At 33.0% G+C, this 273,144-nt stretch overlaps 7 protein-coding genes across 13 annotated transcripts; 3 read left to right on the top strand and 4 right to left on the bottom strand.

Annotated features, from left to right (window-relative positions):
* Nucleotides 1-10,700: 10,700 nt before the first annotated feature.
* Nucleotides 10,701-19,348, bottom strand: LOC140448600 (beta-1,3-glucan-binding protein-like). Its single transcript, XM_072541692.1, has 4 exons — nt 19,132-19,348; nt 16,983-17,125; nt 13,845-14,008; nt 10,701-12,950 (listed from the first exon to the last, which is right to left on the bottom strand). The coding sequence occupies exons 1-4, from the start codon at nt 19,324-19,326 to the stop codon at nt 12,469-12,471; spliced, it is 984 nt and encodes a 327-aa protein (XP_072397793.1). The 5' UTR covers nt 19,327-19,348; the 3' UTR covers nt 10,701-12,468.
* Nucleotides 19,349-44,982: 25,634 nt separating this feature from the next.
* LOC140449131 (uncharacterized) lies at nt 44,983-198,970 on the bottom strand. Its single transcript, XM_072542277.1, has 20 exons — nt 198,785-198,970; nt 193,111-193,350; nt 191,972-192,114; nt 189,709-189,845; nt 185,698-185,864; nt 183,423-183,647; nt 182,619-182,761; nt 178,244-178,422; nt 143,275-143,375; nt 142,010-142,249; nt 135,563-135,849; nt 135,238-135,374; nt 130,774-130,940; nt 128,858-129,079; nt 128,133-128,278; nt 124,828-125,013; nt 52,565-52,813; nt 50,103-50,242; nt 47,997-48,160; nt 44,983-45,675 (listed from the first exon to the last, which is right to left on the bottom strand). The coding sequence occupies exons 1-20, from the start codon at nt 198,903-198,905 to the stop codon at nt 45,059-45,061; spliced, it is 4,011 nt and encodes a 1,336-aa protein (XP_072398378.1). The 5' UTR covers nt 198,906-198,970; the 3' UTR covers nt 44,983-45,058.
* Nucleotides 86,566-96,196, top strand: LOC140448049 (beta-1,3-glucan-binding protein-like). The gene is made up of 4 exons (XM_072541097.1): nt 86,566-86,813; nt 90,363-90,502; nt 93,293-93,456; nt 95,530-96,196. The coding sequence occupies exons 1-4, from the start codon at nt 86,577-86,579 to the stop codon at nt 96,144-96,146; spliced, it is 1,158 nt and encodes a 385-aa protein (XP_072397198.1). The 5' UTR covers nt 86,566-86,576; the 3' UTR covers nt 96,147-96,196.
* On the top strand, nt 98,278-118,890 carry LOC140448050 (beta-1,3-glucan-binding protein-like). The gene is made up of 6 exons (XM_072541098.1): nt 98,278-98,380; nt 104,664-104,892; nt 108,305-108,444; nt 113,255-113,418; nt 116,792-117,064; nt 118,392-118,890. The coding sequence occupies exons 2-6, from the start codon at nt 104,695-104,697 to the stop codon at nt 118,727-118,729; spliced, it is 1,113 nt and encodes a 370-aa protein (XP_072397199.1). The 5' UTR covers nt 98,278-98,380; nt 104,664-104,694; the 3' UTR covers nt 118,730-118,890.
* Nucleotides 148,151-168,955, bottom strand: LOC140448048 (beta-1,3-glucan-binding protein-like). The gene is made up of 10 exons (XM_072541096.1): nt 168,793-168,955; nt 165,185-165,295; nt 162,539-162,658; nt 162,311-162,418; nt 158,992-159,353; nt 157,808-157,950; nt 154,625-154,791; nt 153,610-153,831; nt 153,401-153,546; nt 148,151-148,425 (listed from the first exon to the last, which is right to left on the bottom strand). Exons 1-10 carry the CDS (start codon nt 168,884-168,886, stop codon nt 148,234-148,236), a joined length of 1,665 nt encoding a protein of 554 aa, XP_072397197.1. The 5' UTR covers nt 168,887-168,955; the 3' UTR covers nt 148,151-148,233.
* Nucleotides 198,971-209,765: 10,795 nt separating the features above from the next.
* Nucleotides 209,766-244,531, top strand: LOC140448599 (uncharacterized). Of its 7 annotated transcripts, none has more exons than XM_072541686.1 (12): nt 209,766-209,970; nt 210,882-210,958; nt 213,793-214,076; nt 215,477-215,569; nt 220,301-220,483; nt 228,138-228,247; nt 228,419-228,582; nt 231,558-231,784; nt 234,059-234,289; nt 238,450-238,590; nt 244,206-244,330; nt 244,387-244,531. In XM_072541686.1, the coding sequence occupies exons 2-12, from the start codon at nt 210,936-210,938 to the stop codon at nt 244,399-244,401; spliced, it is 1,596 nt and encodes a 531-aa protein (XP_072397787.1). In that variant the 5' UTR covers nt 209,766-209,970; nt 210,882-210,935; the 3' UTR covers nt 244,402-244,531. The 7 variants fall into 7 exon arrangements, with proteins under 7 accessions (XP_072397787.1, XP_072397789.1, XP_072397788.1 ...); XM_072541687.1 differs by lacking the exon at nt 209,766-209,970 and adding an exon at nt 210,135-210,432; XM_072541688.1 differs by lacking the exon at nt 210,882-210,958.
* Nucleotides 244,532-245,916: 1,385 nt separating this feature from the next.
* LOC140448598 (beta-1,3-glucan-binding protein-like) lies at nt 245,917-264,683 on the bottom strand. Its single transcript, XM_072541683.1, has 7 exons — nt 264,497-264,683; nt 253,029-253,256; nt 250,253-250,413; nt 248,154-248,439; nt 246,607-246,831; nt 246,435-246,526; nt 245,917-246,163 (listed from the first exon to the last, which is right to left on the bottom strand). The coding sequence occupies exons 1-7, from the start codon at nt 264,615-264,617 to the stop codon at nt 245,963-245,965; spliced, it is 1,314 nt and encodes a 437-aa protein (XP_072397784.1). The 5' UTR covers nt 264,618-264,683; the 3' UTR covers nt 245,917-245,962.
* Nucleotides 264,684-273,144: the final 8,461 nt, after the last annotated feature.

Raw genomic sequence — 273,144 nt, 5'->3', positions numbered from 1 at the left:
CATGAATTATAAACATTTTATATATAATTTGGAATAAACAGGAATCAAAATATTTAAAACTTACATTCCGAGTATTCCTCTGTATGGCAGATACTTGGAAACATCAAGGGATAACCACAAAACAAAAGAGTGATATATTGTTAATATATAAGAAAGAAAAGAAAAATTCTAAAAATATACTGACTTGAGAAAAAATAAAACAAAACAAGAGAAGATAACAATTACCAGAAAAATGAATAAGTAGGGCATACACTAAGAAAAGAGCCAATTAACTTAGCCAGGTAGGCACTTGAGTAGCAGCTTGATGAAAAAAGAAAGAGAAGACCGGATAAAAGGTGACAAATGTTAACGGCAAGAAGTCATAAAATAACTGATATGAGTTGGAGATAATTCAAATGAAGAATAAGAAATAGAGGGGATTAGGTAAGACTGCGCTGATCTACGCAAAAATTTGCCCAATACTCCATTAGGAGAGACAGCATCACAGGAAAGAAGTATGATGGAGATAAACTTCGAATCAGCAATCCTCCACCTGATGATCAAAAAGAAGCACCACCAAGGAAGATGGAACAAGAACGATGAGATACTGCAGGATAAATGTTCTCTAACTGATCATAAGCTGTGATATGAATGTGCAGCATTTGATTTGGGATAGCAAAGATACCAATAAAGGGGTAAGTTATTACCATAGTTTGAATGGACTATGATCTAGGCATAATAAATGTAGAAAACAAACCAACTTTCATAACTACCCAACGTAAGGAGGTAATTGATATAGCAGTGGCCAAGACTAACGTGGCCATAAAATAAAAATAGCATCTGTCAGATGAGATTTATTGGTCAGAAACTTATCGTCACCCTTGTAACACAGACTGGAAAGCCTTTGAAGCAAACCTGGAATATTGTTTAGGCAGGGTTATATGGACAATAAGGAATGCATTGAACCTAGAAATGGCTGCTAAAAAATTTCAAGTGGCCACTGCCATTTTAAAGATTTAATTCTGTGGATTACATCAGTGACCTTGGCTGTCTGTCTGAAGCATTCTATTCTTTTTCGTCTGTCTTTGATATACATCGATCCATTGTCCTTTGAGTGACTGAGTTTATCTCTTTTTTTAGTGTCCAAGTTTAGCAGCCGTATGTCATGATTGGTAGTAAACGCTGATCGAATGCTTTTTTCTTCAGGTGAACTGGCATTTTCGATTTAAATATAACTGCATTTCTACCAAAAGATGCCAAGCCAGTTTCATTCTTCTGTTGATTTTTGGGAGTAAGGAGCCAGATTTATGTTACTTGTCCCAGGTATACATACTCGTCTACTGTCTCAAGTACAGTGTTGCTTATTATTACATCCTGGACATCCACTAGCTCGTTGTACATTGTTTTTGTTTTTGTTAAGTTCATTTTTAGGCCTGCAACTTCATTGCTAGCTGTATTTAGATCACTTATAAATTCTTGTACTTCTGCGGGATTATTAGCAATTAGAACGATGCCGTCTGCAAATCTTAGATGGCTGAGGTATTCTCCATTAATTGATAGGCCTTTGTTCTGCTAGTTAATTTTGTTAAATAATTTTCTCGAGTTACAGTGAAGAGCTTGGTGATATTGCTTCTACTTGTCGGACGCCTCTGATAGTTAGAAATTCTGGAGTGTTTTCATAAATTTTTACCTTAGTTTTTGCTTATATGTATATATTTGCTAAAGTCTCTATGTACGCGTTGTCAATGCTTTGGCTGTCAAAGCTTTTATTACTGCCTTTGGATATATAAAATCGAAAGCATTCTTGAACTCTATGTTCTACTAACTGTTTTGGATTGCTTTTCCTACCAAGCTTTCATTGTATTTTTTAATGTCTTCTGAGATGTCGATGATAAATCTTTAAGAATACTATATAAAATCTTCAATAATATCTATGACACAGGCAATATTCCAAAAGATTGGCTAATTTCAAAATTTATTACGTTACCAAAGAAACAGGGAGCGAAAAAGTGCGGAGAATATAGGCTAATAAGTCTAATGAGCCATACACTAAAACTTTTTCTTAAAATTATACATCGCAGAATATACAAGCTATGCGAAGAGATAATATAAGTCACACAGTTTGGATTCATAAAAGGCGTAGCTAAGAGAGATGCACTGTTTAGTCTACGAGTATTATTCCAAAGATGCAGAGATATGATTTGCGATATCTACATCTACTTTGTGGACTACCAAAAAGTATTTGACACAGTTCAACACCGAAAAATAATGGATGTTCTAAAAAAAGCCCAAATAGATGATAAAGACCGGCGGCGTATAATACAAAATTTATACTGGAATCAATCAGCCACAATAAGAACAAATCTTGGAGATAAACCGACGGAAGCGATCCAGATTCTGCGAGGCGTTAGGATGTATACTTTCGCCTATATTATTCAACCTATATTCAAAAGAAAATATTTAGCTTTGGAAGTCTTGGAAAATTGCGAACATATAATTATTTTAAATGAAGAACGCATAAACAACATCCAACATGCAGATGACATCGTTATTTTTGCAGAGAGTTTAAACAGTTTACATTAACTAATAAACAAAGTTAATGAAGTAAGTCAAACATTTGGACTACAAGTAAACATATCAAAAACTAAATTTATGGTCATCAGCAAAAATAAAATTAGAGACGTCCAACTGCTTATCAAGAATACACCAGTGGACCGAGTAAAACATTTTACCTATCTTGGAACAATAGTAAACGAACAATGGGATCACTCACAAGTAAAATGAAGAAGGTTAGGAGTGCATTCAACAACATGGCTAAACTCTTTAAAAGCCACAACCTTAATCTGGAGATAAAAGTAAGGCTCCTACGATGTTATATCTTCTCGATAATATACTACGGAATTGAATCCTGGACACTCACTGAAGCAATGGAGAAAAAAAAGCTTTCGAGATGTGGCTATACAGAAGAATCCTAAGGATATCATAAATGGACAAGATAACCAACGAGACTGTACTACGAAGAATGGGGAAAGACAGAGAGGTGATGTATATTATTAAAAGAAGAAAGTTAGAATATCTAGGACATATAATGAGAAACAGCACTAAATACAGATTACTGAAAATAATCATTCGAGGCAAAGTAATGAACCTGAGGAAATGGTTCTCCAAAACAACAACTAATCTATTTAACGCATCAGTTAATACAATAATTATAGCCAGAATGATCGCCAATTTTCGAAACGAATTTCCAATTTCTCAGAAATCCATCTAATTATAATTTTTTTGTCTTCGATATACCTCAAATAAAAGACTTTGCATAAATTAACTTTCTAAAACTTTCCCCGATTTGAAAGATAATAGTTTAATACGGTTAATCGTTGTTTTATAATCCCCTTCGGTAAAAACAACCTCAAACGGCTTTTCCCTGAATTTTCAAACGAAACACTTTCTATTTATACATATTTTTTATTTAATTCTACTTAATATATTAAATTCCATTCTCATATTTTCAACATGTAGAAATAACAATTTTAGTCATTTTTCCTTTTTCTCTGTCATGTAAACTTTGTGCATATTTTTGAATCATGTGATTCAGTGAGAAGACTTTCACAAACAATTACTTATTATTTAATTTAGAATGATAAAAACGCAACAGTTTTCAAAATTTTAGGTATTTTCCTTAGGTCTAATTTTCTAAGACGACAGTAGTTAATGCTATATTTATAAATAGTAATTTATTCATACTATTTAAATTTATTTAAAATTAACGTTACAATGTTTACAATGTAAACTATTTTGTGCAAAATATATCATTTCTTTTTAACAGGAAAAATAGTTAAGACAAGAAACCTTTTCAATATGTATATTTTTTTTAATTATAAACATTCAGATAAGCAACGAAAAACAAAACAAAGTATTTTTGTGTTTACAGTTATTTGTACATAAATATATTTTATCAAAGTGGACATAATTTGACAAAGTGTTCATAATAGAATAAGAGTATGATGTATATAATACTAGCTAATACTCTGATACTATTTGTCCGACTAAAACGATAACCTTTTAACGCCTTTTCCAGTGACTGAAAGATGTGCAAGTAGCAACATGGAGTCAAGCATTGAGTTGCAAAAGAATGATACCAGGTTTGAGTTTCCCTGGACGTTTCCGTCCTATTGGTTGATGGAGCTTGTTCAAAGTTTAATTATACCAATATTCATTAATATGCACTCTAGTTTTTATAAACTCTTTGAGCAAGAGTCCTTGATATTTGGAAAACAATGTTAACCATTGAACCTTAAACTTCTTTGGTGACGGATAATTTGCGTGTTTCGATTTATATCGCAGTTAGCACTTACGGAATTATAATAGTTGCACATGAAAAATAGAGGAGAATTTAACATAAGATTAGTTCTAGCTTGTGTATTTCTGAACGTAATCGAATTTCTCACTGGATAAGATGGAACGTTAAAATTTATTTGTCGAAAAATATCAGGGCAGTCAATGAGATTGTGTAGTAGCTTGTACAGGAATATTAGAAAGGTATTAATTCGTCTAGATTCTAATGATACTACGTCCAAACCACTACACAACTCACTATTGCTGATGCCCCTCTTGGGATATTTGCCGTTAATTTTGAAAGACAAAAATTTTAAAAATTTACGCTGCACCTGCTCTATAATTTGGATATGTACATCATAAAAAGGTGACCAAATGACAGAGGCATATTCCAGTTTACAGCGTACAAAAGTGTAATAAAGTAATTTGATTGCCTTAGTATTAGTGAGATTTCGACTATTTCCAATTATGAATCCATAAGATTTAAGTGCTTCTTTAACTTTTAAATTAACATGTTCAACAAAGGTGAGTTTATAATCAAATGTAACTCCAAGGTCTTTAATTTTATTCAAACGTTCAAGTTCATTGCCGTCGATAATATAAGGATGGTATATATTAGACTGTTTCCTAGAATAACTAACTACTTTGCACTTATTGGCATTAAGATTCAAATGATTTGCATTACACCATTCATGTACTCGATTCAGTTCACTCTGCAGTGAACTTTGTGGGTCGGAGGTAGTAATGCCATTATATTTCATCACAACAGGAATTCTTGAACTATTATTTTTCGAATTTACGTACGACCAAAACTTCTTGGGGTTGATGGATAAAGCAATTTGGATATTCTCGACATTTACATTGTATGCCAAACTGATTTTTGATTTGACAAGGTGTCTTAACCGTTGAAACTCAAGCAAATCACAATGATTTTTGAATCGTTTAAACTTTTTTCTAAACTTTGCTTTTAATTTGATGTTGTGAATGATATCAGCATCGAACCAGGGTGGGTATTTATGGCTAAAGTTTTTATAAACTGGAATATACATATTAAACACAGAAAAAATCTTATCATAAAAGTTATTTAATGTTTCATTAACGTCATTAGAAGTATCCAGAGAATTCCAATCCGTTTCATACAGTTCTCGATATAAAGCAGGAAAATTTGCTTTTTAAAGTTGTAAGTTAATTGCTCCAAACCATACCTAAATTTTAGGCTTTTTTACAAATATATCCGTAAATGTTATTAGAAGAGCTAGGTGATGAGAGTCTTCTTAGACCAAAGGTGAGTCATCATGCTTCACTTCACAACTGAAATGCGATAAGACCAAATCTAGCAGTCTACCCAAGTGATTAACAACATTGTTAAATTGTCTAAGGCCAGTAGAGCCCGCAAAACTTAAAACTAAGGAAGTTTTGAAATCAGACATATCATTATCTATAAACCTTGAAACATTGATCGCCTAGTACTATGCAGTCATCATTTAAGTAATCAAATTGCCCTAAGCAATCGAGAAAATATTAAAATTCTACCAAACTTAACCTATCAGGTAAATAAACAACAACTATATAAAAATATTTGTAACCAATCCGGCACTTGACAATAATAAGATCAATTAGTGGAAATTGTGCGTCGAGAGCCGTAATGTCCAATATTTCAGATGTTATGAAATCTTTTAACGCGAGCACTACACCACCACCCTTCACCTTGTCCACCTCATGGAATTTTCGGTCTTTTCTGTATACGACATAATTATTCGGAAAAAGTTCCATACTCGAAACATCACTGCGTAGCCACGTTTCACTTAATGCTATGATGTCGAATTCACAATCACTAACGTTAGCATTAAACAATGTAATTTTGCTATTAAGGCCGCGTACATTTTGGTAATAACATGTAATTTCAACGTGTTGGGATTTACTTGATCTGGAATTGCTGGACACATTTAGTTTAAAGAGCTCTCAGTTTTACTGACTATGGTAGGTCTACCCTTTACATACTTAATGATCAGATTTTGTTCTCCATTGTCTGTTCGACGTTTTAGTTCGGTCCGGAGTTCATTTAAGTATTGTCTCTGTCGAGGTGTTTTATCATCAAAAATTGAAATAGCAGAGAAAGTAGATATGGCTAATTTATTCTTGATACGCAAAATAGACTTAGCCTGCGCGGGTGTTGAAAAGGTCACTTTCATTAGACGGGCCTTATTTGATCGTTTACCAATTCTTTGTACATGTCTTGCAGAAATCGGATTTGGATTACCACCTTGTATTGTAGTTAGAATATCATTTACTTTATTATTATCTTTCATAGCAGAATTAGTTTCTGGGACGTTATACAAAATGATATTATGCGATCGATTAATACGGTCCATGGCTTCTTCAATTATCTCTTCCTGATGTTCGGATTGTATTGTAGGATTAATATTAGCTATTTTCCTTTCCAGCTCCTGCATTTTAGTTTCCACAAGATTCCGTTGCTACAAGTATTACATAGTACTTTGATATTTTTACTACGCATTCGTGTAATCCGACTGACATCATCGCCCTGCAAGCCAATGCATGAAGTATGCAAAGAATTCATACATCCTGAACATTTTATAATTTGAGTGTTTATGGTAGATTGCTTACAGTTTATACACACAAGCATAATTAATTATTTTCGTCGCTGATATGAACGGCAATATAACCAATTATTGCATATATCGAGATTCACAAAGGATGACCAATAAAAATAGGTACTCACGGTTGTGTATCTTGTGATAATAAACACTTTGAGAAAATTTCACTAAAAGCTGACTTGTATAACTCAATTAAATTAATGTTTAATGTGAGGCACAAATGTTTTTCGACTTTTATGTGTAACTATCAACTATCAATCCTATCACTCAATACTTATGTTGTAGAAAGGAGACAATTCACAACAGTATGCCCCATTGTTATGCCCCATTTTCCGTACTCCACCTGTAGCCGGACTTGTGCATTCTGGCGTAGTAAAAATTTATTTGATGGCTTATTACTAAAGCGTTGTGAGATGTGGTACAGAACATTTTTCTTTTCAGATATGGCACAACGGGGTTTCAGACTGTCTGAAATGACTGATGCAGATATCTGGGAGATGTTGGATCATATACCTGCTGCTGACGCTGAAGCAACAGATGTTGAAAGTGATTATGATTCTGAAGGTAACGATAGTTTAGCTGATCCTGTTGCTGAGGATGCTGCTGAAGTGTATCTGAGCAAATTCCAGTGCAGGGAGCCTTACAACCTTTTTGGCGACAGAAACGTCCTTGAACGCTAGAATCGACGGAAGAAGATGGTGGTCCAGTAGTAGCAGTTCGTGTTGTAACAGGTGATGTTGCCATGAAAAATGATTCTAGCGAATTTAAATCTATTGTTTAAGAAAGTAAACACCTTCAACTTTATGTAAATGAGATGGTATTTCGAGGCCAAAAGCAGTTTCCAGAAAAAATTAAGAAATTAGCCACTCCATACGAATGTTTTCTTTATTTTCTTGACGACACAATGGTTGATCATCTAGTGGAGCAAACAAACTTGTAAGCTCGGCAAAATGATATACAAACAAAATTTAGCATCCAGTCCGACGATATTCAAAAATTTGTTGGCATTCTTCTATATATGTCTGTTTATCGCTATCCGAAGGTCCGATCATATTAGGGAAAACACTCGTATGAGCCAATTCGTCAGACTATGCCTTTGCTTCGGTTTGAATCTATACGAAGGTACCTACACTATAATGACAACTCAGTAGCTGTGGAAAGGGGTAACCCTGGATACGATCCTCTGCATAAAGTTCGTCCGCTAGTGAAACATTTCAATGACAGGTTTCTATCAGTCCCTATGCCTTCTAGGTTGTGCGTAGATGAACAAATATGCGCTACAAAGATCACTGGAAGTGACCTCCTACAATATATGCCCAACAAGCCACATAAGTGGGCCTTCAAATTTTTTTGCCTTTATGACACTTCTGGATTTTCGTATTCATTCGAAATTTACACTGGTGCAGGAGACCTCATAATCTTAAACGACACTCCAGATCTTGGGGCTACCTCGAATGTTCTGGTTCGCTTATGAAAGCACATTCCAAATTTCGTAAATCACATTTTATACTTTGAAAATTTATATACGTCTTTGGGCGTGCTTACCTATCTCCGAAGTAAAGGAATATACAGCTTGAGAACAGTGAGAAGAAACAGAGTACCCAATTGTAAATTATCGACCGACGCTGATTTGCAAGAGAAGAAAGTTGTTCATGGTTATTCAGAAGAATTTGTTGGTAACGCATATGGTATAGATATTACCTCTGTATTGTGGAACGATACAAAATATGTGCGACTTTTGTCGACTTATGTTGGAGTGAAACCATTTGCATCCAAAAATGATAGCGTACAGTCCCAAAAAATTAGATGGTGGGACAGAAAAAAAGAATTCACGATTAAATCAATTGCCCACAGATCACCAAAGAATATAATCGGCATATGACAGGTGTTGATTTGATGGATCGACTATTAGGTCGGTATCGCATTCATATGAAGACCAGAAAATGGAATATTTGTATTTTTTACCACCTCATATATGTGGCGGTGATCAACGCCTATTGCATTTATCACCGCCACAAAAATACAACCTGTTGTATTTTATAAAATACAACCGCCACAAAAAAAAACGGGTGTGACAATCCAGTGGGACTGCCGGTAGAAGTTATACTTCTATACACGCGTTCGCCGTTAAAAATTTATATAGAAGTCAATCTGGACAATCATTACATATGTAATGCTATAGGTAAGAGAGAGCAGAAAGAGAAAAAGGATTAGTTATATAGGTATATGGTGCATCGTTTGCTGTATATAAACATTTGACCTGTAATAGGAGTATAGTAAATGAAGGATTGTATCAATATTTTAATGAAAATATATATTTTTATTTTTATATATGTATAAAAGGAGTTGAATGCAAAAAAAAATTTACACATACTCTGCAGTAAAATTCATTGTTTATTTTGTTATTAATATAAAAATTACAATACAATAAATACACTGCAACATAATTCAATATAATAATACAATATAAATTAAAATGTAATATTCATAAGTATTTAAAACTGCCAATATACATAACTTACTTTACGAAGATAAAAATAAAAAACCCAACAAGCAACCAAGCAACATTTATGTTTTTTGCGTATATTACATTTATTTAATAAGATTAACGTGAGGTTTTTAAATATTTCAAAAATAAAAAAGGAAATTCATAATTGGGATTCGAACTCACAACCACCAGCGTATGAACCAGACACGTAAAGGATTTGCCAATTAGACATGACACTAACGGATTTCAAAATTGACAGTTCTCGGTAAAATAGTGATTATTTTGAAATACAAAAGCCTAAAATAATTATTATAAAGGTTTAATTTTAAATAATACAAAACATATCACATAAATAATAATATTAATACATATTATATTATATATAATATTATATATATATATATATATATATATATATATATATATATATATATATATATATATATATATATATATATATATATATATATATAATATTAAATATACAAAAGGAACATTTTTATTCTCGAAAGAGGAAGAGAGAGAAAATATATCTTCTGTCTCTCTCTTACTCATTATCTTACATATGTAATGGTTTCACAGATTCACTCTCATGCAAATTTCCAGCGCCGACCGTGCGTATAGAAGTATAACTTCAATAAATTGTTCCCAAGGCAAAGAAATCCATGATTTTGTACAGAAGTGAAGAAAAAATGTAAAGAAAAGAAAAAGCTTACCTGAAATACATACGTCAACCAAAACACAAGAGACATACCATAATTACAAGACAATTAGAAACAAAACACATGCACTTGTAAGAAAAATAAAAAATCATCACTGGAAACGCTTTTCGAAAGAAATGGAGCATGATTTTTATGGCCTGCAAAAGGAAATATGGCGTTTCATAAGAGGTCAAAGAAGGGAGATAAAGGAACTGATAGAACTAAAACACATAGAAAAGGATACGTGGATTGACTACCTAAAAAAACTATATGCAGAGGAGGAACAAACGACTCTAGAACCGGAAACACCAGAAATTACCACAAATAAAGAACTTAATATAAATGTACAGGAAGTTCGGAAAATGCTTGAAACCCTGAAGAACAGAAAAACAGCAGGTAAAGATGGGATACTAAATGAGTTACTGAAATATTGTGGAGTAGCAATAACAGAATAATTAACAACATTTTTATTACATTATTAGAATATTACATTACATTACATTATTACAATAATTAAATTATTACAATAAAATTATAAAACACAGTAAAATACCGAAGGATAAGAAACGAGCGAACTAATTCTACTATTCAAAAAAGGAGATAAAAAAGAGCCAGAAAACTACAGAGTTAAATATTACGCTAAAACTTACAACTAAAATTGCTAGTAAATCAGAGGATAAGTTTAACAGGGTTTTCGTAGTGGAATATCATGTACAGATGCAATATTCGTTATAAAGCAAATTACTAAGAGATCACTAGAGTATAATAGACCAGTATTTCTGTGTCTGATTGACCTAAAGAAAGCGTTTGACAGGGTAAGACTCAAATATGTAATCTATCTTCTGTATTATAGAGAAGTTCCCCTAAATACTATAAAAACTATCGAAAACATCTACAAATGGACAACTTACAGAACCTACAGAAATAGGCAGCGGAATAGACAAGGGGATTAATTGAGCCCCATGCTCTTCAATTTGATCATGGATGAAATAATCAAAACCGTTAACAAACGAAGAGGATACAGAATGGGAAACAAAGAAATCGAAATACTCTGTTACGCAGACGACGCACTATTAATAGCCCAAGATGAAGATAGTCTGCAAATACTGGTCCACAGATTTAATATAAGAGCAAAAGAATTTAATATGACAATCTCATCTCAGAAAACTAAAATAATAGTAGTCAGCAAAGAACCAACCAGATGTAAAATATAAATTGATGGCATCAGTATTGAACAAGTAATGGAAATGAAATACCTGGGAATTACACTGTCTAGCTATGAAGACCTGGACAAAGAAGTGAGAGATCAAGTACAAAAAGCAAATATACTGGCAGGATGAATAACACTATATGGCAAAAGAGACACATTAACACTGAGATAAAATCAAGAATTTATAAAGCCAGGGTAAGACCAATAATGACATATGCCTCAGAAACAAGACCCGACACAGCCACAACGCAAAGGCTACTGAAAACGGAAGAGATGAGAGTACTGAGAAGAACTACAGGAAATACGCTGAGAGATCAAAAGACAAGTGAGGACATTAGAAGAAAATGTAACGTACAGTGTATAAATGAATGGACACAAAAAAGAAAAAAAGAATGGAATAACCACATAAGCAAAATGGCGGAGACCCGTGTCGTCAAAATAGCAATCATAACAATAGTTATCATATACATGTATGATTATCACATGTTCTTCTGCTGTGCTAAGTTTGTTAATTTGTGAACTGTACCTAGTTTCAATTAATTGTTTATACAACTTGATCTCAAAATGTCCATTGTCGTAAGCTTTTTCACACATTTAATATAATTGACTGCTACATGTCTTTTTAAGGTAACACACATGTAATAACTTTTCTATGGATATTTGGTTTTTCATATTGTTGTTTTTGGATGAACTGAAAGATGAAGCCACTGAAAGGTTTGACAATAATGTGTTAGTAATCTCGGATCACTAAACCAAATCACTTCTAAAGTAATAAAGTAAGATATACCTATGGAAATGGAACTCTAGAAAAAACTTTTTTCCATACTGCACATGACGAAATAAAGTTTAATAAGATTATAAATAAATAAAACAGTTGGGGTCACCAGCAAATAACAGATATTGTCGTGAGTTATTAATTGACCGCTTTTTTTTTAAATAACAATTATAGGAGATAATATTATTCTAAATTGGTTTTTCTCTATGAATTTATTTATTATTAAACAATTACAAAGCCCAGACTTTCACGTAGTCAATTTTAAAATGTGAATCATCTGTGTTTAAGTGCCAAGTAGGTTTCCATTGTTGATTAGCTTTCCAGAAACTTGTCATACCCTCACGATAAGGTTGAGTGTTAGTCTATGGTTTTTTACCCGACTTATTATCAGCGTCATCAGGAAAAAAGTCTCCTCCAACGGCCAAATTAATCAATAAATGAAACTCCGCATCAAATGGAGCCATCTTTTTTCCACTCCACGGATTCTGTTGTCCGGACGACTGGAGTTTGCCAAGTTCCCAAAAGCCTCCAGCAGGTGGTGTAACGATTCCAATTTGTTGATCATCGAAAGACAATTTTAAATGCTCAGGAGTCCACTCTAATTGATATTTGTGATACGCTTTGTCAAACCCACCTGCCAGGTTCTTTTCCCAGTGAGTTTTCATAAATTTATTATTTTTTGCATCGGGTCCCCAGTGCAGAGTACTAGCTGCTAGATTTTTTCCAAGATTTTGTCCACTGCCTCTTGCTATAAGCTCTCGATTTCCTCTGCTCTCCATTACATCTATTTCTCCAGATCTTGGCCAACCTCCATATACCCATTTAGTTGGTAACAACCAGATTCCTAAAAAATATAACAAAAAGGTAAAATTAAATTTCAAATTCTTTAAAGATAAAAAATTAAGGCGTTATGACTTGAATAATCAACTACAGAAATTCTGTTCAAATTTTATGTGGGATAATATAATGTACCACAATTTAAATACAATTTGTTTAAATTTTAAAAGCTCCTTTTTCATTGAATTAAATAAAAATATAATAAAATCTAGAACTTGTAATGATGTGAAGAGCCTACGTCCCGTAACCGCTTTGTACACACTTACTCCCACCAAAAGTTCCTCTTCCATCGACGAGCGCCTGGCTAGGGCCATAAAAAGATGGCTAGGGCCTACACACACACACATTCAGATTGGACAAAATGCGACAAGTTGACTCTCGAAAGCTGAGGGCCTCCATTTTCGAGCACGCTCGACCACAAAATTACAGTTCAATACGCTGGTTTTGGGGCTGAGTACAAGCTCGAAAATGACACAGGAACAATAGTCATTAGAGACCCAGCTCTGTCGCATCTAGCTCAAAAAACACACACATTCACTCTGGAAAGAACATCTAAATCCAGACAAGCCTTTCACCTCTGGTTCGAATAGTGACTCTATCTGCTTCTGTTCTACTCAAATACATTCAAACTCAAGCCTGAAGAGGATCAACGGATCCTAAACGGGTGCAAAAAGTTCACCTCCTTTCGCAATAAAGATATCCTTACCTATCCCGCCAAATGAACATTGGGCTGACAGAGAGAGTCGAGTTCTTCTAGAGTGCTGATCTAGTAGGAACTTCACCGGACCTCTGGATATTGACAGTTCCGACAGTTGGCCTCCAAATAGCTGGCCTTCCAAATAAGCTTTATACAATAATATACAAAATCGTACTTAAGAGTTTTTGTTCTTTTTATACATACCTGGCCATAACCAGTCCCCAGAAGGAACTTTAGCTCTAACTTCAACTTTACCGTATTTAAACGAAAAAGAGTTTAAAGTTCGAATACGAGCACTTTTTACGGGATTGACTATGGCATTAGCTGAACCTGTTCTTTTGCAACCTTCATTGTCCTTATTTGTACACCTGAAATATAAAATATTTTAAATTCGTAAGCATATTTATATATAAATATGTATACATACACATACACACAACCAAACTTATATAAAGGTTTTTGATTAAAAATAGACAAATTAATAAAACAATCAGATAACACAGCCCGGCACGGTATAGAATATTTACTCTGTTGTAAATTAAATGAAAATAAATAAACTAACTTTCGCTTTCCAAAAACGAAAATATGCCTTATGTGGAGTTAACCAATGTACAAAGGAGAAAGATTATTGATCTTGTGGAGCAAGCAATGTCTCAGAGGGACATAGCTGCAGTGGTATGCGTAACACAGGTCGTTATGTTAAAAACCTATGCTAGGCATCACGAGTTAGGAACGCTTAAGAATAGACAAAGATAAAGTCTCCAAAAAGTAACACCGGCTTGCCACGATCGTTTTATTGTCCAAGTAGCTAGAAGAGACCCAACACTTTCTCAGCCGCACTCTAAGAGCAGCTTTTGGAAGGTACAGGTGTAAGTGTTTTAAATAAAACGATAAGAAGAAGAGTTCGTGTCCAAAGACTATACAGCAGTAAACAGTTACCGGTTCCCAAGTTAAACCAGCAGCACAAGTTTGATTGCCTAAATTCGTGTCTTCAATACCAAAACTGGAACATTGGAAATTGATATAAAGAAGTAAGTGTTATGTTCTGGGAAAGTAATATGGTCGGTGAAAAAACTCCTTTAATTTTCATTTATCCAACTTTAATAGCTCCCAGGTATGTTGATTTCGTTCTAGAACCTGTAGTTAGACTCTGAAAAAGAGCAGTGGAAAAAATTTAATTTTCATGCATGATAATGCACCTCCACAGACCAGCAGAGTCACTAAAGACTTCCTTGAATCAGAAGATATCACTATTTTATAGTGGCTATAGATGGTGAAAAAAGCCACAGGAATTTATTTATTAAATATAACACTAAAATTAACAACCAAAGTTATAACAAATAAACTGAATGAAATTATAACACTAGCAGAGAAACAACAAGGTTTTAGGTCGGGGAGATCATACACCGACGCTATATTTTTAATGAGCCAAGTGCCAGAGAAATCATTAGAATACAAAAAACCGGCATATCTATGTTTCGTGGACCTTAAGAAGGCATTTGACCGGGTCAAATTAAAGGAGGTTATCCACCTATTGTACGCAAGAGAGATACCTCTAGAAATAATCAAAACGATCGAAAATATCTACCAAAACAACACAATAAAAGTAAAAGTGAAATAAGAACTAACCTACCCTATTGAAGCTGGCAATGGGATAAGACAGGGAGATTCCCTGAGTCCTCTATTGTTCAAACTGATTATGGATGAAATATTAAAAAAAAAGTAAGAACTAAAAAAGGATACCAAATGGGAGAAAAACAACTTAAAATTATCTGCTATGCAGATGACGCAATACTACTCTCTCAAAGTGAAGACGATTTACAACGTATGCTGCACCAACTTAATATAACCGCCAGAAAATTTAACATGTTAATTTCTCCAAAAGGGACAAAATACATGGTTACAACAGCAAATTTACTAAGATGTAAATTGAAGCTGGAAGGTCAGATAATAGAACAAGTGATGGAGTTTAAATATCTAGGCATCACATTATCTAGCTACAGAAAGCTCGAAACAGAAGTGGATGATCAAGTGAATAGAGCAATCAGAGGCGGTAGGTTGCCTGAATGAAACAATATGGAGAAATAAAAAGATCAGGAAAGAAATGAAAGACAGAATTTACAAAACAGTCATCAGACCAATAATGACATACGCGGCAGAAACACGACCTGACACACAGAGGACAAAAAGGACGTTAGAAACAGTAAATATGAAAACATAAACGTTTTTCATATTTGGTCCCAGTGAAGATAGCCACAAATGGGTTTGACAGAATGAAATATTGGTGTTTGGCAGTGTTGAAATTTACATTACAATTGAAACATACGCAATCAAAAGCAATAAGATATTTAAAAAATTATACTTAACAATTACCAAAAAAAGAAAAAGTAACTAGTATTAAAACAGTTTTTAAAAGTAAATAGTAAAATGTCAGTATAAATAATAAAGTTAAAAAGACATCTGTTGCAATCTGGCAAGTGGTGATTTGAGGGTTTTGACTCTGTTGCCAAATCTATCCGCTAACCTATCAAAGGCAATTTCCAAAAAAATTTTCTAATAATTAATTGCAATTAATATCAAACAAAACAAATATTAATTCATTAATGTTTTATATAAGGTATAAAAGTGCAGAATCCATAAAATAATATAATAAAAATGTACATTTTAAAAGGTTTATCTCTTTGTATTTAAAGCATATAACAATATACATTATAAGGACATAGCAACACTGTCAACGCAATATTTCGTTCTGTGAAACTTGATTGACAGCTAATTTGCTGCTAGCTTCACTGGGACCAAATGTGAAAAACGTCCGAAAACACTTAAAAAATTGATGGCAAGACACTATGGGACAGAGCTAGAAGTACAGATATATGACGTAGATGCAAGGTGGAGAACATCAAGAACTGGGTAAGAAATAAAATAGTAGAATGGAACGATCATATAAGCCGAATGACAACAAATAGAGTAGTAAAGACGGCAAGAGACGGTTCCCCAATAGGAAGACGATCAGTAGGAAGACGCGAAAACGATGGAACGACAACTTACTGGAGGCACATTAAAAAACAGACCGAGTCATTTCCATATAAAAAGAAGACGAAGAAGAAGTTGATTAGAGCTCTGAATGTAAGGAATGAAAGTATGATTTCTTGTTACTCTGCTGATGCTTGTGATACTGGTGTTTACAATATATTTTTAATTTACCTTTAGGCGAAGTACTATTTTGTTTACAAATGCAATAGGTTAAATTAACAATTTAAAGTAGTCAAATACATTAAGGTGGCTGAATGGATCAAGTTATCCAAAGCCATTAATTAATAAAAAAATTACAGAAGTACTTACTTCTTTCCTAAATCAATAGTACCAGAATATAAGAATCCATCTCCTCCATGTTCATCGGCTACAAAAGTCGGTTTAATATGTAATTTTCCGTTTTTAGCATAGCTGTTACGTTTATCATCCGTATACCATTCAAATTCATTGTTCTAAAAGCAAAAAAGGATGGTAAAAAATGAAAAATAGGCTATCCAACAAAAGAAAATATTAATATATTTGGCGAAAACGCGCCATCGGGTTCTATTTTGCGCTAAGGCCTTCATCTCATTCCAAGCCTCTTCTTGGCCTCTTATCTCATCCATCGACCATCCTAGATGTACGTCCCTCGACACCCATCAGTAGAAGAGGAACGATTATGTATGTGCATTTAAATTAAAGGTTTTAAAATACACACATGTCCAAAAGTTTGGAATACGTACAAATAATATATCTACGCCTATGGTGGTTTTAAATTGTTATTAATTTTCATTCTAGAGCGTTTTTAAATGAAAATGTTAAAAAATTTGAATCGTTTTGGTATGATTTTGATCAGATTGTGATACACATACGCTGATTAGCGTATTTACACATTTTTTCAGTTTTTGTTTAAATTTGAATTGAGCCGTTTAAAAATGCCTAGAAACGTGATATCTCATTTTGACATACCTAGAGTAATTTCTTTGTTACAACAGGGCTTTAGTCAAAGTTATAACGCGAATATTGTTGATGCTACTCAGAGTGCTGCATCGAAATTAAAAAAATTCCAAGATACAAATGACGTCTCCAACGTTAGGATCGTCCCAGAAGTGGTGGAAGTCGATGTACAACAGCAGCACAAGACCGGCAAATACCATTGATAGCTTGTAGAAATCGTCTGGAATCTACAAGTGGTATATCCAGAGAAATTTTTAGGAGTCAAGGACTAAATATTTCACGGCAAACAATAACACGCAGACTAAATGCAGTAAATTTATATCGTAGAAGACTGCTACGTGTTCCTAAACTAACCTACCAACACAAAATAGTAAGGTTGCAATGGGCTAGAGACATGGTGCATCATGGTCCTAACAGGAATAACGTGATGTTCTCTGATGAGTCAAAAATTGGCTTGGTATCTGATTCGCGAACAACACTGGTTTGGAGGGCACCAGGACGGCAATCGCGACTAGAAACAGCCCAACCGCGTGTCCATTTGAAGGTGGCAGTATTATGGTTTGGGTTGGTATTATGAGTGGTACACGGACGCCACTGCTGGTTCTATAGAGAAGAGTCACTGGTGCTGTGTACATCGAGGAAGTTTTAAATCCTATCGTACGTCTATTGCAAGGGGCAGTAGGTGATGAATTTGTGTTTATGCTTGACAACGCACCTCCTCATCGAACAGCAGCAGTACAACATTTTCTGGAAGAAGAAGAAATATCTACATTACAGTTGCCCTCGAATTCCCCCGACATGAACGTTATTGAACATGCTTGGGACATTCTCAAAACACGCATCAAGAAGCGAAACAATCCCCCTATTACACTTCGAGAACTAAAAGATGCTGAGAATGGGAGAGAATTCCGCAAGCCCAGCTCGACTAGTTAATCGTTAGCATGCCAAATCGCCTACAGGCATGTATACAGGCAAATTGAGAAATTACTAATTATTAGTTTTATTAAAATTATTTTTTTCTATACTAATTTACTTTTAAATGTAAGTTGTACATTGTAAGTTTTTCACTCCAAGAGAATAAATAATTTTTTTGCATATCGTTTATCTGGTTTTGAGATTTATTTAGTATTGTTGAGAATTGACAAAATGATGTTTAATTATTCAGAAGAGTTTATATATAAAAATCAATAAAAAGATGAAATATTCCAATATTCCAAACTTTTGAACATATGTGTATAAGACAGCTATAGTTAATTAAAGGGAATTTGAACAAAACCGGAAATAATAATAGTATTAGACGTACCTATATTTACTCATAAATTGCCTTATTCTTTATAAATAATGGTGTAGGTAGGTTTTTAATATATTAACAAATAGATAATTAAGAACACATGATTGATTTTTAAATAAATATAAATTTAAATCCTCAAATAAAGTAAATTTGCATATTCCAAAATTTAAATAGACATTTTTACTGAATTGTAGAAAGCAGATATGGATATTATATTATAATAATACTCACTCCACCACCATCTAAGGTTTGCTCATGATCCCATTTCGATAAGTCGAAAGAATTAAAATTGTCTTCGAAGATTAGCTTACCAGAACAGATATTTTTGGGTGCATGTGAACCACTTGCAGTTGTTGCACTTTTTTTACATTCGGAATTGACATTGTCGAATAATATCACTGAAAAAACGAGCAGTATTATAATCATGTTTTTTGTGTTTTCCGTATATTATGCTAAAATTCTATATAAGCCAACGCTTTAATACAAACGACTACACCGATAAATTAGTTGATGGGGAGTTCTGTAGGGGTAACCAGGGAATCAATAAGTTACCTAGTACGTTAATCGCCCAAATGAAGCGAAAAATATCCCACCCCCAGGCCAACTTAGTTTTTCTAGTAAATCATTTGGTTTTACCTCGGATATGATATGCTGGTTGTTATAAAGCGCTAGGTTAAAAAAGTTCTCTAAAAATGTATTTTACAAATGACACCCTACTTATGGGTTTCAGATCCTCTGACTACCGAGCGCCGCGAAACCCGAATATCGGTTGTAATTTTTTTCGAGTTCTAATAAGTCTGTGTGTGCTAAAATTGCAGTTGTTTTGTTTAGTCTACAATCCATTGTTGAAATTACGGCGCGAAATAAGTTGATTGTGAATTATAGAAAATTGTATTGTGTTTTGTGTCGTAATAAAATGGAAAAAAGTTACGAAAAGGAGCAAGCGAGACTTTTGAAATTATGGAATGAGTTATTATCAGACGGAAAACAAGAGACTTTAGACTTCATAGATAATACTTCAGATGATTACTTGCCCAGTAATTTATCATCAGATATTGAGTCTGATGAAAGTGGATTGATTTTAGAAGCAAGGAAAAAAAAATTAAAAAGGTAATTATTATGTGAAATATATCACCAAAAAACTTATTAACTTATTTTCCTTTTTGTTGTGTTGTTTACGGCTTAAGGATTAAATATTTATATGTAGTTCAGTTCTAGTTAACCATTTTTAAATCTAAACAAAACGTTTCAATGTTTCTACAACTATAGTTCAACCTTCAGGATTTTTTGAACTAAAACATAATCACTTTTAGGTTCCCTATAAAAGCAAAGATTTCTATTGATGAGCTTCCACCTAACACCTCAATACCTTCAGTTTCCACTACTAACTGCTAAACAGCTATAAACACTGCAAGGTCTAATGTATTACACTCCAATATATCTTCAAGTAGTGATTCTGATGATTTTTTAGAAGAAATAAATCCGAGAAAAAAAAACTAATACAGCAATTTTCCCATGCAAATTGAAAATGAAAATGATGAAGAGCTTTCACAAGATGAACTACACTGGTTTCCTCCAAATGGTTTCCATTTAAAAAATTTCAATTTTGATGTAGATCATGTCGGTATTACAATACAGATAGCTGAGAGTTTTATTACAAAGGCACCATATGATTTTTTCAAGATATATCTCAGTGATGAACTTCTGGATTTGATTGTAGTAGAGACCAAGAGATATGCTTAACAAACCAAAAACAAACCTATGGCAGTTTTCTCGCGATTACACAGATGGAAAGATACTAACAGGGACGCAATTACCACATTCTTTGGAATTTTAATGTATATGGTCTAGTAAGGTTTTCAAAAATGAACGATTACTGATCTAAGAATCCATTATATAGCAATCATGTATCGTGTAAAATGTCAAGAAACCGATTCGAATTAATTCTCAGAATGCTACATTTGAACGATAATAAAACGGTTGATAAAAATACCCGTTTGGGAAAACTAAGCCCTTTATTAAAAACTTGACCAATAAATTCAAAGAGGTCTATATTCCGGAGAAATCTGTCTGCATAGATAAAACACTGGTACCCTTCAGAGGGAGATTGTCATTCAGACAATATATCAAAAATAAGAGGTTCAAATACGGAATAAAACTGTATAAACTCTGTTGTAAAGACGGCTATATATACGATATCAAAATATACTGTGAACAAGATAAAAATTCAGATAAACCTGCTACAGTTTCGACTGTTTTATCACTTATGTTGCCACTTTTAGATCACGGATGCATTTTATATATAGATAATTACTATACTAGTGTCGCATTAGCGCATGAACTACAAAAGGGTAAAACGCATCTTGTCGGTACTTTAAGGAAAAGTAGAAAAAACAATTCAAAGGATGTGGAGACCCAAAAATTAAATAAAGGAGAAATTTACGCAACAGAAAGTAATACAGTGGTAGTTGTTTTTAAAATGGCAGAATAAACGTGATATTCTTTGTCTCAGCACTATTCATACTGACACAACCACTAACATTCATAGAATCTATCCGATCAGTTGAAATCATATTCTTCCCCTTTGCGTAAAGGGATCAAGTGGTATAGAAAACTTGTATTTGAAATATTACTTGGCTCGGCAGTACTAAACGCTTTTATAATATATAAAATGGCCAAATATCAATTACAGATTTTAGACAGAGCATTGCTCTAAGTATGTTACAAATGCATGAAGTGGATGTCGCGAAGATGCCGAAAAATGACAACATAAAGCATATTTTACATAAAGTTGCTTCAAAAGATCGTCGAAAATATGTAGTATGTTATGCGAAAATAAGCGCTGAAGAAGGCCAAAAAACCGCTCAGAAGAGGAACCAAAATCAAAATTTTCATGTGATGCTTGTAATAAGTTTTATTGTTTGTCATATTTTTTGACGTTTACGATTATTCTGTATAATTATAAAAACTGTTTGTATTATTTAATTAAAATAAAAATGTTTTTTCATAAATCCTTATAATTTTTTTTGAAAAATCTTTAATGATAGTAAATACATAAAAAGTGCCGAGCTCAATCACTAGTATTACCTGTCAGGCCCATCTGTAAAAACTTTCATATAGATAAATGGGTTTCGAAGCACGGCAGTTGGGTTACAGGCGTTTATGTTAACGCTAGTAGTGAAGGTTGCCCTATGGGTGTCGGGGCGTGTACGACCACAGGATCTGAAACCCAAATGTCGGTGTCGTGGCGATTAACGTGCTATAAACGAAGAAATCAGTACGAATGTAAGAATTTGAAATTCTTTGAACTGTGTTAGCGGAAAGTACCTGAGTAAATAAATTATTTTGGTACATTTGTATAGTGCTCAATATGAGTTAAAATTCGGGTAATAGTATTAAAAAAAAACTATTTAATCAAGAGCTCTTGAATATAAATGTAAAATTTCATGGTAACATCATGAATTATAAACATTTTATATAGAATTTAGAATAAACAGAAATCAAAATATTTAAAACTTACATTCCGAGTATTTCTCTGTATGGCAGATACTTGGAAACATCAAGGGACAACCACAAAACAAAATAGTGATATATTGTTAATATATAAGAAAGAACAGAAAATATATTTTCTAAAAATATACTGACTTGAGAAAAAATAAAACAAAACAAGAGAAGATAACAATTACCAGAAAAAGGAATAAGTAAGGCATACACTAAGAAATGGGCCAACTAACTTAGCCAGGTACGCACTCGAGTAGCAGCTTGATGGAAAAAGAAGAGGAAGACCGGATTATAGCTGACAAATTTTAACGGCAAGAAGTCATAAAATAACTGAAATGAGTTGGAGATAATTCAAATGAAGAGCAAGAAATATTGTTCTCTATGATCTAAAATGATACAAAATGATCTATCTCTATGATATAAAAATGTTCTCTAACTGATCATAAGCTGTGATGCCAATGTGAACCATTTAATTTGGGATAGCAAAAATACCAATAAAGGGGTAAGTTATTACTACAGTTTGTATGGAATATGATCTAGGCATAATAAATGTAGAAACAAACCAACTTTTATAACTACCCAAGGTAAGGAGGTAATTGATATAGCAGTGGCCAAGACTAACGTGGCCATAACTACTAAAAAATAGCATCTGTCAGATGAGATTTATTGGTCAGAAACTTATCGTAACCCTCGTAACACAGACTGGAAAGCCTTTCAAGCAAACCTGGAATATTGTTTAGGCAGGGTTATATGGACGATAAGGCATGCATTGAACCTAGATATGGCTGCTAAAAATTTCAAGTAGACTTTTGTCAGTTCTTCTCGCTAAACGTCCCGCACACTGCCATTTTAAAGATTTAATTCTGTGGATTACATCAGTAACCTTGGCTTTCTGTCTGACGCATTCTATTCTTTTTCGATCTCTTTTTGATATACATCGATCCATTGTCCTTTGAGTGACTGAGTTTCGCTGTTATCTCTTTTTTTAGTGTCCAAGTTTAGCAGCAGTATGTCATGATTGGTAGTAAACACTGATCGAATGCTTTTCTCTTTAGGTGAACTGGCATCTTCGATTTGAATATAACTGCATTTCTACCAAAAGATGCCAAGCTAGTTTCATTCTTCTGTTGATTTTTGGGAGTAAGGAGCCAGATTTATGTTACTTGTCCCAGGTATACATACTCGTCTACTGTCTCAAGTGCAGTGTTTTTTATTATTACATCCTGGACATCCACTAGCTCGTTGTACATGGTTTGTGTTTTTGTCAAGTTCATTTTTAGGCCTGCAACTTCATTGCTAGCTGCATTTAGATCGCTTAAAAATTCTTGTACTTCTGCAGGATTATTAGCAATTAGAACGATGCCGTCTGAAAATCTTAGATGGCTGAGGTATTCTCCATCAATTGATAGGCCTTTGTTCTGCTGAGTTAATTTTGTTGAATATATTTTCTCGAGTTACAGTGAAGAGCCTGGTGATAGTGCTTCTCCTTGTCGGACGCCTCTGATAGTGGGAAATTCTGGAGTGTTTTCATAAATTTTTACCTTAGTTTTTGCTTATCTGTATATATTTGCTAAAGTCTCTATGTACGCGTTGTCAATGCTTTGGCTGTCAAAGCTTTTATTACTGCTTGGGATATATAGAATCGAAAGCATTCTTGAACTCTATGTTCTACTTACTGGTTTTCGATTGCTTTTCCTACCAATCTTTCATTGTATTTTTTTATGTCTTCTGAGATGTCTATGATAAATCTTTAAGAATACTATGTAAAATCTTCAATAATATCTATGACAGGCAATATTCCAAAAGATTGGCTATTTTCAGAATTTATTACGTTACCAAAGAAACAGGGAGCGAAAAAGTGCGGAGAATATAGGCTAATAAGTCTAATGAGCCATACACTAAAACTTTTCTTAAATTATACATCGCAGAATATACACGCTATGCGAAGAGAGGATACAAGTCACACAGTTTGTATTCATAAAAAGCGTAGGCAAGAGAGATGCACTGTTTAGTCTACAGGTATTATTCCAAAGATGCAGAGATATGACTTGCACTATCTACATCTACTTTGTGGACTACCAAAAAGTATTTGACACACTTCAACACCGAAAAATAATGGATGTTCTAAAAAAGCCCAAATAGATGATAAAGACCGGCGGCGGCGTATAATACAAAATTTATACTGGAACCAATCAGCCACAATAAGAACAAATCTTGGAGATAAACCAAGCGATCCAGATTCTGCGAGGCGTTAGGATGTATACTTTCACCTATATTATTCAACATATATTCAAAAGAAAATATTTAGCTTTGGAAGTCTTGGAAAATTGTGAACATGGAATTATTTTAAATGGAGAACGCCTAAACAACATCCAACATGCAGATACATCGTTATTTTTGCAGACAGTTTAAACAGTTTACATCAACTAATAAACAAAGTTAATAAAGTAAGTGAAACATTTGGACTACAAGTAAACATATCAAAAACTAAATTTATGGTCATAAGCAAAAATAAAATTAGAGACGTCCAACTGCTTTTCAAGAATACACCAGTGGACCGAGTAAAACAGTTTACCTATCTTGGAACAATAGTAAACGAACAATGGGATCACTCACAAGTAAAATGTAGAATGAATAAGGCTAGTGGTGCATTCAACAACATGGCTAAACTCTTTAAAAGCCACAACCTTAATCTGAGATAAAAGTAAGGCTCCTACGTTGTTATATCTTCTCGATAATATACTACGGAGTTGAATCCTGGACACTCACTGAAGCGATGGAGAAAAAAAACTTGAAGCTTTCGAGATGTGGCTATACAGAAGAATCCTAAGGATATCATGAATGGACAAGATAACCAACGAGACTGTACTACGAAGAATGAGGAAAGAAGGAGAGGTGATGTATACCATTAAAAGGAGAAAGTTAGAATATCTAGGACATATAATGAGAAACAGCACTAAATACAGATTACGGAAAATAATCCTTTGAGGCAAAGTAATGAACCTGAGGAAATGTTTCTCCCCAACAATAACTAATCTATTTAAAGCATATCAGTTAATAAACTAATTATAGCCAGAATGATCGCCAATATTCGAACGAATAGGCACCAAAAGAAGAAGAAGGTACAATCATATTTTAGTAATTCAAATATACTAGTAGAATTCTCAATTTCTCAGAAATCCATCTAATTATAATTTTTTTGTCTTTGATATACCTCAAATAAAAGACTTTGCATAAATTAACTTTCTAAAACTTTCCCCGATTTGAAAGATAATAGTTTAATACGGTTAATCGTTGTTTTATAATCCCCTTCGGTAAAAACAAACTCAAACGGCTTTTCCCTGAATTTTCAAACGAAACACTTTCTATTTATACATATTTTTCATTTATTTCCACATATATATTAAATTTCACAATTCACCATACGTCGAAAATAAGTCTTTTTCACTTAAATTTTCACCAACACAAATTAAACCATATATGAATGTAATTCATTCTCTAATTTTTCAACATGTAGAAATAACAATTTTAGTCATTTTTCCTTTTTCTCTGTCATGTAAACTTTGTGCATATTTTTGAATCATGCGACTCAGTGTGAAGACTTTCACAAACAATTACTGACTATTTAATTTTGAATGATGAAAACGCAACAGTTTTCAAAATTTTAGGTATTTTCCTTATGTCTAATTTTCTAAGAAGACAGTAGTTAATGCTATATTTATAAATAGTAATTTATTCATACTATTTAAATTTATTTAAAATTAACGTTATAAATGTTTACAATGTAAACTATTTTGTGCAAAATATATCATTTCTTTTTAACAGGAAAAATAGTTAGACAAGAAACATTTTAAATATATTTTTTTTAATAATTATAAACATTCAGATAAGCAACGAAAAACAAAACAAAGTATTTTTGTGTTTACAGTTATTTGTACATAAATATATTTTATCAAAGTGGACATAATTTGACAAAGTGTTCTTAATAGAATAAGAGTATGATGTATATAATACTAGCTAATACTCTGTTACTATTTGTCCGACTAAAACGATACCCTTTCAAGGCCTTTTTCAGTGACTGAAAGATGTGCAAGTCGCAACATCGAGTCAAGCATTGAGTTGCAAAATAATGACACCACATTTGAGTCTTCCTGGACGTTTCCGTTCTATTGGTTGATGGAGCTTGTTCAAAGTTTAATTATACCAATATTCGTTGATATGCACTCTAGTTTTTATACTTGAGGCAGGGTCATTCATAATCAGAAAAAAATGTTATCCATGACCTTTCTTGCAGAAGATTGAACCTTAAACTTCTTTGGTGGCGGATAATTTGCGTGTTTCGATTTCATCCATGACAGCTACTGGATGGTTCAAAATAGTAATACCAAGATTCGTCTAGAGATTATTGATGAAAGAAAGTCATTGCCGTTTTGCTTGTATTCCGTATGATTTTTCAAAGTTGAATCTATTCTCAAGCTTTTTTGGTCCTCTGACAAAAGGCGAGAAACTCATTGTGCTTAAACCCAGCTTGTGTACGATACTATGGACATATCTAATACTCACACCAACATTTTCTGAAATTGCTCTGATTAAAATTATAAGATTTATTCTAATGAAGCCTTTTCCCCATGCCACATGTTGATGCAGTAGTCAATGCATCTAGTCGCGGCTTATACTTCGTCTCTTCTCTTTCATTCTTAAATTTTCCACACCATTCATTAACGCAAAGCATGCGTTTACATACACTGCTTGCATTCGCAGATGAATTTGCAACAGTTGCAAACCTTCAGCACTCAAAAATTGAATAACCGTTCGCAGATTATATTTTTGGATAGATTGTTAACAAAAATCCCCATTTTTAAGTAACAATACTTACAGTCAAATACAAAAAATAGGAACTGATCAGAGTGACGTTTATTTAAATTAATTAAATTACCCAGAGTTAAATCCAGGGTATATGGTGGCCAATATAACCTTTAAAATAGAGCCTCATCACGGTAAGCAATTTACTATTCTAGCGACATCCAATATGGCCGGCATATGGCAAAACATGATCTTCTAAAATGTTTTTAATATAATGTCAGCTGTCATTCGCCCAATTACCTCCACAAGTTCGATATGTTTTCCAAGCAATTCCGCCCCATAGTACTATGCTGCCACTACCAAAACTAACGCACTGTATGAGGTTTACATAGTCAGAGTTTGGGGAGATTTTTTCCCACCTGAAAAGTGAAGGAGCTGTCTGGTTCAGAGTTTTGGTTGCCAGAAAGTGTGAGTGACCTTGATTGTGCTTAATGTTGTAGTTGTAGATTGAACATTACCACTGTTGGTGTGTAAGCTGTTAATACACATGGGTGCACAGTACTCCGCGTCGGGGTCATACAAGTATTTATCAACATAGACCGAGCCTACCAGTCGCGCGTGCTGACGACAAGATCTATTGTGGTTGTTTATTCTGTCTCTTTCTAGCACATTGTCTCGAGAAGCTTACGCACTTCTACTTCTACCCACTTAAAAGATACTGCCAAAGATTTACTATATGTAAGCGTGAGACAAAACGTACAAAGAAAAAAAGATGGTATCGTCACTTAGCTCTACACACTGCTTAGTCTATGTTAATACATACGTCTATGGTTGGGGTACACATTAACACATTTAATAGCTCCTCTTTTCTTGTAGATTGCTTATGTTTTGTGAGTTTAGGTACTACGTGTTGTCTTAGTATTTGTTGTACAATTCTTTTATATACTTTGAATACTACTCCTGCTGCACATAGTTAGATAGTTAGTACTGTTGCCCCCTTCTTCTGTTTTATCTATTGAGATTATGAAGCTTTGTTCTCTTTTCAGTTATTGTGTGCGTTTTCCTTCTTCTTCTTAGCCTTATCTTGTCCATCTTCAGACACAGGCCTCTCCCAACTCCTTCCATCGATCTCTATCCTGAGCAACGTACTTTCAATTTGTTTCGGTTATTCTTTTGATGTCGTCCACCCATCTCATCTGTGGTCTTCCTCTTGGCCGTCTGTCCACCATTGTAAGGCCTCCGATGTTGTATTGGTCGTTCCAATGTTGGTCTTTTTGTCTAACAGTGTGTTGCGTTCTCCGTACATTATTAAATAAGGTAAAACAACCATATTTCTGCTTCCTTTCCTACGGATTTTAGCGTTTCTGGGTCCACACTATTCTGTAATGTATCAGCCACATACCCAAGGGAAACAACCCCACCCCCAAGCGCAATCGTTAATCAGTTAGTCCGGTATGTAACAAGTCAACATAGCAAGAAAATAAAAGAAACAAAATAAGGGGTAGTTAGCCTAGAAAAGAATAATAATAATTAATTAAATAATTATTATATACTCCAAATTAAATAAAGAATAAAAAAAATCGACATAGTTTAACGTATACATTTCAAATTAAACAAAGAATGACAATTCGACCTAGTTTAACGTGTATTACACAAGTTTCGATATCAGGTCATCTCCGAATGTTTAAAAATTACGAAACCATAGACCTTCGTTGGAAAATAATACAACAAAATGACACACCAGCGATAAGAATTGAGCTGAGCTAGCAGAGCACACCATCGCATGATCCATTTTAACACGTGGAGCAGATAGCACAATCAGCGAAAACTCTAAGAGTTCGGGCGACGCCTCGGTACTGTGACGGGTAATTGAGGGTACGCGTTCGCGGGACATAAAAACGAAAAAAATTGGTCAACCGGGCAGTAGTGTTCGGCGACCGGAGCCAGTGGGTACTCGGCGATCTAGGGGTGCGCTAGTCGATACGGTAGTACCGTATAAGTCGTATCTCGGAAATTCGTGATAGCGTACAGTACTCTCAGCAGACTGTTCCTGAGTTCAGTTGGACTGCAAAGGCATATTCTTTAGCTGGGGCCTAAATACGCTAAGGTAACTAAACATAAATACTAACCCAGGGGAAATACATAATAATCGTAGATTGTCCACCCTTTATATTTCTTGCTAAGGTCTCTTCTTGTCTCCTTTCGCAACTGAATAAACTATAATTAGTTATAACTGATATCTTGTTGTCTTAGTTGTAGTATACAATTTATTTAATATATTGTAAGTTCGAAATTGGGTTTTATTGTTCTTTCCCGGCCGTTTACAGGTAGGGACTAGAAGAGAACACACTGTCGCGTATACATTTCTCCGGCTTCTAAAGCAAGCCCATAGATTCAACTCTTTACAGGGCCTGAAACAGGACGCCCTTCATTAACTTTTACAAATTTTCCCTATCCGCTTGTAAATCCGCGAGGGCGAATTCACGTCCGTTCAGACTAGTCGGACCAGAAAGCCTTTCCTCCGCTCGCAGAGCTAAGTATCCCTTAACATTATAGACGTGGATGTTACATTGGTGACAGCGTTTATTACACTATCCACTTTTCTTATTTTAATATGTATTAACTCTTTTCGAAAACCCTCTGCTTTTATTTTTTTCATCAACTTGGTTTGTTACTAACATATTGTTTTCTCTCTCATTTTGATACTCATGAATTAGTTTATACTCATTTTCATATTTTTTGCCATATTGTCACTAGTTCATTTTTTCTAGTTTTTTGTTCAATAGTTTCGAATTTTAGTCTCTTCGATAGTTTCCCCTTATTTCCTTACTTTCCTTCTTATTAATTTGATCTTATTGCAGAATATTCTATTATTTTTTCAATATTCTTGATTAAGTTCTAGTTCGTTTTTCATATAAGTATGTATATTCTTCCTAGAAAATTTTTTAGCCTTAGTTCTTTATTCTTTATTATATTGTCTTGTTCATTTTTTGTTTCCGTATTTATTTTCTGACACCTTCTTTAATTTAACTTGCATTTAAACATCATTAGACTACCTACCATCTTTTACTTTTTATTTCGTTGATTTATATTGACTACTCAACAAAATTTTCATTCCTTTTTCTAGCATAATTCTTCTAAATTTTTGCTATCTCTTCTATAAGTTACAACTTTAGTTTCTAGTTAGCAATTTTTAATAATTTTCACTGTATACTATGAAATCTATATTGTTTTCAGCCCTTCTATCTTCTACTAAAAAAATTAAAAATTGATAAGGCATCATCATCTTTTAGCAATGTTTTAGATTATGTGTTTACATATACGAAAGTTCTATACAAATTTTCCCAGTGTTTACTTAGGTACAAACCCAAAATTGTCTGGCTCTCGAACTATATACTATGGTAGAGTGAATTTTTGAATATTCAAATATTTGCTACGCTGTGTATGCCATTAGGGGCCATAATTTTAATGAAGGTATTTAAATGGCACAAAAAATGTGTACTAAAGACATTTTGAACATATTTTTCTTCGTTCCTTTACTGATTTAGTATTCCTAAATATCTTTCTAAAAAGAAAACTATAAATTAAAATTTGCGATCCCTCCAATCATCGCCGCATAAATTAAGAAGCAACCATATTGTTTTCGTTTTTATTGCTTTTGATTTTTGTACCTTAATCACACAAACTTTAATAAACCAGTCAAATTATGATTTATTTGTATTAAAACTTACAATAACAAATTATTACTTTATTATTTATTAGTTTATTTTCCTATTACAATGGGGAAGCCGACATTTTTATTGTATAGGGTAAGTCCGGGAGAGATGGCTCACATTTTTTTGACTGTCTGTATTTTAGCACAAAAAAGTCTACGCTCTAAAATATTTATATATTTATATTAAAATACCATTAGAAAAAAGTGTACAGAGTTGGTTAAGCCAAATACTTACATACAAAAACAGTAAACATCAAAATACAAAAAATTGTAAAAGGCCAACTCACCCGATGTGTCAGGGTGAGATGACTCGAGACTAAGGGTGATATGGCTCGACTACAAACTTTATTTGCCACGTTTTTTTTGCCAATACTTTTCCACATATATCACATAAATTAACATATTTTGAGCAGTTTTCATGAAGCCAAGAATTGCAATGCACGCACTGTACCCAGTCTTCTTGTTTCGATGTGGTTGAATATATTTCCCAAGAGCCGGCACATTCACAATTTGTTTCATCTTGTAGATCATAACTAGAGTCTTTAGTAATTTCCATATGATCGTCAGAGTCTTCGGAAGAAGATGACTCACAAAACATCTTCTTTTTCTTCTTGAGTTTCTTGACTTTTTTTCCAGAGGCCCTTTATTCTTTGTAGCATTCTTTTCTTTCTTTTTAACATCTAAATCTTTGCGTATCGCCAAATTCACTGGGCTAGTAAGTACTGCAGCCAATTGTCTACCGCGTTTCCTCACTTGTGAAATACCTGATGTAGACTGTACTGGAGAGATATTATCTAAAATTTTACAGGGAGTGATTTTTTCTTTACAGGTCGGCTTATTACATGGTTACTGCACAAGTCCGCCTCAAGGCAGATGTCTGTTTTTTTCTTTTAGAGGTACACCTGGCAGTAATATCAATTTTTGCCTCAGTACATTCGTGTTCGTAAGTAACTTTCCTGAATTTTTCAGCTCGAACAAAAATTGATGCATTAGAGGGTTAAGGGCATAAGGTCATTCGGATTATATTTATCCATCGATTTTATTCACTGTTCATGAAGTTCTCTAGCCCAGAAGAGATCTTCACCTTTTTTCTTCATCCATTTGGAATTCACGATAGGATCTGCTTTGAAAATTGATCTTGGGTCATTCTCTGAAAATGTTCGTAGTATCATTTAAGTTGTTGGGTTTAGATATCATATACTATTATGTGTTGTGCCTTCACGATTTCATGATTTCTCTGATTTTTCATTTGTAAGTTTATAATTTCTTACTAAAATTTTAGGCATATTTTATAAATTCTGTATATATTTTTTTATAATTAACTGTCTATCCCAAAATATACTCTTATTGCAACTTACTACTTTTTTACCCTAATAATTTTTACCTTGTATAGCTTTTACTTATTCAAAATACCACGATAAAATAAAAATGTACACCGATAAACTGCAAGTATCAAACAAAACAAGATTAAAATATTGTGTATAATAAATTTAAATAAGGCATTCCACTGTAATAACTGATTTCATTCTATTTTTGACTGTATAAATTGATATACTAGCATATTTATCGCCGATAAGCATGTTAATTTTATATATATCTATTAGCAATTTCCCTAGGATTGCCAAATTTAAAACAGATATTTAAAAACTTTCTTCTAACAATAAAACACTGAAAACTTTTGTTTTCAACACTTCCACAAAATTTATTTTAAATTTTTATCACTACAGCAGTTTCGGCCAGAGTGCCTTTCTCAAGTGATTTATTTTTGGTATGTGTTTATACTTTACAGTCTTTAACTGAATAAGAGGAGGGGAGAACGGGGGAATAAGTTTGTCTCAAGTTGGTCATTCAGAATTATGTATGTATTTTTTAATTTGTTGAATTTCATAGATTCTAATAAAGATAGCTTAAGGGCTTTATTTTGAATGTAAAGAATTTGAAATTCGTCATTAAAAGAATGATTATGGTCTAGAAGGTGAAGTGCGTACGTAGAATCTGTTTTTCTATTATTGAAAACCCTTTTATGTTCTGCTATACGTTTGATAAAAGTTCTAGCAGTTTGACCGATGTAAAGTTTTTAAGCAGTCGCCACATTTAAGTTTGTATACACTGCTGTGTAATTGCTTTTTCTTTTGGCTCTTATTGTTCTTATTATATACCCAAGTTGTTGTTTGTTCTAAAAGTTTTTTGGAATTCCTTTCTTTTTTATGTGTTTGGCTATTTTTGTTGATATCTTGTCTCTATATGTAATCAAGCAGAAGGTACTGGGTTTTTCTCTGGTGGTGAAAATACTAATTTTAGGGCTTTCTCATGTAGTTTTTAATTTCAAATTTTATTTATTGTGTGTTCGTTGTACCTATTGTTTACTGCTATTTGCTTAATGATATTCAGTTCTATCTCGAAGTTATTTTTTGACATGGGAATTTCTATTAATGTATGTAACATGCTATGGTACGCAGCCAATTTATGTTGTGTAGGATGGCAAGCTTTCTTTGCTATTAAAAAAAACTTTTCCAAAATTTTTAAATTTCGTTAAATTTCGTTAAATTTAAAAATTAAATTTTCAAATGCTCTAAAATTTGTCATTAAGTTATAACGTTGTTAGTTTCTTCTTAGTCTTCTATTCTTAGGTAAGACACACAAATCTTTAGCACTTAAAACCATTGTATTACACTGGTTCCTTCACAAAACGCACCAACCTAATGCATTTACAAATGATGTGTTCGACAGTTTATTCTGTTTGCGATATTATCAATATAAATTCTTTATGCAAGCTTAAAATCTAAAGTTGTCCCGGGTTAGCTAACCACATTGCTTTTAGCGAGGTTCGGTTGTCGGCGCCTCGTAGTGTTGATCGTAGAGTACTAGGTCGAGTGTCGAAAAAATACTAAGCTTGAATACTATGGTCCAAGTCTATGGTCCGATACCTGGCTCGAGGCTGGGCGCTGCGCTTTAACAGTGAACGCTGGCACTTTTAAAATAATGCATTCATTTGGTGATGATAATATGGTACCATCCTATGGTCCGAGCAAGGGTCAGCGTCTCGTTATGAGCGCACACTAACTTCGTTTGATTTAATGTACTACTACTACTACTAAGGATTTCCACAGTTTTCACTGTCTTCCTTCACTCAACCGTTTTCTCCAATTTTCCCTGTCATTCCAGTCTCCATCTCGCAGGGTTCTTTTCTCCATAGCCTCGTCGATTTCATCTCTGAATGACCTTCGGGGTCTTCCTCTCTTTCTTCTTCCAATCGGGCTCCATTCTGTGATTTTGTTTATCCAGCGTCCTCTGTCCGCTCTTCTGACGTGGCCGTACCAGGATAGTCTCTTCTCCTCTATATAGTCGATTATGTCTGATTGCACTCCCATTCTCCGCTTAATCTCTGCGTTTTCAATTCTGTCTCTTTTTGTAAGTCTACAGCTTCTCCTCAGGAACTCCATTTCTACTGCTCTTATTCTACCTCTATTTCTCTTGTTTATTGTCCAGTTTTCGGACCCATATGTCAGGATACTTCTTGTCAGGGTGTTATATATTCTCTTTTTTGTCTTTATCGTAATGTTCTTATCCCACAACACTGAGTTTAGTTGTCTTATACAGTTTCTTGTTTGTCTCAGTCTGTTGTTTATATCTTCTTCTGTTGTTCCCTGGTCCGATATTATGGTTCCTAAATACTTGAATTTATCTGTTCCATTTATTTGTCTTCCCTCGTCTATCTCTAGGTTTCTCATATCCTTGTTTTCTGTTGTTAGGTATTCGGTTTTCTCTAAGTTTATTGTCATTCCGTTGTTTTTATATTCTTCTTCTAGTTTTCTGAGCATAAAGCTGAGATCTTCTTCATCTTGTGCGATGACTACTTGATCGTCGGCAAAACTTAAGGTGTATAGGTATTCGTCTCTTACTGGTATGCCCATTCCTTCGCACTTTCTCCTCCATGGTTTGAGTGTCTTTTCCAAGAATATTTTAAACAGAGTAGGGGACGTAGCACAGCCTTGTAGAAGTCCTTTTGTCGTCTTAAATGGATTGTAGGCTTTATTTCCACATTTAATAGCTACTTTGTTTTCTTTGTATAGTGCTTTAACTGCTTTTATTAGTGTTTGTCGGATTCCGAGATCATTCATTGCTTCCCATAATTTGACTCTAGGTATTGAGTCATATGCTTTCTTTAGATCAACAAAGGCCAGATGGACCGGTCTACCTTTTGCCATTTTCTTCTCTATCAGTTGTTCTAATGTGTACGTATGATCTAGGCATGATTTTCCTACTGTGAACCCTGCTTGGTCTTCTCCAATTTTTCCTATTATTTCAGTTTCTAGTTTTTCTTTAATAATTTTCCCGTAAAGTCTACCTACCGACGATATTATACTAATTCCTCTGTAGTTTTCACATTTTTTCCTGTTTCCTTTCTTATGTATGGATGTGATGTATGCTTGTGTCCATTCCGCAGGTATTTCTTCTCCATTTAGTCCTCTTTCGAACATTCTATGTAGCATGCGGAATAACTTTTCCGTTCCGTTTTTAATTAGTTCGTTTGGTATTCCTCCGGGTCCTTTGGCTTTTTTGTTCTTCAATGTCTTGATTGCTCTCTTAACTTCTGCCAGGCTAATTTCTATCTGGTCGTATGCCCCATTTCCTGCATGTTCTATATTCTCTTCCTGAAATTGGGGACGGTTTTCTGTAAGTAGTTCTACGTAGTATTCTTGCCACTCGTTTTCACTAATTTTGCCGATCTGGGTTTTCTCTGTCTTATTTCGTTGAAGTGCTTTTAATATTCGCCATGATTCTGAATTTCTCGTTCCTCCGATATGTCGTTCTATCTCTGTGCATGCTTGTTCCCATCGTTCGTTCTTTTCATTTGTTACTCTTTTCTTTACCTCTCTGTTTTTCGCTCTATATAGGTCTAAGTCTTCCTGTTTTTTGGTGTTTAGGTATTTTATGTGTAGTTTTTGATTTAATGTGTTATATGTTATATGCTAGTATTAGGCTAGTTGTTTATTTTGTAATGAGAGGCCCTTTTTAGGTCAATAAAGCAAATTTATGTGTGTCATGTGATATGTCGTATGTGATTTGATAAGACAATGTGTAATGCCCTTTTCGTAGTCGCCTGGTTTATTTTTTCTATCTGAATATATTCGCTATATCCTCCCTTTTCATTTGCTATCTCGCATGTTAGGATTCGTTCAGTTGTTTATTTTGTACTCAGCCATAGGCTTTCTTTAAGTCAAAATATTTTTATTCATAGTGCCCTATGACATATCGTATGTAACTACACGTTTATTATTAATGAAGACACTATGTATTGCCCTTTCGGTAGTCGCCTTGTTTATTTTTTTATCTTAATACACTCGCGATCATAAAATCCGGGTCACCTGGAAAATTTCAAGTTTCTGGAATATTTTTGCCTCTGGTGGAGTAATAACCTTTTTTTTAGGTTAACGTATTTTTTATTTGTCATCAATGTTTGTTTTGAAAAAAAAAACCGGTTTTTTATTGTTTTTATTGAAAAAGCTGAAAACAAACCAAATTGTTAATAAAACAGGCATACGAAAAAAATGGAAAATACAGAAAGTGGTAAAATGTCAGTGAAATTTCAATGACTAATATCATGTATTGCCTCCACTTGCTCTAATGACCTTTTGCAGACGACGGGGCATACTCTCAATTTTTCTCCGGATTACATGTTGTGGTATGTTATTCCACTCTCTCACTAACAGATCCTTAAGCTCCTGTCCGTTGTTAGGAGGAGATGTTAGGGGTTGAATACGTTTTTTCAAATCGTCCCAGATATGTTCGATGGGATTCAGGTCCGGAGACCTAGCTGGATAGGGTAACCTCGTAATTCCAACCTCGTCCAAGTATTGCATACTGATCGTGGCAACGTGCTTTCGCGCGTTGTTCTGCATAAAAACGACGTTTTCTCCAAGCCTTGCCATGGTATGCATAACATGTTCTTCCAGAATCTCCGTAATGTCCCTTCGTGCAGTTAAGGACCCATTTTCGATGAAGGGTAATTCTGTGCGGAAGTCGGAAGATACACCTCCCCAAGCCATGACCGAGCCTCCACCAAATGGCATTCTTGGAGCAATGCAAGCTTGTGAAAATCATTCACCGATTCTCCTCCAAACTCTTACACGTCCATCGGATCCAGTTAGGCAGAAACGGAATTCATCTGAGAATAACTCTTTGCCCCAATCGTTAATTCCCCAATGCGCGTATTGTCGAGCAAAAGCTTGTCGTGCAACTTGATGCGCCAGGCGAAGTGGAGGTCCTGTAGCCATTACCTAAGAAGATAGTCCACAAAAACGAAGTCTTCTTCTGACTGTTGCAACGCTAACATTGCCATTTCGTACTTCCTGTAGACGATTTCGATGCATAATCGCAGTTGAGGTCCGGTTTCGTAAATCCTGAAACACAAAAAAACGGTCATCTCGTACCGTGGTCATTCTTCTTCGTCCAGAGCCAGGTCGTCTGGATAGCAAACCCTTCTCCTGAAAGCGTTGAAGCACTCGTTGAACCGTAGAAAGGCTTACGCCAACAGTTCTTGCGACTTGCCGTTGAGTGTGACCGCCTTTCACAAGAGCAACAATTTGTGCCGTTTCAACAACAGTCAAGGGTATTTTTGGTAAAAAATAAACAATAATAAACACTAATAATGGCACTAATAAACACTAATGGTGGCAATAATAAACGTTTGTTCGTTGCGTTTGAACAAAAAGTCGAAGCACAAATGAGACATTTAAAACAAGCGGCAGTTACAGGTACCGTTCATTTTGAGAAGTGTGCGCTTTCCCGCGAAATCGGCACTATTGAAATTCTTTGTTGCAAAGGAAACCGCTAAGACTACAACAATTCTCAGAAACATACATTAGTTTGTATTTGTGTTATTATTATTTACGATAAAGCTCGTTAAAAATGAAATATCGGTGATTTTCAAGGTGACCCGGATTTTATGATCGCGAGTGTACATTCGTGATATCCTTCCCTTTCATTTAACGTATCACACGCTCCAATCGGACCAATAACAAAGGAGATATGATGTAATGCCGTCTTTGCAATGCAGCAATGTGTATTTTTCTGTCATATTCGCTATTACCCCCTCTCCTTTCCAATGATGTATCATACGTCACGGTCCGACGAACTATTCTATCCCCCATCACAAAATGCTTAAAAAATGAGCAGAATTTTACATGGGGAATGAAGCAGAAACGGTATATCAGCGTTTTTACAGGTTTTTCTTTTACTTAATTGTATTTAATTTTACTTAATTTTATTTAATTGTTATTTAATTCTACGTAATTCTGTTTAACTTGATTTATTAGTTTATTTAATTTCTACTGGCAGTTTGTCTGATCCAAGTGATTTGTTTCTGAATAGAGCCTGGATTGCTTTATTTGTTTTTTTATGGCCTGTATTTACTTTTCTCTGTTCGAGTTCTATGGGATCTCTTTCTTCACCTTTATATTCCCTAATAAGTAGCGTTCTAATGCATTCCCATCATCTTTTCAGTACTTTTACTCTCTCTTGGACAAAAGAATGTTAGCTTGTTTAAATAATTTTCTATGTTCGTGTTCTTTGTTTAACTCATTCTTCAAAGTTGCTTATAGTTCTTCTAATGACCATTGTCAGATACTCATCATTCTTCCCAAAGGTAATCCGTCTGCATTCCTTATCAATCCTTTTTCCGTTCCTCTTTGGATATCTCACAAATTGGATATACCTTCTACTGTCTTTTGCCGCTTTGTTTTTACAAATTCCCAGCATGTCTTAAGCTCAGTGGGACCGATCTCACTTCAGAAGGATTCTGCTAATTTACCATTTAAGCATATTTGAAAGCTCTTTAGTGCATCAGTACATGTTATTTATATTTATATTTTAATTAAACTTATTTAAAATATTTATTAAAATTAATGTTAGTAGAACTCTAACAATTCCGCTTTGCATCTATTTCCAATTATTTTAGAATATTGCATGTTTAACAGTATCTAGCTATCTTTAAAATTATGCGGCATTTCTTACACGCTGAACGAAGCAAACCAATTGGTTTTACCCAATCAATTAGGTTTTGAATTGTGTGGTTAATTTTTGTATTTCTATGGAAAATTTTAAATGATAACCCAGATAACGTAGGTTTCTAATCTCATAGAGACTAGAGACACACACACACACACACATATATATATATATATATATATATATATATATATATATATATATATATATATATATATATATGTAACAAATTTAGGTAGTAGTAAAGAAATGAAAAGTATAGCCTTTAACAATATATTTTAATTATATTAAAAAACTAAACACAAATTAAATACAGAATATTTTTGTATTGACGTGGCGGACGGCAATATTAGGATTACAGCTCTCTTAATATTGCAACCTTTGTCAATATTAGGCACTGCAGAACTACAGTTAAAAGCAACACATTTTTCTGGAAAAGAAGGGCAATTTATTGCCATAAATATAACAAACGTTTCTGAAAAATATAATTTAAGCACATTGAGGCCAGGTAAACTTTTATTTGTCATAAACAATAAAACACCGATTTGGTTTTCAAAATTTTCACAAAATTTATTAAAATATCTTATTACTACAGCTGTTTCGGTAGAGTGCCTGTATAAAGTGATCTATTTTTGGTATGTGTTTACACTTTATAGTCTTTAATGGAATAGGTTGAGAAGAGGAGAACTGTTTGTCTCAAGTTGCTCATTCAGAATTATATCTGTGTTTTTTTATTTGTTAAATTCCATAGATTCTAACAAAGATAGCTAAAGGCCTTTACTTTGGATGTAAAGAATTTGAAATTTGTCATTAAATGAATAATTATGACTTAGAAAGTGAACTGCGTATGTAGAATCTGTTTTGCTATTAATGAAAGCTCTTTTATATTCTGATATACGTTTGTTAAAAGTTCTACCAGTTTGACCGATGCAAGTTTTTGGGCAATCGCCACATATAAGTTTGTATACACCACTGTGTAAGTGCCTTTTATTTTGGCTCTTGTTGTTTTTAATATATTTGCCCAAGTTGTTGTTTGTTTTAAAAGTTCTCCGTTCGGCTCGCGGAGATAAGAATACGGCCGAGGTCAGAAGGCCCTGCCTGTCGTAAGAGGCGACTAATGACACCTCTCAATGTCGTAGGCATTGAGAGGTGGAGAGCCGTCGTATGAGGTGTCGGGTTTGTAGAAACGCACATGGAGGCTTAGGCGTCACGGTCACCGGTCTACACTCCTAGTATCCGAGACGAGACTCTCGTGGGACCACTCTACTTTCATTCCAAAAGAACCAGGCGAGGTTGAACGAGCTGGACCCGTACACTCCTTGTGTCAAGCGTGATGTTGGTGTCCCGGCGCGTACCCGCCAGGAGATTTAAGAGTGGTAGAGGAGAGATCCTCGGCGGCGACCTGTCTACGTGCGAGGCGGAAATTCATCTGCCTGCGTCACCTATCCGCCTGTGGGAGGGGATAACGGATAGATGAGGTAATCGTAACACAGGTACTACGGGGAAGGTGAAGCCCCACGAAACGTGCCTGGCGTACGTGGCGTGGCACCTTCATTTTGGTGTCGGACTCGTAGGGGCAATGGAGTCGTTAACGGTCGTATGCCCAAAGACCAGGTAGACCGGGGTCCTGCCAAATTTTATTTGGAGGGCACAAAGCATAGCAATGTTTTAAAAGCTGGTGTTACTGCTTTCTTTTTTATGTGTTTGGCTATTTTTGTTGATATTTTGTATATGTAATCGAGCAGAAGATACTGGGTTTTTTCTCTGGTGGTGTAAATACTAATTTCAGGGCTTTCTTGTGTAGTTTTGGATTTAAAATTTTATTAATTGTTTGTTCGTTGTACCCATTGTTCACTACTATTTGCTTAATGATATTTAATTCTGTCTCAAAATTGTATTTTGACATGAGAATTTCTATTAATCTATGTAACATGCTATGATAGGCTGCCAGTTTATGTTGTCTAGGATGGGATGATGAATTGTGTATAGTCGTGTCAGTATGGATAGGTTTATGAAATACGGAGAACTCATGTTTGTTTTTAAGTCTGATAATTTTTAAATCTAAAAAAAATATGGATTGATTTTTGTTGTATTTCTATTGTAAATTCAATATGACTATGGAGTGAATTAATATACGATAAAAATTGGCCAAGTTACCTGTTATTTCCCGTAAAACATACCAGTACTTCGTCTACACCAAGTAGTATAAGTACTTCTTATCTCCACCAATATAAAAACTGTTTGAATAAGGGATGCTTTGAAATCTTTGTCTCTAGATGATCCATAAAAATATCTGATAGCAATGGGCTTAGAGGATTACCTAGTATAAGTCCTACACTGTTATTTGTTCTCCGTATTTTATAAACCTACCCATACTGACACGACTATACACAATTCATCATCCCATCCTCCACAATATAAACTGATGATAGCATGTTACATTGATTAATAAAAATTCCGATGTTAAAATACGACTTTGAGACAAAATTAAATATCATTAAGCAAATAGCAGTAAACAATGGATACAACGACCACTTAATTAATAAAATTTTAAATCAAAAACTACACAAGAAAGTCCTGAAATTAGTATGTCCACCACCAGAGAAAAACCCAGTACCTTCTGTTTGATTACATATACAGGCAAAATATCAACAAAAATAGCCAAACACCTAAAAAAGAAAGTAATAACACCAGCTTTTCGAAGAAACAACAACTTGGGCAAATATATTAAAAACAAAAAGAGCCAAAATGAAAAGCATTTAAACAGTGGTGTATAAAAATTTAAATGTGGCGACTGCCCAAAAACTTACATCGATCAAACTGGTAGAACTGTTAACAAACGTATAGCAAAACGTAAAAGAGCTTTCAATAACAATAAAAAACAGATTCTACGCAGTTCACCTTTTAGTTCATAATCATTCTTTTATCTACCTTTATTTAAGGCCATAAACTATCTTTATTAGAATCTATGAAAATTAACAAATTAAAAAACACAGACATAATTCTGAATGATTAACTTGAGACAAACAGTTCTCCCGTCCTTAACATATTCCGTTAAAGACTATAAAGTATAAACACATACTCAAACATAGATCACTTGAGAAAGGCACTCTGCCGATAAGATATTTTAATAAATTTTGTACAAGTTTTGAAAACAAAGTTTTCAGTATTTTATTGTTATATAAAATAAATTTTCAGCAAGTAACGGTCGAATCCATCAGTTTTTTTATTTGTCTTCTTAGTCAGTCCTACACAGGCCTCGTAAACATATCAATAGCATACTATGTACAACCGCATATCTTCTTTATTGCAGCTATTACAAAGAAAACAATACCACTGTACTTCTTTCCTTAATTTCTTTGCCGTACTGCCCGTTGCTTTTTTGACAACTTTGATTGGTTTATGGCTGGCAAGAGATCAGACCATTCAGGTTTAAATCTTTGGTCTTTAAAAAGCACAAAAGGCGGTGCAGATTAACAAGCGCATTTCTGCAGCCTACAATTGACACGTTTTCTCCGTGCTCGGGTGCGGTTAAATGTACACGTTTTACTATCGTTTTAGCAAAAATAGTTTGATGTTAATGGATTGCCAATACGTCACTTCTCAGACATATATTATATATGCTACCACGTTTGTCAAATAGGTTTAACTTTTCTAGGGTATCTCTCAATTTATGAAAGTAATTATCAACAATTATTGTTTTCGGTAAGATAGTTTCGAAACAAATTCAGATTTCTGCTTTAATCTGGAGCCTTCTAAAAATTGCAAGACATGACCAGACGATGATAAAGATGTTAAAGAAGACATGGGGAATCTAAAATTTGCATTCCACGACATGTCTATTCATCTAGACAGAAATCCTAATGAATTTGTTTCTCGTACTCATACAGAGTAGATCCAAATAAAATGAAAAAGACAGAAAAGATTTGATTTCACGTTCAAAGCGTCTATGTATCTATTGATACGTATTTCGACTTAATAAGTCTCATCAGAATAGTTATTCATAGCCGTTCTTAACGTGAAAATCAATTTTCTCTGTCTTATTAGAAGCAACAATAACATGGCTTCGTTATGGACGAAGCCATGGACGTTATATATTCTAAAATTTGCAAATTTTATATTCCCCATGTCTTCTTTAACATCTTTATCATCGTCTGGTCATGTCTTGCAATTTTTAGAAGGCTCCAGATTAAAGCAGAAATCTGAATTTGTTTCGAAACTATCTTACCGATTTTTCTATCAGATGTCGCTATTGCGTCCATAACGAAGCCATGTTATTGTTGCTTCTAATAAGACAGAGAAAATTGATTTTCACGTTAAGAACGGCTATGAATAACTATTCTGATGAGACTTATTAAGTCGAAATACGTATCAATAGATACATAGATGCTTTGAACGTGAAATCAAATCTTTTCTGTCTTTTTCATTTCAAATTATTGTTTTATTCATTTTTTGGGCTCGAGCCATATTAATTTGTCGAGCTTTTCGCCTAGCTACGTCTGGATGAGTGAATAACTTAAGCCATTTTCTACCAGCTTTATTCGAGTCTTTAGAAAACAGATTTAGTATGTAATTTATTGTAGCGTAATAAACATACTTTTCATTAGAATCTTTCTTGTAATAGGCATTCCTACCTCAGCTGGTCTGTGAATTCTTTTGACAAGATCATTTTCTTGTCCTGCAGACACCAGCGGTGATCTTTCAAGCTTTTTTACGAGACTTTGTGTTCTCTGACGAAGACCTAGGGTTGAGCGAAGAATGTTGTTACGCTTGACAGCACCTTTGATGATCATTCCGTTCGCTATGGCTTGCAACGCCGAGCGTAGATCTTCTTCTGACCACTCAGCTCGTTTTCTTGACATTTTGCAAAAGTGTTTAATATTTAGTCTTGTTATTGTAGTTTAAAATCTATAACGATTATTATTACGTAACCAGTATCTACAATTATGTCGATTCACGTTATCATTAATTAAAAAAATGGCCTCATCGCATAACATATCATTATTTAAAAAATTTGGATTGCTTTGATTGTAGCATTTTTTCATAATTATGTCTGCAAACTTTCCACGTCCATAGAAATCATCACTGACTGTAATTGAAAAAAAAAAAAGATAAATTGTAAATATCTTTTTTGAAAACGAGTTTTGGAGTGAAAATCGAAATGTCAAAAGGTATTTAAAAATGTAATTTTCATTACAATCAATTATTGTGCCTTAGCACCATATATAAACATAATAATTCAATGATTCTTTATTGTCCTCCTAAACACATATACTTTTCTTTTTTAATTTACTTCTAATGCACATTTCTTGTACTTTTCCACCAGCTTTCTTGTCATATACTCCTGGCATCATAATTTTGCTCCATTATTATCTATACGTGTGTATACAGGGTGCAGTCATTAAGTGAAAGCCCAATCTTGTTCTAATGTAACTTTCCCAACCTTATTTTCCTGTTTGATTGTTATTGTGGCCGTGTGATAAATTGTTTAAAAATCTTTTATTAGTTTTTTTATTTATTTCAGTTTTTCTTTTACTATTTATCATAGATTAGTCAGTATACCCGAGTTAAGAATATAGTTCAAAGGTAGCTTTCATTTTATGCACATGCTATTTCTCTCTTGCTGAGATATAATTAAAATATTATTACCAGTTGTACGTGAAGCTTGTTACATGTTTTAATAGTTTCTCAAATATATTTTCTGATCTAGGAACTCTTCTATTTTTGTTAGAATTTTACACTCTTTTTTCTTAATAAGGACCCTTCTGCTCATATGTTTTTTGTGCTTTCCTATGTAAACTGTGTTTTCTGCTCCTTCAATAAATTTTAACTTAACTTTTCCAACTCTTAAGTGACATTATAGATAAAATATCGTTTGGTGTTGTCATGCGGATATTTTTTACAAGACTCCTGATTTTGGTACTTTATTCTCTAGTTTTTCATTCACATGTAGCACATAATTAATTAGAATTAAAGATGATTAATACTGAAAAAATGAAAATAATCTAATTAAATATTTTGATATAAATTTTATAATTCTAATAAGATTTAAATAAACGACAGATTTGATATTTATTTTTTAATTTATATTATTTTTTTTATAAATTTCATTTTTTTTTCTTACACTAATTACAATGCCCAAACTCTCACATAGTCAACTTTAAGGTGCGAGTCATCTGAATTCAAATTCCAAGTTGGTTTCCATTGTTGATTAGCCTGCCAGAACCTTGTCATACCTTCACGGTAAGGTTGAGTACTAGTCCAAGGTTTTTTACCGGATTTATTATCTACATCATCAGGAAAATAGGCCCCTCCAACGGCCAAATTAATCAGTATATGAAACTCGGCATCAAATGGAGCCATCTTACTTCCACGTGCCCATGGGTTTGGCAATCCAGATGGTTGAAGATCACCGTATTGCCAGAAGCCTCCAGCTGGGGGTGTAACTGTTCCAACCTCTTGATCATCGACAGAAAATTTGATATGTTCAGGCGTCCATTCCAATTGATATCTGTGATAAGCATTATCCCATCCGCCGTTCCATGAGGTCTTTTCCCAGTGAGTTTTCATGAATTTGTTGTTTTGTGGATTAGGTCCCCAATGTAGAGTACTAGCTTCTAATGGAGTTCCAACGTTTTGTCCACTGCGTGAATAATACTGTCGATTTCCTCTACTTTCCATCATGTCGATTTCTCCAGATGTTGGCCAACTTCCATAAACCCATTTACTTGGTAACAACCAAATTGCTAAAATATATGATTAATGTTATATTTAAAAATTAATATCCTATATATATATATATATATATATATATATATATATATATATATATATAATACAAAATTAGTATTTAGTGAGTTTAGGTTCAATAAGTAATATTAAATTTGGAACTAGATTTTATTGTGCCACTGAAATTAACGTTTCGGCAGGTACCCGTTACTTTTGTCAATAAAATTATGTTATAAAATCATTACAGAACATGTAGTCATATTATAAACATTCTTGGTTATACATATTCTTATCAGAAACAAAACAATTGGTTGTGAATTCATAATTAGTAACCTAAAACGACAGAACGTTGGATCTTAAAATGTTAACACATATAAAGGTAATAGTATACCTGATAGGCGCTTCTGAAAAACAAAAGGCAAAAAGACATATTTTATGAAGTAGAACAGATAATATATATCACATATATAATGAAACATATTATTGACTTTGTATACAACATCACTTTTATCTGAGTTTGGTACTTTGTCTTTCAATGACTTGCACAAAGATCCCACAAAGTATTGACCAAAAATTCTGGTTAATTTGGGAGTGACATCCTTAATAAATGGAAGTGATACAAGAGATTTTAGGAATATTGTTAGTCAGTGAATGGGAATCAGAGCTAACTTTCATAGCATCTGTATTTTGGGGAGGATCCTCTTGTGTGTTGAGTAGAACAGAAGATGTGTTGAAGATGATTTTCCTGAGTGAGGATTAGGGGAAAGAAGAATGGTAAAATAATGTTGAGATTCTTCTTTCTAAAAACAGGGTCAGCCCGTTTACAAACTCTTGTGGTCATTTGTTTCATTAGATTAACTTTCATGCTTGACTTGTGGTAAGAATGGTAGTTGAGGTATCTTCCCGAGTTACAATTTTTTCTATACCAATCAATTGTAATTATGTTATCCAGTTCTCTCGTGAACATTATGTCAAAAAATGGAACAGATTGGTTTTGATCCTCTTTTTCAAGAGTTAATTTAATGTGAGGGTCATAGCTATTGAAAATGTCTAAGAGCTGTCCCTAAACCTAGTGGACATAACATAATAATGTCATCAACATACTTTTTAATAAAAGGAACAACCTGGAGAACAATATCCAACAGATCGTACATTACATATTTAGCCAGAATTAAAGAGATACTGGCTCCCATAGGAGTGCCAAAAATTGGTTTATATTATTTATTCCTACAAGCAAAACAAGTGGAATTAAACAAAAACTCTTTCAACTCAATAAACATATTATAATAAATGCTCTACATACTGCAGAAATTTTATCCGTGTTTATGAATAGATCGTAGAATGGCATTTAAGTAAACATTATTGAAGGGGAAACCACATCTAGACTGACGAAAACATAGTTATGTGGTAAGATAGATCTGTTAAACAACTCGACAACTTGGAAAGAATTTCTGATGTAGTAATCATAATTCGAATCATAAGCTTCAGTTAAAATATTAGTAAGAAAGCCTGCAATATGTTCAGTTGGTGAGCCTATGGAGGAAACTATAGATTTATAGTTAAGGTAGGTTTATGAATTTTAGGGAAGGTGTAGAATTTAGCGACAACACTTTTATAGGATGAGAGTTTCTTTTTAGTGTTTGAATCAATTTGTTTCTTTTGCCAAAGGCGTTTTATTAGGGCATTAGATTTATTTTGAATATTACTAGTTGGATCACTAGGGAGGGTTATGTAGGATGAATCCTGATCAAGAATCTCTTGAGAAAGTTTAAAGTAATCGTCAATCAACATTACTACGGTAACATTACCTTTGTCAAATTTGGTCACTACTAACTCAGGGTGGGATTTGAGGAAACGTTTAGTTTCTTCAAAGAGACTTTGGAGGAGAGAAGGGGAACTCCTACGTTTAAACGAGTTATTAGTGATTATGTTAATCGATCTGGCAATTGCAATATTTTTACAATCAGGATCCGAAATAAATGATGATTTAAAATCAATATCTGATAAAAGCGGTTTCATAGGAGATTCAATACCTAACCGTGGTTCAATGCTACACTTAGAACCTAACGAGAGAAACTTAATAACGTTTGATGGAATTTCAACTTGGGAGATATTTTTTATCCAAGAGTCCTTATTATATTAAAATTATTACAAATATATTTACGAGTACTACCAACAAAATTTGACTTAAGGCTGTTTAATTTATTTTCTAATAATTTTATTAGTTTATGATTAAATTAATGTTTATTTCATTAGTTAAAAAGTTTATACCCTAATTTGTTAGAAGTTTGAGTGTTTGATTATAATTTTGTATATTGGTTTAATTCATTGAACATACCTGGCCATAACCAGTCTCCAGCAGGAACTTTAGCACTAACCTCAACTCTACCATACTTGAATGAAAATGAGTTTAAGGTCCTCATACGAGCACTTTTTACGGGATTTAGGATAGCATTGGCCGAACCTGTTCTTCTACAACCTTCATTGTCACTACCTGTACAGCTAAAATACAAATTTTTTTACATTTTACTATGTCACCATTATTTATTTTTTTAATACTAAAATATTTAAATAACAAAAGCGTAATACTTCTTCAAACGCATATCATTTGAATATCTAGTTTGAACATATTGTCGAACTACTTCTATTACTGACGATGAGGAAATTCCAAAACATGAGTTTCCGATTTCTATTCTGCAGAATACAGAAACGCTGACAAATTATTTTTGGTTAACGAGAAATAAAAAAGTTCACCTTTCCTGAGGATAGGGTTAAATGATTTTTGCTTCAAAATGAGACATGTTAGAGATAATTGTGTTAAAAAAAATCACTCAGCAACTGGTTTTGTTTAATTCTTTGTGGTTTTACTTGATTCTTTGAATCTTATATACTAAAACGCTAAGCCCTTTTCTTGTCCACCACTTTACTCAAAAACCATATTAGATAATTAAAATATTTTTTCGGAATATTATTTGTATTACGTATGAGATTGTCAAGATATACTTTTGGTACAAAAATTCACTTCCGGTTTTAAGATGACCGGAAGTTAAAATTTACTTTAAGTTTTAGACCCCACAATGTATATATGGATCGAAAGGTCTCGTCGAGACAAATCTAAATATGTACTTCCGGTTGCGATCCGACACCGGAAGTGACCCGAAACGCGCATAAAACTTCAATATAGAGCAAATCTGACACTGGATTCGTGATCAGCATGCAAAATTAACTGCTAAATGATATCGATGTCGACATTTGATGAACTAAAAATTGCATTCCGGTTTTGAGGTCGACTTCCGGTTTCGTTTTTATTAGTCAAATCAATAGAGAATTCAACGTAGAGTTTAAAAATGTAAGTTCACGAAATTATCATTTATAGTTTTTGAGTTATTGATAAAAATATTTTTACTTCCGGTCATTGTATATATTGTTTATTTTTCTCGCAAAATAAAAATTTCATTTGAAAAACTCGATGTCGAGTTGGTCCGGTAGTATTTATTAAAAAATAAATGATGATGTACCAATAAGAATTCACAAGTTCATAAGAACAGTTCACCGTTATACTAATTATTCGATTGACACATGCTTGAAGTTGTCAATAGGCTATTTCCCGTTAATGTAGAATTAAAATATGAAAAATATTGTCTTGTTAGTTAAACTTAGATTTTGAAGCTATATTATTAATTGAAGACATTTTTTAACAGAAACCTCTAAATACTACACAGCAATTAAACTTATTGAAATTGAACAAGCACCGTAAACTATTGAATGCTTAATCTCCAAATATTTTAACCACTACCAGAATTTTAGCCACATATTAGGATTCAGTGATCTAATAAAACTAGTGCGACTAATACGAGTAAAGTATAAAAATATTCCAGAACAGGAGGTAACAGAAGACAAAGATAGAAAGATATCCTAGAGCAGTATAAAAGCAAATGCATAAAGATAAGTTAGAAGATCTTGCAGGATCAACTGAAGACCAATCTTTAGATATTTGTATCATGTTAGAATAGATCCACAATTGAATACTAGATAAATATTCAAGAACTTAATATTTTGCTAAAATAAAATGAGAATTTTACGTGATCCAATCTAATTTCAATATTCTTTATTCCCAAACCAAAGTTTATTTCCCCACTTGATGATAACAACGCCACATTTAACTTTAGAGACTAGTTGACAAATTTGATAAGCCATATAGGATTGTTAGAGATGGGTCAAAATCCATTTTAGGAGTTTGTTGTGCGGTATATATCCAAAACAATCAAGAACACATTGGGTTTAAATTAAACAACAATGTTCCATTTATTCCGTAGAATTGTTTGCAGTATATTAAGCTCTGTAATGGATTATTAAAATCTGTGTTGTCTGGAGCTTTGATTTGGGAGTGTCTCTCTTCTGTATGAGGGACCCTTATTAAAATATTAGTTATAAAAATACTAACCTAGCTCCTAAGTCAATAGTACCAGAATATAAAAATTTTTCGCCATATTCATCTGCGACAAAAGTGGGTTTGATATGTAATTGGCCGTTTGAAGTATAGCTATTACGTCTATCATCCGTATACCATTCAAATTCGTTATTCTAAAAAATAAACATATTGTAAGATCGTTAAAAATGACATTATTCAATAAGACAAACACTCTTACAAAACGGCTACCACAAAACTTAAATTAATAGGAGTATTTAAAAACATCTAAACTCATTCCATCCAAAAAGAAACCTTGAGCAGCCTGATCAACTCAAAATCTTTCTACCTTTTATTAAAGGTGTTACTGACAAGATCAGTAGAACTCTTTACCCTTTAAACATCAAAACTATCTTCAGTACTCATTTTAAGTTGTAAAACCTCGTCAGATCCGTAAATGACCAAATCCCCAACGAAGACCATGGTGTCTACGAGATACCTTGTTCCAGTTGCTTTCGTACATACATAGGACAGACAAACCAACGAGTCCATAACTGTATTTACAAATATATATCTATCTATAACTATATCTGTAAAACATTTCGATACTACTTCAGCCCTAGCTCAACATCATGTTCAGACAGGCCACAAAACAGATTCCGAAAAAGCAAAAACCATCGCCCCCATCCGCTCCTTAAAATCGAGAATCATTTGAAGCCATTGTAATTGAAAAACGGCCTAACAGCTTAAACACGCGCGATGGCACTAAACGACTGTCGGCAACATGGCGACTGCTGCTTCAGCTACCCCCTGCCGCAACCCATCCCGCTCAGCCAATTCCGCACATACCGTTCCCGCGCATAGTGATAGTATAAAAGTAGGTACACAGGGTAAGACCGGTCATGCGAGTCGTTACTGAGGAGTAGCCAGATTGAGAAGTAAGTCTAAAACGTAAATCTCATAAAAACTTTTATCAATCATCAACTTCGAGGTTTTTATCGAAGTTAAGTAATTGTCCTCTGTTAAAAAAACGTTTCTTGGCTTATTTCAGATGCCCCTGAAGATGCTCTAGGAAGCGAAAGTACTTGGGCAAGATTTAATTAATAAACTGTGCTCAATATCTGTCTTTTATTTGATCAAAGTTCTGAAGTGAATGTCCTGAAATCAAAGAAGATTGACTACAACGACCTCAGGATCATATCAAATGTATGCTATAAACAGCGAGCAAAAGTACTTGTTAACGAACAGCTGTCAGAAGAAATTGAAATTAGACGTGGAGTGAAACAGGGATGAGGATTGTCGCCAATTCTTTTTAATGCCTACTTCGAAGAGATCCTGAAAAAAGCTTTTGAGGGTGAAACAGCTGAAATAAAGGTAAATAAAGTTCCCATTAACAACAGATATGCGGACGACACTTTGATCGAGCCTAAAATACTGAAGATCTTCAGAGACTGGTGACCAGAATAGGGGAGTATGGAAAAGAGTACGTTCTAACAATGAACGTCAAGAAGACGAAATTTATAAGAATATCGAAAACTCAAAAACGAGAATCTTCTAATAAACGGAACCAACGTCGAACTAGTTTACAAGCATGCATATCTGGGAACAATGTTTAACTCCACAAATGATTACATTCAGGAAATCAAAATCTGAACAGAAAAGACTAAAGCAAATTTCAACAAAATGAGAAGAGTACTATGTACAAGGGATTTAAAATTGGAACAAAGAGTTGGGTTGGGGAGGTGCTATGTTTTTTTGACTTTATTTTATGGAATGAAATCTTGGACCTTAAATGCGACATCAATGAAAAAACTGGAAAACAAGAAAATTGGAATATCTCGGACATATTACACGTGGAGAGAAATACACCTTGCTCCTACTGATTTTTCAGGGAAAAATCCAAGGAAAGAGAAGGATAGGGAGGAGTAGAATGTCATGGCTGAGAGAGTGGTACGGATGTACATCAAATAAACTTTTCAGACCAGCCTTCTCAAAAGTCCGAATACTATGATGATTACCGACCTCCGCCTCGGAGATGGCACTTGAAGAAGAAGATATACGTAAAAAATATACAGGATGGTTAAAATTTTATTCTTTACACAGAAAAATTAATTTAAAATATTAAGAATATTACAGTAGATATTGCTTAGATATCCTGTGTCTGATTTGTGTAATTAATCGCCTCTTTTTCTTTATTAATCTGACACATTTCCAAAAACAATCATTTTATATAATTACTTTCTTGCTTCAAAACCCTAACATTTCCCTAAGAGGGAAAACCGAAAACCCTAAGAGAAATACTTTCCACCTAACACGCTTAATTTAAATATGTGATTTGGTTAGTAATAATAAAAGTAAAAAATAATAATATTAAATTATTAATTCCCAAATCATAAAATTAATAAAGCAATAACATAGCTTATATAATAACTATATAAACAGTATAAGATAACAAGTTATAAACCACATTTGAATAATTTATAATAATCAATACTTACTCCACCACCAGTTAAAGTTTGCTCATGATGCCATTTCGATAAGTCTAACCAATTAAAGTTATCTTCAAAGATTAGCTGACCAGAACAGATACTCGAATTTTTGGGTGCGTGTAAACCACTTGCGGTTGTTATTGAATTTTTAAGACATACGGAATTGACATCGTTAAATAATATTACGGAAAACACGAGTGGTATTAGAATCATCTTATCTAACATTTTGTCTTTTGTGTAATGTGTTAAAATAATTTCCTAGCTAACGCTTATATACAAACGAGATCAATGATATCTTGATTGATTGGGAATTCTATAGGGGAGACCAGTGAATCAAATAGTTATCTAAACTGGAGTATTGGGTTAACCTGTACAAACGTGATAAATTTGAAATTTTATAAAATCAGATACCAATTTCCTGTTGTTTGTAAAAAATTAACACATAGGAAATTTCAAACTGTCTGAAGAGGAAAATGTAAAATTTATAAACTGTAAAATATGCAGCATAGTAGACCTACTTCTTACAAAACTAGCGATGTATGTTAATGACGATTCGAAGACGTTTACGAGATCTTTAAAAGTAAAAAAAAATGCATTTTGTGTTTGTTAAAATTACTTCAATTAGTGGGTTGTAATATGCAAAAAAGAACTAACACAATTTGTGTATTCATTTTTTGTTGACAGTGGAAGGAATTTTTTCCACAGATTCAGTCTATTAGGTGAATTTTATGTGGGTTTCGCATAAGGTAAATAAACATCTGAAGGGTACAGGGGAAAAACGGGCTAAGTCAATTTTTGGCGAATTTGAGATATTGACGTTATCCTATGGAAAACACGTTATATTTTGTCGTAAGCATACCGCTGAGGACAAAAACACGATACGTCAGGAAATATGTAATAAGAAAAATATCCTATACAGGAGAATAATGTAAGTCCGTGTGGTACCGGGCAAAAACGGGCTAAGTCGGGTTTCTCACTTCTATTCGTTAGCGTGTCACGTGTCGCTATTGTGGTGGTTTTCTGTAGTTTTGTCAGTATTATTCATGTTTTTCGTTAGTAAGCATTGTTAGAAATATTGTTCGTGCCATGTGTCGCTGTTGTGATAGTTTTCTTCAGTTTTGTCAGTATTATTTAAGTTGTTCGTTAGTAAGCATTGTTAGAAACATTGTTCTAGCATGCAAAGTGACTTAGGTGATTGCGAGGATACGCCGATGGTGTTTTCTACAAAAAAAAAGGCCCAAACATGAAAGATTACCAGATGTGAATAAAAAAATTTGGCTACCAAGTCATGAAATTGGCAGGGAATGTGACTGCAAACGTTTACAGTACTCTAAAAAGATTCCAGCGGAGGGTAAGCAAAACATTATAAGAAGTTTTAATCTTTTGGAGTCTACCGATAAAAAAACTCCTATTTATGTGGACTCATTAGTATTGTTCCAGTTAAGAATAGACGTCATCGGCTGGACGAAGAAAATGCTCGTTTAGGAGATGTTGTAGCTCTTTATAATATTAGATATTTACATGAAAACAAACTTAATGAAGTAGCAGTTTGTCGAGATGAGTTTGTAGCTTTACACGCCATCACAAAATGTAGAATTAAGTATTTACTCACATCTTTAAAAAATACCGGCATGCCTCCAATCGACAAAATAGGAAAACACTTAAACATACACTTAAAACTGTGTGATGATACTCGTAATAAAACTAAAGAGCATATATCATCATTTAAAAGCAGAGGCAGTCATTACAGTCAATGATCAAACTAAGGAAGACGTAACAACTAAAATTAAACATCTGACCACATTACATGATCTTCATTTACGTAAAGCAAAATCATTTTATTCAATCAAAAAGCAATCAAAGCTTTTAAGTCGTAAATCCAACGTAAAAGAGTCAATCTGTATAGACTTTGGTAAAAATATTCCAATTCCCAAAATTCCTACTAATGATGTATGCTACAAGAGAACTGGAATTGTTTTGTAACTCCTATGGTAGGCAAAACAAGAATTACACCATTTTCCGCTATTTGCATAATCTGGTTCATCATCAAAAAAGGTTTGATTCTATTAGAGTAACTTTTCCTATTGGAGGCGATTCGTATATGGAGAATGATAAGAATATGCGAATCACTAATCAGAAAGCCAGAATGGAAACAGTGAAGGAATTATGCGATCTCGTTCAATCTTCCAGGCACAAACCTTCACTCTTTGTAGTGGAACATATTTCAGAAGACAATCAACATATTTTTCGAAAGTGGACCGAACATGTAAATAAACTTTACAAGAAAAAAGCTAACTTTCCAAGGCAATCAATAAGACAATTAAAAGTTTTAAAAGAACATCCTAGGTTAATCGAGTATAAAGACACATATAATGGGGCATGGAACTCAGCAGTTGTAATTGATAGAAAACCTACCTTTATCAAAAATTTGGAGAGTAACAATCAATTTCTTCTTCCTGAAATATCTTACTCAGGTAAAGTTGTATTCATAGACTATTATGTAGTTTCACTATTATTTTTTTTGCTTCAGGTCAAATACCAATTTCGGCGCAAAAATTTGCTAACTTGCAAAGTTTGAAAAAGTTCTGTGGAAAAGAAGCTCAGGATTATTTTACCTCACTGGTGCACAATTAATTAAGAATATGGGGGACAATTTTTATTTTGTTCGATGAAAAAACCTTTTAAAATAATCGAAACAATCTAGTTATTTTCTTATAATAATGGATCTATTAATTTTTAGTTTAACTATTTTTGTAGACGTCAAATTGTAGACACAATAAAAATATACTTAAAAAAATTGTTATACATTCAGGGAAAAAACGGGCTAAGACAGAACCAACTTTGAATAACTTCTTGATTTTTCTATTAAAAAATTTTTTTAATACTTTCAGTTTTAACATAAGGATCTCAGATAGTTTAAAAACATAATGATAAATAAACAAATTCCGACTTCAAAAACTTTAGTGTTTGTAGCGTTTTAAACTTTAAAATTGCTTTATCTTAAAATTATAAAATGTGACTTAGCCTATTTTCCCCTGTACCCTTCATCTGATCATCTATACAGATTATTGTATATAGGTCAGTATCTTTCAGTGGGTTTAATTCCATAGCAGATGATGACGTTTTGATTTTCTTGTCAGCGAAATGGATTTTTTAACAATTTATTAATTTCACTTATTTAAGGGAATATTTGATTATTATAATATTGTTACGGTGAAGTAAAGACAAACAAAAATAATAACTGAAATATTCAATGAAATATAAAAGGCAGGAAAAATACCAGTAGAGTGGCTTAAAGAGGTTCGTACCATTGCCCAAAAAACCAGGAGCAAAAGTTTGTGAAGACTATAGGACCATAAGCCTAATGAGACATCTGCTAAAGCTTTTTTTTTTAAAGTCATCCACAAAAGAATTTACCGGAAATGCGAAGAAAAAATTGCGCCCAATCAGTTTGGATTTGTGAACGCCGTTGGTATGGGGGAAGTTTTATTTAGCGTGCAGGTATTGTTGCAAAAATGTAGAGATGTTAGCTGTTATGTTTTTGCATGACTAATTGACCACAAAAAGGCTTTCGATAGGGTCAGGGATGAACAAATGATGGAAGTGCTTAAGAGGACAGGGATTGACGGAAGAGACCTAAAATATTAGCTAACCTGTATCGGAATCAATCAGCGGTACTCCGAATAGATGGAGAATATACAGATCAGGCCAAAATCTTAAGGGGAGTAAGACAGGTGTGCATAATTTCACCACTGATATTCAATCTGTGCTCGAAGCACATTTTTGAAGAGGCTCTAAAAGATATTGATGAAGGCATCTCAATAAATGGAGTCAAGCTCAATAACCTGCGGTATATAGATGATGCAATAGTCTTTTCCATTACCATAGAAGGACTGCCAAACTTAATAAACAAAATAACGGAAATAAGTAGAACATATGGACTGGATATAAACACTAGCAAAACCAAGCTAATGATCATCAGCAAGGAAAACATAACTAGAGCAAATCTGTATGTGAACCAAATAAGAATTGAACGTGTCTCACAGTACAACTACTTGAAAACTATAATCAATGAGTCGTGGGACAATACACAAGAGATTAAATGTCGCATCGAAAAGGCAAAAAGTGCATTCTTGACTATGGGCTCTGTGTTCAAGAGCCATGACCTCACCCTAGAAATAAAAATAAGGCTCCTTAAATTTTACGTGTACTCAGTGCTTCTGTACGGAGTAGAAACGTGGACATTGAAGGAGGAAACACTATTAAAACTTCAGGCGTTTGAGCTGTGGTTATACAAAGGATTCTGAAGATACCATTTACAGACAAAGTCACCAATGAAGAAGTACTACGGAGGATGAACATAACCACGGATTTGATCAACATCGTGAAGGGTTGTAAGCTGCAGTACTTGGGACATATAATGAGAAATCAAGGAAGATATGAGCTACTCCAATGCATTTTGCAAGTTAAAATTGAAAGAAAAATAGCTTCAGGACGAAGAAGAATATCCTGGTTTGCTAACCTGAGAGCTTGGTATAGAAAGACCTCAACACAGCTATTTCGTATACCAACCAACAAAGTCATCATAGCCAGAATGATCGCTAACGTTCGAAACGGACAGGTACCCTAACATGAAGAAGAAGTAAAGACGTTCATATATAAACTTAAATATATAAGTTAAAATATGCAATAATACTAGTGTTAAGTTTAATACATTGATGTATGTTCCTCTGAAATTTTAAATAAGAGAATTTTAAGAGAAACATTGAAAAACATCAGGAGATTTTGGGAATCGTATTCGAAAATTCAAGTTAGTATTTTTGGGTGAATACTGGGTGTAATTAAAACTTCACTCATAACCAGATTCATGTATGACAGCTTCGACAATACCTATCAAGCAACAATAGGTATATATTTTCTTTCTAAAAGAATGTATCTAGAAGATAGAACAGTAAGGCTGCAACTTTGGGATACTGCTGGCCAAGAACGTTTCAGCTCTTTGATACCATCTTACATAAAAGATTCAACAGTAGCAATAGTAGTTTAATATATTACTAATGCTTATTCTTTCCATCAGACTTCTAAGTGGATTGATGATGTAAGAACTGAAAGGGGTAGTGATGTCATTATAATGCTGGTTGGTAATAAAACTGATTTATCTGATAAGGGACAGGTCAGTACAGAAGAGGGAGAAAGAAAAAACTTTCAGTGGCTGACTTAAATCTTATTATTATTCTTAATCGTGGGTACGTTAATATAATCTCTTGCTGAAAATCTAAATTCTCCGTCATTAAACTAAATAATAAAATAAATGGTCAATCTACAATTTGTAAGAAATATTTCTGGATTCCCGACTTTACTTACTTCTGTGCTCCCTTGGGGGTCAATTGCGTCTACTGCGTACGTAGAATTTTAATTTCGTTGGTCCCCATTCTCTATCCTATTCTTTTATTGGAGCTGTTTTTGACTCCATCCATGATTAGGTTGAATAGCATAAGGATTAGTAAAAATACACAATCATATCATAGAAAACTTTAAGTACTATGTATACTTAGGTCATGTCATCAAGCTATGAGAACCAAATTAGGATGCTGAAATAAAAAGAACACAATTAATATGTGTCGCTTTCGGTAAATTGGCATTTATCCTGAGACATAGCTCCATTCCTATAAACTTAACAAAGTAATGAGTAATGGAACCGGGTAGCGGATAGACACTTTTCTACGATCCCGGTAGAGAATAGGCCTACTTCAATAAAGCGACCCAGCCCACGCGAGCCATGCTTTGCTCTCAATTCCTTACTGACAAAAATCATGTCCCATCCTTTTGTCCTTCCAAAATCTAGTTACATATTTCTTACTCCTTCCTGGTGAAGGGCAGTATCAATCATTAGCACTAGTTCAAGGAGCAGAGAAAATGGTCCTGGACCGGCTAGAAACTGGAATAATACGAGCATGACTGCAAAAGTTTGAATGGTTGTGGTACTGCAATGGGAAAGGCAACGGGAAAACCACCCCATTATATTTTTTACAAATCTTAATGACAGACGGAAATAAGAAAATGACTCTCAGTCTGGGGAACACCTTAAATGGGGAGAGAGTGCGAAGAATTCCCGCGTCAACTACTATTAAGGTCCAAGGAAGTGGACAAAGAATCCAAATATATGACAAGATTAGTACGCATTGCCACCTGGAACGTACGAAGCTTATTCATATCTGGGAAACTTGCAAACACCGAAGCTGAGATGAGAAGAATAAAAAAAACATCTTGAAGATGAGTGAAGTACGATGGCTTGGGTCAGGAAAACAAAAAACAAAAGATGAATACATCTATTGGTAAGGAGGAACCGACCCAGCATATCAATATGGAACGGCTATATTAGTATCGGACAAAATTGCGCAGTCAGTCATAAACTTCATCCCTCTAAATGATAGAGTAGCAATGTTGAAATTAACAACAACCCATAGAAACCTAAATATTATTCAGGTCTATGGTCCAACAAGTGACAAATCAGAGGAAGAAATTGAAAACTTTTGATTATGGGCGACTTTTTACTCCAAAATTGGTCGTGGTGCCAAAGGAGGCAACGTAGAAGCATTTGGTCTCGGTACCAGAAACAATAGGGGAGATAGATTGGTACAATTCTGCGTAGAGAACAACTTGTTAGTAGCCAACACCTTCTTCAAACAATATCCTGTCTAGGTTATACACTTGGAAATCACCTGCAGACAAAAAAGATAAAATTGTTAGAAATCAAATTGTCTTTATTTTGCTCGATAACAACTTCAAGAAGTACATAAAATCTACTAAAATATATCCTGGAGCTTACATTCATAGCGATTACATTCCAGTTATAATGGATTTTAGACTAAAAAGGTTTCTTGAAGTTAAAAGAGAAAAAGTGCCAAGAAAAATAGCCATCTTAAAACTGAAGAACTCTAAAAAGGAAAATGAAATAAGGATCAAGGTTGAGAAAGAAATAGAAACGCTAGAGAACTTAGTACAGACAAACGTTCAAGTACCACGAACTGCTCTTAAAACGAAAATAACCAAGATACAAGAAGACGACATCAGGTTTACGAAAAACGACAGAAAACAAGAATGGATGACACAAGACATCATGATCCTAATGGACGTAAGACGAAAACATAAAACAAACCCAATAGAATACAAACGACTCAATAAAATCATTAGACAAAGTGCAGAGAAGCTAAAGAAAACTGGATGTCAACCAAATGCCTAGAAATTGAACAACTTCAGAAAAGATACGACACCTTTACTGTCCATAAAAACAGTTTCGACACTTTCTGACGATTATAGACCTTGTTCTCCACCATTCGCGGATGATCGAATAAATTAAAAAGGTCCAAAAATAACAAAAGAAGAAGTTATTTATACAGTAAAAGCTCAGAAAAATGGAAAAACCACCGGTACAGACAATGGCGAAATATTTAAATTAATTGCAGACAACGAAAGTAAAAGCCTCGACTTAACAGCACTATTAAATAAGATATATGACACAGGTAAAATACCATCAGACTGGCTAAAATCAACATTCGTAACATTACCAAAAAAATCCAATGCCTCACACTGTTATGACTATCGAATATTAAGCATGATGTCTCATGTCGTTAAAACTTTTCTCAGAATCATTCATACACGAATTTACAAGAAGTGTGGGTTTCAGATGAGTGACACTCAATTTGGATTTTGAACTTAATTCGAATTAAATTAATTTCGAATTAAAAATGACAATGAAGACTGTTGTTGACTGCTTTATACGCTGGTGTAATACCAACAGACTAATATTAAACATTGACAGGACGCAAATTATTTATTTTCATTCATACAACTCATCTAAATATGACTATATCTTAACCATCCATGATAGAAACAATATGTTATCTTCCACTCACTTTACAAAGTTTTTGGGTGTATTCATTAATTGTAATCTCAAATGGTCAGAGCAAGTGAATTCAGTGAACACGAAATTGAATAAAGCTTTTTATGCTATATCTAGAATTAAAAACACACTACCCATCTCGGCATTAATGAACGTTTATTATAGCCTTGCTTACAGCCACATGTGCTATAATGTAATTTTGTGGGGGAACTCAGTAGATAGTATAACAAAGTGTTCATTAACCAAAAAAAAATTATCCATAAAATTTTTAATTTGGATTATCAACAGTCTTGTAAACCAGTTTTTATTAAACATCAAATTTTAACTTTCTACTGCCTATATATCTATAAATGTTTACTTTATGTCAAAGAGGAAATCAATACATTTCCAGTAAATTCAGACAATCACTATTACACTACAAGAAGTGCTGAATCTTTACGAGTTCCTAAACACAGAACATCCAAATTTCAAAATTGCTTCAGATATATGGGACTGACCTTATACAATCATTTGCCAAAAACTATGAAAGAAATACCACTTATCTCTAAATTTAAGAAAAATGTTAAAGATTTACTCTTAAGAAAAGCGTATTATTCTATAAATGAATATCTTGAGGACAAACTGCACTAGCTTCATATTTTACTTATAAAAATGTTATTTTATATATTTTATGTTTTGTCAATTTTTTTACACTGTGAATATTGTATTATACACATTAATGTTTTTTATACAAAAATATGTAGTGACGTATCCTATACATTTATTTTGAATGTCTTGAAGGATCAATAAAGATGACTATGACTATGACTATGACTATGAAATGGATTGGGAACACGAGAGGAAACACAACGATGCAGAGCTATGAATGTAGATGTATATGCATGTTTTATTGATTATCGAAAAACATTTGACTGCGTTAACCATCAAAAGATGATCGAAATTCTCAGAATAGCTGGAATTGACGAACAAGACTTGCGAATTATCTCAGAACTATATTGGCACCAAACGGCAACAATTGAAATAGAGCACATAACATCCGTAATCCGTAGATATACGAATCCGAGTGCGAGAGAGAATAGGAGTGCGACAAGGTTGCGTCTTATCACCGCTTTTATTTAATCTGTATTCGGAATCTATACTCAGAAAAGCATTAGACGAGGTTCAAGGTGGAATCAAAATTAACGGAACCAGCAATAAATGCGGTAGTTCGTCATAAATGCGAAATGTTCGGTTTACATCTAAATGTTTCTAAAACGAAAATTCTAGTATCTTCAAAGGTAATAAACGTACAATTTTGTGAAAAGGGACAAAGAACAGGTAACTTCCATAAAATATTTGGGAGCAGATCAACAGCCAGTGTAACCCAAAAAAAAGAAATTCTATCAAGAATCGAACAAGCGAGAAGCAAAAGAATCTGCGGGAATTAGCTGCAGGATGCTCAACACCGACAGAACTGGAAGGACTTTCAGATTTTACCACAAAGGTCAATCGACCCTTAATCAATGACACAAAGGTTTTTTGTTACTAAGGATATTTAGAAAAGCCTTTTTTATTAAGTGATTATAGTTTAATTGGTTCTTGACTTATGACTTTCAGATTTTGTCGCTAAGGTCAATCAGTCCTTGATGAATGACACATCGGTTTTTTGTTGCTAAGGATATTTATATCTTTTTTAAGTGATTGTATTCTAATTGGTTCTTGACCTTTTTATATTCTGATTTTTCACTAAGGTCAGTCGGCCCTTAGTAAATGAGACATCAGTTTTTTGTTGCTAGGGATATTTATTAAAGCCTTCTTTATTGGGTGATTATAGTCTAATCATTGGTTTTTGGCTTTTTGATATTCAGATTTTGTCATATAAGGTCAATCGGCACTTGATGAATGACACATCGATTTTCTGTTGCTAAGGCTATTTACAAAAGCTTTCTTTATTAAGTGATTTTAGTCTAATTGGGTTTTATTCCTTCCAAAACCTTATCTATTTGTTTATTCAAAACATTGATTTCAATAAAAACTTCAAATTTTGTTATAATCCCATTATCGTTTTGATAAATATCGTTCTAGACAGTTTTAGCCACACTTTAAGAAAATACGAAATTTTATACGCAAATTTTGTATCATGGCTAATAATAAATTGGATTATATTCTTGAGTAGTACTCCAGATACTTTATCTTTAGTAATGTGTAGCCTTTGGATTATTGGAAGATAAGACTGAAGAACTTTTGTTCAAGTTGTTTTTTTCATATTAATGTAGAAATAAAATATAACAAACAAACAACGATATAACAAAATACTTACGTAATTGACTTAAAACTGGAAGTGTGTTATTAAATTACCTGCTTTATACTGATAATATAATTAGTTTAGTAAAAGTAGAAGGCTAATAAATTTAGTAGAAAAGTGTGATATATGGGGACTGATTCATGGGGTAATTCATTTTAAGAATACTGAATACATGTCTAGAACAAAAGAAAATGGTGACGATACGAGTATTAACAATATTTAGAACAACAAATATTTAGAACCGATATTAACAGAATATGAAATGCCAACAGAAAGGTTCTGAAAGTTCCAAGGGAATATACATTGACAATAAAAACCAATATAAATGTATCAGCTATAATGGAGATACTAGCACTTTGCACAGACAACACTTCTTTTTAACTTGATAATGATTTTTACAAACAAGATTTTGGATTAGCCATAAGCTCATTATTATCTCCATTATTAGCAGATATTTTCATGGAGGAATTTAAACAAAACATTGTGATAAACGTGACCAACAATCCACAGTATGATGGAATTACTATTTTTATTGGAATATCGACACATTTAACTTCATCTTTCATCACTAGATGTCTCTAGTAGCATACTCTGGTAATTATTTTTTCTATAATTGCTAGAGTAGTCGGTGCGTTTTGGTTTAGTTTGAGTTTTCTTACAAGCTCTCTCTGATGACGGGAAGACCCAGAAACACGTGTCAGGGAGTGGTAAGAAGCTCAAATTAAATCGAAACGCAACCATTTTCGTATAAGCCACAATATATGTTTAAAATAATTTTATTTTTGACGTTTCAATTTCCACTTCGGAAATTTATCAAAAATAAAATTATTTTAAACTTAAATTGTGGCTTATTCCCAATGTAATTAGTAATTGCATTATGATGCCACAAGAAAATAGCTTCAGAACAATACACAGTATCGTGGAAATATGTAGATGCAGTGTTATCTGAGGAATTTCTGATGGACAGTAATAGTAAAGAAGAATCAATCAAATTTACCATGGAAAAAGACAACAAGAATTCACTTCTTTTTCTGGATGCGTTAATCACAAAAAAGACACCGGATATGCAACCAAAGTTTACAGAAAACCAACCGACACCAACAGGGTAATGGCAAGTGAAGTGATCAAACAAAAAACTTAAACAAAATCATTTGTTAAAGTGAAGGCCAAAAATTTGTGTCAAAATTCGACTTACTTACGGGCATATAATAAATTGGTCACACTAATCTCCCTTTATGTGACAATAATCCCCAAATCATTGAGTTGAGCACTACTTTGATCACTTCACTTGCGATTTCACTGGTTCTTGCTTGTTGGATTGTCCATATTAAGCCCATATTAATTGTACAGTATGGTTGCTGTTGTGTATAGTAGCTAGTTCTTTATCAATTAGGAGAGCAGTTTCATGTGCTGTGTAAAGTTGCTTAATAGTTTTGGTGGGACTGAGGAAATCGGTAATTCTAAAAGCGTTGGATATATTACTGGAGTTAATATGAGTGATAGATGGCATATATTTCGCCATCATGTATAGGGTAGACCGGGGACAATTGAAACAGGGTACAATTGAAACAGCCGCCATATTGGTAGTATTCCGTGATTAAAACCGCGCGGGCTTGTAGCAAAATAGCACCGGGCTCCTCTAGGAGCCCGGTGTCTCTATCAGTCAGCCATTGATTGTCGTTTGCATTACATGCGTACATTCTCGTTAGCGTGATTTACCGCTACCGAAGTAAACTTTTGCACTGAACAACAAAAGGTGGCGCAACATATCGGAACGTAAGTATGCAGCTTCGACTATTTTTGTAGTTAAATTGGCATTTCTTCTTTAGGGAGGCCAGTTTAAATTATTACTATTGTCCTAGAGTGAAAAGATATTTAAGTGTTTACGAAAAAATGTCTCGTGGGGACGATTGAAACAAATAGTATAGGGGACGATTGAAACATGTTTCAATTGTCCCCAGAGTAGTCTTTTATGTTATTTATTATTGTACGTTGTAGTAGAGTATCCAGTGGTTAACACTTTAGGGGCGTTATTAATACTCCCCTCAAATTCATGTGAGATAACGTAGATTAAATTGTAGAAAAAATTTGGAAAAATTGTCAACGTAGTTTGTGCACGAGCCCTATTAACTGTTTGGTTTGTTTTAGGATGCCACGAGTACGAGTGAGAAAAACGGAAAGGGGTTTAAAACCCGTTTTGGTCTATGAAGAAGCCTATAAAGAGGTTACTGAAAATAACACGAACATAAGATCAGCTGCAGCTAAATTTGATCTACACTACGTGTCATTAAGTAGATTTATCAAAAAAAAAAAAAAAAGCAATTGAGCAAGGATTCGTTACTCCAGTCACAATGGGTTATCATTGTGTGAGACGAGTATTTGACATAGATCAGGAAAAAAGCATTGCTGGATACATATTCAAAGCGGCACATATATTTTACGGGTTACCGCCTAAAGAAATTCGGAAATTGGCCTTTCAATTGGCCGTGAAATATTCGTTGAACATGCCTGATATCTGGAGACAAAATGCTATCGCAGGAGAAGATTGGTTCTCTGGATTTATGAAACGCAATCCAGAACTTTCAATCCGCTGCGCTTAAGCCACAAGTCTTTCCAGAGCAACCAGTTTCAATGTAACGAACGTAAAACATTTTTTAAGATAACCTGGCTAATGTAATGGATAAGTACACATTTGAATCAAAAGATATATATATATAATATTGATAAAACGGGGGTAACGACGGTTCAAAAACCTAGTAAAGTTGTTGCCGAAAAGGGGACAAGACAGGTGGGAGCACTTACATCCGGAGAGAGGGAAACATTGGTGACCATAGCTTTAGCCGTCAATGCTATCGGTAACAGTATACCGCCCATTTTTATTTTTCCACGAAAAAGATACAAGGATCACTTAGTCCGTGACGGTCCAGTGGGGTGTATTGGAGCGGGAAACGCGAGCGGGTGGATGCAAGAGGAAGAGTTCTTGGTATACCTTAATCATTTTTAAAAGCATGCTAACGCTTCAACCGAAAAAAAAGTATTGCTTTTACTTGATAACCACCAGTCGCACATAAGTATACGCTGCTTAGATTTCTGTAAAACAAATGGCATTGTCGTCTTGTCATTTCCCCCGCACTGTTCGCATAAGTTGGTGCAACCTCTGGATCGTTCTATCTACGGTCCCTTTAAAAAGGCATTTAATTCAAGTTGCGATTCTTGGATGAGAAATAATCCAGGAAAAACTATGACAATTTACGACATACCCAGCATAGCTAAATATCTCTACCGTTGGCCCTCACGCAATCAAATATTATAGTTGGATTTGCTTGCACAGGCATATATCCCTTTAACAGAGACATATTTACGGAACTAGATTTTGCATCTTCATATGTCACGGATAGACCAACTCTTAATAACACGACACCATATGCCACTGACGTTCTTCAAGAAGCACCTAGTGAAGATCCTCTACATACTAAGAGAGCTGATATTTTGGAAAGATCACCACAAAATCACACACCGCCAGCGTCTCCAAGCACTTGCATTACTCAAGCATCGCAGGTTGTATTTTCACCAGAAGCAGTTAGACCGTTGCCGAAAGCGCTCCCTAGAAAAACAATTGGCAAACGAAAAGTGAGGAAGTCTGCAGTTTATACAGATACGCCGGAGAAAAATGCTATCCAAGAGGAATATGACGCAAAAAAGAAAAAACAGGTTAAGAAAAAAGTGACTCAGTTAAACGACGAATCAAATACAACTTTTAGAAAATACAAAAAAACCAAACAATGCCAGAACAATCAGCTACAGAGTGATAGCGACGAAGAGGATAATTGCTATTGTCTGGTTTGCTTAGAAGCATATCGTAGTAGTCGCCCTGGAGAGAAATGGGTGCAGTGCACTGAGTGTCGTCATTGGTCCCATGAAGAGTGTACTCACCAAGAAGAACTATACGTATGCCACAATTGCCTTTCAGAATAAAAAATATTTTATATTGTATGTTTTTCACTAGAATAAACACTATTTTTCTATGTCTTAGTGCTGTTTCAATTGTCCCAGGTATCTGTTTCATTCGTCCCTGCCACGGGGACAATTGAAACAACTTGACAAGTTCAAGTTTTTATTTAATATCTTAATAATGACATTATATAGACAAAATATAATGATATATATGGAAACACAATAGGATACGCTTTTTATAACTAATTTCGTAATTTAGAAATTTGCGATAGATGCGAAGAAAAAAAATCAAAATGCAGAAATGTTTCAATTGTCCCCGGTCTACCCTACTGATTAACAGAAGGATGGTAGTTAAAACTCAAGTGCAATGAATCTTAAGTGCTCATTCTCCCAGGCATGTTTGCATATCTGGGCTTCGTCAAAGTCTTTGTTTTTGATGTATGTTTCATGATCGTTTTTCCTGGTACTTAATAGTCTTTTAGTTTCTCCAACATAAAAATTGTGCCATTCACAGGGTATTTTATAGATGCAGTTTTTTAATCTCTCTTGTTAATTTTTAGATTTGAGTTTGGAAAAATAGATCTCTGTGCATTGGTTATTTTGAATAATGTTGTGAAGTTGTACTTATTTTCTATTTTCCTTAATTTTTCTGATAAGCACTTTACATATGGTATTGTTGTCATCTTTAAATCCATTTTTGTGGGCTTTAAATATTTCTGTAATAATATTTTGATTTTAGTATCTTTATGCTCTAATAATGTTGACTATAAATAATATAATAATAGGTTTTAATGAACAGTTTTTGCAGAAGTTTATTTATTTTTCTCAGAAATGGGTAGCAGGCGATTTTATACTTTGGCTGAATTAAAGGATATTATAAATAACCCTCATTTCTTGGATGACGATGAAGATGATGGAATTGATATTGTTAAATTGCCACCCAATAACATCGATGGTGTGTCTGATGTTGAAGAAATAGATAACGACATACTAGAAGACACGTGTCCTAAAGATATTCACGGCAAATTGGAAATACATTCTTCAGCTGCTATAAATACTGAATCATTATCACCGCTAAATAAGACACCCAATGAGACTCCTTATAATAACACTCAAAACGAAATCGCACAGAAGCGCCAAAAGAAACCTGAAGCTCGGAAACTAAAACCAAATTCAGATTGGCAAAAATGTAGGTCAGACTTTATAAAAAACTTTGAGGATAATACGGATAGGTATTGTACAAACTAAAGAACAAATAAGACACTCGCTAAAGGGAAAAACTCCTGTAAAGGTTCGAGATATTTGATGACTACGGTATGTGTGATAATAGTAAAACAATCTGTTACATATGCTGGACAGAATAACAAACATGACTTTAAGTTCTCGGTGGATTGTATCAGAAAGTTTCTGGGATTTTTGATGTTTACCGGCTATCATTCGTTACCGCAAGAACAAATGTATTGATGTGAAGATTAGGATTTATGTATAGACAGTGTAAAAAAATGTTTATCAAGAAACAAGTATTTGGAGATTAAAAAAATATAAAATTTCAATGATAATGCTTTTCTAAATAAAAAGTCATGTAAACCAGATTTTAAAATTAGTCCGTTGATTTCTAAAATTAATCAATAATATTTGAAATTTGGCATATTTTCAAAAAATGTAAGTATTGAAGAACAGACGATCCGAAACTATGGGCATTATCGTTATTTTAAACAATTCCGTTTGGCTTCAAACAGTGGACAATGTGTTGCGCCGAAAGTGGGAATTGTTTCATACCAAATTCTACACTGGCAAAAGGAATGATGAGCATGAAGTCCAAGGTTTAGGAGCATCTGTGATACTAAATAATATATCTGTTATTTAAAAACCGTCAAACCACGTCTTCTATTTTGACAATTTTTTCACAAGTTTTAACTTGATTAAGATTTTAATGGATAAAAAAATAGCAGATACCGGTAAAGTGAGATCTAACAAAATGAACAATTGCCCGCTAAAGTCAGAAACCGACATGAAGACGAGAGACCGAGGTGCCATAAATTATAGATTTGATATTAAAAATTAAGTGTTTGGTGTCATATGGAAAGACAATAAATGTGTCAGAATTTTGTCAAATCATTGAAGTCCATTAAACAAAGTAAATCGATGGTCACGGACTGAAAAAAAAAAACAGATCAACATTACACAAAGTATACATAATTACAATACACTCATGGGTGGCAAGAATAAACTGGATTAAAACATTAATAAAATATAAATACGGGGCAACAAATGGTATTTCTCCATTTTGACAAATGTTATTGATGTGATTGTTGTAAATGTATATGGACTCTATTGTCACGCTAATAAGACTATACCGCTGTTGAAATTTAGAAGGCAATAGTAAGGGCTTATCTTCAAGTAAAGTCAATTTCCAATCCAGAACATTTTGGCCGACTTTCATTGCAAAAGGTATCTTAAAAACGTGTCCCACAGCCAGTTAGGAACGATCCTATAGGTCATTTTTTAGAAATGACCAACGAAGGAAAACAGAGAAAATGTGCAATATGTAAGACTAATGTAAGAAAACAACGCATCAAATGTAATATCGGAGTATATATAGAATGTATGGTAAAATGTCATTCGTAAATGTATTGAGTTTAGTGTAAATTAATGCCTATCTTGAATAAAATATGTTTCTGATATTAACCATGATTTGAGGATCACTCGAAAAAAAAAAAAGAAAAAAAATTGACAAAATGCTAATTTTTAAATTTTATTCAATAAACTATGTACCTTTTTATACAAAAAGGCAAACTTTTAACAAAAAAAAGTTGGTTTTGTACAAATATTTATAAATGCTACACTAAAAAAAAAGGCAAAATATTTACTTTTTGTAACAATCAATAATATTGTTTGCTAATACATTTTTTGTTATCAAATACATACCGCAGGATGTTGACGATTTCAGTTTTAGTTTCTGTAGAAAAATAGACAACATATCTAATTTTCCGAATATTTCTTAACGAACGTCTTTCATTTTTCTAAAAACAAATTTCAATTTTCATTTAAGAACAACTTAGTGAAACTTATTAAGTATACTATTAAAATATATAATTTTTGGTTGCAATTGATAACGCATAATAACTTTCAGATTTTATCGCCAAAGTCGATCAAGGACACATTAATTTTTCGTTTTTGAGAACATGCGAAAAAGTTTTTTTTTTCTTTATTTGATTGTACTCTAATTTTGGTATTATTACTTTTAAGAACTTATCTAATTGTGTATTTTAGCAAATTATTTTTGACACAATCGTATTATTATTTTATCTAATTGTTTGTGCTAGAGTGTTTATTATATTTGCACAAGTGTCAAGTTTTATATATGCTAAGAATATCTAATTATACATATAATCGAATTGTTTAAGTTAAGTGTTTACCTTGCGAGTATAATATAATTTATATTATAATATATATTAGTATTACCTCTAATAATACTCTAATATGTAATGGAAATACGCTAATAATCTCCTTTACACCGCTAGATCAGCATAGGAGTATAGCAAGGTAATCTAATACTTCTTGGGCCTATGGTATACAAGAAGTTAACAGGGGTAGTGCTACGTTTCAATCGACTATTATTACCCCTTTTTCTTCACGTGCCATATTAGAATTGTCCGATGTTGGCGATCACCATTGCGAAGGCTTCTCTTCTGCCACATGAAATAATTGTCCTGCATTTGATATATAAGTTCATTTACGAATATTTTTTAAAAAAGAAACCTGTTTTCTTTCTATATCTCTACGGCTTTCTATTTTACCTCTCAGAATCACTTCTAGTTTTCTATATCAATTGGACCGCGTTATGTAATAGCGGATTAAGTGCCAAAATGTAGTTTTGAGAAAAATGGAAAAATAGAGACAGGTTTCCCATTATACCACAAAATTTGTAGTTTGGAGGAAGTAAAAATTTTTTAGTCCTGGTTGCATTTCTTCTGACTCTTTTACTTATGTCTACTTCTTGCAAATTTCCGCCGTGATTTTTGCTGAAATATATTTTAACGGATTTTCTTCTATGAGGAGTATTTTTTTAGTTTAAAGCCAGTTAATGGAATTCCAATCTATATCTTTCTTTCTATTTACAATATGTTTTAAAATATCGCAAACTCCTTTGAACTATTCTTTTTTTACCATTTGAACCAATAATTTGTTTCGTTTTCTGCAATTTTTGATAACGTTTATATAATCATCTGGAGTATACAACCGATTTTGGACTGACTTTATGTCCCCAAATTCGGAGTCATTGGGCATAAAACTGTGTCCTGATACTAGAAAGCGCATCGTTGTTTTTTTTTAAATGGGTATAAGCTCAAGCGCAGATTTTAAAAGCATCACAACTTTAATATTGCGGTTTTGTCCTTCGCAACTGTCAGACCATAATATCAATTCAGTTACTTAAGGTGTTAGGTTCTCTTGCAAATATTTTAATAAAACAGAATCTACCTCTTGTGCTCCTTTTTCTGCTGTTTCTTTTTCCTGAATAGATATACACTGCAGTGATAAAGCCACAGCTGCCTTTTGTAAAATACAATGTTAGTTGTAATGCGTGGTAGAGGTAGGGTTTTTTCCAAATCAAAAGTCAATACCTCCAGAGTTTCTTCATTTTTAGCTTTTTGAATATCTGAATTTATAAGATTTCTAGCTGCTTTTCATCTTGATGGGTATCTCTTAGTCTCTCAAATTCTTTTTTCTCTTGCTTAGATGTAGAGCTATGGATTTTAACTACAAAGTTATCGCATTTATTACATGTGTCCTTTTTAAGTCGTTTCCTTTGCAAATTAAAACTGTAATAAAATATGCGTTTATAGGAAGAAAAAGAAACACTATCCTGATTTTCTTATTTATACAAATTAAACATTATGTCAACTTGAAGTAGCCAACTTGTTCAATGATACTTTCCCAAACCATTCTCCTATTCATAAGGCGACGATACAAAAAACTGTAAAGCTATTTGAGGAATCTCCATCCAATGGCACTACAGCCCAAATCGGGCCTTGGCCTGCTTCAACAGGCTTCTCCAATTATTTCGATTTACCGCTCTTCTTTTCCATGAACGCGTTTCCAGGCAGTTCCTGGCATCCTCATGGACTTCGTCTTCCCATCTCTTTTTAGGTCTTTTAACAGGTCTTTTTCCCTGAATTCTTGCATTTAGTAATTTTCTGGGGATTCTATTCTCATGCATGCGGACCACGTGTCCTGCCCACCCTAATCTCTGCAGTTTAGTGTATTGTGCTAGAGTTGGTTCGCTATATTGCTCGTATATTTCTCTATTATACCCAATTCGCCAGTTGTTGTTTTCACGATTTGAGGAATCTGGAGAAGTAAAAGATAGATACCGATCCGGTAGACCAAAAAGAGTTATAAATGACAACCAAACTGTAGATAGTTTTGTTGAAGATCCAAATACATCCTCACGCAGGGCTGCACAAGTACATGATGTAGGTCGTTCTTCAGTCTTACGTGTATTACGTAAGAATAAATTTAAACCATACAAAATTAACTTATTACAAGAATTAAGTGAAGATGACTTCGATCGTAGATGACTGAGGTAATGATGGATAAAATTGAAAATGATGAAAATTTCGTTAACAGAATATGTTCTTTCAATGAAGCAACCTTTAAACTGTGTGAAAGTGTAAATCGACAAAATTTAATGTACTGGAGTGACGTAAATCCACACTGTATGCGTAAAAACCATGCTCAAAGACCACAAGAATTAAATGTTTGGTCAGATATAGTAGGTACTCAGTTTATTGGGCCATTGGAGCTCTAGCTCATTTTGGTGTAAATGTTCGGCGTTATTTGGATGAGATATTTATGGATTAGTAGACGAGGTAGAATTGAATGTCCTTCACGTCCACCTGATTTTAATCCTAAAGATTATTTTTATTGCGGATACTTGAAAAATCCAGTTTACAAAACTAAACCAGCAAGTCTTGCAAAGCTAACGCAACGAATTATCGATGAATCTCGAATAATTTCTAGACAATCATGGAGAAATGTGGTAGGCGCATTCTACCATCGATTAGGGTACTGTCAACTCATAAATGGGGCACATTTTGAACACTTGATAAAGTAACCATTATGTTAAAAAATGTGGTAATCTATCAGTTGTTACGTTTTAATGTAGTTGAAAATAGTTAGTTTAAAAAATTTATTGAGACAATTAGGCGTTGCAAGACTTCTGTTTTATGTATTTAAGACCTTTCCTCCTCCTCCTAAGTGCCTTCTCCGTTGAGGTTGGTGATCAATATGGCAAATTTCTCTCTATTCTGGGCTTGATGAATTAATTCATTTCCTTTTGTGTGGGTCCAATCTCTGATGTTTCGTAGCCAAGATTTTTTCTTTCGTCCTATGCCTCTTTTACCTTCAATCTTGACTTCTAATATTAGCTGGAGCTGCTCAAATTCCCTATGGCGCATTATGTGTCCTAGATATGACGTCTTTCTAATTTTGATAGTATTGACCAGATGAGGGCGTGTGTTCATTGCTCTCAGTACTTCTTCGTTCGTAGTTCTGTTGGTCCAAGTTATTCTTAGCATTCGGCGATACATTCACATTTCAAATGAATTTAATATATTGACGTCATACTGTTTTAATGTCCAGGACTCACAGCCATATAGTAATAGAGACCATACATAACACTTTAGTGTACTCAGTCTTATTAAGAGTGATAGCTTGGGGTTACAGAGCATTTTACGCATAAGACCTTTCAGACCACATAAAATCATAAGTGTTACATATGGTTGAACTCGTATTGAATGGAAAATTACAATAATGACAAGAGAAACGGCAAATCCGACAACATTCTTTTTCTTCAAGTGCCATCTTCGTTCCGAAGGTTGGCGATCATCAGGGCTATACGTATTTTCGAAACTGCTGACTGAAACAATTCGTTGCTGCTACAGCTATACCATTCCCGTAGATTCTTTAGCCAGGAGTTTCGTCTTCTTCCTATGGACCTTTTTCCTGCTATTTTCCCTTGCATAATTATTCGAAGCAGTTCATATCTTTCGCCTCTTGTAATGTGTCCCAAGTATTGCAGTTTTCGTTTTTTGATCGTAAATATGACTTCCTTTTGTTTATTCATTCTTCTCAAGACCTCGACATTTGTGACTCTCTCGGTCCATGATATTCTCAGGATTCTGCGATACATCCACAGTTCAAATGCCTCTAATTTTTTGGTATCAATCTTTTTCAACGTCCATGACTCCATTCCGTAGAACAGCACAGAAAGTACGTAACATCTCATCAGGCGAAGTTTCATTTAAAGGCTCAAATCTCTTCCGCAGAACACTCTCTTCATTTTAGTGAATATGGATCTGGCTTTTTCTATTCTTATTTTGATTTCTGCTGAGCTATCGTTGTCTTCATTTATAAAAGTGCCTAAATATTTGTATTTGCCAACTCGATCGATAATTTCATTGTGTAAATATAAATTTTGGACATTTTGTGTTGATTTCGATATTACCATAAATTTAGTTTTCTTTATGTTCAAAGATAGTCCATATTCTTCGCTGCAGTCTGCTATCTTATTCACCAATGTCTGTAGCTCTTCAAGTGTTTCTGCGATCAGAATGGTGTCGTCGGCAAATCTCAGATTGTTTAATCACCATTTATTTTAATACATACGGATTGCTCAGAGAGTGTTCTATTCATTACGTCTTCGGAATAGAGATTAAACAGGGTTGGTGACAGTATACACCCTTGTCTCACACCTCGCTTTATTTCAATTTCTTCAGTGGTATTATTCTCTACTCTCACTACTGCTTTCTGATTGTAGTACATATTTGCTATTAGTCGGATGTCTCGTTTATCTAAATTCTTTTCTGTCAGGAGTCTGATTAGGTGATCATGCCGCACTTTATCAAAGGCCTTGTTGTAATCTATGAAACACATGAATACATCTTGATTTATGTCAAGACATCTTTGAGACATAACGTTCAGTGCAAACAACGCCTCTCTTGTTCCAAGTCCATTTCGGAATCCAAACTGGGTATTATTGATGTCCATTTCCAGTTTTCTGTGTACTCTAGAGTGTATAATTTTCAGAAATATTTTCAGTACATGGCTCATCAGACTGATTGTACGGTAATTACTGCATTTTTTGGCATTTATCTTTTTTGGTATAGTAAACCAAATTGCAAACAACATTCCGGCAACATTGCAAATATCAAATATGGAATCTCCATATCCCAAAATAGGTGTAGGTACCTTAAATTTTGTACAATTATGACTAGCAATTTACGAGATGATTGGCTGTTTCCAGACTTTTGGGCCACTTTATATATATATTGAAAAAGTTTGTTTTAGGGAGAAAACTGGGGGTAGGAGTGGCAAACTTTTTTGTAACTTTTTTAAGGTGCCCAAATTGACATTCTTAGCAAAATACAGCTTGTTCGTGTGATTTTTATAGGGCTACCGGCATTTTCGTCTCTGATGACTAGGGTAATTATGAATAAAAAAAAAAAATTGGAAATTTGAAAAAAAAATAATTTGGGTATTAATGGGTTAATACAAACCTATCATTAGTACTTAATTGCGTGTTTTTTTTATTTAATAATTGATGGAAGTTTTTTTTGTGCTATATTTTAAAATAAAATTACAATGGGTTTTTATAAGATAAATTAGTAGCCTTGAGAGTTTTACTAATGGGGCTTTGATCAAATAAAGAAACTGCTATATCTATCAAATTGGATAATTGTCTTTGGGTAATTTAATAATACAATTTTAGAGGACTTGAGTTTATAATTAGGTATTTAAATTTTGCAAATGGTTTAATTATATTATCTACTCTAGTATTTAAATTATACTTTCATGATTATTAAGTGTTGATTTTATAACTTGATTATATTTTTCTGTTGAGCTTTTAGATAATAAATATTTTATATTCAACTGGTTAAAAAAATATATTTTGATGCTATTATTTACCAGAATTTGATTTAGTAATGAAGTGGTTACTTTATTAATTTTACCTTCTCCTGTAGATATTATGATCAAGAGTATTTGATGGTTAAAATTATTATAATTTTTTTTGGTCTTATATGAATTTTTCTTTATCCCTCTCTCTCCCCCAATGGCATTAAAGTTGTCCAGCATCCGTCGCAAGCATCCCTTTCCAAGACAGCTCTCCCCCAATTATCTACCCTTAATACCTCTTTAGTATCGCTCATCTCTTCGTCTATCCACTCTCAAACGTTCTACTAAGTGTTCTGTTATTATCAATTTTTATAAGGTGAACTGTATTCTATACCATTGTATAGAATAGAATAGAAATATGCTTTATTGTTACTGAAAATTGTACAATTTTATGGACAAAGCTTACAAAAAGTCAGAAAAATAATAATAACAATTTAAAATTTACTGAAATCATAAATCATCAATATCACAAAATAAAAGATAATAAAATACGCAATCCATTGCAAAATTTAAATAAATTGCAAATTGCGTAATAAAACCTTACAAACTAAAAAACGGGTGTGGCAGTCCAGTGGGACTGCCGGTAGAAGTTATACTTCTATACACGCGTTCGCCGTTAAAAATTTATATACGAGTCAATCTGCACAATGATTACATATGTAATGCTATAGGTAAGAGAGAGCAGAAAGAGAAAAAGAATTAGTTATATAGGTATATGGTGCATCGTTTGCTGTATATAAATATTTGACCTGTAATAGGAGTATCGTAAATGAAGGATTGTATCAATATTTTAATGAAAATATATATTTTTATTTTTATATATGTATAAAAGGAGTTGAATGCAAAAAAAAATTTACACATACTCTGCAGTAAAATTCATTGTTTATTTTGTTATTAATATAAAAATTACAATACAATAAATACACTGCAACATAATTCAATATAATAATACAATATAAATTAAAATGTAATATTCATTGGTATTTAAAACTGCCAATATAACTTACTTTACGAAGATAAAAATAAAAAACCAACAACTCGGATTATGTTGTAAATTTTCATTTTATTTTAAAATTTATGTTTTTTGCGTATATTACATATATTTAATAAGATTAACGTGAGGTTTTTAAATATTTCAAAAATAAAAAAGGAAATTCGTAATTGGGATTCGAACTCACAACCACCAGCGTATGAACCAAACACGTAAAAGATTTGCCAATTAGACATGACACTAACGGATTTCAAAATTGACAGTTCTCGGTAAAACAGTGATTATTTTGAAATACAAAAGCCTAAAATAATTATAAACGTTTAATTTTAAATAATACAAAACATATCACATAAATAATAATATTAATACATATTATATTATATTATATATATATATATATATATATATATATATATATATATATATATATATTATATAATATTAAATATACAAAAGGAACATTTTTATTCTCGAGAGAGGAAGAGAGAGAAAATATATCTTCTGACTTTCTCTTACTCATTATCTTACATACGTAATGGTTTCACAGATTCACTCTCATGCAAATTTATAAATATACAGGGAAACTATTAGCAAAAAACGAAAAACAAAAATTAACTTTAACACCCTGTATCTTTTTTCTCAGCAACATTTTATTAAGGCATATTTGGCCCAATAGCTATATTTTGGCCCAAATAACCTGTCCTTAGTCTATGTCCCAATAGTTATGACTCACCCTGTATAAAAGTACTGTAATTTCTTAGTTATTCGTTACGAAACTCTTCCACTGAATAATATGGTCTTTCAGATAGATAGATTTTTGACATTTTACGTAACTTAAGGAAAGAAGTTGTAGATTTAAGTTGCATAATTTTTATGTATAATTTTTTTGCCGAATATAATATAAATTTCTTTACTCACTCAGTGGCCGGGATCGGTAAATACACATCGAAGGTTGAATTTCTGGTGGAGTAGTCATGATTAGGTCTTGCTGGAACAACGTGTAGGTGTTTAGGAATTAAGCAAACAGTTTCCAAAGTATATAAAGAGGGAAGAGTTAAAATCCCGTGATTTTTGAAGTAGCTGCATGGACGATTTAAGAGAGATTAGATTGGAGTAAGGGGATGGAGAAGACAGACGCTTGGCAGGGAAGGATAAAAGACTGTTTTTAGGCAGGCCAGGCTAGATGATAAAACATTTGTGAGTTTGCATTTTACATCTGCTGCTTATTAAACATTTAAGATATTATGTTTTTCCAATTCATAAACATTTAGTTCAATCCATCTTATGTGTGTGAGATTACAACAAGGTGTCCGCCAACGGTCTATTTAAGATTCTAAGACACTTTATTTCACTCACCAGATTTAAATGTGTACCATTTAGGCTTAGAGTACCCAATATCTCTAAATTATTTTAATTTAATAATTTTGGACTTCTAAGGGTTTATATCATTATAACTTTGACTGTGGATAAAATTTGCTCGTGAATAAAGTTTGTCGCGTACTCCATCCTAAAAGATGGAGCCGTGCCATGTCTGTGAAGTTTCCTTCTCGATATGCGTACTGTCCCTGATTAATCAGACTTTCAATTAAGATACCATCTCTAATATGCCCATCGAGCAGTTTTTCTATCGATTATTTAGTACGAATGATATTAGTCTTATTGGTCGTAGGAACTTTTTTTTTTTTGTTTGGTTTTGTAAAGTTTGAGTATAGAAGCCACCTTTATTTGCCTCCATGCTTTTGGTATGTACCCCAGTCCTAAGCTGGCCTGCAGTATCATACATTATTTTTAGTACAGTAGGTCATTTCTCTTCTCTATATGTATTCGATAAATCCCGTCCCGGTGATTTAAATAGCTCAAATGAGTTAATTGTCCTTTTGATTTTGTTCTAGTTTACCACTTCTTTTGCCACACACCAGTTTTCCCTAGAATCATAAGTCATGGTTTAGAAAAAGGTCATGGTCATGGCAAAAGAAATTTGGTCGATAATAAACGATCTTCTAAATAAAACTAACACAGTTCTAATATTTTCCCTTAAAAACCTTGAAAATCTTTATGAATACATATGTGTGTAATAATATAACGTCAACTATTTCGCCACAATATCCCATTTCCTATCTCCTCAATTAAAAAAAGGTCTCGAATTTATTCTGTATAAAACCAGTTGATACATCTGAACTGATCCAAACAATCAATAGTATGAAAAGCAAATCTTATAGTACTGACGAACTATCCACAAAAATGTTCTCAAACCTCCAAAAAAAAGTCCTAATAATGAATGATTTATTTGAAAAAGTTACATTTCCAGAGTGCCTACAGACACCCGTTATTATTTCTCTTCATAAGTGTGGAGAAGAATCTAATGCCTGCAACTATAGACCTATTGCTTTACTACCAGTACTATCCAAAATTATAAAAGCCCGACTGATGTCCTCTCTCGTTGAAAACAACATTTTAGCACAAAATAAGTTTGGCTTGTTACCTAAAAAGTGTACCAGTAATGCTGTTTTCTGTGCTACGTAAGGTTTACCAAGCACTAAACAATAATCTTAACACTGCCACTGTTTTTTTGGGAATAAGCCAAAGCTTTTGATTGTGTAAATCTCAACATTTTGATAGAAAAAATCTAAATTTCTACGACATTGGAGGTACTTCTTTGAATCCTATTTGGGAAATAGGAAACAACTGGTTAGAGCAAATGATTTTGACTCTACTCACAAAACCATTGTGTGTGGAGTAACACAAGATTCAGTATTGGGTCCGTTACTTTTCTTTATCTTTATAAATGACATCACTAATTTAAAAATCGATGGAAAATTTTTTCTTTTTGCTGATGATACTAGTATCACCTGAAGTAATCTAATACTACAACTCTTCGTGCAACTATAACTTCTTATCTACTTACAATAAAAATAAATAAGACAGTAGCATTATTCTATAGAGAAGCTCTTCAGCCCTTACTTTTTAATAACAGCCAGATCAGTATCGTTGATTCTGTAAAATTTTTTGGATAGACAGCAACCTTAAGTGGTCCCTTCATATCGATTTGTTAAGTAAGAAACTAGCCTCAGGCTGCTATGCAATAAGATCTGTTTCGAAGGAAATCAATTTAGCATCTTCCAAAATAACATATTTTTCTTTGTTCGTGTCTCATCTTTGATATGTATTTTCTTTTTGGAGTTCTAGTACAGCTGCCCAATCTGCTGTTATTTTTAAACTCCAAAAAAGAGCAATACGGTTTGGTCTCAAAAGAACACCACATTGCACAAGCTATTTCAAAAATCAGGGAATGTTAACGCTTCCCTGTTTACATATTTTAGAAACTGTTTGCTTAATCCGCAAACACCTACATGTTTTTACAGCAAGGCCTAATCATGACTAATCCACCAAAAGTTCAACCTTAGATGTTTCCGCAAAATGACAAAAGCCTATATTATATCTCAAAGACCATATTATTCGGTAGAAGAGTTTCTTAATAAATAACTAAGAATTACGGTACCTTTATGTACAAGCAAGTATTTTTATCTATATTTGGGTATGATAAACAGCAACTTCAACTAATTAGTTCATAAGGTTTTATTATGCAATTTGCAATTTATTTAAATTTTGCAATTAATTTGAGTAAATTGTAGTTGTTATTGTGATTTTCTGACTTTTTGTAAAGTTTGTCCATAAAATTGTGCAATTTTCAGTAGTAATATCCCTAGGACATTGATAACAGACGAGATAATTTCATGACAATCGAAAGCTCGTTCCTTGGTAACAGCACGAAGCCGAAGGCTGAGTGCTGTTACCAAGCAACGAGCTTGAGAAATTTGTCATGAAATTATGAGGACTTCATCAATGTCCGAGGGATATTCGGCGGATAATTTTTCGAAAAAAAAAATCATAACTCAACATAACGAAACATTTATTTATTAAAAGTACAATTAGTGAAAGTACAATTATTAAAATTTAAGTTAACATTAGATTCGTTGCTGTTCTCTACTATATAAGATCTATTACCACGCATAATATTTATAATCTTGTTGTGGTGGTCTTGATCGAGATTCAAGTATGGTTTTATAGAATTCCGATTGCCATGACCAGTAATTTTTAGCAATTGTTGTTCGTCTACACCACTTTTTGCTAATTCGCTAACAGCAGTTGATCTATTCTGTGATTTGTTATCTTTTTCTCCTTTACATTCAAGCCAATTGCTTCAGCAGAAGATTTAGTCCATCCATTTATTGTATTTCTTCCAACAGGTACATTATCGTACCATTTGTCAGTTTCATTTTTCCAGTGTCGATTTGGTTTTAAGAACAGTCGTGGTGAGATAATATTGTCGCCTCGTTTTGATATCAGTTTATGAAAAAGACGTACAGGGCATCTTTGTCTCTCACTATTGATAACCAACCATTTACTACTTACACAGCTTTTAGAACCACCTTGGCACGTTTTACTGAATACCGGATTGTATTCAATGCGATTTTTTGGAGTGTCATCGTTATTTTTCTCGATTTGAAAAAAATCCACCAGACAAGCAACTGCCTCTCCTCCTCGCCACGCTAATTCTACAGCAGCAATATGGTAAAATTTACGCATAAGACGTTCAGGGGTATCTTCATCCCAAAGCAATATTATTTTGTTAATTTCAGACCAATTTAACGAAACTGAACTGGCCTTACGTTTACATGGATCTGCTTGTAGTTTCTTCCTGATTGCATCGCGGGCATCTCGGTCTGGTTTAAACACTATATTGTTAAACGGGTCAATCATAATATAATAGTCATTATAGTACTTTTTTTGCAATAGTTTGCAATAGTTTTTCTTTCTCATATTGACGGCCCAATCTTTTAGTATCAACGCCAATTCTTCTAAGCTTCTATGTTCATTCAACTCATATTCTCGTCCGCAGCAAAATTCCATGAATATTCCCCAAATATATTTGTGACTGTAGGTTGTATTTCTGGGAATTTTTTCTTTGATTAGCGCATTTATACTTTGAACATTCTCATTGCCGAAACGTGACATTTTGAAATTTATTTGGATGAAGTTGTCAAACTCGATCGTGTTGTCATAGAGATTGAAAATTGCACTGAATGCAATTATCAGTCTAATGTTGACATGATTGGGTGAAATTGTTCCACATGACACAAAATGACGAAATTTGAATGGTTGTTAGAACAGTCGAAAAATTATCAGTAGTAATATCCCTAGGACATTGATAACAGACGAGATAATTTCATGACAATCGAAAGCTCGTTCCTGGGTAACAGCACGAAGCCGAAGGCTGAGTGCTGTTACCAAGCAACGAGCTTGAGAAATTTTTCACGAAAATTATGAGGCATTCATCAATGTCCGAGGGATATTCGGCGGATAATTTTTGAAAAAAAAAAAAAAATCATAACTCAACATAACGAAACATTTATTTATTAAAAGCACAGTTAGTGAAAGTACAATTATTAAAATTTAAGTTAACATTAGATTCGTTGCTGTTCTCGACTATAGAAGATCTATTACCACGCATAATATTTATAATCTTGTTGTGGTGTTCTTGATCGAGATTCAAGTATGGTTTTATAGAATTCTGATTGCCATGACCAGTAATTTTTAGCAATTGTTGTTCTTCTACACCACTTTTTGCTAATTCATTTTGAAATTTATTTGGATGAAGTTGTCAAACTCGATCGTGTTGTCATAGGGATTGAAAATTGCACTGAATGCAATTATCAGTCTAACGTTGACATGATTGGGTGAAATTGTTCCACATGACACAAAATGACGAAATTTAAATGGTTGTTAGAACAGTCGAAAAATTATCAGTGACAATAAAGCATATTTTTATTTTATTCTATAGTATCCAGTTAGTACTCGGTGTTTAGTCCTTATTTAGTTTGGATGTGAATGATTTTTTCTGTGTCTTGATAGTGCAAACAAATTTTAAAATAATTCTTTGTTTAACGATTTTAAAATTTTGGAAATAATTTGAGATCACAAATCATCAGCTCTTTCAAATCAATATAGTTAATTCTTCCAAAAGAAGAATATACATCTTGATGGATGTATATTATTAATTAATTTACCTGATACTGCTACAGTTCATATAGCCCAGTCTGGTTATACAAAAATCATGGATTTTACGGCTAAATGTTTCGCAGATATCTGAAGCTTTTAAGACATAGGTGGGGGATACTAGATGATGAATAGATAAAAAGATACTCCTATTTTTACCTTGCGTTTTTTTAACACAATAATTTATGGTTAAAATTTGATTTTTTATCTATAAGTTTTTTCTCTTATAATTTAAATAAACAATATTTTTACGATTTTTTTATATCAAGAATATCTTTATTTTTCGGTATTTTCAATTAAAATTGATAAATAATTTACGGAGATATTTGCAAAAAAGCAGTTTTTTTGCAATAATTTATAAATTTAATTAATTTTTTTATTAACAAAATAAAATATTATTAATACATTTCAACATTGAGGAATTACCGTCCTTTAAATTTATGCGAAATTTCCCCCCGACCGGTCAAATAGTTTAAAAGTTATTCAATTTGTTTATCCCTGGGACTAATTATTTAAACCAATGAACTTGCCCTATGAATGATGCTAGACACATTTAACAAATTTCATAGGATTTTTTAAGACTTATACTATCTCAGAAGTTAAATGAATATTGAGTTTTCGTCGAAATTATTTACAAAATAAACGTTTGAAAAAGGGGTATGTTTTTTACTTATAAACAATTGTAATAACTTCTATATTTTTCAAGCTACAGACTTGTACTTACGACCATTAGATAGCTGGTAAAAAAACTCACATTTAACAAAAAAAATAAACCCTCTATGAATAATAGGACCGAAGTTAGCGACAATTTTTTTGGTAATTATATCTCCATTGTTTATAAACATTAAGAAGTAAAATTTGCACAAATTTTGAATGAAAATCTAAACTTTTGATGAATTTTATAGCTATAAAATTCATCCAATTTTTCGAAACTTAAAACCTTTCGAAACGAAGATCGACATAGGAAAGTGGAGGGAAAACTGTTTTAGCTCCTCGCTGCAAAATTTAATATTATGGTTACGGATTTATCATTCAAAAGCTTCAACAGTTCTGTAGGAATTTCATCAGGTCCATTTGCTTTTCCATTTTTAGCGTTTCTTATTGCGTATTCTACTTCTTCTTTCAATATGTCTGGCCCAGTTGCATTGATTATCTAAGTTAAGTTGTTTCTATCATCTTCAAATAATTCATTTAGGTATTCTGTCCATCTTTTTATTTTATTCTCTAGATCTACAATAAGATTTCCATCTTTGTCTTTAAGTTTACCTATGTGGCATTTCTTTATGCTTCATGTTTTCTCTTTTACTTTTTTGTGCATATTGAACGCATCGTACTTTTTCTCATAGGTTTCCATTTCTTCACATTGCTTTTTAATCCACTCCTCTTTGGATTCTTTTATTCTTTTTTTATGTGTTTATTTATTTCTTTGTATTTGTCTGGGTAATTCTTTATCTTTCTTCTTTGTTCCATCAAGTCTAGTATATCTTGTGTCATCCACCCCTTATTCTTTGTTATTGTTTTTGTAAGATGTTTCTTTCCTGCTGTTTGTATAGCTGTATTTATGTACTTTAATTTTTGGTTAACGTTGTTTGTATCGTTAATTTGTTGCTGCACTGAACGAAGGTTTTCATTTATTTCTTCTCCTGTTTCTTGTCGTATATTTCTGTTTCTAAGTTTATTTAAATCTAGTGCCTTTCTGTGTGGTCTTCTAATCTTTTTTGGTCTCGCCTCCATCACAGTAAACCGGGTTATGATCTGAGCCTATATCAGCTCCTGGTATTTCAAGTCTTAGTCTTAAGTCTTAGTACATTTAACAGCATTATGATACCTCCTTGCTATCATAATGTAGTCTATTTGATTTCTCACTATTTTTTCTTTGGTATGTTATGGATATGTCCATGTATATAATCGTCGAGGAAGTAATTTGAAAAAGGTATTTGTTATTACGAAGTCTTCATTTTGGCAAAATTGAATCAATCAATCTCCTCTGTCATTTCTATTTCCAAGCCCATATTTTCCTACTTGTTCTCTTACCTTACCTTGACCCACCTTGGCATTAAGATCGCCCATTATTATGTTAATGTATGGAAAAAGTGACTTAATAAGTGAAGACAGCAACAAAAAGGTTCAGACCTGACAGTGAAGTCGAATAAATGAACCAAATTTTAACTTTTAAACCAATGTATGTAAAGAAAATGAAAAAAGTAAAGTTCAATAAACATTGCAAAATTTAATAAGGCAAGTGATGAAAAAATCGACTTATTTTATCAAAGCAGTAAGGCAGATTAGATTAATATTGTATATGATATTTGTAAGAAAAATAGAATAAAAATCAATATTGTTAATTATAAAAATACAAACAATTATAATTAATATAAGGAATATAATAATATAATGTGTAAAAAATTACCTGAAATTTAATTTATAAAATATATAAGCATTATTACATCATTGATATAAAATGAAAAAACATATGTTGATTTTCCGGGATTTTCCGAGATTTATGGGGGGTGAAAATTATGTCATCATTATTAATACTGCGACAGACTATTCGAGCAAATTAAAAAAAAAGTAAGTATTTAGGATGAATATCAAATGGACTCAATTTTTCCGAGTTTTCCCATATTTTCCGGCCAGTGAAAACTATGTAGTTATTCATATTTCGACGAGCTACCCCATAATAAAAAAAAGAGGCTTGCAGCTGCAAAGGAAGCCGAGATAATGTAAATTTTTCCTACTTGTTGCAATTTGAAGTTCCGATGCCGAAAAAAAAAACGGAGCTGAAACAGATATCCTCTCCACTTTCCTATGACGATCTTTCGAAAGTACCGTCGTTTCGAAAAATTAGATAAATTTTATAGCTATAAGTTTCAATATAAAGTTTAGATTTTCATTCAAAATTTGTGCAAATTTTACTTCTTAATGTTTATAAACAATGGAGATATGATTTTTTTAAAAATAGTCACTAACTTTGTTCCTATTGGTCATAGAGGTTTTTTATTTTTTAATGTGAGCTTTTTTACCAGCTATCCAATAGTTGTACGTATAAGTCTGTAGCTTGTAAAATATAGAAGTTATTACAATTGTTTATAAGTAAAAAACATATCCCTTTTTCAAACGTTTATTTTGTAAATAATTTCGAATAAAACTCAATATGCGTTTAACTTCTGAAATAGTCTAAGTCTTAAAGAATCCTATGAAATTTGCTGAATGTGTCTAGCATCATGCATAGGGCAAGCTCAATAGTTTAAATAATTAGCCTCAGGGATAAACAAATTAAATAACTTATAAAATATTTGACTGATCGATGGGAAATTTCGCACAAATCTAAAAGATGGTAATTCCTTGATGTTTCAATGTATTAATACCATTTTATTTTGTTAATAAAAAAATTAATAAAATTTATAAATTAGTGCAAAAAAACTGCTTTTTGCAAATATCTCTGTACATTATTTATCAATTAATATCAATTAATTAAAAAAATGGGAAAATAAAGATATTCTTGACATAAAAAAATGACATAAATATTGTTTATTTAAAATATAAGGGAAAAAATTTATAGACAAAAAATCAAATTGTGACCATAAATTATTGCTTAAAAAAAACGCAAGGTAAAACTAGGAGTATCTTTTCATCTATTCATCATCTAGTATCCCCCACCTATGTCTTAAAAGCTTCAGATATCTGCGAAACATTTTTCCATCTTTTTTTTTAACCAGACTGGGCTAATATAATTTAAAACTGATTACATTTTTACCGGCGTCTAAGATACTATACTTTGGATACAATTTTGATTATCTAGTCCCCTCTCCAAAATTTCCAATCAATCAAGATATGAGAGTTGTCGTTTTGTATATAAGCGTTAGGAAATAAGATGTTTTGCACAGTATACAAAAACTTAGATAAGATGATTCTGATACTGTTTGTGTTTTCCGTGATACTATTTAACGACGTTAATTCCCTATGTCTTAAAAATTCGATAACAACCGCAAGTGGTTTACATGCACCCAAAAACGGGAGTTTATGTTCTGGTCAACTGATCTTTGAGGACAACTTTGACTGGTTGGACGCATCGAAATGGGACCATGAACAAACCTTAACTGGTGGTGGAGTAAGTATCAATTATATTAATTAATTTTGCTTTTTAAATTGGTATTTTATTAATATTTGAAATTTAAATTTATTAAATAAACATTTATAAATTTAAATTTTTTGGTAGAATTTAGAATTAAATCTGTATTTTATTTAAAAAACATTATAAATTTTAGAACGAATATCTATTTTTATACTTATTATAATTAACCAGTGCCGGTTGGTGACAATTTTGTTCATGGGGCTGCAAATTCGACAATACAAAAATATAATAGGTACTTCACAAAAGCCTATTTTTTAAAATAAAATATAATTATTACGTGTTTATCGAAGAGGAACCTTTGCATAATATTTTCGATAAAGTCAGAAATTTCTAGAATTAAAGTGTATTAGATGGACAGTATGACATGCTACATCAATCGTTCTTTCAAAATTATATTCCGTAGAAACGTATTGATCAATTTCAAAGTAGTTTGAGAACCATGTTTCAGTCTGCAGTTTTCATCGTTGGCATCATTACTAAAATAACCAATCATCAATACTTTACTTATTTGACAAAATGTTGAATGTTGACTGGAAATTCAACAGAAAAGTGTGAATATAAAATCCCTCTTCGCCTTTATTCCTTAAGTCCTTTTCAGGGCGTGACTACACTCTAAATATTGCTGTCTTGATTGGCTGCGATCTTGTCCCAGATGGACAGCTTCATGAAGGAATTCTCCAACCATAGTTTTCATTTGGTGTGCTCATCGTGTTGGACATATTTTACTCGGTCTTTGCCCCTCTACCTTTCTTTTTATTACCAGTAGTTCCATGGTTTACATTCTTTTAGCTATGTTGCGAAAGTAATTTAGGTATTCTCAGTTTAGTTTTTTAAGAGCTTGTCTTTAATATAAAGCCCTTCCAGAATTGACAAGTTAGTCCTGTGTGATGTCCAGGAAACGCGTAGAATTATTTGTAGACCAACATTTTAAAGGCTTTGATCTCACTTCTTCTTCTTCCTTTTTGTATATAGGCTCTAAAGCCTGTTTCTTCTTCAATATTAGCCTTCTAAATTGTTTAAATGTGACTTATCTCGTGCTATTGGTACTATTCTATCCTCTGCCGTTCTACTGATGTGTTCGTTCCACTCCTGTTTCTGTTTTGTCACCCATCCATTGATGTCTTCTATATTGCATGCTCTTTTTATGTTTTCCCTTTTCTCCCTATCCAACAGACTTTTCCCTGATATTCTTCGAAGTATTTTCGTTAGTAATTCAGGTACGTTATTGTGTTGATTATTATTTTCCTTGCCTTTAAACAGTTCCATCAGGTATCTTTTCCATTCGTTTGCTGGTATGTTATTGTATTCCTTCAATTCTGCCACTTCTTTCCGTTGGTTTCTTATGAATCTTCATATTTGTTTTTGTGTACCGTAGTAGTCGCTTTCCATTCTTTTTGTAAACTGTTCCCAGTGTTTATTTTTTGTTCTTCTTACCAACTGCTTTGTTTCATTTCGTATTCTTCTATAGGTGTCTCGGGATTCTGGGGTATTTGATGTTTTATACTTCGTGTAGGCCTCTCGTTTCTCTTTACATTTCTCTTTTACTTCTTTTCGGAACAATGGTGTTTTGTTGTTTTTTTTTTGTTCAGTATGACTTTGCGTTTTTCTAGAGCTTCTGTTGCTGCTTTTTCAATGTTGTTTTTAATTTTCTCCCAGCTCTCGTTTATATGTTCGATGTCTCTTCTGTGCTTGCCTCCTTTGATACATTTCTCTTGTAGATTCGTTTCACATGATTCTACATTGAATTTTTGCTCGGTGATTTCCTGTAGAAAATGCTTTGGTGTTATTTTCATTCTTATTTTTGCTAGTACTAGTTTGTGTTCACTCCCTGCGTCTGCTTAGTTTAAAGCTCGGATATCTAGAATTTGCTTTGGGTGGATTTGACTATTAGTGACTATAAAATCAATCACAGATTTCTGCCCCCTTGAGTTTTCAAATGTATATTTATACTTGAGTTTATGGTCGAAAAATGTATAACTGATTCTCTATTCGTTAAAAGCACAGAGATTGGCCATGAGTTCTCCATTTGCGTTGACATGGATTTCATTAAATCTTTGTTTTGCTCTTACTTTAATCGATTTTTTTGAGAGTTCATACTTTAGCTGCGTTTGTAGTAATCAGAAAAATAAAGACATGTCCAACCTGAGCTTAGTATGTATTGCTTATTATTGTTCGGTCTTTCCATATTTTAATTAATTTAGCTGCTACGGTTCGGGTGATTGCTAGTCTACTTTTGATTTCTTTCTGAGGAGTTATCGCCATTATTGGCTATCAGGGAGCCCAAATATTTTCTATTATCTGTCTGGTGTTCATTATCTGCTCATGTGTTCCTTTTCCTGGTACGAATTCGTATTTTTCTTCGGCTATCTCTGGAACTTGAAAGGTCTTTAGCCGTTTATTGATTGTAGCAGGATTTTGCTTACATATGGAATAAGGACAATGGTTCTGTAATTACTGCATACGGTTAGTTAACCTTTTTTTGTAAATGGGAATAAAGGTTATGTGCACCACTAATTATAAAGTTGTTGCCCTGAAGAATAAGTTGTTAAATTCATTGTTGTTAAATTAAAAAAATTTAACTTTTTTAAATAGTTCATGATTTTCATGGCGGCTTGCATGTTGCACCAATTCTTGACATATGTTGTTTATGTGGTTGTTTTTATCTCTGATTCACATACATTTTATTTTCCTGCTTTTCTGTGATATTTATTGAGTGTTGGTTCCTGTTTTTGTGGTATGATGTAGCTTAACTTTCCGCTGACATCCAATGTTTGTACGCAAACACTATTTTTCCACTCAATGTTTTGTATTCCATTTCATGTTTTATTTATGTCTTCTAATATTGGAAGTATTCTACATATGAATATAAAATATAAAAATCTAAAATAATATTAATTGTTTGTACATCTTTTTTCTTGGGAGAGCGGTGACCCGTAGCCCTCTCTCACCAACCGCCACTGTTATTAACTAGTCTAAATGTTTGTATTATTATGAATAAATAATTAATTACATAACTCTTTCATTATTTCCTATTCTTTCTAAACTTCAATAAGGTTATTATTTATCAAAAAAATGCTAAATGTCTAAATATTTTGCTACTTATTAGGTTGATGGCCTGAAGATCTCTTATTCTAGTCTTTTATCAAAAAGTATTTTGTTTTTATTCACTTTTAATATTGTTATTAATTGAGCGTTGAGCGCCAATAGTACAATATGGTAGGCCAATGGTGAGTTCTATTGCAAAGGTCAATTAAGCGATGCTATGGAATAGGTACAATTGGAAAGTCATATAACACTGTTAATACAACATACAAACTGTAAAGATAAAGATGATAATAATGTCGTATGGCATTTTTGCCAGCAGGATCCTTTCGCATTGCTCCGATTCCAAAGAAAGAAATGTGTTAGATATTCAACAATTCCATTGGAATGAAATTTAAAAGTGTATTATTGCATACTCTTACATAACCGGTGGATATCAAAGAAGCTTGCTTAATAATTTTAACAATAATTTTTACTTTCTAGAATAATGAATTTGAATGGTATACAGATGACAGACGTAACAGCTTTACTCAAAACGGCCAGTTACATATCAAACCCACTTTTGTTGCAGATGAATATGGAGAAGATTTCTTATATTCTGGTACCATTGACATTGGAGCTAGGTTAGTAGTTTTATGAATTATATATATATATATATATATATATATATATATATATATATATATATATATTTATTCTTATAGTTGTAAGTATTAAAATATTCACTTTGTTTACACATAATAATTAATAATTCTAATAAATTTACAGTTTTCTCCTAAAGAAGTCACAAAATCGTGACGAAATATTGAGACTGAACAAATAGAGTTTTATTTCCTGACCGATTGCTGATACTATAAATCAATATATATATATATATATATATATATATATATATATATATATATATATATATATATATATATATATATATAAACAATACAAAATACTTTAGCTACCTATAAATAGTCAACTAATGATAAACGAATAGACCGAACGTCTTAAATTTGTCTGTTATGATTTACTCTAGGAAATTGCGACAAAAAAAATTCCAATTCTTTTTCAACTGTTATAGATCCAGTTCAATATAATTTATTTTTTCTGGTATTAAAAACATATCTTTTTACTTATTTTATTATTCTGTTTGGTTCATTAATAATATAGACAACTAAAACATTGTGTCTGTATGAAAATAATTAGTCAGATACATGTTTTTATGAATCCAACAGGTCCTTAATGAAAGTTCTCAATCTGTGTGCCTGTCTGTCTGTTCGCCTATGTACTCCTAAAGGAAAAATTCTATAATCTTGAAACTTAGTATATAGATTCCTCTTAGAGTAACGAAGGGCCTTGCTTAAACAGTAGATCATATTCTTTTTACATTTTTTCTAATATTTTTTGTTCTTTCTTTTTCTTAAAGAAAACCTTTTAGATATTTGATATATAGGTTTCTCTTGGTGCAAAGAACAATCCTATTGAATTTCTTTATTTAGACATTTCTTTCCATGCATCGTCCACTGGGAATTTATTCTCCATTTCCTATTCCATTCAAAATCAGCAATTTTTAGTATTGGATGAATATAAGTTCTACATTAAACATGTCCTAATCCGTTAAATGGCTGGTGAGAAGCCAAAAGTAAAGTTGTGGTGCGAATGAAAGAGAAAGTCCTAGGAAAAACTTCTAGTAAAGGCAAAGAAGCTTGGTGGTGGAACGATGAAGTGCAACAGATGGTTAGAGAGAAGAAAGAGGCTAGAAACAGGTATGACAAGAATAAAAGAGCGCGCGCTATAGCTACTGCCAAGGAAAGATAATCTGCACAGCTGTATGAAGAGTTGGAAACATCCAAGAGGATGAAAAGGTTATACAGCATTGCTAAAGCAAGGGACAAGTCATCAAACGACTTGATCAACATGCGATAGATTTAAGAGTACGGATTGAAGAGTGTTAAGAAACGATGTTGAAATAAAGCAAAGATGGCATGACTACTTTAGAAAGTTACTAAATGAAGAGCACCAGAGGACCGACAGAGGATGTTAGATCCCTAATGAGAATTTAGTACCCGGAATAGTGAGAGATGAGGTTCTTCTTGAGTGGCTTTACAACTTGGGGTGAGTCTTTCCGACATTTCCTATAGCTCTCTATCTTCTACGATATTTCGCTTCCATGTTCCATTGTTGTTTCTCAATCCTAGACAAATTAGCTTCAACATCATCCTTTTATCTTTTTCTGAGACGGACTACTGATCTTCTATCATCTGGTCTCTCAAAAAACACTGTTTTTAGCACTCTGACTTTCTCTATTTCTCTGATCTTACCACTTGACCTGTCCATCGTATGCGTTTAGCTTTTATATGTCTGACGATGTTTTCAGAACCATAGAGTACCCTTCTCCACTTGCAGGTTATTTCATCTCTTTGAGGTCCAAATATCATTCAGAGAGGTGAGGTTGTCGAGTCGTTAAATAGGATGAATAATGGTGAGGCAGTAGAACCTAATGGAATACCTGTGGAAGTTTGGAGGGCTCTAGTAGAGGAAGGGATTGATATTTTGTGGAAAATGATGAGTAGGATATAAGGAAGAAACGATGCCCAATGCATGAAGAGACTGAGTGATGATAGCATTTCATAAAAATAAAGGGAACATTCGGGACTACAAACAGTATAGAGGGATAAAGTTAATGTCGCATAAAATAAAAAGTTATTAGAAAACTGTAGATAAAAGATGTCTTGAGAGAGACATCTATAGGAAAAGAGCAGTTTCGGTTTATGCCAGAGAGAAGAACAACGGATGCCTTGTTTGCTTTGAGACAGTTAATAGAGAAATACGGCGAGAAGAAAAGAAAGTTACATCTGGTATTTATAGATCTTGAGAAAACGTACGACACAGTTCCCAAACAAAAGCTATGGAAATGTATGAGAGAGAAATGGGGTCCTGAGAAGTACGGAAGGCTCGTGAAGGATATGTAGGAGAGAGCGTACATCAAATTAAGGACTTGTGTCAGATTGGCCGAAAGTTTTCCAGTGACGGTTGGATTACTAATCCTTTTCCATGCCCGGCTATTATCTCTCATAAGTCTTTTGAAATCAGAGCATTTTTAACGGCTATATGGTCAATATAGTATTGAATTCTCATTCAACACTATATTGACAAAAACTGAACGCTGTTTGCTCTTCTATTAAAAATATTTTGTAAATAGTTCTTTAGTTTTTTAGGAAGTTTAGTTTGAAGCATGATTGTGGAACTAAAATCCATTCAAACGCTTTTCATGATAAAAACTTTATTTATCTAGATCTAATCTTACGTATCTATATTCATATAATATTACTTGAGATAATTAAATTGTGTTTTTAGTTATTTTAGTTTTTAAAATAAACGACCTTAATAAACGCGATTACATAATATCTTTTGTATTTTAGCTGTACAGGTAGCGACAACGAAGGATGTAGAAGAACAGGTTCACAAAATGCCATAGTAAATCCCGTAAAAAGTGCTCGTATGAGGACCTTAAACTCATTTTCATTTAAATATGGTAGAGTTGAAGTTAGCGCTAAAGTTCCTGCTGGAGACTGGTTATGGCCAGGTATGTGTTAAAAAAAGTAATAGTAAGGTGGTAACGATATATATTAAATAACAGGCAAATACAGTTGATGAAATCAAAAGTCAAACTTTTGAATCACATAAATGCTTAGGGATGCAAGTAAATTCTGTTTTTTCTTAAGGTGCGTTACATTTCTGTGTAGCTTTCCGGATATTATCTTTTTCGCCAAGTATTGATTTTATTTTTGGAAGTTAGCAATTATGGTGGGAAAATTTAGGAGAAGTGCAGGTATTGCCACCCACTTAAGCAATTTATTCAATTAAACAAAAACTGTAGGTCTTGAAACAAAATGTTAACTGTCAAAATACTATTTTGCGAAGTATTACTTTTATTTTCACAAATTTACACTCTGGCGGAATTATCAGACCATGCGGGTAATTGCACCCAGTGATGATATATTACCGCCCAGGGGTTACATTACATGAAAATAAAACACAAAATAATTATAAACTCACAAACAACATCTATATATTTTTTTATATAAATCGGCACTCGATTTGTTTTTGAGTTATAGGGAGTAATAGATTCAGGAAGCTATAGTTCGACAGCGGGATTATTAGAAAGGTTTTAAGGCAAAAAAGCCTTCTTTCAATATATGAAACAATACCACTTATTTCAAAGCCCTTTTGGATTGGCTTTGAAATAAGTGGTAGCTACATGAACGAATTGAAATTTGAATATTTCAGATACATCAAATGGTGTTATGTTCTGGTCAACATTTCGTCTCATATAGAGTGGACATTTATTTGAATAGGCATATTTCAACAGCCCAAGAAATGTCACATCTAGTGGTTGTAGCTTATGGCACCTGTGAAGCGGAAACAATAACATATTGATCCCATTTTCGCGGCACAATTCATAAGCAGATCAAAAACAATGACTACTGTGATTATCAAGTCATCCAGACTTTGGTCGAGCATATATGGCGCGACATTTCGACATTAGGATTCTATAATACATAAATATCGGAGGTATATGCATCCTGATGCACTTACTGAGCAGCACACAGTTATATTTCGACCTCTCTCTCAACCTTTAGCTTTTCCTAGTTGTTTGACACGTTTTGGGGCTCCAATTTTGTATGGTACCCGCACCGTGGCAATACCTGTTTCGTCGACAATAAATATATGGCAGGCTTGAAAGCTATATTTTGTTAAAACTATATTTAAATTTGTGAAATAAATTTCTACGCTTTATATAATAAAATATTATTTATATTATGAAAGCTTGAGCCAGTCTTTACCGGCCATTTTTTTGTTATCATTAAAGCAGTGCTTAATATTATTTTTAACCCCAAACAAAAATTTACAATTTGCTTGTGAATAATTTTTAAGAACGCTTTGAGTACGTGGCGTATTAAGCTGATTGGGCGATGATCTTTGCAGCGACTGACATTGTGCTTCTTTGGAATTGTTACGAAAATTTACTTCAGCTAATTAAGTATGCAGCCAATATGCCCATTTTTGTATATATTGTTAAATAGTTTGCATAGATGCTTAATATTGAAGAATTTAATTATTTCCGCATGTACGTTGTCGGGTCCTAGAGCTTTATTATTTTTTCAAACCTGAGATCGCATTTTTCAATTTGAATTCTAGTATTGGTGGTCCAGTTAAGTCTATATTTTCATTGGCGGTTTCTAAGTTACGATCGTCAGAGAACAGGTCTAGTATATGTTTGCCAGAGTTTTAATGGTTCGTTGTAATCTGTTATAATGTTGTTTTCTTTTGCTTTTTCTTACTTTTTCCAAGTAGTAATTCGGCTTCTTCGCAGTTTTTGATTATCCATTTTTTTTACTCCATTTTTTTATTTCGTTTATTAATTTTTGTATACTTTCTCATTATCTTTTAACTCTTCTTTGTTCCATTATATCCAGACTTTCTCTTATCTTTCAACATTTCTTTGCTTTATCTTTTTACTACATCAGATAATTTTTCAAGACAATTAGTATAATTTGGATGGTTCTTCTTAGATTCGTGAATAAATAGAAAAATAAATTTATAATATTTAAAATATTTTTAAAGTTTTGTTTTACATTATTAATATATTTTTTAGCAATCTGGATGTTACCAAGTAAATGGGTTTACGGAAGTTGGCCAACATCTGGAGAAATCGACATAATGGAAAGCAGAGGAAATCGTCAGTATTATTCAACCAGTGGACAAAACGTTGGAACTCCATTAGAAGCTAGTACTCTACATTGGGGACCCAATCCACAAAACAATAAATTCATGAAAACTCACTGGGAAAAGACCTCATGGAACGGAGGATGGGATAATGCTTACCACAGATATCAAGTGGAATGGACTCCTGAACATATCAAATTTTCTGTCGATGATCAAGAAGTTGGTACAGTTACACCCCCTGATGGCGGTTTCTGGCAATACGGCGATCTTCAACCAAGTGGACTACCAAATCCATGGGCTCAAGGTAGTAAGATGGCTCCATTTGACGCCGAGTTTCATATATTGATTAATTTGGCTATTGGAGGAGCCTATTTCCCCGATGATGTAGATAATAAGTCCGGTAGAAAACCATGGTCCAGTTCTCAGCCTTACCGTGAGGGTATGACAACCTTCTGGCAAGCTAATCAACAATGGAAACCTACTTGGAATTTGAACTCAGACGACTCTCATCTTAAGGTTGACTACGTAAGAGTTTGGGCACTGTAAATATTTAAAAATAAAATAAGTTATATAATAAAATAAACTAAAACATACAATCGTGTTCTTTACTAATTACCTCAAATCCTTGAAAATCAATCGTTTTATAATGTTTACACATTTGATCTTAAATAACCACTTGGTTGGTTAAGACACAGTTCTTTTTGGCTTTTAAAAGTTGGTATCAAAAAATTACCATCTAGAAACCTTTGTAGGTCGTACATGCAGAACCCAATTTAAGTTAACAAATTTTTAGATGAAGATATTTGCGAAGGCGTTAGTCAATTTGCATTGATCTTATATGCAACAGAATTTACAGCAAAAAATAAAATTTGAATTTTATGTTTCTCTTTAGCAAGACTTAAACCAATTGATGAAATTAAAAGCTGTCTGAACTGTGGATGATTTAGTCCTCTGCTCTTGATACAATTTACTACTTTAATTATAGCTGGCATACATTGTCCATTTTTAAATGTTTGGATGTCAATAATTCCTGATACGCTATAAATATATATATATATATATATATATATATATATATATATATATATATTTATATATATATATATATATATATATATATATATATAAATATATATAATATATATATTTATATATATATATATATATATATATATATATATATATATATTATAGGATCCAACTTGTAAATACAATACATTTCGGAGACCCGTTCTCCTCCGGCAATCTTCCTGGTCGAAGGCATGCTCATCCTACAAACTACTCTAGCAAACCTACTCTTGATTCCATCGCTCTTCTAATTCCTTAATTCCATAAGCGTCGAGACCTACCTCTTTTTCTTCTTCCAGGGGGCTTCTATCTGTAAAGTTTTTGGGACAAACGTTCGTCAGCCATTCTCAAAAGGTGTCCAAACCAGTTTAAACCTCTTCTTTCTATTCTGTCAATGACCGTTTCTGTAGCATTCATGTTATTTCTTATAGATTCGTTGGTCTTCCTTTCCAGCCTTGATGTTCTAGCACTTCTTCTCAAATATTCTATTTCAACTGCCAACAATCTACCATAAGGAGTTCAGACATCCTACAATTTTACGTCCCTGATTAATTCGGTGTTTAATTTCGGTTTCTCCCAAGCCGTTCTTATCAATGAGTGCACCTAAATATTTAAATTTTTCGTCCTTGTCTATTAACACTTCAACCTTTCATCTGAATTGATAACTAAATATTCTGTTTTCTTTATGGTGACTTGTAACCTCCATTTTACATATTCTCTGTGTAGACGCTTTATCTTAAATTTTAGAACATAAGAATCTTGACGGGGGAGAGAATGATTTGGTCATTCGCAAAGTTCAGGGAGAACAGTACGTCATTTCCTATGGGGATTCCCATTCCCTGGTAGTGGTTTTTCCAATTTTGGAGGACTGTCTCAATATATAAATTAAACAGTAAGGGTGACATACTGCATACTTATTTGAGTCCTTTAGGTACTTTTATTCGCTCTGATAGTCTATTTCCGATTTTTAGGTTAAGTAGTGTTATCCTTTTCTTGGTCGATGAAGGCTAGATGTACTTCGGCACCAACCGCTATTCTTTTTTCTATTAATTTTTGGAGTATAAACAAATTCATCAGTGTAAGATCTACTAGGCGTAAATCCACTTTGGTCTTAGCTAATTAGATGTCCTACATCATCTTGTATTTTTCCATTTATTATCTTCCCAAAAAATCTCCCGAATGTAGGTAGGACACAATCCTCTGTACCAGTTAGGATCTTTTCGATTACCCTTTTTCAGGTCAGATATTTCTTTATTCTTAGTTTTGGTTTAGTTATTTATATTTACATTTGTTTCTGGCCATCCCTCTTCCGCTGTCGTTGTATTGATTTTCTACTTTACAAGGCACATTATTTATTAACTAATAAATGCACATTTTAAAATATATAAAAAACCTTCGCTAAAATTATTCGCAAAACAAATGACGAAATCGTTTATTACCATATTAATATATTATAAAATATTTTTACAACAATCAGGTAGATTTAATAACAAAATATCGTGTACACCTTAAAGGACTACGGTTTATGGTAGACGTCATTAATTTGACACGCCTGTAATGTATTTCCCGTTATCGCAGTATGTTTATACGTATCTGGACTTTTTATGATTTGCGTATATGTGTTGTAAACACCTAAAAATGTAAACACCTAGAATATTATGTGTGCCAGAAGATACAAATGTAAGATTCCGGTAAGAATAATTCTATAATTGGTAAGTAAGACTGTTGTTATTATTATGTTTTTCATTTTAAATTTATTGTCACTTCCTGACAATTTTAAATGAAATGTGTATCAATTCGACGGTAAAAATTCGATATCTCTTGATCAGATTGTCCTATCGACAAAAATCAAAAAGGGTTTTAATAGTTAAAAGCGCAGCTTTCTTATGAAATATTTGTATTTTTCCACAATTAAAGTCAGTTTCTATAAAAGTGTAAAATAAATAAACGTTTCGCGATTTTAAGTATTTTTTGCGATTCTCATGAGATTTTTCCATTACTATGAAATTTCCATTGTTAAAGCCTTCAGAATCGAAAGCATCAAATTTCTGTTTTGATTTCTGGTCCCAATGACCTCATAAAAGCTCATAGCTGTCCAAAAAAATAACCAAAAGAGAGGTCTTTGCGCACAACGTAGGAAACGAAATGGAAGTTTTGGGAATAACAGCAACTGTAAGTGAAGGAAAACACTGTTTACTTCATCCAAGCTTTCGCAAACTTTATTAAATCGTTTCCATCACCAGGGTGTAATAAAACATGGTGATAGTCATATTATGTTAAAAGGACCTCGTAACATTATTTGTACTTACAATAAGATGTGATTGTACACCGTTGTTGCCAAGAGGGGGCATTTGGGCCTGTAGGACCCATCGCCGGCTCTTCGGACTTTTTCCTGTCTCCGGAATTGGAACGGGTGTTTACCATCTTCGTTTGTCGCTAGTGAAATGGGTCAGTACTGTTGCCGTTACAGAATAACCGTTACAGCGACAAGTATCTGTTACAGGTAACGGTTCCAAGGAACAGTTACAAAATAACAGATCAAAAATGGAAAACAGAACAGGTAAAATAATCTAAGTATTCCTTGACTTACGGAAGGAATAACTTGGTAAACAATAAAATAAAATGGTATGATAAATGTAGTGCAAAGAATATGTTTCTAAGTGTTTCTTGACTTACGGAAGAAACAACTTAGAATGAAAAGTAAAAATGTACAAGATCAAAGAATAGAAAAATGCAGAAATATGAGTAAAAATACACAAGGTAAAAGAATGCAGAAATGTTCTTAAGTGTTTCTTGACTTACGGAAGAAACAACTTAAGAGAGGAATATAAACAAATGAAATAAGTAAATATAAAACAATATGTGAAAATATGTCTAAGTGTTTCTTGACTTACGGAAGAAACAACTTAGAACAGAAAAACAACAAGAGAATCAAATATGCAATATTTATAAGTGTTTCTTGACTTACGGAAGAAACGACTTGTAATATAGAATAGAAAGAAAATAAAATGCAAAAATAAGAATACAAATATTTACAAGTGTTTCTTGACTTACGGGAGAAACGACTTACAAATACGAAAAATCAAATACAGAAAAGATGTGGAAATATTGCTAAGTGTTTCTTGACTTACGGAAGAAACAACTTAGCATAAAATAGAAAATGAAAGAGACAAATGTATTAAGTATTTTCTTAACTTAAGGAAGAAAATATCTTAAATAAAATATCGGAAATAATAATGCAACAATGATTATGAAAATATTTCTAAGTGTTCTTTTGACTTACCGGAAAAGAATGGCTTAGACGCACAATTAAAATAACAAGTCAAATATTCAGAGAAATATTTCTAAGAGTTCTTTGACTTACCGGAAAGAACTACTTAGACAAAGTACAAATCAAAATATAAAATAGAAAAAGCAAGATAAATATTTCTAAGTGTTCTTAACTTACGGAGGAACAACTTAGACACAAAATACAAGAAAAATAAACAATCAAAATAATCAAATAAAATATCAAACAATCAGTACATGAACAAATATAGATCAATGTATTATTCTAACCTGAAAAGGTCTGAATATACAATAATGCTAAAATAAAAAGGTATACAGAAAATCAGAAATAAAACAATAACTTAGTTGGAACAATAATAGCACCGACTAGGTCTACAGTAGAAGAGGCAAGCTCGACTGACCGATGAGAGAAAATCTACCTGCTTTTATGTAAAACAAATCCTTTGTTTTACGTTAGCGAAAGTGGAATTTCCCTGCATCGAATCAATTAGAAATTTGGATTTGGCCAACCTTGGAATTCCCAAGTATTTTAACCGATATCCAAATTCCTTGATGCGTCGAGGACACCGTAGATGTTATATGAAAGTTTAGTTTAATCATAAAAACTGGCTAAAAGCTGTGTTCGTTTTCTGTTTATTCTCTCCCCACACCAATCCCAGAAAGGTGCAGGAAATAAAAAAAAAACATATGAAGTCATAGTAAAGGTTAATTAAATAATAATAAACAGAATTCAAATTATTATGAATGCGAAACAAAATTTAATTTTTAAACTGAGACTCAAAGATTCTGCCGGTTGCCGGTATAAAATAATTTAAGTATAAAAAAGTACTCAGCTTTAGTTCGTTCTGAAGGAGTCGTTCAGTTCTCCAGGAAGGGTTACGATCTTTGTGGAACTTAGCCGCTGTCGGTGGTTGTTGGTTGGGCTGAGTGGGGTTGTTGGTCTAGATTATAGCAATCATTTTTGTCCCCATGTTGGTAAATGAGTTTCAAATTATATTCTGACGCATCAGTGGATTTAAGGTAGTATGGGTGGTTGCTGATTGTTTCCCCAAGGTAGTGTGATTAGCTGTTGTATGCTTCTCAAGGTAGTGTGGTTGGCTATTGCTTGCTCCCCACGGTAGTGGCTAGAAAATTCATACAAAGATTAGTTTTCACCCAAAAGAAAAACCCGATCAGAAATAAAGCTGAGTACTCAGACAAAAACGATCTCAGCAAAATCTCTGATCATAGCGTGGCATTAATAAAAATAAATTTATAGGAAAAGATTTTATTAATAAGATATTAAAGAAAATAAGGTAATATAGGTACATATAAAAAAAATAAAAGATAAAATGTTTACAACTTGATTTTAATAAAGAAAGTTCATCTGCTATGCAAATGAAAACAAGTAAAAAACAGAGGTCTAAATCTAGAAAAAGATACTTAACCGTGTATACGGCTAAGACACTAACCAATTTGTGTGACTTAAGTTTCATTGTAGAATGATTGTAGTAGATATGATAGAAAAGAGAGCGAATAAAAATTTGTATCGGCTTATATAGGATGGAACGGCTACTAAAAATACACACAACGCAAAAGTCTAAGGATATTTTAATAATTTGACAATACCAATGACAGAAATTTCATGACCATATAAATTTGCTTGTACTATAATTGTTGATACAGACACTCACTTCCTATCAACAAAAAATTGTAAAACTGATAGCAATACGTGTTTTAGAATGTTTTTTATAAGGGACAAAAAAATCGACATTTTTATGTTTTGTTTGTTTTTAATTTTAGTCACTTTATACCATTCTTGCTTAATAGGTGAGTTAAAGATATTGTCTTTTTACCATGCAACGACAACATTTAACGTTGGACGAGATGAATAGAGCCGTGAGCCTCCCTCAAGCTGGTATGCGACAAACTCAAGTTACTGACCAGCTGGGTGTCTCCCAAAGCGTCGTAAGCCGTTTGTGACGTCGGTTTATAGACACTGGGAGTCCAACCGAGTAACATCCAGGACGTGGTCGCTCTACAACCGTTGCTCAAGACCGATATTTAATTATAAATGCCAGAAGGCAGCCAAAAATCACAGCAACCGAGTTGGTTAATAAATTACATCTTACACATAATGTAACAATTAGCAGCAGTACTGTGAGGAATCGTCTCCATGAAACCAATCTTCGTAGTCGGCGACTACTGAGATGTCCACCTCTATCTAGAGGCAATCGCGCTGCAAGATTAACCTGATTTCAAGAGTTTCAGAATTGGACTGACAATGACTGGGCCACAGTTTTGTTTAGTGACGAGTCTAGATATGGATTTCATCCAGATTCTCGTCGGACAAGAGTATGAAGATGACTTGGAAATAGAGAACGATTATGACATCTTCAAGAAGTGTATACATACAGAGGTAGTACATTAATGGTATGGGGCGGAATCATGATTGACGGAAGAACTGACCTCATGTTCCCACGTGGCTTTCTCACAAGTCAGCAATATTTGGACACTATTCTTGAACCTGTTGTGCGCCCGTTTGCTGCTGCTGTTGGAGAAAATTTTTACTTTATGCATGGTAACGCTCGGCCACTTGTTGCGCATATTGAAACAAACTGGTTGGATAACGAGGGTATTGATGTATTGCCGTGGCCAGCACAATCACCGGACTTAAATCCCATTGAGCATGTATGGGACATGCTCCAACGAAGAATTACTCCACATATAGGCAATATCTACAATGAATTTCAATTAAAAGAGCTTCTGAGAGAACAATGGACACAACTACTTCCAGCAGACATTAACAATGTGATTCGGAGCATGAACAGTAGATGTAGAGCTGTGATAAACTAACGTCGTGGCCATACTTTATTTTAAGTTTATATTTCGTATTTTTGACATTTTATGGTGGTATGTGAAAGATGGGTGATTTGCAATATATTATTTTTTGCTCCAATTTTCTGTTTTTTGCAATTTATGGTTTTTGACATATTAAACAACAATTTAAACTACAAATTTTGTATTTCTTTTTTTTAAGTTGATAACAGATAAACAAAATACGTCTATTTATAAAAATATCCCTAGACTTTTGCGTTGTGTGTATTTATAATTTAGTGACGTCGCTTTGGAATAATATAGTACGGGGGACAAGTACCAAGCGGAGCTTGGTGTCACGTTCAATTGGTTGATTGAAACGTCAACATGAGAAAAAATTAAAAAAAAAGAAGAATAATTGTAAATGAGAATAAGAAGAAGGATAACTAGTAGGAATGGCAGAAAAAGAAAGTATTGATAAAAACTTGAAACACGAAAAGAAGAAGAAGAATGAATAAGCAGGGTATCGATATTTTAGAGAATCTTAAGAAGGAAACAAGAAGAAGAAATTGTTGATTTGAGAGAGTAAATATGTAGCAGTAAATGAAAACACAAATTAAGTTTGCTTGTATATAAAAGAAATATAGCTAAGAGCTACACTATAAAATGCTACGGTTTAATAAGAAATGATACTAATTGGATAGTTAAGCCTTGTTCTCTAAAAATGTTTGCTGCAGATACCTTCATTCGAAAAAGAAAAAAAAGTTATTGTATCTATAACTGAGAATATATATATATATATATATATATATATATATATATATATATATATATATATATATATATATATATATATTAAACTTAGAGCTAAGATTAATACTATTATAAAAATTAATATTAAAATCACCAGTCTTCCGGGTTGAACCGCGTCGATATCCATTTTGCCGAGCTTTCGACATCCTCTCTGATGTCTTCTTCAGGGCTTCTGAGGTCTCAGTCTCCCGAGCCCCCAGACACTACTACACTCACTAGTCACTTCTAGTTCACTCACTAGTTCACTACTAGTAGTACTACACTACTATTTTAAAACTTCATTGGCACAAGAGAAGTACAGATCAGTTGATACCAACAAGAAAACGTTTAGAAAGCATGGATATTATAGAACTAGAAAAGGCTTGCACTGACAGCCTGCCATGAAATGAAAAGAAGAAAAAAAGACCTTACTAGCCTTTGTGAAGACCCGAGTGTTCCACCAATTCAGCTAATTTCTACCGACATTTAAAGCATGGTTAATCACAACTTTTCCTATTATTATTAATATATATTTTTCGCTCTTCTTATAGTTATTAATAAACACATTATCTTATTCAAGTAACTTGTAGTATTCTTTATTAAAACTTTATTTCAGTTAATAGGAATACAAAAAAAATCCAGTCCTGTCTTTGCCTTAATTAGTCTTGATAGACAAAATGTTGATATGCAATAATAGCAAAACTCAAAATAAGGGTTGAATTTAAAAGTCTATGTTACAAGTCATTAAAGGCTACCTAACGTTTTCCCAAATAAACCAAAATTTATTTTTGTTCAAAAATCCCAATCCATGTAGTAAAACAAATAAGACAAAATTATTGGCACACAAACTTATACCCATGTTTTGAAAAATTACCAGATTTTGTATTGTGCCACTATTGCATACAGCCGACGATATATTCACATCAATATTATGTCGAAAATATTATTTTCAACTTTAATCACCCTTATCGTAAACGTTATAATAAAAATAACCAATATTAAGATATACTTAATGTTGTTATTACTTTCGGAAAGATTTATTACTTTAAATTGATATTTTGAGGCAACAATTTTAATTTATTTTTAATCGCATTTAATTGATTATTAAAATTTTTAAAGCAAGAATCATCAATCGCAATAAGTTCTTACAATGGATAGAAGAGTTTTACTTGTATTTACAGTAATATTTTTATTAAAAACTGTGCTTACATGTAAAAAATCAGTTACAACTGTTAGTGGTACTCATGCACCGAAAGAAGTATGCTCTGGGAAGATAATATTTCAAGACAATTTTGATGATTTAGATTTGAGGAAGTGGAACCATGAGCAGACGCTTGGTGGTGGAGGCGTAAGTAAAACATTTGTTTTTAAATTTTAATTATTAATATTATACATATATACAGAGTGCGGTATTAGTACGAAGAAGTCCAATTACTCATTTATCGTAGGAGACACGAAGAAAATTATTTAGGTAAAAATTGGAGCATAGATAGGACCATACGCTAAAAATATTTTCAAATAATATATAAGGAGATTCATATTGAGAGGGTGGAACAAACTTATTTTTTTTTACTGGAACACCCTGTATATTATTACATTTTTGGGCTCTTTTCGTTGTTCAAAATGTTCAATGCAGCCTTTAACATAAGTACAATTTTTATATTTCGGTTTTGGCCACCACAAGAATCTGACCAAAGTATAAGATGTTTCGTGGATTCAATAACATGTAGGGCAGTATGCTTGAGCAACCAAGAGCCTACCTCCTTAGCTCCCCTACCAGCCTTACCTTCTAAGCATGTATAACTAAATCCTTTATTGAATTTGCATGAATGGATACCGGTATTATAAAACCATATTTGTCTTTTATAGAAGACTATATTTGTCGGAATTTTTGGCAACGGTAATGTTTTTTCCATGTCGAACGTAAGGACTTCTAAGCTGTCATCTATTGTTGCCTGTTAAATGTCTTTGTTCATTATGTTTCTTGCTTCTTTTTGATTAGTTAAATGTATTTTAGGCTCCTGCAAAAACTTTTCTTTGTCATCGTTACTTTTAACACATTTTACAGCAGTAAAACAGCAGTTTACATTTAGTTTGTCACATAGATTACAGGTGTCTTTTTTTAACGGCTTACGTCGTAGATTCAAATTTGAATAAAACATTTTTTTATACTTTTGATAGCTGACTGGATTTTCCACTTCTTCTGAATACAAAGAATGGCATTTTCTCAATAGTTAGGTGGCCATCTAAATACTCAGAATCAGGCATTTCTTCCCGTTTCAAGTTTATTGAGTTTCAAGTTTATTGAAAACCACTATAAGCTCCCCTCTTATCAATTATACTGGCCGACTTAATCTTCACGAGAGCAGTATTAACACGTTTTGATATAAGGTTGAATGCTCGAATAAATGAACTTTGATCAAATGAATGGTAGATATCGAGCACAGTTTATTAATTAAATCTTGCCTAAGTACTTTCGCTTCCTAAAGCATCTTCAGGGACATTTCGCCAATTTTGGCCTATCGAACAATCATAGAATGTCATAAACATAAAATTGTACATTACACTACACTACACATTTTAAACTGTTTGTCCTCGTGTAGTGTAATGTAATGTACAATTTTATGTTTATGACATTCTATGATTGTTGGATAAGCCAAAATTGGCGAAATGCCCCTGAAGATGCTTTAGGAAGCGAAAGTACTTGGGCAAGATTTAATTAATAAACTGTGCTCGATATCTGTATTTCATTTAATCAAAGTTAACACGTTTTGTTGATATTTGGAGCGTTTTAACAAACATGTACCGGCAAACCTTAATACTACTTATTTTATATACTCGAGTAAATTGTTTCGTCCGATCACCAGAACTATCTCCACTAACAGAATAACGCTTGACTGGTTCCTCGTTGATTAGTGTACCTAAATAAGCTGTTTGACCATCATATGTCATATGATCCTAATTCTCAGTTTTTCTTAAACAATTTTTCTCGTTTTTCCACGGACATTATCTCACTGCACCTATTTTTACACTTGCACACATAGTTTTCAAATTCTTTGGAGTTAACATGGATTCCTCTATAATTTAAGTAAGGTTTGTCCGCGTTCTTAAACTTTTTTCTGCTATCACGTGTTTGATTGTTATATTTACGTTTTCGACCCTTTGGCAGCCTGACTGTAGAAGTAGTTTAATTGTTAACTACATCTCCCAAGGGGGCATTTTCATATTCCGTATCTGGTGAGGAGGGTACATAATTCGCATCAGCAATGCTATTATTGGTGTCTTCTGAAAAATCACCGAAATCTTGTAACAGATTATCACCGTCAGTAGCAGTTTTATAAAAAGTATTGAGGCTAGGTCTCAAATATTTTTACTAAATCTAAACAAACTAATTTTTGCATGCATTTGATCTTCTTCTTCTTTAAGTGCCATCTCCGTGGCGGAGGTCGGCAATCATCATAGCTATTCGGACTTTTGAGACGGCTGCTCTGAAAAGTTCATTTGATGTACATCCGTACCACTCTCTCAGGTTGCGCAGCCATGACATTCTAGGCCTCCCTATGCTTCTTTTTCCTTGGATCTTTCCCTGCATAATCAGTTGGAGCAAGGTGTATTTCTCTCCACGTGTAATATATCCGAGATATTCTAATTTTCTTGTTTTTATTGAATTTAAAATTTCCATTTCTTTGTTCATCCTTCCCAGAACCTCTTTGTTTGTGACGTGTTCTGTCCATAATATTTTCAGAATTCTTTTGTACACCCACAGCTCAAATGATTCCAGTTTTTTCATTGATGTCGCATTCAAGGTCCAAGATTCCATTCCATAAATAAAGTCGAAAAAACATAGCACCTCGCCAACCTAACTCTTAGTTCAAGTTTTAAATCCCTGGTACATAGAACTCTTCTCATTTTTGAAATTTGCTCTAGCTCTTTCTATTCTTATTTTTATCTCCTGATTGTAATCATTTGTGGAGTTAATCATTGTTCCCAGGTATGCATATTTGTCCACTTGTTCGACGTTGGTTTCGTTTATTAGAAGATTCTCGTTATTTCTTTGAGTTTTCGATATTCTCATAAATTTCGTCTTATTGACATTCATTGTTAGACCATACTCTTTTCCATACTCTGCTATTCTGGTCACCAGTCTCTGAAGATCTTTAATGTTTTCGGCTAAGATCATATGCATTTGATACATAGTACATATCTCATCTTTGTTGTATTTTTGTGCTAGCTACACCATCTATTGTCCTCTGGACACAGACATAATTATATCACTCGTTAACACCTAAAACTGAAAGATAACGGTTTATACAAACACAACCGGAACCAACAATAGAATAACTAGGTATGAAATTTGTATAAAGAAACCAACCCGTTTGGTTCCTGTATTCAGAATTCTGTAACCGCGTTTTAGAGTATACATAAGGGTACTATTCCACAGATGACGTGACTATGAACATAAATGGGTTGGTTCTGTTTTGCATTTTATAGAATACTAATTTTTATAATCGAAAGCTTAATTATCTCAAAACTGCCAAAATGTGGGTTGGTTCCTTTATGCAGAACTACATCCAATTATTTCTCGAATCGCAATCTTCTAGTTTTCAAAAGTTTATGCGAACTATTAACTTCAGTTTCCGTTGAACTTAACTTGATTGGGGTTTTATCTACAATAAATTAATTTGAAATCACAAACCGCTAAATATAAATAAGATTGTTGTTATTTATAATATGATATTAAACGTATTTAAACTCTTTAGAATTGGGAATTCCAATGGTATACCAACAACAGAAACAACAGTTACGTGGAAAATGGAACGCTTCATATCAGACCGACCCTTGTGGCTGATGAATATGGCAAAGATTTTCTGTATAATGGTACTATCGATCTAGGCAAAGAGTGAGTATATAATATTTTGTTATAAAATGAAATATATATATATATATATATATATATATATATATATATATATATATATATATATATATATTGTTATGATATGTAAAATCGAGAAAAATATTGGGTTGATTAAAATATTTCAAAGTTCAGAAACATTAAAATAATTCAGATAAGTAGGATAATAACCAACAAACCTTTCGAAGAAGGAAAGTTTTTAAATTCTTGGATTACCTGTATTAAACAAAATGTAAGCTATGCATAAATTATTTCTTTGTTATACTTGAGTGACCCGCATAATTTTAAGTGAAATCCAAAGACAATTGAACCTGGTTTTCCAAATACATTAATGCAGTGATTAGAGACAATAGAAGAGATTTTAGAAAGAGGTTTTTGTTAGTTTTTAAGAATTATAGAAAAATATTATTTGTAAATAAGTTTTAGGAAATTTTATAATTATAGGTAAAAATTTGTTTGTTATCGAAATGAAAAAATGGGGAATTGTGACGAGTTTTGATTGGCGGAGATTGAAAAAGGTGGGATAGGTATGTAGGAATGAAAGTTTAGCTAGATTTAGGAGAGAGAAAAGATAATCAGTTGGTTTTCCAAGTCTGTAAGACGAACAGTGATTGTTCTCTGGCGGTTCCCGAGAAGTAGCAAGCAGTAGTGTTGAATGTTAGTGAGTTTTTGTGGAGTTAGTGTATCTGACAGAGGCTGAAGCAGCAAAATATTGTAAGTCATATTTTTCTACTTATATTCCAAGAGTCACTGTTCAGGCCAACGAGAGATTCAGTTTATCGTAAAGAGAAGATATTCCAAGAGTCATTTTTCACTCGGGCCAACGAGAGATTCAGTTTATCGAGAAGAGAAAGGCTATCATAATTTGAATGATTTGTGCTTTTGAAGGAGATCATTAAGGACGATATACTTGCAATAATCTGTTGTAAGATTGCTGATTACATAGGGAGCGGTTGAGAGGAGATAATATAGTCTACAAGGAACAAGGATTTGGACCACTCATCATCAGAGAGAGATATTTTTGTTTTCTGCAGTTTTTTCTTTTATTGATAACACAATTTTTACACTTAATTTAGAAAGGATATAAATATTTTGATTAGGAGAGTTAGAATAGTTTGGGATTTTGAGATTTCAATTAATATTGTTTGTACCATTAATTTTGATTGTTCACGTACGTAGAACAAAATTGTGAGAATCATTATATGAGATTTGTTTATTGAAAACTTTTGAGTGTGAATTATTTCATTATTTTTATTTCAATATATAGTGTTAGATCATATGTGTTTTTTATTATTCCGGTATTCTTTGGACCTTACCTTTCACATGTAATAGCATAGATATTGAAGCACGAATTTAACCATGAGATAAAAGAATTAAAAATTGGGATAGAGTCATAATCATATCATTTAAATAATTTTAATTAATCAAAAAAATTAATTAGCTAATTATTGCTTGGCGCACCAAGACTTTAAATATCACAATAATATATATATATATATATATATATATATATATATATATATATATATATATATATATATATATATGTATATGGTATTACTACTACTAGTACTGGATAAAAAGTACAGTTCTGAAGCTATTTTCTTGTGTCATGTTAAATTAATTACTATTTTAATGGAAGTAAGCCACAATTGAAGTTTAAATGTTTTCTGGATATTCTCAAGTTAAAGTTGATTTCATATAATCGAATGAAGTATGTTACAATAAAGTTGTTGCAGGAACACAACTCAGCAATATTGGCAATATCATTTTAAAGTCGTTTTACTTTAAAATGTATAATATATGTCTGAATTAACAATATAAATGAGTCAGATAAAATTAAATTATTAAAAAAATTTTTTACGAAGTAACAAAAAATAAAATTTGTTTAATTTATTAATGTTTTGTATGTTGAGAACGATTTCCGAAGTGGAAATTGAAACGTCAATAAACTTATTTTAAACTTCAATTGTGGCTTATTCCCATTAAAATAACAGGTTAGAAGCCTAAAGTGCATATTTTAAAAACAATTTCTTAGCTCCTTTATTAGATACGAACATAAAATATTAGAATCAAACATGATTTTTAAATATTATTTTATCTGTGAATTAAACAAAAAATTTTTTAGTTTCTATGAATAGCTTGTTTCCTAGAGGGCGCCCACAATAATTCTCGGGATTGACACATCTCAAATAAAAAATGGAATGCTGGAAGAAATAAAAGGGAAAGGGGAGAGAGTGGGACTCAGATTAAATAAAGAAAGAACAAAAATATTACGATTAAGAAAAAAACTAATAAAAGACAAAATCGAAATAGGGTGTTCAGAATTTGAGTAATAGAGAATAAGAATTTCAGAAATAAAAGAAAAAATATTTGCCGCGGATAAAGCTTATTTGAAGGTTACTTCAGTTTGAAAGCAAAGTACTGACTAATAAAAATAAGATGAACATTTATAACGCAACATTAATAACGCAACATTTATACCGCAATAATAAGATCACTATTATTATACCTAGCAGAAACAACGACAATGACTACAAAAGATGGTTGCAGCTCTTTTCGCTCTGGACTACTTATTTTAAAAGCAAAATACTGACTAATTAAACCAAGATGAACATTTATAATACAATAATTAGACCACTATTATTATACGTACCAGAAACAACGATAATGACTAAGAACATGGTTGCAGCTGTTTTTGCTCTGGTCTCGATTGCATAGGTCTTGCGCAGTTCTTAATATGTTCTCAGTTTAAATCTTATAGAAATACTCATCCGCTTGTTTCTTCACGTAATGTCTGAATACGTAGGTATTCAGATATCATTGCTGATTTGTTAGTCTGTGCTTTGATTTAAGATTTCTTAAGATTTGATTTAATACGCCATCAGCCTCTTTTTCTGCTATTTTAACTTCTTTTATGATTTCATCAATCACTAACTTGAAGAGAATTGGTCTGAGGATTTTGTCTTAGCCTTATCTGTATAGATATTTTCTTAGCCAGTTTTCCACTCTTGCTCTTGCACTCTTGCTCTTGTTCTTTTTTCCATTTTCTCATTTTTGTCTCTTCTTTTCCTTACTCAGGTACTGTTGTTGATGTTCATTTCTTTGATGATAGCTCGAATCCCAGGATCTATATTTCCAGATTTAAATAGTTTAAGGGCATCTAAGGGTAGGTCTTTCAAACTATCTATCTAAGGATCTATCAAACTCCTTCGTAAGGCCCTCGAAGCATAAATATGCAGTTTTGTTAAATTCAATTGCCTATTCCACTATCTTACTCCACTCGTCAGAGACAAAATGCCACTGAACTTTTAAAAATCATACGAACAAGCTCAATTTTGCTGAGAATGTTAATTTTGAGATCCCAAAAAGATGCACAAAATTTTATTACTTTTACTATCCGGCTTTACCCTAAAATCCTATACCATAAGGGAGAAAAAACGGAAAACATCGTTTTACCAAGAATCTGTACACCGTAGATGAAATTATTTTAAATAAAAACTGTAGCTGAGATAATTTTGATCAAAAATGTTTATTACCACTTTTTCTGTAGAATGAACCTATCTCCTAGAAACAACGCTTGGAATGACAGCTGATTTTCAATGTCAGGTGCGCGCGAAATCAATTTTAAATCAAATTTCACCAGCTCGACTATAAAAATTTGATATCTTTCGATCAGAGGGTCCTATCGACATAAATCAAAATCCGTTTTAAAGGTGAAGACAGCAGTTTTAGTATGCAATTTTTTTAATTTTGCCACAAATAAAGTCAGCTTCTATAAAGGTGTTAAATAAATTTAATGACCGATCACCGATCTAGTAATGAAATTTTCATGACTAGATGCCAATCTTCAAAACATGTAGCCTAAAATTTCGGTTTTGAGTTTTAGCAACAAATGTGAGGCATTTAAAGTATGTTTAAAAAACGCTAAATTTAAACTTACACATTACAAACGATCTAAAAAACGTTTAAAACTGCTTACAAATGAAACTGATAAATATTATTGAATCGTAAAAAATGGTAAAAGTCGGTTAACGTTTATTTACTTAACATCTTACGGAAACTGACTTTTGTCTATTGTGGTAAATTTATAAGAAATCTGCACTTCTCACCTTTAAAACGTATTTTGATTTTTGTCTATGGAACAATCTTATCAAAAAATATTTTTTATTTAAAACATTTTTTCTACAGCGTACAGTTTCTTGGTAAATCGATTTTGACGTTTTTCCCCCACGGCTGAGGGGGAGGGGTTTGAGAGGAAGCCTTCGGGTAAAAGTGGTAACCTGTTTTTTTTTGAGTCCCAAAATTGACATTCTCAGCAAAATTGAGCATATTTGTATGATTTTTAGAAACCAAATCTCTGACAACTTTACTATCTGGTGGGTAATGAATATCGCATCAACCATTGAGCTATTTCGTCGAAAGCTCTGTTGTTCTTCAAATATTCCGGTTTTTTGCACTTCGAACGATATAATTTTGAGAAAGCTATTATACGGTATTTTCTCAAAGAAAAAACGCAAATTCTCAGTGAACTTTCCTCCACCTACTTAAGCATTTCGTTTAGGTGTCAATATGAATAATATAAATAAAAAACGAACACTAAAAGACTAATATTTAACTGAATTAACTTTATTTTTATTGACATCTTAGTACGTGTTAAATGTGAAAAAATTTTGGCTGTTACAAATAAAATTTTAGACACAATTTTAGATACCAAAAAGACATCTATTTTAACGTTATAATATAATTTTATTTCAGTGCAATATTTAATTATTTAAAATAAAATATTTTTCAGATGTACAAATAGTGCGTGGTTTGGATGTCTTAGAGTTGGAACGAAAACGCAGATATTAAACCCCATAAAGAGTGCTCGAATTCGTACAGCGTATTCCTTTTCGTTCAAATACGGAAAAGTTGAAGTTCGTGCCAAGAATCCAGCAGGTGATTGGTTATGGCCAGGTATGTACTTAGTTTCATTTTCTTAAATTGATTTGATTGATTGATTTAGGTATGTAATGTAAACTTTGTCTAACCTGGCACTGGAGTACGCGGTTAGGCAAATGCAAACTGGACGAGGAAACCTACTAACCAACCGAACGGTTCAACTGGCCGCTTATGCCGATGATATTAATATTATGAGTAGAACATCAACAGAAGCACAGGAAAAATACGCAGAGTTAAAAACGCAACAAAAAGACTAGGTCTGGAAATTTCCACAGAAAAAACAAAAATATACAGACGAAAAGAAATATAGTCCCACAAAACATTATACATGAAGATGACATTGAAACAGTTGGAAAGTTTACATACTTGGGAGTAGAAATATATGCCAGCGGATCAGAAGATGGAGAAATATGGAAGAGAATAACGCAAGCAAGCAGAGCTTGTTTTGCCCTCTCCTATATATGTCGGTCTAAAAATGTCCAACAAAATACAAAGATGAGAATCTATAAAACCTTAATTCGGCCAATAGCATGCTATGGCAGTGAAGCATGGGTCCTGAAAGAAACATCCAAAAGCAAACTCGACATATTCGAAAGAAAAGTACTGAGGAGAATACTAGGACCTGTGAGGGAAAACGGAATCTTCAGAAGTCGATACAATACCGAGCTTTATAAACTTTATAAGGAAGCACCACTGTTAGATTTCATTAGAATACAAAGATTGCAATGGGCCGGACATGTGATAAGAATGGGAGAGGATAGGCTACCTAAAAGAGCACTGAATACTAGAATGCAGGGAAAGAGACCGGTTGGAAAGCCAAAAAAGCGCTGGGAAGATACACTAAACAGCGACGCATAAGCCCTTTTAGGAGTCCGTGTATGGAGAAGATCAGCCACAGACAAGTATAGGCAAAGGCAAAAAATAAAGAAGGCCAAGACTCAATTTGGGCTGTAGTGCCGTAGAAGAAGAAGATGTAATGTAAGATGATTCTAGACCAAATGGAAAAGGATTTAACAAGGATGTTTTGACAAACAGTCTATTAATGATGCTACTGTTTTTAATTTGCAACTTTAAATATATAAATATATTTAAATATTATATATAAAGTACGTTAAGTTTTGGATTAGATATTGCCCACTACATAAAGCGCTAAAATAGGCAATATTGCCTCGTACAAGGTAATTGTAATTCTCCGAATCCCTCCGACACCATGACAGAAAATCATTTAGTAATAACTAACAAAGCATGGGATGTACATCTCCCTCCTTCGATGTTAGTTTTCGTTATATATAACCGGTTCATTTCTTAAGTAGCGGCTACAACGGCGCACAGCACATCGCACCGAACCTAGCCTTGACCATAGCCTCGCTGAAGCAAAGTAAATACAAGCATTGCCGTAAATGCGCGTGGCCACAACGACGCACCGCTCCTTCTTTCGCACATGGCTGGGTACCAACGCCTCGCCTACGTAAATTGAGCTTAGTATTTTCTGATCTTCGCACTTCGCACAGTGATTATTCTAGGGATGGATAAAGACAAATTAATTATTAGTTGTGTGTTTGGTGTGAACCAATTTGGAACAAAAAAGCAAAAGCCACCACAATAGTTTGGTTTTATCAAAACTGTGGAAAGAAGTGGCAGATGAATGTGAAACAACATTTAAATAAAACAATAAAAATATATAATAAATTGTATTTTAATGACTACAGAAATAAGTTTTAAAGTTTTCTCGTATCCATTTTGCTTCATTATTGAGCTTTCCAGGGGAAACCTGTATATTTTCATTATCATTACCAAATAAATGTGCGGTGCACGGTGCGTCAATACGGCCACTAATGTGCAAAGCAAAGGCTAAGCTAGGTGCGAGGTATGGTGCTGTGCGTTGTACTATGTGATGTGCGGTGCGCCGTTGTGGCCGCAGCTTCAGAGTACATAAACTCTATACAAATACACTGACCTTTATAAGGCGATGATTTGTATCGGTTTTTAATAATGTGAACAATTTTTTGTAGTCGAATTAAAAATAAAAGCACATTTCTTTAAAAAGATAAAAAAAAAATATACCCTTATTGAAAATAAAAAATAATTCTATTTAATTTAAAAAAATAATAATTTCTAATAAAAAAAAGAAATAATTCTTTATGCCCTACATATATGATTCAAATATTTGATCTTTTACGACTGAACATTATCCCAACCTGTCATAAAAACTTCTGCGGACGGATAGCAGAGGGCTCTAGCCTCAGGATGATCGTAGATGATGCTTTTTAAATGTTCCCAAAAAAATAAGTCCATGGGTGTAAGATCTGGAGATCGCGCAGGCCACTTAATATCGCTTGTTCCACTTATAACTCGATTCGAGAAAGTATTGTTTAAATACTCCCTAATTGATCGAGCGTTATGAACTGAACAACCGTCTTGATGGAACCAAACATTCTCCAGATTTAGATCAGGAAGATTAAGAATATCGGGAACATGATTCTGTAACAAATCGAGATATACTCTACTATTCAAGTTAACCTCAATAAAAAATAAACCTATTGTGTGGTCTCCTAAAATGCCAGTCCAGACGTTAACTTTTTGAGAACGTTGAGTTCGGTAAACAATACTTCTGTGCTGGTTTTCCAGCGCTTAATTAGCGGTTAACTTTTTTGCATCTTTTTGGGGTTCCAAAATTGAATTTCTCATTAAAATTCAGTTTGTTCCCATGATTTTTAAAAGTCAAGTTTTTGACGACTAGACTATTAGGCATATTATGTGTGTCTTCGAATAAAGTTCGGTGGTTCTTTTAAGTGGTGGTATGTTCTGGCTCATGGGCTGATTTTTCATAATGGTAAAGGACACAGTTTTTTTGCTGATATATTATATACTAAACTACATACAATTACAGGGAGTGCGTTAAATCTCTCGAGTGGCCATCTAATGTAACAACCTAACCTGACCAAGCTTCTCTTCATTATTTGGCCAATCTTAGATTTTCTTGTATGGTCTTCGTTATTTTGAAAATAAACGTCATATTTTGCTATGATTTCGCCAATTTCATATGAAACATTTACAATATACAAAACACAGAACAAAATATATTGCGGTTGAAATTTTTTAGTGATCGCTGCAGTATCTTGGAGAGTAGCCATTTTGTCCGATCTTTTCTAGATATTTAATATCCAGCTTAATATCTAGTTTTATAGATTCTAGTACTGTCACTTACGGTTTTTATGACTTCCATAAAGCGTCTGTTCCAAAAGCTTTTTAATCTGAAGAATGAAATGTAAAATAAAAATTTCGAATTTTTCAGTTGTTTATTTCTAGTGTATAGTAATAAAAAAAAACTTAAAATAACTAAATAATATTTACTCTTCACGTTTAAATTTAAGAAGCATATTTTTAGCTATTTGGTTGCTACCAACCGATTGGAAATATGGTGGCTGGCCGACATCTGGAGAAATCGATATGATGGAAAGTAGAGGGAATCGACAGCTGATATCAGACAGCGGTCATAAAATTGGTGTGCAAACCGTTGGATGCACTCTAAATTGGGGTCCAAACCCAGATTACAACCAATTCTATAAAACTCATTTCGATTCATTTTTGGATGTGGGATATGATCAAAAATTTCACAAGTATCAGTTAGAATGGACTCCAGATTACATTAAATTTTCAAGTAAGTTATTAGCTTCATTTAGAAATTTTTTATACTAGTTAACATTTATCAATTACATATTTCACTTATGTGTAGATTGATCTTTACATTGAAATACTGATCTTTTTTTCTTATTTTTTCACTACTTAATTACCATACTTACTTAACTTTTTTGCCTTGGAAGGACAAGGGCAGGTACTGGACAGATCAGTAAATAGCACATATTCTAAATGACACCACATTGGCATTTATTATCTGTTTCGTATCTAGAACCCCTCTTTATGTGGTTTGTTTTCACTGCTGCTACGCCAGTTCTTATTCAATTCAGTTCCAACCCCTTAGAGTTTGCGCCACTGGGCATCTCCTCGACAAGTAGGTAATTAGCTGGTGTGCCGTGCAAGACTACATCCAGGAATCTGCTGTGAAATATTAGACTTTTAGACATGCACACGGCTTCGAAAAAAGAATGGTGATCATCAATAGTCTGGCTCATTTTATGAATTCGTCTGTTTTTCTGCGGCAATTGCGACTAGCAAAATCAACGGCTCTATAGAGTTTCCATTGGAGTTTACTTTATAAAGTTTATTATTTTGCATGTTTCGTTCAGGATCCCATTCACTTCTATAGCGTTGGTTGATTAGGACCAGGCAAAGCGAGTGTACTCTATCTTAAAAGAGCAGAGCGCTTAGGTAGTGGCTCTCAAGACGGCCTATTTTTGAGGATATTTTTTTGTCTTCTACTTGTTGACGTGTTTTTCACGTGCTCAGCTCTCGCTATGACCGGTTCCAGCTTTATTTTCACTCCCCGTTGCGTGTTATAGACAACATTGTGAATTTGACGCCATGCAAGTGAACACCTCGGTGTTTTGGCGCTTCAGTAAAAAGTGCGTAAATTAAATGCGTTAACGTATAGAACCGGTGTTGTGTGTTAAATCGTATACCAGTTTTGTTCTGCTGAATTCCATGTACCTTTTGTTACTCCCCCTAAGCACTGTAAATAAAGCTAATGATATTTGTATAACAATTTTTATCACCATCAGAATTGCGATAATTGTCAATGTATTGAATCAGCCCTTAAGTTTGCTATCGATAAATTGAAAAAAAAAATGTTTTATTGCTTCAGTGGTTCTAAAATATTTTGTAGCAATCAGGTGTTCGACTAAGCCTGTCCAAAATGTGGAAAGTTTGGTAATTAATTTATCCTCTCCAACAATAGTATTTGTAACTTCTGGTTGTAAAGATGTCAGTGTTCTTTATTACTTTTCATTGGCCTTTGACCTTTAATATTTAGATATTTACAATATTTACTTAAAATATTTGTTTATTTAAAGTTATTTTGTTAATTTTAGTTGACGATAATGAAGTCAATGCAGTTATTCCGTCTTCAGGAGGATTTTGGCAATTGGGAGCATTAAATTCAACAGGTCTTAAAAATCCTTGGATAAATGGTACTAAAATGGCTCCTTATGATCAAGAATTTCACTTTTTGATCAATTTGGCTGTGGGTGGTCTAAGTTATTTTCCCGACAACGCTATCAATATACCGGGAAGAAAACCTTGGAATAATTTATCACCATATGCTCCAACTACATTTTGGAATGCACGAAATGATTGGTTACCAACTTGGAAAATGGAAACCAGTGACTCTCATTTAAAAGTTGATTATGTGAAGGTGTGGGCACTGTGAAGAAAGAGTTTTCTTTAAATTATTTGTTAGCTTTTCTTAGCTCCAGTAAATCGTTAACTAATAGCTCATTTAATTTTAGTTCTAATTAAAAAAATTAATAAGTTAAGTCAATTCAAAATGTAACATTTTCTAATTTTTTATTTATAGTTAATAATTAAAAACGTTTTGTTTTTTTTTTTTTGGTAACAAGACTCTTCGACCAATGCGTCTTACTAGTGATGACATACGGATGCCAAACATGAATAATGATAAGATCGAGGGTTGGAAGACAGAAAACGTAATGAGTGGACAAACCTATATACGTAAAGGTGAAACCTATGTCAAATAGAAAAAGCAGCACACATAAAGTAAAGATAGACAGGAATAACATCGGCCCAACAGACATAACATATGCCACACTATTTACTTACTTGATAGAAAAGTTGAGCAGCAACTATTTTTACCAGACAAATGGTAAAACAAAACAAAAGGCTGAAAAATATTTATAATTAAAAAAATCTTTAATAAAACAATTATTTGAATAAAAACAACAAACATTTGACGTTTATACCGTTAAAAGCAATAACACATTTTGAGAAAAATTATTATATTTTAACAATGTTTTAACTTCTGGCACGAAACATTCATCGAACCGCTTTTTGAGAACGTTCTTTTATCATCTACGCATTTTTTGTCCGTAATAATTTATGTTTTTAAGTGTTTTGTGATTTATTAATTTGATTTATTAGATTTTTCAACGACTACCATGTTTAGCACGTCCAGATGCAGAATTTTTGTTACATGAAACAAACATTTTGTTAAGTATCATACGTAAGAAAAGCCCTGATTCATCTGATTGTATCCCTGTGACAGACTACGATCTCAATCTTACTTTTTGTAACAATCTTAATTTAAATTGCTTAAGTTTAATTTAAGTCCTAATTTAAGTTTCTCTCTCGTTAGAGTCATTCAACGTATACCATGATGACTTTTTAAAACGTTCTTACCATCTCTTGCTAACCACAAAGTTGTCTTTTTTTATTATTTCCTTGTAAAAAAACTTAGCTTAAATGGATCCCAGATAGGACGCATGCGTGTTGCTTTCTTGAACAAACCAATGAATAAAACTTCTTCCACTTCTCGATGTTCGACTTAATTGAATGCCTGTCTCTTACCTGGACCACAGTTAGTAGTTGACACGAAGGTTTCAATCTTCTCGTTAGTATTTGTAATGTCATAAATTGTAGATTACCATACGGCGTATTATTAATAAATTACTATAGAATTGATTGCGATTCAAGCGGTCCAAAATATCATTATTTTTCTTTTTTTGCCTGAGTTTTGTGCTTTCGCTTTTAAGCTAGTAAAGACATTACTAGATATGTAGATATATATGACAAACAATGAATAAAAGGTAAACAACAATGAAAAGTCACTAGGACGATATTATATGTATACACGCAGTCAAATTCAGACTGAGAAAACCCATATCGAGCACAATGTTGGTGGCACGTACGAGTTACAACACGTGCAACCATGCATTATATTAGTGAAGATTTGTCGAAATTCTTAAGTACTGCAAGCAAGCAAGCAATTTAATTAAATTCAGCCTGTGAAACATATTCACCCCTAAGAATTACGTTCGGCTGTAACAATTCATTAGAGCGAGTTGTATTAACTCAGGAGTCACTCCACCGCGCTCCAATGCTCCAGACCATCCCTTTCCCCCATATAGGACTCTGATGCCCGATAGGGGCACAACTATCACCCAAATTCTCTTCATGTGGAAGTCCTGGGTAATAGAACTCCAACATGGTTCCCTAACCTCAACTTTATCTCACCTCAGCATCAGTCGCTTTATTCCTGTTATCCTCATGTAACTTATCCGCAAAACTAAAGTAAGTACAGTCAGCAAGGATAGGCATATCCTTAGATTATTGAAATGAAAGATATAACATTCAGGCAATAAAAGATGCGCAAAGGCTACCAAATGTGTGACAGGTACGTATTCAGGACAATTTGGGAATAATAAAATATCGACGATTTTAGAGTATTTAATTATTAAATAATTTATTTAAAACAATAACTAAAACTAAAATGATTACTTGTACGTTATATTTAAAGTATACAGTATTCACTAATGCAGATATTAGTGATATTTTTTTCTTCAAGAGAGGAATGCATTTAATAAATAAATAAATACTTTGTTTCTTTTTAGACAAACATAATTTGTGTAGAATTGGTCAGTAGATTAAATAAAAAAAAACAAGTGAACAAACTAACAACAAAAAAAATATTTAAAATTGAAGAAATTCTTCAATTGAATAGAAAATGTGTGCAGTCAAAAATTCCTTTAAATTTAGTTTAAAGCTTGTCATGCTCTTCATATTGTAACGATGCTCTGATCGTTTAACAGTTCGAACCGTGGGAGTGTCAATATTTGCGCATCCACTTCTACAACGTGACGGCGAAGTGGGAATCAGAACGGCTATTTAAGGCGTGTGAATAGCGGAATTGGACAGTCTTGTAGCTAGCGCTCTAGGCTCCCTGACTCGCCGGTGTAGTGAATCTGCGAGTCATCCCGGACAGAGAGATTTCCATATTGAGGATCATACTCTGTCCTTAGCCAAGCGGAACCCATCGGTACTGTGTACTGAACATTATCGTGGGTCTGCTATTTCATTTCTTTATTAGTAATAATTAGTTTCTTTTCTTTTATAGGCGTTCGCCGGGGAATTCATTCATCGCGGGACCCAGACGGGAACGTAGAATTCGTTTTAGTTTTATTCATTGTATAAGTATACAACGTAGAATTCCTTTTTATTTTTATTTATTGTAGATATACTAAATTAATAGATTTATTTTTATTTCAAACCTGTGTTTTACTGAGTCTGTCGTCCCGAAAGAGCTACCCATCACAATATAACGATAAATAAATTGTATTTAATAATGTTTGTATTTTGAAAACAATTTCCGAAGTGGAAATTGAAACGTCAATAAACTTATTTTAACCTTCAATTGTGGCTTATTCCCAATAAAATGCCACAAGAACATAGCTTCAGATTAATATTAATAAAACAATATGTTAAATCCCCGTCGGTTAAAACGTTAATTCTATTTAAATGGGAATAAGCCTCAATCCAAGGTTAAAGTTTATTGACGTTTCAATTTTCACTTCGGAAATCTTTCTCAAAATACAAACATAAAAGTTTTATTGAATTTTGACAATCTGCCACTTTCTTGCAAAGAATTTCCAATCTCCGAAAATTTTGAATAACGTTGGGCTCATAACGGTTTCTTAATATTTCTCTGAAGCTATTTTCTTGTGACATTTTAAAGTAATTACTATTTAAATGGGAATAAGTTACAATTAAAGGTTAAAGTAAGTTTATTGACGTTTAAATTTCCACTTCGGATATCGTTCTCAAAATACAAACCTAAAACGTTAAAAAAAAACGTTATTGTGTGAAATTAAGGCGGTTAAAACGTTGTTTTATAAATAAAAAATGAAGTACACGTAAAATTAAGAAACGTACATATTATTAACAAATGACTTATAAACATGTTTTATATAACGTACATATTAAAATAATATTATTCACTTTTAAGATTTTGATAGTAGCTTACATACTGTAGTCTAATATATTCGGCAATATTTAATAAATTGACGATGATGTTTTTTTTTTTTTTAATTGGTAGTGGCCCTTCATAGGCTTCTGTAAGTTCAGCAAGAGTGACTTCAAATATAGGCGTTTTAGTTGACTTTAAAGAATAAGATGACCATGGTTGAATAGTTTTGTGGAATTTTCTTAAGCGTATAGTATTTGGATCATCTGAGCTAATTTGTAACCACACTGACTGAGTTATTTTGCACTTTAGATCTTTCCATACTACATTTTCTACTTTGATAAAATTAAAAAAAAAATGTTTGATGTATGTAGATAACTTTAAATCGATTTTAACTCTAGCTTTTGCAATTACATCTGTCCACTAAAACGGGATATAAACCCATGAAAGTTTCTTGTTGCGTTCTATGAGGACAAAGTCTCTATCACAGGGCAGAAAGCTGTGCTCACTAGAAAGAAACTTTTGCTCAATTTGGATGAAGTATTTTTCTAACATCAGTAGTCGAAGTAATGTTATGACTTTCCAATTGTGATTTTGGCCGAGACATATATCTGACCAAATAACAAGTTTTCTTTCTTGGCCTGGATCAAGACGATTGAAGTTTTCAGTTATATAAAGCAGCAATGCTGATGCTATCTCAATAGGGCCTCGATGCGCCATTATTTCGTTCCACAGCATCATTGTAGCAGTATTGCTCCCCATATTATGAACAGCGTAGTTAAACAAAGAAAGTTATAGCTGGTAGAAGAGTGATGAGTGAGTTAGATTAGGGTAAAAAAGAACTTGTTGCAAATCAGTACATAAAACGATATAATTAGCATTTACGTTTGCAATTTCGGTATCTTGTCCTATTTTATAAATTGTTTCCGCTCGTATATAATGAATTTTTTACTTTCAATTTCTATTTTCTTTCTTTTACATTCATTACTAGCAGAAAAAAGTTTGATAAAAAGCTCGTCACAATATGAACAAGTATCTGATCTAGGAAGTATAAAACGCAAGTTGAAATTACTTTTAAAAATGTCGTGGTAGGTTCGTAAAGGGATTTTTGTATCAGGGTGCATTTTTAAAAATAATTTGTACATTTTTGAGATGCTTAAATCAGCTGGATGGCAACTTTTAGAAAAAGCATTTCTCCTATAATGATTTTATTGCTGCGGAAATGACCTAGTATGTACGCATATTTTCTCTGCATCTGTTATCATGAGTTTTTTGGGACGATTAGTATGTTTGCCACGTTGATAATTTAGATTTACTCCTGCTTTCATTTTATCAACAAGGTACTGGAGTCTTCTAGCAATTATTGAAAATATATAACGTACCGTTGCTTTACATGTCCTTATGTTTTCTATTGTATATACAATATATATATTGTATAGACAACGAGATGTTGCTTCCCCAACCCTTCTTCTTTTTGGCCCTTGCAGTAAAATGGACTGAGATAAAAATTTTGATTGGCCATTGTAACTCAGTTCTCTAAACGTTTTGAATAGTTTTGCGTAATTGCCCACTAATAAATCAGCAGAACAACCCGTAGCAGACTGCTTACATTTACAAATACGCACCTAAAATAAATATTGTTTTAAAACATGAAACTAGTTTAGATTACTTTAACTTACTTCATTTGGGCAACTTAGAGCTTCTTTGGGTACTTCTCTAGACGAAACATACGAATTACCAGCACATTTGCAACGTTTTTTAATATTCTGCTTCCACTTATCAATGTTAAGCTTTCATGTTTTCCCTCTGTTAATTTGGGTAATTAATGACTTGGTTATACTAACGTCCATTTTAGCTCGCAATGACAAATTACACGATTGAAAACGTTGACTTACAAAACACATTCAGAAAATTTGGCGCGAAACGCGACCCACTGTAACACATACAACGTTGTTACACCGAAAGTTGAAGGTCGACTCATTTTCAAACTACCGAAACAGGCAAGTTAAGTCTCAAAATATTCCCCACAGTCAGCAGTACAATATTTTGCACATATAGAACGTTGTTTCGTGAAAAACCCATATATGAAAGTATTGGCGGTTACAACGTTGTTCCAGCATAGCATTCAATTGTTCTGGAGCCAAGCACGATAAGAAGTCGATGCACAATTGATTTAATTAAATAAATAAAAATTTAATCTCTCGTAATATCTAGCAAATATTAAACAAGTAAAAGCTATAATATTAAACAACAAAACTTCAAAACAAGATGTTTATTTGTTTTTTTTTTCTATTATCACAAAACGTTTTATATTTAATATAATACAATCTCTGTATAGATGACTAATAGTTTCAATATACAACTATTTATTTTCTTGTTTTATTAGCATATGTATCTATCATAAAAGCATACAAGCACGGCAATTTATTAATAATTGCGAATAAATTGCTTATCAAAATCGTATTTTATTATAGGCGTAAAAAATATCGGAAAAAATTTTTTCCACAAGCATCAAATTTTTTCTAATTTTTGTTTCCAAAGTTAGCCGATTATAATGCCCATACTTTAATAGATGTAACGGATAGTCGACTGTCTTCATTCCATGTACTACTCCAGTTTTGTTGTGCCTGATAGAATTTCTTGAAACTTAAACGTTCATAGTTTCTCCACGGTTTAGATCCGTCGGTTCTATCTTCAAAATTTAATCCACCTGCTCCAACACCAATTGATATATACATCTAAAAATTACAATCAATATTTTGTAAAATATACATATATTTAAACATATTTAATATACTAAATAAACTGAAAAAAGGGAAAATTACAGTGGTTGGCTGTATACCATATAACGGACAAAAAAATTCTTTAGAACGTTTTGGGTCTTATCAGACCTTCATAAATGAGAACGTCTTAATATTAATTGAATCTCCACATAATAAGGTGTAACAACCCTTAGATTACATATTGAAATTCTTAAGTAAAAAATAATTGAAATAACACGAGTTTGATGTTAAATGATGTATCCACAAATTGGCTACGATATGTTAAGAATCCATGAGTCATTTGGCCCCACGGCAGAGATGCTTTTGATGTCTTTTCAAGCCCACCTGAATGGTTTACATTCGAGTATACAGTTCACAAGAGAGATGTAAACTGATTCATCCCTACCGTTTCAAGACGATCCCAAGGTTTTTATCACTCGCTGTTTAACGAAAACCCACCCATACCAATCGTTACTTGCATGCTAATTCTCATCATTTACCTTCACAAATCAATTCAATCATTTATACCCTTGATGATGCCATCAGGCCACCTCAGCTCTCTACAATAAAACAAGCCCTCATTCAAAATGGTTACCGTGAAAATCACATAAATACGAGCATCTAAAGGCATCAATCTCACAGCCCAACCCAAAATCTCAGCCCCTGATCGTACGAAAGCTTTTCTTCTTTACATCAAAAGTGTCACTGACAAAATCCTTATATCAAGAGGAACAAAAACAATACTTACTGTTTACCTCCCAACAAAAACTTTCATCTCTTGTCCAGTCAATAAAAGACAGCATTCCAAATGTACAACATAGAGTTTATAAAATTCCTTGTGCAGACTACCCCAATCTTATGTAGATTAAACAAACCATAGAATCCAAAATAGGATTTATGAACATTCCATTTCTGTACGCAGTTTCTATTTAATTTCAGCTCTAGGTTAACACCATCTTCATACAGATCACAAAATTGATTTTAAAAACTCCAGAACTATAGCCCCCATCCGTTTCTTTAAACAAAGAATTATCCGAGAAGTCTTAGAGATTGAAAAAGAGCAATTTGTCTCAATAAAAGAGATGACGGCATCCAGTTACCTTCGACATGGAGACCTCTCATTAAGAAAATATCACAATCCGTAAACTAATTTTCGAAACCAAATTAAGATTTTTGATTTAATCTGTGCCTTCTAAGAATTGCAAGGCAAAACATACGTTGATAAAAATGTTATTAGAGACATGGGGAATCTAAAAATTGCATTCCAGAACATATCTCCTCAACTAAGCAAAAATCCTTAACGAATTGGTTTCTAGTACTCGTACAGAGTATATCAGAATAAAAGGAAAAAAGATAGTGAAGATTTGATTTCACGTACAGTGCGTCTGTGTATCCGCTTGTACGTATTTCGCCCTAAAACGTCTCTTCAGAGACGGCTATTCACAGTTGCTTTGAACGTGAAAATAAATCTTTTCTGTCTTAGGAAGCAACTCTAACATGGCTTCGTATAGACGCAAATAGCGACATCTCATATTAAAATTCGTAAACTAATTTTCGAAACCAAATTCAGAATAGCCGTCTCTGAAGAGCCCTTTTAGGGCGAAATACGTATAAGCAGATACACAGACGCACTGTAGGTGAAATCAAATAATAACTGCCTTTTTTTCTTTTACTCCGATATACTCTGTACGAGTACTAGAAACCAATTCGTTAAGGATTTTTGATTAGTTGAGGAGATATGTTGTGGAATGCAATTTTTAGATTCCTCATGTCTCTAATAACATCTTTATCAACGTCTGTTTTGCCTTGCAATTCTTAGAAGGCACAGATTAAAGCAAAAATCTTTAGTTTACGGATTTTAATATCAGATGTCGCTATTTGCGTCTAGACGAAGCCATGTTAGAGTTGTTTCCTAAGACAGAAAAGATTTATTTTCACGTTCAGAGCGACTGTGAATATCCGTTTCTGAAGAGCCCTTTTAGGGCGAAATACGTATAAGCGGATACACAGACGCACTGTACGTGAAATCAAATCTTAACTGTCTTTTTTCCTAAGAAAATATCGTTCGCTCCATCTTCCAGTTAAAATTTCGCCGTCAGAAATGTTTGCGCCAACCCCCACCCAAACCATATCATCATCGACAATACAAATGATCCGTCTGCTGTCTCCAGTAGCAGTAAAGCAGAACAGTATAGTAGTATCTGAAGGCTAAAGAGATCGAGATCCCAAAAACCCCGAAGAAGACATCAGAGAGGATGTCTATATAATACAACTCGTGACTGCATACATTTTACAATAACACAAATAGCAACAAAACTAACATTGTGAAGGAAAACTAGATGTCTCTCTGTAAGGTTTAACAACTTGCAAATCTTCTGTCTATAAATAATATAACAGTTGCTCATAAAGACCACAATCTTTCGAAAAAGATTGTGGTCTAGAAAATTCCCTACTAGAATTGCGATGGTGTATATATTGGACAAACTAGTCAAATACTTAAATCAAGAATACGTTCTCACAAATATGACAAAAAAACTCAACCGCCCTCACAGTACATAAAAACGAAAAGGAACATAAATTTGATTTTGACAAAACTAAGATTCTAAAAAGTGAACACATAACATAACAGGAAAAAGAGTCTACAGAAAATAAAAAATAATAGTGTCAAGAAAAGATGTCAAAAATTTAAACAAGATATATTTTAATTTAATTTAAAATACACAAGTAGATAATCTCAGAACGCCTATGATGTTAAAACATGTTTTAAAATACATTTTATATGTAGTGACTTAGTGGGTCTGTCCTATGCTTTTATTATTTTAATTGTGATGTTTAATTGTATACATCTTAGCAACCAATTTTTACATGCTTGGTTAGTCAAAAGTTTCTCATATTAAACCTTATTATGTCTTTTGATAAAATGTTTGTTAGTCAATATTATTTCTTGAAAAAGGCATGGATATCCTGCCGAAATGTCGGAAAAGTGAATAAAAATGTCTTAGTATCATAAAGAATCTTTTTTAAGAGCATAACCCAAGAAATTCTACTAAAATATATATGTCTGCGTCGATGTAAATATAAAATTATTTTCTTACTTCTTTATCGAAAGGAGCAAATAACGATCCAGTCTTCCATCGATCAGCATTCTTGATATTTAAAGCCTTTGCTAACGTTGAGAATCCACCGGATGGAGGAAAAACTGTTCCATATATCCTGTCATTAACCGATAAACTTATGCCATCTAAAAAATAGTGGTACTTTTAAACTTGCTTTTTTTTTAAACCGACTAGTTTTAGCAAACATAACATTTCACCTATATACTTTTAACATTTATTTAAAAAAATGGAACTATTTATTGGACCTAATGTTAGGACGAAAGGATGAAAGGCGAGTTTCCAGGGGCTTAAAACTGAAACCGATCGGCTAAGGTATAGCTAAACCATAACAGAGCTTTGAGTATATTTTCACGTGAATATAACAACATTCGTTATATCTGCATGTAAGTAACATTCATATATATATTTTTAAAATTGCACTTTTAAAACTGTGGACAAATAATGTAATATTGGCATAATTTACATATTTTCTTCACCAGACACAGTACCTTAATACTGGCAAATTGTGCTTTCAGCATTTAGTTACTTTACCGGAGGCCTAAAGATGCATATCAAATTGTTATATGCGAAACCGGTTAGGCCAGGGTGAATAAATTGATTATGAGTAAGTCTTTTATTTATATCTTTTTACCTAAATTGAAATGGACTTACATTTCTACCAACCCATTCAAAATTTAATCAATAGTTAAGTAAATATTGTATACCTTCATTCCAGGTGACTGCATATCTGTAATACGAACTATACCATGAAGAACTTCTGGATACAGATTTGAGTCCATACTTTCTTCCTACAGGAGAACCACTTATGACTATTCCACCATATACGTCGTGACTTAAGACAGCGTTTCCTGGACTAAAAGCTATTGTGATTTGACCAGAGTCATATCCAGGACCGTATTCGTCTTTCACGGGATTTAGAGTTAATACTGAAACATTATTATTTACAGAACATATGCATTTTATGAATAAAAAATATATAAATAATTAATAAAGGATAACTAAAAAGAAAGTGTGACATGTAATAAAGTTACACACTATCGCTAAAGTTTTTTATAACTATCCTCGAACGTATTTTTAAAACCCTTAATTAATATCATAAAAGGATGAGTGTCGACGGGAAAAGACTGCATTCCCTGAGTTATGCTGATGGCATGGATGGAAAATAAATGTCTTGTAACCTTTTAGATGCTTCCAAGGGATTTTTATTTGAAAAGAAGATGACGATGTGATCAGTAAATGTTGCTTAAGAGCACCGGTCAGAAGAAGGTAGGTCAGCCGTGTATAATAGGTACACGAGTGGACGAAGCACACTACCTTGAGGTACACCGGAGTTGTCTTAATGCTGCTATTAGCCTACCGTGTTTTATCTAAAAAAGTCTGGTTGTTATGTAGGATTTGAATATCTTTTAGTATTCAGATTGTAGTTGCTGTTTAATTTTTTACAGTCAACACCGTATACCACACTTAATCAAAAACTTGTGTGTTGACCAAAAGTCCAGTATATCAGCGCTTTTCTTTCAGACCCTGATTTATGACATTTTGGTCTTTTAATGACTGTTTTAGTCAAAAAGCAAATTAGTAGTCAGGCATTAAGTAGTTTTCTTTTAGGAAAAAATAAAATTTCTTTATCCTTTACTTCTCAAAAATTTTAGCAAAAATTAATAAATTGATGAGTCTATATAAAGTTAAAGCCCAAAGTTAGTTAAAAGCTTAAAAAATCTACAAAAAATCAGTTATCTATGAAACACCCAACAATAAAACATGAACTGAAGTTGAAAATTAAAGAAGAAGTAAAAAAGGACTCCCCTCAAATGACGATCATCATGATCATCATCAATCAGCCAATCGCGTCCACTGCTGGACATAGGCCTCCCTCAATTATTTCCAGTGTTCTCTACACTGGGCCGCTTGTAGCCGGTTTCCCGCTACACGTTTTATATCATCGGTCCATCTAGTCGGTGGTCGTCCTCGGTTTCTTTTATAATTTCTGGGCCTCCATTCCATAATACGTCTTGACCACCATCCATCTTGTGTTCTGGCTATGTGCCCTGCCCAGTTCCACTTAAGCGTCGTGGTTCATTAGATGACATCGATAGTAATGAATGACGACAGTAATGAAAAATGGGAAATTCTTAGAGTCATAAGAATGATTCCAATTGAAGAGTCTTTGTATGCAAATAAAACCCGATTAAGGTATTAAAACACCGTGGGTGACATTTAAAATACTACAGCCAATTAAAAAAAGAAGGCCATTCGAAGGCTAGAAAAATAAGAATGTTTAGAAATACAAATCCGCACAGAGAGAACTCAAAACAAGATAGGAGTAACTAAGAAATGACACAAAGTGATGAATGAGCATAAATACAAGAACTACCTGACATCAAAAGGCAAATTAAAATAATGTCATAATACCGGGATACATAAGTTCCATATATTTTTAATGGCAGAAAATGGTGACCACTACAACTGAACCTTGTAGGTATAGAAACCGAAATATCTAATGAATTAAAGGAATTTAAACAGCGGCCAATTACAAAAATTTGGTTCTACGTGGAAGATCTTTTTAAATAAAAACATAAACATTATGTACAGGAATTAATAAAAACTTAAATCTACCTACTTGGATATAACCAATCTCCTTTGGGCAATTTGGCTCTGATCTCAATTTTGCCATACTTAAAGGAAAATTTCCCTTTTGTTGTTATCTTAGCCGAAATTACTGGTGGTAAAATAAATCCAGCATCGGGTCTTACATGACAGTCTAGGGTACCTAATACTCCAGTACAACTTAAACCAATAAATAAAATATTTATTAATTAGACTTACAAGAAATTACATAAAAAATCAGAAAAATAATACAGTTAAGAGCTATATCAGGTCCATTTCAGTTTTAGTGTATCATGTAACAAATATTTGGGAGACTTACATAAAAGTCATGATAAAAATTTATGCTACTGAGGTAATATTAAAACGTACCAATGTGATACAACTGAAATCGTTTTTGGAAAGGATAAATTACTATAATCGATTTATTCCAAACCTTCCAAATATTTTTCATGGTTTATATAAACTTTTTAAGCAAAATATAGTTTGGTACTGAAATGAGGAAAGTTTGATACTATAAAATAAATGCTAACTTTAAATCTAGTATTAGTCAAATATGATCTCTCTCCTCAGTCTTAATTCTTTATAGGGATGTGGTGACACCGTCAAATATTTATAATTTTTTTAACAATTCCCTTCCATATTTCTCTGTCCTGGGTTAGTTGTTTGACTTCGTTTAATCCTTGGTCAAACAGTATTTTGTTTGATCCACGCAACGGCTTGGAGATCTTCCCCTACGTCTTTTTGCTTCAACTCTGCCCAGGAGTATCAGTTTTTCCATCTTACCTTTTCTTCTTGATCATGGATCCAAAATACTGCAAATATTTCTATTGTATTGGTTTAATCCACCTATATTTTAATTTAACCCTAGAAAGTTGGACTATCGTAAATTTGACGACGCTCCTCGGTTTTCGTCGCAGTTCGGGTTGCAATCGCGTAGGTAACCTATTCCCATACACTTCTTAGTACTTGTTTCTTTAGTCTTTATTTAAAAGATGGTGGGTGTGTTTTATTACCAATGTAATTAAGTATTAAATTTTTTGAGAGCACGTCGTCCATTTTACAAGAGTCCACTTTCTCCATTAGTTTTTTTCTCTCGAGTTTATTTGAACGCCGGTGGCGTTTTTAGTAAGTCATTATCTAATTCTTTTTTATATTTGTAGTAAATATTATTTTATTTAATTGGAGCACTATGTCATCAAGAAAACCTTTAACAGCAAACGAAATAAACGATGAAATACAGTGTATAATGAATGGTGAAGATAGTTAGCAGGAACCTTTTGAAGATAGTGGAAGTGACTGGTAGTTAGAAGAAGATGCTTTGAAGTTTGAATCGAACGATTTAGATGAAGTAGATGATTCTAAAAATATTGGTAATTCAGAAATTTTTCGTCCATCCAATGTAAACAGTTCATCTGTAAATTTAATGGATCCAGATATAAAAGCAATATTGGTGAAAAACGAAAAACATACAGAAGAAGTACCTGAAACATCAGGTGGAAACGCCACTGTTTTTCAGTTTATTGTACATCCGGGCTCTAAAAGGTAAAAACTGGCATAAGTGGTCAAACAAAATACCTTCGTTGTTATAAAAACAGCAGCTAGAAATATTATTCATTTTATAGCTGGTCCCACGAATATGCCAAAAACTACACAGAAGTTAAAGAATATTTCTTAGATTTGTTTTCAGATGATATAATATGTCGTACTCTGTTACACTCAAATACTGAAATTACAAGACAATCTAAAAAATATGCCAGTCCTGCTAATATTTCTTACATGAGTAAAAATAAGCTAAAATCTTACTTGGCAATTTTTATAATGTCTGCAGAAAATAAAGACAGTCATCTATCCATAAAATATATGTTTGATAGTAATACATCAGAAAAATTTTATTAGTCCTGCATGAGTGGTCAGGGTTCATCCTATCTGACTATTGATGAACAGTTAGTAGGATTTCGAGGATGTTGCTCTTTTCGAATGTATTTACCTGATAAACCTAATTCGTATGGTCTTAAAATCGTTATGATCAAGAAAACCAATACAAATGATTTGCCGTTGTGTACATATTTTGTAAAGGAACTTACAAAATCAGTTTATGGTAGTAACAGAAATATTACCATTTTGTTTTTATTTATTCCTATTTTTTATGTTTATGGCCTCTACAAGTTTTTGCAGTTTCTCGAAATTGTTTAAATAAATTATCAAGCAAATTTAATTTAGAAGGCCTTAAATAAATCGTTTTCTCATAATCTTTCAAAAAAACAAAAATTAAAACTTCTCATTAGAAAAAAAAGTATTGAAAAAAATTAAAAATAGTGATTTTCGATTTTTGCTATAAAATCAATGTTTAAACAATGACGCCGGTATTTTAAACTGACACTTTTGACATAAATCCAAATCTTCATACCAAAACTTAAATTTATTTAAGGATTCGTTCTGAAACGAATTACTTTACTTTTTACATGTATTGCAATTTTATTTGACTTCTTCTTCTTCATGTACCATGTTCTTTCAGAACGTTGATTATCATCATAGCTATCTTAATTTTATTCACTGCCACCCTAAATAGTATGCTTGTATCAACACCATACCAATCTCGCAAGTTCTTCAACCATGAGGTTCTTCTTCGTCCTGGACTGCGTTTGCCTACTATTTTTCCTTGCATGATATTTTGTAGCAACCTATATTTGGGACCTCTCATTACATGTCCGAAATACTGCAGCTTTCTCTGCTTAATGCTTTTTATGATGTCAGTAGTCTTGCTGAGACGTTCTAGTATTGTGGAGTTTCGAATCTTCTCCGCCCAGGAAACTTTTAAAATTCTTCTATAGCGCCACATTTCGAAAGCCTCAAGGCGATTTAGATTGATTTTATTCACAGTCCAGGATTCGACACCATAAAGTAAGACCGAGAACACGTAGCAGCGAAGTAGGCGGATCCTCAATGCCAATTTTAGGTCTCTGTTACATAACACTTTGGACATCCTTCTAAAGAGCCGCTCTAGCCTGCTCTATCCTAGATCTTATTTCGCCGTGACTTTCAGCGTTACAATTTAATTGTTGTCCAAGGTAAACGATTTTATCAACTTACTTAAGTTTGGTATTATTTACATATATAGACGGTTTTATATGCTGTTGTTTACTTATTACGAGTATTTTGGTTTTCCGTATGTTCAGATCCAGACCTGCCTCCCTACAACTCTCAACGACACTATCAAGTAGTGTTTGCATATCTTCTTGACTAGAAGCTAGGCCTTTATTTGTCTGGCCTATAATAAATATGATAATAATTGCTATAATAGGCAGGCTCATAAATTTACAGAACCGGACTGAGACGTGTTAAATTTTTTTCTCGCTCATTGATTTATGAAGTTTTAGAACTTCCGACGGGTAGACTGTAGAACAATAGCTTATTGCTTGCTTTAATATAGAGTAAATATAAAATAAACAAAAAAGTAAAAGAAAACTAAAAAATATATATCAGAATTGTATATGCGTTAAAATTGCTTATTAGTGCCATGACACACGCGGCGGTTTTGACCAAAGCGTTTACCGAAAGTAAAATCGAATCGGGAGGTTGTCTATGTTGACAAAATGGGTAGTGACAGACTGAGCGGTGCGCGCCGCCTGGCGGTTTTGAAACCGAGTCGGTTGATTGTTGGGACGACTCCCCGGCTCGTTTTTCAACACAGCCTGATTAGTAGTAGTTGCGTTTTATTGCATCACCAGTGCATCTTCTATCCGTTTTCTGAAAGTGGTTTGTTAACAATTATTGGATTTTTCTTTGTTTTCTATTCAATATTTTTGTCGGAAAATGCCAAAAATAGATGTTTATAAATTGATCAAAGAGGTAGAAAAGCGTCCCACTTTGTGGGACATGAGAACATTAAAATACAGAGATAAAATTATTAAAGACCAATGATTGATAGAATTTTGCGACATGTTTGCTTCTGAAGGAATGACAACAGCAGTAAAATTAAAAAATTGCTCCTCATGACTCCTAAACTCAAAGAACAAATAACTGAAGTACACTTTATTTTTTCTTCCTTAAATAATTGAGTGTATTTACATCCTCCGAGTTTTCCTTCTTCTTTTCCAGCGGTATTACAGAAGAGTCAATATCAATACTTCTTCTTCATCACTCATTTCAATAAATCACAATAATTTTGAAAGTGAAATCTTTCCATTTCTTTCTAAAATAACTGAAAACTCCCGTCTTGATTAAAGAAACTGGTTAAACCAAATAAAAAACATTTTCGGTTAAATCGTTACATGTGTCACTGGTGTAGATAAACGCATCGACAAAAGCTTCGGTCAAATGGCTGCGTATGTAATTGGCCCTAATTTTATTGATTAGATTGTAATTATGGCAAAACTCTAAAGTAGTCGGAAGTGTTTTTATCATACAAAATAATATTTGGCATTGTATAAAATATTAATTCTTTTCTCAAATTTAGTGTCCCCGTTTATTTACTTACCTGGTTCCTAAATCTAAGGGCTCTTCGACAAAATTAGGCCCATAAATATTGTCCATCAGTGCTGGTTTAATAACTAAGGCTTTGTCTTGTATAAAGGCTACATCGGATCTGGGAGTGTATAATACGAATTCGTAATCCTAAAACTCATTATTGTAAGAAAAGATATTTGAATTCAAAGAGATGTTTGAAAATTAGAGATGTTTAGTGAAAATGTCAGAGCAACCAAAAATACAGTGAAAATGTTGTTTGGTATCCAACTTTCGGTAGGAGACGGAAGAAGAAGATACTTTAATGTTTTTATAAAAAGTTTCAAATATATACTTACTGGCAGTCCAGCAAATTTATTCTCGAAAGTCCAAGATGTGCTTTTTATTTTTGTATTAAATGATTCAGAAAATATTAGTTTTCCTTTGCATGTGGTTTGTCCATTATTGATAACAGTTATAGTTGGATCGCAAATATTGGCAGTAGAAACTGGTGTTGGACTGGGTGTCGTAGTAGTTGTCGTTGTAGTCGTTGTAGTCGTTGTTGTCGTAGGTTCAGTGATGACGCTAGGTTTGCTTTCGCCGGTGTCTTTATTTTTATCTTTGCCTGGTGGTTTTTTAATCAAGTCTAAAATATAACCAATGCACAGTATTTTATTTATTACATATTATAAAAGTGGAATAAAACATATTGAATTCATTGTTATTGTTGTAGTCGTCAGAGACGAAAATGCTACTGCACCTCTAGAAATCATACAAACAAGCTGAATTTTGCTGAAAACGTCATTTCTGGGTCCCCAAAAAGATGCAAAAAGTTTGCTACTCCTACACATGGACTTTCACCTAAAATCCCCTTCGTAGGCAGGGCGACGGAAAACATCGATTTACCAAGAATCTGTACGCCGCCTAGAAAAAAATGTTCAAAAAAGAAATGTAGCTGAGGTCATTTTGAACAAAAATATTTATTACTACTTTTTGTGTAGAATAACCCGTTCTCTCAGAATCAATGCTTGAAGAGACCGGCGATTTTAAATGTCAGTTATGCGCGCGAAATCTATTTTGTAAATAGAATTTGTATCAACTTGCCGGCAAAGTTCATATCTTTTATCATTGTTTTCCATCGACGAAATAAAATAGAATGCGTTTTAAAAGTAAATAGTGCAGATTTTGTATGTAGTTTGAATTTGTTCACAAATGAAGTCAGTTTATATAAAACTGTTAAATAAATAAACGTTGCGCACTTTCTGCCATGTTGTATGACACTGGTTACTGTGAAATTACCATTGCTAGAGCATATCTTCAATGAAAATTCGATTTTGAACTATGACAACAAATCATGAGCTATGACTATAAATCATTTTTAACTGCTTCTTTTCGATTTCACAAGTGCGTTTTTGGAAACAACACAACTTGAATTTGAAATAAATATGATGTTAGAGGAGAAGGTACAATACCACCATCTACACGTCAATAGCTTGACTAGACACTCTTTAGTCTAAAATAACAACTAATAAAGCTTACAGTGACCTAGGTCCAGTGACCGTTGAAACAATTACATGTTAGAATGATGTTAGTGTTAACGCCGTTCAAGAAATTTTTCAGGTATGTTTTTATTTAAATTTTTTTTTTCGGTGAAAACTAAGAATAAATTTAATATTTTATCACACATCGTAAGCGAAAGGCTGATATTTTTTCTTTGATTTGGTATAATATATTCGACTTTTTCTTTTAATTTGTGCATTTTAGTTATTTGAATATATGTTTGGTTATGTTGCAATATGGGCTAGCGTGGTGCTACAAATATGAGCTAGCCCATATTTGTATCAGTTTAGTCTACAGGGTTTTTTCTTTTCAGAATGCCTAGAAAAAGTATTGTAAGTCCAAAACAACGAAAGTCCTGGGATCCAGATAGCATGAAATCTGTTATTAAAGCTGTGAGAGATTAAACGATGGATACATTAAAAGCAGCTAAAACTTATAATGTCTCGAGATCGACAGTACAACGGTTAGCAAAAATGACTGAACTGAGTCCAGATGAAGCAGTACTTAAGAAACTGGGAAGAGGAACTATTCTTGGCTGAGATTTAGAAAAATGTTTGGTGGTCTATGGACTTAACTTCTTAACGCGTACTGATATCAAACGAATGGCATTTATTCTGGCTGAATCAAATGGATTAAATCATCTCTTTATACAGTTAAAAAAAGCTGGTAGAGGTTGGTTGGATTTGTTCTTGGCGCGTCATAAAGATACATTGGCTTTAAAGAGACCAACTGGAACCTCTTTTGGACGGGCAGCTAGCTTTAACAAAGACAATGTTCAAATATTTTTTGATCATCTGGAAAAAGCATATGATAAATACAATGTTTCCAGTAATCAGGTTTACAACGTAGATGAAACAGGCCTAACCATTGTACAAAGTAAAATTGAATCAATAGAGGAGCGCAAAGGAAAGAGACAAATCACTGATCACAATCATTGATCACTTTAATTGCATATATGAGTGCTGGAGGGAATTTGATTCCACCCATGTTAATCTTCCCAAGAAAGAATATGAATGTGCAACTCATGAAAGGTACTCCTCCTGGATCGATATCAGCCGTTCATCCTAGTGGTTGGGTGCAGTCTAATTTATTTACACAGTGGTTTAAACACTTCATAGATACCTTTAAACCCTCTAAAGAGTTTCCTATACTTCTTATATTGGATGTACACTACAGCCATACTCGCAATTTAGATGTGATCAATCTGGCAAGGGAGAATAACATAGTAAATTATAATTTCATTATCTCCACATTCAACACACAAACTGCAACCGCTAGACAAAACTTTAATGGGAACGCTCAAGGCATACTATAGCGAAGAAATCAGTTAATAGTTACGTCATAATAACCGCGCTTTCTCTCAGTACGATATTGGAGAACTTTTTGGCAAAGCATACCTTAAAAGCCAAACTGAAAACATTGCTGTAAATGGATTCCGCGCCACTGGAATTTATCCATTGAATAAGACTGTGTTCTCAGATGCAGATTTTATTGCAGCAGAAATTGAGAGTCACAACCACAGCCATGTAGAACCGCAAGCTATTGAACCTGCTATCCTACCAAAAACACCAGAAGCCAGCAATATCAGTGAACCAGGTCCTTCTGGTTTGCAGAAGTTTGTAAGTCCATTTGAAATATCGTCAGTGCTGTCGATCAGCAATCTACAAATCGTGATAGAAAATCATCGAAATCAACGGTATTAACTTCTTCACCTTACAAGGAAGCATTAGACCAACAAAACAGCGAAAAGAAATTAAATGTACAAGCAGTAAAACGACACATTACGGCTGAGTCCACAAGGGAGGTGACTAAGAAAAAAATTAAAAACAAGTCAGAGAGGTAGCATAAAAAGGAAATCGAAAGTTCTTCTGACAACGATAGTGAGCAGGAATTTCAACCAGCTGATGAATTTGGAAGAGATTGTATTTTCTGTGACGGAAAATTTTGTGAGGATTATCGAGGTGAAAAATGGATTCAGTGCCTTATGTGCAACTTTTGGGCATATATAGATTGTTCTGGGGCAGAAAGAGACGAATCTGTGTGTGAATATTGTACATAAAAAATTATAAAATAAAAATAAAAATATTTTTACTATGAAGCCTATATTTATATCACCTTTCCGTTTCTTACTTAAATGACACCGTGAGTGTTTGTATTACATTACAGAAAAAAATATCTTACTAGGCAGAAAAACGACTATAACTATTGGCACTATGACTATTAGCTGACACTGACTATGACACTGACTATGACTATTAGCACAAAAGAGCAAAACAATTCTACATAAAAATTATTATTTTGAACTTTTTCGATCAAAAAATAGTCAAGATATCAGTAATACACCAAATGGTAGCCTATGTTTGTACTTTCTCCTCTATTGTTTTTAAAGATTAGGTTCTAAAAATGGAAATTCCATAGCGAGCGGTCATTGGAATTGATAAATTTTATTGATCTGATGAGAACCGTAAGAAACTGCAAAAATCGCACACCATTTATTTATTTAACAGCTGTGTTTTGCTCTCGGTTGTAAACATTTTGTTGTTCTACGTCAATAGTACATTTTTTTCCCAGCCTCATCTTTAACTCGCACCACGATCTAATAGTTTACGTTTACGCTTTAGAGTGAAAATACGTGAAAAATTTGATTTTTTGCTTAATTTATTGATAAAGTTAGATACGGCTTTCGGCAATCGATGAACCATTCGATTAATTAAAAACTAAAGAAGTTAATATTTTTTATTTGAAACAAGAAAATATGATACCTTCTGATTTCTTTATTTCCAGTTATTTTAAAAATATGACGACAGAGAACAAAAATAAAAAAAGAAAATATACGTAAGAAAATTTGATTTATGTTTTCAATAAATATAATTTTTGTCAAAATATTTTTAATGCCTGTTTTTGAATATTTTTTTAATACGTATTTAATTACGGCTCGCGAAAAATGTCGAATAGTGAAAAATGTCTCGGACTTTACTTGGCCACTCTCTGCGCTACTCTGTTAAATACGTGGTATTTTAAGGTAACAATCATTTGGTTAAAACATTAAACATTTTACGACTTTTAAATATTCATGAACAAATTTTATTTTATGTTTAACCAAATTTTTAATTATTAACGGCTTTTAGCGTATAGTCATACAATCTGCTACTTGTTGTTTATAAACCTCTTAAATGTTTATAAGTTAAATAATAATAACAATATTAGTACAAGCAATAATTTGCAAAATTCTTGTATTTTAACAGGTTGACTGTTACCAAACCCAAACGTCAATCATATATTAATTACAAACATGCCTTTCTAAAATAATTACTCTATATTTTAATAAAACAAATTCAGAATGGTGAAATTAAAAAAAAAACCGTTGGCGGCCATCTGCGCCTGCCCTAGCACAGACGCCCTATGTATTCCAGTCGTGCCAGCCATGATACTATAAATGACAGTTGACAGCAACAATGAGTAATCGAAACAGAAAAATTGTCAAAAAAGAGAGCAAGCCGGTTTTAGAAAAGGATTCAGTACAAGCGACAATCTGCTTACGATAAAAATATTAATTGAAAAGGCCAACGAATATCAAATCCCAATGTATATGGCATTTGTAGACTTTGAAAAAGCATTCGATAAGGTGGAACATTGGACAGTAAAGACGTCTTTAAAAAATGGGAGAATAGACTATAGATATACCAACTTAATTTCCAATATATATGATCAAGCAACAACATCCATCAAAATAGTTGAACAAACGGAGCCCATTAAGATACGGCGAGAAGTCAGACAGAGTGACACTATATCACTCAAACTATTTAATCAAGATTTGGAAGACGTTATGAGGACATTACAATTGGAAAAACGGGGTATTAACATAAATGGACAATACTTGAATCACTTAAGATATGCAGACGACATTGTATTAATAACAGATAAAAGGGAAGAATTGCAAAATATCATGGATGAATTAAATAGCGAATCAACAAAAATAGCTCTAGAAATGAATTATAATAAAACGAAAATTATGACCAACCAACCAGAAGAACTAATAATTACAATTGCACAAACAACTATAGAACAAGTAAACCAATATGTATATTTGGGACAACTAATTAAATTAAATAAAGAAAATCAGACCGGAGAAATAAAGAGAAGGATACAGTTGGGTTGTGTATCCTTCGGAAAACTTTCCTATATACTAAAAAATAGAAAATACCCCCAATATTTAAAAACAAGAGTCTTCAACTAATGTATACTTTCTGTTCTCACCTACGGTTCTCAACAAACTTGGACGTTTACAAAGGAAAACATGGAAAAAATAGCAAAGACCCAAAGAGCCATGGAAAGGCAAATGCTGAACATCAGTCCATCAGACAAGACAAGAAATACTTGGATCCGCAACAAAACAAAAGTGCCCGATGTATTAACGAAGATAGCAAAACTTAGGTGGAAGTTCGCTGGACATACCATAAGACAGAAAGACGACAGATGGAATAAGATGATTATACACTGGAGACCATATAGTTACAAACGAAAAAGAGGAAGGCGACAAATGCGATGGTCAGATGACTTTAAGAAACACGCAGGCCCGAAGTGGATACAAACTGCCTACAATAGAGAGACGTGGAAGAAGGAAGAGGAGGCCTATGTATAAAATTGGACAGCAAGGGCTGTATAGATAGAGATATATCACTATATTTCGTATTTTTTATTATTTCAGGTGCCAAATCTGGCCCCTTTAGTTCACTTGATTCCGATCTTAATCCCATGTTTTTGCCAACCAGTGATGAAGAAATATTATCTAGTTCAGATTTCTTAGACATAAAAGCATCTTTAAAATGTTTTCTTCGAAAATAGCATTGTATAAAGCAAATATCAAACACAAATTGCAACCAAATAAAATCATTTCAAAGAAATTGTGTACGAGGAATGTTTTAAATCAACCAAGCTGTTCTACATCACTCTTGCCTGATGATGCCCCACAGGAGCAAATAGAAGGTGTTCACGAAATAGCCAGCGTTCCATTTGAATCTATAACAACAAACGACAATATGTTATCGAAAGATTTGCAACGGGAACCGAACAATATTTCACCTTAACAATTGAAAGAATTGTTTGATATTGAAACCTTATCTCACACTACATTAGCAGATACTGCCGATATCCAGGTGAGAATGAAGTCCAGGATAATGGAATTATCCAACCATGTCGTACTAAAAACTCATCCTGTATATATAGACTAAAAGAAATCTACTTACTTGTAACTGTAAACACTTGGTCGTCTTTCGGATAACCTATTTTTTCATATCCGTCAAAATATTCCACGTATGTCCAATAATATATCTTATCGCCTACTCTTAACCTTGTTGATCTGTCACTAAATGTCCACATACCATTAACAGGTCGAAGGATATCTCTCGAAAAAAATCCTGCTTCTCTGAAGTTCATTTCCTGATTAATCCTACCATGAAAAGCGAACAGTTTGATCCCGTCTTCATCTGTAATGTAGAATTATACATATAATATGCTAATATGACTGTAAAGCAATGTATAGATAATTAATACAAGATAGAAAAACGTCACGTGATGAGAAAACCAAAATATGAAATTTTAATTTATTTTGAATATAAGTTTGTTTCTTTACTGATTATTTACTGATTCTTTACTGATTTATTTACTGACTCTTTACTGATTTATTTATCCCATCATTCAACACTACATACAAGAATACTCAACAAAGTAAAAAAATCGCTTTGGTAGGTCTCTAGGTATCAACGAATATCAATAAAGTCATTTTAAACAGTTTTATTTAGCTGCAATGAAATCAGTAATGAACAGATTAAGAAAACAGTGTGAGGCCAGTATCAGTAATTAATAAATCAATGCTTAAAGTGTCACTGGGGTTTATTAGCCATGGGCGTATACTATACATCATCTTCCAACTTCCTTTGAACCATGTTGATTTACCGACAAACGACGAGACAGTACGCGCTCACCGTAAATACACAGTTTTGCCTTATCCCAGGAATCGTAAACCACAATTATTGAGGGCAAATTCGGTATTTCACGTTCCATTGGTTCCCGTCTTTAAATTTTGTCTTTTTCTATTATTATTTTCTATTCCTCTTCGCCGATGACGAATGCCGCTCAACGTTCTGTCACATTCTGGCTTTAGTAGTTTACACCTTTTGCTAGAGACAGATTTATACTGATACCATTCGTGATTGAATCATAAACTAATTGAGAAATGAGATTATTTTTTGTATTAATAATACATTAAATTGGTTTATTCCTAATGAGCCGTGCACACTAATAAATAGTCGATATGGCGTAAAGTTCTTAAGCATCATCTGATGAAATTAAACTAATATTTATGTTAAAAACAAACAAGCATCTTACAGAGAACCGGGTTTAATGAAAGTGGATAGGTAAAAATAAAACTAAAATAATTAAATTACATAAATATTCAATAAAGACTAGTACTAAACATTTTTCTAATATTGTAAAAAAACTTTTAATTTACCTGGAATTGATACTGAAAATCCCTTAGGGTGATATGCTTCTACTGTTGCTTCTGGCACTTCATATTGGGCAAAAACAAAAGCAGCGTGACAAAAAATTAAAATAAAATAATACATTATTTATGGCTTTGAGACTAAGTAACTGCATTAAATAAATATCACAAACCGAAACACAGACTGATCACAGTTAAGAGATGTTCAAGATATAATAATTTTCTTCTACCTGACAAAGAATGCGAAACTGGTTTGGATTCGGACGGTAAAACCGTTTAATTACAAATTTAATATCGAAACAAGTTTCAATTGATAGTTAAGTATCAAAATTTTCAACAATTTGCCGTCATCGTAAATGAGTTTTATAATTAACGAAGCGATAAGTTTAAAATAGCTATTAAGTTGGAAATTTTTTAAATTAAAATTGTATATTGATAAAAATTTGTATAAACCAAAGAAATTAGCAAATCAAAAGGCTTTTTCGTGACACTCTTTGATACAGGTGTTTAAAGACTGCTGTTGATAAATTTGGTGATAACAATACATAATATAAAAAATATGCAAAAGATTAAACGTCATTTTTTACTTATAAACAATAATGTAACATTGCTATTTGATTTTAAATTCTAAAGGTGAAGATATGGACATTATATGGAAAAGTGACACAATTTTGCTGAACAAGCATAAAAATCCTTTAACATGAGAGTTTGTTAAGTTATTTTTGTTTATTTGTTACTTAATTATTGCAAAAATAGCTTGAAAAGTCGATTTTTTGAAAATTATTAATAACTTTTCTAAAAATTCACATAAAATTGAATTTCGCTTGATAGTAGGGACAATATCACATGTATTTAGCTATAAAAATTTCATGAAGTTTCACCAACAATTATTGCAAAATTGAAACTGTTTATCCCAGAAGGCTTTCATCTACAACGATATTGGCATAAACTATTAGGTCTACATGAATTTTGAAAACACCGAATTAAAGAGAAAGGCTTATTTTATCAAATTAAATTATTTAACCCTGCAGTGGTAACGCCTCCTTTGAATACAAATTTGATAGCGCCGGGTTCACCAGATCCGATACATAAATATAATATAAATAGGGGAAGGTGGTACAGTCAGACGCGGTACAGAGTAAGACAAACAATTTAAATTCAAAAGTTTTCTTCCATTTGCTTCGCCAATCTACTTAAGGAGGGCTATTACATCACTGATGTCACTTCTATTTTTATTTTTGCAATATGGCGTATAAAGTAAATATGTTTAACTAAAACGTGTTTTTGATAGTATAAAGCTACAGTTAAACCAATATTCAGAAGAATATCTTGATGAAACTATACGCATTTATTGAGTGGTCTCAGCTGAATAGTGGCGCGTCAGGTGTTGTGAAGAAGGTACGTTGTTGTTTATAGCTTATAACTTGCACTGTTTTAGAATGGTAATTTTCAAAATAACGTCCAACAGTTTACAGTGAGACAAGCATTACGGGTACATAGTGGGACTGTGTACCACAAATAAATATTAATACAATTATCTGAATATAATCATATCGTTTTTGTTCCAGATGCCTAGAAAACTGAATGTTCAACAGAAAATTGGCAAGACGTCTGCTCAACAGGTGTCCAATGCTGTTAATGCTATCATGGATCGAATATGTTCATTAAGACAAGCCGCATAATAATTTTATGTCAAATTTCAAACCCTTCAGAGATATGTGCAGAAGAAAAAAAATAATCCTGAAAATTTACCAATCATTATGCAACCAAATTATTCGGTGTAATTATTTGTAATTCCATCAAAACTTGCAGTAATAGGGCGTACGGCCTAACCACCGTAGTTGTAAGACGCATCGCATTTGATGTAGCTAAAGTAAACAAACTGAAAGTACCAAAATCATGGACAGAACGTAGAATGGCCGGTATCGACTGGCTTCGTGCATTTATGAAAAGAAAAAAGTTGAGCATACGACAACATGAGGCATGTAGCATCGCACGCTTAACTTCTTTCAACCGACGCAACGTTCAGCTGTTTTTTAAAATCTTCAAAACATCCTAAACAAATATCCTATTTTAATTAAGAGTTCACGTATTTTTAATCTTGATGAGACTAGCACAAAAACTTTCCACGACCCCAAAAAAATTGTGACTGAAAAAGGTATTAAACAAGTAAATAGCTGCACTAGTGGTGAACATAGTGTACTAGTTACCACATGTTGTATAATATCCGCCCTTGGCACATACTGTCCACCAGTAATGGTGTTTTCACGTAAATTCTTTAAAGAGCATAATATGCTTAATGGAGCACCTCGTGGTACCTTGGGACTAGCTAACCCGTCAGGCTGGATAAGAGCAGAACTTTTTTTACAAGTATTAGAACATTTTATCAAATACAGCAGCAGTTCCAAAGAAAATCACGTCACCGATAGAGCCACGTCACAGTGGAAGTTATCATGAAGGCTCGAGAAGCAGATGTCCATATTTTGACGTTGCCCTACACATTGTAGCAACAAACTCCAGCCCTTAGATGTGGCTGTCTTTGGGCCTTTTAAGGCATGTTATAATGCTGCATGTGAGGCTTGGCTACTGAATCATCCAGGAGCGCCCATCTCAATATACAATATCACTGAGTGGGTTGGTACAGCACACGATTAAGCTTAAGCTTAAGAGAGAGCGACTTTCTTGGATCGGCAGTGACAGATCGTCCTATGGAAATTGTAGAAGAGGAGTCTTTCAATAACGTCCTCCCAGGACCATCGGCTGTAAACTCTGTTTCTGTAGACCCTGAAACACCCTCTAGAACTACCAAAAAAAAATAAAAATTTAATTTTACCAGCGATGTTGCAAGGATATCCTAAGGCAAAGGCAAGAAAAATTAACAGGAAGCCGAGAGAGAAGAAGAAAAGTAGGATCCTCACAAGCACGCCTGAGAAAGATGCACTCGAAGCAAAACTAAACCAGTTGGTTTCTTCGAAAATGACACAGACAGTTACACGTGTTGTGATATTGAGAGTTTTTCGGATGAAAGTGAACCAGTTTTTAATTTGGGAGATAGTGATGATAACGATAATTATTGGATAGGACCAGAGGATGATGAAGCATTTGTCTGCAATCGTGACACTCTAGAGGGTGACTATGTTTTAGTGAGATTCAAAGAAATGTCCAAACATATATTTTACGGGGGACTTGTTGTATCGTGTAACAATTCAGAAGTAGAGGTCAATTTTATGCGCAAAACCAACAACATAGTTGCCTCGTGTTTCGTATTTCCCACTGTTCCTGATATTGCTTTCGTATAGAAAGAAGACGTCAGATTTGTTCTACCAAATCCAGATATAACAAGAGGCTGACAGCATCTTACAATAAATTTGAAATAAATTTTGGTCATCTAGACGTTCGCTAATTAGCCTTCATTTCAGAATATCGGCTCTTATGTTTTCTTGGGAAATATATAAGTATTTTATAAAGTTATATTGACTTTTTTTTTATTTTTATTATCGAACTGTGGAATATATCTTGTGTCTCACTGTGTACTAGTAACATGTCTCAATTTCTACCAGGGGTGGTACAAACTGAGACATGTGCAAGGTTGTCTTAAAAGTCACATAACTTTTTTGAATTAAAACTACAGGCTTTTCTATTTGTGGAAGTGATACATAAAATACCAAAAATCATTAGAGCTGAAGCTGTCAGTTCTTATCGATGATTAAAAAAATTATATCGCCAATAATTCATTTTTTGTCTCACTGTGTATTTTCTTTGTCTATATTAATTGACTATATCCTTATAAATACGTATATGTAAATATTATATTATTTTAATATCTTTTAACATTTCTTTACAGCCCTACATTTTGATACAAAAAAAACGTTTATTGTTAAAAAAAATTTATTTGAGCATTTAATGATAGCGCAATAGTTTTTAAAAAGTGTTGACGTTTCATACTGGTATCAGGGTTGTTACAATTGTATATAATTTGTGCATTTACACCTGCTATGTTCATAGTTAAATAAAATATTACCTTAGCAACCTACTCGTATTATGTGCCACATTGTACAATGAACAAAGTTGGTCCAGTGCATCAACTCCACCTTTTGTCTTATTATAAAATGTGACAATTTCTGGTTTATATTCATTCCCAATCTTCATCAATTATGTCGTTGTGGTGTAGACTAAAGACTAACAAAACATTTTTATTTTGTTTTGGAGTATAAGACACCAGGGTAATATCTTTTTGAAAACCAAACATACTTGATAGAAGAGATCTACACTTTATATTCTTAAACTTCAAAGAAATGCCACGTCTATTTTTCCTGATTGTGCCTACATAAGTTAATATGTGTGTGTTCAAAAAATCGTTTATAAGTGGTAACGTTGTAAACCAGTTGTTACAAGTAATATTTCGCGACATTCCGAAATTGGTGTTATCAGATGCTCCACAATACTTTTTGAATCATTTTCATATGTAATGCTCCTCTAGTATTACATATGTAATGATTGTGCAGATTGACTCCCGTATAAATTTGTAACGGCGAACACGTGTATAGAAGTATAACTTCTACCGGTGGTCCCATTGGACTGCCATACCGGCAGTCCCATTGTACTGCCACACCCGTTTTTTTTATTACTTGCACATTTAATGTACATTTATACAAAATATAAGCATATATAATTATATTATTTTTATTATATTATTACTATAGTATTATATTATTTTTATTAATCCTGTAAATTTATATTGAATGTAACAACTGTTGTAGAATCTGTCTGTCTGAATTAGAAGCAGTCGAGGAACGGTAATTGCAAATACAAACTCTTACACTCAAATATATGTACCTTTTTTGCAAATAAAAATAATTCTATTAATATTCTTTTTATTCGTCAAGTTAAAACAACATTCATATATTATATTTCGTTTATTTTTTATACAAAATACTGTCTACAGAGGTCTACAAAATATTTAAAACATCATAATGCCCATACTTTAATGTAATCAATTTTTAAAGCACTTTTTCCTTCATCCCAGGTAGGTAACCATTCGTTGTGGGCTTCATAAAACTTTTTTACCATAAGCCTTTCCCGATTTCTCCAAGGCTTATGCCTATCTGACCTATCGGGAAAATTAAGACCTCCTATTCCTACACCGATTTGTAGATACATCTGAAAGACAAAAATCATTATAATTACTTAGTATTTGAGAAAAGATCTTATTTATAATTATGCATATATTAATCTTAATTAAAATTTAAATGAAAAACTGAAACTTTATTGACAAACTGCACAAATTTCAGTTCTTAATGTTTAATCAATAATTACACTGTGAATTAAAAAAAATATCTTTGGGTCTATGGGTCCTACAAACATCTTTTTTAAGATGTTTTTTCATAATATTCAAATGGTGTGTTTTGTTTTACATGTTAATGTTAAACATTACTTCATCCTACATTAATTATTTGTAATTAAAACGTTAAAAATTTATTTACTTTTTTAAAAACATAAAATTCTGAGATCTTGCGAAGAGCATGAGTTAAAAAACTTTTCTAAGGCTACGGCTCCACGAGCGACAGATTGTCGCTAGCAGTTTCAGTAAAATGTAGCTTGATAAATGAAAATAACAACAGTGATACTGAGTGTCTCCACGCGCTGTAGATTGTCAAGGTCGTGTCGCGTTCGAATAGATCCGGACCTATTTTTTAGCAGTAATTTGTAGCGCGTTTGTGGCTCCACTAGCAGTAATTTGTTGCTTGTAACGGTAATTGCCATTTAATCGGATATTTTTGTTCTTGTTTGTTTATTTCTCTGTGTTTGTTAAGTTGTTTCTTTGTTTTTATAAATTACTTTTATAACTAAAGTTTTTTCATACAATTTTGTGTCTCAATCGTAAAAAAAATTATAACTTCTAAGAAAGAAATAAATCCAATATTTTCGTTATCGATATTCTAGATAACAAAAATCAATGGATGGTTTTTTTTCAATCCCAATTAACCGTATCAAACTGTACTTAATAACAGATTATTAAACAAGAAAAAGTTGAATAGCGAGAATAAACAGTTTTTATTGATTTCCCGAAAATCTATTTTTTGGATTTCCTTCTTCGAACTGGCGATTCATTTCTATATAAGTGGTTGTCTAATCATGTCATATAAATAAAATATTAATAATTATTGTTTATAGTAAAATTTTATTATCCTTCAGTACTAATGTTGCGTTTTCGTTAGCTTGGCGTGATTCATAAATAAAAGAATGCAACAAAGCAGATTTTATGTCGCATCAGATTTTTTTAAATTATTGTAACATAAAAAAGCAAGTTAGATATTGGAAAAGGAAGATTCATTACATCACCCAATATCATAAATGAATATAATCGACATATGGGAGCCGTCGCCATCGATCTACTTGATAATTCAGTAGCTAATTAAAGAATACGCAGAGGTAAAAAGTGATGGCGGCCCCTTTTTATTCTAATGAAAGTTAAATAGTTAAATATTTTGTTTTTTTTTTATTTTTAGGTAGATACATGTATAGGATTATAAAATATGTAATTTGTAATCTTACTTTAAGGTAGGTAATTGCTAATTTTTCTTCTGGGCTTAGGCTATCACGCATTGATGTATCCTGTTTTCGTATGACATCTTCTATTTCACACAATAAAAAATTAAAAGAAGACAGTGACATTCTGTAATATTCAAAAAACTTGTCAGGATATTCTTTTAATTTGTTGTGTAAAAGAAAAATTTTTCCCTCTGTCTGTCTAGGCACTAGAACAGGGTGAATCTACCATTTCCGTTGTTTTTTAACCCTACGTCGACGGCACAATGTCAATATTAAAGCAACTTTTTGTTGAAATGATAGATTATCCATACTATATTATTGTATTATCGGTGTGAATTTATTTTACCTATTTATTTATTTATTTTATCTGCTATATACACGGACATTATATAAACGGATAAGATACCACTGATTGTAGCTGCGTCATATTAACGCTCATGGAGCCACTACAAGACCAAAACGCGGCGATATGCGCGCTGTAAACTGTCGCTCGTGGAGCCATGATTTTACTGCTTTATTGCGGCCGTAATTTTACTGCAACTTCTAGCGACAATCTGTCGCTCGTGGAGCCGTAGCCTAAGTATTAACAAAGCACCTGTACAGCCATTTAAAAATGACCTTTTTTTCTCAAATGAGCTAAACAAAGATAATTGTTTCAAAACTACTTACCTATGGACTCATCTTTTGTACATATATTACTATCTATAAGTCCTTGTACCTATCTATAAGTCAGTGTACCTATCTATAAGTCTAAATTCAATAGAATTGTCACGGCATCGCTTTAAAATTATAAACGTTGGAGAGGTGCGAAAAAAGAGACGTTAGCTCCCACCTCTATCTTTAACAGACTCATTTATCGTTTATCAATCATTTATCGGTTCCAGTTTTTATATTTGGATTTTGACTGTCTGGGTTATATGCACATTATGATATTTTAAGCGAACTTATAATATAATTATTTATTTATAAAAAAATTAAATAATATTGATTGTAAAAATATAAGTCTACAGTTCATAACATAAAATGTTCTTAACACAATTATTGTTATACCGGGTGTGCCAAAAGAAGCGGAACGGTGGAATATTTCGCGAAATTAACATCGGATCAAAAAACTGAAAAAAAGTGTTTAAGATTTTTTACAAATCTGTCGAATGATATCAAACACGACCCCCACCCCTACTCCCTGGGGATGGAACGGGGGACAACTTTAAAATCTTAACCCCTTCCGCTCCATCGTATCCACGTATGGATATTTTTAGGTAAGGCGAACTTTACCACGATATCTACATACGAATATTCATATAGGGGATATTAATGTACTCTGTAAAAGTGGTGAAGGGCTCTGTAGATTAATTTGGATCGCAGTAGGACATGGATACCCATACGGCGATATCATTGATAGCCATTTTTTTTAAATTCCCAGAATAATGTAAACAGCTCAAGGTCGACGTTCGGTCTGGTGGCAACCCAACGCAGCTCAAGATATTTATTTGTGCACGTTTAGAGTTTGCTGAGAAAGCACGCGTTCTTTTTCTTGCCTATTAGGTACGTAATTGTGTTTCATACTAGTAAAAATGGATTCGGATCTCGAGAGTGAAAGTGATTTGAGTTATGAAATGTCTAATAGTGACTTCGAGAGCGATTCAGACAGCAATTATTCATCAACGTACGAGGAAGAAGTCATTAATGGGATACAAATGAGCGGTTAGACAGCCGTTACGGATCCTATTGGTGATAAGCTTCCAAGAGATATACCTGAATTTCGCTTTGACTATAACTTTTACCCAGCTATTGACTTTCAAGATTGTATAGAATCCATGAAAGCTTTTGTCTTACTTATAAACCAGTGACAACAGAAGAAATTTTTTTATTTATAGAGCTATATTTTCTCAGTGGATTGACCAAGTGTCCGCTAATTTCAGATTATTGGAGAACAGATAATATATGCACTGGTCCTCCAGTTTTTCATAAATTTGTTATGAGCCGAAATCACTATTTGGCAATTCTTAAATTCCTTAGATTTTCACCACCAGAACTTGTCAAAAGTAATGCACCGCTTAGCAGACTAGGCATTTTTATGGCTCTTATTAGGGATAATTGTCAAAACTTCGTGGACCCAGGACCAGTTTTCGCAATAGATAAGTAACTTATGTTGTATAAAGGTCGACCCCATTTTCGACAGTACATACATAAAAAGCAAAAGAAGTCGATTTGATATCAAAATATTTTCCTTATGTCCAGTGCGTCTGAACTTCGAGCATACACCTGGAACTTTTGTATATATTTTGGCAAGGATATATATGACATATCGCACATATATATGACATATGCTGTAGGAGGAAATGTTCTCTATTACAACAAACCAAAACATATTGAATTCTACAATTAAAATATGGGTTCAGTTGACGCAGTGGACTATGATGGTAAACCGCACAGTCCTTTGCGGAAATCCTGCACTTGGTTAACCGAAATAGGCTTGCACCTTTTACATCTTATGCTATTGAACTCCAGAGTATTTACAGCCAAGCCCATCAAAAACAAGTTTCAATCTATAAATATACAAAACTCTGCTGCCGAAGGATACTTCTGAAATATAGAAAAGGATATCAAGAAAGGAATGATAAAAAAAAAAATCAACCTACTACATCTGGGAAACCTTTGCTTGCAATGACCGATTTTCCAAACGAAATTGGAAAAAAAGAGGGCTCTACGAAGTTTGTGTAATTTGTAAAAGATGTGGAGTGCGTAAACTAACGAGAAAATGTAGCATTGCTTGCCCGGACAAACCTAGACTTTGCTCAGCGGAACATTTTTAAAGTTTTCATTAGTAATAAAAATAATGTTCTTTAATTATTTGTTTTGTTCTGAATATAATTATTAAATTGTTCACTGTCTTTTTATATATGTTTTATTTTTAATACTTGGCGTGACTTTATAAATTAAATACATAGATACATTTTAATGATATCCAGATGTGGATATTCTGGTAAACACTATAAATTTTCATATAAATTCAAATTGCTTCAAATATTTTTTGTCCCCCATAGGTGATTATACTTCTATTATATATAATACCTATCGTAAAATGTATCTCATTAAAAAACTTTTGCTAGTATACAATCCTATTTAAAAAAAATGGCCTGGGACGGAAGGAGTTAAATGTAATTTATCTGAAGTCTTATCGAAATTTTTTTCAATTCGCGATAGATGGCGCTGTATTCAGAGAAAAACAAATACAGATCAGAAGTCTGCAAATTAATTTTATTGATACTGAATAAAAATTTTTACGAATTTTTTACAGAAACCGAAATCTTCAATGACAAATGGGGGTTTCTATTTAAGATATCTCGCAGTTGTCCCTTGCCTCAAGAGGTCATTCGTCATTCGATAGATTTTTAAAAACTATTAAAAACATATTTCTTGGTTTTTTATTTTTCATATTTCTCAAGAAATTATATAGGTATCAGGATAAACCGTGGTTTTTCGATTATAGGAAATCTATATTTTTATCCTACATACATTTCGTGAAATTTTCAACCGTCCTGCTTCTTTTTGCTCACCCGGTATAAAGTGAAATAATTACCTCTTTATCAAAAGGAGCCAACTTAGCTCCCTGGCGCCAGTCTTCTGAATTTCGTATTTGTAATTCTGACGCCTTTGACAGAAAACCCCCTTCTGGTGGTTCTATTTTTCCATAGACTTTGTTATCAACACTTAAAGTGATACTATCTAAAACATAAATAAACTACTACTGTTAATACGACTACTAACAAAAATATAAATTAAACGCACCAGGTCTCCATTCTAATCGGTATTTGTGAAAAGTATCTGCCCAGCTGTTTTCCCTAGTAATATTCATCATATAGTAATTTCTTGCTGGTTCACTATCTCCTAATATAACTCCTCCTTTAAGGATGTTGTTAGCATCATCATTGCCTTCAATATAAGCTATACGCATTTGTCCAGATGCGTAATGTTTTCCATAAGTTTCCGCTGATGGGTTGAGATACAGAACTGAAAAATTATTAAATACTTTGTGATCAAGGTTCAAAAAAAATTTAAGCCTAAGGTAAAAAGTATATAAAAGTATATAAAAACACCAAACATAAAAGTGAATTTTCTTTTTCTCACACCAGCCTGAAATAGAGAAGAGCAAAGGAAGTACATGACGTATGTTATGCTAATCGGACTTTTGAGACGGTTGCTCTGAAAAGTTCATTTGATGTACATCCGTACCACTCTCTCAGCCTACGCAGCCATGACATTCTACGTCTTTCCTTGGATCTTTCCCTGTATAATCAATTGGTGCAAGGTGTATTTCTCTTCACGTGTAGTATGTCGTAGATATTCAAATTTTCGTGTTTTAACTGTATTGAAACTTTCTATTTCTTTATTCGTCCTTCTCAGAACCTCTTTGTTTGTGACGTGTTCTGTTAACGATATTTTTAGAATTCTTCATACACCCACAGCTCGAATGATTCCAGTTTTTTCATTGATGTCGCATTCAAGGTCCAAGATTCCATTCCATAAAACAAAGTTGAAAAAATATAGCACCTCGTCAACCTAACTCTTAGTTTCAATTTTAAATCCCTTGTACATAGCACTCTTTTTATTTTGTTGAAATTTGCTCTAGCATTTTCTATTCTGATTTTGATCTCCTGTTGGAATATTCCTATGGAAGGAGGAAATTTTTAAATTTCTTGTACCGATGTCGCACTAAAAACTTACCCTGTATAATATAAGACGTAGTAATGGTCATATTCTAAAAGTTAATAATTAATCCAAAGTTTTTATACAAAGTACCTACTTGGATAAAGCCAATCACCTTCTGGTAATTTAGCTCTTATTTCGACAATTCCATACTTAAAAGAAAATTTATTTTTTGTATTTATTCTGAATGATGAATAAAGCGGTACTATAAATCCGCCTGCGTTTGTCATTTTACAATCTGGAGGACCAGCTCTTCCAGTACACCTAAAATGAGAAACAGCAATTATAAGGAAAATCTATAACTTAAACCTAAATCTAAATTAAACATATTATTTATAATCGAACCTGAAAAACTACAGAGGAATTTATTTATTTAACACAACATTAAAATTAACAATAAAAGCAATAACAAATAAACTGAATAAAATTCTAACACTAGCAGCAGAACAACAAGGTTTTAGGTCGAACAAATATAAGAGGAATCATTAAAATAAAAAAAATCGACATATTTATATTTCGTGAACCTGAAGAAGGTATTTGACAGGATCAAGTTAAAGGACGTTACCCACTTATCGTACGCAAGAAAGATACCTCTAGCAATAGTCAAAATGATCGAGAAAATGTGTACCAGGGGGATTTTTTGGGTCCTCTATTATTCCACCTGATGCAATAATAAAAAAAGTTAGATCTAATAAAGGATACCAAATTGGCGAAAATAATAATAATGTTTATTTAGTAAGCTTTCATTATAATATAGATTATAAAAATAACTTGCAGAAAGTGGAGTGTCCGACTAATCTTTCATGTAGTTGACATAGCCCTAACAAATTCTTGGTTAGAGTATAAATGAGACATGCAGACTTTAGGAATTCCACAAAAAGATATCATGGACCTTCTACACTTTATAATGAAAGTTGGTGAAGCCCTCATAAAAGTCAACACTTTCAGTAACCGAAAACGGTAAAGACCTTCAACTAGTCTAGTAGTTACTACTAGACTAAAGACATCTAGTCTAGTAGTAGCTGCAAAACACCAAAACATTGAAATTAGACCTCTTACTGAGGTGGAATTTGATAATGTTGGACATTTTCCGGAGCACCCACAGCTACGTTTACCTTTTAAATGCAAAAACCCTGGTTGTACAGGAAAATCAAGATGGAAATGTCAAAAGTGCAATGTCCCTTTATGCCTTCAAAAGGAAAGAAATTGCTTCCTTATGTTTCATATGCGCTAGTTTTTTAGATTTGTTAAGTACTTTTCGGTACAAATGAACCCATACAACCCAAGTTACACTTTTTTAATGTCCAAAAAGTGTAATATGAACTGTTTTAATTACATTTTAGGCAAAAAATATTTTTTTCGTTTGCTGAAAAAAAGCGGTACTCAAAAGGGTTAAAGTAATCTGCTATGCAGACGATGCAATACTAATCTCACAAAGAGACTAGAAGTACAGATATACAACAGAGATGCAAGGTGAAGAACATCAAGGACTGTGTAGAAAATAGAAGATTACAATGAAACGAACAAATAAGCCTAATGACAACAAATAGGTTGTGTCCCAGTCCGAACTGTCTAGTGAATTTATTTATTTTTATTTAGGTATTTATATACGGCATCTATTTACTTACAATTTTTACAAAGTTACATCTTAAAAACAATACAAGTTTTACAAAGCTACCTCCTAACAACAATAAATTATTAAAATAACAAACACCTCAGAATAATACAAACATATAAGAATAATACAGATGTACAACAAACTTATTGTAAGATACTTTTTAGTTGTTTTTTAAAACGAATTTAGTAATTATTTTTTTGCGAAGTTAGTTACTTTTTGACAGACTAAAACTGGCTGGAAATTACTATACAACCAAGCACACGCACTCATAGCCAATATTAATAGTAAACAAACTAAATAGTAAATAAAATAGAACTTTGCGAATTACCGACAATCAATATTTATTTATCTGCACCATATAATAAATAGTTATGTCAAATTATAACAACTGAAATATATTTTTTAAATATGTACTACCCAAAATTTTATGGGTTTAGTATACACTTCCACTATTTAGAATAATTCTTCTTTTTTTAAAGAAAGAAGTCTGCAATAGTAGGATACTTGAGCTATTAATACTGAGAAGTAGGAATTGTTGTGTTGTAGGTTTCCGACAATTAATCTGTCAAAATATGCCCAAGCTAAGCGAATGGAGTATAGCATGTTTTGCCTAAAACAATAGGCCTTTTTATCAGACATAAATAGTTTTCATACAGTTTTGATCAACGACGTATAAGTAATATACGTCATACGTCACTGGTTAAATAAACTTGCTTTTTAATAAAGAAATAACATTGTCATGTCATTGAAATAACAATTGAAGCAATTTTTTCTTTGTTTTCGTATTTCTTTTTTATATAAATACGTTTTCTTTGTTTATTGCAGCTTAATTATGTCTTCACATGCAGTTTATTGTTATTTATTTTACTAACCTAACCTTACATTTTTGTTTTATAAAATACTGTACGAAAAAAATGGCTGACACAATGTTGCTTTGAAAAGTCCTATTGGTGAAATTGATTGTTGTATCAACTCATCTATTCAAGTGTTAGTTAATTTTCAAAAACAATAAATAAACGAATGATGAAATTATATTTGATATTATACTGATAAATTATGATCATATTAAGAAATCGGAATAAAGTGGGGTAGGCTAAAGCAGTGGGGTAAAAGGGAGTCGAGAAAACACCTATATATGACACTGTATAATGATGACAAATTACAAACTAATCAAGCAGAAAAACAAGAATAGTGGACCAAGTATATAGAGAAACTACTTAGTGATAATAACAAGATTCAGCTAACCGCAAAAGATCGTGAACATATTACACGTGAACTATAATAATAAAGGACAGTTGGTAAAAACCTACAATAAATTAAAATAGCCCGTTGAAATATATTAAAAAATGGTCACTGTAAAATGTTTAGCTCTGGTCATGGCCAGAAAAACAAATAGGCAAACTTAGTAATTTAAAATGCTAAATAAATCTGCTACTTAGAGTAGAATTCCCTGGTATGAAATTGACCTATAGATGAGCAGTGCTGCAAAAGATGAGGGCTTAAGGCTCTATGTTATTTCTCCGTAAATCCCTTTTGGAATGGATGTTGCAAAAATCGCAATTAGTACAATAAATAAAGCGACAAACTATGATAGTATTAATAATTAATCTATTGGAGGAAATTTAGATATGGCACCTAGTATCCTTAAAAAATGAACCTTACTCTCTATCCAAGTCTAGGCTACCATCATCACCTAAAACAGTTGGGCCAAAAATATCCTCTGTTCTTGCCGGTGCAAGTTGCATATAGTTATTTGTGATTGAATATACATCTGGACGATTAACGTATATCGTAAATTCGTAATCCTAAAAGCAGAGAAAAGGAATGTGTTCTTTACATGTTTATTATAAATTTATTGGATTAATATATTTTTGTATTTGTGGAATTAATATAAAATATTTATATAAAATAGTTGAATTAAAATACATTGGCAAGATTGGTAGCGGGTAGGAACTCATTTGGGTTATTAGGAGAAGTGAATGAATACCAGCCATTCGCAGATTCCAGATGTTTCCTTATTAGGAAAATTAGTACCTGCTAAGGGTCCCTTGCAGAGGGTCACGGATGAAGATGAAGTCAATAACGGCACCCATGGTGGAGAAATGGGTCTTCACGACGGTGTGCAGGGAGGAGCTGACATCCCCCTGGTTTTTGGAGCTTGTATCGAATCTTGGATATAGCAAAGGGCAGCAATTTTGTCAATTTTACATTGAAGCTAATTTAAAATCCCTCATACAGACCCGATACCGAATTTTTCCAGGCGGAAAATAGATATTAATTTAACCGGCTGAGACACTGTGATCAGGCAGGCAAACTGAAAATCATTTGATTATATTTTCCAAAGAACGGTATGACTGATAAGTAGATTTGGGCAAATATGCAAAATGCATTGCATATTTTATGAATTTATTTCGAATGAATAAAATTAAAATAAAATGAAAAATATAAAAATTACAGGACTCTACTTTCCGAAAGCAACTCACAAAGCTCAAAATAGAGTTGAATGGACAATCACAGTAAATCAAACATTATGACGTCATCGTATCCTTACGTAGGATAAAGTACCGAGGAGGAGGACGACAAGCAGCTTGCATGCGTCTTTGTGAAAAGACAAACATGCCTATTACAAATTCACGCATGCGCATTATTGTATCTTCAAGTATTCTACTTGCTCAGAAAATAAAAACATTGCATTCTAGTAGCAAGCCAGCTACTTACATACCAGTTAATGTATACACTTGCCAGTAGCTGGCGCTTGCTAGTTACTTGTATTTCAGTGTAATACAATGTACTGATATATGCATTTCTGCCTTTACACACACACTTTTTATTTATTTGATACTTACCGGTGCTGCAGCAAATATATGTTCAACATTCCACACGTGTCTTTTTAATGATGAAAAATCTTCAGAAAATATTAATTTTCCTTTACATTGTTTTTCTCCTTCTACATACGTTTTGGACTTCGGACAATCTTTGTTGTTTTTATTCGGCTTAGGTTTCCATGCCGGTTTAGGCTTTGATAATGGTTTTTCGGATGTAGTTGTAGATGTTATAGTAGAATCGTCTTCACTACTTTCATCGTTGCCTGTAGACTCTGAAGGAGGAGTGGGCAGAGGAATATTTGTATTATTTGGTGCCGTAATATTCCACAAATTAACTAAAGCTTGGTTTAAATCTGCGGAATTTCGCGTATTCGGAATAATTTCTAAAAAAGCAACCAATTATATAAAATGTTTAAAATCGAATGCCTTCATCTCGATGCTTCTTGTTCCAAACTTGCTCCTACTTTGGAACAAAAGGCATCGGGAATGTTAAATGTGATTTTAAGGATACGTCTGCAACAAACTCATAATGTAAATATTATAGTCTATATACAGGGCTGGCCACTCAAAATAGTCCACCCTGATATTTGGCAATATTCATTGGGAAAATGCAAATACAGGTCGATTTTTATTCTAAATGAGTCAATTGTTTCAGTAGCCCAACCCTTAAATTTTTGTATTACCTCTATTCTTGTAAACAGTATTAGTTTATTGGAAGTGTTACACATCTTAAAAACTAAATATAACTTAGCATCAAATTTAATATGTATGCATAGATTTCTTGTTAGATACATTGACGGTTCTATAAGATTTATACGCGAGCATGGAATTTTTCATGATCGTGTGGAAGCTTAGAACTGCATTCTTCGTTTATCCTAAATGTTATAACACCTTATCCGTCGTCCAGTATTGTTTGTGTACTAAAAAAATGTCTTTATGGGTCCTAGACGAGAAGTAGAGGTCCCAATATGATCTTACGTATTTTAGTATGCTGAGTCCGAAAATCATATTAAAAATGCAGCATCGCCCACCATCCTTTCACAATTTAACATTTAAAATTGCATAATTAAATTTAATTAATCGAGAAGAGAAATATAATGTTACTTGGTTGGTAGTACTGTTAATGAATTGTACAACACGTTTTGTTCTTCTTCCTCTTTATTAACAGCTCTATAGTTCCTTTATTCTGATAAACATAATCTCACTTTTCAGTGTTTGACTCATACGCTTTTAAGTATTGCTAGTCGCAGTTGTAAAAACTGTCCAAATACATTTTGTTACATAATATGTGGTGATTTTGTATGATAAAGATGTATTTTGCATATTTTGGTGTTGTTCATTGGTCAAATGTGGTCATTGAGAAGAATGATGCGCATACCTTGGGTGGATAGAGTTCGAAACGATGACGTCCTTAAGAGAGCCGGCGCGGCATTTAAAGAGAACTCTTTGAATTAATTAAAAAACGCAAGATTGGTTACCTTGGGCACATATTGAGAGGAGCAAAATATGAAATACCACAGTTAATCCTACAAGGGAAGATCGAAGGTAGGAGAGGAGCCGGCCGCAAACAATTATCCTGGTTAAGGAATATTAAATAATGGACAGGAATCCACAATACAGAGGTTGGGCTCCTCATAATGTATGTTATGTTTGTGTTGAGGATTTGAGAAAGTGGTCTAAGAAAGAAAAAAAGCTTTTAGATTTGCAGTGCCTGTGATATGGAAAGAGCAAAAAAATTAATCAAATTGTTATTTTTGTACTGTTATTATTTCTGGATATAACTTCAAAATCCAAAAATAAAAAAGTGATTGTTTATCCTAACCTCCCGAAAGCTATCCGTCCGGTAGATCATGGACCTGAACTGCCAGTCCCTGAGCCTCCTCTACGTATTGATGACATTTTAAATACTACTAAATCAGAATCTGATAAAAGTGGTCCAGGAGGTGATGGTGAATTTCAGTCCTTCAGAAAATTTACGATCACAATTGTTTACAGAAGCTAAGTTAGATGACTTAGTAAGAGATTTGGGTTTAACAAAAGAAAAAATTAGAATTGTTTTGGCTAAAGATTAAAAGAAAAGAATTTGTTTTCTCCTGGTATATCTATTTACAAATAACGGTACAGAGATCAACAGTTTGTTCAGTTTTTTGGACAGCAAGAGGATTTGGTCTAAGGTCATGATATTGGTGGTCTAATAAGTGAGTTTGTTATTGAGTATAATAAGGATGATTGAAGACTTTATATGGACTCTATAAAAGCTGTACTCCTACGCAATGGTAACACTTATTCTTCACTTTCTATTGCTGATTCAGTCCATATGAAAGAGACATATGAAAATCGTGATCTACTTAGTCATCAAAAGGGACTTACAAAGTTTCCATGTTTTATTTATGAATGGGACAGTAGAGCAAGAGATAAACACTGGTCTACAGAACAATGACTCATAAGAAATGTTTTAACACAACATTTAGAACAACATTTTGTACAAAACTTTGGTAGGTCCAAAAATGATCCTCCTTTCACCTCTACACATCAAGTTAGGCTAAATGAAAAAGTTTGTCAGATACTCGTAAAATATTGTTCGACTCCACCTTTGAAACCAAGATAAATACTAAGGAAAAAGAAGCTTGAATTGCATCTAAGAAAGTTATAACCAAGATTTCGGATATTTAACTTAGGACTTTCGGATAGTTGTGACCATCTTGTTATGATGGTTATGCAAACTTCACTGAAAATCTGGGTGAGGACAGTGTAGAAAAAGGCGAACAATTCCACCAGGATATCAAGGTGATGGAGAAACGATACTAGAGACGTTGAAACACGTTGGATGATGGGTGATTACTGTTGGTCACTTCATCGGGAACAACAGAGTGACTCGCGTAGGAAAATTGCAAGATAAGAAATTAGATAAAAGGTATTATTCTAATTATTTTAACGTATTTTGGTATTTTGTCTTTTTCAAATTATTATAATGTAAAATAAACCAGTGTCATACTGTGGGAAAACTGTGGGTTATACGTAAAATCTAATTTAGATTCCTTTTAGCGCCAAAAATACATAGGATTCACATAAATTTTGTAAGAACAGTTTTATAAATCTTGTGTTTTTCTCTAATTGTAGAATCTATTGCAACTGGCTGATTGAAAGTATGATGAGAGTAGAATGAGAGTATATAGCCTTATTTTCTATCACCTCAACTTTTCTCGACTGTGACATTGGTTACATAAATTCTCCAATAACTATTAGAGCATTACTAGTTATTACTAATCACATAATTAGCACAAGATAAAATATTATATGGTAAACGTTAAATTTGACAAAAATATTAAAACGAACTTACCTATAATATTTTCTGGATCTTCTGAACCATCTTCATATCGAACTTTGACAATTGGTAAAAAATTGCTATTCGGATTTTGAGTCTCGACATTTTTGGTAAATATTTTTGCTAAAAAGTAACTATTTCATTAAAATGATGTGTCAGAAATTTTTGAAGCAGTATTCTGTATGAAAAAAAAAACATCTTTGACTGAGAATAGCACACATACTCTTATTAAAAAATATTTACCTAGATCTACAATATTAGATGGATTCAGAACTTTTATTTCTCCGTTTCCTCCATTTTTTTGTTGGTATTCTGATATGCTATTCTGAAACTGCTTAAATAACCGCTGTGCTTGTTCCCTGTCTGAAAAAAGTATGCATTATTTTTTTTTATAAAAATAGAAAGTTAGGTAAGTCTCTACACCAATTTAAAATAAAATAAGAAAACATTTAAATTACAAAGTTACAAGTATGAAAATTACAAAATTCACTGCCGAAAACGGATTTTTAAACATTGTTTTGTAATTATTTATTTATTTAGAATTTTAAATACAGCAAGAATCTTGGCTTCTCGAATCGGTTGTGTATAATATTGGATGTTTGGCTGTTAACGTACCGTAAATTTGGAATTTTTCGTAAATCGTTGAAATAAAAAACTGTACGCGAAATTCGGCAAGTTTGACACCACAAACTGTACAATTTCGCCAAATCCTACTGACTGCGACAATTACAAAACTCATAGTCAAAAACGTGTTGTTAAAAAATTATTTTGTAATAAAATTTGTTCATGCGGAACGTAAAATTTCAAGTACACTAACAACTATAAACTTAAATCTCTTAATAAAATAAAACACCGGTATATATAGTCTATCTATACTTCGTAAGCATATTGGATAATCCAGGTTCAGAACAACTGAAAAATATATAACAAAAAGGAATCGTTTAAAAAAAGCTCATGTGGCACTCTGTGATTATGATATATTATTACAATAATAGTTCAGCGAAATAAGTATTTTGTCTGGACACTAATCCAGCCAGGTTGCAAATAGGTTTTTTTATACCTAATACATTATAAATACAAAAATGTCCGTCACAGTTCAGAGGCATATAATAGTTATTAAGAAATAAGGGTCAAAAATGGCAGTTTTTTCGTTTAAATCGCTACATGTTAAAGTAGGGTAATTAAATATACGAAGCGTGTTTTTTAAGTAAGTACCGTTTTGGAATTAAAAAAAGACGTGCAAAGATATGGCAATAATTTTATTTTTACATGAAATCCTGTACCCTAATATACTTTTCTACATAATTTCCGTGAATATTGAGACTTGTCATAACGTGGCACCAGTTTTTGAATACCCTTTTGATAAAATTCTTCCGCCTGACTTGTTAACCACTGCATCACAAATGTTTTGACTTCGTTATCGTCTTGAAGACGCTGACCGCCCAGGTGTTTCTTCAAGTGCTGGAACAAATGGTAGTCGCTGGGCGCCAGATCAGGGCTGTATGGATAATGATCTAGAGTTTCCCATTTAAATGATTTGATGAGATCTTTGGTCTGATTAGCCACATGTGGACGGGCATTGTCAGGCAGCAAAACGATACCCTTACTCAACTTGTCACGTCTTTTGTTCTGGATTGCATGACGCAGATTTTTCAATGTCTCACAATAAGACGCTGCATTGATTGTCTCATTACGAGGCAGAAACTCCACTAGCAATACTCCTTTTCTGTCCCAAAAAACTGTGCACATGATTTTCCGGGCAGAAATTATTTGCTTAAACTTCACTCTTTTTGGTGATGATGAATGTCGCCATTCCATGGATTATTGTTTCGATTCGGGTGTGACGTAGGCCACCCACGTTTCGTCACCAGTAACAATTTGGTCTAAAAAATCTTCACCTTCACTGTGGTACCGCTCAAGGAAAGTCAATGCACTGCCTAAACGTTGGGTTTTGTGCAAATCCGTCAACATTTTTGGAACCCAACGTGAACACAATTTCCGGTAATTCAAGTTCTCGGTAACAATGCGATACAAAACACTACGAGAATACTGAGGAAAGCAGTCGGACAATGATGAAATTGTAAAGCGTCTGTTTTCTCTCACCTTTTCGTCCACTTTCTGCACCAAATTTTCATTAACGACCGAAGGACGCCCACTCCGTTCTTCATCATGCACATTTGTGCGGCCATCTTTAAATGCTCTCACCCATTTCCGTACCATTCCATCACTCATAATGTTTTGTCCGTAAACTTCAACGATCTCACGATGAATATCGATCGGTTTTACGCCTTTAGCACTAAGAAATCGTATAACAGCCCGTACTTCACAATCAGCGTGACTCACGATTTTTGGAGGCATCTTAAACACTGGAGTAAACAAGTATACAATGAAGAATCAGACTGTAATGGCGTCAGTGCGTAGACAAGAGATGTAGGTAACCAGCGCTCATGCGCGGAACGCCGACCGTAGCGCTGCGGCGACGGAATCGCAAAACGATACTTACTTAAAAAACATGCCTCTTATTATTTAGAGCATTTATCTTTTAGAAGGTGGGTAAAGGTTTAAACGGGCAGTTTTTAAATTTTGGTCCGATCATTTGTTGCTTCGGAAATTGCAAAATAATTTACAATATTCTATTTTTGGCCAAGATACTCTTAAATGTTCTGTGTTGCACTTAAGTTCAAGATAATATTCCGTTTGTTGCTAAGTATAGAACTTAATCGAAATAATGTACCTACAATTTTTTATGATTGTTATGGTACAATTTTATAAAATGTAAATACTTTTAATATAAAACATAAATTTTTAATAATAAAAAATATACATACATAAAATATCCAAAACTAGAAAATAAAATATAGAAACAAATTGCGTGAAGTGACTACTTACCAGTTCCGAAGAAGGTAACTGGATTACCATTATACTTCTGTCCATCCGCACGCTGTCCATTAGATCTATAATAATTTCTATATAGCTCCTGTGCTCGTTCTGGCGAGGTTCCTATAAATTAAGGTAATAAATATTAGTCCATTGTACATGGTAAAAATGTGGTATAATTTCCGATTTTCATCAAAACTGATGAATTTAGATCAAATCTTGGAATTAAATTCTATTTTCCTTACCTCAGAAACCAGCGGGAAAAAATTATAAAACAACCAAACCTAGTGTCAGAATAAGAACAAAATAAATATGAAAGATTAGTCACTAGTGAATTAGATAATATTGAAGAAAATGGAAATATTGAACAAACATGGATGTAAATAAGTATGTATGAACAAAGCAGCTCAAGCCAGTAATAGAAATATAAAAGATAAATAGAAAGAATGATTTGATGAGAAATGTAAAACAGAATTAGATAAACGAAATAAATTAAGATGTAAGAAAAAACAACACAGAAAGAAAACGGTTACAAAGAACAAAGAAAACGAGCCAAAAGAACCATAAGATAGCAAAAAAGAAAATACAATGAAGATAAATTAAAATGCATAAAAGAGAGCTTTAAAAATAAAGAAATTAAAAACTTATACTAAGAAGTGAAAAATGAGAAAAAAGACTAAGTACCAAGAAAACCTGTACACTACAAAAGCAAAAATGGAAGGAACTTAGTAAGTGATGAGGAAATAGTGAATAGACGGAAATAATACTTTGAAGAGCTTCTAAATAAAATACCTGTAACAGAATATGAAGAACTGAAGCAAAATACTGCTCAGGAACGAACAGAGGGAAGACAGCATAATGGAAACTGAATAATAGAGAAACTGAAGAACAATACGACCCCAGTAAAGGACGAAGTAACAGCTGAAATGTTCAAATATGAAGGAGCAATACTAATTGGGCATTTGGAAAAACAAGAACGCATACAGAAAGAATGGACTAAAGCCACACTGCGCCCAATTCACAAAAATTGCGACAAAAGTTTATGCCATAATTACAGGAAAATAGCGCTACTAAATGTTGTCTATAAAATACCTGCAGTACATATAAAAGATATCACAAAGAATAGATAATGACATAGGAGAATATCAATGTAGATTCAGAAGAGGGCACAGCACAGTATATTAAATTTTTTTGCTGCTTGAAATACAAGCGGAAAGTTACGAATACGAGAAATCTACAAATACTCTATTCATCGACTTTAAACAAGCATTTAACATAGTAGAATGAAAAGAAATATACAAGGCACTATATGAAATGAGAATTAGTGAAAAATTAGTAAGTATGATAAAAGTGATACTCAGAAAAACAGAGAATTGGGTTAAAATAAATGAAAATAAAATAGATAAGTTTGAAGTCAGTGAGGGGGTACGACAAGAAGCAATACTGCTATCATTGTTGTTTAGTATCCTTCTAGAAATTGTCGTAAAAGAAGCCGGAATTAACAGGACAGAACTTGTGTATCAACGGAAACACCAGTGGCTAGCATTCGTTGATGATAGTACTGATAGCCAGAAGTAAACAAGAACTAAAAGTAGAAAGTAAAAGCGAGAAAGAAAGGGATATACATAAAAGAAGAGAAGACCAAATATATGGAATAGATAGAACAAGAATACATAAAAGGACAATACCTGACTATAATCTCAGAAGGGATAACATATAAATTCGAAGAAGTAGAAAGATTCCAATACCTACGAGCGACATTTACCAGAAGATCAAATATAATAAAACATACAGAAGTTAAAACACTTTACCATTGTATTTAGGTATATAAAAATATATAGTAAAATTTTTTACAAGTGTCGTCAAAATTTATACAGTAGCATAAGTAGCATACTTATGTAGTTGAAGCTAACATTGAATCTGTGGCTATGACATCCATATATGGGTTTACATCTTTCCAAAATTAAATTATATGGTAACTCTAGGTCGATGACATTGGATAAAATTTAATACTTGAGGAGCTACATGTCTCCCTGCTCGGTTTTTAACACGTGGTTCTTGTCAGTTAAAACGACACAGACCAACTGGCTGAGGTGGACAGGAATATAATTTAAGAAGGCAGCTAAACATGACAAGGTATGGGTGTGTTCCGAGACTAATGTAATTTTTAAAAATTATAAAATTTTATTTTGTTGTAATAATACCTAATATCTTATTAATGAACCTTTAGTTACAATTAAATTTGTTTAAATGATAAAATTTTTGCCTTAAATCTGCAATTCTCTATAATTGAAAAAACAAAAAGTGAGTTATTAAATTAGTGGAATTAATATTTGAGGTTGAATCTATGACATCATAAGTGGTATGAAAATTGATTGATGTAGAAAATGAAAGAAATTGATGTGGTACTATCCACATAATAGTGTAAGAAATGATATAAAAAATAAGTATATATAAAAAGATTAAGTTGAAATTCAATGAAATTGAAGTTAAAATTTTTTGTTATTATGTTTAAATTTGGGTAATGGTGGTTGCTCAACAACGGTACATGGGATGTACATATTTATATGGTATATAAAACTCTGAAAATGTTACTATACAGATTTTGATATCTCAGTAATATCCTTAATTTGACTTACTTAAAGATAGTATACAATTATTATTTGATAGAGTCTCGTAGATATGCCATTTTAGCATGGAGTGAAACATATGCTTCTCATTTGAATAAACTCTAAATACTACAAAGGAGGTTTTTAAAAATAATGCTAAAATAATCTCGTTCATATTCATCAGAACTTCTGTATCGGCAAACAGGTATTTTTAATATTAGACAGTTATATTTGTTAAACATAATTTTGCTTATACAAAAATAAACATGTATTAAAATCAATAGAATAGATCATACTTACAGTACTAGAAGAAAAGTTTATGACTATGTCCAAATTACTAGTGCTTATAAATCAATTGGAAAACACACTTTCACATACTTTATTCCTAAAATAATTAACTATTTACCCGAGATCTACATGAGAAAAATCAACTCATTAAACATGATTAAATCCATTTTTATAAAATTTCTTAAGAACACTGGATCAGAAATTTTGGATGCGATCTTCTTTAATTAAATTCATCATATATAACTAATACTATATTATATACTTTGTAATATTATTTTATATTATCAACCTGATGGTACTGTAGAACAAAAATATTTGAATAGGGTAAATGAGTGTAATCCCTGAGATCAACCTCCGGTTCGTCAGGGAATTTCTTCTTTGTTTATTTACTAACAACTATTTGTTTGTACAAAATATTTAACTTAGAATTAATTTGTAATTCTATTATATTGAACTATTATATTGTAACATTGTTTTATATTGTATAATGGGAAATAAATAAACATTATTATTATTATATTATTATTTACAATTTCTCAAAATAATTACATATTTGGAGAACGATTTCCGAAGAAGAAATCGAAGCGTCAAAATAATCTTATTTTGATGTAAAATTGTGGCGTATTCCCAATAAAAATAGTAAACTGTATAAAACAAAATGCTCTTTAAGACAATAAATAAAGTGAATTTACAGGTATTGAGTTCTTACATCTCTTCACTTACTTGTTTGGGGATAATTGTATTTCCTCCAAGATGTTCTTTGTGCAATAACAGACAAAAATATAGTTCCACAAAACACAATCCATTTTAGCCACATTTTATTTAACTATATTGTTATATATTTTTGAAACAAGCTTTGATTTTCTTCTGATAAATTTGTACACATACAAAAATTCAATAATTTGGGACATTAAACTCCAATTATTTAACGACATTGAACCTGTCATTAGATAAAATACCAGCGACGGTGTAGAAAGGAAAAACATTTAGTTGCTTTTACTTTAATGAAAAAGATCAGTGACGTACGTATTTGCTTTAAAGTCGCAATAGTGTTTATAAAAACTTATCACTTCTACAATAGTTTGTTTAATACAATAAATGTTGTTCTACAATAATAATTAAAACTATTTGAATTTCCCATGTAACTAAATTAAAGACTATATATGATCAGCGTGACATGCTTTCTTACATGTTGCATCGTAACTCCTGTATCTCTCAGTTTTTCACATTCAATCTTCTTCTTCTTATAGTGCCGTGCACCTATAGTGCGTTGGCGAATTATCTTAAGGCCAGATGTCTGTCTTTTGCGGCATGCAAAAGATCGCCAGTGTTATTTATGCCTGTCCAGTTCTTTATGTTCCGTCGCCATGATAGCCACGATATTTGTTTGCGACCTACTCCTCTCTTGCCTTCAATCTTTGCCTGGATGATTAGTTGAGGGATTGCTTTTTTTTTCAGAATATGGCCGAGGTATCCAATTTTTCGTATCTTGATCAAATTAAGTAGTTCTCTCTCAGTATTTGCCTTTCTTAAGACTTCCTCGTTTCTCATCATATCTGTCCATGGTATGCGGAACATTCTTCGCAACGTCCACATTTCGAAGGCCTTCAACTTATTAATGGAAGGTACTCTTAACGTAGTTAACGGCACGTTTCCATGCCGTATAACAATATGGACCATACATAGCATTTAACCATCCTGTAGCGGAGAATCAATCTATTCAAACCTTAAACCAAATCACCCTTAAATGTCTTTGTCTTTGACTTCTCAAATAGAAGCACGCTAGTTAAACTCCATCTTTAGCTTCTCAATAGAAGCAAGTAAATAGTTCATCTCACGCTTTTCAAATAGAAGCAGATTTCAAGTTAATTTTATTTTATTAAATGGTTAACTTCATTAAATTCTGTGCATCTAATATGTAAGTATAGTTCGTCCCAAACCCTTCTTTCAGTGCGTCATAGTTGATCGAATTCTCTCTAACGCATTAAGCTAGAAGTGACAGAAAAAAACGTGACTCTGTGATTATTATACATAGAACTTAGAAAATTATCTATCGTTTACGGGTATTTGTATATTAAAGCGAATTCTACTTACGGATGTATAATTGGTTCTAGTTTATAATACGCTAAATAGATATCCAATCAATGATGCGCATAATTATAATTTGACGCAGAAGGTCTCGATCTTGACAGTACTTTCACAATGTCAACTGATAAAATGATAATTGTCATTCCAGGTTAGTATTTTCAGACATTTTACAGTGAAAATTTAATTTTGTATTTATTGTCATAAACATATTTTAAATATGCCGAGATATACCGAGAAGGAACAAAGACTAATATTAAAATTATTAAATTATTTTCAATTAGAAAAAGAAGCTGGGACAACTTTATAACCAGTTTCTGTCGTTCATTAACCAATAACTATAAACATGTTATTAGAACTCGTGTATACAGAATGTTTAGTGAAGGTTTGTATCAAAATATAGTTTGCCATAACCTACTGAAATATCACTATAGCGTCTTTAAATTTTTTCTTGTTAATTTTAGGCCAACATGTTACCCTTCATACCAAAAATACCAAATTCAAGTTGAGACTAAACACTCTTTGGTAGAATGTTTAAAAGGGAGACATATACGTATTTCAACAACCATGATGAAACTTGAATTATTGGAGATGGTAAATCTTAGCTAATTAAGCACTTTCCTTTGAATGTATAGAATAGGAAATATGACAAACTGCCATTTCAATATAATGCGCAACAAAAATTTATATACAGGACGAAACCTTTAATATGTAAATTAAAAATTTTACCTTTAATATTAAAATAAAACTTTGAATTGTTAAAGTTTTTATTTTATATTTAAAAAAAAAAATAACCTTTTCACATTTAACCGATTACGAACTGTCAGATTTAACTAAAATGTCATGCAATAATTCTCGACATTCTTAAAATCCTATATGACGTCAAAATTAGTGACGCACTGAAAGAAGGGTTTGGGACAGACTGTACCTGAAATTATTCTTTAATAAAAAAGATAATTAATAGTTTTTTATGCCAATCATTCGTAGATGCCAGTCCGACAAATTACAGGCTTGCCGGATATGCAACCAAACTTTTTTGCTCTTCACATCTCATTTTTAGTTTTAAGAACACTTAATATGAACATTTGTGTATTTTGAGAACATTTTATATGAACATTTATGTATTTTATTATCACTTAAAAGGTGATTTGTTGGCAACTCCCATATTGCCATTTATTTATATAAATCATATAATAAAAATATTTCTACCGGAAGTTTCTTTTTAATTATTCTATTTTCAATTTTACTACACTATTACTAATCCGCAATTTTGCGATCTATTGGTCGCTGGTCCTTCGATATTAATATTTTTTTTTTCTACCAAATGTAGGTAGGAAAGTGAGAATATAGTTTTACAAATACTTACTTTTAAATCATCGGACCATCTACCTCACCCTATCTCCTACAGTGTTACTGAAAAACAAGGTTTTCCGTTGTTTGTGATTTTAATTTTGCATTATGTTTGCAATATTTTTTGCTAAACATAATTGGTCCTAAATAAACCTCTTATTGTTAAAATAAGTGAATATATGAGTGCAAGAAAGGTACAAGTACATAAACATGATTTTACAGAAATTAAAAGAAGCTTAATATACAGTAAACTGGGTTGGATAGCAACAGTTTTTTGACTTTTGATGACAACTACTCTGAACTCAAAAATATGTTGTTAGTGGCTTAAACATTTGGTATGGTGCTGCTTTATAAGTTAATCTACTGGTATGGAAAATAAAATTAACTTCACCCAGTCGTCAGAGATTTGACCTCAAAAAATCATACGAACAAGCTGAATTTTGCTAGGAATGTCAATTTTGGGTCCCAACAAATAATCAAAAAAGTTAACCACTACCACGCGGCATGCCCCTAACAACCCCCTCATAGGGGGTGAAAAACGGAGAAAATTAATTTACTGAGAATCTATACGCCGTAGAAAAAATCGTTTCAAGTAAAAATGTTTATTAGCACTTTTTCTGTAGAATAAACGGTTCTCTCAGAAACAATGCTTCAAATGACCGGCGATTTAAAATGTCAGTTACGCGCGCTAAATTGTATCAATTCGACAATAAATATTAAATATCTTTTGATCAGAGTGTCCACTCGACAAAAATTAAAATGGGCTTTAAAGGTGAATTGTTTTATTGTCAACTTTAGAACCTTTGAAGAAAGGCATTATGCTTCAGTTTCTTCTTGACTAGCTTTACATCTCGGAGTGAGTCTTCGCCGCATTAATTATAGCCCTCCATCTTCTACGATATTGCGCTTTCATTTCTCATTGTTGTACGCCAATGCTAGATAAATCGGCTTCAACTTCATCCTTCTATCTTTTTCTGGGCGGCCTACTGATCTGCCCTTTGTCTCTCAAAAACACTGTCTTTAACACTTCGTCTTCCTCTGATCTTACCACATGACCTGCCCATCTTATCTGGTTCTTTACTATTCTGTCAATTCAGAATCTTTGAGGTCTAAATAGCATTCTGAGAGCCTTCCTTTTAAATACCAGCAGCTTATTTATTTCCCGTTGTCTGTGTTTCACTTCCATACGCAACAACTGAGTAATTAATTGACTTACAGTCTTAGGTACAGCCTTAATTTAGATTTTCTATTTTGTAGCTTAGATCTTAATAATGATGATAGGGAGTATAATGCTTTATTCCCCGCAGCTATCCTTGCCGAGACCTCTTTTTCTATGTGATTGTCATCTGTGATTACCTTCCCCAGATATTTAAACTCTTTAAATACTTCAAAGTTGTGGTCATTAATAGTTATGTTCTACCTAACTCTTGGTCTTGGATTTTTGGTTACTAGCATGTATTTCGTCTTCTTTTCATTTATTCTAAGACCTAGACTACCTGTTTCCTCTTCGAGTTGTGAAAACACCTCTCTCACACATGTGAAAGCAGCATGCCTAGAAATTCATTCCCACCTAGTGGAATAATACCACATTTTGTGAAACCAGAAATAACATTAATTTCTTATAGGTGTTTAAGAAGAATTGGAGATCGATATTTGGCAAAGATGCTTCACTCCTTCCTGGGCCTTGTTTCCATTTTAGAAGGATAGACATTCAAGTCTGTTTAAGTGAGTGGAAAAAATTCACGTCAAGAGGTTGTGTAAAATGTGTATAATTGCTCGGTAAACAAACAAATTTAATGTTATGTTCTTGGCAAATGGCTAATGACTTCTACAGATATCTATGTGGCTAAGTTGCCGCCTAAAAAAAACCAGAAAATTTTAATAAGTACATGTTGCCTAGGTTAAAATGGGAAAAACCATAGACATTAATACAAATAGACTGACTTATGCAGTAACTAGCATTCAACCAGTGCGACAGAAAAAACTGACGCAAAGCAGTCCCCTTCTAATGGGACGCGTTTATCGACCAGGTGACCTGCTCATTGGTCATTTAGATCACGAGGTGGATAAAACCGGCGACTATGGCAGCACTCAGTGTATTTGTATTATACAATGTGTAAAAGCCAAATGGAATAAATTCATTATTTAGGTTACTGTACATATTTATAAAAAATCCCGAAACACGTCAAATTTAAATTATAACTTGACATTCTTTAACGTGAAAATGCAACCCTTACCTTTAACCCCCTTAGAATGACAGGTACAACCCCCAATTTTTAAAATAGGAAGTATAGGCTTGTGATATATCGTTTGAAAGCTCTTTTCATTCTCCATTCAAAAATGTTGTTGCTTTCAAGTTTATTAAGATTAATTAAGATAAAATAAATTAAAATCATGTGGTTACCGAAATTCGCAAAAATATACTCAAAACTTATTTCCCGTTTTGGTCTTGATAATGAGAAAGTGAAAAAAAACCATAGCAATGTGGTTTTTAGATGGTAACCATTAAAAAACTTTAAAGAATTTCCGTGGCAACGTTATTTTAACACGCATTAGTAAATTGTTTTATTTAAGTTGTCAGTATTTTAATTTAAGTAAAAAGTTCGTTCAATTCAATTCTGAAAAATGGTTAGATTAACGGAAATGCATAAAATAACAGTTTTACAAATGATTGGTTACGGAGATAACACCCGAACACAACAGGAAGTAACTCGCCTATTTCATGAGAAATTTCCTAATTTACCGCCTATATCCCAAGGAACAATAAGTAAAATAGAGAAGCAGTTTCGCGAGTTTGGTCATGTAAGGCAGATAAAAAAAGCAGCTGCCAATGCACTGAGTGATGAACTCAAATTAGATGCGTTGCTTGAGTTTCAGGAAAATCCACATACATCGAGTAGACAGGCATCCGCTACATTCAACGCTAGCCATACATCGATAGTAAACATATTAAAAGAAAATAAATTGCATCCCTATAAGATGATACCTACTCAGGAGCTCATGGAAGACGATTTTGATAGGAGAACTTTTTTTTGTGAGCAAATGATGGACATGTTGGATAACAATATTATCCAATTAGAAGACGTTATGTTTTCTGATGAGTGTACTTTTTCACTTAACGGTCATGCTAATCGGCAAAATTGCCGCTACTGGGCCACGGAAAATCCTCACTGGATGAGAGAAGAACACACTCAATACCCTCAAAAGGTTAATGTTTGGGCAGGGATTATAGGAAACAATATCATTGGTCGCTTTTTCATTGAGGACAACTTGAATGGCAACAATTATTTGGCACTACTTCAAAATGATGTCATTCCAACGTTGGCAAATTTATATCCTGATCCAGGAAACCCTCAAGTTCCAGCGAATACGATATGGTTTCAGCAGGATGGAGCACCACCACATTACCAACTTAATGTCCGGCAGTACCTCGATACAATATTTCCCAATCGGTGGATAGGGAGGCGAGGATCGATTGAATGGCCAGCGCGATCACCTGATCTCTTACATTATTAGATTTCTTTTTATGGGGATATGTGAAAAGCCATGTGTACAAAACTAAACCTTCTGATTTAAATGACTTAAAAGAACGAATAACGCTTGCGATTAGGTCGATCACGCCTGTTATGTTAAATAATGTTAGAAGACAGTTTTATTTGAGATTAGGATGTTGCCAAGACGTTCGCGGTGAACATTTTGAACATCTACTTCATTAACATTCATAGTTCTTTTTCGTGTTCTACATTTTATTACGTTTTGCATTACATTTTAGTTTTTGATTGTATTGTAGCGAACTTCGGTAACCACAAGATTTTAATTTATTTTATCTTAATTAATCTTAATAAACTTGAAAGCGACAACATTTTTGAATGGAGATTGAAAAGAACTTTCAAACGATATATCACAAGCCTATACTTCCTATTTTAAAAATTGGGGGTTGTACCTGTCATTCTAAGGGGGTTGAAGGTAGGGGTTGCATTTTCACGTTAAAGAATGTCAAGTTATAATTTAAATTTGACGTGTTTCGGGATTTTTTATAAATATGTACAGTAACCTAAATAATAAATTTATTCCATTTGGCTTTTACACACTGTATGTCTATGGGCAAAAACAATAGACACACACAACACAATATACATAAATTGAAATATAGGATAATAAAAAATGAATCACTGCAAAGGAACGAAATAAAAAACAATAAATATTTTTTTAAATTTTATTATAAACGTATAATACAAAAAGCTCACATAAATAAAAGTGTGTCCTTAAAGGCGCGTTTTCACGGGTCGATTTGGGTTGAACGATTTGGATCGTTCGACCATAATGCGATCTGTGCCGAAAGCAAAAAGGTTTACACGATAGTCGATGAATGTTGAATTATTTGTAGTACAAAATGGCTACACGTAAAATTCTTAATGTAGGTATGGAATTAATTTGTTATGCAATTCGAGAAGAAATCGCCAAATCAAACAAAAAGAAAAATAAACGAAGGTGGTGGACCCGACCGTGGATTTTAAGACGAAATACTCATGGTGCATCACAAGGCCTGCTCCGAGAAATGGTTGTGGGAGATCCAGAGGCTTATAGAAATCATTTAAGAATGGATAATGCACATTTTAAAGAACTTTTAGAAAAAACTGCTGGGAAAATTCAAAAAATCGATACAAATATGCGTTAAGCATTACCGGCAACATTTTTTATAAATAAATAATATTATAAATTATAAGAATAACTCTAAAATTAATAGTAAATAATAGCAAATCAAAATTAAAGGTCTTTTAAAATACCTACTTTTAAAAATTATTAAAAAAAATATTTTTCAGCATTTTTTCCAATAAAACTTTGGTATTTTATATACAGGAGGTTGACTGATGTTATATATTAATTAAGCATGAATGAATCAAGTATGTAGCACCCTTTTTGTGTATTATTATTGTGTATGATGTATTATTCAAAAAAAAAAACTGAAAAGTTATTATTATAAAGAGGGATCTGTATAGCTGTAGCTATGCTTGACTTAAATAAAACAAAATTAGATAGAAAAAAAAATAACAAATTTTATTAAAATTATCTATATTTTTAAATGTTAATATAATTTGGTACATTGATTTGTATATGTAATATTTTCTAAGTAAGGTTTTACATAAATAGTCTATTTATAAATGCACCATTAAGATGGTATTTTCTTAGATAAAACTTTGAAAACAATTAGAACCAAATTACAAAATGATAGATTAACAACTAGAACCAAATTAAATGTATCAGCTATAATGGAACTGTTGACACGATCTACTGAAAACACTTATTTTTATCTAATCAATGATCTCTATAAACAAAATTTTTGGGCTGTGCTTTAAATCCATTATTAGCTAATATATTGATGAATGACTTCAAAACAAACATTCCTAATCAAAATTTAAAGCCCACAATATGTTGGAAATATGTAGATGTTGTGTTGGTACATTTCTGATTAATATAAATAAAAGGTAAAAGGAGGAGTCAATAAAATTTACAATGGAAAAGAAATAAAATAACTCGTTACCTTTTCTGGATGTTTTAATCTCAAAGGAAAATAGTGGATATGGGACTAATGTATACAAAAAACCAAACCAAAAACCAAAACAAAAAAAAAATGAAAATTGCCTGTTCTAATGACAATTCGTTTTAGGAAGAAAAATAATTATTATCTAACATCTATTTTAGTAAAAAATGATTATTCCAGTCGTTCGACATCGATTCGGCAGCAATCGCCTATCAAAAGTAGACAGTCTTTCTACTTCCGTCGAATCGCCTCACTCCGCCGAACGGCCAAGTCGATTTACGGTTTACATGTTCAATTTGCTTTCAATTTAATAATCGATCTAAATCGTTCGATCCAGATCGACCCGTGAAAACGCGCCTTTAGGCCCGTTTTCACGGGTCGATCTGGATTGAACGATTTAGGTCGATTATGAAATCGTTGAAGTAGAAAGACTGTCTACTTTTGATGGGCGATTGTCGCCGAATCGATGACGAACGACTGGAATCGAATGTGTAAACATCTTGTCGAACGAAAACACAACGTGCAGAAAGCCGAGTAGAGTACTTCTTGCGTGTATACAGTTGTTGTTTTTAGTGCGACAAGCTGTAATTTTGGGAAAAAATGAGTGAAAATGGTCAGATGCAGACATGGCAAGATTTTTGGATGCTTAATAAAACTATGATGTATTATGGAATCCACAAACTGAGCTTTATAGCAATCTACAAGCGAGGCGAGCAGCATTGCAAGCAATTCTACAACATATGAATAAACCAAATATGTCTGAAAATTACTTGAAAAATAAAATAAAAAATATTACAACATACAAATTGCGCAACAAATTAACTGCACACCTACATTAATCGTTTCAAGTGATGCCATTTTGTACCACAATTAATTCAACATTTATCGCCTATCGTGTAAACCTTTTTGCTTTCCACACAGATCGAATTATGGTCGAACGATCCAAATCGTTCAACCTAGATCGACCCGTGAAAACGCGCCTTAACTATTTGATCGATTTTTTGTTTAACTAGAGTAACGTATGAAGCAAGTGAAATTTTAAGGCAAATTTCAAAACTGTAACATAATTTTGCCAATATTTAATGATGCAGATTTCGGTTCATTTTATTTTGGAGAAAACAAAAACATATCTAATTATGTTTGTTCTTTCTATACATTTTCTAGCACTGGTTTTATGAAGTATGAAGTTAAACTTAAGAAGAAGTAATTTGAACGTAATCAACTTCTAATTTACTGCTATCTGACCATGTTCGCTGCCAATTATTTCGAGCAGAATTAAATACCTTAAAACTATTCCTCTCTCCATTTCGCCAAGGCTTTGACGGACTATCTTGAAATACAAATCCTCCCACACCAACACCTAGCGTTAGGTACATCTAAAAAATACAACAAACATTTTAGACCTGGCAAATTAACAAAAAACAGATAAAAAAATGTTATTTTAAGTTTTATGATGGAGAGTGAAAGTAAATGAGGCGAAAAGTTTTAATTTATTTCCGGCTAAATTTGATATTCTATCAAAACATTTTAAACGCGAAAGCTGTAGATACATAATATAAAAACATACAACTTTTGTTATATATTATTTTTATTACAATCTCAAAATTACCGAGACAAATGAAGAATTTTTTTTTTATTTTTCATGCTTCTAAAAGTTGATCAATTTTGTTAAAACATAGTGAAAATATACTTTAATATGTTCTTAATTATCACAATTTTTCTTAGAACAAAAATCCCCAAAAGTTTCCGTAATATTAGAATCAAATTATAAGAAGATTAAAGAAACTAATTAGACCATTCGATTTTGCGGTTCTTGGATTAAAAATTCTTCTTCTTCTTCTTTTTATGTAGACATGACCGTCTGTTTTTCAATGTGCCTCCAGTAAGTTGTCGTTCCATCGTTTTCGTGGTCTTTCTATTGATCGTCTTCCTAGTGGGGAACCGGGGGATCGTGTTTCTGCCGCGTATGTCAATATTGGTCTGATGACTGTTTTGTAAGTTCTGCTTCTTTCCCGATATTTTTATTTCTCCATATTGTTTTATTTAAGCAGCCTGCGGCTCTGTTTGCTCTATTCACTTAATCTCCCACTTCAGTTTGGAGCTTTCCGTAGCTAGATAATATGATGCCTGGATATTTAAACTCCATCACTTGTATTATCTGACCCTCCAGTTCCAATTTACATCTTAGTAAATTTGCTGTTATAATCATGCATTTTGTCTTTTTTGGTGAAATTAACATGTAAAATTTTCTGGCGGTTATATTAAATTGGTGCAGCATACGTTGTAAATCGTCTTCAGTTTGTGAAAGTAGTATTGTTTCGTCTGCATAGCAGATTATTTTAAGTTGTTTTTACTCCCTGTGTAATTGCCAGCTTCAATAGGGTCGGTTAGTTCTTATTTTACTTTTACTTTTATTGTGTTGCTTTGGTAGATATTTTCGATCGTTTTGATTATTCCTAGAGGTATCTCTCTTGGGGACAATAAGTGGATAACCCTCTTTAATTTGATTGTCAAATGCCTTCTTAAAGTCAACGAAACATAGATATGCCGGTTTGTTGTATTTTAATGATTCCTCTTGCAGTGGCCTCATTATAAATATATCGTCGATGTATGATCTTCCCGACCTAAAACCTTGTCGTTTTTCTGCTAGTATTATAATTTCTTTCAGTCTATTTGTTATCACTTTGGTTGTTAATATTCGTGTTGTGTTTATTAAATGAATTCCTCTGTAATTTTCAGGGTCTGATTTGTTTCCTTTCCTTTTTTTAGAGAAGTATTAGGATGCATGATCTCCATTCTTGAGGAATTCTGGTTTGTTCTATTATTTTTTGAATTAGTTTTAATAGTTGTTTGGTCAGTTTGGTCAGAGTTCGTTCGGTAGTCTGTCCTCTCCTGGTGATTTTTTTTTTAATTTCCTTAATGCTTCCTTTACCTCTTCCTCCTCAATATTTATTCCTTGGTTTGTCGTCACCTCTTGTGTCGGTGGTTCATTATCGTCACTTTTAGTAAATAGGAATCGAAAGTAATCTACCCATGTTTAAGTGGGGCTAGAAATAAATCATTACCAATGTCAGAAAAGTACTCATTCCATATTATACAGATGATTCAATTATCTCACAGGATTTATTAAAATCAAGTAGTTGCAGCAGTGAAACCACTCGTGAAAGTTATAGATGTGGCTGCAGAAAACACGGACTTCAATTTACCGATCTATGTTTGAAATGTAGTGATTTAGGAAACTGTTCAAATGTTCAGTTTGAAAAATGAAAATGATTTAGAAGACGCAACACTTAAGGAAGAAGAGACCAGTGTAGCACCGAACTCGGAGTATTTATTTGATGAATCAAGTGATCAGGATCAAGTGATCAGGACGACGTACTTTAAATCATCATCATCAACCTGTACGCGTCCACTGCTAGACATAGGTTTCCCTAAGTGTTTCCATATGTCTCTATCTTGTGCGGCTTGTAACCAGTTACTGCTAACATGCTTCAGGTCGTCAGTGTATCTAATTGGTGGGCGTTCTCTGCTTCGTCTTCGTCCGTTCTTCGGGCGATTTCTTCTTTCTTTTTAGCGACGCGATTTTTTCGATAGCGTCTGTATTTTTTGTTCTACGACGTATTTCTTCATTTGAGATTCGGTCTCTCAGAGAGACATCCAACATCTGGCTCTCCATACCCCTCTGAGTAACACGAATGTTGTTCACTAGCTTTTTTGTAAGTGTTAATGTTTCCGCTCCATAAGTGAATACAGGTAACACATATTGGTCAAAAACTTTCCTTTTGGGGCATATGGATAGATCCGATTTAAATACATAGTTTAATTTACCAAATGCTGCCCAGGCTAATCCTGTGCGTCGTGGGGAGCTCACATGTCTGGTTATCTCTGCTCAACCGAATTTCATGTCAAGTACTTATACGAGGCATTAAATATACTTCAAAAAGAACTAAAAAATATTCAATTCGACTATGAACACGATAAAAATTTGAGAAAAAGAAAGAGGTATCTTTAATATTACTGATTTTTTATATACTGCTTTAATTAATTTTTATTAGTGTACAGTGTGAAAATAAAAATTGTTAAACTATTAAATACAATTTCTTACACTTTTAGTGGCCTAATAATGCAATTTGCGTTTCTTAAAGTGTTATCTATTTTTTTTTAAATAGAAACCACTATGTTTTGTGATTTCATTAAAAAGTATCTATGTTTTAACGAAGAAAATATTGAGCCCTAGATAAAGCAAAAAAAAATTTCACCATGGAATTTTTCTTAAAAAAAATGGCTATTTTTTAACCAAGTTTAAATCAAAATTAAATACCTTTATGTACGAAAAAAATTCGATTTTCTTTATTTTCTCGGTAATTTATATTAACTACAGCTTTTGTATTAGAAATTTTTTGATACCATTTCAAATTTCGCCGGAAATTGGAACATGTTTTTACCCCCTTTTTACATTCCCTTCAAATCACACATTTAATTTTATTTTGTACTCCCACCTACCACTGTCTATCATAAAACTTTAGAACATTTTTTAATTAAAATTAAATTTGCTTGGTCTATTCTCAAAAAAGAGTAACATAGAAAAAGCGTAGTTTATCTTTAGAGACCCGAAGCAAAAGATAGACTATCAATGCCAATTTGTTCTAATGCTACATGATTTTCTACTTGTGTTGTTCTTCCCGTTAGGTAATGTCCGTTAGGTAACCGTAATAATTTTTATATAAGTCATGATCTACCAGTATAGTGTAAATAGGATATTACCAGTTTCTTATCTCAATTTTTTACAGAAGGAAAAAATAATAATCTTTCTTTGCACATATGGGACTATTACTACTCTGTTCGTCTTCAGTCCTATTGGTCTTCCAATTTTATTGTTTTGTCCCTTTTAGAATAAAAATAGGCAGTCACTCCTAGTTGTTATTCCTTCTGACAGAGTTGATAGGACGTATGAATGACTTATAGAGAACTTACCTATACTTAAGGACGGCTAAACAGGACCGAGGCAGACTTGTGGATAACCAAGGTGGATTGAGGATGATTAAAGACGTTTGCCGAACTATGGATTGTTTTTGACTGGAAATACGTAACTATATAATATTGTTTCGTATATTTAGAAGACAGCCAAAATAGGGGATATTTGAGAGGTACCATATGAAAGAACAAATATATGACCATAGTAGAGAGCAAAATCCTAATACATACATGTGTAAGACCATTAGTAGGAAAGTAGATACATTAAGAGAAACTAGAGTCCAGAATGTGACGAGATAGATACAAGCGTGACACCACAAATTGAAGGATCATGTCAACATAATGTATCCAGGAAGAAATCGCGAAAGGGGCCAAAACACACCATCCCAATAAAAAAGACCACTAAGAAGACTCCCGAAGAGGTAGTATGACAGCTAGACATTAACTTTACAAAAGCTGGGATGATAGAATAAATAGCACCATGTGCTACAAGAAGAAGAAGAAGGAACTAATTTTCTTTCAATGATTAAATGGACAATGTAAATACTTACTGAATTCTCAGGCGATATTTTAAAAACAAATAAATAATAAATCTTACTTCTTGGTCGAAAGGTGCCATTAGGGTTCCTTCTTTCCATTTATCGGTATTTAGATTTAATGTTGATCCTAGTGATGCAAAACCTTTAGCTGGGGGATATATGTTTCCATAGACTGTACCATCTACACTGAAACTTATTTCATCTAAAAAAAAAAGTAAAAACAATTTATAGTTTTAATTAAGCAATGAAAGATATTATTCTTTATAAGATAAATATAAAACTCTGAGCCTATAAAACAATAATTAAGCCGATAGTAAGTTATGGATGTAAAATATGGTTTATACTACCGAAATCTGTCAATGCATTAGATGTGTTTAAAAAATATATATTACGAGGAATACTGGGCCCAATCACTAAAAATAACAATAGGCGAATTAGAAATGAAACAGAAAATCAATACTACCACAAAATACTAGGTTGCGGCGATTGCAGGACACGTGGTTCGGATGCATGAAGATGGAATCCGCAGATAATTACTAAACTCAAGAATGCAAGGAAAAAAGAGCTGTTGGAAGAAGATAAACATGCCAAAAATTCATTCGTGGTAATCTTTGGAGAAGCTTACTAAAGCAGACCCAGACACGACTGACTATGGTGTCATTGGATAGATAGATGTTTTAAGTGACATTTAATTTTTTCTTTCGCTTAAATTTACTATTTTCTGTTATTACGCAGAAGGATATCCTCGGCAAAATTGACAACAATTGAAACTTATTAGTCAACTTGGACTAATTTGTTAAAATTTTCTTAGATTTAAGAGTTTTATTAATGTAAATAGACTATATTAAAATAACATTCCTTACTTGGTTTCCAGTCTACACTAAATGTATGAAAGTCATCTGACCATGACGACATCTTACTTTCTATTGTTTTATCGAAGTAGTTTGTAGCTGCAACGCTACGACCAATAGTGAGTCCACCGTGAAGAACATGATTTAAGTCACTGTTCCCAGGCGCAAATGCTATTCTTATTTGATCCGATTGACTTTTTAATCCATACTTTTCATTAACCGGAGTCAAGTGAATTTCTGAAACAAAAATGTTGAATTTAATAAAAGTATCAGCAACAAAAAAATCTTTTTTTGTTCTTTTTAGTACAATATTATCAGTATATATTTAAGATTATTACTTTTAGTTAGAAAATTGAACTAGGCTTATTATCCAATGTAAAGAAATAATACTGGACAGAAATTATGAATTTTCATAATTTTCATTAATTAATAAATATAATAATAAATTATAATATAATATATATATATATATATATATATATATATATATATATATATATATATATATATATATATATATATATATATATATAATTACTTAATAAAATCCTTTGGTGCACTAAAGGATTTTGGTAATAGTATATGATGATAAATTACACAGTAGAAGCTCTGTAAGCAAAAACTCATATAAAGTAACCACCTTTAATAATCGATTCTGAATTCCCGATCCTTAGAATTGGAAATCTCGGTTTTTTTTATACTTATTCATACCGACCATTCTCTTAACCGATCGCGGACATCCGTCACCGAAATTTTCCAGTACCCGTCCATGATAAAAACACACTCAATAAAGGCCAATAAACTTCGACCATTCTTAAGTCTTAAGAATTATTAAATAACTCTATTAAAAGTGGGTTTTAATTAATCTGGGTATATTTGTTTAAGTATTATTGTTTGTTTTAATAAATTATGTTTATTTATTTTTTTTTACTAGTATCTATATTATTTTTTCCTTATTTTTCTTGGAATCCGATAATTAAATAGAAATAAATATTATATGCTTTGAAAAATAAAAATACCAAACGCAAAGTATGTGTCATGGCTGAAAAACAGTTCCGGAATTACAATGTTGCCTAGGGCCCGCTAGAGTCTTAGTCCGCCCCTGCACATAGCAGAAAACGGGGACCACTAAAACAACCACTACATAATATAAAAACAAGAATACATTAAGACAATACATGGATCTCAATAAAAAGACATAATCTTTAAAGGGAGATTAGCTTCTCTAAAACATGCGCAAGATCTAAACTTACGTACACAACAAAATATAAAGCCGAAACATCAACAATTAAAGGATAATGAGAATCAAAATAAGAAGAACTGTCAAGGCTTGACCAACTAACTCTTGGAATAAAAGATGATGTCAGATTATGACAGAAGAACTGGAAATAGAAAATGTGAGTAAAGCAAGTAAGCAATTTTACAAAAATCATATTGACAAAATGCAAGAAGGGAGATTGGTAGAAAACCAAAACAAAAATCCAATAAGTGAAACTTTGACTCCAGACTAAAAATTTGACGTCTATTATTTGACAGACTCACAGATCATTGACAAATAAAGACGAGTCAAAGACAATATTAATTTAAATATTTTTAAAAAATTACTTGGAATACTTACTACAATAATTCATTTCAGATTATAATGTAGCATTGTTTGTTATCAATGAATTTTCTTTTTCGGAACCAGCTAAATACACCATTTTTTTTTCTTCCCAGTGGAGTTTCTTAGTATATTTTAGTTCAATGAATGAATATTTATTGTAATTCCATATTAAATAAAAAAGTTTATAATTTTGGTCAACCCTGTAGAAATAAATATTCAAGTGATTACATCGTTGCAAAGGCAATAAGAGAAAAGGAGAACTTTCAAATGAGCTGTCGCGTGACCTCGGTTTGTATTTAAAAAAATCGTCGAATACGTCATTACGCCGACACTAATGACGTAATGTCCAATACATATATATCAGTTGATGGTCATTCAAAAATTAAAATTGACGTGTTTTAAGATTTTTTTTAAAGTCGTCTGTTTCTGAAATAATGAATTTATGCCGTACATTTGCATCATACTGTATAATACTTATATACCTATGAGCAAGTAAAGTTTATCCAGTTGTAACTTATTTCAGTGAAATTTTTTCACATACCTAAATCTTTTTTTTTTTTATTTTTTAAAAAGGAGTCCGTGCGACTCCACACCACGCTCAATGTAACTGAAATTGCACCTCACCGGTTACGGGTTAATTATTAATAATTTATTAATTTTGAGAATATGTTTATTTATACATACCTGGATAAATCCAGTCTCCTTTAGGAAGCTTAGCACGGACATCGACTTTTCCATATTTAAATGTAACTTTGTTTTTCGTTGTTAATTGTGCTGACGCGATAGGTGGTAAAATAAACCCTGCATCATATTTTCTTTTACAGTCTGTGGTACCTATAGGAGCGGTGCAGCTAAACAAAAAAAAAAGATTCTTGTGAATAAGAATGTTTTTTGTAAAGGATAAATTTGTTTTTAACTACAGTTGTGCCATCTTAATTTTTCTATCTGAGTATTTACACTTAAAATAAAAAATATTAAAATATTTTTATCGTTTCGCTTTTTAAATTTAATTGTTGTAAGGTATGGTGGTCAAACTAAACAAACATTGTAATTAATAATATATTGTAACAAACCATGGTATAATACAATGATCACAAGGTATGATATATTATTGCGCATGCAATTTGGCAGCTGACCGAGGTGTGTGACGTAGTCAAGAACGCTCGAACCCATGGTACAATGAACATAATGAATACAACTAGAGCCGGTTCCATTCCAGAGATGTTAACAGATTTAAATCTAACTCCTAAAAGAGCCTACGATAATATTTTAAAGTTAGGCATGAAGGTGAGCTTTGTCCCAATTGCAAATAAATCATATTTATTCTTTGCCTGGTAGTAAGAATTCGTCATATTATACAAGTGATCATTCTAAAAATGCTGCTATCCTCTGAAATACCATATTCAGTAGAAGAGTTTCTTAACGAATAACTATGAAATTACAGTACCTTTATGTACAAGTAACTTAAGTATTTTGAAGTTATACTTCTATACGCACGGTCGGCGTTGGAAATTTGCATGAGAGTGAATCTGTGAAACCATTACATATGTAAGATAATGAGTAAGAGAGAGACAGAAGATATATTTTCTCTCTCTCTTCCTCTCTCGAGAATAAAAATGTTCCTTTTGTATTTAATATTATATATATTATATATATAATATTGTATATATATATATATATATATATATATATATATATATATATATATATAATATTATATATAATATAATTTGTATTAATATTATTATTTATGTGATATGTTTTGTATTATTTAAAATTAAACGTTTATAATTATTTTAGTCTTTTGTATTTAAAAATAATCACTGTTTTACCGAGAACTGTCAATTTTGAAATCCGTTAGTGTCATGTCTAATTGGCAAATCCATTACGTGTTTGGTTCGTACGCTGGTGGTTGTGAGTTCGAATCCCAATTATGAATTTCCTTTTTTATTTTTGAAATATTTAAAAACCTCACGTTAATCGTATTAAATATATGTAATATACGCAAAAAAACATAAATTTTAAAATAAAATGAAAATTTACAACATAATCTGAGTTGTTGGTTTTTTATTTTTATCTTCGTAAAGTAAGTTAATGTATATTGGCAGTTTTAAATACTTATGAATATTACATTTTAATTTATATTGTATTATTATATTGAATTATGTTGCAGTGTATTTATTGTATTGCAATTTTTAAATTAATAATAAAATAAACAATGAATTTTACTGCAGAGTATGTGTAATTTTTTTTTGCATTCAACTCCTTTTATACATATATAAAAATAAAAATATATATTTTCATTAGAATATTGATACAATCCTTAATTTACTATACTCCTATTACAGGTCAAATGTTTATATACAGCAAACGATGCACCATATACCTATATAACTAATTCTTTTTCTCTTTCTGCTCTCTCTTATCTATAGCATTACATATGTAATGATTGTGCAGATTGGCTCCTATATAAATTTTTAACAGCGAACGCGTGTATAGAAGTATAACTTCTACCGGCAGTCCCACTGGACTGCCACACGCGTTTTTTTATATATATATTTGGGTATCATACAACTTCAATTTATTAGTTCGTAATGTAATTCGTAAATCGTAATTATTTAAATTTTGCAATTAGTTGTTTATTTTATTATCTTTTATTTTTGTGATATTGGCGATTTTTGTAATTTCAGTAAATTTTAATTATTGTTATTATTTTCTGACTTTTTGTAAGCTTTGTCCATAAAATTGTACAATTTTCTGTGACAATAAAGCATATTTCTAGTTTATTCTATTCTATACTCATACGATATAAACAGTTATCTTCCAAGTCTCCAAGTCTTATCCAAGTTTTAAACATAGTGTTAAAGAACTCTTGATTTACCACAGTTTCTATTCTAATGATGAGTATCTGTCTCATGTACTGTATTGTATTTTTTATGTTTGACGAATGTAATAATGTAGAAATGTACATGAATAAATCTATCTTATACTTTTTAAATTTCCTCCCTTTTTCCTATTAACATATTACAACACCATTAACTCTTTAAAGGACACCGAATAAAGTCAAGATAAACAATAGTACAACATAAATCTTTGAGGTCCATTATCATTTAAATTTGTTTAGAATAATATTAGAAAAGGTTATACAGGAAGCAAACATTCATAGAACAGGTCTGATCTACAAAAAAAAACATCACCGCTTAGCATTTGCAAACGACTTGGTAATCTTGGCTAGAAAGAAAATAGAGCTGATGGAAACAGTCATGAAACTGAAAGAGAGGGTAAAAACCAAAGGATTGTATATAAATGAATCAAAAACGAAGTTTATGGAATGTATAAATAATAAATTCGTTCATAAGAATGATAACAGCAAAGGTAACACAATATAAATTTGAAGAATTATATCCATTAGACCCAAGTATTATACTTTTTTGAAATCAGCTCATTTTTATCGATCTAAAAATGTCCTAAAATACAGGGTGTTACATTTAAAAAAAGAGCCGATGACGTCATCACTGTAATGTGTATCACCTTGTATAATGAAATTTTAAAAGTTATAAGTTAAAAGATTTGAGTACTTAGGAAATGTCTTCACAAGAGTACCTAACTGTGAGGAAGAAATAAAGAAAAGAATTATGTCTGGCAACCGCGCTGTATATGCTCTGGTTGTTAAAAAGCAAAAATATATCTCGAAGAGCAAAACTAAGGACATACAAGACCGTAATAAGGCTAATAGTGATGTGTGCTTCTGAAAAATGGGTCACAACAAAAAAACACCAGGAGTTTTTATTAGTTTGAGAGCACAAAATCTGGTGGTAACATATTAGCGGTAATTAACGTTCAAAGACTTAGATGGTTGGGTCATGTGCAGAGAATGATTCCATCTAGAATTCCCAGAATGGTACTACCTAGTGCATTAGCAGGCAAAAGGCGAAGAGGAAGACCGAGGTCAAGATGGAGCAACGAAGTTAAAGAAGATATGAGAAGACTTAACGTAACTCACTACTGGGAAAAAAATGGAGTGACAAAGAATAGTACATCAGCCAAAAATACCAAGATAATTGGTCAGAATAGCCATGATGATTGCCAACCTTCGTCGCGGAGATGGCACTTAAAAAAGAAGAAGATAATTTTATGTGTGAAAATTACAAAAGATGTCATTTAAAACATTGTGCAATATTGTGTGACCTCACTACACTTATATTCGATGGACAGGTAGCTTATCCGATCTAAATAAAGTTGACTTTATCATTATTTATGTTGATTTTGTGTTTAGTTCGTCATGCGCGAAGCGAATCGATTTTGGAACATTATGTATCATACCTATGGTAACAAACCATCTACATCTACTATTGTGACGCCTATGGAGTGCCTCTATGATCTATTGATCAACCCGTTAAAATATGTACCGCTACCTTGCAGAAAGTAATGTGTGTTTATATTATTTAATTAATGTCAATACACATATTTTTATCCATCGTTATAATTTTCTTGTAAAACCAAAAAATTCATGAGAATAACTACTAAGTTCGTGCTAGGTATAATATTTATATTTCTTTTATTATATTATTTAAAAATATGTAATTTTAAATATATGTATTGCTTAAATATTTCTTAGAAAATATCCTATATTTCTTTAACTACAAGATTGAATTTTCAGCATCATATGTGAAATATGCATAGGATTCTACTCACCTGTTTCCAAAATCGAATGCGGATGTTAAAAATCCATTACCAAAGATATCTTCGGATGGAACTGGCCTTATTTGTAGGTTATTGTCTTTTATTCGGAAAATTTCTGGATTGTTGACATATAATACAAACTCGTAATCCTAGAATTTAAAAATATTATACCTATAGGAGCATACAAGGTGTGTCACGACCAGCTTACACTATCTATATATCGGAAAGTGCTTACACGATATTTATAAAAATTTGTTTATGGAGATTTCCATTTATTTTAACAGCCATGCTACATTTGGTTAGATTCTACGTAAGATACTAGTTAAAAGTTAATATCTCATGAATTTATACCCATAATGTCTTAAAAATTTTTGCACACAAAGAGTAGGTAACGTTCTTGTAGTAAATCATAAATTAGTCAACTGATAAGAAGAGACTTTCAAAATGGACAAATTACAAAGATACGCAATTACAAAATGAAGAAAATATGCACTATAGACAACAATCAATAATGTCAAAGATCATCCAGCTTTCTGTATCCAAAATTGAACATAATTCTCCCCTGATTTCTTCCAATTCTGTCGGTCTTGAGCTTCCTGCAGCCAGTTTCTAGCGATTATTTTGACGTTATCTGTCCATCGTGTAGGTGATCTACTTCTGCTTCTTATGTCTAGTTTTTGGTCTCATAATCTCTTCACTGTAATTTTTTTGAGCCCACCGCCCGTCATTCACTCTGGCTATATGGTCTACGCAGTTCAACTTCAACCACGCTATGTGCGCTATGGCATCTTTGACGCATGTCCTTCTTATTTTCTTGTTTTTAACCCTGCCTCTGAGGGTCACCTTGTATAATAAAATTTTATTGTAAAATGTAAAACATTAAATTTAAAAATCGACTTGTTTTAGAATTTTTTAAAAAGGCTTTTCATTTAGGAAATATCGAATTTATTCCATACTTTGCGGACACACTGTATATTTGGGTATCACATGCAGCAACTTACACTTATTTGTAAACTAGTGCGTACGGTTTTATTATGCAATTTGAAATTTAGTGAAATTTTGCAATTGATTGTATATGTGTTATAAGTTGTATTTTGTGATATTGACGAGTTATGTAATTTTAGTAAATTTTAATTGTTATTGTTATTTTTTTGACTTTTTGTAAGCTTTTTCCATAAAATTGTACAATTTTCAGTGACAATAAAGCATATTTCTATTCTATTCCGTTGCAGCCGACTTTTGGATTTTCTCTTGGTACCAGTTTTGTCATGCATTGTGTCTTTCCAAAATTTGTGTTCAAACCAACTTTCTTACAGGCGGCATCTAACTGAGTAAGCATAGTTACAGTCTCTTTTAAGCTATCTGTTATCAGAACTAAGTCGTCAGCAAATCGTAGGTGGAAGAGCATTTGGCCGTCGAGATTGATTCCTTTTCCGTTTCACTCCAATTATTTGATATCATGTTCCAGAACTGCCATAATGAGTTTATGAGATAACGTGTCTTTTAACTTTGTGTAATATTACAGTCCTGGTTGCATTATTTTATATGTTTTCGATCAGTTTGGAGAACCGATAATCTATACAACTTTCCTCCAACGCTCTCATTAAGCTGTTAATTTCTATCCTATCAAATAGGATCGAAAGTCTACAAAAGCCAGGACCAATAGTCGTTTGTATTCAATGGATTTTTCTATAATCCATTTTATGCAGTGAAGGTGATCGTTAGTGCCAAAATATTTTCTAAAATCTGCCTGTTCCCTAGGTTGGTAAAAATCCTAATTTTGTTTCACGTCTATTTATTATTATTCTTGTGAATGACTGCTAGAGGTAGTTAACAGGTTTATAGGTCAGTAATTTTTGAGGTCTGTTGGATCGCACTTTTTATTTAATAAATTGGTAAGTGCACAGTGCCATCTTGTAAGTGTTTCACTTTGGTGCAGACATAAGTTAAACAGTTCCTTTATTTCTTCTAAACGTCTGTCTCATCCCACCTTTGCCGCTAGTATAACGATATTATCTTCTCCTGGAGCTTTATATCTAACAAAGACACAAAGAAAACATAAAAATACATTATTAAATACATGTATTTAATAATGTATATTAAATACATGTATTTAATATTGAAGAAGTGTCATAAGAGAAGAAAAATGTTTTTTTAGTATAAATAGATAACATAATTACAGCAACATAAATGCTCCAATTCTCTATGTGTCCATTGACAATAAAAACTGAACTTCCCCTAGCATTAGTGAATATTCTTTATAGAAATAACTTACCGGTGCATCTGCATATCGCCGTTCCACTGTCCAAAAATCGGTTTTACTTGAAAAGTCATCAAATAATATGACTCTATTATTATTTACGGGCTTTGTCGTTGGCTTTCCTCTAATTACAGGTACATCGGGATTATGGGAAAATTCTGAAAGAAAACGTTAGAATTATAAACCTTACCACTTTAATCAGTAAATGTGTAGCAATAAAAACTTGCTGTAAAAACTTATTTACTTCCTTCTGGCCAGTTGGAGCTTCGCAGGACACAATGCCCGACTGAAGAATAAAAGATGGAACCACGAAATACAACAACGAGACCATGGATAGAAAAGAGAAGCAGAGAAAGAACACAAATGAGATGGGCTGATGACATTAAGAAGATCGGAGGACACAACTAGAAGAAAATGGCGCAAAATAGAAAACACTGGATTGATTTGGGGGAGGCCTATGTCCAAATTTGGATTACTTAAGGCCGAAGAAGAAGACCGGTTTATAATGATCATTTTTCCGTTCGATTAAAGTGCGCACTTTTAAAAATCTAGTTATATTTTCAATTCATTTTGTATAATTAAGTATTCCATATTTATATGATAAGCTTGAACGAGACTTTATCACCGTAGATTTTTCTTGCATTATATTTTACAGGAATGACAAAAAACTGTATGTATAGGATTACAGAAGTACAACAACCAGTCTCGAACTCTTTTGTTGGCTATATCTATCTTTTTCTTCTGCTTTTAGCTTTACAACCTTTATGGATATTTGCCAGGTTGGCAATTTCTTCACATTCAGATCTTTCTTCTGACCTCTTCTCCATTCTCTGACATTGTTCGTTCTTTAAGTTATCGTAGTTATGATTTTTTCCGGGGATAATTTACTAGCTTGTCGTCCAACTGTCCTCCTTTATCCGGACTTGGGTGTGACAATGGCAGTTACTGGCGTTAATTTTTTAAAAAATACGCTAAAACTTTTACGCAATGAAAAAACAATCTTCAAAAATGACACAATAATTTTAAGAAATGTTTTACATAAATTTGGTGTAAAGGAACTTTTATTAACGGAACTTGAGTTCTTATAATAAACATCCAAAAATTATAAATAATAATTACATCATGCAACTTTTATGTCTCTAACGGCCTCTTACCTCTAACTTCGTATTGTTGATCTGTTAAACGATAACCTAAAGTATTTCTTCCATCATTATAATCAACATACAACCAATAGTATATAATATCGCCCTTTTTTAGTCTAGTCTCTTTGTCCCTAAATACCCAAGAACCATTCCTTGGTTTTAAGATGTCCTTTGCGAATGTTCCAGCTTCTAAACCATCAAAGTCTTCATTTATCTTTCCATGGAACGCAAATAGCTTTATGCCTTCCTCATCTGAAATATTAAAGATCACGTATAATTTTTATTTGTATAATGAAACATAAGGATAACCTAACAAAATGTTTTATCGTGGTATTTTTATATAAACTACTTAAGTGGTTCATTTTATAAGATATGCAGAATTTTTAACATCAAAATTAACACTTCTAAAATAAAGTTTCACTATTATTCCTAGTTTTTATTTTTTTTTTTACTAAAAGTGTTCTTTTAGAAAAGCAACCTACCACTGCTTCAAAGAAAGATGAAATTTTTACCTGGCTGACAACAAATAACATCCAATTTGACCCAAAATTTACAACACCTGAATTATTATTACAAGTTGCAAAAATGAATAAAAAAGAAAATGTGTAGGTTATTGATGAGTTACTAAGAGAGCATGGTCATGAAGTGTTGAGACTACCTCCTTATCATTGCGAATTCAACGCTATTGAATTAATTTGGGCAAATTGCAAGTCATATTACAATAAGCATATTGGTAAGGACCGCTATTCTGATAGTGCTGTTATAAATATGTGGAAAGAGGCGCTTAACCAATGTAATGGAGACCTTTGGGGAAAATGTGTAAGACATACTCATGAAATTATCCAAAAGTGGTTTGTCCGAGAGCAAAATATAGTTGATATTGATATTCAACCCATCATAATAAATCCTGGAGATAGCCCGGATTCTGAAAGTGAAGCAGATATATAATTTTGATATTTTGTTTTTTTTTTCAATTTATTTTAATAATTTTAGTAACAGTAATTGATCCAATCTTTAGGCTAAAACAATGAAACCTTTTAGACATAACTTTCCACACTTTATTTTGGAAACTACAGAAAAGTTCGATACACAAGTAAAAAAAATTGATAAAAACCAGCTAGTATAAAAAATAAATACTAAGTCTCTAGGTATGCGACATAAGGAAAGTCGTATTATTTTAACCTAACAGATTGAGCACTAATTTGTAACACCCTTTAAGTTTTCAACAAATTAATGTATTTTCGAAAATTTTCTTTTTCCGTTGTTTTTATTGTTTTGTTTTGTAAAGTTTAATTAATTTTTTGTGTTAGTAACTTAGTTCAAAAAGCATGCACAAGAGTTTTTTGATCTTTTAGGGCATTTTCTTATCCTTAAGCTTAAAAATTGAATGCATATGTATACGATGTAAATGTTTAATATTGTATTTTGAATGAAAACTTTTTTTTCATTCAGTAACTGGCTTCGGCTGTTGGATGCTTTGGTGTATAAATAAATAAATAAATAAATAAATATGAGAATTTAAGCTGTTTAATCTTGGGTCCATCTTTCTCGACTACAGTATTTCAAATAGAGCATTTCTTCCAATAATCATAATAACGTTGAATATGTAGAAAACTCAAAATTACGTTCAAAACAATTCTATGAGTTTTTAACATCCAGTACAATAAATAAACAAAAACAATCACTATAAATACGTTTAACGGGATATTAAACATTTCCTAATTATTTCATGAATCTAGAAAAGACTTACGTTTGGTTTAAACGCTTTGATTTAATTCGTACAACTATGATGTGCAAAGATACGGCGAACGGAGATGAGAGAAAATTTTGTCGACAATTTTATTTTTATCCACTTAGATACGGTGTTGATTCCAAGTGGACAGTTTTTGAACCAAGATCCATCCTTCCAGTTGGTGTGAACGGTAAGAAAGAGTCTGTGTAATAAAATTTTTGGCCCTGTTTTTTCATTTATTTTAAAAATAATCTGGGCATACCTTTTCGTTTGATGAATTTCCTACCAGCCATTTGCTGCTTGCCAAACTTTTCGAATCGCCTTAAGTAATTTGTTTTGGCAAAAATGCTGTTGTATTCAATTCGGCCTGTAAATTCTCCCATAACATCAAATTCATCTGGAAAAAGTAAATCTTGCAGTTTACGGCCTCATTGCCTCTCCAAGCAAGTTCAAATGAACAAAAGTGAAAAAACTTTTTGTGCTCCTTCGCGGGTTTCCTCGTCGTAGCTTTGTATGATTTTCAATAGTTATTCGGTGGATATTGCTTTTGAACTGAGTCTTCTTTTTACTTGAACACTTTGAAGCTGCCTCCGCTTGATATCTTTGGCCAATCTTGCACATTTGAAAGATATATCTCTGAAAGGGTCGATTTTTATGCCGTACTCCGTAAAATATTGTTCTTGTACCATTTTTGCTGTAGTATTCCACATTGACTTTACAGTTGAGTCTTTATAATCTTCGCCATTGCCTTTTTTCATATTAAAAGAATAATCCCCGAGATTTTTTGCTAGTTCTGTTATGGTAGTACATCTTCCAAGCGTAAAATTTCTTAACCGTAGGAATTTGGAAAATTTTTCCAAATAGAACTTCTGGACCTCTGCGTGTACTGGGACATTTTCCGAAACCAATTTTTTGATTTCTTCATCTGACTGGCATCCAAATCTTGATTTTTCGTCTGTATTTATTGAAACTGCGCAAAATTGATTACGCCTCAATGACGTTTGTCAAACTGACAACAATAGAATTACCAGACACCTTCGTGACAGATTTGTCATAATTTTGTCGCTGAGAAATCGCGGGTAGAAAGGAGTTTTGTCAGTAGGAAACGTGGCGTTGCTGTGACATTTTACCAGTTAAAAATATTCTAGTGAAATAGTCATGATAATATGAATGAAGAAAATTACGAAACATGTTGAAAGAACAGTTAATACTATAAAGATGGCGTCCGATAAGGATGATCGCGACAGTGAGAGCGAAAAACCCAAGAATACTTGTTGCAAAACTAAAAAAATAAGCACAATAATATGTGTAAAGTGTGGAAAAGCCTTCCATAAATCATGCACGGCACGGGATTGAGCCGGAAAACTTCAAATTTGAGATGAAACGCGTGTGATTTGTTGTGATTCTGACATAACCTTAAATAGTGGGGATGGCATGGAAAATACGATCATTTATCTGCTAAATGAACTAATTTGTGAGTTAAGAAGTAAAAAATCAAATCCTAGAGGAAAATAATAAGCTGCTATGGGCAAAAATAGAAAGCATAGAGAAAAAGTTAACAAAAAATTCCATGGAGGTAAAAAATGCTGCAAAAACTAAGGATAACAATAACAATCCATTAATTTTAAGACAACAAAATGATTTGAAAGAGACTACAAGGTCAGTTGAAGCAGTCACAGAACAGCCACTTTGTTCTGTTGATTTGTCTGAGCTACCACCTAAACCAAGAATATCAAGCAGTTCAATGGCACCCGTGATACCTGTTAAAGATATCAACCGCCCGCTGATTGAAGATGAAAATGATAAATGGGAAAAAAATAAATAAATTTTATCTGCGAAAAAATGAAAACCAGGACAGATCAGTACAAAACTTCATTTAAAATTACCGTTCCAGACCTAAAAATACCTCAATTGCAGTTGCTCAAATATCAAAAAAACTTAATTGAATATGTTTCATCAGAGATTTCTCTTCCTCTGTCTTTTATAGTTAATGCTTCTTTCAGGCAAGGTAAATTTCCTCAAAGTTTAAAACTGGCAATTGTGAAGCCACTACATAAAAAAGGTGAAAAGGTGATGTTACTAAGATGGAGAACTATAGATCAATAAGCCTTCTTCCATCATTCTCAAAAATATTCGAAAAAGCAATATATTTCAGACTACAAAACTTTTTTACTACAAACAACTTATTTAGTAGTTCACAGCATGGTTTTCTCGCAGGGAGATTTGTTGAGACAGCTACCTATGATTTTATATAAAAAATTTTAGAAAAACTGGAGGCAAAGATGAAAACACTTGGTGCTTTTTTGGACCTATCTAAGGCTATCGATAGCCTAGATCATGTTCTTTTATTACCAAAATTACATCTTTATGTAATACAGGGACCGGCAATAAAATAGATACAATCGTTTCTCACAGATAGGTCGAAAAAGGTATGCCTGGAGAAAAAGGAATATAAGGTTTACTCTGATCCTATCAATTTAAAATTAGGCATATCACAGGGGAGTGTCCTGGGGCCTTTTCTCTTTTTGGTCTACATAAACGACCTTCCAAATGCGGTGGTTAGTAGTTCCTCAAACCTTGTAAATTTCGCTGATGACTCAAATGTGCTTTTCTGGGAAAAAACTTTAGAAACACTCCTCACAGTGGCAGAGCAAATTCTAAGCAAGGCTGAGCAGTGGTTCAGTAGAAATCAGTTGTTGCTTAATACTGATATGTCAGTTTTTGTCTACTTTAGAACCAGCCAGTCATGAAAACAGTTTACAGATACAATTAATTTTCTATCACAAAACACGGAACCTGCTAGATCAGTTAAATTTATTGGTATTCATATTGACCAGAATCTGAATTGGGGGAAACAAATACAAAATACAACAAAAAAAAACTGAATAGAGCCTGCTACTCATTAAGAGTGTTAAAGATCTATCTAGGCCAGGGGATTTTACTATCAGTATATTATGCAAACTTTTATTCTGTTATGCGATATAGAGTAATCTTCTGGGGTGCTGCAGTAAATAGCTCAACTGTCTTTATAGTCCAAAAAAAGGCAGTCCGTGTGATCTTAGGATTGAAGGCGGGAGAATCCTGTAGAGGCCGATTCAAATCACCATTCTCTCACTTTCTTAGCCATCTATATATTTCAATGTATTATGTTGCTTTTTAAAAATTTTTCTTTGTTTTGTCACCTGCTTCCCAATCATGAATATAACACAAGAAGCCTTAATTTGAATTTGCCACTTCACATATTGTCTATAACAGAGAGAAGTGCTTTGTATGCGTGTGTTACATTTTATAATAGTCTACCATCTGACATTCAACAGGAAACACACTATAGAGCTTTTAAAAGAAAGGTTTTTCAACACCTAGTTGACATTGAGCTCTATACTGTGCGGAGTACCTGACCTATCCTTCTCCTTGATGAGCATATTTAATTTGTAATGTTAATATATTTTAAATGTGTGATGTAAATATATATATATATATATATATATATATATATATATATATATATATATATATATATATATATATATATATATATTTAATCTCTAATTAATAATGTGACGTTATTTGCTCAATTATGTTTAAAAATTTATGCAAATAAAAATTTACTGTACTCTACTCTACTACTACTCCCCAATTTCATATAGGATCTGTTCTTGCACTGACAATGCTCTATAACATAATATACAAATTAATAGAGTACGTGCCAGTGATTCTAAAAAAGCGTATATGTTATTTTGGTTAGCAAAAAAAATATACCATTTGTAATATCAATGTTAAAACCGCAACGCTATAAAATCTTCAAACAGCACAAACAAGATCATATTCAATATAAAGACAAGTTATTAAATGCGGAAGTGAAAGCATATATTCGAGGATCTTTCAGGAAACTTATCTTTATCGAAATGTATATATATCAAAAAAATTAATCACGTATAAAACTAATTCATTTACCTGGTATTGAAACTGTGAAGCCTTTAGGCTCGTATACTTCCACTACCGCATCAGGCACCTCATACTGAGCTTTAACGAAAGTAAAAGTAAAACAAATGACGACCACAAATAAAATCTTCATATTCACAAACAACGTTCAATATGCGACTAAATATTTAAGATGCGAAGATATAATATGTAAACAATGTCAATAAACACCAGATCTTGATCTTAATATTCGTAGAATAAATTAAAAGACAACATCAGTGGCGTCAAATACGGGAAAACTTGCTATTGGTAAACTAACAACACTCGGAATTTCAATTTTTTCATAATTTATTTTACCGTATTAAAGTTTGTTTATTTACAGTTAACGTTTAAATAGTTGACCTCTTAATTGTTAAATAAATGTGGTTAACAAATCTCGAAATTCCCAGAGTTTGGTTAAACACATTTAATGTGATTTATTAAGCTATACATAATCGTTTTTGCCTAATCAGGATTTTTTTTATATATAAAATTTATTATCCCATGATTCACTTTATACTTCTTAGTAACGTTTTTTACCGAACTTCTTGTTGCTTTAAAAAGACAGTTTTTTGATAACTTAATTTAAGTGGATCCAATTTAACAGAGCTGGGTCATGAACTCGATGGCTTAAAGCACACTTGTATGTCCGTGCATGGCCTTTTTGAGAAAATCGATTTTGAATGTTAATCACTTGTAGCGATACATTCAATATTAAACTTAAATATATAAACTCAATTTGGATTCCGTATTGGCGTAGGTACCCGTGAAGCTCTATTTGCATTCAACGTACTAATCCAGAGATGCTTAGATGTGAACCAAGATATGTACGTCTGTTTCATAGACTACAACAAAGCTTTCGACAAAGTCCGCCACAAAGAGCTAATGGACATCCTTAAAGCAAAATAACTACAACACAATGACCTTCGAATTATAACAAATCTATATTATAAACAGCAGGCACACGTACGCATTAATGAACACACATAAGAAGAGTTCGAAATTAAAAGAGGAGTGCGACAGGGGTGTGTATTGTCACCACTATTATTCAATGCATACTCTGAAGAAATTATGAAAAGAGCTCTTGAGGGAGAAACAGCAGGAATCAAGGTCAATGGATTACCAATTAACATTAGATATGCGGATAATACTATCATAATAACAGACAACCTCCAATACCTCCAAAAGCTAATGAACAAGATAGTTGAGTATGGAGAAGAATATGGATTATCAATAAACACCAAGAAAACCAAATTTATGAGAATATAAAAAACCCAAAATAATGGTGAAAGCCTGACAATTAACGGTAGTGCTTTAGAACAAGTTGAAAACTACCACTATCTTGGCACAATAATTAATCACACAAACGATTACTCCAAAGAAATCAAAGTTCGAATAGAGAAAGCACGTACAAACTTCAATAAAATGAGAAAGGTACTTTGTGCAAGAGAACTAAAATTGGACTTAAGAGTTAGGCTGGCAAGGTGTTATATTTTCTCGACTCTGCTTTATGGGATAGAAGCATGGACACTTAACGCGTCGACTGCTAAAAAGTTGGAAGCATTTGAAATGTGGGTGTATAGAAGAATCCTGAAGATATGATGGACCGAGCATGTAACAAACAACGAAGTCAGAAGAATCAACAAAAGAATGGAAGTATTGGAAACCATCAAGACACGAAAGCTGCAATACCTGGGGCATGTTATGCGTAATGAGAGATACAATCTACTTCAATTGATTATTATACAAGTGAAAATCCAGGGCAAGAGAAGTGTAGGAAGAAGAAGAATCTCATGGTTGCGTAACTTGAGGGAATGGTACGGATGCACATCAATTGAACTATTCAGAGCAGCAGCATCTAAGATCAGAATAGCCATGATGATTACCAACCTCCGTCGCGGAGATGGCACGTGAAGAAGAAGATATTAATTCAATATTAAACTACATATTTTTTTATGATACATCATTTTATTACATACGTCATAAAATGTAGATTGAAATGAGTTCTTCTTCTCTTCTTGCAGTGCCTATCCGTTTCGGATGTTGGCGACCATAATAACAATCTGTATTTTGCAAACTGATGCCCTGAAAAGATTTGTGGTTGTTATGTTGAACCACGTATACTGTATCCAGAAATTTAGTGTCTCATTATAAAAGTTATTTTAATAACAGCTGTAAAACTGAATAATCCCTTGTAAATACTCTATTGTTATATAATTATCACAGTTACCAAAATTGCCAGGACCGGCATAATAGCCAAGCATAGCACGACTGTATATAGGTATACAGATTGAACGAATTTAAAACGGAACATACGAAATCAATGTATTTCGGCTCAACTCCGCTCCGCGATATTATAAAAATCCAATACTTCAGCGGGCTGCTGGATTCTGAATTCATTCAAGAACAACTCAAAACTCCACCCAAATAGGTTGCCTAGAATCACTGTGAAAACTAGACTACACAAGCAGTTATTATGCTGTCAAACCACTTATCGCTTCCTTATAGTCCAAGAGATAAAGCCGAAATTTTGAACTGATCAGTAATATGACATTTCTCTATTGGAATATATTCATTGTAACTGGGTTAAGACTTTGCCTTACAGGCGGACGCCCCCCGTGGTACAGGGGGTGGCTATACAGGGATGAAGTTATAATTTTTTTCAGAAAAATTAACGATCGATAATATGGCTGAAAATTTGCCCAGAGTAAGATCTTGGTATAACCAGACGAAATCCCAAAGGGCGGACGCGAGAGTGGATACATAAGGGGTGGCGGACAGGGGTGAAATTGCAATTTTTTGGGGAAAAATTAACGATAAGTAATATCTCCGCCATTTTCATGGCTCATTATTTAGCCCCTAAAAACTCTAAATCCAAAAGGGCGGACAGCTGGGTTGGTACAGAGAGCCATAAAACGGGGTCAAATGTACCACTTGCCTGCGCATTTTAGGTCTCGGTAACAATTTTCAAACTGATTTTGTTATGATATTTTTATACCGATTGATTTGAAAATTTGTATGCTCACTTCTGTTACTATTCTGAGAAGCGAAAGGATTCTACAAATTAGAATTTACCTCAAAAAATTACGAAAATTTTCATTTACGGAAATTTTTTTGGAAAATTTTGAGGAAAACTCTACTTGACGCTTTTCAGAATAGTAACAGAAGTGAGCATACAAATTTTTAAATCAATCGGTATAAAAATATCATAATAAAATCAGTTTGAAAATTGTTACCGAGACCTAAAATGCGCAGGCAAGTGGTACATTTGACCCCGTTTTATGGCTCTCTGTACCAACCCAGCTGTCCGCTCTTTTGGATTTAGAGTTTTTAGGGGCTAAATAATGAGCCATGAAAATGGCGGACATATCACTTATCGTTAATTTTTCCCCAAAAAATTGCAATTTCATCCCTGTCCGCCACCCCTTATGTATCCACTCTCGCGTCCGCCCTTTGGGATTTCGTCTAGTTATACCAAGATCTTACTCTGGGCAAATTTTCAGCCATATTATCGATCGTTAATTTTTCCGAAAAAAATTACAACTTCATCCCTGTATAGCCACCCCCTGTACCACGAGGGGCGTCCGCCTGTAAGGAAAAGTCTTAACCCAGTTACAATGAATATATTCCAATAGAGAAATATCATATTACTGATCAGTTCAAAATTTCGGCTCTATCTCTCCGACTATTAGGCAAGCTCCTATTTCCTTTAAAGGAGACAGATAGTTGAACGATATTTTATACAATGTCTATCACCGGGTATGGATTTATTTTTGTCCAAGTTTTATATTGGTCCACTATTTAAAATGCAGTTTAAACAGACATATATTAAATTGTATGTTCCGTTTTAAATTCGTTCAATCTGTATATAATCAGATCAAATATTATCATTCAAGCATAATGTCAAAAAACTCTTTTTATAAACATACAAATTTTCCATAATTATTGTTATTAATCATTATTTTAAGTCTCGACAAAGAAAATGTTTTGTGTGGGTTTTGTGTTTTATTGGCACTAGTTTTCACACTGACCAGTCAATTTCATAATGATTTTTTTAGACTATAACTTATCACTAACTCAGGTAAGTACTGTGTAGTGTCTGTGTTAAGTAAATGTCTTGTTACTTTAGTAAAGTCGACTTCATTGTCTTTACAAAGAGATGCTAATTGTATCTGAACGTCTGAGGTCCCTTCGGTGAGTACCGATTTACTCGTTTTAAAAGGTTCATATTTATTCATGTTGACTTGTTATGTTTAAGTTTTCCGTTTCATGTCTAAAAAAGTTGGCAAAAAATGGGAAATATTCTTTATTAATAATTTTACGAAAAAAAATTATTTTTCATTAAAGGTTATGCATCACATAGAAATCATTAACAGATAATCTTATAAAATATTAAGTGGTAGATAGGAAAAATCAAAATTATTAATTAATACTGAAGAGGAAAGTGATTTTAAATTTAGATATGCAAGAAAATGTAATTTTAAAATGTTTGTAGGTATTAAAAAGTATGTCCAAGTTTAGATTCATGGCCTTCTAATAATTAAATAATACATTTAAAGTAAAAAGTAAATAAAAAAATACTTTTACATTTGTTGATTTTGTATATTGAATAAGGTAAATTAGAAGTAAAATTAAAAATTAATGCACCTACTGATACATCATTAAAAGGCCATGAATCTAAATTTAAAAATAATTTTTAAATCCTACAACCAAATTAAAATAACATTTTATGCTGCACCTAAATTTAAAAGCACTTCACTTTTAAGCATAAATCAATATTTTTGATTTTCGGTGTATACCACTTAAACTTTTATAAGTTTGATTATTGATTATTGATTTCTATGAAATGCAGAAATGTTTATGAAGAATAGTTTTTTTCATGAAATTAATAATAAAGAAATTTCCCATTTGTTGCCAACTTTTTCAGACATACTTTATACCTTACTAACAATTAAAACACTTCTTTCCTTACATGAAGTATAAAATATAATCATATTTAGCTATATGTACCTATATATCTACATTAATTCATTTTAATTTTCACTTCATCATTTTATTATTTCACTTGCAATTTTTTTAACAAAACAAAAATTGTTTGTGACTTTAAAAATTTGGATATATTTAATAAAGAATCGAGACAGAAAATATAATAATTAATTAATTCTAATACTCCATCAGTTTATGTATTTTTTCCCTTAATTATCTAGATATTTATTTAAATTAAATATGTAATGTAAATGACAAATACAATATAAAATTCGTTAAGCCGGCCCTTTTTACTATTTACCTGAAGAGGCAAATCCCTTTATGGCTTCGACTTTATCAGCAGGATACTTTTAAATTCTGCATAAGTCAGTTCTTATAATTGTGAATGAAGTATACATAGATTTTTCAGCAAGGAAATCCTTCGCCTTCCTGGTCCACGTTTTCCTTATACTTTTTCTTGTAGAAATAATTGCAGTAACCCATATCTTTCGCTGTTCCTCATGATGTGACCGAGGTATTCGATTTTGGCTGTTTCTATTGTGGTTAACAACTCTTTTCCTTTTTTTATTCTTAATAAAACGTACTGGTTAGTAAAGTGGTCGGTATAGGATATCTTCAGGATTCCACGATAAAGCCACATTTCGAAAGCCTCAGTTTCCTTGCAGATAGCGTCTGAGAGAGTCCACGACTTAACTCCGTACAACAGTACGGAGTATTTCTACTAGTATTTTTACAAAAAAATACTAGTAGACAACAAAAAAACCAAATTTCTCTCCTACCAAGTAATGTAGTGCCTATAAGCCCCATTTTTTAAAGTTTTATGTCTGTTTTGTCCTGTTAATTGTGTTCTGTTTGTCCCTAATTGTGTTTTAGTTTTATTATTTTAACATTTGACATCACAATTCTCTGCCTAGCAGAAATTATATGCTTTTATTCAAAAGTTGATAATTACAAGTCAAAGAAATTGCACACCCACAAAATAGTACAAGTACTTTCATTCATTGTCATATAACTGTCCTCTTTCTGTATAAAAATTTTCAATAATTTAACACACATTTCAAAATATATCTCTTTAATAAATATAAATAACTTTAATAATTTAAATAATATAAAACATTACTTTTCTTTCAACAAACAATAACATATACCTTACTCCTATATCATCTGTTAACATCCCTCCCCCCAAGAAACATCCTCCTAAGTTGTCAGACAGTTACAACATTGACCGAAGATCACCCATTATCAGCAATACGGGATAGTTTGAACTATGTATCACCAATCACTATATAAAAACTCTTGTACCGGAATCATTTAATTTACTTTGTACCACTGACCTGATGATGCTTTGCAAATTTTAGAAAGCGAAACCGGTCGTCTTGGGTAGTAAAATTAAATTGATTGTGAGTAAATCTAATTTATTTCTTTTACCTCTTTTAAAATGGACTCATACAAGCAACACATTCATGATCTAATGATTATAATTAATTATTGGATGCGGAAAAGTAAACTATACAACCATAGTCGAATTTGTTATCGACAGTTAGTCCTAAAAACTTGTGACTTGTGTAAATGATCAATTACCTCCAAATAACATACTACTACTACCAAATAAAATACTATTTGTGTATTTTTGCGCTGTTGTATCCCCTGGTGAATTTAATTATTTTGAATTTATTAAAAGCGAACCTGAAGCCAGTTCTCTCGGAGCATGTAGTAAGGTACTAGACAGAATTTTGTAATAAAGAGGAGATTGCAGTTGTGGATTTTCCTTGGCAGTATACAATAAGGTCGTTTGCGTATGGGGCAAATTTAACGGGAGATTTTATATGAGAGCATATCTCATTGATGGCAAGTAGAAAGGGGGTAGAAATCAAAGTATAACCTTGAGGTACACCATTTTCAGTGACATAGTTGTTAAATAATACTCCGTTAATTGTGATTCTGAAATTTCTATTATTTAAAAAGTTGTTTATAAAGCATAATATGTTGCCCGTAATATTATTTTCTACCAGTTTTTAAGGATAACTGATTTACATGTTGTATCGAAAGCACTTTTTATATCAAAAATTATTGCGATTACGTCTTGCTTGGAGGCCATAGCTTTTACTATATCTGTTTGCAGAATCACTAAATTATCAGTGGTGCTTCGATTAGGTCTAAAAACTGATTAAGCGGGGTTAAGGATACTGTTTTTTTTTTCAAATACCAGATTAATCGCTTGTTGATCATTTTTTCCAATAATTTGCAAAGGGTACATGTTAGGGAGATGGGTCTAAACGAATTTTTAGAGTTGGGAAGGGAGCTGATTTTTTTAAGGAAAATATAATGGAAATATAACCCGGATTCTGAGAGTTAAACGAACTTCGCAGCGAATGAAGTATTTTTCAAATTTAACGAGGGCATTTCTAGCCATTGCTATTCATATCTTCACTTCCAGGTTACAGTCTCACTTGTTGTTTAAAATAGTTTCAATGTATTTAAATCATTTAACCCGTTAAATAGCTCTATTACTTATATTCAACTGAGATTACATATGACGTTGCCTGCTGATTACCATATATTTAGTTTTTGTTGTGTTGCTGCTAAATCCATACTCCACTGATGTTATTAATAGGAAGACCATTAATTTTGATGCCTTTATCGTTCTGTTGTGCAAGCTGAAATATCTTTTCTGCATAAATGTTTATCAGTAATGGGAAGAGAATACAACCTTCTTTTACACCTTTCGTTATCTCCATTTCTTCTGTGTATAGGCCATTGATATATTATTTTTAAGAACGTCTTTAATACGTTGCTCATTAATTTAATTAAACGGTGTTCTTCGCAGCGACTAACTAGTTTCTTTGATATTGCCACGACGGTTAATTTTAACCAATCTGTCTGTAGTTGACCAGTGTTGTGTATGTTGTTATAATAGTTTGATTCTATGTTCTAGATCTTAAAGATCTAATAGGTAGATACTTTTGCCCCATTTCAGATAGTTTCTGTTGGTCCAGTACAATGCTGTCATTTTTGTTGTTTTTGAAATCTTTGTTTTCCTTAAAAAATTTGCTTTTTTTTAGTTTTTTTTATGGAAGTTGAACGAGTCGTGTACAATAACTGAACAAAAATATATATTTTCCCTTAAAATTAAACTTAGTGAACGTTTATGTTTAAATAGTAAATCTGTAATATATTCTATGTGTTTGCGTAAACAGTAAAATCCAAGTATATAGTAAACAATAAACTGAATCACTTCGAAAGTCCCCAAGTAGTTATTACTAATTATTATAATATTATACTTGACATGTAAGATAATAACTTCTAGACATAATATTAAGAATTAAAAATAAATTATTTGCGATACCAAGAGTAAGTGGCACGGTTTTATAGTAATTTCGTAATTTGTATTAACATTTTGCTACATGACAATAATGGAGTTAAGATGAGTGTCTCAACCTAAATGACGTCGAAAAGTGTACCTACTTTAGTGTAGTTTTAACCCTAGAACCAAACGGTGATGATTGGGACCATGGACGTATAAACACATATGTTTATACGTCTGTGTCTATACGTCCATGATTGGGACATATCTAGTACCGTGACGTCGGATACGACATCATTCTAATTTTACGGCTATTTTATATCGAAAACTTAATTTAATGTACAAAACAGACAATTGTAAACTAAATAACCAAACTCATAATAGCTTTTAGTGAAAAATACGTTTATTTGATGTATAAAAAAAATTATAAAATACATTAGAAGTACATAAACGGTTAAACAAAAGTAATACAATTCTTCATATTCCAAGTTATAAAATGGAACAAAAAAGCAACAAAAACGGTTAAACAAAATAAAAAATTACAAAATTTTTATTAATTAATTATAATGCTGGGGACAAACAATTCGTTTGTACTCACCACACACTTTTATTACAATGGCCACAACTGTTATTTCCTTTCCTTCCCTTTCTCCGATCACAGAAAGCACACAATCCTGGTCTTTTGGAGCTTCCTTGTTGAGCGTCAGCAACTATATTTGTAGTAGTAGGGACATCTTTATCCAGCAATATGGATATTTGCGTCTTTAGGACAACTGGAATTCTCGAATTTTGAATTCTTCTCCATGTGAGTAGCCGATAAGGCGAGCGATAAGTTTTTTAAAAATTGAGATCTTGAAACAGGTGTATCTACATTCAGTTTGTAAATTACGAACGCATTCACAGCAGCAACGTCAAGAACTCCAAAAAAGTACCTCATAGGCCATCGGTTGGATTATCTTTTGGTGGTCTTTGAATGACAGAGCTGATCAAAGACGTCGAACCCCCCCTTCGTCATATTGTAGAATTATACTATATCAGGTTTATTGGAAATTTGATTTACGTCTCCAGTAGAATGCATTCACGAGATCAGAACTACATTTTTATTTTTCTTAGGTACATAGGATACCAACATTTTATCTGGACTGTACAAAAATCGTGATAACTCAGTAGGAATCCCTTTGGTGCCAATAAAGGATTTAGGAATCTCGCTCTTATTTTTTCGAAGGGTGCTTACTAAAGTTAGATTATTCTTCCTAAGTTCCTCAGACAGTTGACAAGACGAAAACCAGTTGTCGGTGGTAACGTTTCTGTTTGAGTTCTTGATGGGTTCTATCAGCTTGAGAACTTGAGAACATATTGAGTGGGTAACAGCAGGTCACTTTATGGTCTGTTCTCTTTGCCAAATGTAATTCCTCCACAGAAATAGAATTTTCTTGCATCACAAAGAGAAATAATTTTAAGTCCATACTTATCTGGATTACTTGGTATGTACATTTTAAACGGGCATCTTCCCATAAAGCTTAACAAAGTCCCATCCACGGTTATATACTTCGATGGAGTGTAATTTTTTCTGCAATTACTCTCGAATAAACTCCAGAATTCTCTGAATGGAGCAAATTTATCTGTTCTCCTTCGTTGTTCCCTCGTGATCTTAGAATCGAAGCGGAGCACTCTCAACAAAAACTCAAAACGGTTTTTGCTCATGACGAAACGAAATAAACTGGGACCAAAAACTGGAGAAAACACATCCAGTAATATCAAGCCTGAATTTTTTAGTGCACCAAGCAAATATAGCAAGCCAATAAAGTAACTTTATTTCTGTAACATCTGTTGAAGATATATAAGACTGTTTTGAATTATATGACGATGATTTTCTTTTAATTTCTTCATTAGTATATTGAACAATCAGTTCAATCATCTCATCTGTTACAAAAAGATTAAAAATATTTATTTCGTTAGTAAGACCTTTGGCTTTAGCCTTTGCTACTGGAAGGTGGGTAATACTATTTCTCGAAGGAGTTCGAGAGTGTATACTACTCAATGGAATGAGGTTCTTAGTATCCACTTATATAGTAATCTTGTTCGCAGAAACATATTGAATATTGAAACAGTTAATAAACATATTTCGCAGTCAATAAATTGTTCAATACATATATCATGACTTGAACTAATGTATTATCCATATATACGTAAATATCAATATTTTGTTGCATAAGTACCTATTGTTATCATCAAAAAAATACGATCTAAACAAACGATGGAAGAATAAATTAGAAAAATCTGAAGAATAATTTATTCAATAAATTTAATAACAAATATATTTAGTTGTTAGAAATAAATAGATATAAACCTTTCTATCGAATTTAGCGAAAAAAAAATTTAAAAACATCTTGTCTGTCTGACAAATTGAACTGTGTGAATTTAGAACGTAATTTTAACTAAATCGAAATAAACACCTACTTTTTTTTATTGTGAATATTAATTTTGTATTACAAAAATCTGTGTATCTAGTTTTAACCACAAATGAAAAATACTTTAAATGGTTAATATTTTCAAAACGTTTTTAAACATAGATTGCTGCGACATCTGTACACCGATATATAAAATATAATCAAACGGAATCTATAAGATGTCTTACGGATGTTCTTAATAGAGGCGCTACAATCAGATTGTCAACAAGTAAATTTTTGTAATGGGTTTAAAATTTTCATTTTGAGTTATTATTATACATGTGAAATTTTGCGTATTAGTAGTAGTGTTTTCATTTAATAAAAAGTAAATTGTTTTCTCATCTTTTAATTAATATACATAGCAATCAATACTGTTGCAGGCATATAATAATAAGTGGACATATCGGAATAATAACTTAATTATTCTGTGATATTAAAAGGTAAGTTTTACTTTGAACATTTTAATTTTCAACTAATTATATTACAATTTATATTTTTTAAATAAATAATCTACGTCTAACTCAATCCGTGTACTCTTTATTACTACTTTATTACTACTAAATTAATCAAGTTGCTAGTATGTTTGACAGTTTTAAAAGTTCTATTTGAAGGGTAGCAATTCCCAGTATTCTCTCATTCAATTTTCTTAATTTAAACAAAAACTAAAAAGATTGCTGAATTATTCCATACAAATAATCAATGTTTGATGGAGTTTTTGTTTTATTACAAAAACAAACTAAAAGTGAAAATTACATATTACTAAGACAAAAATTTTGTAAGAGATCCTAGACTATTGAAAAGAATATAAATTAGATTTATATTATCTCTCCTTTAATGGAAAAACAAGAGTACCAGTTTCCTGATGAAATAAACTTTTCATCTTTTAATGAAATTTCCAATAGGTGAGTTGTAAGGATTGAGTGTATAAAAAAATAGGTGGCAAAAGTACATAATGCATCTTATTCAAATCTTAACAATCAAGATGAAGCTCTACCATATTTTTTTACTATGTACATGTAACTCATAAACCCATTCATTCATTATTGTTACAACTCCAATTATTGTGAAATTTTGAGTTATTCTGCTGCTAAGTAGGTACCTACATTTTTTTTAATATTATGCAACATATTTTTATTTTCACAACAATAAATGTATAGGGACCAAGAGATCACCTTTTTTCAGTTGCTTGTTCTTATAGGCTTTTTATTTATTACAATCTTTACCAATTTGACTTCTGTTATTCCAGTGATATACTTAATTCTTTACATTTCTCTTTCTAAGTACATCTAATTAATTAATTATTTTTTACTTTGGCATTGTAATTATGTAACTAATTTTAGTTTTGTTATAGATATTGGGGATTCACTATCATCTTGTATATTCTTGGCTTTCTGCTATTAAGTTTATGATGAATACATCCTGTATGCTGTAAGTTTTAGATATAATTGCAGGTCCTTTTATATTATTTTATGTACCTTTTTTATATGTAATAATTGTTCCTCAGAAGTAACTAATATTTTAGTTTTTCAATTATTTTTATACAAAGTTTATTTCTTTACTAATTTTTATTTCTTTATTGGTATAGTTGCAGTCATTGTTTTCCATGTTGATGTAGGTAGAATGGCTCCCTAAATATTTTTATTGTAATAATACAACAGTGAACAGCAGTTATTCATTTTTGTATTTATTCATATGTAACTTTGTTGAACATGAAGCTTTTTCAGTTAGAAAAATTACTGTATGTGTTTTACCTGCCAAAGTTTGTAGGTATATGTGATGCATGCTTTTTTATTTTTATGATATTTATGCTGTTAACTCAAGATAAGATTGAGAGAGTTGAATATTACATAAATACTAATCAAATAAGATAGGTAAACTATAGATAGTTAAACAAATCACTATTTGTTTCTTATTTAACATATACTGTTTTTATTTGATTTATTTTTACAGGTGTTTTATTATAATCATCAGTCTCATCTCTGCATTTTGTTCTCTCTACATTCTCATCTCTACATCTAGTTAGAGCTATAATTATTTAGCCTAATATACTTATAATTACTTTTGGAACAGTCTTTTGAATTTTTTCTGTATTTTCTATTGACTTAGTTTATAATGTGAAGTTATGCTTGTGATAAATAATTCTTAGTAGAATATTAGATGTTGTCTGGTTCTATTATTATTTTTTTATTTTTTACTTTTAAGTCTGTCAAATTCCATGCTAAATGTTTAATTTATTGTTCATTTTGTTTTATAGTATTAATCGTGTTGCTTTTGATGAAGAATTGTCTAAGAAACTGTATATTTATAGGTATTGTTAGGTTATGTGTCTGTGTAGGAAAGAGTTTGGCTTCAGACTTTTAATCCATATTAGCCACAGGCTGTAGTAATAATTCTTGTATTGTAGAGTGCACACGAAGTTGACAATAAATTAACCTGTAATGTACACATATACCTAAACTGTACATAAATTGATAATTTTAGAATGTTAGAACCTGATAAAGGAAAAAAATTAAGTTTTTTTGGTATATAAATATTTTTTTCAATCTCAGTTACCTGAAAATATTTGATTATCTTGTACTGGATACCAAAATATGCTTAGCTGTGTTTCTCATATTTTTATGTACAAGTATTATATTTTAGGTATACACAATAAAGATTATTTTATTTATTACTTATATAAAAAACATACCCACCAATATTTATAATAGACTATTCTCAGCTATGCTATATTCCAATGCTATATATATTTTGTTTATTGGCATAAATCTAGTTAAAAACTCATTCACACTGTTTGGAAAATAAGTTGTTCTTTTTTTATTGTCATAAAACATACAGGGTTAACTTAAAAGAAGTGGACTCTGTTCATTTTTTGTAACAAAAAAAATTCAAATTGAAAATAAAAATTGACCAATCTGGGGAATCTTTTCACAAATAATCTGTTTGATATTATATATATATATATATATATATATATATATATATATATATATATATATATATATATATATATATATATATATATTATATTATATTATATTGAACCTAGAGCCAAGATTAATACTATTACAAGAACTATATTACAGTCTTCCGGGTTGAACCGCGTCTATTATTATTGTGCCGAACTTTCGATATCCCCTTTGATGTCTTCTTCAAGGTTTTCGAGGTCTCAGTCTCCCGAGCCCCCAAACACTATTACACTGATCACTAACCAATGCATTACTGCTACTGGGAACACAGGACGGTTCATTTATGCCGTCGACGGTGACGTGATTTGGGTGGAAGTTGACGTGGGGATTGGCGCGGGGATTATAGGCGGGATTGGCGCAGAGATTGGCGCGGGGGTTTTTGTTGGGGGTAAATATTGTCTATATAATAAAGGTAGTATTGAATGGCCTCCTCGTTCACCCGATTTGAATCCTTAAGAATATTTTTATTAGAGATACTTGAAAAGTCGAATTTATAAAACTAAATCAGCAAGTGTCGCAGAGCTAAGGCAAAGAATTAGCGGTGAATCTGTCGAATCGTAATAAATGTATTCTACCATCGTTTAGGATACTGTAAAATTAACAACGGAGGATATTTTGAACACTTGAATATGTAGATATTAAGTTAGCAATGTAGTAAACTTTTAAATATTATTTTCAAATTTAGTTGTACATAGTTTAAATCAAAAAATTTATTAAGACGATTAGGCGTTTACAGGATTTGGTTTTATCTCTTTCTGAAAATTGTTTCTGAAGTAGTTCCACATAAAATCGGAAGTATTGTATACGGTTGAACTGGTATTGAAGCAGTTGCGGATAAACGAGTGAATAGGGAGTTCGCCCCCCCCCCCCAAACAAGGTCTAAAAACATAAAAATATATTAGATGACATGGAACTTAAACCACAAACAGACAAACTCAACTCAACAAACCCTCTAATTAGGAAAATTATGGGAAGTTAATGTCTTTTATGTATTTTGGGCTAATCTTTGTTATATCTTTTGGTTGGTGTTTCACTGGAAGTTCCCCTCTCCCCACAAAGTAAATTCAAGATCCGCCACTTAATTGAAGTGGAGATTTCAGTAAAAGTACAATATACAGGGTGTTGTATTTGTAAACCAAAGTGACTAATGATATCAGAAAAATGGTATATCTGGTCAAATTTCAAACATCAAATTTAAACTCTGTTATAATTGGTTTAATTGAAATAATAAATAGTTGTATTTATTTACCTCACTCTTGTACTTTAGCTGAAAATGTAGCTGATCAATATTTTTAGTATTAAAACCGAAGACTTCAAAACGGAATATGACGATGTGACTTTGTTTGCCCAATTAGACAATATTACCAACAATTTAACAGCTAGTATCAGTGATACGACCATGGCTAATCCTATGTGTATACCTATTAGATTGCCAGAAAACCGAACAGAGTCAACTGAAATCGAAGATGTACAAAATAAATCGTTTTTGCCAGATCCACTTCATGGAAACCATATTTCCCATTTCGTCAGGTACAAAATCCAAGATGGTAAGCATGTGAAGATATGGGAGTGTGGCATATGTAAGTAACTGAATGTATTTTAAAAAAATATGTTAACAATGAGTATTTTTAACGAATATAATATATATATATATATATATATATATATATATATATATATATATATATATATATATATATATATATATATATATATATATATATATATATATATATATATAGAAAAGAACCGCGTCAAGAATTTATTACTCGACGTTTCGGCACCCATTTTGGAGCCATTATCATTATCAGTCTCGTGTTCTGTACAAATACAAGAACGTCATCGCGCGTATTTAAGCTGCTAGGCCGTCTTTCGATTTCGATAGCTTCACGAATGATTCTTGATTTTAAGGAGCGGATGGGGGTGGATGGTTTTTGCTTTTTCGAAATCTATTTTGTGGCCTGTTTGAATATGATCTTGGGCTAGGGCTGAAGTAGTATCGGAATGTTTGACAGATATATAATGTTCGTAAATACGGTTATGGATTCGTCGGTTTGTCTGTCCGATGTATGTATGTGGGCAACTGGAACAAGGTATCTCGTAGACACCATGGTCTTCATTAGGGATTTGGTCTTTTACGGATCTGACAAGATTGGACAACTTGGAGTGATTAGTGAAGATGGTTTTGATATTTAGAGGAAGAAGAGTTCTACTAATCTTGTCAGTGACACCTTTAATTAAAGGTAGAAAGATTTTGGGTTGATCTGGTGGCAAAGTTTTCATTTTTGGATGGAATGGGGTTTAGATGTTTTTGAATGCTCTTATTGATTTGGGTTTTGTGGTAGCCGTTTTGTAAGAGTGTTTGCCTTATTGAATTAATTTCGGATGACCTCATTCTTGCTCTTCCTACTATGTTGCGAAGTTTTTCCACGTCTATTTCGCCGGTCAATCAATTGCCAACCATTGCCAATTTGCTGCATTTATTTTTCTAGCATCATCATCTACACCATCTTTTCATCAAGTTTTGGTCTACTTCTTCATTTACTTCCCACTGGTTGTGACAGAAGAATTCGTCTAGGAGGCTTGTTTGATTCGCCGTATCCTTTAAATGTCCGCAAATGGCAAAAAGAATATTATTCTGAAGCTATTTTCATGTGGCATAGTTCAAACTAGAAAAGTAAACTCAGTGCAATCACAGGAGGATGAACTAACAAGAGTAGAGACTCTTTTGATCTTGGGTTACGAAATTGGCCCTGAAGGATGAACCAGAAACTAGCCAACGCATAAAGACGTCGCAGGCAAGCATCAACCACTATATTCCTATGGATATCTCTTGTCAAGTATCATAGCTATAAAATAATGACGAATAAAACATATAATGATCATGAATATCGAAGACCAAGATCCGGCAATAAAGCTACGGGCAAAACGAACCTTTTTTTCTTTTTTCTTTATATTCTAATACACATTTTAATTTAAGGTCAGAAGGAGTTTACCCACCAATATACATTAATGAGGCACGTACCAACTCATACCGATGAAAGAAAATTTCGATGTGTCACTTGTGGTAAAGGTAAGGAAAAGTACAATTTAAATTTAATTACAGGTACAACTCCTATAATACATTCCTATACAATTTCACATACGAAGCTTATTTTTAAATATCAGATGAAGGTTAATTAATTTTTTTATGAAACAACAAAAATATGCATACTTTTGTTTTATTTCCTTTATTATATTTTGCGTGCCCGATATTGGACACAGAAGAACTGAGGGTAACTTGGAAAAATTACGCGGAGAACCTTTTTATTGATCAACTAAAATAATAAATAATTATACAAATAATACGAAAAAAATAAGTGGTCCAAAATTCTTTTAATTTGACGTTATACATGCAGTAAGACAATTGAAAAGCGGAAAAAGTCTAGGTCATAATGAATTTTACGTAGAAATTTTATAAAAGAACTATCGCCCTACTAAAGAAAACAGTTCCCAAATCTTCTGAAGACTACAGTATAATCAGTTTGATGATCTCTCAAGGCATTTCTGGTGGTTATCCATTCGAAGATATATTAAAAAAAATTATTCTTGGTATTCTTCTTCCTCTTTATAAACAATTCTGCTTGTTCATTGCGGATTAATACCTCTATGAAAGGTTGTCACTCCATCTTTTGCGTGGTCGCCCGATACTTCTTCTACTTCTACAAGGGTCTCCTCCATTCTGCATATGTGGTTATTCCATTCTTTTTTTCTATTTTGTGTCCGTTCGTTTAATCACTGTACGTTACATTTTCTTCTGTCTTCACTTCTCTTTCGATCTCTCAGCGTATTGTCTGTAATTCTTCTCAGTACTCTCATCTCTGCCTTTTCTAGTAGCCTTTGCGTTGTGGCTGTATCGGGTCTTGTTTCTGAGACTTCTTCTTCTTAGGGTGCCTGTCCGTTCCGAACGTTGGCGATCACTTTGGCTATGATGACTTTGTTGGCTGCTATACGAAACAGCTGTGTTGAGGTCTTTCTATATCATGCTCTCAGGTTAGCAAGCCAGGATATTCTTCTTCGTCCTGGGGCCCTTTTTCCTTTAATTTTACCTTGCAAAATGCATTGAAGTAGCTCGTATCTGCCTTGATTTCTCATTATAGGTCCCAAGTACTGCGGCTTACGGCTCTTCACGATATTGACAAAATCCGCAGTTGTGTTCATCCTCCGCAGTACTTCTTCATTGGTGACTTTGTCTGCCCATGGTATCTTCAGGATCCTTCTGTATGACCATAGCTCAAAAGCTTGAAGTTTTGATAGAGTTTACACCTTCAATGTCCACGTTTCTACTCCGTACAGAAGCACTGAGTACATATAACATTTAAGGAGCCTTATTTTTGTGTCTAGGGTGAGGTCATGGCTCTTGAACACAGAACTCATAGTCAAGAATGAGTTTCTGAGACATATGTCATTATTGTTCTTAAACTGGCCTTATAAATTCTTGACTTCATCTCAGTGTTAATGTATCTGTTAATGTAGTGTTATTAAGGCATCCTGCCAGTCTGTTTGCTTCGAAAGCCATTCTTACGTTATCTTACGTAGTCACACCCCTTGCTAACGATAAAAAACAATGGTTGTGCTTTGATTATTAAATTACTAGACATACTAAAAAAATAAAGAAAACATACCCCACCCAAATACACTGATAGATCTTTTTTAACACGTCACTAAAGGATACTTTAAAGGTTGCATTAAAAAAATTTCAGCTTTTGTTAATTTTCTTTAGCAGAAACACCAAAAATAGAATAAAAAAACTTACAATTAATTATGATTGTTCCACCACACTTTGACTCTAGTCCTCGAGTTCATTTAATGACGAATAACTGAATGAACTACTTTTCAGAGGTTTTAATTAAAGTTGTCATAGGAAACCATGGAATTGAGGACATTGAATTAGCTCGACATGTTTTATCATCTTGATAAAACAAACAAAGAGATTGAACAAGAGATAAACCACAAATTAAGAAAATTATAATAATTTACACAAAAACTTTTAATCACTCTGCTTTTACTTCTGGCGGGCGAACAAAATTATTGTAGAGGTCCAAAATCTCTAGCTCGAGATGACTTCCATCAAAAATAAAAACACAAACACTGCCAAAGAAACACCTATGTTGGCAAAGCTGTGTTCTTGCAGGTGATACGTCTTCTCGGCGCTACCCAACTTGCCACCCACACCGCCAAAATCAAAATGATCCTCTCAAAGTCCACGAGGCGACACGGAACACGCTTTTTCCTTTTACAATTTAAATGAAACGTAATATCCCTTGATTTTCGACTTTCTCTCGCCTAGTTGGTATTCAGATATTATTTTAAAATCCATGCTGGATTGAGAGGGAAAAGTGACATAAAAGCAGAACAGTACCTATCTCGTTAGAGAAATCGAACAGTACAAATAAACATTTAGATTGTTCTTATTCTCTTCGAATGCTACGAAGATTTTAAGACGTAATTGTCGAAGCAGTATATAAAAACCTTGTGAAATTTATATGATATAGAGAGTGGACAAAAAAAATCTACAACACTAAGGCAATAGAATATAGATGAAGTGCATAATATTATTGTGGCACCCCAAATAATCCCGATGAATTTTTGGATTATATTTTTGCGAGTTCTGGTGTTACTCAGTGATATTTTCTAGGTGTTTTCGATACTAGAGGGTACTATCAAATGTTCCAAGTATTTTGTATACTTGTTCTGTTTAAGGTTGGTATTTCCGAGTTGTATGTTTATATTTTCATTTGCCACTTTGTTATTAAGATGGAAGGTCGCCGATTCAATTTTGTTCAGATTCGGCTTGTCTCTATTTCTTGAACTAATATTATAGTATCACAAGGTCGTTATTAAGGACTTCTTCTGTATTAAAGAGATGCTTGTCTCTGATGGCCAGCGCTATGTCATCCATAGCAAAGTTTTTTTTTACTCTGTGTCTGGGAAATCGGATTTATTAAGGTTGAACAGTAGAACAGTCAGTTTCGGACCTTAGGAGCCCATTATTGGTGAGTTTTTGTTTGATTATCTCTTCGTTGAGAGGTACTTGAAAAATTTTGATATTTAACATATTTTGTACTAAGCGTACCATTGTTTGGCAAGAAATCACTTTTAGAAGCTTGGAAAATAATACTTCTTTCCAAACAGTGTCATAAGCTGGTGTTATGTCCAGAAATACAGTACTACTTCTTTTTAAGTTTTGTTAAAACCACTCTCTATATAGGATGTTAATGCCAGTTCATAGCAGCTACGGCCACATCTAAAGTCCTGTCTTATTGGTAAATTTTTAGTAATAATACCTAATTTTGTTACGAACAATTCGTTCAAGAAGTTTGTATGTGCAGCTAATGAGTGCCAGTGGTCTGTAGTTTTGCAGTTGGTCTGCTGGTTTCCTGGCTTTATTAGAGCTATTATTTTTGATTTTTTGAACTCTTGAGGGTGGTGGTGGGCAATTAATACGTTCGAGAAGACTTTTGATATCAAGCTAATTACGTTTTTAACAACATGAATGGCAAACTCTGGGTGTATGCTGTCAAAAACTAGAGCTTTGCCCGGTTTCATGTTACTTAGGGCAGTGGTAACGTCATCCTCAGTATGGATAATTCTAACAAAGCTGGAGTGTTTTCTTTAAGTGATTTGGTGTACGGTTTGTTTCTCGGGGCTCTTGACATTATGACAATGTTGTTTGCAATTTTTCATTGAGTTTGCGTAGCAGGTTCAGTGCCTTCGTGCTTAGTTTGCTGAAATTCGTTATTTCAGTAGCTTCGGTCCAACATTGTCTTTTAGCGACATCTAGCTTATCATCACGAGAAGGTCATCAGCTATTTTTTGGATGTTACTACTAATAAAGTACTCGTAACTTTGTTCATTTTAGTAGTAATTGTAGTTTTTTTTAAAACCTTTAGTTAGGGGTGTTATAAATCTGATTCATTTATCTAAGTCTGTTATATATATTTCCCAATCAGCTCTTTGGAAATTCCTGCTAGGTCGTGGAAAGGACCGTACTGCAGGTATAGTTACACCAATTTCTTAGATGATAGGTCTATGCTGGCTGAGTGAGAAGTCTGTAGCAACCTTTCTGTGTGTAAGCAGTGGCTTTCTCTCGTTATTGATGGTTACAAAGCAGACGTCTGGATAGCACAGTGCCTTTTATCTTCGCATCACAAAGAAGGTGCAGATTTTCTGCACGTTCTGAGCATAACGCCATATCTCGTGATGGCTATTAAAGTCTCCAGTATATATCGTTGGGTGTTCATATACGGAAAGTACTGTACTTGGACAATTTTGATTTTGTAGTTTGTAGACAAGTCTTATAGTGTCTGCTTTTATCTCTATACCGTTGGTGTTATTGTTTTTACATTAGCGGGGTGTAAGTGCGCGTGTTCAATATACGTGGCAGTGCCATAAACGTGATGGTAGGTTGCGTCTATTTGTTGAACACCACCTCCTCTTTATAGCTCCTTTTCTGAGTCGGCATGCGTTTCCTGGAATAGTACCACATCGAAATTTTAACATACTTGAGCACAGTTAACATCAATTCTTATTTATTTTTCAGGATTGGTATATTTGAAATAATTTAAATTTTAAAACAGACAACTGTAAAAAATATGTCGGCACAAGATATTGTCGTAAAGTTAAATACAGTCTTGTACGACATTTCACATTGTGTGCTTAGACAGTATGAAAAAATCGCCTACATTTGTATGAATCGAAATTATTAGCTATTATAAGCCTTTAACCTAACCAATATTTATCTCCCCTTTCCAAATCCATTTAGCCTTTCGTCAGATGTCGACTCTTTCCCAACATAGAGCTATCCACTCCACCGAAAGACCGTATATATGCGAAGTTTGTCAGAAAACCTTTAACCGAGTCTCTACCCTAATTTCCCATAGAAAAACTCATACAGGTCTTAAACCCCATAGATGCCACCTATGTACTAAAGCTTTTCATCAGAAAGGTAAGTTTGGAAATTACTCTGGATATTCTGTAATTACATTATTCAACGTTTAGTATTATTTTTTTATTCTATTTTTTTTTGTTGTCAGAATCATAATCTATTTAATTAAAATTATTATTTTGTGTAATATTAACCTTAAACAGTTATTTTACCTTGTAATATTAACCTTGTTATTAAACAAGTGACGTCAGTTTAAATAAATCGCGACGTGCAATAATTTTAATGTGAAAAATACTGATAAAAGGGTGTTTTATTCTAGTGATGTAGAACTTTTGAGCGTATACCATTGAACAAATAACATTTATTGTAAATACGATTAAAGATGATCCTCATGAAAATTTTTATTGCTTGACTCATCAGAGATATCGTTCTGTGATCATCACATTTTCTTGCCCTATGCTCCTTGGATAGAGCCACTTTTCTAGTGAGCTACTCTTAGGTAGGTTCCCTGTGTAACATACACGTTTAAAAAAGCGTGTTGCAGATATTTGGTTGCAGCAGAAGTTAAATTTTTTAATTATGTAGCCACCGTTTCTTCTTCCCGGATGTCTTCTGTGCTTTGTTTTAGTTATGGCCTGTGCTATGTAAGTTATTTTTCCCAAATTTGTTTTTCCTTATCATCATCTAAATTTCGTTTTTTCATCATCGTTCTTTTTTTTATTTTTTTGACTTTATGTTCAGCCTGGAGTTCTAGTTCTTTACATCTATCCCCTAAACATATCTCATTTCTTCTGCCTCAGTTTAAACTCGGTGTTATTTATTACAATGTTGTTTTCTTGACAAAATTGGAGGAATCTAGTACCTATGTCACATGGTACAATGAATACACAAGGTATGATATTGCGCATGACATTTGACAGCTGGCCCAGGAGTGTGACGTAGTTAAGATCGCCTGAACCACCTCGAACCCATTATTACAGCTTAACGTACACATTAATTTTGAAATTATGGTTAAAAAGTTATCTAATTTTTTTTTAAATGTTTTGTTTTGGTTATAATTGAATAAAAAATATATTTTCAGTAGCGTAAAACCTTTACTTCTCTTAGAGATTCAGGCAAAATATTTATTTTTGTTTTCATATAGTAATAATATAAGTACTCTTTTTGTATGCAAATCCCTTGAAATTTAAAAATTTTCTGCAGAGGAAATACTGTGAATAGGTAAATAGTAGTAGATTTGCTTATTCTAATTCACTGTCACTCACTTCCAAGCAGTTTTACTGAAATAAAAACAAAATAGAGTACAATAGAGAAAAATCTGTTTTACAATTCAATACAATTTGTTTTACAATGGTTTTTCAGATGAGTTATAATGAAATTTAGTAAAATAAAAAATATACACATTACTATAACCTACCGAATATTATATGCAAAATTTACTTATCAAACAATATAATAATATGAAAATAAGACACAAATTAGTTCAAACGCAAAACACAATAAATATCGACTTCAGACGACTTTACTTCGGCAAGACAGAAAGCTTGTATAAAAACAAAAGTTCAACAATAATATCGGTTATCAATGGTGACTTTTGCAAATTGCAAGTTATGAGATAATAAATGCAAGTTATATATTTTAATAAGTATCTTAATACTGACTAAGTCATCTATTTTATAATAGAAAAATAATTTTGATATATGCTTATATATGTGTCTTTATACAAATGGTGTTTAGTTACTATTTATTTATACTGTATAGTATATAGTAGTTATTTGCCATTGTATATCTGGTTTTGTACCTTTTTCAAAGTACGCTGTGCAATTGCTTGTTGCAATAGTGACAATGAAGATAAAATCTTTAGGTTTCATACATTTCCTAAAGATAGCGTGACCAGAAAACTGTGGATTATATCTTGTTGTAGATAGGATAATTTTAATTGTAATACTGCAAGAATTTGTTATACACATTTTAAAACTGAAGATTACCAAAGAAATCTACAACAGGAACTTTTAAATAACCTTTCTAAAAAGGGCCTAAAACTCAAACCTTAGGCAGTACCTAGTCTTTATTTGCCTAAATCAACATCGGCTACCCTTTTAACCAACCAAAAGAAACGCGTACAAGGAGGCGAACACAGACAGTCCAAAAAGTATGTTGAGCAGCTTCTTACTACTTCTAGGTCAACGACGTAAGTCTCAATCTTTATTTTTATTAATTATATAATAAAATAAAAATAAAAATAAAAATAAAAATAAAAATAAAAATAAAAATAAAAATAAAAATAAAAATAAAAATAAAAATAAAAATAAAAATAAAAATAAAAATAAAAATAAAAATAAAAATAAAAATAAAAACGTTTATTGCCATTCTAAGATATTTACATGTCAAAAACTTAAGATATTTTTGCCTTCTTTCTTCTTCGACGTCCCGCTCGTGCACCGCCAGCGCTTGAAGGTTTCTCCTTTCGGTTCCTGGGTTTTCCTGGGTGGTGTCCTCGTCTGCTTCTGTAGGTACTTAAATCGGCAAACGTACCTACTTCCCTGCACGCCTGGTTAGACCCTGATCAGGTGGTCGATCAGTCTATGGGTGGATCTGTGTATCCTCTGGATCCTGTTCTTCTCGAGGATATCCCTGGTCTTTCGTAGTCTTCGTGTGGCCTGGTTGAAGAACCACCTGGTTCTGTTCTCGGCCACTTCCCTTAGTGGCGTGTATCCTAACCTGTTCTTGATCGTCGCGTTTGTAACTCTATCCTCCCATGCTGCTCCGTCGATGATTCGGTATCATGAGTTCTCAGTTGCTTCCAACTTTTTCCAGTGTGATTCCGCAATGGAGCTCCACACTGGTATAGCATACAGAATCACCGACCTAACATATGCTTGGTAGAGTTGAATTTTCTTCGCCTTCGAGAGTGGACTGGACCTAAAAATGAAAGGAAGTATTAGTTTTTTAGCTGCATTAGCTTTTACCTTAGTTTTTTGTGTATGCACCCGGAAGTTGAGTTTTCTGTCGAGGTGGACTCCTAGGTATTTGACCGTCTCTGTTTCCTGAATTCTGTTGTCTCCTACTGTGATCTGGTTCCGTAGTGGTCGTCTATCCTGGCCGAAAATGATGAACTGCGTTTTTTCGGCGTTAATCTTGATTTTCCATTTTTCGGGGTAGTCCGTGATTTTTTCCAGGTGGTTCTCCATGTCATCTATGATTCTTCCTTCGTCTTTTCCGGATGCATACACTGCTGTGTCGTCTGCATACAGGGCTGTAGAAGTCCTTGGATCTGTAGGGAGGTCTGAAACAAAAATGTTATATAAAATGGGTGATAGGATGCTGCCCTGAGGCATTCCTTCCTGGATTTCTTGAATCGTCGACATCTTTTGGTCAGCTGAAACTTGGAATGTTCTATTAGATAGATACATGTCGCAGATGTTGATGAGGTAGTGTGGAAGTCTAGCCTTGTCCATCTTGTAGATTAGTGCCTTCTTCCAAACCGTGTCGTATGCTTTCTCTATGTCCAGTATGGCTAATCCTGTCTTCTGTTTCCTGTTGAATTTTATCTTCGTGTCGCTGATGATCCTTGCTAATTGGAGTTCGCAGTTTCTTCCTTTTCTGAAACCAAACTGGTCTTCTTGGATGACTCCTCTTCTTTCTGTATGCTTCACCAGTCTCTTGTAGATGATTTTTTCTAAGATTTTTCCCATCGTTTCCAGGAGTGATATGGGCCTGTAGCTTTCCGGTCTTCTTCCATCTTTCCTTGGTTTCAGAAGAGGTATAATCTTGGCGTGTTTCCAGTTGTTTGGAAAATGTCCTTTTTCCAGGCAGTATTTGAAGATATAGTACAGCTGTACTATGATCTTCTTCGAAAGTTCCTTGAGGGTGATGTTGTGGATTCCTTCTTGTCCTGGTGCTCTGCTTCCTTTCAGTTTCCTGATGATTTTTGCAACTTCACTTGGGCTGGTATGGTCTTCCTCGTCTATTTGGAACTCGTTCCTTCTTCTGATCCTGTTGTATTCTTGTTCGACTTTCCTCTTTGTTCTTGCATCCGACATATCCTGGTTTTGTCTGTGTGTGGCTGCCATCTTCCTTGATATTGCATCTACTTTTCCTTGGGTGTCGTAGTGTGTTCCCTCGTTGTCCATGATTTGTGGCATCTTTTGTTTTCCTCTTCTTCTTGCCTTCAGCATTTTCCAAACGTTTCCATGGTTTTCTTCAGCTCTTCTGATGTTGTTGTGCCACTGGTTTTCAGTAAGACTTCTCAGTCTTACTATTATTTCTTCGGATAGGATGTCTCCGTAGTCCTTGAATTCCTGTCTTTTGGTTCTTTGGAATGCTCGTCTGGCCTTGTTTCTATCCTTGATGATGTCCTGTAGTTCTGTTGGGATGATCAGTCCTCTGTTGTTCGTCATTGATTTTGGGATGTTGGCTTCCATTGCTCGTTGGATTCTTCTTGTGATTTCTTCGATCTTTTCCTCTACTTCTTCTGTTGATTGGAATTCTCTCTTCATTTCCCTTTGGTTTAGCTGTCTTCTGTAGTTAGGCCAGTTAGCATCTTTCCATCTTCATCTTTCTACTGGTTCTATCCTTGGCAAGTCGACTCTCGATGTCCTCCTTCCTATTACTGGCTTGTGGTCCGAACTGCATTCGAAGTATGTTCTGACGTCTTCCATTATTACATCCTTGGTGATGAAAAGGTCCAGTGTTGAGTTGTTGTGTCCTCTTATTGGGTTGATCCTTGTTGGTTCGTCTGGAGCGAATAACATCCTATCTCTGTCCTCACAGTATCTTAGTAGAGTTGTTCCTGGTGCTGTGTCCGTCATACATCCCCATGCTGTGTGTTTGGCGTTGAAATCTCCTGCTACGACTACGGTTGGTGCAGAGTTGAGTAAGGCATCCAGTTCTTCTATGGCTAGTTCTTCCGATTGCTTCCTGTAAATTGAAAAGATATTAGCTATACCTACTTTGATTCCAACACTTTCGAAATGGTGTGTGTCCATCAAAACCTGGTTCCATTCTATGTTGTTCTTAACATAGATGGCTACTCCTCTGTCGTTTGGTTCGTCTCTTCTTCCGAATCCATCGTAGTTTGTTATCCTTGGAAGTTGGGAATCCGTCATGTATCTTGTTTCAGACAGGCATATGACATCTGGGTTATGCCTTACGACTGTCTCTCGAAGTTCGCTGATCCTTAGCCTCAGTGATGCTATGTTGAACTAGTATCTTCAGGTGTTTATGGTTCATTGTAGATCTCTTCGTACTTCATGAAAATCATTGCTTTTTCTGCAAATGATTTTGCCTGTAGCAGCTCTCTCTTCATATCTTGAAGAATTTCCATCATTTTCTGTACATTAACTATTTCGTTAATTTCAGCCCTTATTAATTATTAGTCATGAAACCTTAATGGTTTTTTCATATCGATTGTTAAGTAAGAAATTAGCCTCAGCCTGCTATGCAATTTGCAATAAGAACTCTTTCGGAGGAAATCAATTTAGCATCTTCCAAAATAACATTTTTTTTTGTTAAATCATGTTATCATTATTAAAATATACAATGTTATCATTATTATAAACAATACCAAGATAATTTTATGTGTGAATATTACAAAAATGTCATTTTAAATGTTGTGCAATATTGTGTGCCCTCACTACACTCATATTCGATGGCCAGCTAGCTCAATCGATATAAATAAAGTTGACTTTGTCATTATTTATTTTGATTTTGTGTTTACTTCAGTAGGTATATATACGTACAAATTTTGTGTACCTCCATTACCACTTTTCTGTATCTTTTTAAACATCTGAAATATCGAACTCTGGAGTATAAGTTAATTAACCTGTACCTACGTGTAATAAAAGATAATTAAAACTTGTCTTATAAAGGATATCTATGTTTTATAAAGGATAAATATTATAATAACATAATTTTATCATCTCTTTATAATTACTATAATTAAATTAGCCAAATTATATAAAAAAACTTAAAATTAAAAGTCTTTCCTATACAACTACATTCAAATGTTGCGGGAATAAGCGATCTTGACTACGTCATGCGCGAGAGCGAACCGATTTTGGAACATTATGTATCATACCTTGTGTATTCATTGTACCATGCCTATGTCATTCTCAGAACCAATTTTATGAGAACCCACTATTCTGAATATCCCATCTGATCCCACTTTTGCATTACAGTCTCACATGAAGATTTTTATGTCGTCACTTTTCATACATTTCTTAGCTCTTTTTTAAGTTATTCCTCAGTGTTATGCGTAGTTGGTTTATATACTTGTACTAGGTCTATAACAAATGACTGCCCGTTTAGTTTGAGCAGTATTACTCGATGAGTAATTGGTAAAAAGTTCTTAACATATTTTACAATTGCCGTCGAGACTAGAATTCCAACATCATTGTGAGGTGTCTCTCATGAGTAGAAAAAGGCAATATTGATCCTTCTTGTTTCCATCTCACCTCACTCATGCTTAGTATGTCCCAGTTAATCCTTTTTAGCTAGTTCTCTGCATTGGCTGATTTGCCTGCCTTGTATAATGTTTTGCGTTCCATGTAGACATTTTAATTTTTTACCCGGAGATTCTTAGCATACCCTGATCATTGAAAATTTTAATTGTATTGCTATTCTGATTTGCTTGGAAAATAATGCGATGGTTTTCCACTTGACTTTCGCATTCTATGCGGTTTAACGATTTAGGTTGTCAAATTTGAGTTTTTTTCAAATTGGTGCCCGGATTTGGTTTGACGATGCTTATTTAATGGCGGCAATATCCGCCACGTAACCATACGTTCGTTGGGCAGCATTTGGCAGCAAGACATAATCACCATACCGTCCAGTATCGCCGCTGATTGGTCGGGGACTGCTTATTCAATATATTCGCAGCTAACCCTCATATCTGGCCGTCCACTTTCCACCACCTGTGATTTCACAGGTAACGTATAGCTCTCTGTGGATGCTTATTATCATTTAGACTAAACTTGGAGCTAAAGCGTTACATCGTTAATCTCCATGCTCGTTCTAAGCTCAAGTTAGAACAAAATCATAATTTTTGAAATAGATTTGCCCAATTCTGGACTGATGACACGATTGCGCCGAACTATGGTCCCTAATCCCTGGGTATAATTGCAGCACCTTCCGTGATAATGTAATATCTTAATGCCTTCCTTGTGTGATATTACTGCACCTAAATGCATTATTATACGAAATAGGTTAGATATATAATTAAAAATGGAACTAAATATAAGAATGTATTCCAAGAATATACACTTACTTACGGACTTATATTTACTAAGTATAAAACAATTTTTACTATTGTTTGAAATATGTACACCTAATTAATTAAATTAAAGCTGTAAGTAAGCACCTAATCTTTATCGTGCTGTAAGGATCAAATCTGTTGCGGCGCAATTGTGCTCACAGCTTAAAGGATTCTATCGAGACCGGATCATAGGGTACCATCGGCGCAATCGTCCTTAGCCATAAAAAAGTATTGTCAACTCAAAGTTCTTCACCTCTTAAAACATCCTTATTTTTATTTTATTTTTTGTTAATTAGTTTACAAAAATTGTGTTCACTTGTTATTTGTGAATTATGAATATTTGAAATTTTTTGAAGTTGGGTCACAACTTATTTATTTCTAGGCATGTTGTATTCCCATTTTATCAAATCCACAGTTTTTTTTACTATTTAAAATCTCGTTTAAATCTTTTACTTTTAGGAAACTTGCGCAACCATATATTTACTCACACAAACGCTAGGCCTTATAAATGTGACATTTGCGAAAAAGGATTTAACCAGATGTCTAATCTGATGTGCCATAAATTAAAGGTAAGTGTTAATTTCTTCAATAGAAATGTGAGCTGAATATAAAGTATTGTCATCGAAAAAATATGGACACACCATCCGATTTTCAACAATTCCAGTCCAAACATTAACTTCTTGTAGCACTTGTGTTGTAAATATTGTATGCATTTTTTTAATATTTTAAAATTATTTTAGGCCCATCAAAGAACTGAAAAACCCAAATACACGTGCAAAATTTGCGAGAAATGTTTTCCCAAACGCATAAGTTTAAGACAACACGAACAATATACACACAAAATTATATCTCCTGTCGATTCGTTGGAATTGGAATACCCAAATCCAATTCAAAAGACACCTGAGTAAGTAGACTGTTTAAAATTTAAATACTTTAATTTTTTTTTCTTCAATAATGAAGAATCTCTAACGTTGATAATAATAATTAATAATATCTTCCATCATTATAAACATACAGTCCATCTAATTTACTTACCCTTGCACGTCATTATCATTGACAGAGATCGAAGTTGACATAGTTGCCAAAGTATAAAAAAATCCTGAATGCATTTTAAATCAAATAGGTCATATAATTATTGCAAGAGAGCTACCATCTCTTTACAACGACTATTTAAATTCTTACGTGATATATAAAAAAAAAACACTAATTTTGTTCTAAAATGAACAGATTTTATTAAATAGGTAAAAATATAAAACAAGAGGTATTCACTTTAAAATTCAAAATAATAAAGTACAAAAAGTGTCAACACCGCAGCTGTTAAATAAGTGTTACCAATTTATGCCAAAATATCACCTTCGTTCGATTACAGTTACAGTGTGTTCCGGACAAACGTTCTTCATAAAAAAGCTTTATAATGCATTTATACAAATTAAATGAAACATATTATTGTGTATTTCTTTAAGTTAACATTAATAGAAATCTTAAATATTATTTCTACGCGTTTATAATAAAATATGTCTAGTGGCTGTAATGCCAGTGTACTCGGCAAAGTGATTCTAAAAAAGAACACACCTACCGCCTAAATATTTCGTGTTGGTATCATGTGACCTCACGGGGTATGACGCGGATGACGTGCAACGGTAAGTAAATTAGATGAAGTATATGCATGTTGACTTTCTTACGATATTAAACCAAGTGATTCATTTTAACTAGGTACATTTTTTCGTTCAGGCTTTTGAATACTTAAATCAAAATTTTTGACAATAAAAAAACAAATTTTCACATTCCTTTCCATTCCATTCTTCGTCTCATAGCCCCATCTTCGCCGAAGATTGGCAACAACTTCAGCTAACTAATTTATATTACTACTACTAGCGGTTCACGAGTTGTAAATCAAATACGCTGTTTACTGATAAGAAAATCAAAATAATATCGGTTCACAATATTTTGATAGCTCTCCGTACATTTTAATGGGTAATAATATGCGGTCTTTTTCAATGAATCAGTTGTAACAACAAACGAATTCACGATACGTTGGTCAGCACAATTTATGCGAATTCGTAATTATTTACCCTTTATCAGTGGCGTTTCATAAAGACATCTTAAAAGCTTTATGTTGAAATTGAATTGATTTGACACATTTATTTTATAACTATTTTTTATTTATAACTTTTTATATTCTGGTTTTTTAAGCGTAAACACTTGGATGGCATGTGGAGTGAGTAACACTAAGTTGCAAACTCCTATTTTTTGTAGCACTGCTTATCCATAGGTATATCCGATACACCAGAATAATCTAGGCCAGGTAGCAGACTATTTAGTCTTAATACTTTTTGTTTTCTGGTCAGGTTTTGAACAATAAATTCACTAGATCATTCACAGTGAAGTCTGGGCCGCTTGGGAATGGGTATCTGACCATCGATTTTATTCTAGTCATAAATACGCCTTTTATGTATTGTTAAAAGATTAATAAATAGTTGAATAGATAATCCTACAATAAAAAATAATTGGATAAAAACCGTCTTGTATAAAATTTCGTCGAAAAGTCGAATTTAAATTTATAAAAAAAATGTTTTTGTACCCTTAAAAAAATATTTTAGTTAAGAATATAACGTCTTTAAATACAGAATTAAATTCTTGTTTAAATGAGGTGTCGCATTATACCGATTTCTATTTAAAAAAATGAACGATTACGTCACTACACCTACACCGGTGACATCATTCCTACTCCATGTAAGTTGGTATTTTATAACAAAAATCGACCTGCTTCGGGGTTTCCCTCAAAACTCGACGGTTCTCGAAATAATGATAATATTCCATAATTTAGCCGTTCACTGTATATACAAATACCTTTATTCAAGACTCATCTTAATCACTCCATCTCTGATGTTGAGTGACTGGTAACATAATAGATTTCTCATTTTGTTAAATGCTGATCTTGGCTGTTATATTAGAGATCCAATATTAAAATCGTAATTTAAGTCTGATTTTATCCAGGAATCCAGCTATTTAAACTTTTAATTTCTATGTGTTACTTGTACATTCTTATGTCGTGTAACGAATTATTTTTCTAGTAGCCATTATCGTCGTTTTGGTAGTCTTTATTTTAAGTTCCAATGAATTTTCTTCCTGAATTACTTGTTTTAAATTTTTTTGAAAAGTACTAGAAAAGTTGTTGAAAAGCTTCGAGGTTGTCAGCTATAATGGCATCTGGATACTGTAGGTTGTTGATTAAGAACCAATTTTTAATTAAGAAGTTTGTATCATTGTCTATATATTGTAAAGCCTTATCGCAGGTATATCCTGAATATGCATTAAACAACAATTTTCATGTATGTATTGAATCTTAAACAGCCATCATCAGTATCATATTCCATAAAATAGTGAACGTATTTTTTAAAAGGTTATATTTTCTGCAATAGATCAATACTTCTGGAATAACTACCAACATTACTTCTCCATTCGGTTTATATTAGATTGTTTTATATGACTCTGCTGGTACTGTCAAGTCGCTGGTAGGGTTTTGAATGAGTATCTCACTTGTTTCAGGCACTAACCTTGTATATAGTATTTACTTATATTGAAAGTATAGCTTTTTTATCGTGAGCTACGGACGGAGCAGTGGATGGTGTGAAAAAATAAAACATACTGTAATGACAGATCGCGCGACAATACACTACGTGGAGTAGTAAACGTAGTCCCATGCGTGTTTATAAATAAAATGAAATAAAATAAAATAAATAAATTAAATGAAAGGCCACAGATCTGTGCTTAGACGACAAGAACGCTATGCTTCCCCTCTTCGGTCACTCACGAATTGCCACATCCCATTTTTTTAAATTAATGACACAACGTATACTTAATTATTGAATTTTTCAGTTTCAAAGACGCAATAATCGTCGAACCCATTAAGACTGAAGCAATGAGACTGGCTATAGAATCGAAACAAACTCCCTTCGCTCTTCTTCGTCCGATTACAGGCAAACCCGTTTTAGTAAGAGTGCTGCCGGCTGGTGATAAGCAGATGTTGGTTCCTGCAACTGCCGAGGATTTAAAAACGCACAGTAACATTTCAATAACTTCTAAAACCGATAAAGAGAATCAAGGTAATAACCGTGACTTTTTTATGTTTCGAACAAAACAGTTTTTTATTGTTAGATATTTAAATAGTATGATATATGTTATTGTTTTATTGTTTACAATATAACCTGAATTGAGGTTTTTGTATTTCCGCAAATACTATTGATGATTTGCTTTGCATTGCATTGGTGGCGCTGACTGTTTCATTAACTCATAAAACTGAAATGCTTTTTTCCTGGATTAAAGAACCACTTACAGGAATTCTTCTCTAAATTAGTTCCTTAATCCAAATTGCGATGGCTCTTTCTGTTTTTTCTAATAATACATCCCTTAACTCTCCATCACTCGCACCTCAAAAAATTACGCCATTACTCGTGTGTTAGATTTTATCTAATATATTGGTATAGGTCAAAATACAAATCACACAACTTTAAAATCGCATAAAAATAATTCGCATAAAGAGAGACCTTACTCTATTCTACTTTTATGTACTTTAGAATAATTACTTACTTTAAAGATCTCATCTGATGTTTATAATTTACAATTTATTTTATTAAATGATATTTACAATTTCCATTGCTTCTACTATTTCAAATGATTACAACTTTGTACATGTATTTTAATGATTACTACTCTGATTAATTTTGTTAATTCTTGTTAATGTTTCTCCTTGTCTGTTATCATACATATACTTTTATTCATTTCACTTCTTTAGCCTCCGTAGACTTCGCTTCGACTAGACTTCGCTTCGAAGACAATTCCAAAAGCTCTTTGGTGTGTGAATAAACACGAAGCCTTGTTGGCTACGATATTATTCAAACCAACAAGAGCTACAGGAACCGGTGTTGTTGACTGTTGGTCTATCTTTCATCGAGGTGAAGAGAGGTCAAGCAACGAACTAAAAATTACCTCGAGGAAGCCAGCTAACAGCTCGGAGAGAACGCTCTCTGTCCAAATAGACATCGATCTTTGAAATAGGGAAAGACAGGTTGTCTTAAAGCTATTTCAGATCGTGTCGAACTGACACAGCGTTCCACTAGACCACCGACGGTTAGGAGTAAATAAAAGCCCCAGGCGGACTTAGAATTACTCCTCAATCGGTGGCCGAGCTGAAGTAGCACTTCGTCGTCAAAACCATGTGACAAAAATAATAAAAGTCCCTACGGGACTTAAGATTGTTTCACGAGAGGTGGCGGTACGGAGTGAAGGGCCGTCGAACAGTCAACACTCTGCCGACGTTCCTATACACCTCGAGGATTGTGTACTTGGTTACACGTTGTAGAACCGGCATCTCTGTGAGATCCAAGGCATCCGCCGAGCTCAGAATACTAGATAAATTATACATATATTATTCACGTAAGAAAACTCAAACTGTCTAAAGTATTCTGCATTGCCGGTGGCTCCTTGTTGACCATAGAGCATCCGGTGAGCTTCTCGCCGAGTGTGAAAACAAGTACACATGGACTCTACGAGTAAGAGGATGGAGGCGAAAATCCTTCGCTTCTCCTCCAGAGCGGCGGTCGAGATATATCAAGGATCTCCGAATACCTACGGAGGTACGACAATCAGAAATGTATGCTGGAATCAATCAACTTCTGGTAAAGTCTGGTAAACAACGAGAATACAGATAAAGTGATAATTCTAAAGTGTTCTACAAGGATACATATTGTCACCTCTAACATTCACGATTTACAATTTTCCAAGAAATCCTAGAGTTCACGGAAGCAGGAATTCTATTAAATGGCGAACGTGTAAACTATTTCAGAAATTCCGATGACACCATCATTATTGCCGACGTTGCTCAAGGATAACAGCTTTCAATGAACACACTAGATGAAATTAGGAATACATATAGCCTAGAAGTATAATATAATATTAAAAAAAAAGCAAAAGTCAAGATTATTAGCAAAGCCAGAATTAGAGAAGCACAAGTTACCACCAATGGGAGAATGGTAAAGTGGAGTGTCAAGTTAGCATTAAATGAACAGTGGGACCATTTCTAATTCCTAAAAATGAAAGAAAGCTACAGTAGACCTTGACTGAGGCTAAAATAAATATGCTGGCCGCATGCGAGATGTGCAATTATAGAAAAATTCTCATAATTTCATGGAGTGTCAATGGATGCGGTTCCATTGTTTGTGCCTGATTGTTTTTCTGTTGGGTGATCTTCTCCATATATTTGGCAGCATTTACTTATGTATTCGTTTTTTAGAAATTTAAGATTTTGTGTTACCCTAGGAACATTTCGTTCAACATCCTAAATTATTTTTCTCTGATTTCTCTGATCATATGCGTTTTAGTACCTGATAAAGAAAAAGAAAAATCAATTGGCAACACTGTTCAGATTAAGATACCAGTAGTTGCGACAGTGATTATTCAGCAGAGCGGTCCAACAGGTCAAATGTCAATAGCAGTTGTAAGTCCTGGGCCCATTGGAGAAGTTGATGAGCAACCTGGAATGCTATCTTCAAATGAAAATAATTTTGTCTACAGCTGTACTTTTACTGACCCCAATACTTCGGCTTCAACAGGTAGATTAATTGGTTCTAACATTTAACATCTATATAACTTGTTATTCAATTTTGTATACTTGTTAACATTGTCATTAGGGCATGATATTATATATAATTAACTCAATATCCACCCCAAGAAGTTCACACGTGACGCAGTTTCATCAAACTAATTTGAGTTAAAGTTTTATTTATATAATATTTATATAATGATTTTAGGTATTATATGTAACAATTTATTTATATAATTTAATACAGTTTATAAAATATAACAGTGGGTAATCAACTTCCTCCTCCTAGTAAAATTCAACTTTTTTTGCATTAATTGGGGTATTAATTGAGTTATATATGTAATAAATCCATGCATTTGTTTCCATTTTATCATGTTGTAACACTTAATGAAATTTTAGTAAGCTCGGTAACACAGCTGGCGTGGAAATACGTGACTCAGACGCCATTTGATGTCAGTGCTGTGAAACTCTGATAACAACTTATGCGCATTATTTGTAGTGTTTAATGTTTAGGTTAACATAAATAGTTTTCATTGCTCTCGGTTAATATACTGACTATTATCGTCGTCAGTTTTCGTTACACCAGTTGTACCAGAACTGTAGCTTTCCCGTCGTAAGTAAAGCGCAAGAGCTCACCACACCAAGTAAAAAAGCAGAAATAAAAACTTGGATTTGGCCCCACGGTGCAAACAAAAATATGATCGAAAAAAATTCACCAGTGGACGAAAGAAACACAAAATAGTATTACAGGAAGCAGGTAAATAACATTACTTAGCATTGTTTTTTTATGTAGTTTAGGACTAATGTATTTGTCCAGGATTCTAAACTAATCATATTCCAAATTTGTTTGTCGGCCGAGTCTATCCTGCAGGTCCTTATGGATAGAGCTGAATTTGTTAGGAGAACTGGGAAAAAATAAAAAGGGGATTATATTGTAAGGACGGTAAAATCCCGCTGGGTCTCATGGCGTGATCCATCATAGGCGGTCAATGAACTGATAGACCGTACATTGTCGTTGAAACAATGAGACAGAACCGGTACTTGAGACTACTGGTCCCGTACTTGAAACAAAATGCTTCCCCAGGTCCAGGAGTGGTTCCCGAATGAGAGTTTTAAGTTTATGCCTGACTCGACACCTTTTCGTAAGGCAAACTTACTCGCTAACAACCAAGTAGAAGTGCTCGACTAACCTGAAAATTCATCAGACTTGAATCCAATAGAGAATTTTTGAAAGCTAATTAAAAAAGAAATATCTAATGAAATTATAACCATAAAGCGTCGGCTGATCAAGCGCTTAATAGAAGTAAGGCACATGAGTGAAACAATTCAACAAAACTGTTAGAACTGCATATAAAGTATGCCAAGAATGTGCCAGGCAGTCATTGCTGCAAATTGTGGTACTACCAATAATCTAAGATTCCACTGCAGGATCACAACGTTCAAAACGTAATTAATCAAACTCACATTATATCAGCAACTCTATCCGAAAAATATATCATATTTTTTGGATAGAGTTGCTCTGAAACCGGTACAGGAAGTTAATGATCTTGGTGTTACGGTCAACCAAGCATTAAGTTGGTCTACTCAAACAGCAAAAGTAGTTAGTAAAGCGAACTCTGCTGTATACTTTATATCAAAAGCTTTTCATATAATGTCTCCTGACTTATTTTTGAAACGCTACAAAAGTTATGTCAGACCTTACCTAGAATTTGCAGTGTCAGTTTGGTCACTCCAGTTGGGACATTAATTTATTAGAAGAAGTACAACGAAGAGCTACTAAGCCACCCTTCAATTATAGAAGATTAAACTATGTAACCCGACTAATAAAGTTTAAGTTGTCTTCATTAACGCGTAGGCGAGAAAGAGGCGATGTTATATCTACTTATAGAATTCTTAGGGGAGATTTTTGGGTAAAATCAAACTTTTTTAATATCAACGAAGATGCTAGACTAAGAGGTCATAACTATGAATTGAAAAAGGAGTCTTTTAAAACTACTGTAAGACAAAACTTTTTGGTTAACCGAGTTTTTGATAAATCGAACAGTTTAAGTGATGACATAGTTTAAACAGTTTTAAAAACAAGTTTTATAAAAACTAACTAGATATTGTACCTAGTGTAATGTTAACTTTGTATAATGTTCGTATTTTTTTTTCTGAAAACTTAAAAATGTAAGGATATATTTTATAAGCTTTCTCTTTGTTAGAATAAATTTTGTAATCTTATGTATACTTTGTAATATTTGTATTTTTTGTAATTTGCTATTATTGTAAGAACTTTTTCTAAGAACTAGTTGCTTTGGACATTATTTTTATTTTTTATTTTTACTTTGTTAGAAAATTTGATTTATATTATTTATTTAGTTTAGTGCCTCCAAATATTTTTTACTTTGTACAATAATTAATTTGTATAATAATATATATTGTATATTGTATAATAATAATAATTTAAAATTGGGAGAATTCGTTGATAATAGGTAGCCAGTCAAAAAGTGGCCTCAAATATTTTTAATTCAATGGAGCGTGATTAATTTTTGAACAAAAATTTTATTTCGTTAATTTATTTTTTAAATAAAATACGCTGCTCATGACATATATGCATATTTTTTATATCACATTAAAGCTAATTTTTTTCTTAATATAATGATATAAGGTTGCCTTTTAGAAAAAACGGTCGCAAATTAGGGTTGTTAGCTGTTAAAAACGCGAGGTATCAGAGATAAACTAAAAGACAGCTAGCGAGCAACGCTACTGGTTTGAAGAAGTGTCAGTTACGTGAGTTTATAAAATGGTCTTTTAAGTATGAGTCGAAATCGGGAATTGGCGGCCATATGAAGCCAAAAGACCACGAGGAAGACCGCAAATGCGCTGGACCGACGATATTAAAAGAACTGCAGGACCAATGTGGAAACGTCATACAAACAACAGAGATGAATGGCGAGAATTAGGAGAGGCCTATATTCGGCAATCCGAATAGAGAGAAGGGCTTAAAAAAAGGCTTTAACTTTATCTTTGATACCTCGCCTTTTTAACACCTAGCAACCCTAATTTGCGAGCACTTTTTAGCAATTGTGAGCAATTAGCTTTAATTCTCTCTAGTTCTTCGAAAAATGAACAAAAAACGGGAGCTGTTGATCACCATCAAGAGAAGAAAGTTGGAATATCTTGGTCATGTGATGAGAGGGAAAAAGTACCGATTACTCCAGTTAATTATCCAAAGAAAGATTCAGGGCAAACGAAGCGTGGGGAGACGACGTATATCTTGGGTGCGCAATTTAAGAGACTGGTTCCAGTGCATATCTAACCAATTATTTAGAGCAACAGATTCAAAGATACGAATGGCAAACGATGATTGCCAAACTCCGTAGCGGAGAGAGCACTTGAAGAAGAAGAAGCTTTAATTTAATCTACAACAAAATGCATATATGTCATTAGCAGAGTATTTTATTTAAAAAATAAATGAAGGAATTATCATACCGAGTTATTTTCACCTCCTTGCTCTAAAAGTCTAAAATTTCATCCCCTGTTTTTTGTCTGTTGGTTCTAAGTGTTTTAAACCACGCCTCAGCAGCCGTTTTTCATTTGTGAACTCTCTTTTCTGAGCTCCGGAAATGTGATATGTTTTGAGGTTTAATTTTAAGTATTTCCGCTATAATCAGTTTATGTTCCGCTGTCTGCACAGCTCTCAATGAACTTGGTTTTGGGGTGAAGTCTTCAACCGTAGTTGCTGCTGTACGCTTCTGGTTGCTCCATAGCAACCACTTCAGATGAGTCGCCCATTTCAGACGAGTCCAATTCAAATTGTTTTTGTTTGTTTTTTTATGGCTCTGGTTCATTGAGTTCCCATGGGTGGGGCCAAAGTAATTTGTCGAGTACGACAGTGCGCCCTTACCGTACCAATGCTACCGTCAAAGTTCCCCTTTTCTATGAAGCATCGCTTGTGGTACACTTTGCTCTCTGTACATGCATCTCGTCGGTGCGATAGAGCTACACCTTAGGATTGGGAGTTAAGTTATACTTCGCTTCACTTGGCTCTTAGAGGAGATATTTTCTTCACATTATATTTTTAAATAAAATTATGATTTATTTCCAATAAATACAGTAGATAAGCCACGCTTTTCCTTGGTTAGTTCTTCTCTTTGTGTTGGCTTTTGCTAACTCTCATTTTTTCAGCCCAAAGTGAACATCAAGTACATATGGAGAACAATGCAATAAGTATACCCCAATCAGAAAAAGTTAAAGATGATAATATTGAATTCTTGGAAGAAGTCCGAAAAAAGTTAGAAGGAGACCAAATTCTCAATGAACTGAACAGTACGTACATTGTTTATAAAATATTACTACACAAATGCATTAAAGAGCCAAAAAATTTTATTTGTATTTAACGTTTTCAAATTTGCTACGAAATCAATTCGAAACAATCATATCAGTTGCTAGTTTTCTTTGCTTTCTGGAAAGATAAATGAATTTCTAAGAAATTGATTCTATTACTCCAGTCGTCAGGGACGAAAATGCCACTGAACCTCTATAAATTATACGAACAGGCTGAATTTTAGCTGAGATAATTTTTTGAACAAAAATGTTTATAACCATTTTTTGTGTTGAATGAACCGTTCTCTTAGAAATAACGCTTGAAGTGACCGTTGATTTTGCATGTCAATTACGGGAGCGAAATCAATGTTCAACAAAATTTGTACCAGCTCGACATTAAAAATTCGATATGGTCTCACAGTATAAAAACACAATCAACAAAACGTCAAAAAAATTGAAATAACAACTATTTAACCGATAATCCTAACCTAACCTATAATAACAAATTAGAACATATACTACTAATAGATGCGATGAGCGCTGCGATACATATCCGTTCTGCCAGTGCGACAGAGAAAGGCGTAAAGCAGTCCTTGCATCTCTTTCTAATGTTTCGGGTTTATCGACCATGTGACCTAAATGACTATTGGAAAGGTCACGTGATTATTAAACCGGGCCCATTAAAAATATATGCAGGGAATGCTTTGCGTCAATTTAGTCTGTTGCACTGGGAGAGCAGGTCTGTACTGCAGCGCTCAGTCTACTTGTGTTATATATGTCTATGGATCAGTAAAATCTGCCAATTATAACGTCAAAATAAATAAAATACAACAACTGGATCGACTTAATAAAAAATTTGCTAATAGTACAAGATCACACTGCAGGCTCACTACTTTCATAACGTAGTTCATCAAACTCACATTTTTACATACATTTAAAATTAGGAGGATGATTTTATTAAACAACAACGACGACTTTTCGGATAGCGTATCGTCATGTTTTCCGATTACTGTTGCCTTTCACATGACTAAATGCCTAATTTTGTAGAACTGAACTTTTATTTTTATATTAAATAATTTTGTTTTTTATATCTCTATCTAAAGACTAATCACTAGAAACGCCAATCCATCTGATTTATTCTTAGTAGACATAAGCCTGCCAAATTAAGTTAAACCTCATGTTGGCTTTATTCGCGCAATATACCCTATATGTTCGCCATATATGCTAGAGAATGTCGCACTGACCAAGTCCCTCAAACGTCCATTTTAGTATTAAGGACGTACTTTGGACGTCCTAGTTTGGTCCAAATGTCGCGATGCCAAACGTCCAACTGACGTCCTAAGACGACGTTCGGTGGACGTCCAGCGACAATAATTGGACCCGAGATTATCGATTATCGGATTATCGAATGTCCACGAGACCAAAAAAAAAACGACCAGCGGACTTACTTAACATACTTTAGGGATACACCTTGTAAATCTATTTTGGCGCTGAGGATGTACATTAGACATCTAAAGCCGTACAAAGTACTAAAAGTGGCGTCATCCTGTTCGTATTGAGAATGTATTTTGTTCAATAAAAAATAAATTAAAAAATAAATAAATATAAGGTTGAATGCTCGAATAAATGAACTTTGATCAGATAAAAGGCATATATCGAGCACAGTTTAATTAAATCTTGCCCAAGTACTTTCGATCCCTAGATCATCTTCAGGGGCATCTGAAATAAGCCAAGAAACGTTTTTTTATAACCAAAGAAATTGATTAACTTCGATAAAAACTCGAAGTTTTATGGTTGAAAAAAGGTTTTTTATATGATTAACGTTTATAGACTTACTTCGTCAATTGTGGCCTATCCGGCAAGAACAAGATGTCATAAACATATAATTGTACATTACACTACACTACAAATGGACAAACAAACACTTTAAAATAATTTAAGGAAGGCTACATTACTTGAAGAAGCCGGAGACAGAATGGCTCCTGATCTAACGGAAATGTTGGGGTGACATGTGACAAATGACAACTTGGATGAGCAGTCACAATCATAGATATGTGATCTGCACCTTTTACAATTCTATGAAACTAAGTATTGACCAAAAGTCCAACTGACACTACTATAGGAGGTCACTGATGAAATATAAAATTATATAGAATATTTTTTAAGTAGATTGAATAATCCAGATCTCACACTCAAACATGTCTGTAATAATTAAGGTGTTAGTTTGAGAGCAACTGAAATAGACGAAAAGTAAGAATGCAAGAAGCGGACTAAACAATATGTTAAACAGTGGGTGGTTGACTACAATAAAATGGTCTACCAAGCACTATCTGTAATATAGAAAGGAAGAGATCTGACTATGTAATTAAAATACTAATAATTGAAATCAAAATGGAAAGCAAAATATATTTATAAATGGGGTGTAATCCAAGTAGTTCAGTTGAACCCACAGTCAATGGTATAACTATAAAATTACTATGGATGTGCTCAGTGCAGGAAGTCTAAACAGTCGAGCTGGGTCCCCCACGAGGTGAAGCTGTAATAAAGTTTTTAAAAATAGGTTTAAATTTAGTACAATTTAAATTAATTTGAGTATTAAGACAGTGAGAGTTTTCATTTGTTTCCCTTGTAATTTCCAAATCTTCCAATAAATCCAACTCCATATAGTTTTTCTTTCTACTAATGTCATGTAAGATAGATGAACCAGTGTTGATGTTAAAATTGTGTTTACTGGATAATAAGTGTTGACCAAAACTTGAAGAGTTTGGTCTTTTCAAATGTTCTGAAACTCTAGTGGATAACTTTCTAATGGTTCTACCTACATAAGAAGCATCACAATCATCACATTTTAATTTGTAAGTACCACTTTTGTCAAGTGTGTTCATCCTATCTTTGGTGTTGATTAAGAAGGAACCTAAGGTGTTGTGTGACTTGAAGGAAATTTTGATGTTATCGATTGTAGAAGTAAAAAGTTTAGATATTTTATTGGAAATGCTGCTAATGTAGGTGAAGGAGAAATATCTGGTGTTATTTGAAGCAGTACGTTGAAGAAAACATTGTGATGAATATGCAAGCTTTTCTGCAATTTTTAGTTTAGCTCTATTTAGAAGCTTATAGATAATGTTAGGATCATAACCATTATTGAAAGCAATTTGTTTAAGAGTATTAAGTTCTGAATTAAAATTATCATTAGAAAGTGGAAATTTGAGTAACCTATGAATGTAACTGTTGAAAGCAGCCATTTTATGTTGGGTTGGATGATTAGATGTATCATGTATAACATGATCTGTTTGGGTAGGTTTTCTGTAAATATTGTACTCTAAAGAATCTTTATTACGGGAAATAGTCATATCCAAGAAGTTCAACTTTTTATCAGATTCTGGTTCCAGAGTAAAAGAGATGTTGGGATGGAGGTTATTAAGATCATCCAGAATCTGTAAAGCATCATCTTGGGTTCCCTGTATGAGAGCTATACAATCATCAACATACCTTGACCAAAAAACTATTTTGTTGTTGTTGTTAACAAACTTCTGTTCTAAGCTGTCTAAGAAAATGTCAGCCAGAAAAGGTGATAGTGGAGATCCCATTGCTAAACCTGTTGGTTGTTTGTATATTTTTTGATTGAATTGAAAGAAGTCCTGATCCAGACAGAATTTAAGTATAGTTAAGATAGCATCTTTGTCTTTTGCTGATATGTTGCAATTGTCTAGAAGATTGTGTACTAAAGGTAATGTTTCATCTCTTGGTACAGAAGTAAACAGATTGGAAACATCAAAAGAAACTAAATAAAAACCCTCTTCTATCCTAATGTTATTTAACCGTTCTATTAGATCTAAAGAATTTTTGATGGAGAACTTAGGTTTAAAATTAGTGATAGACTGAATTGTGTTGTAAATAAACTCTGATAAAATAGAAACTGGAGTGTTACAAAAACTTACTACAGGCCTTATGGGACAATTGTGTTTATGGATTTTAGGAAGTCCATATAACCTAGGTGTTATAGGATTAGATACAATTAACTTTCTGTTGTTATATTTAGTAATAGTATCATTAAACAATTTGACCATTGCTTTTGTTTTATTAATAAAGGTGTTAAGTGGATTTTTTTCCAAAACTACAAAACTGTTATCTGAAAGAAAAGATTCTACTTTCTCTATGTATTGAGTTTGTTCTAAGATTACAACACAATTACCCTTATCAGCCTTGCTGAGTACAAGAGAATCTCTATCAATTTTTTGTTTAATTGATTTTAGCAAATCCTTTTGTTTTTTAAAATTATGGTGATTTCTATGAAAATTGCGTTTGTACTTACATTGTTGTTGTTGAAGTAAGCTAATGCAAGAGTTTCTCAAATATTGTTTAGTATTAGCATTGTTAGTCATACCTTCTATTAGAGTGTCCAGCTCTACTGCAAATCCTCCCAGCACTGAGTCACTTAACCTAAAATTCTGACAAGAACGTTCTGACGTTAATCATATAAAAAACCTTTTTTCAACCATAAAACTTCGAGTTTTTATCGAAGTTAATCAATTTCTTTGGTTATAAAAAAACGTTTCTTGGCTTATTTCAGATGCCCCTGAAGATGATCTAGGGATCGAAAGTACTTGGGCAAGATTTAATTAAACTGTGCTCGATATATGCCTTTTATCTGATCAAAGTTTAAAAAAAAAAAATAAATTGTTAAAGAAATTACATTAGATATTACATTCAATTACATTAGATATTATATTAATATATTTATTTATTTATTAATAATGAACGGTACGAACTCAAAATTATACAAGACTACAGCAGTAAAGATATATGCAATATTAAAAATTACAAATAAAAATAGAATATACATGAATACAATAAATAAGTAAGTACACAATGTGTACTTGAGTGCTTCAAATAATACCTAAAGCTATTAATACATAAGTTAGCATATCTATCTATCTCATGAAGTAACTGATTAGCTTGCATGTAAAGTCGGACCCGTTTTTTAAACAAAAATTTTTTTTTATAATGTAGCATTAAAAAATACATACAGCCCTTAATGTTCACCCCTCTACTCTAAACCCTTTTTTTAATAGCCATTAGTGTCACAGAGTTAGTCGTCATACTCCTCCGAAATGGCTTGACCGATTTTTATGAAATTTTCTATGTACATTCGATAAGTCTGATTATCGGTCGCAATCTATTTTTCATACCTGTAAGGGGTAAGAGCGATTCACCCTAATTTTTTTTTATTTTGTTTACAAAAATTTTTAATTTTTATTTTTTCTATGATGTGACATTGACCCCTATTTTGTAATTGCCATAATAATGTCACAGAGTTAGTTGTAATACTCAAAAACGGCTTCATCAATTTTGATGAAATTTTATATTTATGTTCGGTAGGTATGAGAATCGGTAGTGATCTATTTTTCATATCCCTCAGGGATAAAGGTATTGTTAATTTTCAGTATATTTGGACATAAGTCGTGAGTCTACAGAAAAGAATATTGAAAAATAATTTTTTTTGTGGGAAAACAAATTTGCGGTTTCTTTTTTGATAATATTTGGAGAGTATACTTTCTCCTCAAACCAAAACAAAATTTATCGTACAACTTCTCCGATTCATTTACTTTTTGTTTTAGAAATTTTGGAAAATTTGATCTGCGAAACTAAAGAAAACATTCCTTTGATGTCAAAGGATACAGATTCTAAGGAAAATACTTTACATTTTTCTGATGAAGACGTTACGAATTCATCTGCCGAAACCGTAATAGATTTTTTATAACTTTACTATATTATATTATAATTTTTATAAAATTTTAGGTGATCAAGAGCTAATATGCTTTTTTGTAATTAAGGCGAATTCAACTTTTCCGTAATTTTAAACATTTTAAAAATGTTTATTATTTATATTAATTAAAAAAATGTATGTATATTTGTGTTAAATGTATTTTTGTTAATTGCAGAGAATCAGAAATAAATTTATAAAATTAGTTAATGCTTGCGATATTATTCAACGTGGCTGGGGTAAAATAATAAATGGTATAAGATTTGAATTTTTTTATTGTCTTCACTTCATTTATAATCAGTTTTTAGCATAAGAACAATAAATAAAATTGTTTGACAAATATTGTTAAGGACATGTAGGAAAACTGGACAAACAACTAGAAAACAATCGTTTCCTGTACTGCTATTGAACATATTATCTAACTAAATCTACACACAACCAAACTTATATGGAATCATCGAATATTTCGTATTATTTTTATCGATTTTAAAAAAACTAACCTACGAAGTCAAAGAATATTTATTTTAAAGCAATTTAATCACCAATACATAAAAATTAAAGAAACACAAATTCTTAAATAATTTTAAATTAAAACAATTTGTTTTATAGCATTAAAACTTTCAATGTACAAGGAATGATGTTTAAATTGTTTTTATTTATTTATGTTTTTTTTAGTAGTCGCTGTTGCTAACCCTAGGCCTTATACAAGCTGTATTTCGCGTGGGCATGCTCCTAAACAAATTTTCAAGATTTTATTGTGGTAGGTTGTTTTCTTTCTTCAAGAGCAACTGGTACTAGGTGTACGGTCCCTTGTGAATTATGTCGGCAAGGTCTAATTCTTTTTTTAAGCATATCTCACAAATGCTCTATAGAGTTTGGGTCTGGTAACCCAGCAGGCCACTACAGAGTACATAGTGATATCTTCTACGTCTTAAATTTCTTTCCACTGCACTTTTTCAGAGTCTAACTGCAGGTTCTAGAACCAAATCAACTTACCTGCGAGCTATTAAAGTTAGTTGTACATATTACTTCCCCAGCACGTAACACTTCTTTCTTTATGTCTGTGAACAGATCTGGCTGTTTCCGTTCTTGCTTGTCTTCCTCGCCATCTAAGTACACTAATTCATTGCTTATATGATTTTACACAAATCCTGGTTTCGTCTGAAAATAGCACATTTTGCAAATTTCCAATGTTCCAGTTTTGGTATTGAAGACACCGATTTAGACGATCAATCTTGTGCTGCCTGGTTAACTCGGAAACTCATAACTGTCTACAACTGTGCAGTCTTTGGACACGAAGTCTTCTTCTTATCGTTTAGTATTAGTAATAGTGTGTATTACACGGCTCCTCGGTATGCAATCTATCCATCTGTAGCTTATTTCGTCTATTCCTTTTAGACGAATCACCGCTATAGTTGCTTCGGAGGAGGTGTAGAAGGTAGCTGGAAAAAAACAGCAGAAATAAACCTGTTATTATGATTTTTTACTATGACCAAACTTTAATTTGGAACCAAATTGTCGATCATACTATATATTCGGTTTTTTTATGTCATGAATAACAACTCTTTAGTGGAAAATATAAAATTTTAATACAATAAAAACGCAGAATATTTAAATTGATTTAATCCTAACATAATCCACTTGCAACTGTCCACCGGTATTCCAACTGGGTAACCACTGATTTCTGCTTTCGTAAAATGATTTAACTTGTAAACTGTTTCTATTTCTCCAGGGTTTCGGTACACTTCCTGACATAAAATCATCTGGAAAATCGTTAATTCCTCCGACGCCTATCCCCAAGACTAAACGTGCCTAAAATGGAATTTATAAATCAAGGTAAATATATATATATATATATATATATATATATATATATATATTAATTACTATTTAAATGGGAATAAGCCACAATTAAAGGTTAAAGTACATTTATTGACGTTTCAATTTCCACTTCGGAAATCGTTCTCAAAATACAAACATTAGTGTTTGTATTTTCAACTATATTATATATATATATATATATATATATATATATATATATATATATATATATATATATATATATATATAGTACAATACTTACTTGAGCTGGTGGTTTTTGTGTAAATGAGGATTTAATTGAAGAAGCATCTAGAGTGCCAAATTTTGCACCGTTTATATATAAATCAATTCGATCTAGCAAAAAAAAAAGAAAAAATTCAGAAATTAAAAAAAAAAACATTAAAATCAATTTACTGATTGAATTTTACGTATACCTGGTGTCCATCTCAGTCTATAAACATGAAACTTATTACTAAATGGTTCAGTCTGTAGGGTACTACTTAGTTTTGAACTTTTAGCAGGTTCACTAAATCCCAACATAGGGCCTCCAAATAAGAGCGAACCGCCAATATCTGTCCCATCATTTCCTGTTAACACTTTGTTGCCACGAGTATATGCTATAACCAATCGGTTGTAATTTTCGTCTTCAAGATATATTTCTAAAAATATAAAAATGTTTGATATCGAATATAAATATTGAATCATTCAATGAAGCAGTTTATTCAAGGAAAACTCATCCGTGATAGATATAAATTCTGGTGCGTTGCGACCAAAAAGGTTACCTTGCAAAATTTCATCTCTATACTGGAAGTGGAGATAAATTACCGGGTAACTCGTTAGGAAGTTCCGTAACCGAAAAGCTGTGTACAATTTTTTTTATATCTTTACCTTTACTGACAAGATTGAGGGATCAAAAGATACACTGTATCGGTACATTATTCGGTAATTAGAAAAGACAGAATTGAAAAAGCCCTACTCAAAGAAATAAAAAATCAAATTCGTGGAACTTAACATGCTCTACATAGCGAAGAACATCAGATCACTCTTGTTCGCTGGAATGACAATAATGCAGTTACTATGGCAACTAATATTGCAACTCCAGAAATATTTACTATAGGAAACTGTAAAAGATGGTCCAGAAAAGACAAAAAAATTATACCGATCCCTCAACCAAACGTTATGCAAATGTATAACAAGGGAATGGGTGATGTAGATTTATTCGATAAGTTAAGAGGTTTAAATAGGATTCGAATTCGATCTAAAAAATGGTATTGGGCGATATTTAGATTTTGCTTCAATGGGGCAATAGTCAACATGTGGCTTCTTTACCGCAACATTGAGACAATTTCTTTATTAGAATTTTATAGGCGAATTATGGAGGCCCTGCTGACAGCTCCAAATATTCCAAGGCCACGTGGAGTACGTCCAATATCTTCAAAACATGTTGCTGACGAAATTCGTTTGGATAATGTGGGTCATTTTTTGATGGACAAAATTGAAAAACAACGAAGGTGCGGCAAATATGGCAAGTGTACCAAATATCGATGCATTAAATTTAATGTAATGCATATCACACGTAAAATTTTTAAAATAAATAATGTTTTATGAAATATTGTATCCTTCGTTATCCAACGGATGATATATCATACGTCAAAAAAGACAAAAAAACCGAAATCGGTCATGAGCACATATAAGGAGGTGTATAAGAAACAACAAAATGGCTATGATGTATGAAAAACCGATTTGGTAGCGAAGATCAAAGCAAGCGCAGACCACACGAAAATAATTCCACGATTGCAGGTGGTAAAAAAACTCTACCGAGACACCTAGGGAGGCAGGAAGTCATGGAGAAAGAACTTTTAGGAAGCTGGAAATTGGTAGCAGCAGAGAACAGTAGCTCAAAAATCGATCTGTTTGGAGATAGTTAATTTAACACGAGCACGTTAAGTACGTAGCTATAATATTTATTTAATATTCTTACCTGGATACATCCATTCTCCTGAAGGCACTTTGGCTCTTATCTCAACATCAACATATGAGAATAATGTTTTAGAGACTATTCGTCCCGAAATTACAGGATTTTGTAACAAGTACATTTTGCTTTTACATCGTGCTCTTTTAGATTCTGTTCGAGTACAGCCATTTGTTAAATCTAACATGCTCGCCTGAATCTCTTTATTATTTAGAAGTTTTGGTTGAATTACTAGGTTATTATTCTGTACTTTAACAACGGTATCATCCTTTTGGTACGTGACAAATTCATAATCCTAAAAATTAGTAAAATATATCATTTATTTATATTCATAAACACAAACTTATAGTTATTCTTCTCTATCGATTATTAAAGCCAAATTTGTTAGTTTTATTAATAAAATAAACAAATGCAATCTGGAAACATGTAAAAAAGAGTCACAAGAAAACATTTAGGTTTAAACTCAAGGATGACCTTTGGGCCATATCGCTGTGCATTCTTTACATAAATTGCTTTGAAGAAACCATACAATGGAAGTATTTTTAAAAACATATCTAATATACTTATAATAATATCTAAACTAGTCGATTTTTTACTTGTTTACCTATAATATACACTTAACTGCAAAAATCGATTTAAAAGCGATATTTGAGATTAGACTTTCTGTTTCAATGTAAGAAGTATGAAAATAAAAAGATGTAATGTGCAAACAATATATTATTGAAACAAAAACTGCTATTCCATTAAAGTTGTATTAGAGTTTCAGAAAATTTTCATCATTGGAACTAACGCACGAAAGACGTTATGAACAGAAAAATCATCAATTACAAAATGAATTTCTTTATTTTTCTGTATTTGATATTACCACTTTAATTCCTAATTACACTTTACAATCAACTTCGCATGGATCGGATGACGTGTCTAATAAATTCTTAAGGCATTACTTCCCATTCATCATTAAGCGCAGCTCTTAATTCCATTATGCTCCTTGGCGTATGATTTCTATGCCGGACCCTTCATTTAAGCTCATCCCAAACATGCTCTATTGGATTTATGTCCGGGCTCAACGCAGGCCAATTTATTGTAGGTACACAGATCTGTCAGATAGGTGGTGGTGACTCGTGTGGTATGGCATCGTGCATTAAAATAAAGGCATTACCAATAAATCCCGCGTATAGAAGCACACTTTCCACCAAAATATCTCTGATGTAACGATCCACCGTTAAACCTCCTCCACGTCCTCCACCAACTCGGTTTTCCCATCCATGAAAATGCCTGCCCAAAACATACAAGACCCGCCTCCATATGACACAGTTTCTCGTATACAACATTGAGCAAATCGCTCTTCTGGCCTTCTATAGACTCGACGCCTGTTGTCGTTGCCATGTAGACAGATCATACTTAAGTCGGAGAATAATACCTGACTCCAATAATAGCCGTCTCAATCCAGATGTTCGCGAGCAAATTCTAATCGCCTTTGATTCTGGGCTGCAGTTAGCTTGGGACCTGTAGGTGTCCTTTTTGGTTTCAGGTTGGCTACCTTCAGCATCCTTCTGACTGTCCAAACGCTGGTAACCTCACCTCGGACCTTTCTAAGCTCTTCTTTGAGAATAGCACCAGTAAAATGTTGATTTCTCAGGAATTCGATACAAGAAATCGATCATCTCTCTCCGTTGTTATTCGTTTACAGCCTCCTTCTTGTCGGCGGAAATAATCACCGACCGTACCTCACCGTATCTTGGTACCGACGATTCACTCGGAACACAGCTGATTGGCTTCAATTTAGTGGGCCCTCTGGCTCAGGGATTCTCTTAATAATGCTACTGCTTGAGCTGCTTTGGCGAATGTTGTATTCATTTGTAACGCACTTGCAAACTTCGTAAAAAGGACTGATGTATCAGTGGGTTTACTACTTTTATTAGTAACTTATTAGTAAATTTAAATATGTTTAAATTTACACTTTTTAGATTTAAACAGGAAACTGAAAATAATTTTGAGTCGATTATTTTGCACTCAAGTGTAATATAACCAAGAACAAACAACGTACGTGTACTTAGTTTTTAGATTATAATATACTCGAACTGGCCACAAAAGAAATTATGACTTACCGGATCATCTGGAATATATTGCTCTACTAGCCACTTGTTGTTGTCCAACACAACTCCATCAAACTTATCCTCAAATACAGTAGCGCCACTGCATACATTCACTCGTCCCGTTACTGTCGATTTGCTTGCCTTGCAATTATCTGGTGTCTTGGAAAGAAGTTCTATAGAAAAATAATTTTTATTGTAAATATAACATTTTATATCAATTTTTCGTGATCATTATTATGGCGACAACGTAGAAAATTTAATTTTAGAGAAAAGTATAAATAACCTTGTCCTGCAAGGCTGAAAGCGACCGAGGGATATCCAATACCAAAAAAATTAGGTAGAATGAAGAATCTTGACGTGAGGCGGTAAAACCGGCAAAACAAGTATCAGCATCCCTCTTCCGAGCTGCCGTCAACAAAATTTGTATAGCCAATTTGATAGATAACTCACGAGATAATCGAGCAGGCCACAAAAAGAAAAAGAAAGAGTGTTACAAATGTTTGACCGCCACATTTAAATATTTCCGCGGGTAGGTTATCTGCTCTGGGTGACTTTTTTCTGGCTAGTGATTGAATTGCTTTATTTATTTCTTCCTAATGTGGTATTTAAAAACACGATTGAAGAAGCAGTAACAGAAGCCCTAGGAAAACGCAAAGTCATACTGAACAAAAGAAATAACAACAATACACCATGGTTCAGAAAAGAAATAAAAGAGAAACGGGAGGCCTACACGAAGTATACAACATCAATTACTCCAGAATCCCGAGACACCTATAGAGAAATACGAAATTAAACAAAGCAGTTGGTAAGAAGAACAAAAAATGAACACTGGGAACAGTTTACAAAAAGGACGGAAAGCGACTTTTACGGTACACAAAAACAAATATGGAGATTCATATGAAACCAACGGAAAGAAATGGCAGAATTGAAGAAATACAATAATATACCAGCAAACGAATGGGAAAGATACCTGACGGAACTGTTTAAAGAAAAGGAAAATTATAATCAACACAATAACGTACCTGAATTAAGACACGAAATACTAATCAGTTTTCAGGAAGTAGAGATAGCCACAAATTCGCTCAAAAATAGAAAGTCACTAGAACTCTCTCAAAAATAGAAAGAAACTAATATTGCATTGCAAGATACCAGACATATGGAGAAACAGTACAATGATACCAATGTTCAAGAAAGGAGATAAAGTAGACCCCAACAATTATAGAGGTATAAATCTACTGAACACAGCACTTAAGCTTACCACAAAAGTCCTAATTAAAAAAATAAATGAACTAACAACTTTATCAGATGAACAAAAAGGATTCAGATCAGGAAGATCCTGCGTAGACGCCGTATTTGTACTAAGACAAATCACAGAAAAGGCCATCGAGTACAATAAACCAGCGTATCTATGTTTTATAAACCTGACAAAGGCTTTCGATCGCATCCAAGTCGAAGACGTCTTACAGCTACTGTATAAAAGAAACACACCAATCAATATTATACAAGCCATCGAAAATATCTACTTCCATAATCGAATACAGACAAAGATGAATGGAAAACTAACACAGTGCATACAAGTACAAAGCGGAGTCAGACAGGGTGACTCGTTAAGCCCACTTCTCTTTAATATAATAATGGACGAAATAATACAAGCAGTACGTAAAGGTCATGGCTACAAAATGAGGAACAAAGAAATCAAAATATTAGGTTATGCAGACGACGCCGCATTAATCGCCGAGAGAGAAGACGAGCTCCAAAGATTAACACACATCTTCAATTAAACAGCCAAGAAATACAATATGATAATATCAGCAGAAAAAACTAAATGTATGACAACATCTAAATATCCGCTACGATGTAAAATCGAAATGGATGGGGAAATATTAAAGGAGGAAGCAAGGTTTAGATATCTGGGAATTAATATAACCAGTTAAGAAGAACTACGATAACAAAGCTTAAAAGCAAGTAAAGCTGCGGGATCTCTTAATGACACAATCTGGAAGAACAAACACCTAATACAAGACACAAACACAAGAATCTATAAAGCAGCAATTAGACCTATATCAACATACACGGCGGAGACAAGACCTGACATATCTAAAACGAGACGACTACTAGAAACAACAGATGAAAATTCTCCGACGAATATCAGGAAAAAGTCTGCTGGATAGGGAGAGAAGCGTAAACATAAAAAGAGCATTCAATATAGAAGACATAAATGGATGGGTGAAAAAACGGAAATAGGAGTGGAACGAACACATTAGTAGAATGGCAGAAGATAGGATAGTACAAATAGCACAAAATAAGTCACTAAATGGACGAAGAAGTTTTGGCAGACCAAGAAAAAGATAGTGCGATAATTTAAACAATTTAGGAGGCTAATATTGAAGAATAAACAGGCTTTAAAGCCTACACAAAAGAAGGAAGAAGAAGAAGAAAAAGAAGTTTGTAGCACAGCTTCCTCCTATTCTAGTTCTATATCATCTCTACCTTCAGCTCTACTTTCTCCACTAAGTAGAGTACCAAAGTGTTCCTGTCACCTTTACTTCTACTCTGTCGTTCAAAAGAATTCCATTTCACCGTCGAGTTGATAAAAACTTTATTTAAAAAGTTTATTTCGCGCCCGTAACTGATATTATCAGCAAAATTTAGATTGTTTGTATGATTTTTAGATCGAACAAATATTTGTTACTGTACCATTACTTCAATACTTACAAATACTTCAATTATAATCTAAAATCATTATTATTTACACAATGTAAAATTATTAAAAATAGTTATTTTTTACCTGTCACTCTCCATGTCCTGTTGTCTTGTCTATATCCGAGAAAATCGTGCTGAACATATATCCAATAATTTACCTCATCTCCTAGATTTAGTCTTAAGTTGGGATTATTATAGACGAAATATCCATCGGTTGGGCTCTTAATTTCCCCGAAGAAGTCCCCTTCTTCGATTACCCTAATTTCTTGATTAACCTTCCCGTGAAAGGCAAAAAAACTATCTTTCGGGTCCGCTAAAAAAATTAAAGAATAAATTTAGATTCTTAAGATCTATTTTTGTAAACAGTGATTTATGACTGACATACTCGTATCGTAAGGCGACGTAATTTCATCTGCTTTACTACCGAAATGAATTTATCAATAGGATTTAGACAAAGAGGCACCATCAGCTCTTTAATTTCCAAATGTATTAAAACAATTAAAATGTAGGAGGCTGTGATGAGACGAACGCATGCTCGAACCTAACCTAACCTTATGTTTAGTTGTGATGGCATGTTGTGCTCAAACTGTTGTGCAGGGACGCAAAGCAGTCCCTGCATGTGTTTGTAATGGGCCGGATTTATGGACCATGAGACCTAAATAACCAATTTTTCTGTCTCTGACTGTCGCACTGGGAGCACAGAAATTTCTCTGTCGCACTGCGGAAACGAGCTTGTATTGCAACATTCAGTCTATTTGTATTATATATTTATGGTTGTGTTAAGGCACAAAAGTGTTTAGATAAGTTAATATCACTGCGGTTTGAAGTGATTCTACCCTTCAGTAAACGCCCAGTCTGACCTATGTAACAAGTTTTTTTAATAAAATCCTTTATAAAAAGGTATATAAAAACCCAGTCGGGCTATGTTAAATAGACAAAACGTTTTCGGAATAAATATTCCATCATCAGTGTCAGGTTAATACATGAATGTAGCCACTAAATATGGGGGTAAAAACCCTTTAAAAATTACTAATTGAAATTTAGTTTACATTATGTCTTGTTTAAAATTAAGATGGTAAAGTTACCGTTGGATTGGTAACATGGCGACATATGACTCTACATTAAGTTGCAAGTCCTGAGACGGTATGTCTACGAGGACTTTATGAAAGCAACAGTTGCTTTCATAACAGTTGCAGCGATAAAAAATGAGGAGTTGATGAAGACAAAGGAGTTCCAAGTGTTTTCGCCTGCAGAACAGTATTATTCCAAATTAATCTTAATTGATGACCATTGGATAAATCATTAGATAAAGTACCATAACTCTTAGAAAAAGGCATTTATTAATTCAGGGAGGTGGGTACGAGTTTTCAAGAAGAATAATTTTTAGTCCTAGGTAATAGAAACGATTTCTTTCGACGAATCGCATGTGTCAACATTTGTAGCTAAAAACTAAGGGATTGGATGAGGTTAATTTGATATTTAAATGGATGACAAGAATGGAAATAAGGAAAACTGTTGGAGGCCAACTTGTAACCAAAATATTGTCAGTCCACCTGATGACTCGTATTTTCACAAAAAGAATACTATTGGCGTTAGAATCCTCTAGTTCACAAGTGAACTGTAAATAAGGATCAAAACCATTGAACACTGACCAAAATGTTTACTGACATAGACAGTAAGGGTTTATCTACGATATTAGTATTTTTTAAGTGTGTTATATATTTATTAATTTTATTGGTAAATTAAATTTTAAGTTTTGAAGTATAAGGCTGGTAATATATTTCATGACCTAAAGGTCTAGACTTTATCAACAAGACACTTGATACAATTTTCAATGTTTTAATAGCGATCAAGACTTTACACTTTACCTTTTTGTGAAACAAACCATCATTCAATAAAATTATACTCTCTTCTTATTAATTCACAAGCAGACATAAAAAATATCAGACGACCTTTGTTTTGCAGGCACTGATTATACAAAAAAGGGGAAAAACTTTAGAATTAATATCTATAATAAATTATTTATAGCCGGCGAAATAAGAGATTCACGGAAATTTACTAGTTTTTTAATAATAATTTTACATTTTTTAAAACAAAGTAACTCGATATACTTATATCCGTAATTCAAAGAAAAGACTGGACATGAAAATAATACAATTTTTGTTAAATATATCCAAATAGTTTTTAAAATATTTATAGTCTGTACTAGAGATTCAAGGTAAGTTTTATTTAAACGTAAACATATTACTATTTTTTATTTTTAAACGATTTATAGCCAGTGGTACCAGAAATTCTTGGAAACTTTTTAAACATTCTGTTTTCAAAGTGTTTAAAATTGCGAATAAATAATTTAATTTAAATAAAATTTCGCTGTTAAAACACCATAGTCTTAATTTTTCATACAATTTGTTTTTATACATGTTTGTAGCGTTTAACAATCGATTATATAGTGCGTTTTCCCCTCTTTGGCCGATTTGGAAAACTGTTGAAGTAAGATGAAACTGTCAATCAAATTACCAATGGCGGAGAGAAATCAATTTTTTTTTAAATTAAAGTTATTTAATCGCAATTGAATTATAAATACGTAAACCTTATTCACATTGCACATTCTCAGCATCAACTTATCGAGGCCTGACACACGTGTTCCGATAGTATTCGCTTTCTCAGTCGCCAAGAGACTATTAAATATGATTTATCGCCTTGGACGTACATGATTGTCATTTTAAAGGTCCAAACTGCTCAGTCTGATTAAGTTCAAATTGTAGTGTGTTGGTTTATATTTTTTCATTATAAGTTAATATATTTTGTGTTTTTGTACAACAAATTGTAGTGTGTTGGTTTATATTTTTTTACATTATAAATTATTATATTTTGTGTTTTTGTAACGTAATTGTTGAGTTATCTACTGGTCGTGTTAATTTTAAAAGTTTTATGGTGTTGGTCTTGTATGGTACAAGACCAAAGTATTTATTCATCAAAAGTAAAAATAGCTTGTGGTAATCCCTTGGGTAAAGGTAAGAGAAACCAATATTTGAATTTATTGATGTTTTAAAAAGTTTTATTTTCTTTTCTGGACTCGAAGAAGTCCAGAATGCAGTTTCATTTCGATTAAGTTGGTTTTATTAGAATATATTATTGTAAGTAAAGAAAAATGTCAAGAACTGATACAGCAGACGAACTCCTTGAGATTGATGTAACCCTAAGTCCACCTAAAAAAAAACAGTACAGGGACATTTAACGTTAAAACGAAGCAATTTCTATTAGAGTAGTAGATATAACAGGTACTGATATTGTTTCTTTATTACTTTATAATGCGCGTTTTCACTTTGTTTAATAAGTATTGTTATTTTCTATCCATTTTAGGCGTGTGTAACCGCTGTATACGAAATTTGGTTCAAGAATATGAAAATACGGGAACATTGTCGATACCAGAACCAATTGAATATTGTAGAAGTATTAATAACTCACTTGATAAATTTAACAGAAAAGCAATAAGAAGAATAATCTACGAATTCGTTTTTCGAGATGAAATACCCATAATATATAAAGTTCTCAGGGTTGTTAATGAAGATCCGTGTTTGCCTAATTTTAACAGAACTACATTTTTAAAATTATTGAAAAAAGTAAATTTCAAGTTTCAACGTCGTCAGCGAAACAGCATTTTGATGGACAGGGATGAAATTTCCTTGTGGAGACGAGAAGTTCTGATCAAAATAAAGTTCTACAGAAATAAAAACGGCAAAATTTAGTACTAAGACGAGACTTGGGTAAATGCTGGTCACACCAAATTCAAAATATGGCTCGACAATTAGGTAACATCTTATAAAAAAGCGTTTTTAGATGGACTAGTACAACTAGTTAACTAGTTTGTAACGATGTGCATCGCCTCCGTCCCATCAGCGCTCCGTACACACGCACTCCCGCAAAAAGTTCCTCTTTTATCGACGAGCGCTGGAGGAGATGGAATGCCAACGACGATATAAAACAGCGCACGCCACAAGAGGGAATTGGGTTCCGCTAGTGGTCTGACCTAGTGATAACTCCACCAGGCTTCTGGGTATTGGATGCCAACGCTGGCCCTAGGGTATTGAGTAAATGCTTCTGCCAGAGAGCTGATCTAGTGGCAGTTCTGTATCCGAGTATTGACCTGAGACAGACCTATTCTTTCCCGTGACTAAGTATTGATTAGTCGCTTTCCGCTCCTCGCCGAACCAAGTGTTGATTGGCCTGTTCCATCTCTATTCCTTTGACACGACCTTTTCTGTCCTTACCGCGTGTGTATTAACACACCGTAATTGTCCTTTTAGTTTTATGACATTAAGTAATTGTATTTTATTTTCGCAGATATTATATAGTGGATCACCGTCCATGTCGTAGTCGCAGGATTGGCAGTTTATTTGTATTTGTTTAAATATAACTTTATTTTGTTATTGTTCCAAATAAAGTTTAATTTTAATTTAAACCTGCCTTTTGCTGGATCTGTTGTCTAAAGAACTACCCATCACAAATTGGCGCCCGAGCAAAAATAGATATGCCGCTCCGTCCAGCATTGACAGACACAGACTCAATAGCAGGTGCTACGACAGGTCGTGGATATACCGCCAGTCCAAAGAGGAGTTACAGCACAAAGCCGAAAAGTTCGGCTGAGATTCCGAAAGAACCGTCAAAGATTTAGGATTAAGATAAGGAATTTCTTTTAAAGCTAGCGTAGATCTAACAAAAACCGAATCCGAAAAAGAACCGAAACGAAACTAACCCGAGTAAGACCCGAATACGAATCAAATCCGCAGAAGAAGCGAAAAAGAACCTAACCCGAATATAAACCGAATGAACCCGAATATAAATGGCATAGCAGCACGCTTGTTAAGAATTGCGACAACCGTTTGCCGAATAGCGCAACAATGCTGGTTTGGCTATGTTCAAATAGCACGCTATGTTCGAAACTATAAATAAATGCCTTCAGTGTAAATACGCAGCCAGCAGCAAGATGTGACTATCCACTATAGAAAAGCCTTGGCAAAATGTCCCAATTGGGTTGGTGGGATCACGCCAAAGATCTACAAAGGGGAGCATCTTTTTGACACGCTAAAAAAAAATGTAAGCTACATTTTTTCCCAAAGAGAAAGGGGTGTAATGATGTGGATCGCCTCCGTCCCGTCAGCGCTCCGTACACCCGCACTCCCACCAAAAAGGCCTCTTCCATCAACGAGCGCTAGAGAAGATGAAAGGTCTACGACGATATACAACAGCGTACGCCACAAAAGAAAGTTGAGTGCCGCTAGAATGCTGATCTAGTGGGAACTCCACCGGCCCTCTGGGTATTGACTGGAGGCCAACCGTCCGTAGTTCCGTCAGAGTGTTGATGTAATAACAACTGCGCTGGTCCTAGGATATTGACTAAAGTCCAACCGCTTCTGCTAGAGTGTTGATGTAGTGGCAGTAGTGGCATACCCGGTTTTGGAGTATTGATCTGAGGCAGACCTATTCTTTCCCGTGACTAAGTATTGACTAGTCGCTTGCCGCTCCTCGCCAGACCGAGTGCTGATCGGTCTGTTCCATCTCTATTCCTTTGACCCGTCCTTTCCTGCCTTCGCCGCGTGTGTATTAACACATCGTTATTGCCGTTTCAATTTTATGACATTAATTGTGTTTTATTTTCGCAGGTATTATACAGTGGATCGCCTAGTCGTGAGTCCATTACGTAGACACAAGATTGGCAGTTTATTTTTATTGTTTTAAATTTAACTTTATTTTGTGATTTATTTATTCCAATTATATTTTTATTTTAATTTAAACCTGCGTTTTACTGAGTCTGTCGTCTAAAAGAGCTATCCGTGACAAGTTAACAAAAACACCAGTAATCTTCTTCTTATATCCTTTCGGCACCTCAGACGTCGGGTATTAGGGTTCTTTCTTTACCCATTTTTCCATGCGTTTCTATTTTTTGGCATCATCTTTAATTCTTCAATAGTTTTCTCAATAGGTTATATCTTTCTATTTCTTTGGTCTCTTAATTTTCTTCTGGGTCTTCTCCTCCTCTTTTTCTTTCTACTTCTCAATTCTAATATTTGTCTGGTATTTATTTCGCTACTTTAGTTCTCTTACTGGGTAATATGGTTCTGCTTTGTCATTTGTCTGATATCTTCATTTTTTATCCTGTGCAATTTTGTTTTTAATTTCCTTATGGGATGTATCATAGGGTAGATTTTTAGATATACGAATATCCATAATATGTTTTTCTGTGTTTCTGCCTGTTCTTTTTTCTAAACACTATATTATCAATTTTGCGAGAATTTCAATATATTAAATATCTGTACATAATTGTGCTTTCTGAATATATGAATATACGTAAATGATAAATTCTGTCAATCTTCTTTCAAAAATAAACCTGGACATACATTTTTTTGTTGTTCTGTAGCGCATGTATTAGAAATAAATAGGGCAATGAAAGATGGGTTCGAGAAGAACCATAGAATGCATAAATGAAACTGTAATTTCAAGATGTTATCCAAATAGTCAAAATTGAAAAATGGGATAAAACAGGTCATACTATGAATTAAAACATTAAATGGCATTAGGAGACTGAGGCTAATTTTTTGATACTGTTATAATAGTAAACCAACACATTTATAATATAAATAATATTATTTATAGATAAGTTTATATTATAAACAAACATTTAATATTGTTTAAAGTAAAATAGAAATTAGCATGCCGACCTTATTATTATGTTATAGATTATTGTGACATAGTTGGCGACAGAGTTCATCAAAGTTATTGGAATAATAAATTACATTGATCAAACAAGATATTTCCGATATTATAGACTACAAGCCCATGGTTCATATTTATCAAAACAACACAATAAAAGTTAAAGTAGAAGAAGAACTAACCGACCCTATTGAAGCTGACAATGGGATAAGGCAGGAAGATTCCCTGAGTCCTCTATTGTTTAACCTGATTATGGATGAAATAATAAAAAAAGTAAGAACTAAAAAAGGATACCAAATAGGAGAAAAACAACTTAAAATTATCTGCTATGCAGACGACGCAATACTACTCTCTCAAAGTGAAGATGATTTACGACGTATGCTGCACTAATTTAATATAACCGCCAGAAAATTTAACGTGTTAATTTCCCCAAAAAAGACAAAATGCACGGTTTCAACAGCAAATTTACTAAGATGTAAATTGGAGCTGGAAGGTCCGATAATAGAACAAGTGATGAAGTTTAAATATCTTGGCAACACATTATCTAGCTACGGAAAGTTCCAAACTGAAGTGAAAGATCAAGTGAATAGAGAAAACAGAGCCGCAGACTGTCTGAATGAAACAATATGGAGAAATAAAAATATCGGGAAAGAAATGAAAGGCAGAATTTACAAAACAGTCATCAGACCAATAACGACATACGCGGTAGAAACACGACCTGACACAAAGAGGACAAAAATGACGTTAGAAACAGCAGAGATGAAATCACTTAGAAAGGTTGATGGTAAGACACTATGGGGCACATCTAGAAGTGTAGATGCACATTGTAGATGCAAGGTGGAGAACATCAAGAACTGGGTAAAAAATAGAAGAGTAGAATGGGACGATCATATAAGCCGAATGACAACAACTAGAGTAGTGAAGACGGCAAGAGACGGTTCCCCAATAGGAAGACGATCGTAGGAAGATCACGAAAACGATGGAACGATAGTAAAATTATTAAATGATTATTAAAAAAAAACAATTAATAATTACTTTTTGAAAAGCACTTAAAAATGCACACCGGCAAAATTAATGATTTAAAGCATGTCTTCGAAAATAATTACCAGTCGCCATTATGGCATTTCAACGTAGTTGGACGTAGAGAAACCGGCGCAGAAGAGAAACCAACAAACTCAACAGGGGGGGGGATCATTTTTCATATCGCTCATCTCTATTTTTATGTCATGTAAAGTTCTAATATTTTATCTAATTTTTCAATGGTAGGCTCTTTTTGTGGTGTTCTTGCTGTTGTTCTGCTTTTTCCAAATAGTTCATCTTCTTGACTTATACTTCTTCTTTTACCACTATCAAAAGTTGAGTCGCTCTCCATTTTTTTATTTATTTATTTTTGTTCTTTTCACTATTAATAAGTTATCTGATTTGGTTACTTGATTTTTTAAACAACCGGCAACGCCGCATTCAATTTATTCAAGACTACTTTCGTTATCCGTTGTCAAAGAACCGGAATTACTGAGAGCTGTGTGTTTGTAACAGGGGAAGATACTCGGGGGGGGGGGACTAAAGAAATTCCAATCCCAAGAAGGTCCAAATTAAAGAAAACCTATTATTTATGTCTTTTGTGTAGTTTGGATATATCTTTTTCATGTATTTTAGCCACCCCCCTGCCCCCCACTTGGAAGATCCCCTTCCAAGGCAAATGTCTAGATCCGCCACTGGTTTTTAATACAATTAAATATTATTAAAACTTACTTATCGAACACTTTTTTGCACTGCAAGGAGTTTCTGTTCTTATATTTTGCGCATATTATAGGTATAGTTTAAAATTTATTTCTCCCTACTCTAGAAAATCGGAAAAACACAGGTGAAAATTTATCACTAATTTACTTTACACAACGCGCTGTGGTCGAATCTGAGAAGGAATCTAATACAAGACAATAAATAAAAAAAAATAAATAAAATGTGTACTCAGAAACTCTCCAAACGTGTTGGAAATTCGACTAATAGAAAAATTTTGGTGTGAAGTGTTGAAATAGTGGATGGGAACCGAATACGAAACAAATACCAATAACATCATCATCATCATCATAAGTGGCTCGACAATCCGTTGTGGATCTTGGCCTGCTCACAAAGACGTCGCCACTCCTGTCGATTCCTGGCAACTTCCGTCCATCTTCTAACCCCTAGAATCTGTAGGTCTTCTTCCACATCATCAATCCATCTCATTCGTGGTCGTCCTCTGCTTCTTGTGCCCTCTTGTTTTGAAAATGTTAATCTCTTCGTGTATTCGTGATCTGACATCCTAGCAATGTGTCCAGCCCATCTAAGTCTCTGCACTTTAACGAATTTCACAATATCTGGATCGGTGTATAACTGATACAGTTCAAAGTTGTATCTTCGACGCCATAGCCCATTTTCATTTACGGCCCCAAAAATCTTTCTAAGAATTTTTCTCTCAAAAATACCAAGAAGTCTTTTATCATTTTGAGATAAGATCCACGTTTCAGCCCCATATATCAAAACTGGTCTTATTAAGATCCTGTATATATTAAGCTTTAGTGCACGTTTTATATTTTTATTTTTTAAATGTCTCTGGAGGCCGTGAACAGTTCTGTTTGCTATTGCTATGCGTCTTTTTATTTCGTCGCTTGTCGTGTTTGTTGCGTTTACTAGCGATCCAAGATATGTAAATTCTTTGACTTGCTCAAAGGTATGGTTGTTAATTTGAATTCTTTGTTGGATATTTCGAGGGTTTTTAGAAACCAACATATATTTGGTTTTTTCCTCGTTTACCACAAGTCCTAATTCACTTGCTGCGTCCGCAAGCCTTGTAAAACACTGCACCATGTCTCTCATACTCCTGCCCACTATAAATATATCGTCAGCGAATGCAAGAATTTGCGTCGATCTATTAAAAATAGTTCCATTCATTCTAATATTTTATTGTCTGATTGCCTTTTCCAAGGCAATATTAAAGAGCAGACACGCCAACGCGTCCCTTTGTCTTAGACCATTATTAATGTCAAAGAACGTAGAGTTTTATCCTTCAATTCTAACTCATGAGCTTACGTTTTGCATTGTTAGGCGGGTCAACTTAACTAACTTAGGTGGGATCCCAAAGTCTATCATTGCATTATATAATGCAGTTCTTTTCACACTGTCATAGGCTGCTTTGAAGTCAATGAAGAGATGGTTGGATGTTATATTCTAGTGACTTTTCTAGAATCTGCCTATGTGCTTGAATTTGATGTGTAGTTGACTTTCCAGCAGTAAATCCGCATTGATATTGACCAACAATATCCTTTGTAAAATGTTGAAGTCTTTCAGATAATACATTGCCGAAGATCTTATACGCAGATGCTAACAGAGTAATGCCTCTATAGTTCTTACACTCCAGTTGATCCCCCTTTTTATGCAATGGACATATTATTCCCTTCAGCCACTCTTCTGGTACCCATTCATTCTGCCATATAAGTACTATTAGTTTATGGATTGCTGCAAAAAATCACCACCTTTTTTATACATTTCCGAACAGATGTCATCGATTCCTGGGGCTTTATTGTCTTTGAGTTTTAGGATCGCATTTGACACTTCTCTTCTTGTTGGGTCTTCACTGTGTAGTTGACGTTGTATATTTTGTTCATTTTCTATATTGTACTCTTCTTCAATATCGTTTGTATTTAGATGTTCGCTGAAATGTTGTGCCGATCTGTTAAGAACTGAGTTTTTATCATGTAGAATTTCACCGTTAGTGTCTTTACAAATTTTTAATCGTGGTTTAAATTCTCGACGGCTAATATTTAAGGATTTGTAGTATTTCCTCGTTTCATTTTTATCGAATAAACTTTGTATCTCACTGAGAGTGTTCTGTTCGTATTCCCTCTTCTTACGTCGATGGCTACGTTTTTCCTCTCTTCTAAGACGTCTATACTCTTCTTTTTTCCTCCGTGTACAACCTGCGTCAATGGTTTTTTGATATGCTGCGTTCTTTCTATTTGTGGCCATTTCGCACTCATGATCAAACCAATGATTTCTTTTTTCTGACTTGGTTTTGCCCAATATTTCAACGGATTTTTTAACCAAACCAAACCAATATCAATTTCTATAACCAAATACCAATAACGCATTTTTAAAAAATCCGGAAGTGGACCTGAACATCATCCGACTGCAGATAAGATAAGTTTAACCTAATTCAGTGTCACTGGACACTATTTCCAGTAAATTAAAAATTCATTAGTAGATAGTATTTAACTTAATTGGTGACATGATAATTCTGACTGATAAACGCTATTACAAAGAATATTGACCAAACATTTTTGAGAAGTAGGTGTCCGTATCCTGTTTTAGCTTTCGGTTTTCCATTTTTTTTCTGGCGCATTATTTGTGAATTGCAAAAATTAATAAAATTATAATTATATAAAACTCAACGACTAAATTTTATAATAAATAAAAGACAAATGCTGAAAATATAACCCGAAACTGAAGCAAAAAATATTAATGACTATGCGATACAAGAATAATTATTATGATAATCAGAAACAAGGCGTACATCAGAATTTAATATTTTGAGTACATGCTTTAATCAGAATGTAATATCCGGATTACATGCTTTAATCAGAATTTAATATTCTGATTACTTACATGTTTTATGGAATTGTGAGTGTGTCGCTCACAAAATTTTAGTTATAATCAAAAACTCTAATATGGGCTACATGGCTAATCAATCAGGCCTCATAGATGATGAAAATAAACTAAGAAAAATATTATTAAAATCAAAGAAGCAAAATATAAATTGTTTTTAGAATATTCTGTAAGTATGTATGAACATTGTTAAAATATTACCTGGTAATGTTACTTTGAATCCAGAAGGCGAAAATGCCTCGAACTTTACTTTTGGAATTTCGTACGCTTCACATACTACTTTAATTAACACTAAAATGCACAGCCAATTTGGAAACACCATGATTGTTGGTTAATGTTTAACTAAGAACATCAGTCTTGTTTGTTTTATCACCTACCGATTTCTGACTGTCGTCTTGATTTCTTGACCTCGGTGGAATCTTGTTAGCATAATATTCAGTGGCGTTACCGACGGCGATTTGCAAATAATTTCCAAATACAAACATCGAAAAGACATAAATTTGTAGGAGTTAAGGAATATTTTTAGCTAATTATTTAGTAAGACGGAACGCCTTAAAAATGCCCAATTTTTGTGTGGATTTAGCCTAAAAAGTGAAAAAACCTCAAATTTTAAGGTTTGCTTAGCTGGAAACTAGTACAAGTGCCTAAAAATAAAAAAAAAATGAAGAAAAACTAAAAAAGTATTATTAACCAAAAAATATTACGTAAAAAGCAAAGAAAAGTATATATATGTCTTAATAAAAAAAACGTCATCATCATCATCCAGCCTCAAGAGTCCACTGCTGAACATAGGCCTCTTCCTCATGTTTCCAACCCCATCTATCTTGCGCCGCTCTTATCCAGTTTTTATTGAGTCTTCTTAAATCGTCAGTCTATCTTGTAGGTGGTCGACCGACGCTTCTCTTGTCTTCCCTTGGCCTCCATTCCAATAACCTCGTAAAACCTCCAAAAAAAAACGTAACTAAAACATAATAAATATCAGTGAGTTTACTATTAAATTATGAAAAAATACATATCTAATATTGTTTAAAATAATCAAGCTTTTTATTAAAAATTTAATGAAAATTGCTTACCTTAATAAACAGATGTAGCAGGGTCCCTAATTTTAACAAAGTGTTTCACTTTGTGAAATATGTATTCCTGAAAAACTTCTCTCCAAAACGAGTACCAGTCAACAATCGTCTTAAAAAAAAAAGAAATAGAGGAGAAATCCGAACTCGTCTTTTACGAATTCTTGCTTAGGTGCCTTTAAATTTAATGAAGTTGCCACCAACATAAATATTTTCTCTACTGGCAATTTACTCGCTTCCAAAAAGGTCTCTTTCTTTGCCTAGTGTAAATTTACAACTTTTGGGTGTATTTTTGTGTCTTGGGATAAGTTTATTACACTTAAATTTACTTTCAGCGTTAATTCACAACTGTTGCCGCATCGACACAGTACTTTGTCTTTAATTACACCATGTTTAATCAAAACTTTCAATAAATCTTAGTTTAAACCCACCACACTCCATTATATCTTTCTTTGGTGACGAACAAAAGAAATGAGTTAAAAATGATATTATCCACCATGCCAAAATTAGATGTTTGCAAAAATATTGCAAATCTTAAGTACACTTTAACCCTTTCAGTCCTAAATTTTTTTTTTCAAAGGTAAAATTTTTCTGTTGATATTTTCTTTAATTGGACCCCTAAATAATACTGAAAATATTTTTTATAAAATTATTGACCCCTCTTTTCATTTTACAAATTGGTGGCAACTGTCACCAAGAGTTTCTTAAGGTATAAATAAACATAAAATGATATATATTTTATTACAGAAAAAGCATGTATAAAAATATATTATGTTTTATTGAGGTCTTGTATGATAACTTTTGAAACAATTTCTGTCTTTCAACAAGCACAGAAAGACGTTACACTTTTCACACATCGTGCGTGATCTTCCGCTGCATCCTTAAAGCGCAACGCTGTTCGTGACCTTTTGTAGGAATTGGCCAGTGAGAAATTTCATCATTATCTCACTTCGCTGATAGGTTGTTGCTGTTTCATTCGTTTGGAAAGTTTATCTTTTACAAATGTAAAAGGGGAACTTCCAGGAGAATCTCTAGGAGAACTTCCAGGCGACTCATTTAAAGGACGACCTCTTTTCGGTGTTAACAGTGGAGCTGTAGAGAAAGCTAAAGCTTCTGCAACGTAAAACGTGAATTCCAATAAATCTATTTTCTTATTTTTAGGTTTATTTTGATTGTCACGACGATACTCCAACCATGAGTTGCACACTGCCACATTGAAATAGTGAAACATTACCCGTAGAGTCTATTTCTTACTTTTAATAAACGTTCTATAAAGTGATACAAGGAAATCATTTTTATCCACGCCGCCCATACTTTGATTGTAAAGTTTAATTACTGCTGGACGTTCAACTTGTATATATGTTTTTGTTTTTTATCCCAACGTTTGACAGTATCAGTAGGCTCTAAGCCTATAAAATTTGAGGCCATATTTACTACCTTGTTATCGAACCATCTAACTGCAATAGTATTTTGATCGGAAATAATTTTCGAGTCGGAACTTCCTCTTCCTGATAGTTTCAGTTCTTATTCGGAACGAAGGTACAGTTTCCCATGCGATTTTGTCTAATAGTTCCAGCTTATAAAGTACAGCTTATATCCCGAATTATCTGGCAATATTTGTGGTAAATACAGAACAAGTGAAGTTGTAGCATTGTGGTTCATTTCTACAGACATAGGTAATGTAGTTGCGCCTTGATAAACGATCAATCGGTATAATATTCCTGAGTCACCACAAAAATTAAAGACTTTTATACCCCAAGGATTTGGTTTGCCTCTAGTGTACCTACTGTTTTAGAGAAAATTGCCCCTTGGATGGTATAATTGTCTCATGTATGCAGTTATTTTCTTCAAGCATTAATTCTTCGCAATGTTTTTTAAAACTGGTAATTATTTGCCTCACTTTCCACAGTTTATCATTAGTATTCTTGCCGGTGTTGATACTTGACATATGTTAATGATTACGTAAACTTTCAAATCAGTTTCGGGATATACCGATCTCTTTAATCAAAATTGTGTACGGGGAGCCCAATAAAGTCTTAGCTTCGGAAAATTATAATTCCCATTACAATGTGCAGGGCAACCAGGCGGCATATCTCATTTTCATCAGTACTGAGACTTTTACAATTCTTGTAAACAGAATAAGAATTGGTTTTTTCAGATAACTCCTTGAATATTTCGGGTGGAAAATAGCGCGAAAAATAATCAAATGGTGAATGGTCTTCTGAACTGTCACTTTCATCATAACTAAAATTACTTGCACTTGATCGATCGAAAATACCATTTGGAGGTACAACTTTTCCAGTCTTCCTGATAGTTTTTTGTTTTTCCACTTGTTTAGTCTTTTGAGGAATTTCTTCTTTTTCTAGTGCTACTTCATCCTCATCTGATGTTGACATATCAGCTTCTTCATAATCTGGATATACATCAACTTTTATATCAGAACAGTCATCATTCAGGGCAGCTAATGCTTCTTCTGCTTGGACAAGGGTCACATCAACTTCAGTTTTCCCTTTCCTGTAAAATACAGTTGTAGGAACCTCATCTGAAAAGATTTCATTGTTTACAATCTTGCCATAAATTCTAATATACTTAATCCACTTTTGTAACCGTTAACACCTACTGGTGAAACTTCGAGAAACAAAAAGAAGCGTGGGAAGACCCAAAAAGAGATGGATAGACGATATAACAGCTGTAGCTGAAAAGCAATGGATGAGAATTGCAAAAGATAGGGAAGCGTGGAAACAATTGGAGGAGGCCTATGTCCAACAATGGATGAATGAAGGCTGAAGAAGAAAAAGAAGAAGAACACCTACTGGTGACATTTACGTACGCCTTTTATTGGCTGTGAGTTTCGCCGGTAGCGCTCTCTCGCGGTTTGTAACTTGTACTTTTCTTGTAAAACCGGTGTAAGTGAAATATGACAAAACGAGAAAAATAGATATTTATCTCAAAATATACAGATTATGAACTGAAATATTATTGTAAACTGATTACTGAACGAATACACAAAATGAATAATAAAAGTAATTACGCTTTTTTATTTTATTCATTATAATTATAATATGTAAGATATAAGTTCCTGCGACTGGATGCCTACTTACGCAAGAGGCCATTGAGAAAAAGACGAAGTTTATGTGAAAATATTTAAAGGTTAAAGGTTACCTTACCTTACTTACTTTTGTGGAGTGTTTATGTTTACTATTTGAAATATATTTAAAATGGAACAAAGACCTAATTATTATATAAATGCAATACATAAAGTGTTGCTTTTGGGTCTTCTACACTATGTGAGGCAAAAACGACGAGAACGTAGCTCAATATAATATATATTATATTATCAAACAAAACAGCTAACATTTATTGACAATTAATTGAAATAAATATTAATCCATCCAATAATCTGACACATGATACATATATTATGACATATATTATGTCAAAAAATGTCGGATACGACAATCAAATATATTCGTACAAAAAATTTCGTATTTCGTGTCATCGGATATCGGATCTGTCAAAATCCAGTTTACACCTCTTGTTTTCATTTTTCATTCTGTTTACTGTTTTTGCTCAGCGTTATTTTTTGTGTGCGTAGGCCTTAGTACTTAGATATCAATTTGTTTGAATTTTATCAAAATGGATATTAAACATTACACTGGATTTAATTCTATATCACATGATATCCCATATCAACCAGTTACACCAAAAAAGGGGAAAGATTTAGTTGATGCTGGGCATGTACGCAATGTATGTTTCGAAATATAATAGCTGCATCCAGGCCTCAGGTACATAACTAGGGCTCATTTCTGCATCAGATTTTCTTCCTCCAAGAAAATGATCACTGCAAATTAAATGATAACTTTTTGGAGTCCATAATGATCCATCCTCGCTACAAAATCAATTATTTTTTTATTTCACACCATAGAAATATTATGTTGTTTGTATTATAGGTTATTTACTTACTTTTTCTTATTGATAGCAATAATCCACTTTTCTCTTTGAACTGTTTTATGCTTGGCAACAGGAAATGAATAAAATTTACAATCACTGTTATACCCAGTATTTTTACATGTATCAATACAACAGCTGCTATATCTTTTTTTTTTTTTTGAAAAATCCATATTCGCCATTAATTGAAAATTTACAAGTTAAATGCAGAAAACTGCCACTAACAGCGCTGGTGAAAACTGTCATATCCCCTCTACTCATCGGCTCACAGCGAATAGGACCTTACCAAACTATCAAACTGACAGATTTAAATAGGTACCTGTTAAAGCAAAGATCAAAATTTACTCAAAAGATATATTATACATAAAAGATCTGTGTACAATCTACATTGCAAATCACAAGATAAAAATCATTTAATAGGTCTCACAAATGTTCCTATAATCAAATTTTATAAAATACTGTAACATATATGATAATATAATATGCGTAATTTTTTCCCAAATTATTTTTATATTAAATTTATGACATCTTTTACGTCCACTAATGTTCCAACCAATATATTTTTAATGTCTTCAATTCTACCACTTAAATATTATGTTGATTACTGATTAATACATAATAATACACAATACTAAGGAAAGGGATTATCAATTTTGTAGAACATGAGTAACGAATATAAATATTACATAATTTTAAAAATATATAAAATCGCAATCATTTCCGAGATAATCTCTGACTTCATAGGGGATTTTATATTTAAACAAATCCATAAACATATACGCCTTTTCTTGTTAAGTTTTTTTATGACTATTTATTTAGAATATATTAACAATCAATAATTTGAGCGTTTTAATTTCCTTTTCTTTTGTCTACCATAAATTTTAGTTTCTCGCTAAATGTTTTTATAGTTTGATTGAAATCATAGTATTTTTGATGACATCGACATCTAGAACTGGTGTTTCTTGCTTAATTTGGTTAGTGCCTATATTATTTTGTAATCTACTCACCTTGTCTCTTTCTCACGTATCTTGTTAATATATATTTAATATGGATATGGATTGATACATTTGAAAAATAAGTGCCACATAATGAGTATACCATTTGACAACACAGAGCTTGATACATTATAATTCGCTGGTGACCAGATAATGCTGGCACAGGAAAACGATGACTGCGAATATATGGCAAGAAAATTTTGGGAGGACTTAATTTTAGCCACAAACAAAAGAATAAGAGGATGTGTTGCAATCGCAAGCTCAGTTGTGGTTACGAATATGCACAAACATCGAGGAAAATATTAAGCTAAGTGTAGAAGATTGAGAGACTAGACGATAGAAGATCAGTACGCCGTCTTAGAAAAATATGGAAGGATGATGTGAAGCTGATTTATCTAGGATTGGTGCACAACAATGGGAAATGGAAGCGCAAGATCGTAGAAGATCGAGAGCTATAGTGGATGCGGCGAAGACTCACCCCGAGTTGTAAAGCCAGTCAAGAAGAAGAAGTAGACGAAACAGAATCACAAATGAGATGGGATCTGATATTTATGATATTTACAACCCTTTCCTGCATCATTGGCATTAGAGATGAGGTATATCTAGGGCATCATGTAGCTTAAATATCTTAAGTGGTTGGTTGTATAAATAAATGGCTGCCAGGACATTGGAGTGCACACTCACTACTTTGATCTTCTTCTTCTTCTTTTTGTATCCTGTCCGATTATCGAACGCTGGTGATCATATTGGAAATAATAACTTTGTTTACGGAAGCTCAAAACAGATTAGCGGATGTCTGTTGATACCACTCTCGGATATTTCGGAGCCAGAATATTCCTCCTCGTCCTGGGCCTCTTCTTCCGGCGATCTTGCCCTGTAATATGAGGTGTAGAAGGTTATACCTTTCTGGATGTCTCATTACATGGTCGAAATATTATAACTTTCGAATTTTTATTGTTTTCGATATTTTTTAACTTTTTTTGTTCAGTGTAAAACTATTTCATTTCTTATTTAATAAATCCAACTTATCCATAATAGTCGTCGGTAGATCCACATCTCGAAGGCCTCAATTTTTTTCATGAGTGTCTTCTTCAGAAAGCTGATGCACACAGAATCAGCTTCTTTCCGATGTGGGCATATTACGAAGTAAAAAATTCACAGGACTCTCTCTTCCGGAAGCGTCTCACAAAGCTCAAAATATAATTCAATCACAATCAAATATCATGATGTCACTATTATATATCCTTGCGTAGGATAATGGACTGAGGAGCTCTATCCTCTGGAGACCGGTGCAACGAATACTCAGGGAGTATTATATTATTATTATTAATATTATTATTCTACATTAGTGTCCATGATTTCTGAAATATTTGACATATATATGCTTGAGTTTATCATAATTATCATAGTGTTGTTGTTATTTATCAATTTTTATCAATGTGGATTTGATGATCCAAATGTGTTAAAATAAGAAATAATTTTCGTTGTTTTGGTTTAGATAGATTAGATTAGTTTCTGGGATTTTTTTATTTTTGTAGTACCTACATATCTAAAAATGCGTAATTTTTGTGGGCTTTTTGTTGATAATACTTTATGATTTTTGGTAGTTATCATTAAAAAATTTCCGCCAAAGCAAAAAATCGCCAAAATACTTTGGTATTACCCGCAAATATCCGTATTCATTGGTTAGTGATACTAATATCTAAAACTGCAAGATTTTACCAATATTTTTGTGCCTCGATATTGGAAAACGCTAATAAAAATATACAATATTCTTTAAAATTATTATTTTGGTTAAAAATCAGAATCATAAATTTTAAAAATAAAAAAATATTTAAGAATTATTTAACCAAATAGAAAAAAAGTTTTGCTTTCGCAGAAATATTATTTATTTCACGATCTCGAATTTTTATTTAAAAATACGTTTACTTTTACATTTGGATTTTTGCGGTTATATAAGTGCAGTAAGTTTTTATTTACATATATATATATATATATATATATATATATATATATATATATATATATAAATTCTTTTGACGTGCTGTTACTTACGGTGTTCTTTCTTCACCTTATCTTGCTTAGCCTCTTAGCCAAGTCGACAGAGTCTCGTTTCCCTAATGCTTCACAAGCTGTAAGTCGACATTTTTATATTGACGACGGTTCAATAGGAAGTGGTTGTCTGTCATCTACTTGCTTTCTACAGTCAGAGCTCATTCAGTTTTTAAAGTGGGGTGGTATTAAGCTAGGAAAATAGGTCAGCAACCATCCAGATCAGATTTTGGATCAGATATTCTGACATTTTTATCGTTTGACAAAGGGGAGCCTTCCATTATTAAGCTGCTAGGCCTAAAATTGGACCCGATGACTGACTTCTTTTCTTATTTTTACTATCCTCTTTACAAAACTTGTACAAAGCTGGCTATTCTTTCGGAAATCGGTCGTATTTTTAATCCTCTTGGTTTTATCTCTTCGTGTCTTTTAAGGGCCAAACGTCTGCTACAACAGTTATGGCAATCCAATGTATCTTGGGGTGATGAACCTTCTGGACAAATACAACAGGTACGTAGTCAGTTTAAAACCAAGTTTTCCCGACCTTGCGAACATTCAAATCCCTTTACTGACTGATTTAAACAGCTAACGGACTTATCAAACGCATCTGTACACTGGTTTAAAGGCTATGTATTATTTAAGTGTCATTTATCGCTGTTTGTCAAAGTGCATTCGTTGTTTTAGGTACCGAACTAAATCTTACAATTCATTACTTTATTACGTGCTTTCCTGTTTGTTTGTGTTGATTTTGCAGGACCATTCTCGTTACTAATGTCCAAACATA

This window comes from Diabrotica undecimpunctata, chromosome 8 (assembly GCF_040954645.1).
Source record: "Diabrotica undecimpunctata isolate CICGRU chromosome 8, icDiaUnde3, whole genome shotgun sequence".
Lineage (NCBI taxonomy): Eukaryota > Metazoa > Arthropoda > Insecta > Coleoptera > Chrysomelidae > Diabrotica > Diabrotica undecimpunctata.
This window is presented reverse-complemented; position numbering and strand designations above follow the sequence as displayed.

Excerpts from the sequence above, each read along its gene's own strand:
- LOC140448600 (XM_072541692.1), bottom strand. The coding sequence starts at position 19,326 with ATGATTATAATACTGCTCGTTTTTTCAGTGATATTATTCGACAATGTC. Across the intron at positions 14,009-16,982 it reads ACTATTGATTTAGGAAAGAA|GTGTACAAATAAGGACAATG; the intron begins GTAAGTACTTCT and ends TTTATATTTCAG. Across the intron at positions 12,951-13,844 it reads TGGGGACTGGTTATGGCCAG|GAATCTGGTTGTTACCAACT; the intron begins GTATGTATAAAA and ends TATATTTTTTAG.
- LOC140448049 (XM_072541097.1), top strand. The coding sequence starts at position 86,577 with ATGTTTTGCACAGTATACAAAAACTTAGATAAGATGATTCTGATACTG. Across the intron at positions 90,503-93,292 it reads ACCATTGACATTGGAGCTAG|CTGTACAGGTAGCGACAACG; the intron begins GTTAGTAGTTTT and ends TTTGTATTTTAG. Across the intron at positions 93,457-95,529 it reads TGGAGACTGGTTATGGCCAG|CAATCTGGATGTTACCAAGT; the intron begins GTATGTGTTAAA and ends TATATTTTTTAG.
- LOC140448050 (XM_072541098.1), top strand. The coding sequence starts at position 104,695 with ATGGATAGAAGAGTTTTACTTGTATTTACAGTAATATTTTTATTAAAA. Across the intron at positions 113,419-116,791 it reads AGGTGATTGGTTATGGCCAG|CTATTTGGTTGCTACCAACC; the intron begins GTATGTACTTAG and ends GCATATTTTTAG. Across the intron at positions 117,065-118,391 it reads AGATTACATTAAATTTTCAA|TTGACGATAATGAAGTCAAT; the intron begins GTAAGTTATTAG and ends TGTTAATTTTAG.
- LOC140448048 (XM_072541096.1), bottom strand. The coding sequence starts at position 168,886 with ATGTGGCTAAAATGGATTGTGTTTTGTGGAACTATATTTTTGTCTGTT. Across the intron at positions 159,354-162,310 it reads AGATCCAGAAAATATTATAG|AAATTATTCCGAATACGCGA; the intron begins GTAAGTTCGTTT and ends TTGCTTTTTTAG. Across the intron at positions 157,951-158,991 it reads ATATATTTGCTGCAGCACCG|GATTACGAATTTACGATATA; the intron begins GTAAGTATCAAA and ends CTCTGCTTTTAG.
- LOC140449131 (XM_072542277.1), bottom strand. The coding sequence starts at position 198,905 with ATGAAGATTTTATTTGTGGTCGTCATTTGTTTTACTTTTACTTTCGTT. Across the intron at positions 189,846-191,971 it reads GGCGATATGCAGATGCACCG|GATTACGAGTTTGTATTATA; the intron begins GTAAGTTATTTC and ends TTTAAATTCTAG. Across the intron at positions 129,080-130,773 it reads AGGAGATTGGTTATATCCAA|TATTAACTCTAAATCCCGTG; the intron begins GTAGGTAGATTT and ends ATAATGTTTCAG.
- LOC140448599 (XM_072541684.1), top strand. The coding sequence starts at position 210,365 with ATGGAAAAACAAGAGTACCAGTTTCCTGATGAAATAAACTTTTCATCT. Across the intron at positions 231,785-234,058 it reads AACCGATAAAGAGAATCAAG|TACCTGATAAAGAAAAAGAA; the intron begins GTAATAACCGTG and ends TATGCGTTTTAG. Across the intron at positions 234,290-238,449 it reads CAATACTTCGGCTTCAACAG|CCCAAAGTGAACATCAAGTA; the intron begins GTAGATTAATTG and ends TCATTTTTTCAG.
- LOC140448598 (XM_072541683.1), bottom strand. The coding sequence starts at position 264,617 with ATGGTGTTTCCAAATTGGCTGTGCATTTTAGTGTTAATTAAAGTAGTA. Across the intron at positions 248,440-250,252 it reads AATATATTCCAGATGATCCG|GATTATGAATTTGTCACGTA; the intron begins GTAAGTCATAAT and ends ACTAATTTTTAG. Across the intron at positions 246,527-246,606 it reads TAGACTGAGATGGACACCAG|ATCGAATTGATTTATATATA; the intron begins GTATACGTAAAA and ends TTTTTTTGCTAG.